This window comes from Rattus norvegicus, chromosome 7, assembly GCF_021556685.1.
Source record: "Rattus norvegicus strain SHRSP/BbbUtx chromosome 7, alternate assembly SHRSP_T2T, whole genome shotgun sequence".
Lineage (NCBI taxonomy): Eukaryota > Metazoa > Chordata > Mammalia > Rodentia > Muridae > Rattus > Rattus norvegicus.
The window spans coordinates 85,475,730-85,764,087 of NC_141540.1; the positions used below are offsets into that span (position 1 = coordinate 85,475,730).

General features: G+C 39.2%; 4 protein-coding genes, 1 long non-coding RNA gene and 2 pseudogenes across 29 annotated transcripts in view; 5 read left to right on the plus strand and 2 right to left on the minus strand.

Annotated features, from left to right (window-relative positions):
- Nucleotides 1-698, plus strand: part of Ebag9 (estrogen receptor binding site associated antigen 9) — a 17,985-nt gene extending 17,287 nt beyond the window's left edge. For 2 of the 3 annotated variants that reach the window (XM_087556416.1, XM_087556417.1), the window contains exon 7: nucleotides 1-698. This exon is cut by the window's left edge and continues 501 nt beyond it. The gene's annotated coding sequence lies outside the window, so the exon portion shown is untranslated. The other variant, NM_001009665.1, reaches the window with a different exon arrangement.
- Nucleotides 699-18,772: 18,074 nt separating this feature from the next.
- Nucleotides 18,773-121,089, minus strand: Sybu (syntabulin). 16 transcript variants are annotated; one of them, XM_087558666.1, is made up of 9 exons: nucleotides 120,643-121,089; nucleotides 89,439-89,560; nucleotides 85,582-85,659; nucleotides 83,496-83,712; nucleotides 58,985-59,182; nucleotides 29,596-29,698; nucleotides 24,305-24,505; nucleotides 22,143-22,292; nucleotides 18,773-20,569 (listed from the first exon to the last, which is right to left on the minus strand). In XM_087558666.1, the coding sequence occupies exons 3-9, from the start codon at nucleotides 85,603-85,605 to the stop codon at nucleotides 19,468-19,470; spliced, it is 1,995 nt and encodes a 664-aa protein (XP_087414792.1). In that variant the 5' UTR covers nucleotides 85,606-85,659; nucleotides 89,439-89,560; nucleotides 120,643-121,089; the 3' UTR covers nucleotides 18,773-19,467.
- LOC134479721 (uncharacterized) lies at nucleotides 29,950-36,655 on the plus strand. Its single transcript, XR_015624797.1, has 4 exons — nucleotides 29,950-30,246; nucleotides 33,298-33,654; nucleotides 34,979-35,080; nucleotides 36,058-36,655. It is a non-coding gene; the product is annotated as an uncharacterized LOC134479721 (long non-coding RNA).
- Nucleotides 89,494-230,250, plus strand: Smg5l1 (Smg5 nonsense mediated mRNA decay factor like 1). Of its 8 annotated transcripts, NM_001346302.1 has the most exon segments (6): nucleotides 89,610-89,717; nucleotides 104,255-104,344; nucleotides 202,976-203,016; nucleotides 222,583-222,617; nucleotides 226,139-226,168; nucleotides 226,839-230,250. In NM_001346302.1, coding segments are annotated over 3 exon segments (2,994 nt in total). In that variant the 5' UTR covers nucleotides 89,610-89,717; nucleotides 104,255-104,344; nucleotides 202,976-203,016; nucleotides 222,583-222,613; the 3' UTR covers nucleotides 229,799-230,250.
- LOC148004786 (uncharacterized) lies at nucleotides 111,098-121,686 on the plus strand. The gene is made up of 3 exons (XM_087559893.1): nucleotides 111,098-111,168; nucleotides 120,657-120,941; nucleotides 121,532-121,686. The coding sequence occupies exons 1-3, from the start codon at nucleotides 111,098-111,100 to the stop codon at nucleotides 121,632-121,634; spliced, it is 459 nt and encodes a 152-aa protein (XP_087416019.1). The 3' UTR covers nucleotides 121,635-121,686.
- Nucleotides 230,251-247,570: 17,320 nt separating the features above from the next.
- On the minus strand, nucleotides 247,571-247,714 carry LOC120094031 (U2 spliceosomal RNA; annotated as a pseudogene).
- A 36,858-nt stretch (nucleotides 247,715-284,572) lies between these two features.
- Nucleotides 284,573-284,704, plus strand: LOC120093973 (small nucleolar RNA SNORA48; annotated as a pseudogene).
- The last annotated feature ends 3,654 nt before the right edge of the window (nucleotides 284,705-288,358 follow it).

Genomic DNA, 288,358 nt, shown 5'->3' on the forward strand with positions numbered 1-288,358 from the left:
TGCATAATTATAAAATAATTTTAATAATCTTTGTTTCCATGATCACTTGATGTAAATTAGATAAACTGTAGGTAGGGCTTTATACCCTTGTTAATTTTGTTTTCAGGTACTGTTGACATACATTTTCTATAATTTGAACTGGCATTGTTTGGTACAACATTAAGGAATATTATGATTTGGGTTTTTAAGAAAATAACATTAAATGCAATAATTTTATTTATCAAATACTTTGTATATCCTTATTTTCCTTTGAACAGTATTATAATGTTATACAGAGCTGTAATTTATATATTGCATGTATAAATGTTGAAAATCAGCTGCAATGACAACTTCGTGTGACAAGAACTAGGATTAGTAGCTTTTCCCTTTCATTACAGATGTCAAGATGTTAACAGTGTTCATCCTTAAAAGCCATTTTCAAATGCAGAAAGCCTTCAGTTTTAATGGATGTTTTAAGTGATTCTTTAAAATTTCTCTGTTTTGTTTTTGTTTTGTTTTTAATCTTACATAATATAATGCAGGGTACCCATTCTTTCAGCTAGATAACATTACTGATTGATTACAAACCAAGATATACATATTTTTGTTTGTGATACTGGTTGATTTGTTTAAAGAAATAATTGCATATTGTATTTTATGGGGAAAAACAACATCTCACAGTTTAAAATACATTAAATTTTTCCACCATTGAAATATAACTGACCTGATTTTCTGTGGCTTTGGGATTTTTAAAGCTGTTTTGTTTTCTGCAGAATTAGTGCCTAGGATTAACATTTTGTGAGGCCTTAAGATGTCACAGACAATGAATAGGCCATACATAATACATTTGAATTAAGGCAATATGTCATAGCAAAATCAATAGCTTTGCATTGTTACCTTTAAAAATTTAGCTTATGCGTTCAGGCTAAGTTGAATTTAACTATGGTAGAAGGAGTTTTTGAGCACCAGACCACACTGTCCGTTACTGTGTTTATTTTTTATTATGTATACAATGTTCTCACTGCATGTATATCTGCAGGCTAGAAGAGGGCACAAGATCTCATTATAGATAGTTAGGAGCCATCATGCGGTTGCTGGGAATTGAACTCAGGACCCCTAGAAGAGCAGCCAGTGCTTTTAACCTCCAAATATCTCTCCAGCCCCATTTCTCTGTTCATTGTATCTTCAGTACTCTAAATCAATTAAGTAGAATTCTTTAGAATTTTAATTATTCTCTTCCAATTATTTATTTTACTCATTATGAGGATATTAAATGATATCTATGGATATAGGATTTATAAACAGTAATTTTCTTTAGTGAGGTCAGTTTTACTGCTTTTAGTACGTGTAAAGTACTGAGGTCTGCTTTAGTCATGCTTTATGAGGAGGAGAAGTATTTTTTTTCATGTTTCTCTCTAGCTTTTCAGAAATAAAACCAGTTAGAAACTATAGTTTATATGATTAGGAAGAAACAGATTTTTTTCCTCTATTAACTTTGCAATACTTTTACCTAAATTTCTATGTTAAATTGGTGATATGTGATCCCCACAAAATTCTTGGAGTTAAATCCATATGGAGGCAAACTAATGTCTTTAGTTTCTAAATTTAGTTTGAGAAATTCTTTTAGTTCTTTTAGTAAGGCATAATGGTTTGTTTTATTGTACTTTTGTTTTTTCAGGACAGGGTTTCTCTGTGTAGCCCTGGCTGTTCTAAAACATACTTTGTAGACCAGGCTGGCCTCAGACTCAGAGATTTGCCTGATTTTGCTTCCTGAATTCTGGGATTAAAGGTACATGCTACCACTGCCTGACATGGCATAATGTGTTTTAGATGCTTATTACTAGAACAGAAGAACCATGGTAGGTCTAAATAGTTTGTGAAGTTTTACTCATATTATGAATTCTATGTTTGAGGTAAATAATCAAAGAATGTAAAACTTATTTCATGTGTTTAATAGAAATGTTTAATTTCTAACCATTTCTTATTAAGTTTTAGCTAAAGTATCCTTTCTTGGCTCTTTGTGGTATTTGACTAGATAATTTAAACTGATGATTTGAAAACATTTTCATGTTGCTTCCCAGTTTTGGTGTGTACTAACTTCTGGCCATAACAGTACTATTTTGGGATGAAGACTGGTAGTTGACAAGAAGATGACACGGAGAGGACCTGCATCTGGACCAGGCTCACCAAGTAAACCTAACCATAACCAATGTTCAAAACCCTAAGAAGATGATGATGGCCCATGTCAAAGGACAGGCTGAGTCAGATACAGTGGATACATTAATCTTATTGATAATATCAATAACATTGTTATATTCATGTTTGCTATAATCTACCAGTTGCTCTTACTTTCACACTATTTCTTTGTTCAAAGGAAATCCTTTTTTAAATGTACTAGGTGAATGGTTCTAGTGGAAGCCAAGTAGGGAATGTTTTACAGATTGGTTGCCTTAGGGAAAGAGGCTGCCTTTGCAGAAGGAAATTAGAGGGTTGGAAAAGATGGCAGATCCATGAATAGCTTCAGCTTGATGCTGACCTAGCTCTTTGTTTTTGAGTTGCTATATGTTTAAAAAGAACAGTAGGATGGTGGTTATGGTTCTGTGTCTGTGCCTGTGTCTATGTCTGTGTGTGTTCCTTTTATCCTTAGAATATTCACAATTTGTTCCAAGGTCATAGGAACAACTACAACTAAGGACTCTCTTTTTTTTCTCCCCTTTCTCTTCTTGGTTTTTCCCTTTTCTTCCTTCCCCTAGACTGATCTGGAATTTACTCTGTGGTCCAGGCTAACTGGGATTCTAACTTGCCATCTTGTCTTAGCTCCCTACTTCTCAGATTATTTTTTTCCTAACTTTTACTCTTCAGTGACCCTTAGTTATAGCCGTTGGGTGTGTTTAGTAGCTGGAGAGGTTTTGAGAGATGTTGAGGTTTTACCAGAGGCCTTGTTCAGTTGAAAAGACACTGCCTTTTATGAACTTCCTACATCCTGCCCAGCCTCATGCTGAAGATCTGTTTCTGTCCTTGCATACCTGCTGCAACTGTCAGTTCTATGCAGCAGCTTTTGCAGAGAAGCTGAGAATGTTGTCCACCCCAATTAACCTGAGCCTTCTCTTCAGATTTCCACAGCTACTCAGCAACTGTTTGCTTTACCCTCTCATCTGGTCATAGCAGTTTTGAAAACTTGGTAGAGTTAAAGAGATGGTACAAAATTAAGTTTGTAAGGGGTTTTGTTTGTTTTTAATGGAAATGATGGTTTTTAAAGATTAAATGAGATTAAGTGGTGACTATGCATACTCAAATAGGAATTTTTAAGCTAGATAGGTTCTTAATTTCCAGACTTGGGAGGTAATGAAAGAATTGCCTTAAATTAATGGCCAGCCTGGGTTACATAACCAGGCCTCTTCTAAAACATGAAAAAAGAAATGGGAGTTGTCAAGCCCTGTACACTTTTATCAGGTCCTACAGGTAAATATCCTACAAGTCTCTACAGCGCCATTGTTGGGCACTGCAGAAGTTAAGAAAGGCTAGTTAGACATGGTAATAGTTTGTCCACTGAAGTGCAGGTTTCTCAAGTCAGCAGTCACAGTGTGATATAGATCTTAAACTTCCATCTCCTACTGGCTCTTATGTGAAGGCCTGGTTGCCAGCCTGTGGTCATAGGTCAACATGAAAGGCATGTTGGGAATATGGTCCACTCCTTTTTTCTCTTTCACTTTTCAGTTTCTACAGATGAGAACATTTCCTCCGCTGTATCCTCCCATGATGTTCTATTTTACAACAGTCCCCAAACCTATGGGACCAGGACACCATGGATTAAAACCTCTGAAACTGTAAGCCAAAGTAAAATTTTCCTCCATTTGTTTGTCTCGCTGTTTGATCACAGCAGTGGAAACCTAAATATCACATCTGTAGTGCTCTCTGAAAAGCTGTATGCAAGCAGGCCTGCTATTCGTGTAAGTAAATGCCATCATTTCACATGCAGAGGGGAAAGCTTAGGAAATCAACCGCATGTTCGTCAGTACAATGTAAGTGGGCAGCTTCACAGCAGGTTACATAAGTGGTTAGTCAATATGCCTAGTAGATTATGACTTCTATAAAATTCAAACTGGATGAACTATGAACTGCCCCAAAATATTAGGTTTTAGGTGATTTTCCCCAGTTGTAATTCAGTGAAGATGGTATTAATAAATGATAGTAAGTAATACCTGTTTGTGTTTTCTAAACACTTTAAAGTGAGCATGGTACAACATGACTTTAATCCCAGTGCTCAAGAGGCAGGGGCAGGTGGAACTCTGAGCTCAAAGATGGCTTTGTCTACATAGTGAGTTCCATACCTGTCAGGTCTACATAGTAAGACCCAAGGGCATGGGATGAGACACTTACTTAACGAGTTAAATAATTTAATACAGTTAGTTTTATTTTCAGTAATTGATGACTAAGTGACAGTCAGAGTTTATTTGGTGTTGGCTACTCTCTGGCCCCGGTGGTCTCGCTGCTTCCATGGCTAGTCCCATGCAGTGATCACCCATCTCTTGGTTCTGGTTCTCCTGTGGCGGATCCTGCTCTCGTTTCCAGCCATCTGCCCCCTGTGGTTAACTCTCACAAATCCCCGTAACCCAACCCAGTAAAATCAAAACTCTAATGGCTTATAATTTATCAGTCAGATTTATATCAGTAAATTCTCACCCCACAAAATGTCCACACAAGGAACTCCAAGCTAATTGATACTGATTTAACTGCCCACTAGATAAGACAAATTGTCCTGTAATTATTCATCCCTGTAAGACATTCATAGCTACCTGTGCCTATTGAAAGCCACACGGAATCTGGGTGTCTTTCTCCTCCTCCTTCTTCCTTCCTCCTGTCATCTCTCCTACCTCTCCTGTCTCTCAAACTCTCTGCCTACCTTCCTTTCCATTGTCCAATCACAGGCTCCAGCTTTGTCTTTCACCTGCCCTCACCTGCCCTCTCCTGCTTTCAGACAGCGATCTACAATTTCACATTTATAAAATCAGGTCAGGTCGCTCGTTTGATGGGGACGTAATTCTTGTAAGGCCCTAGACCACAGGCCTCATATATATACAGACAAGTACTAGGTCTCCTTAGAGACCTTGATGCTGTAGACCATCCAAATCATCTGTAGGATTTGGTTGAGAGGCAGAATGACAAGAGAAAACATTCAACTTTCATATAAAAAATGTAAAAGGATGTCGTTAGTCAATGTTATATTTTGTATTCTATCAGTTTGATTCCTTATAAATTACTATCACCCTGTAGTTTAATTGGTTAAAATATTTAAACCATAGTTTGGATTCTTTATTTTAATTTTAAATTTATTCTTCTCTTCTATATATTGTATCTCAACCATATTTTCTTCTTCCTCTTCTGTAGTCTTTCCCTCTCACCTCCCCACTACTTCAGATCCATTCTTCTATTCCCCTTTGGAAAAGAATAGGCCTCCCAGGGATATCAACAAACATGACACATCAAATTGCAGTAAGACTAAGCACATCCCCTCAAACTCCAATAGGAAGGTACCAAAAACAAAAACAAAAACAAAAAACAAAACAAAACAAACAAACAAACAAAAACCAGGCTAAAAAGAGCCCTATACTCACTTTTAGAAGTCCTATAAGAACACCAAGCTACACAACTGTAACATATGCAGACAGCTTAGGTCAGACCTATATAGGATCCCTGATTATTCTGTGTGTGAGCCCTTATGAGCCCAGGTTAGTTGATGTGCCCTTTGCTTGTGCTGTCCTTGACCCCTCTGGATCCTACAATCCTTCCTCCCCATCTTCTGCAGGAATCCCCAAGCTCCCTCTATTTGAGTGTGGGTCTCTGCATGCTCTCGTGAGTTACTGGATGAAGCCTTTCTGACAGTTATGCTCAGCTCTGCTCTATACATATAGCAGATTATCATTACCTTTATTTCTTTTTGTCTTTTGTGTTTGATTTTATCCTAGGTCTCTTTGCTAACCAGGATTTGGTTCCTGACCCTCCAGGCAGTGTGAGGTGTGGGCACCGTCTCTGAGTGGGTCTCAAATTGGACCAGTCTTTGGTTGGCTACTTTCACAAGTTCTGTGCCACCTTTACCCCAGCGCATCTTACAGGCAGGACAAGTTGTAAGCCAGTTGTTTGGTGGATGAGTTGGTGTCCTAATCCTGCCACTGAAAGCCATGCATGGTTACAGAAGATGGCTGGTTCAGGCTCCATGTGCCCCATTACTTGCCGTCTTGTAGTCACTCTTGTACATTCCTTGGAGTTTCCATTGCATTAGCTTTCTACTTCACGCCCGCAAACTGCCTAATTCCGGTTGTTTCTTCTAATACTCTCTTACTACATCTCTCCCGTCCCTCTGCTTCCTGTCCCCATCAGCCCCCAGTCTACCTAGGAAGTTTATTTTCTCTTCCCAGGGCTATCCATTCCTTTCCCTTTAGCCCTCTTTGTTAGTTATCTCTTTTAGGTCTGTGGATTGTAGTTCCATTATTCCTTACAACTAATATCCACTTATAAATAAGTGCATAGAATGGGCCTGCGTTATCTCACTCAGTGGGTTTTTTTCCCTAATTCCAACAAATTTTATGATGTCATTTTTTTTAACAGCTGAGTAATGCTCTTGATTTCTTTGTTGTGCAAATGAATCATAGTTTCTTTATCCATTCTTTGGTTGATGCACATCTACGTTTTTTCTAGCTTCTGGCTATTACAAATAAAGCTGCCATGAACATAGTTGAGCAAGTGTCCATGTGATGGGGGGAGCATTCTTTCCGTGTATTCCTAGGAGTGGTAGAGCTGGGTCTTAAGGTAGATTGATTTCCGATACTGTGAGGAATCCCCATATCCATTTTCAAAGTGACTTTACAAATGTGCACTCCTACCTACAGTGGAGGAGTGTTCCCCTTGCTCCACATCCTTGCCAGCATGAGCTGTCACTTGTGTTTTTTATCTTAGCCATTCTGACCAGTATTAGATGGAATCTCAAAGTCATTTTGATTTGCATTTCCCTGATGGCTAAGGATGTTGAACATTTAACTATTTCTCTTCCATTTGAGATTCCTCTGTGGAAACTTCTATTTAGATCTGTGTCCCACTTTTTAATTGAGATTATTTAGTTTGCTGACGTATAGTTTTTTGTGTTCCTTATATATTTTAGATGTTAGCCCTCTGTCACATGTGGAAATGGTAAAAATCTTTTCTTATTCTATAGGCTACCATTTTGTCCTGTTGACATTGTCCTTTGCCTTATACAAGCTTTTTAGTTTCATGTGGTTCCACTAGTTAATTGTTGATCTTAAAGCTTGTACCCTTGGTGTTCTGTTTAGTAATTTGTCTTCTGTGTCAATTCATTCAAAGCTATTCCCCAGTTTCCCTTCAATTCTAGTGTATCTGATTTTATGTTGAGGCCTTTGATTCCCTTGGACTTGAGTTTTGTGCATGATAATAAATATGAATCTATTTGCATTCTTTTACAAGAAGACATGCAGTTTTAACAGCACCGTTTATTGAAGGTGCTGTCTTTTTTTTCATTGTACTGGGATTTTGATGGGATTTGTGATGGATCTGTAGATTGCTCTTGGTAAGATGGCCATTTTTACTATGTTAATCATACAAATCTATCATAAGCATGGGAGAAGTTATTGTCATAGAGGACTTGCACTTGCTTGTTTAGAGTGGATATCCTTGTCTTATTCCTGATTTTACTAGAATTGCTTTGAGTTTCTCTCCATTTGATTTAATGTTGGTAACAGATTTAGTGTAATTTGCCTTTATTATGTTGAGGCATGGCTCTTGTATCCTTTATTGCTCTAAGATGTTTATCATGAAGGGGATTGTCTTAGTTAGGGTTTTACTGTTGTCAACAGACACCATGACCAAGGAAGGCAACTCTTATAAAAACAACATTTAATTGGGGCTGGCTTACAGATTGAGAGGTTCAGTCCATTATTATCAAGGCAGGAGCATGGCAGCAACCAGGCAGGCCTGGTACAGGAGTTGCTGAGAGTTCTACATCTTCATCTGAAGGCTTCCAGCGGAGTACTGACTTCCAGACACTTTGGATGAGAGTCTTAAAGCCAACACCAGTAGTGACACATCTATTCCAACAGGGCCACTCCTTCTAATAGTTCCACTCCCTGTGCATATACAAATCATAACAGGGGTGTTGGATTTTGTCAAAGGCATTTCCAGCATCAAGTGATCTTTTTTTAATGTGTTTATATGGTCAATTACATTGATAGATTTCATAGGTTGAACATGATTGCATCTCTGGGATGAAGCCTACTTGAGGTCTATTTAAATTGCTTATCTGATCATCTTGATTTAACTTTGAGAGTTGGTATCTATTAAAAAAATCATCCATTTGTTACATTTTCCAACTTTGTGAAGTATAGGCTTTTGAAGTATGACTTAATGACTTTTTAAATTTCACCGGCATCTGCTGTTATCATGCCCACACCTTTTCTTTCTGATTTTGTTAATATAGATATTTTCTGTCTGTCTTTTACTTAGTTCGGCTAAGGGTTTGTGTATCTTGTTGATTTTTCTCAAAGAACCGACTCTTTGTTTCATTCATTCTTTGTATTGTTCCTTTGTTCTATTTTATTAATTTCAGCTCTTGGTCTGATTATTTCTTGCCATCTACTCCTCTTGGGTAAGCTTACATCTCCTTGTTCTAGAGATTTCAGTGTGCTGCTAAGTTTCTGAGATCTCTCCAATTTCTTTTTTTTTTATCTTTATTAACTTGAGTATTTCTTATTTACATTTTGATTGTTATTCCCTTTCCCGGTTTCTGGGCCAACATCCCCCTAACCTCTCCCTCTCCCCTTCTATATGGGCGTTCCCCTCCCCATCCTCCTCCCATTACCGCCCGCCCCCCAACAAGCACATTCACTGGGGCTTCCCCTTCCACTGGTGCTCTTACTAGGCTATTCATTGCTACCTATGAGGTCAGAGTCCAGGGTCAGTCCATGTATAGTCTTTAGGTAGTGGCTTAGTCCCTGGAAGCTCTGGTTGCTTGGCATTGTTGTACATATGGGGTCTCGAGCCCCTTCAAGCTCTTCCAGTCCTTTCTCTGATTCCTTCAATGGGGCTCCCGTTCTCAGTTCAGTGTTTTGCTTCTGGCATTCCCTCTGTGATTGCTGTATTCTGGCTGTGTCTCTCAGGAGCGATCTACATCCGGCTCCTGTTGGTCTGCACTTCTTTGCTTCATCCATCTTATGTAGTTTGGTGGCTGTATATGTATGGGCCACATGTGGGGCAGGCTCTGAATGGGTGTTCCTTCTGCCTCTGTTTTAAACTTTGCCTCCCTATTCACTGCCAAGGGTATTCTTGTAACCCTTTTAAAGAACGATTCTTTAAAAGCATTCCAATTTTGGTCATCCCTCTTGAGTTTCATGTGTTCTGTGCATCTAGGGCAATTCAAGCATTTGGGCTAATAGCCACTTATCAATGAGTGTTTTTCTGTGACTGGGTTACCTCACTCAGGGTGATATTTTCCAGTTCCATCGATTTGCCTATGAATTTCATAAAGTCATTGTTTTTGATAGCTGAGTAATATTCCATTGTGTAGATGTACCACATTTTCTGTATCCATTCCTCTGTTGAAGGGCATCTGGGTTCTTTCCAGCTTCTGGCTATTATAAATAAGGCTGCTAAGAACATAGTAGAGCATGTGTCTTTGTTATATGTTGGGGCATCTTTTGGGTATATGCCCAAGAGAGGTATAGCTGGGTCCTCAGGTAGTTCAATGTCCAATTTTCTGAGGAACCTCCAGACTGATTTCCAGAATGGTTGTACGAGTCTGCAATCCCACCAACAATGGAGGAGTGTTCCTCTTTCTCCACATCCTCGCCAGCATTTGCTGTCACCTGAGTTTTTGATCTTAGCCATTCTCACTGGAGTGAGGTGAAATCTCAGGGTTGTTTTGATTTGCATTTCCCTATGACTAAAGATGTTGAACATTTCTTTAGGTGTTTCTCAGCCATTCGGCATTCCTCAGCTGTGAATTCTTTGTTTAGCTCTGAACTCTATTTTTTAATAGAGTTATTTGTCTCCCTGCGTTCTAACTTCTTGAGTTCTTTGTATATTTTGGATATAAGCCCTCTATCTGTTGTAGGATTGGTAAAGATCTTTTCCCAATATCTGTTGGTTGCTGTTTTGTCCTAACCACAATGTCCTTTGCCTTACAGAAGCTTTGCAGTTTTATAAGATACCATTTGTCGATTCTTGATCTTAGAGCATAAGCCATTGGTGTTTTGTTCAGGAAATTTTCTCCAGTGCCCATGTGTTCGAGATGCTTACCAACTTTTTCTTCTATTAGTTTGAGTGTGTCTGGTTTGATGTGGAGGTCCTTGATCCACTTGGACTTAAGCTTTGTACAGGGTGATAAGCATGGATCGATCTGCATTCTTCTACATGTTGACCTCCAGTTGAACCAGCACCATTTGCTGAAAATGCTATCTTTTTTTCATTGGGTGGTTTTGGCTCCTTTGTCAAAAATCAAGTGACCATAGGTGTGTGGGTTCATTTCTGGGTCTTCAATTCTATTCCTGGTCTATCTGTCTGTCTCTGTACCAATACCATGCAGTTTTTATCACTATTGCTCTGTAATACTGCTTGAGTTCAGGGATAGTGATTCCCCCCTGAAGTCCTTTTATTGTTGAGGATAGTTTTAGCTATCCTGGGTTTTTTGTTTTTCCAGATGAATTTGCAAATTGTTCTGTCTAACTCTTTGAAGAATTGGATTGGTATTTTGATGGGGATTGCATTGAATCTGTAGATGGCTTTTGGTAAAATGGCCATTTTTACTATAATCCTGCCAACCCATGAGCATGGAAGATCTTTTCATCTTCTGAGGTCTTCTTCAATTCCTTTCTTCAGAGGCTTGAAGTTCTTATTGTACAGATCTTTTACTTGCCTGGTTAAAGTCACACTGAGGTATTTTATATTATTTGGGTCTATTATGAATGGTGTCGTTTCCCTAATTTCTTTCTCGGCTTGTTTCTCTTTTGTGTAGAGGAAGGCTACTGATTTATTTGAGTTAATTTTATACCCAGCCACTTTGCTGAAGTTATTTATCAGCTTTAGTAGTTCTCTGGTGGAACTCTTGGGATCACTTAAATATACTATCATATCATCTGCAAATAGTGATATTTTGACTTCTTCTTTTCCAATCTGTATCCCCTTGATCTCCTTTTGTTGTCTGAATGCTCTGGCTAGAACTATATTGAATAAGTTCTTCAAGAACTATATTGAATAAGTAGGGAGAGAGTGGGCAGCCTTGTCTATTCCCTGATTTTAGAGGGGTTGCTTCAAGTTTCTCTCCATTTAGTTTAATGTTAGCGACTGGTTTGCTGTATATGGCTTTTACTATGTTTAGGTATGGGCCTTGAATTCCTATTCTTTCCAGGACTTTTATCATGAAGGGGTGTTGAATTTTGTCAAATGCTTTCTCAACGTCTAATGAAATGATCATGTGGTTTTGTTCTTTCAGTTTGTTTATATAATGGATCACGTTGATGGTTTTCTGTATATTAAACCATCCCTGCATACCTGGGATGAAGCCTACTTGATCATGGTAGATGATTGTTTTGATGTGCTCTTGGATTCGGTTTGCCAGAATTTCTGAGTTAGTTTTTGTTGGATAGTGTTTGTTCCTTGGTTTCTGCTTTTCCTTTGATCTTCTTGTCTTTGTTGTCTGTATTTATAGTGACTGGTGTAAGCAGGGAGCCTTCGGCAGAGTTAGGCCTGGACTTTTAGCAGCAAGCATGGCCTTTTGTCTAATACGACCACGACTGGCGTGGCCCATACCTGTACCCTGTATTTGAGCAGGGGATATCATCCCATATAGCAGCAAAGGCACAGCAGTAGGGGACAGAGCAATGACATGGCTGATGGGGTGGGAAGGCGTGTCATGTGGGTAGGTCTTAGGGATCTGAAAGGAAGGCATGGGAGGGTTCTGAGGGCAGGTGGGGCTCTTTTCTGTTCTGTAGCTTGAATGTTTAACTCCACAGTTGCTTTTTCTAAACTTGTTGATTTTTGTTGAATAAAACGGTGCTTATATTTTGTAACCGAAAAACAACACAATTGCTAGGTAAGTGAGTCAACTATTTTTTTTTTTTTTTTTTGGAATAGGGTTTCACTGGCGTGGAATTTGCCTTATAGATCATGTGGTCTTGAACTCACAGAGAGAATATCTACCTGCCTTCACCTCCCAGCTGCTGGGATTAAAGGCATGTGTTACCATTTTTGGAGTCTGAAACTGCATTTTTCAAATCATGATTGAATCTGATTTTGGTGGTGAATGTTTCTGATCTCAATACTTAGGGGAGTGTAAGGTGAGAAGATCACAAATTCAAGGCCAGCTTGAACTACCAAGTCTCAAAATACCAAAAATGAATATTGCCTTTATTTTGAATCAGTATTTCATTGTAGTGCTAAGTATGGTGTACATACTGGTATAGACATGTTTATCTGCCATATTTAGGTTTAAAACACATAGGAATACAAGTGCTTTATTTTATATAGCTCTGCTACGTACCTGAGTCTGATAATTGTCTAATCTGTCCTGATTAGATGGAGTGCTTATGGATCAAAGCAGTAATGGCTGGTATTTTGAAAGCCCCACACCCACACCCATATACTTCATATTCTGCTTTCTGGAAGGCATAGAGAAATTATTAAAACTGTTTTCATTTTTCTCTACAGAACAAAGAAACCTGGAATGATGTGCTAGCATAGAAAAAGTAAAGGTCAGTTGAAGATTGTGAGGACTTATTGTTTACTGTAGGAAAAGAAAGTGGCAAATCATTGCAAATACTGAGCTGTTTTGATCCAAAGGAAGGACGGACATTCTAAGGAAGCTGTGGAAGAATGTGTAAATACTGTAGTATTTACAGTTGAGTCTATACATTGGTTATGTATATCGACTGTCCATGTCACTGTGGCCCCAGCTGCTTCCTTACATGGCCTCTGTTCTCTGAGTGGGAGGTAGTGAGTCCTTTTCACAGTTAAACTAACAGGACACTGGCAAACACATTTGTAGGAATAGTACTAATAGGAGTACTATTTAAATTAACTGAGAGTTTCCATGTGAAGTCTTGCATAAGCTGACAGTTTTCAAAGAACATGGTACATAGTAAAGTGGTTTTCAAACTGTTCCAGATGCTATGCTCTCATTGCGGTAGGAGATGGATGAAGGCAGATGGCAAGGTCCCAGGCTTACTGTCATTCCAAAAACTTCGTGCTTGTGAATGTGTTTTATATAATGGGGTTTTCTTGTTCAAAGTGCTTTTTAGTGGATATGCCTTTAACAAACTTAAATTATATGGACATACTTCAGTTTTAAAACAAAATTCTTTTGAATATTTTATTTGGATTTCAAAATTACTTGGAATTTTTGTTAGCATCATTGTTATAGTCATGACAGGCAAAATTGGTGGTTATAACAGTACATTTCTAGTGGTTTAAAAATAATGATAATAATATGATTATTACTGTTTTTTTTAAGACAGGGTGTCTCCGGGTAATCCTGAATATCCTGGAACTCACTTTGTAGATCAGCCTGGCTGGTTTAAAAATAATTTAAACCTATTTCATTTTATTTGGACCTACTGTACTTTTTTTAAAGTCAGGAGTTTGTAGATGTCTCAAGATTTGTTTGCTACAAATGTATTTTCCTAAATTGATATGTTTTTCACCTAGCAAGATTAGTAATACAAGAATTTTCTAAGTACTCTGACCCAAAACGGAAGTGATGATTCCAAACCTTTTAAAAAGGAAAACCATCAAGGGAGAAACACAGAGCCAACTGTATGGGTGGGGCCTATGACAAATGCAAATTGCAGACTTCCTTATACCACAAATGTCAGACTGCTTGGCATCCCAGTGCATTGTGCACACACCCCACACCCTACTCGGAAAGGTCAGCATATCCCTTTGGGAGAAAATCTTTTCTTATAAATTGAAATGTTTGCTCACCTAACCTTAGGAAATGTTTAACAGTTTGCTTTGATGTGGTAGCAGTTTGTGCAATAGAGTGGAATCGTTCTTTTTGTTTCCATTTTCCTGTCAGTTTGTACATCACAGGCACCCAGATTACTGAAAGCAACTCTGACGCACTTCTGTCTGCCACATCAGATCCTCTTGTTCAGAAAACCAGGCAATGCCTTGGGCTTCCAGAAACCAAGCATGGTCCATACTGTTGTTGTTGTTGTTGTTGTTGTTGTTGTTGTTGTTGTTGTTGTTGATGTTGTTGTTGTTGTTGTTGATGATGTTGTTGTTGTTGTTGTTGTTGTTGTTGTTGTTGTTGATGTTGTTGCTGCTGCTGCTTGAGAGACTGGTCTGAATAAAAGCAGTAATTTTCCACAGATTATACATGCGGACATTCTAAAGCAGGGGGAGGAGGATGGAAAAGAGGAAGAGGAAAAGAAATGTATGGCAGGATCCCTGTTCACCTTTGTGACAGTTTTGTTGGACATAGGATATGTTGCAGTTAGGGTCGCAAATAAACTTTCTTTGAAGCTTTTAAATTCTGAGAAGGGTGCAAGACATTGAGGCAAGGGAGCATTTGCTGCTGGTGATCATCTGCCTCCAATTTGCTAATAACTGTGTGGTGCATGAAAATCATTTCTCAATGGAGTCCTTCCTGTAGATCCATCCTGAATTGATGGCAAGGTGGAATTCTGGTCTTTGATGACAACAGGAAGCAGATACCACAAACTGGCTTATACTTTTTTAAAAGTAAAGATGCCTTAATTTATTAATGACTAAAAATAAACAGAAGGAGGGGCTTTAAGGAAGCAGCCAGTACCCAGGTTCTTCGTCTGGGTTGGACCACAGGAAAGGACCTGAGTAGGTATGACTCACTATTTTGGAACACTTTGGAATAGTCATGACCCTGAACAGCTTTCCCTTCTATTGAGCAAAATGGTGCTGCTGAGGAGAGCTGCAAGAGAAGTTACTGTGCAAGTGCACATTGTATGCCTTCCATCTGTACATGTCAGTACATAGGCTTTTCAGAGAGAACCCTCGGTGTCATCATGTATTCTGATGTCATCAAGCCTCCTTAGACCTCCTTTCTTTGATTAACCCTTTCTTTGTCATCAGTTTCTTTCCATTCAGTGATTCACTCACTAATCAAACTCAGGACCGAGTGTCTCCTCATAGTTCTTGCACATTGTCCTTCCTCCCTTCAAAGTAAAACTTAAAGCAAACAACAGCGGATTGGCCACACACTCTTCTTTCCACTTCCTTTGATTCATCTTTTTTTTTGTTGAGAATGTCTTACATGAGGAACCGTACTTACATCATTTTCTACCTTCCCCCTTCGTGTCTTCTGATTTCCACTAGTCAAATTCATGAGCTCTCTTTTAATTATTACATGTACACCCACACACATATGCCAGTAGGATATGTGTGTGTGTGTGTGTGTGTGTGTGTGTGTGTGTGTGTGTGTATGTGCACGTGTTCATGTGTGAATACACTCTCCTAACAGGCTGAAGAGAGGTTTCTATACTTGGCGCTGGGAATTTTGTTAGGTAATCTCTCTTAGGAGAGCATTTTTATCCCATGTGACATAACTCCACTCAAACTATACATATGTATGTACATGTAATGATTACATATAATTATAATACATATATCATTATATATGTAAACATGGTTTCCTATGATTTTTTTCAAATAGTGTCCCTTCTACATTCCTAGTTAACAGTCCTGCCTCCTTTTTCCCATTTCCCCTTTCATGGCACCTGTGTCCTAGTAGCCCCCTCTCTAGAAGTCCTCATTCCCACCCTATGGACCTTTTTTACTGTCCTGGCTTCTGCAGCTACCTCATCCCTGAAGATTCAGAGCTAAGATCCACAATGAAGAGAGAACAGGGGTCTTGGCTACTTCATCAGGAATATATTCTAGTTCCCTTCCTTTGCTGTAAGGTAACATTTAATCTCCACAGCTGAATAGATTTCATCTATGTTCTACACTTTTACCATTTCTCAGTTGAAGAGCATTTCAATTGTTTTATTTTCTAGCTGTTATGAATAGAGCAGCAATGACTGTGGAGGAGGATGTCAAACCCTTTGTACGTGTGTGTCAAGTCTTTGTATGCCTTGTTTTCTAATTGGATTACTGAGGGCTTTTAATTTTCATCTTCATAGGGTTCCTTTCAATACTCACATTTTTAAATCCTGAATTATGTCCATCCTTCCAGTCTTTTCATGAATGTCATTCAGGAATTTTTTTCCTATCCCTGTTTTAGTTCATGGAGATATTTGTTTATATCTTAAATTGATTTCATAAATTCTTTCATGTTTATGACTATTCTTTTAAATTCTCTGTCCTATGGCTTACCTATATAATTCTCATGGTCAAAGACTTCTATAAGACATTTCAATAGTGGGTTGGGGGGGGGGTGCTGTTGTTTTGGCCTTTTACATTGTTTGTGTTTTTGTGATATGACCTGGACTTATGGTCTACTTTTGTGGTTGCTTGTCTGATGTGAGTTTCTTGCCTGCCTCTGCTGCAGGAGCTGTGTAATGAAAACTAGGACAGGAAATGTGGGGAAACTCACTAGACAAAGCCGGTGTGAGAGCTGAGTGATTGAAACCATATCTGGGACTGTGGGGTTGGTGCAGGTAGAGGAGGTTTGGGGGCACTTAGGAGGCAAGGTGAGTGGACTAGGTATACATCTAGACTTGGGCCTGGGAGTGTGCTCTTGACATGGACAGGGTAGGTTCTGGGCTTCCATTCACTCTTTAGGCTGGGCCAGTCTGGCCTCCATCCCTTGAACTGACACACTCATTAAGGCTGTTGTCAAAGCCAGTGAACACACTATGGCTTTCACATTATGCATCTTCTCCACAGAGTTTTAACACTTCACGACAGTCACTGTTTCTCCTCATTACCCCATTCTGCCAGTTTTCCTCACCTTTGGGGCAGCTTCTTCTCTGGCTTTGTCCGTTCTTCATTCTTCACTTGTGTCTAATGTGGGAGTAAGACAGGACTTAGTATTTGGCCTTCTTCTCATTTTTTGGATGATTCCATCTGTTGTTTTTTTAAATCCTATGCAGAATGAAGGAGCCCCAATTGTATAGCTAGCCTTGGCACTTCTAGGATCTGCATATGTATATGTGCAGTCATTTGCTTGGCATCGCAACATAGCTATTTCAGTAGACATCACAGGATTTGTTTTTTTCAGCCAAATTTGATTCTCTTGAACTCTTCATTTTCAGAAAATGGAACTCACTGATGTAGTTTCTCTAGATGAAAACCTTCAAGTTATATTTAATGTATCCCCTATTCTATCCTTCCTTCCCTCTCACCTAGTATTTCTATCCTTATTCAGCTTAATCACTTTATCTACATGACCCCATATGAACCAACTTCTTGTCTACCCCCTGCCATGTTCCTAAAATATATAGGTTGAAATCTTTTTTTACCTTGTGGGTCTTAGCATTTGCGCTCTCTCTCTCTCTCTCTCTCTCTCTCTCTCTCTCTCTCTCGTGTGTGTGTGTGTGTGTGTGTGTGTGTGTGTGTGTATGTAACATTTTACTCATTGTTTCTCATGATTCACTTGTGGTGTTACTCAGAGTTATCTTCCTTAGCTTTACCTATTTGTCTCTCTTGGGTCAAAGCACATTATCTCAGCCTAAAATTGTTAGAAAGCACTGGACTCTTTTACAGACAAAGCCATGGAAGCACCCTGCCTACCTGACCAATCCAGTCAACTAGCTCTCTGGCTTGTGAGATCCCAGTTAGTGGCTGTTAGATGAATTGTTTTGCAATGATTTTCAGATCTATATGCCAGGTTAAGTTCTTGATATCCATGCGTAGGACAAAACACAGAGTGTTTTGCCTGTTCACAGAGCTAGCATATCAATAGGAAATATGGGTAATATAATATTAAAGTAAACAGTGTCAGCACATATTTAAAGTGCTATGGAGGAAAAGGTTTGAGATGAGAAGTTACATGCCTGATCACCTCCATTTCTGTAGTAAGGTACAAGAGATGCCTTGCAGATACTTAAACTCTTGGCTCTGAAGATGAACTTCGAGTTCTTGAGCAGTTTTGCTGTCTGTGGCTTCTTAGCTCCCTGTTTATAAAGTAGAATGCCTGCTTCTCAAGGCCAGTAAGAAACAATAATCAAAGCAGACACCCTCCTCCATCCACCCAATCCCTTCACTGAAAGAGGAGGGTGGAGGATGGATACTACTCTTGGAATTTCCCTCTCCTGGGAATCTAGCAAGCTTAAAAACCGCCACCTTCCCTGGAAGAGTCCAAGCATGCTGATTATGTGTGCAAGCAGGTGCATGCCTTATTTAAGATACACAGAGCTACCCTTATTTTCTATATACTGCTTTCCAAGGTCAGACAATTTACCTTTTTTTGTTAAAAAAAAGAATTTTTTTAAGCCTGCATGACACAGAGAGAGAGGAAGAGAAGGGAGAGGGAGAGAGGAATGGAACGGAGGGGAGGGGAGAGGAAGGGGAGGGGAGGGGAGGGGAGGGAGGGGAGGGGAGGAAATGATTTTTGTGAGTGTATGCCACAGTGTTTGGTCAGAAGGTGCTGTGAGCCACATGGTGCTGGTAACAGAATTCAGGTTCTCCACTGGAGTAGTTAACTTCTGCTCTTAACCACTGGAGCGTCTCTCCAGGCCTGCATTTTATTTTTAATAATTATTTTGTCTTTCTCATTTCTTTGCTTAGTTTCACTTTTATAGAATCTTTTTGATAATGAATGATCTATTTATTTGGTCTTATATAGTAGTAAGTTCACAATTATAGGAGACAAACATTTAAATGGAAACACTAATCTTTATTTTCATGCTGAAGTGTGTGGGTACAAATAATTTCCAAAAAAAGAACCACTATATATAATAAGCAAAAAATAAGTTAGTACATTGTAAATTTACATAGTATCATCAACTGACAGGTTTAAGAGCAAATGAGCCTTTTAAGACTTTGGAGCTACATTTAAAAAAAAATCCAAACACTCAAACTTTATCAACCCCAAGAAAGACAATAAAGAGCTATTCGAGTCTTCTTTGAACTAATTACACAAATACATTTTTATTTTTGGTTACAGTCCCCTGCTATGCACAAGACCATTGGAATGCTGGAACAATTACACATTTTAAAACAGCACAAAGCAAAGCAAGGAGATAACATGCCCAGCCTTAGAGAGGCTGTGGTGAAAGTGCAAACTGCATTTTCTCTTTCTGAACCATTAGTATAAGAACGGGCACCTCAGACAACACGGCAGGGGCACAAGCATGCTTTCTACGCCACTCTGGTGGGACATCTACCAGAACCAGGTTTCCATGCCTTGGAAGATACCTCTGGTTTAAACAGTGAACAGGCTGCAACTGACTATAGTGCAAATCAAATAGCAAGGAGCAAAAATGACAATAGAGACTTCCACTGATCCACCTGAGGTTGCTCTACCTGGCACCACGCTACACAGATACATTGGCACATGGTAACGACTAATTAGGTTTTCATGTGGAAAGCTGTGCGGCGTAGGGAGTGTAGAGCCACCACACAGCAGCCCCGGAGCAGGGCTCCAATGTTGTAGACAGGATCTGTACCCCCTCTCTGAGTACTGAATACCCACAAAACAGTGGGTACCACAGGGGCAGCCACAGCCAGTAGATCCACCAAGAAACTGCTGCTCCAGTACTGCCTCACGACACCTCCCTGAGACAGCGAGAGGATGCTGTCCAACCTTTCTTCTGTGCAGGCTGCAAAATCTAGCTCTCTCATGAGGCGGTTTGCACGGGCTTCCGTAGCTGCCTTGCTGAATGGAATCTCCACAGGAGACAGAAGGATGGCTGAGTTGGGACTTCTTGGAGTTAAATCAACCATTAAGGCAGAGATGGATTCTGAGAAGCTTTCCATTGAGTCAGCTCTGGATTCATCTGGGGATGCTGAGCTTGTGGGACAGGAGTCCTGCAACTTTAGCACACTCTGAAGGAGCTCTGAGATGGCAGGGCTGAACGGCACCACATCGGTCTGCACTGCTTGCTCCACCACCACAATGCCCTCTTCCTGGCTCACCAAGGGGAGAGGCTTGAGGGCTTGTGGCCCTGGAGTGGAATGAACAAACTCCAGGTCACCGGATTCTGTGGTGGTGGCAGTCACTATCTCATCTAACAGATCTGTGCCCTCGGCCATGCTGTCTCCCACCAGAAGCTCACTGTCAGCACCTTCCTCTGTTATCTGTTCTTCCAGAGACAACCCGTCCGCCATCTTGTCATATGTGCTGCTTAGGGGTAAGCTTTTCTCTGGGGAATCGAAGGAGAAGTCTAGACACAGTTCATCCCTCAGGGAACTATTGTGCGCCATCTCCATGCTTTGAAGCAGAGACTCCAGTTTCTTGTTTTGGATGTTTATGTCCACAAAGTACTTCTGAATGCCTTTATCTTTATCAGCCAAGCTGCTCCTCATAGTCTCAATGACCTGTTTGAGCTGCTTAATCTCTTTTCTGGCTTCTTTGAGCGCCAACTGAGCCTCCACCCTGTGGCACTCTTCCTCTATCCAGTCTTCCCTCATCCGAGCCAGCTGAGACTTGAGCTCCATGATTTCAGATTCCCTACAGGAAAGGCAGGCACAGTCACAAGCAAAGTCAACTCTGAAATAGCTAACAACTGACAGCAGCCACAGCACATGCTCTTCCACATGAAATAAGTTTCAGAATTTTTTTTCCTTTGGAAAGTATTAGCCAGGGTACTTCCCCCTCTAATTGTAAAACAGCTAAGCTAATAATAGTAACCAGAACCAGAATCAAAATAGCTGCCATTGTTTCCCTTTTGAATACTCACTATAGAGCAGGGAATGTACCAAGTATTTCCTCGGCATTATCCTCTACACCAATCTTAGTATTTTGTATTTTACTATTAGTTTTTTAGCCTTCTTCTACTCCATATGTGTGTGTGTGTGTGTGTGTGTGTGTGTGTGTGTGTGTGTGTATTAAAGAGAAGCTGAAAAAAATCAGTTATAGCCTTTTATAACTTACATTCCAGTGATACTTTTTTAAACAGTAAAATGTTACGTATTCAAGAAGAGCTTTGTAAAAGTCTTTCTCATCTCAGAGAAGAGAATAATCAATCTGCAGTATACTGAGGTGACTAGGAGATGCTTTTCTGTTCACAATAACCTATTTTAAAAACTGTACCCAGAAATTCTTATATATAATTCCTTCAAAGTCAGTGCAAATATATATCCTCAGGTAACTTGTGAGTACAAAGATCTAACAATCCACATCTTCATGTATCTGAGAGCACATAGTGTTGCTTCTTTAAGTTTAGGCTTGCCTATTTTATAAAGTTTTCCTGCTTTCTTATGTCTTCTCTTACTAGGGCTCAAAATTTCCCCTGGACTTTTCCACAAATCACAGTAGTTCACAAGGTTTACCCCAGACGTGAGCTTGGGTCTCAAGTCATTTTCAATCAGGTAAAAGTCAAATTAAATAGGGAGATGAAGACTCCCTGCCTGTACTGTCTGTCCACCATTTACCAGTCAAGGTAATGGATTCTTCACAGTATCCTGCCTGTGGCACCAGAGGAGGAGGATGGGGATAGTCAGTTCCCAGAATTCAAATGCTGTGCCCACTAACACACAGCTTTCTAGTTGCAGCTAGTATGTCCCAAGAGGAAACCATGAAGCAAAAAAATCTGGCCTGCTCTTAACATTTATTTTCTTTCTGTTTCATTGTTTAGTTTTTCCCTTACATCTTAACAACAGTCCAAGAATAATGAAGCTCTTCCTTTAATATAGAGATAGCTGGCAGGAGTCACAACTTACACAGCTATCCACTGTCTCCAGAGACTGTCGGGGCTTGATGGGGCCACTGTGACCTGCTCTGCTGGGAAAGGATTGTTCTTGCAAGTGTTTCTGCCATTTAAAAATAGTCATGTACACACCCAATTCGTTATGGCAAAACTGACCACACCCAGGAGATAGGATCTCCTCTAACCTACTAGCTACCATGTTACCTCCTGTAACAGCAAAGGCAAAACAATTATGAGATGAATCTGAAGACTGAGGCTAAATTTTATTAAATATAAAATTGTTTTGTTTTTCATTCTTCAGTATAGTCTTGATTCTTGGGCACTTTCTGTGAAGGAACTGTGCTAAGCCTCCCAGTGTGGGAAGTCCAGATTTACCTCTCATGGAGTCGGCGCTCAGACTCCTTCAGCTTGGTCCTCAAATGCCTCACTGTGACCTCCTTCTGCTGCAGAGGTGTCAAATACTGTTCTGGATTTGGGGGTTTGACGCCATGATTTTCTCCACAAGACATATATCGTCCAGACCTCCTGAGGTAATTCAAGAAGTAATTTGTTAGGTTTTGCCTCATTGCTTTTCTTTTAATAAATATATCTTTATTTTTATTTTATGTGCATTGGGGTGTTTTGCCTGCATGTATGTCTGTTTGAGAGGTCAGATCCCCTGGAATTGAAACTACAAACATTTGTGAGCTGCTGTTTGAGTGCTAGGAGTTGAACCCCAAATCCTCTAGAAGAGAAGACAGTGCTCTTCACCACTGAGCCTTGTCTCCAGCTCTGTTTCCTTTTCTATGGAAAAAAGGGGAGGGCAATATACTGGATATCTGTGTACACTCCCCTCAAATTGTGATGTAATTAAGACATGGTGAGCATGAATTTTTGTGATGGGATTAATGTTCTTAGCAGATTCTGTAACTACTAGAAGATGAAGGAAACCAAGAGTAAATATGATCTGAGTGTATTATATACATGTACCAAAGTTTCAGTGAGAACATTATTTTATACCATTAATATATGCCAATACAAATGTTAAGAGAGTGCTAGAGAGCTTTCTAGATCACTTTCCTCTTTATGAAGATTCAATAAAGAGGAATCTCCAACACATAAATGAGTCCTCCCTAGAACTTGACCATGTTGGCTCCGTTTCAGATTCACTCTCCAGAACTGGATGACCACCTCGCTCGTGTTTGTCACCCAGTCTAGGTACTCTGCTCTAGAAGTCCAAATAGACGTGCAGCTGACAAGAGTGGCAGCAGTGTGCTGGCATTGAAGTCTCAGAACAGATGACTATGTCAGATGATGGACTGTAGCATACTGGCCAATCTTAGGGCTGATGGTTACATGGAAGCCTGAGGTACATGTGCATTTGTGGAAGGATGTTTCTGCATTCTAAGGCTTAAGAATGGTTTCCTATGGGGTAGTATATGGTCATCTATGAGTTATCAGCTCAGATTAACAAGCTGTTGTTATATTAAAGAACAGTGTGGGGTAGGGAAGGGGGATCATGAGGGATGGAGAGATCAAAGTGACCTAATTTTCCTCACAATTGCCCTGTCTAAAGTTCTTGCTTCTTATTAGTTGAATTCAAACTGTTCTGAAGTCAGTGCAAGTGTACGTGTGCTGATTTGATAGGAATGGAAAGTTCCTTGTTCAAAGGGAACAAGGCCACTCCACTCTTCCCAGTGTGTTTTGTGGAGAAGCACTCAATGTTCTGCAAACACAGCCCAGCTGGAATCTTGGCCCTTCTCAGGCCTGGCTAAGCCTGGGCATCCCGGCAGTAAGAGAGCTGACTAATGAGAATAGGGATGCCAGAGAGGAATAGGGTGTGGAGGGTTGCCAGATTCTCCTCTAACTCTGGACTCAATTCAAGCCCATGCTGCTTGCACCCCATGCACACACTGCGCAGAATAGCCCATGTTCAGTTCCCAAACCTCCAAGCCTTCCTCTGGATATATCATCCCTTCCTTCTCCTTCCCATCCCCTTCCACCTACTATTAACTCCCTACTCACTTTTCAGATATCACTTTAATTTTATTTTGTTAGTGTGGCCTCTCTGATCATTCCATCATGAATAAGACCCCTGCCCTGTCTTTTACGTATTCGTATTTATATAGCAACAGATTGTTGCAGAATAATCTAGATTTGTTTTTGTTATTAGATATTTAAAATCCTTCTTTGGCAGTGAGTCTGAGGGCCATTTCTGTTCACCGCTCTATTCTCAGTGTTGAACACAGACCCTGGTACTGAATAAGCACTTAACAAACAAACGAATACCAGCACAATTTCTTTCTGTGCCTAAGAAATGGAAATAGCCCTCTCCATTCAGTAACTGTTTGGACTATTAGGTGTTGTTTTAGCTTGTGGTAGTTTTTGTTCTTTCTGCATTAACCCTTAAAGGATTAGCTAACTGTGAGAAAGAAGAGAACTACCTTATTAAAGATTAAAGTAGGGAATTAAGTGACATAGTTTTCCCCACCTTTAAAGAAAAATCCCAAACTGGACAAATTAAGAAGCATGCAATTAGCAAGCAAATGGGAACTTACCTCATGACTGGACTACAATCGCTTCCTTTGTAGGAGCCGGAGTTGCTGCTACTTGGAGAAGAAGGGGCGTAGCTAGGATGGATGTTACTGGGGCTCAGTGGATTTCTGCACAGCATAGACACAAGGTCTTTTTCCCTTGGGGACGGTGGGCTGCTGCCAGACTTGTGGGATGGTGCTCCATTGCTCCGCCCATGAGGACCTCTGCTGAAAGAGCATTACAGGTGCTAATTAGAGTCCTTGTAGCTGGAGATGCCAAGGTACTGTTCCTTCGCTCCTTCCCAAAGCTGGTTATTGCTAAGTAAATCAGACTCCTAGAGCTGACTGGGCATATGGCCACTGATGTGGTCCTCATGAGCAGCATTTTTGAAAACCTCCTTGATATTTGCTCGCCTTGTATCATGAGCCCAAGAGACCGTTCCCTCCGTTGTTCTTTCAAATAGTTTCTATTTGGTATTGCTCCCTCCTGTAGGATGCTGATGGCTTTCTAGTGAGGAGTTGGAATACTATTGCCTTCCCCCAAGACCTTCAGTGCTCTCCCACTGTCTCCAGAGAAAAGGCTAGATTCCTTAAGATGCTGCACAGGTCCAATTCATCATTTTCTCCCAACCCATCCTCTAAATACACCAATATTCCAAATGGTTTAGCTTCCTGGAGGATGTGTGCTTGTTTTCATTGTTATACTTTTGAGCCTGTAATTTTTGTTGTCTGGCATGATTGCTGAAATGAATTAACAGGGTGTGAGTCTTGGTGCTGCCATTTACTAAAGATTTAGGAAATCTACTTTATGCCCCCCCACACACACACCTACACCTACACCAACACTACACATCACACAGACACAACACACACCAGACACATTCTCTCTCACATACACACATACCATGTATCACACACACAACATACACCATGCATACAAACTTTCTGTCTTCCCTGCAGAGTTGTTTGGAAAACTAGCCTGAAGTGGGTACACTCCTGTATCACCAGAACTTAGGAGGTAGAATATAGTGTAAAGTCATCTTTGACTATATAACAAGTTTGAGGACCAATTTGAATTGCAAGAGACCTATCTTTGTTTGTTTTAAGTCAAATTGGACAGGTAAACAGGTTTATTCCAGAAACTTCGTGCGACTTAGCTCTAGGCTGGCATTACAGGATCAGCTTGTCTAGGTTTTTCCTGTTCATCTGGTTCCAGGGATTTGATATTCAGTAGAGTTGAAAAACATCCAGAGAATGTTGAAATTACTTAAGCAGGATAACATGTCTGTCAGGAGTATTGCTTGGTATTACAGGGAAATTAAAATGAAGATTCTCATGTAGCAGCACTGCTGTCTGAGCCCCTCTTCTGTCTGTAGTTGTAAGTAGGGCTCTGCCCCACTGATACAGCTCAGTGAGAACTGTAAGTGCTAGTGCCTGTGGGCTCAGTGCCTGCAATCATTAATTTAAACTCAAATGTAATCTCCATGTGCTGTCAGGGCACTGCACACTAACAAGCCCACTGAATTCTAAACGTACAAGTTCTTTGCTCTTGAAATCATTCAAATAGACTGAGTCTCCCTTTCACAAGGAAGGAGACACTTTATATGGAACAGATGGGCTGATGGCTTGGTGACAAGCCGACTTCAGCAGCCCAAGGGTGGGAAGAACTTCATGAGCAGCTCAAAGGAACATGTACCCTGGCCTGAATTTTCTTTTCTATGCTTCACTTCCAAGCTGGCTCTGGCAATTGTATTTCTCAATGTGACGGCAAGAAAATATGGAGGGCTAATCCTTGTAAGAGATAAGACACTATAAAGAACTATCCATAGCTTTGACCTGGGGAAGTTTATTGTCCGTTAACCATCCTTATAGTTTCTGTGGCGCTGGTACTGTTCCAGATACGTGTGAGCACTTGGCTTCCTCCTGTCAGACTGGTGAGACCTCTACTTCCCATTTACCCATGGATCACTGAGGCTTAGGGAAGAAAAATACAAGACTGCAGCCGAGCTGGAATTCAAAACCAGAATATTTAAAACTTCTTTTTTTTTTCTTTTTCTTTTTTTCAGAGCTGGGAACTGAACCCAGGGCCTTGAGCTTTCTAGGCAAGCGCTCTACCACTGAGCTAAATCCCCAACCCCTAAAACTTCTTAACAGCAATGTTTCCCACTTTATAAAAATGGGATACATTACTTTGGTCCTGTAAACAAGTTAATCAGTTGTCCTTTGGATATGGTTGCTCTCTGGACAATCCACCTGGGCTTTTCCTCATCCACCTGGCAACAAAGTACTGAGATGTATGATCACGACAAGCATTAAATTAGGTGATTTCATGGGAACTTATGGGCTACATGGAAGAAAGCAAAGACTCCTCACGCTATGAAACATTATTCATCTTGTAGAACACATAATCAAGTCTTCATATGTGTTTCAGGACATGAATATCATAGTGCCTTAAGAGCTAATTAAATTTTTTCATGTTTAAATTATTACTGGTTCTCCTTTTATTTACTTCAGTTCAAATGTTAGCACATATGGACATAAACATCACCAGTGATTGCCATCATTTTCAAAGGAGAAGCTGGATTTCCATGTTGGTCATGGCCACAGAGAAGCAAACCCAATGCTTGCCTCCTCTTGTACACCCTAAATTCTTTGGTCAACAGGAAGAACAATGGCGCTCATAGAAATTCTGCTCACCCTGCACCTCTGAACACCTGAACAGAGTAATGTAAAAGAACTAATATAAACCTCTATAATCCCTAGTCACTGGCCCTTGACTTCAGCTAGTGCCCCCACCACCATCCAGGTTTTTCTTCATCATCATCATCATCATCCACTGCTGTCATTGCCTTTGAACTTGACAGTGTCACTGTCACTATCCCAATTTCATGTCAAGGCCCTAATCCCCCAGACTTCAGGTACGAATGCATCTGGAGACAAGACCTTTGAGGAGGTAACTAAGTTTAAATTAGAGTGTTCTACTGGGCCCCTATTCAACCTAACTGATACTATAATAAGGGATAATTTGGACATAGATGTGCTCAGAGAGAGGATGATGTAAGGATACAGGGAGGTCAGGTATCTTTAAGCCAAGCATCGAGTCTCAGAAGACACCAATCCTACCAAACCTTGATCTGAAAACCTCTAAAGTGGCAAGTGTGTTGTCTGTTATTCAGTCCAGCAGCTGGGGGACAGTTTGCTCTGCGGTTAGTAGTAGAAGCACATGTTCACATGTTCATTTTCTTTTAAAAACATACTTATTCTTTTCTTTAACCAAGTTCTAGACTCTTGTGGTACAGTTACCAATATTAGCTCACTTAACTCACTGTTACCTCTATTTCTGTTTTCCTATACAGAAACCAAATGCAGAGTCAGTCACCTTATAAACAATGGTATATTCGATGCCAATTCCAAACAACCCACACCTCATTCTTCCTTTTATGGCTTCTAGACAGATTAATGCTTTAATCATTGAACAAAAAGGCAGAGGGACTTCTTCAGATACCGTCAGAATTGGACAATGAGCTAGTTGATTTGTCTTGACAGCTTTTTTAAAAAATAAACAGTCAAGAATATTTTCAACAAATGCACCCTTCCCTTAAATCCCACCCGCATCATTGAATATTCCTGCTCTTGTAGGTGGCCTGGGCTCAGTTTATACCACCCACATGAGGCAGCTCAAGTTTGCTGGTAATTTGAGTTTCAGGGCATTGTCACCTGCAGTACCCACATGGTGCACATGAACTCATACAGGCATGAACAGATATATAGAAATTAAACAATAAACTGCTCCCCTCTCCACAAAAGTAAAAAAAAACAATTCTGGAATATCTGATTTGCACAAATCATTTTATATTTACTACATCAAAGTTTGATTACTCTTCAAAAAAAAAATCCTGAGTTTCAGCCTTGAATGTTTTTTCTGTGTTACTGACATCTAATTGCAAACCCAAGTTCTTTGGAACTGCTTAATAAAATTACCCATGGGACCCATTTTCTTCGGCACCTTTCACCATAAGGATATGCTTACTTCTCAGGGGAGACTCATATCTACATCCCTCCCCTGTGGTCCCGGAGGCATTTTACACCCAAAGAGTAGAGGGGTTGATAGAGCAATGGTGCTTATTTACTGTGGACCCCTCTCTTTTCTCACAGCTTTGTCTAGATGATTTACTTCTAACATGAAACTGTGCCCTGAAGGTATCTTAGTTCCCTTTATAACCATCAATCACCAGGAGAAATAGGAAATTATTTGCACAGTGTCCCAGAGCTTTTAGCTTGTGGAAATTCAAAGGATCTTGAAAAATACATACTATTATTCCTCAAGACAATTTTTGAATGCAATGGCGCAGGGTAGTACTATGACATCAGAAGATGTTCTCTAAGTGGTGTTCTCTAGATACCTCTACCACTCCTCTTCAGGCCCCTGATGAAGCTCACTTGTTAGTGAGGTGCCTTAGCACTAGCCCATCAGAAAAAGAGCCACGCCCCATTGCACAGGCTATGTGGTCCCTGTCATTTTAATATATGTATATTTGTATATATATGTATATATGTGTGTGTATGAATATATGTATATAATATATACATGTGAAATTAAGTATTCTATAATGATTTGCAACTATATACACACACACACACACACATATATATATATATAAAATTTACTATCGCATTATTTTTGTACATTACTAGAGTGATTATGGCTTTCTCACTGAGTTCTATTTAGTACTTATTGAGGAGTAATGACACTGTTTATGGTTAGAAAATACTGAGATTAGAACTCCTCCCACTAAATGTGAACATTGGCATGTGTTTTCCCATAATCCTCTGCCCCAATTCAACTAATATTAATGGTGAACAATTTATAATGCCTACCACAAGCACTGCCCTAACCAGAAACCCTCCAAGGTAGGTATCATGATAACTCTATTTTACAGATGAGAAATGGGAGTATAGAGAAACAAAGCCCCCTGTTCAGGGTCATGCAGCCTCTGGAGGGTCTTACCAGTGTAAGGCTAAGACAGCCTGACTTTAGAAGACACACATCCAGCTGTTCTGTGTGGCCTTGGGCAGTGGCTGCCCATCTATGAACTTTACACCCCCCCCCTTTTTTTCATTTCTTCCCTAGTAAAAGTTAAGTTAGAGGCAGGCTCAGCAATAGGAGTACAGGGGAAGTAAGAAAACCACCAGTTGCAAACCACTGTGAAATACTTAACCATAAACCTCATTCCTAATAACAAACTCAGAGCCTTATGGACAGCAAGTCACCTGCATAAAGCTTTTGTAATTACAGAGCAGGAGTCAGTGCCTACTTGCGTGAGAAAGAGGCTCGCTTGTTTCCTGTCGTGGACATGTGGACCTCAGGAGCCGAGATGCTGCCTGTGCTGCTTGAGGAGCTAAAATCTGCTTCACTACCTGAAAAACAACACAAGAGAGAGAGAGAGAGAGAGAGAAGCATGAAGGGAAGGAGAGCCAAGGACTGGAGGCCAGTGCCCTCCCTCCTAGGTCCCAGCTCCCTGAGCTGCATGCTCTAACACTGCAAGTGCCAAGATTCCAGAGCTTCCAAAAGCTTTGTGCTTTCCTCGGGCAGACAAGAGAAAGCACAAGACACCCGTTTCATAAACATGCTAGAACAGAAGGACAGGCAGATGGTTACTCAAAGAGCCAATCTCCGGCAAACTATAAACAGTGGCCCAAGCAGGGCCAGGGATTCCAACTCCCCCTGGGTGGCTCTCACTAACAGCTCACACCACCCCAAGTGTAAGCAAAAGGAGGAGTATGGATGAGGCAAAAGCAGTTTTCCCAGGATTTATCTTGGAGCTGTTGCAGTCAGCTCCTGAGAATTGAACTTGGCACCTCTGGCTTAGAGTCAGTCAGAAGCAGGGAAGAAGACGGGCTCCAGGAATGGCTGGAAGCAACACTGGCTGGTTACAGACATGACTTTCTATGACAGCAGCTTAAGTGTAAGTGTATATATTTAGGGACAGAATCTTCACCAAAACAGAAAATTGAGATTTCCAAAGAGAGTGACAATAATGTGACATGTGAGACAGAAATGTAGAATTTGAGCTTCAAAGTGGGATTGTTAGTTTACAAAGGTAAATGGCTTTGTGGGAATAAGTGACAGTCGTGTTGAGTCTGGAATAGCATGCTGTGTGTTGGAATCCTGTAAACCCATTCTAATAAAAACAATCATAGTTGTCTCATATCAATAATGGAGTTATTTCCATTGGTTTTCTAGGCAAGTGAAAGGGAGGGGGCAGAGGCAACAGAGAGCAATTCAAACAACAAAATAGGATGTTTTAAGACATATGAATTAAAAATGGCTTTGGAATCTGAATCTATGTCCATTGTTTGACCTTCTTACTCAACTCTTACAACATGATTTGTATGTTGTATTGGCCTAGAATCAGAGCCAGCTCCATTTCTGAACTGAGGGAACGAAGAATGATTTAAATAATTACATTTCTCACAGTGAACAATTATTCTCACTATAATGACAACTCGGTGCCTTTAGATCATCAGCTATGTATGAGGTACTTTCTGTCATTCGATCGTGGCAATTTTGTAATGTAAGATAGACATTAATCTCACTGTTGTGTTATGGGAGAAAAGAAGTAGATTGGCACTAAGCTCATGGGAGTTTGATTAAAGGCAGGACCAAGTCTTCAAAACATATCTGTGATGCTCTACTTCATCCATGGGAGGGCAGAGAAGGAACCAAGGGGATCAGCAGATGTTCTGGTACCAACTAGAAATCAGCAAGAGAAACCTAGTACAACGAGCACCCAGAGTTTGGTCCCAGGTGTGTAGGTTCTGATAAGTTTGTTTAGTTCCACCAGTGGCAATAGCGAAGTATAACAAGACAGAGAAAACCCCTTCTCAAGCTTCCAGATCCCCTCAGGATGCCAGCTTCCTTTGGAAAGAGTCATGAGTGACCTGCTATCAGAACAATAACTTTTCTTTCCCGTTTTTGACAGATTAGAGTACTGACAGATTAGTTTACTGAGACCCAGACCAGCAATTCCTTATGCATGGTAGAAACTCTCTAGTGGTGACATCACTTTCAAAGCTCTGTGAATTTAACTGTTGATTCTGTATAATACCCTTAGCATTTGGCAATCTTAAAGACAAATAATTGGTTGTGTGGTCTTGCAACACATTATTCCTGACATCCTATTTCCCCAGCTTTGTTTGCTAGAAGATCGTCAGGTTGGTTACTAAGTGACAAAGATGGGCAGTTTTCAGAAATATCTCATGTGGTTAGAGTCTCCAGGCCTAAGGTATTATTTACAATGTGAAATTATTACTTGGAAACACCCAGTTTTCATTTCATAAAAGACAGAGTTGTAATAACTGCCTGCAGAGAAACAGAAATTCTTGAACAGAAACAGACCATTACTAAAAATTCAGACTTTTAATAAATATCTGGGATGTTTTTGATATCTTGTCATTAGGACTTTAAGCTAAAGGGTTACTTTGGTTTTATTGCTACTGGAACTCAATATATTTGACTCTTACACATTTTCAGAGCCTAAGGCCTCTTCGTTTTAGTACATTCTATCTTATCTTCTGCGCATCTGCAAAAGATTAGCAGCCACTTTGAGGGTGGCACATAGGTGCAACTCTACTCAAAACCATTTGAATGACATGGGAGTGAAATTATGCATATGCTATTTCCCACCTACTTAAGCTGATGATTTTTTTTAATATTTATAATTTGGGGGCTCATCAGATAGTTCAGTGGATAAAGGCACTTGGTATACAAGCTTGAAGAAGCTGCACTAGACTGGTAATCTGAGCTTGAATCTAGAACCCAAGTAAATTAGAGGGAATCAACTCCACAAAGTTGTTCTCTCACAATCATATATGTACACATACACACATACACAAACACAATATGTTTTATAAAAATTACAATTTAGGGAACATGATATAAAATCAATGAACCTTTTCTGAGGTTTTAATTTCAATTGGGACCTTACTGTGTTGTCTAGAGTAACCTTGAACTCCTGAACTCAGTTGATTCTCCCATTATCAGTGCATCCTGGGACTATAGACACATGCTACTATGCCCAGCTGAGAAAGCTAATTTTATAAACAAAATAATAAAGACGAGAGACTCTGACTTGCCATTTACTTATTAGTTGGCAGCAAAACTCTGAGGAAGAAGAGGCAGCACCCGACTGCCTTCTTTAGCATGTGCCACTGGGCATTGCTGAAGACGCTGTAGTTCATGGTAGCTGCACTGTGTTTCCACAGAGCTCATCGGAACCACAGAACCTAATTGCCACATCACATGTTACCTCTGCATTCTCTGTTGGGGGATCTTAGGAGAATTACTTCACTCATCCCTGCCTCAGCTTCCTCACAGCAACATCACAGGCTTACTGTAAGCCATTAATATATACCCAACAGAAAGCTTAGATCTATGCTTGGCAAACACAGCATAAGCTCTAATAAGTATTAAACACTATTCTTATTCTGAGAGGATTAAAATTCAATCTGAAATATAACATTGTACTATATACTATTCAGGATTTACACTTAACACACTATCATGCAGGATAGTGTTTTCCCTTTATATAGTAAAAAAAAATCTTTGAAATATAGCATATCTTAATAAAATGAACAAAAAGTACTCGACTTACACTTGTTTTTCTGTTATTAAAAGCAAATATTATGTACCAAAAACTATTCCAAACACCTTTATGCAATAATTTATTTCTCATAATAACACAGACCCTAAGAAGTAGAGGCAGGTTCCATGAAGTTGCTCTTATATCAGGGAGGTGCACAGATTGACACAGTTAATAAGTCAAGGCTGAAGCCAAGGCTCAACATCCTCTGATCCTAGGGACCTTGCTCCTAAACACAGTTAATATTAATGAATACACTCTATTGTAGGCATTCATATACTTGTCTCATTGGCTGACCTCATTAAATTCTAAGAAGGATTTTGAGAGAAAGAATATATTTACCTGGAAGACTTAATAACTATTCTATTTCCATAGGAATTTGGAAATGTCACTGGCCTGTAGCAGTTTTGTGCCCAAGAGAATTTTTGCCTCATCATGAATTGTATGTGCACACCCACTTGGAAAGTCACTGGAAATATTCTGATGAAGCATTAGAAATGATTCGCTTATTGAAAGCTGGGACTGGAAGGCTGATGGGAACTAAGAAACTTGTGTCATCCCCATCTGCAGTGCTTTTGTCCCTACCTAGATTCATCGTTGGCCACCTGCATTGGTGGCCCTGGGTGACAACAAGGCTGTGATGACCTTCATGAGGACAAATTCCTGGAGACTAAGAGAGCCAATAGCAGAAACCAATTTTCAAGCAACAAAATGCTGCATTCCAAAGTCCTGGTGGGTAGTTTGTTTGCCTGTTCTTTAGTACCATTGCTGTCTGTAGAGAAGTTTTGTTCTTCTTCCTTCTAGTGTTAGAGTTAAAAGCACTTGGTGCAGAGGTGTCAAGGCCATGGCCTTAAAGAAGAAAAAAAGAAAAAATTCAGCTCAAGCAGAAAACTATACTTACTTTTAAATCAATCTTGTGTTTGAGTCTTGAGGATGCTACTTTTAGGTCTGATTTTGGGCATTTGAACGCATGGTAATCCTACCATATAGTAAACACTGATAAGTTCTTCTAAACTACCCATGAAAGTATCTGCAAGTTTTCTGGTATACTTTGTCATTACAATTATCTAATTAACTCAGGTTAGCCTTCTATATCCTCAGTTCAAATCAAGGCTGATTTCTACTCCCATTCTCGTCTCCCGCCCCCCAGAAATGCATAGTTATTCTCTTCAGCTGCCTCTGGATTGGACAGAGAAGCTGTTTTCACTGAAGACAAGCACAGCATAGTTTAACAGCTGTAGCAGTGCACACACAGTTACTCCAGACTTTGTGGAAGACCCTAAAGCCCATTTAGTGAGGCAGACTCTTATCTGGGAAGGCTTTGGGGCCCAACCACAGACAGCATCTGAGAAGTAAATGTTCGATTACCGAACAGAACCTTCTGAGTCTTTAGTCATCTAAGGCTGCTACAAGTGCTGTTCAGAAAAGGAACTTGTGATAAATCCATTGAAAGCAAAAGCTTACTTATATTTTGAAACAGAAATAAATGTTCTTTAAAATCTGTAAGTATAATTTTCATTTTTATTATTATAAGTTCAGAAATGATTTACTTCTATTGTGGTTGACATAGTTGTTGGAGCACCCATATACCTAAATATATAAATAATAGCACTTAGAAGCAAAAAAAGTTCAAATTCAAAGTGTTTAGCTGTAATGTACATTAAAATAAAACTTCTAATGGAAAAATATAAAAGTCAGAGATAAATGCCAAGCTGAGAAAAAATAGATAGCATAGGATGAGAGGCTACTTTCCGTTTTTCACTGAAAACTTATATAAAATAGGAAAAGAAAACAAACCAATAAAAGAAATATGCAAGTGACATAAGAAGATATGACAGAAAAATAAGAATACTTAGTGTACATGGCAAACTACATACTTTCACTGAAAACATGAATATGGGAAAAACAAGACATTTTGCATTTATCAAACTGGGAAAATGTCTGATAGTAGGTGTTCTATTCAGAGTGTGTGAAAACAAACAGAGTCAGTAAGAGTATGTGTTGATACAATATATACAAAAAGAAAGTTGGACTCCTTTAATTGTATCTCTCTCAGGAGCATCTGAAGGATACTCTTAGTGTCTTTTAAAAGTGACTGGCTAAATCAGGAAGAGGACCAGCTATGAGGATCACTGCAATCATTGAAAGAGTAAAATAGGTAAGTTGAAATGAGAAGAACTTGAGAGCTGTTATTAGATTAAAACAAGATACAGGATTATAGGTGTGGGATGTCTGCTTTTGTGTAAGCAAATCTTAAAATCACATGCAATTTACTGTACTCTAGAACATTATCAAGGGATAATAATGATCTGTCAATCATGGCCTCCTTTGGTTTATTATAAAGTAACTTGGGAAAGGGCAGATGCAAACACATCTTTACTTTACTGCCATTCCTGGCCATGTGCATACTGTTCTTATCACAAAACTATAAATGTGATGACATATGTAAAATTTTATTTCACAGATAATCGAGACATTGAATGTAGGTCTCATCAAGAGGGCTTTGGGTCAGGAGACATTTGAATCCAGGCTCTGAATCTCCACTTGGAAATTGGGCAGAACATGAAGAAAAAGTCCACTTCCCTTCAAGTTCTATTCCATGGGCTGCACAATTATGACAGCCATTAAAACTGCACATTCCTATGTCATTTCCTTTTACACCTACTGGAGTATCTAAGGGTGTTGCCCAGGAAAATCCCTACTTGTTAAGCTCTGTGCTGAGGATCAGAAATGCTAGAGTATAATAATCATTAACTTATTGATGATGTGGGTATTAATGAGTGTTTCAAACACACTCTGTGTACAAACTCATGTTCTCTTTACCACAGGCATACAAGGGTGGAATCCTTATCTTCTTTCCTACAGCAGACATGTGGCAGGACAAATGGTCAACAAACATTTGCTAAGTAAATATTAACCTGAACCTTTAAGAGGAGAGAGAGAGAGAGAGAGAGAGAGAGAGAGAGAGAGAGAGAGAATGAATATGAATGCACCTAAAGTTTAAGAGAGATTTTAAAATTTTAACCAAAACTAAGAATCTAGTTATCTAGTTACAGGCTGTATTCACTTTTCCTTCCTTTGTTGAGCTTTCTTTAGGCCTTGTTTAAAGTTCTCTCGTTCTCTCTTGTTCCACAGGTGCATTGCCTGAATATCTGCCAAAGACAGGTAGCTGAGCCAGAAGATAAGGGGATGAACTGGGTGGAGCGGACCATGACCTGTGGCTCTTTTGGAAACCACTTTTCGATACCTCCTCCCTTACATTCTTAGACCTTGAAAGCCACCTGGCCAGGTTTCTGACTGCTATGGTAACTTCCCTGGAATTTTCTGAAAGCAAGTCTCAGTCCCTATGGCACTTGTACAGCTTCCTGGACTAACAACCTGTGGGCAGTCTGTTTTAGAAGTTTCTGTCTTTAGAAACTGTATGTACACACACACACACACACACACACACACACACACACACACACACACACACACACACAGAGAGAGTTTTATTTTGTTTTAGGAGCTCTTAATTGAACGTTTCCAGCAGAAACTACCTTTGTTATCAAGTGATTATAAAAATGATGTATGAGTTCAGCACAGTATTTATTGTGGATCTTTCTCAGGGGCAGGCATGATGTTGTCTGCAATGTCTTTGATCCTTGTACTGAAATAATAATGAAAATGTATTGAGTGTTTGCTATATACCTGGTGTTGGTGTCATTTCTTAGTAAATTTCACGTGAATTTCCACTTCTGTTTAGTAATAGTATTCTTATTTTATAGGTAAATACACTAAGGTAGAAAAGAGGTAGATGTTCAAGATTCCACAGAGAACACACACACACACACACACACACACACACACACACACACACACACACAGGCAAATTCATTAAAAACTTGGGATGCAAAGTTAGTATGACACCATGCAGTTAACGCTTAGTTTAAGGCCCTTGTGGTTCATTCTAAAACAAGGGTCATAGATATGGACTGGTTTGTAAACCAATCTTCCCTTTGATGTGGCCCATGTATAGTTGGCAGAGATACTGAACAGGAAAAAAAAAAAGGACCCTCAAATAGGGCTCTATTGCCTGTCAGGTAGGTTCTGCACTGGGAACAGGCTTGGATGCTGGTGGGCTCCAGGAGTTTCCACAGCCCCCCACTGCTTTTGGAAGAGTTCCACACACAGAGGTGGGTCATGAATTTCATTCTAATTAATTACCTCGAGGACCTGGTAATAATGGCAAGTCTTTCCTGAAGTTTTTTTTTTTTAACTTACATGTTACTTGTCTTTTATCCATCAGTTTGCTGGGCTGAACAGAGTCTCTGCCCCTTTAGCAAATGTAGCTGGAAAGGATGTTACTTCTATTTAAGAAGTGTTCATCTAGCGTTTACCAAAATGAGAGGCTGCTCTGCACGTCTGACAGGAAAATCTATATTGGGGAAGGGGAGTACAAAGGTGGCAGTGATGTGGAAGCGGAATGCCATGTCGGGGGCAGGAATGGAGGAAGGCGATGAGGGAGTGGGGAAGGACAATGTGGACAAGATGCTGGCAATAGTAAAATTCAGGATAGGGCTGTCCAGAATATAAGACAGGAAAAAAAAAAAGATGGACATGCGTCTTCCTCTTTTATACCTCTTCATCCCCTCTCTTCTTGTGGAGATAGTAGTATAATCAGCTTGCATTGCTAAATCCCAATGAACAAAAACTCCCACTTGCTGGAAATAAGACAGCATAAAATTTACAACTCACTGGCAAAGCATCCACCAGGACTCTGAAACAGCTCCTCATTTCCATACTTAAGTTCATTTACAAACCAACTCGAAAATCTAAAAGCCTTAAATGCCCCCCCCCCCATCTTTGTCTCTACTGGTCATTAATGTCTCGGGGACAACTCAGTCCACTGTGCACAATCAGCACCTATTCACCCTTCACAGCCGTGATGAGAGCATCCCAGTTAATAACCCATCAAACAGTGGAGGTTCACTCTGGCTTGTACCCTTGACATCCCCAGAGCATCACTTTGACCCTCATACTATTGAATGTACCAGTGTTATACAGTAGACTCAGCCAGGCTCTTGTTCCCACCTCTTCGTGGTCTTTCATCCCAGCTCATGAATTACTTCTTGTTTTTATTACTTATATGTTAGATCCTCCTGAAGCCGTTCTCTTGTTTATTATGAATAGCCACATGCGCTAGCTATGTGGCTTTAGAAAAGTTCATAACCTCTCTGTGCCTTGCCTTCATCCTTGAAGGGAAGATTACCATAGGATATGTCATGTTGCGTTCTAGGGGCTATGTAAGCTATGTAGGTAAACAAAATAGTGTCTATGTCACAGGATTGCTATTCTCTTAATTCTGGTCTTATAATCACCCTCACTGAATCACATCTCCATCCCAGCATGTATAGAAGCAGAGCCAGAGAAAGGATTATGGAGGAAGAACTTAGATTTATTTATTTATTATATATAAGTACACTGTAGCTGTCTTCAGACACACAAGAAGAGGGCATCAGATCCCATTACAGATGGTTGTGAACCACCATGTAGTTGCTGGGATTTGAACTCAGCACCTCTGGAAGAGCAGTCAGTGCTCTTAACCACTGAGCCATCTCTCCAGCCCCAAACCTAGCTGAGTAAGCCCTCTATCAATTGAGATACACTCCAACTCTTAGATTTTTCAGTCTGATACTTATTTCATCTCCAGGAATGCAACTCTTTCACATAAAAGCTAGAACAAATCCATACATGTGACAGATCCACAGGTAAAAAGAAATGTTCTACAGAACCACTGTCTTTATACTCCATCTCATCACTGAGACCAATGAGTTCAGAAAACAAAAACAAAACAAAGTAGGACACCACCACCACCACCCAGAACCTGTGCTCTACTCCATCTCAATTTTCAGGTCCAACGTGGCTATGCTCATACTGCCCTTTATGATACTTCCTACTTTGCTTGGTCTTGAAACATCAAGAGGTTCTTCATGCTCTGGTAGCCTTGCCAGTATTTCCACAACTCTGCCTCCTGCTTTGACAAGGAGACAAGTCATTGGATGTGAGAAGATAACTAAATTACTGGATTGTGCAATCTCTCTGAAGGCAAGCACCCTGGTCACAGGGTGGTGAACAGGGGAAACAGCTGTGTGTCATTGACCATGCCAGCTCAGAGCTTGGGGCCACGCACCAGGTTTGAGCTGAAAGTGAGGGACATGTATGAATTTTAATGAAAGCTTTGTTTCTTTGGTTTTATTTATTTATTTAAGAAGAGAACACCACCACTTAAAGTCTCTATTAGAAAACACCCAACCTGCTTTGAAGTAGTTAAAAGCAAAGTGAAGATATCGTCATGAAAGCATCCCTGAGCTAAAGCTGATACTGTGCCAACATGCCTTTGGGGAGTTACATAACTGCTTGCAGAGCAGGTCAGGTGGTGATGCGAGCTATTTTAGACTAGTCTTTGTCCTAAAAGTCACTGGTGATCGTCCTTCTAATTACTGTGTGGTTCTTGGAGGGTGTATTGATGTCACCTGGAAACATGTCTCTGACTCACTGAGAATGATCTTTATGGACTTAAATAACTTACAGGTGGGACAGGGCTCCGTACGGATGAGCCCTCTAGGTACAGAAACTCCAGAGCCACCACTCTCAGGCACTCCTTGCCTGAGATGACTCACGAGGAAGTTTTCTCAGAGACTGCCTCTGACAGAATGGGACAGAAGGTTTGACTGTTATTTCAAGTATAGTTATACACTATAGTATATATTTTGGGAGTTGTTTTTTTACACATTTTACATCTAAAATGTGAAATTTTAATTGATTTTACTTGGCAGAGTATTGAGTTATACTGATTGTGTTCCTTGCAACTGTCAACCCAGTCTGCTTGAGTGTATCCTAGCAGCAGATTCTGGGGCCACCTTTCTATTCTTCCAATAGGACAGTGTGAACTCAGGCAATGGCTTAACCGCACTGTGCTTCAGTGTCCTCATTCCAGTGAAGTAATTAAAGAATTCCTTCTGCTTGGGATTACTGCAGTCATTAAAAAATCACGATGTTTTCCTTAATTGAACATTAAAGATTCTGTGTCATCGTTGTCATCATCATCATCACCATCATCATCAGGCTGTTGAACCATGTGGAGTCACACTTAGTATGTCTGTTGCTAAACAGCTTCCCTAAGAATTCTCCCTAACAGGAATGAGCCTGCATTCTCAGATGGGATAACATATTATAAATATGTTTTTAGATGAATTACGAGTACTAGAACACCAATTAGATAAGGGTTCTTACTGGTGTGGTGAGAGGAGCCCCTGCAACAGTGTGTCCCCTGCAGTATCTCCATCTTTGACCTGAAGTTCTTGTCCTTCTCATCTGCTGCTGGAAACTTCCCTATGAAAATGCCATCCTGCCATTATCTACCTTCTTTCTTCTTTTACCAAGTGGCCTACGTGACTGTTTATAGTGAACTGGTACAGAAACCAGGGTCTTGCTTTCAATGTGTCACTACCTACTGTCATCAGTTGCTCAACCCTGGATTTGATCTGCCTGCCTCCTCCTTCCCATTCTGTGTGCTCTACCTGAACCTCCATTTTTCCTTTTTTAAAATTATCCTCTCATAATTTACATCCTGAACAGAGTTCCCCCATCCCCACCATGCCCCTCCCTACCTACTCTCCTTGCATTTCCCTTTAGAAAAGGGCATACCTCCCAGGGACATCAATACAAACAAGGCGTATCAAGTTGCAATCAGACTAGGCACCTCCCCTCAAATTAAAACTGGACCCTGCAATCCAGTATGAGGAGAAGGGTCCCCAAAGCAGGCAAAAGTGTCAGAGACAGCCCCAATTCCTCTGTTAGGAGTCCCTCAAGAATACCAGGCTATGCTAATATAATGTATACACAGAAGGCCTAAGCCAGACCTGTACAGGCTCCCTGATTTTCAGTTCACTTTAGTGCACCCCGTGGGTCCAGGTTTGTTGATTCTATGGGTTTTCTTGTGGTTTCCATGACCCTCTGGCTCCTACAATCCTTCCTCCCTGCTCTGCAGCAGGATTCCCCAAGCTCCTACTAATGTTTGGCTGAAACAACCATGCTTTACTTGCAATTTCCAGGCTTAGGCCCAACTGTTGGATGTGGCTCCAGATACTTTATTCTTTCCAGAATTTGTCCTTTATTCTGTTCCAGAGCATAAAGCTCTTTAGATAATTCCCTCCTTAAGCTCTTTTGGGCCACCTGTGTGAGGTAAGACACAAATGAGACAAAGCTCACTGACCTTAGTGTGACCTATGATGCCTACAATGCCACCCTCTCACACATGCCATTCCTTCTGCTAGAATTATTTCCTTTACCTTCAGGCTTGTCTAACGACTACCTGTTTTTCAGGTCTCAGTTAACCTTTGACCTTTACCTGATTCTAGGAGAGAGTGGGTCCCTCTCCTTTATGGTCTTAGCCTCACAAGCTTTCATTACATCGTATGCTATTGTGGGTATGTTTTAACACACTTGTCCATGAGCTTACTCACCATCACTTCCAAGGGACTAAGGTTGCAGGAAGCACAGTTACCCTGACAATATTTGCAGCACTAAAAATTCCTTCATAGTCATAATTCAGTGATGTCTTCTGGAAGGGGTTGTGATCAAGCTAAAAATCTTCTTTTTCCTATGTCCCCTTAGGTTGGATGGACAGATTGATGTTATTTATAACAAATCAATACTCCCTTCACTTTACCTCTATCCATCTTTCCCAACTCTCTTAAAACTCAGTTATGGGTATTAGCCTGTGGTTGGGAAGACCTGTGTCTTATTCCTCATTGCGTCCCCAGAGGCAAGCATGGTACCCGGACTGCAGATGACTCAAAGAGTGTTTCACCCTGTGGTAGAGAAAAGGCTTGGATAATGCTTAGGGATATGATTGCTTCCAGCAATACTACCAGTTCTTGTGTAATTACAGAGTGGTGGCAGGTTGGAAATGGGAGGGAAATATGCAGGTTGTAGATGAAGGGACAAATTGTGGAGGAAGAAAACCCACCCCCTATTGACATTGGTGTTGATCACTGTAGATTATAGAAAAAGTCCCATATGAAGGCAAAAAAGAGCCAGCAATAGTTCCCTGATCACTGAGAGTCACATATGAAAAACACTCCTTGTTTCTGACAGGGTTAAGGTTGTCATAGAAAGCACATGTCTGGAATTCAGTAGACATTTGATACGATCATTTATGATACTCTGACAACCAAAGCTGCCATGTGCACTGGGTGATAGCATGCTTCGGTTCGCAGAGAGGCCTGGCTAATGAACTACCGTCATCTCTGGCAGGATGTCACCCTGCTCTATCCTCGTCCTTACTCTGTTTAATGTGCTTAATTGATGACACGAACAGAAACGTGGAAGGCACAGGACTGACAGCAGACTACAGTTCCACAGGCCTGGGAGAGATCTGTGACTACAAATGCCAGTGCTGGGTGACAATGCTATTGTAAGCTGTGTGTCCTCAGAGCCTTCTTGCTCAAGAACTCCATCTCTGTTGTTCCCTTGCATCCTTCTATTCCTAGAAAGAGGAAGGATGAGGGACCTGAAGTTCTGAGGGATGATGAGTCTCCCCAAGTCAGAGCCAACTGATTTGTCTGAGTCTGAGTTCCTCCCAGTTTGGGAGCTGATCATCACAACTCACAAAGATCTAACAGCTTTATTCCAAGGTGATGACATTTAACTCAGCTTATTTCAAGTATGCGCTGTGTCTTGTACATTCTAGGACTCTGTGTGGGGCAGAAACATGGAGAATACAGTTCCAGTCCTCAAGATCTCAGGGAACTGGCAGAGCCTACAGTCAGGCAGCTAGGCTGCATGGATGGTTTTGTGGATCAGCTTGACACAAGCTAGTGCCATCAAAGAGGAAGGAGCCCCAGTTGAGGAAATTTCTCCATGAGATCCAGCTGTAAGGCATTTTTCAATTAGTGATCAGAGGGGAAGGACCAGTTCACTGTGGGCAGGTGGTGCCATTCCTACAGTGGTACTCCTGGGTTCTATAAGAAAGCAGGCCAGGAGAGCCATGGGAAGCTAGCTAGTAAGCAGCACTCCTTTATGGCCTCCACATCAGCTCCTGTTTCCATGTTTCCGCCCTGGTTGAGTTCCTGTCCTGACTTCTTTTGCTGATGAACAATGATATGGAAATGAAAACCAAATAAACCCTTGGCTCCCAAACTTGCTTTTTGGTCATGGTGTTTCATTACAGCCAGTAGAAACCCTGACCAAGACACACATATACACAAAGTATACAGCAGTGGAAGAAATTCTTGGCAAGAGTGAGCACAACAGGGCAGTCTGCTCTGCAGTGGGGGGCAGGTGCTACCTGAGATGGGCATGAAACACGAAGCAGAAAGCAATTTGGGAAGGGCTCTGAGCTCAAGGAACAGGAACAGTGCAAACTGAACCATGGAAGATGGGAAGCAAGGGACAGGTATGCAGGCCACTCAGTCCTTTATTTTAATGGAATACAGTGGTCAGATGAGAAAAAACTGTAGTCAAGACAGGAATACTGTAGCGAGGCTTGGGAAACTGGGAAAGTCAAGCTTTGGAGAAAGATGCAGGTCATACTGAAGGCTATCTGTGAAGGAGGTCGTGATATGAACTGAGTAGGGCAAGGAGAAGGAGATGAGTGTGGAGCCTCTTCACTCAGAGTTTGTACATTGACAGAATTGACTTCCTAGTGCAAAAATCATGTAGAATTCCAAGTGAACAAAAGGATGTAACAGGAAAAGTTAAACGTTAAAAATACTTTTGTCTTGTACTGCACACTTGGCTGTACTGTAGCCTACATAAAGGAACAGCCAAAAGGAGATATGTATAAATCCACTTAATCAAAGGGCAACAAAAACCAACAAAATGGAAATTATTTCAGTCAGCAGATGGAAAACCTATCTGGCATATAGCCTGAGGAACTACTAAAAGAAAAAAAAACAAAAACAAAAATGGAATAATACAATCTGAATGGCTTGGGATGGTCAAACATCAATGCTGGATTTATCCCTGTGAACTCCAATAAAAATAAAATAAATAACAAATATGGGAACAAACACTCAGAGAAATGCAAGTTTGCTGGGTGGTTGCTTTAATTATGACACCTATTTAAGGAACTTAAACAGAAAAGAGGAGAGGTTGGATAGTGAAGTCATATAAAAATATTTCAAGGGTAAGGCCTGGCTACCACCAGAGAGCTTCTAGATTATGGAAAGGGCTCAAAAGAAAGCAGGTACAAGGTAGGAGAAGTGAGCCTTCTCTCCCATCTTGTGACACCTGGTCACGGTATGATACTGTCACAGTGCTAAAGATTGCACTGTGTCTGGGCAGGTGGGGGTTGACGTCAGGTACAATGAATGATGGGAAATAATGTTAGGAGCCATGATATGCTCAGAGTCTCCTTGGTGAGCAATACCGCATGGGCTGTTTCCTTTCCTCTTTCCACCTCCAGGAGAACCAAGAAGAAACTGCAGTTCTTCAAGGGCATGTGCCGGGATGCTGTGCTATACTCCTACTCTCCTTCTGGAGCATGGGTGCAGGCAAGGAAAGGAAGGTAGTCTCTCTCCAACAATGGGCTCCAGTTCTGTACCCTTGATCACTCTCTATCAACTACAAACCATTCTTACCCTCAAGCTCCTAAAAGTCTCAAGCTTCAGGTCACTCCGCTTTGCCCCTTCCTTCCCTCTGAAAGGGCTTTCTGCTTACTCTAATAAGAGATGTATAGCTTTTAAAAAGAATGAAGGGTACTCTCAATTAGATGGCACTCTGCCCAAAGATCAGCTCTGCATGTCTATGCACTGTTTTAATGGGACCATCCCCAGGATCTCACTCTCAGTGACAGCTGGCACACAGCACATGTTCTCAGGCCAAGACTTTGGCTGCCCAGCTAATCTGTCCCACCCCCTGTATAAGCTAACTTTTAAATACAAGTGTACACAATGTTCTCTACTCTCTTCGCTCCTTCCTTCTCCACCCACCCCATGGCGTTTTATGGAAAAAATCAAAAGAGAACAGAAAAGCAAAGCAGGGCCTTACAAACAATGGAGGCTACTTTCTTTATGGCCACTGGAGAATGTTGGCATGGTAGCAAAAGGAAAGTAAGCAGGGTCTGGACATGCCAGTAAGAAAATGCCCCTAAGCAATCAGATCTGATGAGACATTCATGTGCCTTACATTTACAAGCACCCTGAAGAGGTAAAATAAGGATCCAAAGGACCAAGCCAACTGGTGTCAGTCAATACTACCTCGGGATCCGGGGGCACATGAATACCTCCTGGGCTCAATCATGCCTATTCACAAGCATCCCTTAAAGACCTACCAAGTACAAGGTATTGGGCAAAGAAAGAGAATGAAAAGGTAGAGAAAACATTGCTTTAGGATTTTAAAAAATGCACCTTTCAATTCCATTATATTTTTCAAAAATATGTGTTTAAGGTGTATTATTTTACGTGTAAGGAAGGGAAACCGCCCCGCACCACACACACACGCCTTGGTATAAAGGTCACTCCTGCTGGGAAGCAGAGAATTGAATATAGGAGGAGTAGGCAGGTTTCTGTGACAGCAGTTCTTCAAATGGAAACAGGTTGCTGTCATGCTCTCTGACACATGCCCATCACAAATGCTCTTTTCTAGGCACACATCATGTACAATGCTTAAGAAGAAAGAAGGGAAGTGGCAAAATCTAACAAAATAAAATATAATGAAGTGACTAAGAGAAAGGACAAATATGTGGAAATGATTGAGAGAGCAGCAGAGAAAAAGGGTGGGCATGTGGAGGGCAGGGTAAGGGAGAAGAGAAAAAGATGGTTCTTGTTCTAGAGAAGTTTCTATCTCCATACAGAACAATTTAGAAATACCAGCTAAATATAGCTGAGAGACCCCAATAAAAGCACAATGTTTTAGTGGGCAACACTCGTGTGGAGCCGGGCTCAGCTCTGTTGCATGGTGGCTGAGGCTGATGGTAGAAATGCTAAGCTGAAGAACCCCCAGTCAACTCTCAAGGTACAGGCTAAACCCTTTAAGGGCTACAGCTTTGGGCTCAGCAGCATGGAGACAGTGGTGTACTCTGTAGACCCCAAGCCATCTCTCTTTATGAACTCCCTTCTAAGCTTATAGCTGGGATCCCCCGCTGCTACTTCTGCTCAGGAAGAAAAGCATTGGATGTCAGGCTGTAAAGCAGTATCAGGTTCTGGCATGGCACCCACTGATTGCTCAAGAATAGTCAGGCCTGCTCCTAGTCTTTGGCAGAAATCAGATCTTCCTGGAAGAGACCTGTGGAGCTGCTTATCTCAGCTGAAGTGAGCATAAGAAACCAGACTCAGGACTATCTGGTTTCTATGAACAATGTCGCCACTGCATCAGCCAAGGGAACACCCTGCCTCTTGAACAGCCACAAGCTCCATGGTTGGAAAAGGACTCAGCATACAGAACTGTTAACCAAGACTGGCTAATGCTCCCAGGGCTCAACTAATGATGTGACAGCAATCCAAACACCTAGCATACAAACTGTGACCCAAGTATATACATGCGTGACTAACATCGATGGGAAAATAAGGACATTGTTTTTAGACCTGTAAAGCAAAGCTGAAAGCTGCTTTGTTAATGGGGATGACGTTAAAGATGGTCTTGGACCACTAGAAACGAGGCTTATTCTTACTAGATCATCTGAGTGATGTACACGTAAAATTATGCTCAGCAAAATGTAGGTGGGGTGTGTGGACCTACATTGCTTCCGAGTTCTCAATCTTTAGAGAGCCTCCACCCCAACCTGTTTTCTACTCAAGTGGGCTAGTAATGTAGTCCTCTTATGCACGCCACATTCTTCCCGGGGCAAACAGATGGAAGCAATAGAATATGCCAGAGAGAAAAGCAGAAACGAAAATGACAGAATGAAAATAAAATTGCAAAGTACAATCTAGGTCAACCCTTCATGTGCTTTAAAATAAGCACCAGCAGGCTCTGTGCATATGGCACCACCGATTTCTATCTTTCATCCCAGTTATTATTTTTATATTTTTTGATTTAATGTCATCTGGAATTAGCGCAGAAGGAAAACTCCCAGCATGGGGCCTGTTTCTACACATACTAATCAGTCATTTCCCATCCCTTTCTCCCCCACCATTCCCTGATCTTTCAACTTAATGCAATTACTCCTTCTTTAAAATACTTTATCCACTCCACTAACCATGAATGGAAATATTTTCAGGAAGTGAGATTAAAAGACTCCAGCCTAGATTTTAATTGTTACATATCCAATTTGTTGCATAAATATGAACTAGGATTGTGCTATGGCTTAGTTTCATTCACCATGCTTCCACTGTAAAAGCTTCAATAGCCACTATTGCCAGCAACACAATTAATTGGAAAGCATTCTGCTATGCATGTGTAACTGTTTAACAAAACACAAAGCAACATATTTGAAGCAGACAAAAAGTCAAAATGTTTCACTTTGGGATAGTTTCATTCTCTTGTACACTGAGACTCACATCTCCCTTCAGAATGCCAAGTGCATGTAGATCCTCAATATGATTAGTAGGCTGAAAAAACTGTTCAAGCCATTATCTAAAACCTCTCTTGACTGCTCTGTGCTGTCACAATGATGATGATTACTTCTATGGTCATCTTACTATAATACCACCTAATATTTACGGGATGCCACATGACATCGAATTTTCAAAAGAACCTTAGTTGATTGACAATGCTTTTGTCTGCAAATTTTAGATAAAAGACAAAGACCTTTTGAAGTCAAATTAAACACACACACACACACACACACACACACACACACACACCCATTTGTTTCAAAGATAAACAAGAAAGAGAAATTGATTAGATACAGATTTTGCATATTGCTATATAAACTGATAGAAATGGTATTTATAAAATAAAATATTCCATTGTTGACCTAAAGCTTGACCCATGTGACAACTTGGGAACATAATAGTCATCAGTACAGTCATGCTCTCAGGGGGTAGGACCTTCTGTCATTTGGGCCACTCACCACTTTATGACTAACTGTTGGAAAACATGATACCAAACAGTATGTCCTCTGCTTGAATGGCTATGAATAATGGAAAACAAAATAACTTCAATCTAGCACAAGATACTTTACTCTTCTCTCTCTCTCTCTCTCTCTCTCTCTCTCTCTAAATATCAGCATGGCTAATTTTTGTTTTTGTTTTTTGTTTTTTTGGAGTCATTATATGCCTCATAACTATTGAAGACATTCTAAAAATCTTACCTTTTCAGTTTTAAGACTATTTAACTAGAGTCAGAGTAACATATGTATAGGCATTCTAATGTTTCTACTAATAATGTTACCACCACAGGCATTAATCATTTGCCTTGCAGATGAAAGGCACTTTAAGATGACTCACGTGTTTTACAACAGTGAGAACTCAACCTTTATAATGTTGGAACTTACAGTAAAGAGAAAATGTTCCATCAACTCAGAGCACACAAATAAAATAGTCTTCTACACTCCAACCCATTGTCAGGAAGAGTTTCTGAATTTCTACCAGATGCCATGGAAGAAAAGTAAATTAAAGTAGGTCAGACAGGCGTGCCCTGAATATTTTTCATAGTTAAACAGCAGACATGGGCATCTTTCACTAATCACAGAAGCCGACTCTCTCTCGATAATAAATGCATCACATCTCAGCCTACACAGAGGCCCACTGCAAACTGTGGGAGTGCCAATTAGCATTAATTGTGGCCGGGCTTGCGTATTCCCCTAGCTCAGACACTCATAATGCCACACTCACTATTTACGAATGCACTGTGCAATGCTCAGCGTAAAGAGAACATGTTAAAATGTAATCATCCAGAGTCATTTTAAACTTAACTTTTGGCATTAATTCACATACACAAAGTCACAAAAAGATGAGGTCACTGAAACATTTGCCATTTGGGCCATTAATGCCATATGTAGCCATTAAAGAAAAAAAAACTTTAGTTATTGACACTGCATTCAGAATACCTAAATGGCAGAGTTCAAGTTCATTTTTATTATGTATTTTTATCCTATTACAATTCACATTACACACACACACACACAAGCATACATACACACACAGACAGACAAAGACAGACAGACAGACATACACACACACACACACACACACATACACACACACACACGCACAGCATGTCCACTGTGATTCCTTATAACTGTTTACTTACTGTGTTCTAACAGTACTTACTAAGAAAGTAAGCTCCATAGACTTTCATGGCAGACACTGTCTCTGAAAGCAGCCTTCTGCCACAGGCTGGGGGTATGTCTTTTGCAGAAATATAGTCAGCGTGTGCAGCTCATCTCTCAGTAGAGTACAATCTCCGAGTGGGGTATCCATGGAGACGGAGCCTCCTACATGTGTAGGGCAAGGAAGTTACTCTGCTGGGCACCATAGCAACAGGAGGCAGAGGGAGAGCTGGCCTATCAGGGAAGAGCACTGAGCCTTTTCCCTGGCGACTGCAGCTTTTCAAATGAAAGCATCGCCCTTGTGAATGGACACAAAGCATTTGCAGAAATACCACATTGTTAAATGGAGGCAAACGCTTGTACAACAGTCATAGCTAATCCTTTGGCAACAGTAGTACGAAGCATGCAGCCATATTCCACATTTTGATTATAGTGCCCTAGTGAATAAGCCAGAAGTGACACCAAACACCTACAGTGCCCTAAATCCAATGGCAAGCATGAGACATTTTGAGGGAAAGGCTTGGGCACTTCATGAATTACAGCTATTTAAGTATGCAGGGCACTTCACCATGCTGCCAGGCAGAGGAGAGCAGGGGAGCTCTGTTGTTCTGAGAAGGAGAAAATAGAATCCAGAGCTCTCTGGGACAACTGTAGGAATACTTTCCAAACAGGAGCTTTCTAGAAATAGACACCTCCATTACAGTCCTCCCTGAGATCAGGACAATTCTTTCCGGGACACTACAGATAACAGAAACCCAGTGGGAGTGTTCAAATACCTTGAAGTCTGCAATTTGCAAACTTCTCCCGTTTTTTAGATTACAATGAGAGTGAGTACCGTTTGTTAGGCAAAGGGTTTCCCCTGTCACACAGCATTCTGTCTGATGCTGACATTGACAATTGCAAAGATGGAGGCTGTGTCTATTTGTCTGCCAGCGTCATGTGGGGTTCAGGCCTGCATTTGCTCTGCTACATGCCTCATATCATTTCTGAACCCCAAAGTACCAAGGAAAAGCTAAGTATTCTTTATTGTAACTGGGAAAAAGACAGAATATTTCTAGTCATTATAGCCTCCCTTTTGCTAGCCCTCCATGACCTGCTCAAGGGTGACCTAGATCACCCTTCAATATCTAAATATAAGTAGAGTTCCCCCTTCCACAATTACCTCTCAGAGAAGCAGGAATCTTTGTGTACTGAGCCTTCCCCAAGCCTCTTATTGTAGAGTTCTCATAATTACCTTCTTTGAACAGGAAGTGCCATTTGAAAAACCACATGTCAGTCTGAAATAGCCTATGTCTGTGCTGGCTTTGGCCATTCTCAGAGCTCATCTGATAGGATTTCTTGAAATAAAATTAGAGTCTTCGATGTTCAATATTTTAAAACCCATCTTTTTTGTTTTGTTATTGAGGTTATAATGTTATCACAACATTTCTCTTTTCCTTCCCTTTTTCCAGATCCTCCCATATATCCTTTTTTGTTCTTCAAATCCATGGCCTCTTTTCTATTAAATTGCTGCTGCTGGTGGTGTGTGTGTGTGTGTGTGTGTGTGTGTGTGTATGTGTGTATTCACACATATTTCTAAATATAGCCTGTTTGAGCTGTATAATATTATTTCTTTGTATGTTTTCGGAGATGATGATTTGGTTTTGGATGACCAGTTAGTGTGCACTTCCCTGGGGAAGGTTCTTGTTTTCATGTTCTCGTGTTCTTGTGTTCGTTCTCTCTCTCTGTCTCTCTCTCTCTCCAGCATTTCTTAGTTACCTATATATACTTCTTGTTTTGCATGCTATTGCTTCCCTTGTTCAGCTCATGCTTAGGCAAGAAACTCATCTCCTAATTATTCCTAAGGAATGATATCCTGCACATATTAAGGATCACTTGTAAGCAATGCACAAGTGATTGGTTGTGGAGATCATGAAACCCCACACCCCTTGCTATGTGATCTTGGGCACTGAAAAGCTCTTGGTAGTGAAGGAAATTCTCAGATACCTACCGGATAAGAGGAAAGCCAGCTATCCTTCTGCTATTCAGGACCATAGTGACACCTTGTAGGCTATTAACTAATGTCCATATCTACAGTCCCTTGTATGATGACAGGTGTCCATGTGACTAAGTTGTCCACAGTTATAATTAGAAGTGTCATGTGGTCCCTCTTTAGTCCATCCTTAAGGTAACCAGGTGCCTCCCATGCTCCTTTTGCCCCTTGCCTCTGCCTGGTACACGGCAGGCGCTGTGGCTACTCAAGGAGGAGATACCTGTGGAGGTGGCTTAGCTGCCTTTCAGCCTGCATCACCCAAATACCTAACTGCTATTCTGCAAGAGACAAAGAAATATAAGTTTAATCAGTGTATTTGGGGTTAATAAAAACCTATACCCTCACCATAAATGTAGGCTTATATAAACAACCTATGAGAGTAAGGGCAAGACATGGATTCGAAACTGCTTTAACTTAAAGGAAAGTAGGCCAAAGCGAAGATAATTTGATCTGAAAAAGTAAAAAAAGTAGCGCAAGAGATGAAAATAACTGAGGAAAACTCTTAAATAAAATATAAGAAGTTGGGATGGTGGGACACACTTATAAGCACCTGTGAGTCAGAGGCAAGCAGACCTCTGTGAGACCAAGACTAGCCTAATCTATATTCAAAGTCCCAGGTCAGCCAGGGCTACATAGTAAGACCCTGTCTAAAAAACTATATATTTATATATAATGTTATATACAAAGTTTTATATCTAAATTAATAAGACAGCATAAATACTTTTAATTAGAACAAATAAGTTCAAAATCACTTGTCACTTATGACTTCATATATCCTAAACTCCCTGGAGTTGGCAAATCCAGTGCTATTAAGAAAATGGGAGCCTTGTGTTAAATCACCTATGCTGTACTTGTCTGCTTCCTCTATCTCCATCCTGCACTTAGCCATCTGAATTTTATATCCTCTTCAGTTGCACTCCAAGGTAATTCAAGCTCCACAAGATACACGAGAAATCTCAAGTAAATAAATCGAACCACGTCTCCTCTCCTGAGCTCTGACATGGCCGCCCATCACCCTGACAATACAGACTTCAGCTACCATACTTGTTCCCTTCCTCACTCACCACCCTGTCCGTCACCCATGCAAGTCTCAAGCCAGAAAGGACAGCTGCAGTTCTTCATCTCAGGTCACCTCCTGCCTTTCCTGCTGACTAACCTACTAGCTTGCTTTATTCTCTCACAGCTTAAACTTATCTCAGTATGCCCCTTTGTTTTAGCTACGTCCTCACATTTAAACTGGGTGACATGATAGCAGACGCCACATCATTCTCTCCTCTTTTCTATTCACTTAATGAGAATGCTGTCAGTACTTTGAAAATAGTTCACAGATAGATATCAAGTGAACTGATAAGCTAGTGAATGTATAGCCAGGAGGCAAACCTAGGTCTAGCAGAAACCTCTTCTTAATGATAAACTGAGGGGTCTACCTCCTTTAAACTCTCATGTAGGGTAATCACCTTTATGAAATGCTTCAAGTATTCTGCCAAGCATATTATAGCCATGTTTCTGAAGCTAACCCCTGGTTGGTACCATATTTGCTGTTGCCTATTAGTGATGCCCTGGTCGAGGTCCTGTGGTAGAAGAATTTTATTACCTGATTCAGGTAACAAAAGGTAACAGACTGTTGTTAATACAAAGATTTCTGTAAACCACTGTACAAGCACAACCAAATGCTATACTACAATATTCCTTGTGAAGCAAACAATAAACTCAGGTTGCTGGTACCTCTTTCCAAGTCCACAATACCTTCACAAGGAGCCTCCAACTTCCCTCTTTCTGGATTTTTGGATAATGTGACCTGCGATGGCTAGTCTTAGCTTGTCAAGTTTTACTATGTCTGGAATTAACTGAAACCCAAGCAGCTAGGTACAACTGTGAGAGCTTTATTTGTTGGAACACCTATCCTAAACCTGGATCATTATTGGTCAGATCCATACTCATTCCGGGTCACCAGAGCAGCAGGAGGAAGCCTTTGCCTCCTGCCTGCTTGGCCTCACTCTCACTGACAAGTTCATCAATCCTGAGCCATTCCTTTACTTGTGTTAAAACCTACTTCTTCTTGAAGATTCCTACACAGAGGGAAAACTGGCCGCTCTCTAGCAATTCCTTGGGATCCCAGCATTAGACTAGGACTACTGAGACCTCTAATCTTGTAGACAGAACAACTACCAGATTGTTGGCTTTTTCATCAGGAGACAGCTACTGTAGGACTACTCAGATGACAGCCTGTAAGCCACTCTAATGTATATGTATATATAACGCATATATATAAATATACATATATGTGAATACACACATACATACACATATGTAGATTAGTTCATTGTATCTGTCCATTGTATCTGGTTCCTTTAGAGAACCCTGACTGATAACATAGTCCTCCACTTTGTTACCACAGGATGTGGGGCTGGCTTGAAGCTATTATAACCATATATTTTTACCAAGCAGGTATTTATGGAACTCTTCAAGTATTCCAATTCTTTTGCAGATGCTCTTCAATAAATGTTTCTCCGGTATGGAGCAAATAAAAAACCCAACCTAAAACACACATATGCATGATTTATAGCTCTTGGTTTACAAGTATGCATAAGAAAGATGTTTCCAGGTTTATGTCTGTCACACTGAGGACTAATGAACAAGCTCAATGGTGGGTGTAGTCGGCTGTAGCTTCCAAGTATGAGAGACCTGCATGGCTTCCTCAGTGCATTAGAGTAAGTAGTGAGTATCTGGCAGATCCCCAACTCAGTGGCCGTGAACATTGGCCGTGCAATAAATCCTAGGAGATGGATTTGGACAGCAGTTGTCTTCTAGAGGAGGATTACGATTCACTAATTCTTAGGGGAAGCCCATTAGGATCCATTTGGCACCATTATTTTGATTGAGTAGGTCATCAAAGGCACAGATGGGAGGAAAACAGGAGAGTAAATATGTAAACCAGCCACAGCGATAAACACTTAAGTGTGCTCATTACATCCATGTTTGATGCAACCGTTTTGGTCCTGCTGGGATGGTATGAAATTGTCTACCACAAGGCATTATCTGCTGTGTTCTGTGTGAACATTTTCTCTCAGCATGAGAACTTCAGACTCCCATTCTATAATAACTTCAAATGCTCTCTTGGACAAAGTAATGATCATCTTCTAAGAACCTAAGAAATTAGGCAGAGCTCTTGTCTAAGGTTCCAGCTTCATTCATTCGCTGTGATAAGATATTTGTCCAAAATGCAACTTAGGGAAAGAAAGGTGTGCTGTGCTTTTAATCCTAGGTAACAGTCTAGCATTCAGGGAAGTCAGGTCAGGAACCTAGAGCAGAAGCCATGGAGGCTGCTGCTTACTGGCTCAGGTAGAGCTGGCTTTCTCAGGTATCCCAGTCCCACCAGCCTATGGATATCACTGCCCACAGTGGGCTAAGTCATGAATAAAGATGAACTCTCACAGACATTGTCACAGGCCAATCTGATTTAGGTAACTCTTATTCTGGGAAGAAGGTTCCCTCTTCCCAGGTGACTTTAGGTCATGTTTGTTAAGTTGGCAGTATAAACCAAGCAAGTACTGATGTTAAAATTAATTGAGCTAAGATCTTGGAATTTTGCCAAGGACAGTGAGCATTCAGTAAAACTCTCAGTTTTTCTTTCTATTGGTATTACTGGTAATCAGCCATATATCAGAATGCTATACAATTCCCAAAGTACATTTAATTTCATATATTTCCCCTTATCTATTTTAATGCCAGAAAGAGATTCCAGTCTATGCTTGAGGCTATACTTTGCTGCTGCAGTCTTTTGCTTAGGCTGACAAGATGTGAGGAAATTAACTCTGAGTCAAAGAACACAAAGAATGGAGAGTGGAGCTAGTGTTTATGTAGAGCCTTCACCCAGACTGACTAGTGTTTGTGGTGCTGGAAGGCATTCTGTAGACCATCGAAGGAGAAAGGCAAACAGCAGCCAGCTACAAACCCTGTCTGCAAGGTATGCTGGTGCAATGGTGGCACAATGCTGTGGGAGCAGCCAACCAATGTCTGGTTGGACTGAAGGCCCACTCCATGAGATGGAATCAACATTGCTTAGGGAAAAACCAGATACTTCTGTTCGGCTAAAAGAATGTGGCAGTAAAATAATTCCTAATAACCTTCTGCTATATTCATAGTTAATTTTCTTAGCCATCATCAGAAAAGTTCCCGCCTATAATAAATGGAACAAATTCAGAAACCTGCAATAGAACGAAGTTCAGAGAGTGAGAGACGTTGTAATACTCAGTCCTAAATGGAATGTTTTCTTCCCTTCAGAGCTGTCACACTAAATATTTTCATCAAACCCCACTCTTCTCAGACCCTGAAGGGATAGAAGATACCACAGAAACAAATACTTTTAAAGATGATAGGTCCCCACATACATATAAACGTACAGAGACTGTGACAGCATGAGCTTGCACAGGTCTAAGCCAGATGAGGCCTCAGCACTGAGAGGGGAACTAGATACATGCCCCAATTCCTAACCCAGAAATTATCTACAATTGATAACTATCACAAAGGAAAAAAAATAGTTTTCTACAAAAGTCACTGGGGATACAAACTACTCTTAATAGCAGGCTCCATGCCCAGCAGGACATGGCCAACACAAAATAAACTCAATGGCATTTTTGGAGGGTCTTTTGTGTATATATTTCAGTTTCCAGTTGGCTTTGGGTTTTTTATGGGATTTCTGTGTGTGCTGATGTGCGTGCCTCTGTATCTATATGTGTTTCTCATGCACTTTCTTTAACTGGTTTTCTTCTGTTTTGCTTGTTCATTTTATACTATTCTGGTTTGTTTGTTTTTATTTATTATTTTATTATATCATTGTGTTTTAGATCCCTGTTTGTTTTCTAATGAGAGAGAGAAAGGGAGAGTGTGAATTTGAATGCAAGAGGGGGTGGAGAAGATCTGACAGGAGTTGGGGGATGGAAAGCTATATAATCATCCTATTTTCAAAACAGCAAACAGACAAACACAACAAAACTAGAAAGCAGTTATAAACCCAAAGTGGTGGCTAATGCTTAGAATTTCAGCATTTGGGAGGCTAAGACAAAAGGATTGCTGTGAGTTCAAGACCCACCTACATACTGAAAAGGAATTCCAATTCCAAAGAGGCAACGAGAAGAGCTGCACCTGGAGCGGCACCTGGAGCTACACCTGCAGTGGAGCTACACCTGGAGTCACACCTGGAGCCACACCTGGAACCATACCTTGTATGTTAACTTTCAGGCCTGGGCTGGTTGGTGCTCTGGCAGCAGAGGTTGTAAGAATGGATTCAAGCAAGTAGCTAAGTAGTTATTTCACTTCACTGAACTAATCCCGCAACGACCAGCAACACATCTGGGCTTCACTGTGTAAAGGCCTCTAATCGTTAACCTAGTTGATACCTTCTGGGTTTTCTAGCAAATGCCTCTTGGATATGGGACATCTTTATTTTTTTCCTTCTAGAAGTAACAAATACTGGGTCATTGTTTTGAGGTTATTACAGTTCAGCCACACAGGTTTCTAATTTCAGTAACTGCTGATATCTGATGCCTAGGCTAAGGAGATACAGCGGTATCTTTCAAATGCAGATTTCAGCATTTCAGCTTCCGGGTAGATTTCTTGGCCCTGAGCACTCTTATCCCCTCAATGGCCTCTAGTGGTTTTTCCTCTTATTATTCTTATTTGTTTGTGTAATTTTGCCTGCTCCCCGCCTTTCTTTCTAACCAATCTGTGGGTAAAGATTTTAATACTTCAATTTGTAAACTAGTGACAGTGGATTCTTTTTTTCCTGGGGTTAAGATACTCTCCAAGAAATAAATCAGTAACTACAAGTGGCTCTGGAATAAATCTTTTAATGGACTTGCAGCAAAACAGTTAGGGCTCTCACTTCTGGGTAAAACAGTTTAAAATCCTGACATAACACTACAACAGGTATAGTGTATGTGTGGGTGGGCAAGTGGTGGTGGTGGGTGTAACCACCTGACTCTTCAGAAAGCCACCAGGGAAGAAGGCATCCATTCCTTTCCTTCTGATCGGTGCTATCAGATTTATCATACTGTATTCTGCCTTGAATTACAAACTCCCTCAAAATGGGGTCACACGTGATCATCACCTTCACGATCCCCTCCCACTGAACTCATTGTACAAGGAACTCAGTACATTTCCCACTGATGTCTCAGCTGGACACTTAGCTCATGACAAACATAGATGCATCCTCCAGTGTTTTGCAGAATGGGAATAAAAGACAAACTGGGAAGCAGATTCATCATCCACTGGTGCTGTAGGGATGCTTTGCTTCACTCTTTGATGCAACTTTTAATTAAATCTGCATAGTTAGTAAACCACAGAAGTCAAAATGACAGATGGCCTCTCAGAAGTTTCCAGTAGGAGTCTCAGCATGGCAGGATGGGTTTTCCTGCTGAGGGCACCTCAGGGCTCTGTTGGCAAAGAGCAGGCTCCCTTGCTTGTTCTTCACCTTTCTAAGCCCTCCCTGCATTCCCTGACAGGTTTCTCTGCTCGGATTACATCACGATCCCAGTGGCCATTATATGTTGTGTATGTCACTGGCATCAGAGGCATTTCAGGGACTGCTTTCTGAGGTAGGGACAGCAGCATTCCCAAATCTAGAGCAATGGACCAAAAATTAGATGGGCTTTGGTTACTTAATCTTAGAGTCCCTGACCCCCAAAGTGATAGCCACTAATTGCTTGCTATTTTAGTAAACTGGTACTGGTTTTAATGAGTTGCCTTTTTAAAAAAGTAGGACACACATCTAGAGCTGAAGCTAAGTCAGCTTTGGCTAAGGGTCTGGTGGGGCTGTGGGTAACAAATGGCTTTATTTTAACCTGAGAGCAGGACCTTCCTGAGCTTTAACAACCTAAGCCTCTGCATCGTGTTGACTGTAAGAGTCATCCAAGGGCCTTGCTTCCTGGATTTCCTCTCTCTATATTTATGAGGCGGACAGGCTTACTCAGCCCAAAGTTCAGAGACAATGTAGGCAATTTTTCTCATCCAAGGAATTTACAGAATTGGACTCCATTCAAAAGCAGAGGGGACTTTCACAATGACAATGTTTGAAACTGTACATACATGACTGAGAAAATGCAAGTAAAAAGATCAACAAAAGATTTCTTAGGTAGTGTTCGTGCCTATGAACAATGAACTCAGAAGGTCTGTTTCTAGTGATGCCTTTGGTCAAGGGTCATTTAATCAGGATTCACACACCTTAATAAACCAGATTCTAAAACACAAACAAACATACAAAAAAAAAAACCACCTGTCTATGATGGTTACACACTGTACTTAATTACCAGCAACTATTGCATTAAATATTTTATTCTACCTGCTACATCCCTTAAAAAGCTGTCTGGGTCCTGGGTACCATCATTTCTGATTTGATAGGCAGGTTTTAGTGGAAATCTCACTGACTGCACTATATCTCCTTGAAGGAAGAACACACCAACTCATTATCTAATACCAAACGGTCATCGCTGAAAACATATACACATATAATATTATACAGCTAAGCAGATATGCTTAGATATATGTATATAGACAAACATATGTATAGAACAACAATTAATGAAAAAAAAGGGCATTAATTTGAAAAGGAGCAAAGAGACATAGATGAGAGGGTTTGGGGCAAGGAGAGGAAAGCAGAAATTTAATTATATTATAATCTCATATTTAATTATATAGATAATATATCTCAATTATATATAAAACATATACAATTTAATTACATATACATATATTTAGTTTTATAATCTCATATATTAATCTCAAAAAATAAAAGAAATAATGTCTTAAAGATGACTAGTAAGGGTACTTACCTGGCTTTATGATGCCTCCCTTGGATTCTTTTTTATAACGAGCTGATTGGATATTTCCCTCACCAACCATCCCAATCCTGCATTTCTTCCTGGTAAAATCTTCATCACTTCCAGGGCAAAAGCCAATGGGACTGTGTCCAGTGTCTGAGGGAGTCTTCACAGGGGATACCGACTGGCTGCTGGGACAACCTGTGTCGTCTAGGAGACAGAAATCCATAAGTTTCGAGTCATGGCACAGGGATGCCAGCTATGCAGGTTTCACATGCTCATGAATGAGTGAGCTGCTTGGAGGACCCAACTAAACTGGGCATGACTCTCTTATGGATCCTTCTTTTGTTTTTTTGTTTGTTTGTTTTCCCCATATGTTGGCTACTCACATTGGCAAAGAAAATACTCTTTTAAGGAAACACTTTAAAGATATACCATCTTAGTTAGAGTTTCTATTGCTGTGACAAAACACCATGACCAAAGAGCAAGATGGGGAGGAAAGGGTTTAGTTGGCTCAAGCTTCCATATTGCTTTTCATTACTGAAGGAAGTCAGGACAGGAACTCAAACAGGTCGGGATCCTGGAGGCAGGAGCTGAGGCAGGAGCCATAACAGGGTACTGCTTACTGACTCGCTCAGCCTGCTTTCTTATAGAACCCAGGACTATCAGCCAGGGATAGAACTACCCACAATGCGCTGGACTCTTCCCAGCTGATCACTAATTGAGAAAATGCTTCCCAGCTGGATCTCATGGGAGCATTTTCTCAACAGAGGCTTTCTCTTCTCCGATGACACTAGCTTGTATCGAGTTGACGCAAAACCAGCCAGTCATATATCTTATCATCATGAAGACTTCTGTAACATACATTTTTTATTCAAAGCATAGGCCAACTTGAATATTTTATGTGGTATAATTTTGGTCCATCCACAAATTTCAGTTTTGGGTTTTGTTTGTTTGTTTTTGCTTTTTGGTTTTGTGATTGAGACAAAGTCCCACTAGGTTTCCCTGGCTGGCCTGGAACTCACAGAAATCCATCTTTCCCTACCTCCCAAGCACTGGGACTAAAAGTGTGTGCTGTCATACCTTGCTGACCACAGGTGCTTGAATGGGGTAAATATTTTAAAAATTCAGAAGAAAAATTCTAAGTAATTAGCTTGCACTTTTCAGAATTGTTTTTGTTAGGAAAATAGAATTACTTGGATATTACTGACATTGCCTAAGCTTTTTGATCAGATGGCCTGTCATCCGGATAGTAGATTTCCAGTGAGCCTCTGAGTTTAAAAGTTCAAAGAAACAGAAAGACATTATAAGTACATATATCCAACCAAAAATAGTCCAAACAGATCTACTCCTAGCTGTAGTAAACTGGAAAAATAAACACTAAATTTCTTTATGACTAAATATAACTAAGGTCATTCATTGTATTATGCTAATGTGTGCATTATGGAGTGATCAGTGCAGGTGCCCATTAAGCATCAGAGAGCTCACGTTGTTTTCTCTTATAAATGCTTTCCTTATTTGCTAAAGTATTTAGGATGGCTGACTCATTCATTTAAGCTCTAATGAGAATTTCACAAGAATTTAGGACCAAATTGAGGATTACTTTAAAATATACATACTTAGCAAAATAGTAAATGTTTGTTATTGGAACTGTTTTTACAAAATAAAGTTATTTTGATTTCAGAATTACTTTACCAAGTTAACTAAAGTTTGTAAGATGGGTACATACCATTAATAATCTTAGAACTATTGAGTTATTTTGAGCATTAGAGTGCCCAGAGTGATGTGCCATCTACGGTAGGCTATCCTGGGTCTCCACAGCTGGAATAAGGGCAGGATGGAAGTAGGGACGAATGAAATCCAAGGACCACATGACTCATGCCTAGGCTTTCTCTATAAAGGAATTGCCATTGCTTCATTTCTGGCTTCTACTTTATTTTTATTATGAAATATCCCAGTTCCTGGAACAAAATGAACCTGGCACTTCAAGACAATGCATTATTTATTGTTTTTTAAAAAAAACTTTTGGACACATTACTTTTAATGGGAACCTCCACAGTTTGTTTTTAAAAGTGAATGGTAGTTAGCACACTGTGTATGCAAATGTGCTATAACCTTCCTTAGTGGCTAGTGACTTTTGGTCCTGTGTTCCAGAGGTGAGTCCCTCTTTCTGGGATATGACTGTCCAGCTATCCCATCACATGATATTCGTGCCTTCTCCCTACACACCCATTTGCATGCCCTTACTTCAGTGCAAAAAAATAAAATAAAATAAAATAAGAAAAAAAAGAAAAGTCAGAGTTCCTCTCTCAGGGGGCAAATTTGCTTACTGGGTCAGACTCCAGCGATATATATCTATCTGTGCATTGCCCAAGAGAAACTTTTCCCATTCCAATGCAGATAAACTCAAAATGAGTGGAGACAGAGCATTCAAAATTGAATACTGCCTTTGTGATGATTTACTTGTGAATCAGACCCACCAGTTGTTTTTAAAAAGATACTGCATCCAGATAAAGAAAAAATCTATGCTTTAGAATGTCTTTTTCTTTTATTGAAAGTACACAGAATTAAAGGGGTAAAATTAGGTGATTTCTACTTGGGAAATAAGTGTCTAGAAAAGCATTTGAAATTATGTTTTAAATAGGAATCAAACGTGTCTTTCTTGGTTCTATGACATCCTTCTTGAGTAAAGAAAGTGTGTGAGAGCATCATTTCCAGTACTTGCTACTTCAGCAGCCCCTGGGATTGCGTGCTGTCTGTGGTTTAGGTAAAATTTAGGACTTGACAATTGGGGCACTGTGGGAGAGGCAGTAGTAATCTTTCACCTGGAGTTCGAGGTCCACTTGCCATGAGCATTTACAGCCTTATCTCTAGGAGACAGGATTGAGAAGATAAATATATAAATCAATCTTGGACTCTGGGTACCTCCTAAAAGCATTTTATCACTATCTACCATGGTTGGGGAAAACAATAGCCATAGGAGATAGGGGTTTTCTTAACAAATGTGTATCAAATTCTGGCACTGATGGGGCTCACAGTTATTGGGTCTACTCTGCAATTGGATTCAATCGACGAAGAAGCCAAAGGGAATTTGTGTATATCATCCTATTTGCACATTTTGTCTCAACTGAGAAGTAAATGCAAATAAACATGACAAAGATCAATAAGTGCTCACAGTGGCCTGTGCTCTCTGCCTGGCTTTTCTAGTGGAACCAACACTAAGAAAGGAGTGTAACTGTGAGAGAACAGATGTATCATTTTTGCTATGGTCAGGATAGACTGAGAACTTCATGTGCCAAAGAATCACTTGGTTACCCATGGTACCTTAGGGATTTCCTCTGTGCAGCCCTGAAGAAAAGATGATTCTTTCAAATCCTTCTGGGGCTACTTGTCTGCTCTTACCAGATTGGGCGAAGATAATACTCACCTTCAAAGTTCTGTACAAAATTCCCTCAGTTGTCATTTACAATCATATTCTAAGAACAGCAAAGCCAAGCTGCTGATCTCTGGGTTTATATTCAATCCTACAATTGTGAACTGACGTTACCATCCAGTACACATTAAAGAGATATACTTATTGCGGGGTGGAGAGGTTGCTTAGTGATTAAGAACACTTGCTGCTCTTGAAGAGGACCCAGGTTCTATTCCCAGCACCTACACAACAATTCACAATAATCTGTAACTCTAGTTCCAGGTAATCTGATACCTTCTTGTGATCTCTGTGGTTACCAGGCATACATATGGTACATATGTATATATACTATATCTATGTAGGCAAAATATTTGTACACCTAAAAATACAATAAATATTTGTTTAAAGGCATGTAGTTATTTAGATCTACTCTACTTATTAAATTGAGTGAGCCTTCGGTTTCCCACTACTACTGACTGCTAAATTTGCCTGTACAATCTATAAAGTGACAAACATACATTTATAATTGGAACATTTTATGGGGTCCCATAATAAAACTGCAAAGCTTCTGTAAGGCAAAAGACAATGTCACTAGGACAAAACAGCAACCAACAGATTGTGAAAAGATCTTTACCAATCCTATATCAGATAGAAGGCTAATATCCAATATATACCAAGAACTCAAGAAGTTAAACTCCAGAGAATCAAATAACCCTATTAAAAATGGGGTACAGAGCTAAACAAAGAATTCTCAGTTGAGAAATATCAAATGGCTGAGAAGCACCTAAAGAAATGTTCAACATCCTTAGTCATTGGGGGAAATGCAAATCAAAATAACCCTGGGATTCCACTTTACGTAGTCAGAATGGCTAAGATCAAAAACTCAGGTGACATTAGATGCTGGTGAGGATGTAGAGAAAGAGGAACACTCCTCCATTGTTGGTGGGATTGCAAACTGGTACAACCACTCTAGAAATAAGTCTGGAGGTTTCTCAGAAAATTGGACATAGTACTACCTGAGGACCCAGCTATACCACTCCTGGGCATATACCCAAAAGATACTCCAACATATAACAAGGATACATGTTCCACTGTGGTGTTCATAGCAGCCTTCTTTATAATAGCCAGATGCTGGAAAGAACCCAGATGCCCTTCAACAGAGGAATGGATATAGAAAATGTTGTACTTCTATACAATGGAGTACTACTCAGCTATCAAAAACAATGACTTCATGAAATTTATAGGCAAATGGAACTAGAAAATATCATCCTGCGTGAGGAAACCCAATCACAAAAAAATCACATATGGTATGCACTCATTGGTAAGTGGATATTAGTCCAAAAGCTAGGATTATCCAAGACACAATCCACAGACCACATGAAGCTCAAGAAGGATGACCAAAGCGTGTATGCTTCAGTCCTTCTTAGAAGGGGGAAAATATGCATAGGAGGAAATATAGAGGCAAATTTGGAGCAGAGGCTGAAGGAATGGTCATTCAGTGCCTGTACTACCCAGGGATCCAGCCCATGCACATATAGGCACCAAACCCAGACAATATTGCTGATGCCAAGAAGTGCATGCTGACAGGAGCTTGATATAGCTGTCTCCTGAGAGGCTCTGCCAGAGCATTACAAATACAGAGGTGAATTCTCGCAGCCAACCATTGGACTGAGAACGGGGTCCACATTGGAGGAGTTAAAGGACTGAAGGAGCCGAAGGGGTTTATAACCCCATAAGAACAACAAAACCAACCACCCAGAGCTCCCAGGGACTAAATTAGCATCCCAAATTATCCAAAGAGTACACATGGACAGACCCATGGCTCCAACTGCATATGTAGCAGAGGATGGCCTTGTTGGGCACCAATGGGAGGAGAAGGCCTTGTCCTGCCAAGGCTGGACATCCCCCACCCAATGTAGTCCAGGGTGGGAGGCGGGTAGGGGTGGGTGGTTAGGTGGGGGAAAGAGGATAACATTTGAAATGTAAATCTAAAATACTCAATTAAAAATATAAACTAGTTTTTTTTTTCTTTTCTTTTTTTTTTCGGAGCTGGGGACCGAACCCAGGGCCTTGCGCTTGCTAGGCAAGCACTCTACCACTGAGCTAAATCCCCAACCCTCAATTAAAAATATAATTGGGACATTTATTGCTCATGTTAATATGAAAAAATTATTAATGGCAAACACTTCTAAATAATAGAAATGAGGGAACTGTTACTTGGCAGAAAATGGAAGAAATCCTTATAGATTCAGGTTGCTAGCAGAATGCCTGTGATAGACCAAGTGAGGCTTCAGGAAGAGGCTGTGGACAATTGTTGGTCTGCTGGAGGGAATTGACAACACATGCGCGCACACGCACGCACACGCACACACACACACACACACACCCCTATTACATTTCCTTGATTCATAATAGGTATGCCTGTTCTAGAGCACTTGATAAAAACCATGGGCAAAAACAACTTGGGAGTGGGGGTTATTTTAGCTTACCCTTCCAAATCAGTGGGTCATTGAAGGAAGTCAGCAAAGGAAATCAAGCAGAATATATAGAAGAGGACTGTTTCCTAATTCACTAAGTGGCTCATGTTCACCTTGACATAACCCAGCACTGCCTGCTAAGGGATGGTATAGTTGGCTGGCCCTTCCTACATGGATTAGCAAACAAGAAAATGTTCCCAGGCCAATGTGATCTACACAACCTTCAGCTGAGGTTCAGACTTCTCACATGACTCCAGATTGTGTCAGGTTGGCATTAAAATCTAACAAATACAGCTCCTATATTTTAAAGAACCAGGACTACTTTAAATAATGCGATTCATTTAAAGGTATGAGGTAATTTCCTTCTGGGGTCTATATTTGAATTCCTACTAAAAGGGTCCAGGATAGCCACTGCTAGAAATTAGGTAAAAGCAAGCCTGCTTGAGAGTAAGTGACCACCAGCTACAATAAAGTGGAATAATTTAAATTTTCTGTTTAGTTTATATATTAGGAAATGGGTCTACCAATCTTTGTGTCACATACCTAAAATTAGAGCACTTAAGAGGCTAAATCAGGGGCCAGGCATGGTGGCACATGCTTTTATTCCCAGCAATTTGGAGGCAGAGGTAGAGGCAGGTGGATATCTAAGATCAAGGCCAGCCTGGTTTACATAATGAGTTCCAGGACAGCCAGAGCTATAGAGAGAGACCTTGTTTCAAAAAGACAAAATCAAGCTAAAACAAAGAAAGAAAAACTCAACAAACCAAGGCTAAGGCAGGAGGATTATGCGAGGTACTTCTGTTGTTACTGTTGTTGTTGGTTGGTTGTTGGTGGTGGTGGTGGTGTGATTGCTCAGTTGTTTAGTATCTATCCATATGGAATTAAGAGCAGGGGAAAAGTACCAAGAGACTCAGGAATCCTCGGAAATTGCTGTTTATATAAAAAGCATGGTAACAAATAAAGAAATACCAACAGAGTAGTTTCCACACTGTTGATTGGGAGAAAAAGTCCTTAAGGTCTGTAAAGATAGCTGGGGGGAACTGGGAGCTACAGTTAAAATCAAATTACTTCCTACCAGTATAGAAAATATATGTTTATGTATTTTATAAAATAATTTTAATCTTATTTTAAATGTGCTGTGGGAATTTACAAAATTAAAGACATGTAAAAATCATTTGTTGATGCTAAAAACTTTAATTGAACATGACAATTCTAAGATTAGTACTCAGTACATGTAAGTGAATAAATAATAAAAAAATTGTAGTTGTTACCTAGAGAAAAAGAACAATTTTACCTATATGATTCGTTAGATTAAAAACCATAATAACAAATACACTTTACTTGCTTGCTGTTTATAAAAATGTTAATAAATATTAATATAGAGGCTTACTACTATGCTAGGGAGCATTTTCACCTGAAGCCTGATAACAAGACAGAAGCTACAGAATATTAACAAGGCCAAAACAGGGCTCCTTTAGCTGAGGGTTGGAGTCTGGGCAGCAAACAGAGTAATGAGTAGAAATGAGGGATAATAATCCTATAGAAAAATCTGTGAATTAATTGTCACACAGACAGAATGAAAACAAGCAGAGAAAGATCCTCTTCATTCCTCAGATACTCTGGAAATCACTGGAAGGGATGCTGTGGGAAATTGTCCATTAAGGATCAGAGGTTAACTAGGATGTGTAAAGCCCTGGGTTTGATCTATAGCACTGCATCAACCGGCTCTGGTGGTGAAAGTCTGTGATCCTAGAATTCAGAAGTCGGAGGCAGGAGGTGATAAAGTTAAGGTCATTCTCACAGTAAGTCTGAGTCCAGCTTGGTCTACATGGACACTGACTCAAACAAAAATGAGCCATTCAAGGAGAGAATCATGAGACATACTGACTGCAAAAAGCAAGTGATATGTGCTGTGTTTCATTCAGTGGACCTGAAAATCCCTTGGAAAGTCCTCCTTCTTCTTATAAAAGCATTTTGGCTAAAGAAAGTAGGCAGAATAATAGAAAATTACTTTTATACAACTTGTAATGAAATGATTGAGTTAGGCAATAACCTTGAGGAATGAAGTCATAGACAAAGAGCTAAAATTTACAGTAAGAACAGGCATTCCCCCAATGTACCCAACTTGGGGTCACCAGTACTGTGCTTCTTCAATCAGTGTGCATCCTCTGAGAACCTGAGAGTACAAGGAGGCTGGGGATGTAACTCAATGACAGACACTGTGTCTGCCAAGTACAGGGTCCCCTACCCTACACATAGAGCCAAAGGAAAGGACTCCCTCTGAAGTATTCTTGCCACACACAGAAAACCTGTTTCTACCACTAATCAAAATTGTAAAGCTAATGTCCATCTTCCACAATTCACCATTAAATCAGTGGCAACTTTAGCCTGCAGGCAAAGTGTAGTTCTGAGTGCTTAAAAAAAACAAAAGTGTTATTGGAACACTTCAGCAGGACTCACCTGCATTGCGTGAGGTGGGTCACTAGCAACAATGGCAGGACTGTCTGCCCAGCAAAGCTGAAAATAGTCCCTTCTTTTTTAATACAAAATATGGTACCAGGAGGAAGTAAACAGATACTTCTGAAACTATTGGGGATATTTCCATGTTCTATACCATTATGTTAACTGTATTATTGATTTAAATAGTTCTGTGATTGCATCAGAAAATGTTTATATGAATTCATAAATGGTATTGAGGCACATTGAGACATATAAAGAGATATGCAGTAAATGATGTCTAGAGATTTGCTTCAGGATGAGTAACAGAATAGACAGAACAAATTAGCAACCACATTTCAATCTGGATGGACAATGGGATTATGATACTGTACTAGTCTGATTTGGAACATGTTTTTAAAAGTTTTGTTGTAATTCATTTCCTTTTTATTTTTATTGGGGGGGGGTAACAGGTTCTCACTATTTAGTCCTGGTTGGCCACTCTCCATGTAGACTAGTCTGGCTTTGAACTCACAGAGATCTGTCTACTTCTGTGTCCTCAGTGCTGGGATGAAAAAATAGAAACGTGCCACCAGACCTATCTATTTAATTTTTAAAGTATCATTACTTTTTATTATTTTTTATTTTTAACTCTATTTTATTAAGTTTATTATTTTTAAGTCTATTCAAAACGGATTTTTAAAGACCATTTTCATTTTATAGCTTATTTTAAGCTTCCATTTTTGTCACTATTGTTAAAATTGTTTTTGTTCTTACAGACATATTTTCAGCCAAATCTGATTAGCATGTAGAATGTATGTCTAATAGACTCACTGCAGTCTCCATAAACTCTGAGCTAATTTATATTTCTGTACTCTAGTATCTTGTTAAATTCCTGATAATATTCTTTTGTTATAATTTCTCACATTAATGATTACACTTGATGCTTTAATATTATTTGCATGTTTTTGTCAGTAAAGCTTCATGTATTTCATATATTGGGTTGTTGGCCTCTGTACACAGCCCTGACTTGTTCATGTCTTTTCTATTTGAGTATTCAGACTTTCTTAAAGTGTGTGTATATATATATCTATATATATACATATGACATTTAATTCATATGGCATTAACTCATTATCTTAACTTTTACATTCATAATTGTTTGAATATTCAAATAATTTCTATTTTGCCAAGTCTCTACAAATGTTCATTTGTGTTTTCTTTCTATAATCTTTTTTAAGACCATGTTTCCCTGTGTAACAGAGCCCTGGTTGTGATGGACTTGCTTTGTAGAGCATGCTGGTCTCAAACTCACAAAGATCCACCCACCCTCTGCCTCCCAAGTGCTAGGATTAAAGACAAAGACATGCAACGCCACAACCAGAATTGTTTCTCTCCCTCTTTTCTTTTTATTGGATATTTTATTTATTTATATTTCAAATGTTATCCTCTTTCCTGGTTTCTCCTCTACAAACCCCCTGTCCCATCTTCTCCCTCCCTCTATCTCAAAAAAGAAAACCAAACCAAATCAAAATAAACCAAACCAAACCAACAATAACACCTCTCCGCCAACTCTCGGAAATTATGAATAAAATACTCTGTCAAAGTATAAGAATTATATCTATAAACTTCCTGGCCTTTGGTTGAATATAAATGATCTCAGAGCTCATTTGCTTTCCAAAATGTTGAACTAAATAATTCCAGAAGACACACTTAAATTTAACATCAGTCAGAAGAAAATATGGTTTTTGTCCAAATGTCTTGAGACATTCGGTTACGCTTGGATATCGTTCAGGCCTCAGTTGCATACGTTAAATGGGAATCACTGCCATCGTAAGGAAGTGCTACTTGGAATAATATGGAGTTTGCTTTATTCTCACAAAGAATCACTGATTGACATTCATTCAACAAACAGTTATTGAATACCTACTATGTATTCAGATGCTGCTAATACAATTGTTCCAAATACTGTAATTTTGAAGACAGTTTGATAAATGCATATGAACTATCAAAGCTTAAATTCATGGTTAATATGGACCATGTGGAATCTAACTGCATGGCATATATACTGAAGGACATAGGTAAGGAAATAAAGTTGCGTGATTGTGCGTACCATATAGTTCTAACAAATATAGGATATAATTATTATGTATAGGACTGGTGCTCTGGGAAGAGAATTTGCCAATAACAGATTAAGTCGATGACTTAGTGTTGTATGAAAAAAATGCATCTTTAAAATACTTCCTTTCCTTCCCTAGCCTGTTCTCAGAGGAAACACCAGCAGTTCTCAGAATGTACATATTAAAAACAGACAAAGCAATCTATCAGAAAGCAGTTGTCCCATAAAAGCAGACCACAAAAATTTGAGGCAAGAAATGCTTCCATGCTTCTGTGAAGGCAGTGTTCCTGCCTCAACCCATGGAGTGATTCATGCAGAAAGCTTCCTTTGTCAGTCTATGTTTTACCAGGCCTTTTATTTATTCATCCAACATCAGCATACCTCCATAGTAAGAACTCATAAGTGTATGAGGCTCTACATCCATTTTGCTTCAGAATAATACAAAGTATAATTATCATCTTGTGTTCAGTGTTGAGAAATAATAATGTCATTTGCCCATTCATCCTCTCTGATAACGACCACTGATTTCCTAGGGTGCCAGATATCCTGTAAGACGCCATGATGATCAGCGTGCAAAGCTTTTCCTTAAGGAGTTCACACTGTGGTGGTGAGGAGAGACATTACATAAGCCAGTGGGAAAATATGTAAAGAGCGTACTTAGGAGTATAATGTACTATTAATGAAGCACACTGAAGCATTATCTAATGGGGATGAGCCTCATTAGATTGTCATGAAAAGATTCTAAAGATCATACGAGTTGAAGTCAAAAAAAGAATAAAAGAAAGAAAAGTAGGGAGGAAGAAAAGGAAAGAAGAATAAAAGGAACCTTCTAGAGAATGAACAGGTAAAATAGCTCCAAGCAAAGCAAACAGGAGTGTTAAAAATCTCTGAGATGATAAAAGATATGGCCCCTTAAGGACAGTGACAGGAAGCTGATGGGTTGGGGGTGGGCAATGAATGCTACTGTGGTTTAAGGAAGGCTGAAGCCCAGGCAATGTGCAGGGCTAGAGGAATGTTAAGCTGTCAAGTATCTCAACACATGAAGCATGGGATGACAAAAATTTGGTTTGTGCTAATGAAGAGCAGGCTTAGCTGGTGATAACACATCAAGCATCAAGTACTGTTTGAAGCACTTAATAAATCTTTATTAATTTAATCCGATGTCCCCTTCAGAGGGTCAATCAGCAGGACTCCTGGGCACGGGCAAGAATGGTACCTTCCCCAGCTTGTAATTAGTGAGTGGGTAAAGCTGAGGTCTAAATCCAGATAGGCAAGGTCAGAGTCTCCTTCAACAGTATGCTGTATGCCTGCTTTAGGAGTGAAAGGTCAGAGGCAAACATCCATCTAAAGGCTACCACTGCAGTATAAACAAGGAGCAACAGTGGCTTGACTGGGATGGTAACATTAAAAACATAGTGAGAAAAGTAAATGTGTTTGCAATACATTTAGAAAAATAATGGAAAACACCTACTTATGACAATGAAAATAAGAAAGAAACAAAGTCATGTTCCATGTTTTTCCCTGAAGTGGTAATAGGGCAGTTCATTACTGGATGAAGAAAAACAAGTTTCTGAGTATGTCAGCAGTGAGATAAAAATTCTGATTTTGCTGTGGTATAATTGAGGGATGGACTCAACATGGACAGAACATTGAGATGTGGAACAGCCACATGGGTGATAGAGCATGAAGTCCAAGGGTGGACTCAAGATCACCACACTTCACAGGGCAGGAACATAAAGACAGACTACATAAAACCCCTGGGGTAAGTCAGGCAGAGAGAGAGTGCCCATGGAGTAACCTGACAGGCAGAAGGTCCACTGGGTCAGAGGGGTACAAAAGCCCAGGAGGAAGACAGTATGTGGAACATTACTGGGAGGCCATGGAAATGGTAGCAGACAGGGAAATAAGACTTGCCATTGTGGCCTCTCACACAGTTCTGGTGACATACTGCTGTGAAGAAACACAGAGCAATTGGATAGTAGCTGCAGAAAAATGGGGCTAGAGAGACTGTTTTCTCTTAATGCTGGTAGTCATGGCTGGGCTAAGATCAGCACCTCACCCTCACTCGGAGAATCAGTGTTTCCCAGAACAAGTAGAGATTGGGATAATTATTTAATGGATGCTTTCCTTGTTTCTTAGAGACAAAAATAATCATCTCACAAGTGAACATTCCCAGGATTTCTGGGCTACTTTGGAGCCCTGAGTTCTCCCTTTAAAGTCCCTGGGTGAAGAACTGGGTAGGTCAGAGGCCTGCACAGGAAAATGTCTGTTCATTTTCTCAGCTGGAGGACCAGAGGCATTATACAAATGAGGGTCCCATGACTTGGTTTACCTTACAAGACTCAAGTTGCTTAACTTGTCCCTGGAAAGGGAATTTGGAAGGAAAATGTCAAGGTAAAACATTTAGTATAATGAGAGGAATACATTTACCTAGATATTCTGGGAGAGAAGGGGCTTACAACTACAAGACTGGAGATGCAGGTGAGCTTGGTAGGAGAGATGCTGAACCAGCTGTCACGAAGTTTTAGGCCAATGGTTCTCAAGCTTCCTAATGCTTGACCCTTTAATACAGCTCATCATCTTGTGGAGCCCCCCAGCCATAAAGTCAATGTCTTTTTGCTACTTTATAACTGTAATTTTGCTACTGTTATGAATTGTGATGTAAATCTTTGTGTCTTTCAATGGTGTTAGGAGAATCCTGTGAAAAGGTATGAAAAGGTATCTCAACCCTAGAGGGGCCAGACTCACAAGTTGAGAACCATTGCTTTAGGAGTAACAGATCTTTCTCAATTTTCTTCTCTTTAACAATGTCAGTTTATTTATTGTTTGGCTCATGGCTTGTTCAAGTCTCACTTTTCTAAAACATATATGGAAGAATAGGAAAAGAAGAAAGAGATAGACTAGGAAGACAATTCTCAAGTCTCTATAATTCAAGAAGCTCTAAACCTTTCTGGGGTTGCCAACATCTGTGCTGTAGCAACGCACAGACCCCCCACACCCCACCTCTGCTTTCTTGTTCTTCTCATAACAAAGATCTGAGGACAGTGGCAGTCAAAAAATGCAAGGTATAAAACAGAAGAAAAGAGGAAAAATCTGGAATGTTCTTTGTTTCGGTCATCATTTGAAATATTTGTGATTTCAAATATTTGGGAAAAATAATGGTTTTAGGTTATATGACATATATCATATTTACTATTGTTAAAGATTATTCTATTTTACTTTTAATTATGTGCATGTGCATGAGTATGCATGTGGGCTGGGGCTGGAGGTATAGATGTGGTTGCTGGAAATCCAAGTTGGGGCCTCCAGAAGAGCAGCAAATGCTCATAACCATTGAGTCATCTTTCCAGCCCTGATATATACTTATGTTGGTTTGTGCTGGAGATTAGGGATAGAATTCAGACCTTGCTCAGATTCTCTATTCCTGAGGCACCCAACCAGCTTACCTTTTTAAAAAAGAGAAAAAGGAAAAAAAAAAGAATGAAGGAAGAAACATGGTTCTAAGTAGTCTAATTCCTGACAGTCATAAAGCAAAACTCAGAATTTTGGAAGTTAGCTTCAGGTACAAAACGTGTGTCAACAGAAGAACGACTTAGATAAAAGATGGTCCTTAGACCATTATGTCACCGTACAGTGGCACAAAGGAAAGAGATCTCTGCATGTTGACAAGTGACGGCAGATGCGGGTGCTGGGTAACATGCACCTGCCGGGCCCCCACTAGCATTGTTCTTTCTCCAGCTCAGTGATTAGAATTGTCTCTCCTACAGCAATGCTCTATACATGGTTACCCCACAAATGAGCACAGCCCAGCAAGAAGCAAAACAAAATCAGTTTTAGAAATGAAACCATGTCTACTCTGATAGATGTCCTTCTACATTTAATAAGGAAAGTTTTTCATCAATTTTCAATTAAATTAAAATACTTTTCAAAAACCGAACTTAAGAATCTCTCCCTTTAGATCTAGAAGATCCACAGGCCTTCCAGAATTCCGAGAGCCAGGCTAGTGATTCATGGGAATCCCAGCCACACAGGCAACCACACAGAAGACAGAAGGATGGTTCAGTCAGTTATTGAAGAGAAAGAACCCAGAGAAACCCACAGGAGCAGACCAAAGGGAAGAAGGTAGGCTCTGGTGGGATGGGGTGAGTACAGTCCAGGCCTCAGACAGAGTTCAGGCATACACTGCCAAGTGGTTTGGGCTCTCTGCAAAGATAAACCACTGGCCTTCTCTAGGAGACAAGGCAACCACCCTGAAGAGACTCCTAGGCAAGGTTGCTGATCCACCAGTGTCTGAGCTCTATCTAGTCAGAGGCTTTTTTTCTTCACGTAGAGAGGGCTGGGTTGCACCTTCAAAACAGGACACAGGCCAGTAGAACAGCAAGTGAATGTTGAAGCAACTAGCTTGCCTGAAAATGAGGAAAGTCGCCATAGACAGAAGCATGCCTAGTAGCTGTGTCTACTTGATCTCTGTGTCTCCAATTTGGCAGCTTGGAGACAGACTTTTCTCAGAATAAAAGCACCTGAAGGTGAAGTGCGGAGGTAGCTGATGTCAAGCTAATGTCAGCTTGGGAGAAGTGCCTAGGTAACTGATGTCAAGTCAGCTTGGGGAATATAGAACTGAACAACTTGAGGCTTGTACTCTGAGCTGCTGGCAGGCTTTACGCAGGCTTGTGCAGATGGAGCAGGAAGGATTAGGGAAGGCAACATCCCTCCATATGCTGAGCACTTTAAAGACTTTTACATACATACATATAAGGGCTTCTATGTGCATCCATTTCCCTTTCTGTCATGCCATTATCTGCTTCTCAAACTCTTTTTTTTTTTTTCCGGAGCTGGGGACCGAATCCAGGGCCTTGCGCTTCCCAGGCAAGCGCTCTACCACTTAGCTAAATCCCCAACCCCTGCTTCTCAAACTCTTACATAGCCATCCAAGCCTTTACATGCCAACTTTTGAGGGAAGCATTTTTGGAATCTCTCTCTCTATCAGCTACCTACAGCAGTGAGTGTGACTACCTACAGCAGTGAGTGTGACTACCTACAGCAGCAAGTGTGACTACCTACAGCTGCGAGCATGACTACCTACGGCAACGAGCGTGACTACCTACGGCAACGAGCGTGACTACCTACGGCAACGAGCGTGACTACCCTACAGCAGCGAGTATGACTCCCTACAACAGCGAGTGTGACTACCTACAGCAGCGAGTGTGACTACCTACAGCAGCGAGCGTGACAACCTACAGCTGCTAGAGTGACTACCTACAGCTGCGAGCGTGACTACCTACAGCAGCGAGCGTGACTACCTACAGCTGCGAGTGTGACTACCTACAGCAGCGAGTGTGACTACTCTACAGCAGTGAGTGTGACTACTCTACAGCAGTGAGTGTGACTACCTACAGCAGTGTGACTACCCGACAGCAGCGGGTGTGACTACCCTACAGCAGCGAGTGTGACTACTCTACAGCAGTGAGTGTGACTACCTACAGCAGTGAGTGTGACTACTCTACAGCAGTGAGTGTGACTACCTACAGCAGTGTGACTACCCTACAGCAGCGAGTGTGACTACCTACAGCAGTGAGTGTGAGTACCTACAGCAGCAAGTGTGACTTCCTTTTGGAGCTTCTTTCCATTGGTGTTTAGAGACACTGCACTCCCTAACACAGGAACGGTGGCTTAAGTTGTCAAAGCCTTAGTGTGGACATGAGTTTTAATTCAAGGAGGACTACAATTGGGTCCCCTTTTCAACAGACCTTCTCAACTTGCTGATAATTCCTCCCTTCTCCTATTCTTAGATTATAAACTTCTTATGGATTGGGCTAGTACAGACGTCTATACTGCTTCTGCATAGAGGGTACCAGGGAGTCACGCAGTAAGATAGAAGGGTAGCTTTGGCAAATCACCAAGGCTCTGCACTGCACGTCCCGGCTTCCTACTCCAGCCTAAGATGCTTGAGTCCAGAAGTATTTTAGGTTTTGAACATTTATGGATGTTGTACATAAACAATTGTTAAGTTTCAGAATTTGGTTGGGAATAGCTATCTAGCAATGTACTTATACACAATTTCAGCCTTATATATGTCACTACTTTTTGTGTCTCTGTTTTCCTTTGTTGTCTAAAAACTCTATCAAGTACATATCACCCGATAATGACCCAGTACCTATTCCAAATGCTTTATTTGGTGTCACCCTGGCTTAAGCTTTGGAGCAAATGTCTGCACTTTCTCTATGTATTGGCCTTCTCTCAGGTTTCAGCCTCCCCAACAGTTTCTACTTTATTTTGTCCAAATCCTGACACCATTGATGTCTTCTTTTGGAATAACTATTTAACATAGTGGTTTAGGTTTTATTTTTTAAAACGTAACTTTATATTTTAAGATTTATGTTTCATCTTGCACAAGAGAGTATATTTCAGAGCTAGAATTCTGGGCAATTTTGAGTTGCCTGATGTGGGTTCTAGAAACTGAACCTTTTTCGAATATTGCTGTTACATCTGAACCTCTTTGTCTCTTTCCTCGGGAACCTCTCCTTCCTTGGGATTAGAGACACCACTGCTATGGATTTTTTCTTTTCTGGATGTGCAGATTTGGGCACGATGGTGGGATCTTGTTTTCCTTTTCTGCCTGTTTCCCTGAACAGTATAGTATTCATGGTCTTTGAGACTTCCTTCTCCATGCAGCCAATAGACTTCAGCTGTTGCTAATTTCAAACCATGTTACAGGCTTCTGTTTGTTTCTTAAATGTAATAAAGCCTAATCTGAACATTTAAAACTTGACTTCTCTCTTCTCAATTATGCTATTCTGCTGTGCTCATTTAGTAGAACTTGAGACAATCTCTCTCCTTTCCCTTCCACATGCAACTGGTATCCAAGACCTATTTTTACCATGGTTGTGGTTCCAGAGCTCACACCTAGCATTTGACTCATCATTGCACTGTGACAGTGGCTATAAAACCAGACAACCTCTTTACCATTATCTCATGCCCTTTCTAACCACTGTCCACCACAGAAACAGAGCTTTCTAAATTATAAAACTGGCCGGAACACCTTCCTGCTGAAAACCCTTCACTGGTTTTGCCAGATCCTTGAGAACTGCAAAATAGCAGCCCATGAGCCATAGCTGGCTATTGACACATGCTAGTTGCTGTACAGAACTAATTATAAAGCTGTATCATTAAGATTCTGGATGTCTGTAGATGTATCACACATACCCATCTAGTCTTAAAGTCCCCTCCAGTGTCTTTTGTCAGTCTGCGTCATTGACCTGGTTCCTGTATGGACACTTAATCTTACACATCAAGCTTTTGCTTGATCCAGTCAAAGTTGCTTCCTATCTCATTTCAGGCTTTTAGTGAGCTCTGTGGATGCTAAAGTTTATGTTTATTCAGTACACCATGCTAGCCAACGCTACTGGTTTGAAATGTTGGACTTAGGAAATGTGAGAGGCCAGTGTTGACGGTAAGCAGGGGAAAAGGCTCAAATTCAGGCCAGGAGTGTGTATGGATATGGGTAAAAGGGAAAGGGACATTAAATGGGCAAATAAAGGGAACCATATGGGATCCCGTCCAAAGGTTATCCTATTGTCTAGGCACTCTAGTTAAGGCAATAAAACGAATGGTCTTTCTAAACCTGTTTATGCTCCATTCATTCTTGTTGTCTTAGCACAGCTCATCTTTAGCAAGCATTTAATAAAATGACTACTGGATAAACCTGAGTTGTCAGAGACATGTGAAATGATGGGTTTCCTAATACACACAAACTATCAGTTTTTCTTCCTTTACTCCTTTCACTGTAGCCACAGAGTTCCTGGGCTTTGTTCTAGGTGTGCTACACAACAGTCTGCTACAAGTCATTCGCATCTCAAAGAAAGAAAACAGGAGAGTAGAAAGTTTAGGTATAGACAGTATAGCCAGAGATTTTTCAGAGAAAATAAAAAAAATCCTTTCTCTTACCTTTATTTCTCTACCATCCGGGCACAAGTTCAAATCATTACATAAATATAAGTATTACCGAGAGGACTGTGAATGTGAAGTTTGTCTACATAGAGTCAGAAACTGTAGTCCATGGAGATACTGAGGCATTTGTTTTGCCCCAAATCCAGTGGTCACCAGCTCCAGCGTCTTTGATATTTGTGTATTTTACAGTATAATTTTTGTGCTACCCTGTGCCTGCATCCACCCACGTGATGCAGACTACATACTTTTGAGCCTGAGACTTTGACACACATGAGAATCATCCAGCACTCCTGTAAAATGCAGATTCCCAGACTCCCAGAGCCCAGGATGACAGGTTTTGGTGGGATCTCAAATGTCTACATTTTAAACAACTGAAGTTTTACTGGAGACTTTAAAGCAGATAAACAACATTCTGGTGAGGACTTTAGGATGTACAGGTTCTTCAGGTTGGGGACCGGCTTTTACCCTTAGATGTGGTTCATCTCCTTCAGTGTGGTTACATTCATCAGTTCCCATTGCTAAAGATTTTTAAAAGTTTGAATGGAAAAAGCTCCTTATTCTTTGCCGTCTGTAACAACATGCTCAAAGAGTCCCTGCCTATAGACCCAACACATAATCTATCCCGCTAGGTATATAGCTATGTGGCTGAAGACATTATGTCCTTGAAAAGTATATTATCCATTGTCTAGGCCCAGACCTGTTCCAGTGATCTTCAGTTCTTAGGGTGTTTTTCAGTTTATAGCAGGTTGGCAGTCATTCTCTGCTAGTATAACTTGGTACTGTGGTTCATGCCACTTGAAGCAGTCCATTTCAATTCTAATCATCATGTTCAAAGGTTCACCCTATCCAGATGCTAAGTTTCCTCAAGCTAGACGAAAGCAAAGCAGAAATATTTCTGCTTGGCAGGGCCTGGCAAATTTCTGAAGGCTTCGTCATACCTCAGCAGGGTTAGTCAGGTTATGATTTGCCTTAATTGCTCTGCCACAAACAGCAACAATGATCACGAGGTCAGCACCAGGCAAAGATTTCAGGCAAGCCACTGTAAAAACTCAAATACTTTTTGCAGATGCCTCCCTTGAGGTTAGATGGCAAAGCCTGTCTGATTTTGACTCTTTGGTATATGTTTTCTGTAACAGAACTCTTAAACTCGCTCACGGATCTCATCTCCACGTGCTCATCAGAGATAATTCTGAGAAACTAGTAGTCACTTATAAAACAACCAGTGTTCTCTATGCATAATCTGTTCCGCCTGTCATGTTTACAAGGCACCTCACTGAGAACTAGCTTAAACCTCAACAGCCCATCTGCCTCCAATTCTAAGGGGTAATTATTGCCTCAACTAAGCAAGGAGGAATGCATAGCAGGCTGCTAACTATGGCAGGTGACTGATGGCTGGTCCTCACATTCACCTAAGTCACCAGCTTTCCTAATGATGACCAGGGTGAAAACAAAATGACAAATAAGACATTAATATCCAAAACAAAAACAACAGCACCCAATCAAACAAAAAGCCACAGCTACACCTTCTCATCTACACGCACACACACACACCACACACACACACATACATACACACACATCATACATACACACACACACACATACACACACATACCACACACACACATCATACACACACACACCACACTCATACATACACACACCATACACACATACACACACACAGCACACACACACACCATACACACCACACACCGTATACACACACACACACATACACACACACACCATACACACACACCACACACACATACACACACCACACACACACACCATACACATACACACCACACACACACATCATACACACACACACCACACTCATACATACACACACACACCACACACACACACCACACACACACCACACACACCATACACCATACACACACACCACACACACCACACACACCATACACACACACATACACACACACACACACACACACACACACACACAAGCCACAAATTTGAAAAAGAGCAAGGAGGGATTGTAAGAAGGGGAGGGAAAGGGTAAACAGTGGCATATGTTATAATCTCAAATAATAAAAGCACCTACTACCACCATTCACAAAAGGAGGCAAACAAATAGAAACCTAGATGCCACAGGCAGATGGCATACCCAAAACACAAATCGCCATTGTGGGCTTTACCACTCCTCATGGGCACGTTAGAAACCAGGAAATGGCCTAGGCAGAGAAGTGGTGCTGTTATGTCAAAACCATGTTCTAAATGGAACAAATACTGGCTTGAATAGAGGCACACGAAAGCAGGCATTTTATTCATACTAACAATATTAATGGAAAAATCCTTCCTGTGTATGATTTGCATAAGGCTAAGGCTCCAAGAACTGTTCTGAAGGGTCTACTCTAGATTAGCTCCAGAGATGATGCCCATGTATGAAAACACTCACATACTGATGAAATGCAAAACATGGGCTCACCCTCAGAGACTCTGCCCACAAGCTGCCACTCAGAGAAAAGACACGCCCCAAATGACTGGCGAAATGTCATACATAACCCTTTCCCTCCAAAATGAGATATGCACAACATACAGATTAGCATATTCTTATCCAGACATTAAATCCTCCTTTGCCAAAGCTCCCCTGGGAGGAAAGAAGGACTGTGGTGGAGTCCCTAGAAAAAGAGACCCTAAGTAAAGGTGAGCAGGTCACTTTGGAAATGCTGTCAGACTTTTAATTTCACTGATGAACAAAATTAGCAGAGAAACATGTAGCAGGAGTATAGGAAACAGTAAGAGAGTTCTCATAGTTCTATCAAAGAATAAGAACCATCTATTATAAAAGTATTTGCTTTTATACAAACAATAGGAATGCCAGTTTATCAAAATAAGGGGTTTAATATTTAATATTTTATATTAAATAACTTTAGCAATATATACATTTATTATCTTATACATTTATTATCTTTCAAAAGTTGAATATTTTAGAACAGATAATGTTCTTTGCAATGAAGGACTTTGATACCAAACTTGGGAAAAAATAGAATTTCCAAATTAAACCTCAGAAAGGATGTTTTAAATAATACCTTCCTCTAAATTTTCAGTTCCAAATATTAGAATTTCTTTTAACTCCCCATGGTCCCTTTGCAGTACTGAATGTAAGAACTCTGAACAAACAAATACTAACATTGAGACGTTCATTCAAAGGCTGGAAGCTTTGGTGACTGACCACTGTTATATATTTGGGTGGTTTCATTTTGACAGGTAATGGCAGTTTTAAAGTTGTGTTAACATTTGTCTTTTGTTGTCTGGTTTAACAGCTCTGACTAGGGAGGCCAGAATATGGCCTCAGTATTTCAGTGTCTAGGTGAAAACCAGCTAGTCCCCCTGCTGGCTGGACATGTTTTACATTCTCTACCTCACTGCCTGAAGCATTACTGCTCCCCACAGAACCAAACCCATTTATTTTCCACCAGCCGACTGACCTCCTAAAGCATCATTAACATTACCCAAAGGCCTTGCTGCTGTCAATTTCAGTCAGAGCAGCACTCAGAAGCTTTGTAGAGCTCATCAGTGCTCTGCAGGAAGGGAAAGGAAGACAGGGGAAGGCATCAGACCCAAACCTTGGGGAATTGACAGCACAGCAAGCTGGAGAGAGAAGAGGAAGTGGGAGGAATCCCTATCTGGGGATGAGGAAAAGGCCAAGGATTGAAAGGCTGGTTTGTAGATACCCATAATTATATGTGTCTACCACTCAATTCTCAGCTAGTTAATGGCAGAAGAATCAATATTCCCTTTCGATTTTCATGTCTGCCATTATGGTCTTCATGAGAGACAGGTCTTCAGGGAAGAAAGCGTGATTCGGGACATGGGTCTAGGAGAGACTAACTCAATCAAAATTAACAGTTTTCTTTGTTTGCCTTTATATTTTATAATATACATTTGTTATATATAGTTATATATAACAGTATATAGTCAAAGCAAATATAGTACAAAACTATATATAATTACTGTATATATTTATATATAATTATATATAACTATTAACTATAGTTATAAATGTATATAACTATATCTATAACTATATATAACTATATATCTATATAGTTAAATACATACTTTTTTATTATATAGTTATATATTGCTTTACATATGCTATATTGTATATATACTATATATACTTGTTTTGACTATATATAAACCTATATGTAGAGAGATAGATAGTTATTTTAAGGAACTACTTCTTCTCTTCTGACAAATACTCACTTTGAAGTCAGTCACAGAGAATGGTAGTATGTGAAAAGGCTATCAGGAATAAGTGTGCAACACAGTTGTACACAGAAACCTGGAAATCATGCCCTATGCACACTCATTGAGAGTGAATTCCAAATTCTACAATGGTGTTAAAGTAAACAACCATGGACCATCCAGTAGATTCCAGTCATCTTTTTCATCTCAGGAGAGTATTGAGTAGCTATGAATGAGTTTTCATTTAACTAGATTTGTTAGTTCCAATGGAAGGAAATTCATTTCAGAGTATAACACTGTGATACCTATTTTTAGAATGAATCAGTTTTGAGGCTTCACAGAGAAGCATTTAAACAGTGGACAGCTACATATCTGAAATAGAACTTTTGTGACTGCATGCTGTATGTCTGAAGTGATGTTTATCATGACACTTGCTTTAGACACTTGTTTCTGCTCTGAATGAAAATGACTATGAGGTGCTAAGTTAGAACAATGGCCATAGCATACAGATTCACTCACCTATCTCAATGTGTTTCTTTAGTCAGTTTGAAAACTTCGTGCATTCCACAACATCCTTTATAACCATAAGACAGTCAGCCCTTTAAATTTTACCCAAATTCCTAACTTTTCTTAAAACAGACAGACAGACAATAAACCCACATCTTTTTAACTTAGGCTTCAGTATCCCAGGGGTTGTCCCCTGGTACCAGTGGCATTTGAGGAACTATGAAGAGATCTGTGTCCTTAAAAGAGGTTTCTGACCTTAAAAAAATTTCTTAGTTATATGCTGAAGAGACAACTATAGTTTGTGACAATTAAGAACCATCAGATATTAAAGACCTCAAAATTGCACCTCTGCATTAGGGGAAAACTTAGGTAAACGATCCCACTGAATCATTTAGCCACTGTACAAAAGAGATACGATACAGTTAATCCAGTTATGAGTTAATATAGTTAAGAGATACATAGTCCAAATAACCCAAATCCCAAATGACACAAAGCCGTTGGGCATGAGTAGAGAAATGATTGTGAAAGGTCCTGTAAGATTACAGACAAAATTACATACATTAAAAAAATACCTTGGACTATGTGTTATGAGGTATATATATGAAACATTAATGATTCTTTCTTTAGATTTTGCTATTATCCCAATATATTTGTGTATATTATGTGTGTTTGTGTGAATATGTGTACATATATATATATATGTCTATATTCATGTTTATATAGACATACATATACATACACATACACACATATAATATATATGTATACACACACACACACACACACACACACGCTCGCACATACAATACTACTCCAAAATGTAAAAACTCTAAAACTGTAAACATTTTGGTTCCCAAGCATTTCAGATAAGGAATCCTCAACTGGTATTTATTGTCCCATTTAATGGCTATAACAACTGAGGTTCACCAGCCTTAAGCAACCTGATCAAGATCACATACCATCTAAGTGTAGGTCTGGGATTCCGGCCCATCCTGGGTAGCAGGTCTGGCTGGTAATAAGCCTCGGCTTTTCCCCATAGGGGCAGACCTGCAGTATAGTCCTTCTTGATCTTCATTTAATTTGATAGAAGTTACTTATTTGTGGTATTTCATAACCAAGAGTGCATAGAATTTTAGCTATTACTAGTATAAAACCAAAACTAATATAATTTTTAGATTTAATAAAAAGGAACACACTTTAAAATTATAGAAAGAAGTTGAATTTTACATTGTAAATGGTAAGAAATTTAGCTGGGCTGACGCATAAAAAACTGCTGTCCTGGTAGCCTATGACAGCCCGACAAGGTCAGTGCAAGTGTCTTGCGGGTAGGAGAAGCGTAATTCTATCTGAGAGGCCACATCTTTCCTGCCATAGGGGCTCACAGCATTAGTGTACCTGAGCAGAAGCTGTTGCTGCTAATTGTCCTTGCTGAACGTCCGGAGCTGCTGGGGTTGAACTCTCTACTTTCTTCCTCTGAAAAGGGAGACTCGGAGGCTGGGGAAACCTTGTTCTGCTGCTGCTGCTGCTGCTGAGGCAGATGGGGTCGCAGAATCAACCTGGGAATCCGGCTCCTGGAGAACTCCTTCTCCTGATGCTGGACTCTCTGCTCCTTCTCCAAATTGAAAAGCCAAAAGAAAAGAATCATTTTCTCTCTGCCCTTGTAAGCCTCAGTTCCTAAGAGGTCATTTCTCTGAGTACTGAGCCCTCCCTGAACAGTCCAGCCATCTGTATCTCAGTGTTTGAACTAAGCTCCCTTTTGAGCCTATGGATATCACCAATGCAAGTGTACAGGATACAGATACACACACACACACACACACACACACACACACACACACACACACACACATCCCTAAGCCACCCATCAGCATAAATGCCATCCCACACCTCTAAGCCATTCCTGCCTCACCTCCTCACTCTGTCTTTCTATCACATTCATGCTTGAGCTTCTCAAAGGCTCTCACACTGCACCTAAGCTTATTGGGTTTTCCTTTCCTTTAGACTCTTGTGTTATTCCTGAATTAGCTGACAATTTCACTTCGCTTTTTCTGTCTCCTCACACACTAGATCTATATATCTAGAACAATTCTTTTCTAATGGATCTCACACACTTATCTTTAAAACCCCTTCTCTTCCGGACAGCCTCTTAATTATTCATTAATATCCTGGTATACAAGGCTTGCTGCCAACAGAAAAGCAAACACATCCAATACCCAGGAAAATGGCTTCACCTTTCACATTACATCTAGCTTTTGTTTTTCCAAAAGGACAACCACAAGAAGAAAACTTTTCTCCATTTAGAAATTCGCTTTAAGACCTTGCCATACTTTGTTTTTCTTTAATGCATAAGAACTATATTTTGACAATGTTTTCAATTTAAAAGTCCCTTGTCTTGACATCCAAGATGGCTTAGTAGGTAAAAATGCTTATATCCAAGCCAGTCTACCTGAGTTCACTCACATGGTAAAAGAGGAAAGAAGAGGCCTCCTGCAAGTTTTTCTCTGACATCCACACATGCTATGGCACCCACACTACCACCCCCCAAAATAAATAATCAGATGTTATAAAAATAAGTTTTGTCTCTACCATTAGCTCATTTAATGGATCTTTAAACCCCAATCTGCAACACAGATACTTATTGAAGTATCTGGAGAAACTGAGACTGAAAGAGGTGAAGGTTGAAAAAATCATCTATTAGAGAGAACTTCATACAGAACGTTTTCGGGGTCACCGCTGCTTGGCAGTGTTAGCCGGATTCCCAGGAAGAGGCATTTTTCCCCCTGCAAAAATTCCACAGCTTCTTCCAACCTCTGTAACTGAAAGAGGGCTTTGGCTGAAGTAGCAGAATGTCATTTCCCAACATGACCTCCTCCTTATTTCCGAAGCTTACCAGGAGAGGTCAAGGCCAAATGAACACCTCTGAGAGGCCTCCACAGGGAAAACCCTTTGCCGCCTGGAATTTGGCTCAGGCATTGGTGTCATCCTGGGGCTGTAAGCCACACCCAGCCTCTGGATCTGTCTAGCCCATCAGTCACCCAGCAGGTATCCCACACCAGTCACTCTGCTTGGCACACTGCAGACTCTTGAGCTAGGTCACTGTCAAGCTGCGGTCTTTATTTCTCAGTCACAGATACACCAAATCCCTTTTGCATATTACACACTCAGGCAAACACATGACAGCAGCTAAAAGCTTCACCTCAAGCTTCAGGAGCTAGGATTAACCCTCTAAAGTCAATCTTTTAAATCCTCATATTAATCCCCCAAATCTCTTCCTGTAGTGCCACCTCCCCATCTGCTACACCCCATCATTTAAGGACGACCCTCTGTTTCTCTGCTCTACTCAGCACCACTTACTGCTTGGACTCTGAACGCCAGGGTCCATCTCTCACCCGGCCCTCTCCTACGCAAGCTGTGCCCACCTCGTCTTTTACTGAAGCACCTTCGGACCCTGTCACCGAGTCCGCACACCGCATCCCCTTACCTTGCTCTCTCGGAGGGGTCCCATCTCGTCGTTGCCTGCAGGCTCCCCGCGCCGCCGCCGCCGTCCAGGAGGAGGCACCTGTGAGCACCGAGCGAGGGAGGAGACAGCACTGAGTCCGAGGCTGCGTGCAGCGGCAGCAGCGGGTTCGCCGCGTCCCCGCCCGCGGTCGCGCTCCGCTCCGAGGGCGCGCCCGCTGCTCCGCCCCGCCCGGATGGGCACGTGGTGCCACCGCCTGTGGCCGCTCCGGAGGCGCCGCTTGGTCGCCGCCTTTACCTGAGGCGGGGAACAGCTGCCTGGCACCTCGCAGTGCAGCACCCACCAGGTCACCCGCCACGTCTCGCTCTCAGCGCCCCTCCCTTCCTAGCCTAGCCCGACCCACTGCGGGCAGGCGGAGGCTTATTCGCAGTAATGCCAGCCTAGAGGTGTCCCCTGGTTTAGGATTGGCAGGGGGTGAAAATCGAATGGAGAGGCTGAGAAAAGCTGCGACATCAGACAGCCAAGATGGAGAAAGAGGGAAAGTAACCCTTCCCTCTCGCTGTCCCCTTGTGACCTCTAGGCTTTAAGTAAACATATGATTCTCTCTGATGACCTCCACCTAGGGTGGTGGTGGTGGTGTCTCCTGGTCCTCTGGAAACCAAGCCAATCCTATATGCTACCGTACTAATACAGCATTCTGGATTGCAGGACTTCATGACTGCGGTTCTCCTTGGAGGGGTTTGTGTCAGAAGGGCCTAAGGTGGCAGGGAATCACAGATGACACAAGGAGACACAGCACACAGACTCGTTCCCAGCTCTCTAACTGCTGCCTGACTACAAAGCGAAGAAGGCCCTGGAATATATCTTAGAGGAAACAGCACAGCGGTGACTCTTCTTCAAGTTGGCCCTTGTTAACACGAGGGATAATAATACCCACCGGAAAGGGCAGCTGGGAGGGATAAATGAAAACAAAACAGCTGTATTCTATTGACAAAGCAGAACCTTCCATGGGCGGCTAGGTCAGGTCCAGCTGGTCCAATGTCTGCAGGTGTTTTTTACGGGACAGGCAGAAGAAAAAAAGTGTTTGTGGTGCTTTAAAAAGCTCATGTTTAAAAAGCTCAAAATGTCTCTGAGAACAGAATGGTTGACAGTCCTACTGTTCTCTGCTCAAGTTCTATTTAGTGATAGGCTTTCAACATTTATAACTTACACAGCCTTTACTTGGGTAGAGAATATTCTAGGTAGCAGTGTGAGCAGTCATCTGTCTCATGCTGACACCCAGGGTTTTACGTGCAAGGACTGTGATTATAGGTACTGTAGCTCAATTTCCACTGTCCTGCTTGCATTCCTTTGAATACCAACTCCAAAAAACCAGGAATGCACTGAGTTCACAGAGATCCTAAAGTTGAAAGATTAGTGGGATCCATTTGATGGCTTCCTAAAACCCCAAGAGATTATATTCTACAAATCCTTATCCCCCTTGGATCTACTTAACACAGACATAATCTTGGGATTCTCTGGAGCACAAGGGGCGACTATTTCTTTCATCCTTTCTAAACCTGTAACTCTTTTGATCGTGGACTTCAGCGAGACACGGCCTAAGAAGATTGATACAATTTATTATTTATAAAATATGTGCCCAGGTTTGTAAAATAAAGATAGGCATGAACTATGGACTTCTGCATTCCCTGAGAACTGAAAACTGGTTGTTAGGGACCTTAATGGCAGAAACTGTCCACAGATTGCTGAGATCAGAGGCTGTTCCTGTCTTGTCCTCCAGACCAGTTTGCTTTCCAACAGCACCATTCATAGTGACTCAAGCCTTAGTCCATTCTTTCCTGATAACAGGACTTGAGTATGACCCCTCTTGTCCAGCACCCATTCTCCCTATCACTGTATCTTCACTTGGAGTCTGATTGCTCTGAGTTATTTCCAAAGCAGGCCAATGAAGTTGTTCTGTTTCCAGACTTACCATCTTTTCTAACCAATTAAGGATTTTTGGTTTTGTTTTGTTTTCTTTTTTTTTCTTTCTTTTTTCTTTTCTTCCTTCCTTCCTTTCTTTCTTTTCTTTCTTTTTCTTTCTTTCTTCCTTTCTTTCTTTCTTTTGCCAGTATGACAAGGTTTGCTTTTTAAAAAAAAAAAAACTTTATAGAAGACAAATTGCTCACGGCCTTACTTGATTTTATCTTTTTTTTTTTTTTTTGGTTTTTTGTTTTTTTGGTTTTTTGTTTTTTCTGATTGTTTTGATGTCATTTTGTTTGTGATAGTGCAAGAGATGGAGAGGGAGGGTCTTGTGCTCGTTAAGGAAGTACTCTGCCAAGAAAGTGACCACTGAGCTGATCTTCAGCCCTCTGTTAAGCAAAGCTAAGTCAAACCAGGCTTCTCCACTAAACTCCTTAATACCTCCCTGCTTCCTGCAGGTAGTATTGAAACCTCCCAAGATGGCACCTAGCCTTTTCAAGATCTGACTGCTGCATTTGCTCCTGCTTCTCTACAGGTGTTCCCTGCCCACCCCACATCCCTCAGGCTGCTGCTCTCTCTCCATACACACATGGCTGTTGTGCAAACTGTACTCTTTAGTTCTCTGGAGACTTCATGTTTTTTTCCCTCTAGACTTCTGCACAATGCTGATACCCTGTTTACATTTCTCACACTCTACCCACCCATCCTCCTTTCTGAAAGAGAACAAGTTTAATTTTAGACAGCTTCTTTCAGGAAACCTCCCAGATCCCTGCAGGACACCTGTGGTTGTCCTAGGAGAGCTTTTATGATCCTACTTCAGAACATCCCTCTCACTTGTCTTCATTGTGGATTGTAGGTACTGCCTGGCACAATTCCTTCCACACAGTAGCATCAATGCATAGTCGCCAAATTAATGAATTCCACAAACCCATATAGGGCCCACTGGTACAAGATGAAAAACATATGTACAACTCGTGTTTAGCAAAATGACTCAGATAAAGCTGTCCTTGTATTTAACGATGGGGTGTGTGCCCAAGAAATCCAACATGTGTTTAGGGAAAGCTTTTTACTGCAGAAGGGCAGACACGGAGAGGCTGTGCAGTAGCCTTGCTGTCACCATAGCAACCTTACCGAGGGAAAGGCTGATGGTTTACTGTTCAGAGGCCTCTTAGCTCTGTACTTTCGGAACCCAAGCCTGCTTCTCTGCTGTTCTAAAAGTCGAGCTTTTCAAATAATCATTTTTCTATGTTGCCTTTAATCCATTCAGTGTTTCTCATGTCATTAGGGGAAATGCAACATTTGGATCATAGCATCAAAAAGACATAAGCTAATGTAGCTTAAGATATTCATCTTTTATCTGTCTGTTATTATGCAGCACTTCAATTTTATAATTAAGTACTTTTATTGTCTTGGTTTGTAATTTTGTGGCATTATTTTCTTGAAAAAAAAAGTGTTTCCTGGATTTTTAGAAAACAGAGATTGCTTTGGAAATCTTGAACCCTTAGAGATTTTAAATAATATACATGCCTAACCCTCGCAAGAAATATAAAAGATAAAGTGTTAGGGATTGGAAGAAAAGCAAAGTCTGTGTACTTAGTTCCGAAATCTAGGAATTTTTTTTTTTTTGGTGAAATTTGTCATGAAACGATCTATACTTTTTATATGCAAAGAGTGGTACATTGTCAGAGACCTTTCACATAATACAATCTGATACAAGTCCTACAAAAACATTTGTGACCTGTAAGTAACCAACTGCTGAAGTCAGATGAATGATAAAGGACAGGTTTTTATTGACAGGGAGACCCTACTTCCCCCAGACTGAAAACTTCATAGAAAAGACAATACAGATTCACTGCCAGAGAGAAGCATTTGCAGCATACAATCATAGTCCTACACATGCCCTTTCCCTCGTTTCTCACCTGTGTATGCCGTATGCCGGGGCTGTCTTGGACTCAATCAGGGCCGACAAAGCACGGGCTCCTAATCCTATCAGCTGTGCGAGCAAGCGCTGCCGTCTCTCGGTGACCCGATGTTGGGTGATCTGCACAGCAACAAGGAGCAGCTGACGTGCTTTACAACACGTCATGAAGAAAAGAAACTGCATTCTGGGGCATCCTGGGATTTTTTTTTGTGGTGGGGTGGAGACCCATATTTTTCTTACCAGGGAGAGAGCTGCCTGTTTTCCTGTAAGAGCTTGTGTGAGTGATCCACCCTCCTCTTATTGTATGTGTGTTATTGTTAAGCTATGGTTAAGGTATTTAGATGCTGTAAACTGGGATGGCTAGGATTATGCAAGATCACTTCCTGAGGAGGGGGCCCAGAGAGTACTTGGGGCAGAGGGGAGTGGGTAACCTGAGGCAGTGTGGCATGAACGTTCATTGGATTTGGAATGTGCCAATTATCTGGGTTCTGCAAATGAGTTTTCAGTTAGAGATGCTTCTGAGTGAGGGAGAGAAATTAAATGAAGTCCAGGTGAAGGGGCAGAGGTTTGGGCCTGGGGACTTTGAGGCATGAAGGATGTATTTTTCTGTTTATCTAATGGGGAATCGGATGTGAGGTAGTTTCTCATATCATGATATCGGATGTCTGTAGCCTTTTGTCCATTTGTAAGAAACTAGCCAAAACATAGAAATGGTGACTGTATTAAACAAAGTGGCAACACAGAGTGGGGCAAACAGCTGTACAGGGATTGGGAAAATGGATTAAAATGACTGAAAATTAGATGCCTGGGACGGATGAGTGGAAAACGAGCATCCAGGTGGGAGAAGGCCGAGTCTGGCCATTTCCCTAATGAACTGCCTCCGATGACTAGACAATCCGTGGGCCTCAAAGATGCACTGAAAGGGCACAGGAAGTCGTCTGTGAGGTAGGCACCGGAAGGCCTTAATCCAGATGTTGAATTCTGGGCCCAAGGGGGAAGAACCTGAGTGAAGGTATAAGAAGGGCAGTGGAGAGTCCTCTGACCCAGCAGCAAAACTTCCTAGAAAGGAGATGAGGGAAGAAGGCCCAGATACTGCTCACATCTCTCAGGTACTTCGTCTAGGAGCTCTGAGGATTGGTTTGGCACCCACTTTAGTCCAGGTTTAGAAAAGGCATTATAATATCTTTTCGGGAAGCAGGTGTATAACTAGATCTGATTTACATTAAGGGTTTGATTTCCATGATATAATTTAGGTATTTGACTTTGTACTTTTCCCACCATTCACTTTCTAGTAAACACCGTTTTAAAAATAATTCTGCCTTTTTTTCCCCCCTGCCAGAAGATGGGGGGAGGAGCTGATTTTGAAATTTCTACTCAAAAGACAAGAGGGTTCTTGCAAAACAGAACGGAGCGCCCCTAGTGGCGAACTGCTATGACAGCTGTTGCAGGAGCCGGGGGCGGGGGAAGTTAGGGAGCTGTTTGCAGGCCTTGGGGGAATAAGGAAGGAGGTGGGAGCATGGAGGTGCTTTCCGGAGAGAACAGTACAAGTACACCTCTACAGAGGTAGGACTGAGGGCAATCCTGATTGCTGCTTTTATTCTCAAAACCTGCTGTGCCATTGTTATCAACCAGTTTCCTTCACTGCTGTCATCTTGTGACCTAGTGAGTAAACACACAGCTTTGCTGTGACCTATCTCCTCCCTCAGGCTACTGCAGAAAAATCAGTAAGAAAATAAACCTAAAATTTTGGAGTCTGGACTATGTTGTCTCATCTCTCCATGTGTCTTCATTAGTCACTTCTAGAAAGCTGTTTAATCAAAGAAAAATTGCCTTTGAAAGAGATAACTTTCATATTAGTTTTATAGATATTGAGATTACATCATCAACAAATTTGGCAAATGAAAGACTAAAATTGTTCATTAATTCATTGACCTAATGTCTATGATCCCCATGGTCTTTCTGTTAGCACTGTTTTTCTTTTGAATTTCACGCTTATTTATTGTACATTAGAACAGCATAAAAATGATAATAAAATTCTAAGTAACCTGTGGCATTTGAGTGCCATTATACCTAGCTGTTTTGATAACTACTAAGGACTGGAGTGCCCTTTGTTTTCCCAGGAGATTACCCACCACCTCTTGTCCTCTGATTGGGCAGTGATCTGAAATAGGGCCCCCAAGCCTCCTTACCACTGCAGACAAACAAATGATGCGTTTGCTAGGAAGCTCAATCATGGCTTCGAATATCCCCTACCCAGACTCCCACTTACAGCTGGTGACAGATGTAGTAGATAAAAGTTTATGATGAGCTGCCTGGTGGAGAGTTAGTAAAACTAGGATTGGGGAAATGACCTTAAATTAGGGGCTGGGAGAAAAACACCTGTGTCTGCTGTTATATTAAGAACCCTACTGGCTGACCTCCTGGTGATGATCCTTCAAGAGACAGCAGGAGAGGGAAATGAGTTTCCTAGTCTGCACAGAGGTGTGTGGTGAATAGAAAATGAAAGATTCAAGGGCCTGAGTCTCACAGCCCTGACCTGAAGTCAGTTGTTTGCCTTACCACTGGAGTTGTTTAAGGACCCCCTTGGACTCAGCTGTAAGTGCAGGTTGGTTGAAAAGGAAGACCCAGTTGCATCAGTTAATGTTTTTTGAGGAAATTAAGTTCTCATTTTCACACCTATAAAGTAGACTTAACAGTAATTAGCTCGTAATACTGTTAGAAGGATTAGATAAGCATAGTATTTATGCCTGGCATATGGTTAGAGTTTCCTAAATATCTTTTCTTGCTCAGATCAAACTGTTCTAATCACCATTGCTGCCTCCAGTTGGCTTCTTTCACATTTGCCTCATCTTCAAGATCCTCGTTTTTATCAAGGGGGAAAGTATTTGCCTGTGTGAATTATTACACAAAAAGAAGAGAACTGAATTTCACATTGGAAAAGTGGTTGATAAGCCATTCCTACCAAAGACAGATTAAAACTGGCTAAACAGAAGGGATGAGGAAAGGCCAGGCACCTGTCATTGGTCCATTCTCTCATCTCTCTGTGGCATTGATGTTCCTATTCAGAGTTACTGTTTCCTGTTCTTTAGGGTCTAACAGAAGCATGGGCATAGCTAGGACACAGCATTCTGGAAATTTGCATTGTGTTACAGAGATGCCGAAGGGGCTTGTCAGAATTTTAAGTTCGACTGGGATCTGAGGCAACTAGGGATAAGTTTTGAAATGAGTTTTGAAGAACAAACAGGTTCAATTATGGTTTTGGCTTCTTGAGAGTTCTCTTTACTTCCTTAGTTCCCTCTTCCTCCTCTCCTTCCTCCTCGCACTCCCATCCTCCTTTCTTTTCTCTCCCACTTCCCTTCCCCATCTTTTCTTCCTCTCTTTAATCTCCCCTCACATCCCTCTATCCTTCTTTCCATTTCTTCTATTTTGACTTTTTCCTCTTCTTGTTTCTACTGACTTTGTAAATCATCTGCTATTCAAATGTTTGAAGCAGACCAAAGCTTTGGGTTCCCCTTGAAGCACTCATTACTCACTGCCTGTAACCTTTTGGGAAAAAGGAATTTGTTTCAGTCTTGATTGGATACAATCGGCACCAAGTACAATATGTAGCATCTCAGTCAGCTTTTACTAACTAATATCATTTAAAAATTTTAAGAGGATCATGGTATAGTTCCACCTATTGGCCCATTATTGAATTTTTCCTTTGACATCTAGGTTTGTGAAGAAATCTTTATAGCATATTCCGACCTCCTAAGCATCATTTTAGACAACTTTCAAAATGTCAGGCTACATAACTGTGTGTCAGTGAATGAGATACCCTGAAGCAGAATGAAGAAGTGTTCTTTCTCATTAGGAGTTGCTGTCTTCTGCTCTCTGCTGAGCTCTATCAGACAAGTTAGCATTCCTAAGTCTGTAGTTTTGTTTGCAAAATGCATATGAGTTCTAGTTCATAAGTTTTTTCAAAGATTTAATTCTCTATCACACACAGAAATGTATACAGGTTGGGAATTCAATTAAGGACCTTTTGTTTTCCTGCCTTTTCTGCTTTTCCAATTAATATTAACCCTGGGGAAGATAAGCTATGTGATTCAGCCTTAGCTAATCAGTGGGTTAATTCCTTGTAAGACAACAATGGCAAACCATCTTCAGATAGCGCCTATTTCACAGATTTTCATGTGTCTACTATTTTTATAAAAATTAATAAGCTTGATGTTTTTAAGCAGGTGTGTCTTAAAGCTGTTTTGGTTTCATAGAAAGGTTAAGTAGAGAGTACAGACTAGTACAAACTAGCCATCAACACCCACTATAAGCTCCATCTCATTCTTTTAATAGTTTGAATGCAATTCCTTTCCTACTTGCTTGATTGATTAGATAGAATCATAGTCTATTGTTGAAGAAGGTGAAAATAGGTGTGGACTCAATAGATCTTCCCTGGTTCCCATGCCGTCATCCATTTGGATGGTATCCAAGGTCTTCTGTGTCTCTAATATGTAGTCAGCACCCGAGTTTCCAGAGCTATCTCAGATAGACTTAACCACCTCTGCCCTGACCTGACTCTGCTCCGAAGGACCCCACAGTCCCACTGAAGAATAGTACTGTTTGTTCTCCATTTCTAGCTGCTGGAGGGATATGTGGCAGTAATTCTGTGATCTGTAGTCAGTGTTAGAGTGTTATTTCCTGTTCACCTCAGTCTCTATCAAAACCTTCCCCTTACTTCAAACCTACCACCCTACTATTGCTGCCTCATGCCCAGCAGATGCTCTGAGTCCTTGACGGACAGACAATAGAAGGTACAGAAGAACTTTTCATCTCTCACTTTCAATTCTATAAGTTTGCCAGTCTCTACCCTATCCCACTGTTTTCCCATCCTGTTAGTTTTGTTACCCCTTTACAAGGGAAATTCCTATACCTGAAAATTGAATTCCATCCTTTCATGTCTTGTAAAGGAAATTATCTAATCAGCTCCTCTAACTCTCTAAAATTGTATTTTGTTGTCTTTAAAGTAGAATAATTATACCTAGGCTTCCATGAGCATCATTGGCACCAACAAGATAAGGAGCTGAAGAGAATCCCCAGTATATCATAATCATGCAGTTTGGTATGGGCTGTTATTAGCTATCATTGTTTTTAAAAATTACATCAACATGTGCCTCTGTTTTCCTGATTTTTCCTGTCTTTCTCCATTATCAGCACGCTTTGGATGAACGGTTAGCTGGGTATCTTATCCTCAACTGTCCCTGCCCTGTATCACTCCACAAGTACTAACATTTTTAGCTGCCAGCTCTTGTCCTAAGTCCCAGATGGCCTCTGTACAGTTCCTCTGATGGCTACTTGTGACCAGATTCTTGGCTTCTGAGCAGCCTTTGGCGTAAGCACTACTCTTCTTTCAAATCTATCCTTCCCCTTTTGATTCTCCCCTACGTTTCAGCACATGCTTATTTAGCTCATCTTTCAAACATTGGCATGGACATTTTATTTCTTCATCTTCATCTTTCCTTCTTGGCCAATGCTTTTCTTTTCAATTGCTTCAATGACTATTTGTAGATAGATCATCTATATATTCTATAAATACATATATCTACTATATTTCCTATAATCCACCTGGATATCTCAACTTATATGTCCCCAAATGCCCACACATGCACTCTATTTCTAATCAAATTTATCACACTTCCTCTGTAGATAGCTCTTACTTCTGCATTCTCTAATGTAATAAACGGTTTCACCAGGCAAATCCAGGGACCTTGATGACTCTTTTTTTCCCTACACTTCTACAAAGAAGTGTCCTATTTTTCCTACCTCCTAATTATCTCTGAATTCTACATTTCTTTGCATCTCTTTCTTCCCCCAATCTACACCTGGCTAGACTTGTCCACGAGAGTAGATCCTTAAATAGTGACTCAGAAAGTTTCTTTAAGGTGTACATCTGTTCAATCCCAGTCTCCAATCTCCTGTGACTCCATTAGGACCAAAGGAATCCTTTCCGTGCTTTCCAGGGACTTGGAGACAAAGGTGTATGCATATGCCCTCTTGATCTAGCCCTGGCACATACCTTTGTGCTTTCACAAAGCCCGGTTTCCCCAGAGCTTGCTTTACAACCCCATCTCCACCTGTAGTCCTTATCCAGTCCCTCTCGCTCTTCACATACATTCATTAGACAGTCACACTTGCTCAATCCTTGTGCTCAGAGTAAGATAGGAGAGAATGATGTCTTGGTTTAAAAATATCGTCTATATTTTTGCATGGTTGTATACTCCAACGGAAAAATAAAGGCACATGCATGATATGGTAATCAGAAGCTGGGTTTGCTTCGGGGCTTCTCACATGAGTTGAATAGCAATTCAAAAGAATTTTTAAGTAAGCAAGCGAAAATAATGATTTCCAAATTGGCAAACTTGAAAAGCTTCTGCCTCAGAAAATACATATATTTTATCTTATGGATTATAAAATATTAATCTTAGCTTCATTTTTAATGGCTTCAATTCTCTTGGGTGAGAATTCAAAGAATACGCTTTGAAAAACTATTCCCCTGATTCCTTGTTATGATTTTCCCTCCTCTTTTCTTCTATCTCTTCTTAGAATTGTAGTATTAAAATAGAAAATAGTTCTAGACAAGGGTTTATTTTTTAAACTCCAGCATTTAAATTTTTAAATATTCACATATTCTCATTGCTATATTTTTGTTATAATAAACTCAGCCAAATGCAGTATTTTCATATATATGCATATATGTATGATTTCAGTAGACCTATTTTGAAACTTGGAAAAATAAGAAGTAGTTACTAAGGTAAGGACTATTAGAAAATTTCATACTATGAGTCTACTGTAAATTTTCTTTGAGAGCAGTGAGTTTTTCAACGCTTAGGATACTAAATATAGATGTGTGGATTTTCTAAAGTCAGGGTGCTTCTTGTGGTTCCCTTCGTCAACACCTGGAAACTTTGCATCTAAATTACTATTATTATTTCTGCCTACTCTCCTGCCAGAGGTCCACAAACCTCTACGTTCAGAAATTCCTTTATAGAAACAGATTGTGAAGTGAAAGAAAGAGGAAATAAATAGAATTAAAGATCTTCCAGGTTTTTTGTTTGTTTGTTTGTTTGCTTGTTGCCCTTTTGTTATTCAGAATTGGATATTTGAAAATTATTGTCCTAAAACAAGAAGGCTCTTCATCTCTAAATACAATAAAGATGAAGCCAACGATGATCACTAATGCCTGACCCTTGTCTAGGAATTGACCAGCAGTGATGCTGCTACATAATATAAGTCTTCTATCTTGAATCCAAGTCTTTTTGTCAATGTGACTGTTACTTATCCCACAAATATGAGTTGAGCCTTTGTTATTCACCAAGAACTCCAGGAAATATGGTGAGAAGCATAATCAATTTACTATGATAATACAAATAAATGTAATTTCTTAATTTTAGACGACTTTCTTCCATGGGACCCAAGCAATGTCCGAATTGCTGTGAGGCCATGGAGAACAGAGGCAACAGTGACTATCACTCAAACTCTAGGCCATGCTGTGGGGTGGGTAGCTCATTTTCTGTTTTGTTTTCATGATAATTTAAATCGAATATTAAATTATAATGGTTTTAACATAGGGTGAGCATATGACCATTTGATATTAGTATAGAGACCCATTTCTGGCTATAAATTATATTTTAAGATAAACCCAGAATGAGTTCAGATAAAAATATGACAAAGGTAAAATTTATCAACTTGAAATGTGTTTTAATTTTTTAAGTTAAAAGTTGAAACCGTATGAAAATCACATCTTTAAAATAAGTTCTTAGCTCAATCTTTTGAATCCCTTTTCTGCAGGGCATTGCTGTTTCTATAAATATTAAAATTAGCATTCGAAAACACGCTCCTTCATTTCCTCCGCCAGTGCCAGTGGCTCTGGTAGTAGTACTCTTTGCTGCAGACCACTCAGCTCCCCGTAATTAAAGAAATATCAAGGGAAACCGTCCACACAGGAACTTCAAGCAGAAAATCAGTGAGATTATCGTTATCCTTTTAAACCAAGGTTTTCTGGTTGTGTTTTTGCCCAGAAGTAAATTGTCTGTTTCAATGGTTAGTAAGAAAGGCTGCCAGCAGATCTTTTGTGGTGCGCTCAGTGTGTAACTCCTTGCTAAAGCATTCTTTTCCTGCACTCTGACTTCAGTCTGCACTGTTATCGCTGGAACTGGAACTGGCTGCAGAATACAAATCGTATGATAAATATTGGGGAATTTGTCTTTGTGGTTTTTCCAGCACCACCGCCAAACTTCTTGCCTAGAGAGCTTGTGTGAGCCTTTTCAATCTGAAACCTTTGAGCAATCCTGTTTTCTTGCCAGCTGGGAGGCATCCACATGATTGAATTGCAGCAGCCCTTCAAAGAGATTAATAAACATTTCCAGCTCTTTGCGTCTTTCTAAGGCTTGTTTATTTGTTGATAAAATTTTATCCTCAATAATTTTCAACACTAGAATGTATCTTCTTTATATGGAATCTCAGATGTGATGCAAAGGATTCTGAATGTATAAGTTTAAATGGGAGTCTTCCCTTTCCCTTTTATATATATATTACAAATTTTCTCTATTTAGTCTAATACTACTGGAAGAAGCTGCCTTAGTGCTCATTCTTCATTCACTCATTGTCCCTCTTTAAGGTACTGGGACACAGTTCAGCTGAACCAGTGTTTTAAATTTATCAGAATGTTGAGGGCGTAGAGGAGCACATTGTGTGCAAGGCTCTCCCCATGATTTTTGGCTACACCAAACATGAAAAAAAAATGAAAGAAGAAGAAGAAAAATCAAAGGCCCACACAGAGATAGTGATGCATTCCTGTAACACTAGCACGAAGAAAGTAAAGCCAGGGGATCATCCTCTGATTACATTTCCAGGCCTGCCTGAGCTGAGGGCCCATTTCAGAAAAGCAAGCAAGCAAGCAGTGTATTCATAGGTAGCAACTCTTTAACTATAACAAATAGTTGAAATTAAGACAGACTTTTTCTGCTCAAATGTGTCAAAAACTTCTCTTTATTTGCAGATTAGAATCAGATGAGGCTGTTTCACCTGGGTTCAATTCCCAGAACCCATACAGCACCTCACAAGTGTCAGTAACTCCAGTTCCATGAGATCCAACACCTTGACACAGACAAAACATCAATGAACATAAAATGAAAATAGGTAATAAGTTGTGACAAAAGAATCAGTGCCATCACACACTCACACAGTGCATTTACTTGTATACGCTCCAGTCTGAGGCTGTATTTTATGCTTTTTGAGAGGGAAATCTCATTATGTTGCCTGAGCTTGAAGTGCTGGTCTTCCTGTCTGACCTTTTAGGAGGCTGGGATTGCAGGCTTATGTAACTGTATATATAGAAAACCTTCCTAAGACTCACAATGCTGGAGTTGTAGTGCAGTGGTAAAACATTTAGCTTGCATTTGTAAGGCTCAAAGCTTTAGGTTCAACTCCCAGCATAATCTTTTGCACTCATCCACTTGGTTTCTTTTCAACTTAATAGTTTAACATTTGGTAAAGCAACCTCACCCCCACAGAGCATTTTGGTGACCCTAAAGTCAAACCCAAAGCACTTGTGTTTTATAGCCTTAGGTTTCCAGTAAGTGATAAAAGAAATGTGCTCACTCAATAGTGACTATTAGGTCTGACTCTCTCAACGGTGCCAATGAACTTATATTTGCTTTCCGAAGTGTAGTATGCCTTAAGTCTGCTCAAGAGCTTCTAGTTTGACAACAGGGAAGAAAAAAGTCAGCTCTATTTCCTGTTAGCCAGGTAGGCAATTGCAAACACCATGACAACCTGCTGCCTCTTGTTTGCATCAGCATCTGTGAGACTTCTTTTTGACATTAGGCAGTTCAAGCTCTCCATGTGAGCAAGGGATTTTCAAAGCGTATAGCTTTTGTTGCATCTCACTGCCTGGATATATATACATATATCATTCTTTTCCAGCAAGGAGTGCAGGGTGCTTTGCAAAAGAAGCTCTATCTCACACTGGACCAATTTGCATTTTTTCTTTTGCACATAGAGAACAAAAACAAATTTGCCCATCACAAGCTCACCATCAGATCCACAGGAGCTCTTTAGTCCTGCTTGCTGCTTTAACTCTACATTCTAGAAGCCATTCAGCCCTTCTATTTCTGTTTTTCACTTACGTTTTTTTTTTTCTGTCCAAATGTTATCACTCTTTTGTATTGTTAATCAGGAGCAATCTGTTGGATTGTGAGCATGAGAAAGCCCCAAATACATCTTTACAATTATTAATTTGATTTAAAATGCATAGTTCTTTAAAATGACTTCTCAAATTTGTTTTTAAAAATGGCTAGTGATAAAAATTCCAACTACATTCACTGTGTGGAAATCTACATGTTGCCTGAAGAAGGCTGTATTTTAGACCTCTTAATGTTTTTAAACCAAACAGCCAGTTACCCAGATAGCACTGAGGAATGACTGCAATTCTGAGACACATTTGGACATTACCCACTTGAAATTGGCTTATTTTAATTAAAAAATCTATAGTTATTTTCCTACATTGACTCTTAAGTTTAAAATAAACCAGAACTAACATTTTTTATTTGTACATTAGAAAATCAGGAGGCATTTTGGTTAGATTTGGAAGACAATTGTGTTATATATACATTTTCAGAGAGTGTCTCCAATGGTCCAGGTTGGCTGGGAACTTGATATGTAGTTGAGAATGACCTTGAACTTCTGAGTTTCCTCCTTCTACTGACTGGTAGGGTCACAGGTATGCACATTCAGACCTGGTTCATGCAGCAGTTTAGTGCATGCCAGGCAAGCATCCCACCAAATGGTTTACAATAGACCTTCTTTATAGACATTTTGGAGAAAATGTTTTCACCTTTAATAAATGGTTTCTATCAGTGCTAGGCTGAGAGGTGGAAAGTCAGGGTGGAAAGTCAGAGGTGGAAAGTCATTTGTTTCCTTGATTATCTACACCAGAAGAATAAGAATGTAGCAAAGTTTCTGAACTGTGTAGTTAAATGTGTTAGTATACCTTATCTCAAGTAATCTAGTTGAGATCCATAGCTGTTATCCAATACCTTAATATTCATACTACCTATTTTTAATGTCTATCAATGTTTATTTTATATCTCAAATGAGAATATATTTTCCTGGGCCCCCTAGGCAGTTAAGCTAGGATAATTGGTGAGCATTGGGCCCGTGAGAGACGGTGTCTTAAGTATGGTGAGCATGACCTGAGGTTTTCCTCCAGACTCCACACACACGAGCACACAAGTGCAGGCACATGTACACATACATAATTTAAAAAGTATCATCAGATAATAGCAAAAACCAAATGATTCACATGTGGCATATATCTAAATAAGTATCACTATTATCATCAATAAGATATTATTAATAAGACTAATAAAAATGTAGTATGAACACGGGCTAATTTAGCTGGGCAATTAATCATTTTGCACAGTGTGAATAATGATGTTTTCTTGCCTCTGTACACCATGTACTTAACAATAATGAAAAATTTGAAATTTTAAGTCAATGAAGTGTTCGTATATGGCTCTAAATATAAGAAAAGAGATGTTTGCTGATTAATGACACTTCACACTGCTTCCCAAACTGTACTACTTGGCACTCAGACTTGTATCATTCCTAGATAGAAGGAGGTATATATTCTATTACAAAATGATAATTGTAGTATGTATTTTAATTTAACTTAAAACTTCATTTCATCATGCAATGAATCTACAAATCAATGAGGGTCTTAGGGGAGCCAGTACTTTAAAACAGGGTCCTGTTGAGACTAGCCACATGTCAAAGTTCTCAGCGAGCACATGGCATATGTTGCTACACTGGAGAGCACACGCCAAGCACTAGCAGTAATTAGTTGAATGAAGGAGGGTTGATTTGTAGAGTTTCCTGGTAGGTTTTACCATGACCAAATGTTTTAAATGGGTGGAAATCTATTTTGTGGGTTTGGGGGAATTTGTATTTCTTATTTTGATGGAATATAAAGGAGACATATTAGTTTAAAGGTGACAAGCTCCATTCTTCTTCCAAATAATCTAATTAATGCAGAGAAATTAATGGAAAATTCTCTGTCGATATATCTCAGACAGGAAGTCAGCGGCTTCGTAACAAGTAGAGTCTTCAGCCTGTGTCAGCTGACTTGTAACCATGCACATGTCTGTGAAACTATTTTTCTTGTTTCAAAATTTGTAAGTGATTCCTCCTGCTGGTGCCGTCTCTTCCCACTTCATTGTACTCGAATAAGCGACCATGAGGCAGTGAAGACTTCATGGGCTGAGGGCTCTGTAGCAATTCTCCCCAAATCCATCTATTTAAAAGACAAGCTAGTTTTATTCACACTTCTAATTTTGGATCCACTAAAGGCATTTGGGAGTAGGGGGAGAAATAAGATGCCTGCTGTTCAACTTTTCTTTTTCACAAATTCTCTTTACTGAGAGCTTGCATGTTTTTTGCTCCGTTTCCAAAGCACGTTAAATCCCCACTAGAAATCGAGTAACCATAGCACACGCTGTAAATAGGAGCAGTGAACAACTGTTCTAAGATAAAAGATGGATACCAATTCAACCGCCGTAGTGCTGAGTGGAGCGCTCTGTGCCAACAACAGGGACAAAGTGGAATCAGGGGTGGAAAATCCAGCAACACAACGTGTTCTTTGATACGCCATGGCTTCATTCCTGGGTTCTGAATCTCAGCTCGAAAAACTCATTGAGCTGAATAATACCTGTTTGTGAGGCTGTTCTCCCCTTTGGAGAATATTTACAATTCCAGCTTCCCCTCATTAGCACCCCCCACACTTCCCACAACTCAGAGTGACAAGTTAAACATACCTCCAAATCCCCAAAAGTCCGCTGGGAAACAAGGCTCCTCTCAATCGAGGGCCAAAGCTTTATTCAAAGTCTAAAAATCAGACATTTGAAATACAGCATTGTCTTTAACACCAGGGCCAAGTTAACTAATTCGATAATTTTATAGACATAACATACTTGTGTTTGCGGCCTTTGGGAAATTCAATAGACCACAAGGTATTGCTTCTCTCCTGCCTTCACAGTCTCAGTGGGTTTTAGCTTGTCATCCAATTTAATTTATTTTCTCTGGGATTGGTTTGTGTAGGAGAATCTCAACTTTCATATCAAATCAATTGTCACATACATCAAAAACCAAAGAGATGTAGTTCCCTGGACTACCTTGGATATTTTGGTTTACTGAAAATGATTTACAGTGACTCACACTCCCTAAATAAAGTACAAAGAATATGTCACTACCATCAACTTGGAAGCAATAGAAGAAAATTCGAGAATTTGAATCTTAAGCAATACTACAAAGCTCTCTACCTCCATAAAATATGGTGAATGAACAAAATCTCAAAACAATTTTTGTGCTTCTTTCTTTGTTCCCCTAACATAAGCCCAAACAAAGCATTTTAGTCCATCTATTTCCTGTTATATAAAACGCTTGGACAGTTAAAAAATAATAGTATTAATAAGGAATAGTGTGGCCTTTACTCACTTTGCTTGTATATTTTGTGAACGGCAGAGTCAGTTGAAACCTGCAGCACGGGGCAAAGGACATGGCAATATGGCAGAGCCTAGGGTGGGCAGATTTTTCCTGTACTTGGTGTACAACTTTAGTATAAAATCAATTATTTCATGCCACAGAGGCTGCGAAGATGTCGCATGCTGTTTGAACTCTCTTATATTTCAAGGATGCACAGTTCATACAAACTTCCTCAACCTTGGTTATTTGCTTTAATAAAAGCCTTAAAGAGTCATTATTCTAAGTACTGATATTAAAGCTGTCATTTGTTCATAAACAAATTCCACTAGGGCTAAACAAATGTTTACCCATCTAACACTTAAGGGTTGGTTGAGGTGAAGCTACAGCCTACATCTGATAAGGAAAAGGAGGCTCCACATGTTGAAAGTGTTTGTAGAAAATGATGACTCTGGTAAAAAATAAACTTCCTTTTATACACTTTGAATGCCAAAATTCAAGTTCCTTCTGGGAGCTTTCCTGCTTGCCAGGTGACTCTGAGTGAGACCTGGCCAGATTCCATAGGCCTTTGATTTCATGGAGGCTGATGGGCTTTTTGGCAAGGCAGCAGAATTTTGCCAAGAGAAAGAAGGAAGGAGAAGGACTGGAATGAGGAGGATGAAAAAGTGGTTCAGGTTGTAAAAAGGGATCAGGATGAGGAAGAGTAGAAGGAGGAAGAGGAGGAAGACATTAAATACTTCAAGTTGGAAGAAGGTGGGGAGAGAGATGGATAGGGAGTAGAATTGAAAACAGAAAGCCAGAGATTTTTGTAGTGGAGGCTTTCCAGCTTACGCTGGTAAGGAATTGTGTATAAGTTATGGCCTGTCCCACCTCATGTGTTTCAAGCCTTTAGAGACCTGACTTGAATATTAGGGTTCTAGGTATATATATATATATATATATATATATATATATATATATATATATATATATATACCAATATTATCTAGTACCAAAGAAAAGTGATCTTCCCTAATTTTAAAAGAAAAATGACTATGATGAACTTAATGGGCCATTTAAGGACTTTTGTAAGATGTTTTAACTATACTTTCATTGTTCTTTCATGATTTCTCTAAAACCTAAACCAGAATAATGTAATTCAACCAATTTTGTCTGTATGTAAACACACTAGGAAAATAGAGGGTAAGGTCTGATTTTGTGGAGAGTGTCAACCTATAATTTTATAACAAGAGAAGCAAAAGCAAAAACCCTAATTTTCATGGTATAATTTAAAAATAGCAAACCAGTATCCTTTTCTTTCAGGCCATTTCTGCCAAATATGAATGTGTTTTAGAAGACTACAGGATGAATGCATGAATGCAGTTCAGACTGAGGCAAGGCCATGCTGAGACGGTAAATATTTTATTTTCAAACCTAGACTCCAACAGAAGATCAATGGTGAAAACATTTGGGTTTGTAACCTAATCTTAGAACTTTATTTGAATTTCTCTTAACTTTTGTTATGATATTGTGAAAATAATAGTAAATATATGTATTTAATTCAACTATAGTAAATACTAGGTACAAATAGACTAAAATATATCCACACATTAACACTATGTGTCTTTTATAAGATGTTTTAACTACACTTTCATTGTTTTTTCATGATTTCTGTTCTGAAACAGAACAAAAATGTTACTAGAAGTAGGAATTCAGAGTTATTTCCCTGATGTATTTAGTTCTATAAAGCAACTGATCTGTGTAACTCGAAATGTTTATTGGCTTTGGCATAAAAAAAACTATAAAATCTGACTGAATAGATTGCATTTATAGGGTGTCATGTCTACCAAAACACTGGGTTTCAGCAGGAAAGCATCTTATTATTTCCGATTTAATATTATGTCAGTTTTATACAAACACTATATGTTTTAATATCCGGGCTGTAGTTGAGAAATGTAGAGGCGTACATCACAGTAGAAGCTAGTTTTGATTGGCCCTCTTTTCTCTAGAGCTTTCTCCTCCTATTTGTTCAAGGAAAATGCTAAGCAGCCAGCAGGCATTACTTAAAACATTGAAGAATGCATCAACTTGACTTCAGAGTTTCTATTTAGACATTTATTTGTTAGCTTGAAGAAATCTCTGTTGTTTTATGACAATTGTCTGTGCAAGTAGTGTCTGACGCTTTTCCTTTCCTAGCTATGAATTTAAACTGTGAAGTTCGTGTGTGTGTGTGTGTGTGTGTGTGTGTGTGTGTGTGTGTGTGTGTATGTTTAGTCCTTAGCAAATGTTGGACACATCATCACCATTGCAATTATTATAAATTTAAAAGGAAAGACCAAGCTTAAGCAAAACACAGAAAATATTAGTAATAGTAATAAAAGTTTGAGCAGAACACAAGTATATTCATTTTATTATGTAGAGACTAGTCCTCTCTTTTATTGTTCTGTTATAAGCTATGGCCAACACTCGTGTATAAGAACTTGAGAATAACAGCATCAAAAGCATATGTCAAACAGGTTAAGTTCTACCTGAAGAAAAAATATTGAAAATAAGACTCCACTATTTATTTTTTTAAGTTCCCACAAGACTACATCCTTAATATTATCTTAGTTTAAATGTTCTATGCATACTAGCTCACCTCTTAGGATGATGTTTCCCCATAAGGATTTAAAATTACTTTTTGATATTGTGAATACTGCTGGATGAAGTCTAAAGGACATGTCATTTCCATAACACAGCTTTCTTCATCATTTAAGTACAACATGTTTAAGTAAAGATTGAACACTTGTTTCAACTCTTCCAGAGTACATTTTCACCAACACCCTTACTCCTTCTGTTCTGTTACTCTTGTTCTCTCTTTCTCTACCTCTCCTCTCTCTGTCCTTTTCATGCATAATATATAATTTGAAAGGACAGGGAGGAAGAAAGAGAAGAAAAATGGAAAAGAGAAGATGAGTAAGGGAGAGGAGGGAACTTTAGCATAAAATTTCTCCTCTTTGTGTTCTAAGGGCAAAAATTGGCATATTCTCTATAAAAGATTAGCACCATCTCTTAGACTATTTTCTAGTGAAAATTATTTGTTCTCCCCAATTTATTGTAGGGCAAGGAGGTATGAAAATCTCACTTCAATGTGTGATCCTGGTTTTCTTTCTTCAGATTAATTCTTTTTTGGCACAGTGAACTAAATTTGTATGGAGGAAACCATGTTAAATCATATTAAATCTGGGATTGTTATATTACAACATTTGTCTCCTTTTTTATGAGAGTGGTAAAATCTAAAAACAGAGGAAGGCTATGGAGCGCATATTTCATAAGTTTCTTGTTCATTATTCACACATGACATTAGAAATAAAAGGAATGTATACACACGGGCACTCGTTCAGATATGTGTTGTAAGCAGGATATGCAGCCTCTACCTCAAAGGTGCTTTTTCAGTGAGGGGGACTGATGCTTGTTGAGGACAGCAGAAGGCCTTCCTTCACCAGGTCTTACAAGAATGCTTCAGAGGGTCCTAAGATCCACTAGAGTTTAAGCTTTCACCCTGTGAATTAGGCTAACAGCACTCCCCCCTTAAAATAACTTGAGTGAGAGTTGCCTTTGAGAACTTTCAAAATAGGCTTGCTCTATGTGTTTCATAAACTTTTAAAATGTAAAAATAGGAAATAAATTTGAAATCTAGTCAACTTCAGCACTTATAGTCTTTGAGTGAACAGGATTTATGATTCTTGCAAGAACGTGTAGCTGATTTAGGGCTATAACTTAGTCGATATGCACAGAAAAGGTCGTGGCTAGGTTATCAATATTCACTTACAAAACTGAGGAGTGTAGCCTTCTCTACAAATACTAAAAGTGATTATTGCTTTAGTTCCTTTTGAAGAACATTTATACTAAAACCAGTAAGGTGGGTATAAAAGCACACCATGCAATTTAAAAATAAGGTGACAAATATTTTTCCATTAAATTATGTTTTTCCACAATGTGTACAATTTGGATAATGAATAAGACCTTAGTAATGAAGCCAATAAAACTGGCTGTTGAAATAACCTTCTCCTTCCCACTTCTACATGTACCTTAGACTCATATTTATCATCTTAAGAAACATTCTTTCCAGAGTTATACAATGCTCATGACTTAGACTGTCATCGTTGGAGAGACTGCAACAAAATCAAATAATTTTAAGTTTGTTGTGCATTTAATAAACTGTAGTTGGGCAACCTGGAATCTTGTGTCCCAGTATTAAAACTATCTGTGTAATTCGAAATTTGAGAATACAACATATTTTTATGCTGAGATTCCACATTTCAATGATGTGTAAGAGTTTCATGATGATTAAAATTGATGTAGGCATTTTCTTATTAAACTGCACAGTGGTCATAGCACTTGAGAGGGAATGGATTGCTTGTGAAATTAGGAACATGTAAACCTGGCATTTAGAAGATAACTTTGGAAGTGGTCATCTATTAAAAACATTTATGTCTTATAGTATATGTTTTAGAAAAAACATTTACATTTTCTGCATGATCTCAATAACTTTAAATTCCATTCATTATTTTGAAAACAGTTACAAAGAAAAACACATTATGTTCCAGCAGAACTTTGAGTTAATCTGCGTTTTTTTTTTACACATTAAGAAAATAAATATTTAATTTAAAACTGCATCAAATCACACAGCAGTGAAAAGGCAACTTACAAAATTGAAATTATACTCAATAAGAGATAAAGATATAGACTTCTTAAAACTAATTTTATCATCAATGAAAAAGTAATCTAACAGGTTTGATGTATGAATAGCCAATAAGCACAGGAAAATATGCTCTCAGTTACCAATCATACAAAACCCAGAGGAGAGGCTTCCTCACACCCAAATGGATGGGTACTGGGGTTCAGGGTGTTGGGCATAATCTAAGTATTGAATCCAGAGTCGTGTGTGCCCTAAGCAAGTGCTCTACCCCTTAGATCTATCCTCAGCCCTTTTTTTCCTTGAGTCAGACTCTATGTAACCCAAATAGCCAGAATTCCTGATCCTCTGACTTTCATCTCCCAAGAGAGGAAATAGGTGAGAGGATATAATGATGTTAAAAACAAGAAATCTGGCTGGGGAGATGGCTCAGTAGGCAAAGGCTCTTGCTGCCAAGCCTGACAACCTGAGTTCTACCCCTGAACCCACGTATCAGAAAGATGGCTAGAGCCTGTAGGTCCTGTGAGTTCCACACAAGCATTATCACACGTGAAAACACAAATAAGCAAATAATCAATATAAGTACAGGACATAAACGTTTTTTCATATCCTTGTTAAAGGTAGCAGATGTTTTAATGTTAAAACTAATAAAGAATAATTGTTAAGACTATCTTGAAATGAGAACTTAAAATGGCATCATCTTTTAGATTTCTCTCTGTAATACTGAAGCCACAGTTCAACCTCATCGTTCCCCCAGTGTATTCAAACTGACTTCCACGTGATGACTTCCAAGTTATGGACTGAGATGGGCCTCGAGGCAGGAGGAGCATGATAACTCGAATGCTTTTGTTATGTTTAGTTACAGAATATTTAGATCTAGAGAAATACTATTTAACATTCCTTAAACCTTGAAAAAAAAGGTAGAAAAAATGCTTTTTAAGACTGACTCCAAATATATTAACGCTTAGGTAGGACATCTTGTGTCCCATTATTGAAGACAAATAAATTTATACCCCAACATATTTTTTTCACCATACCATATAACAAGAATGGTATCTTAATCTTGAAATGCCATTTACTTGTTTTGCCATAAAAATGTACCCATATTATCTGTACCTGATTTAAGTACTGGAAAAGAAAAGTTCCGAAGGAGTTGTAAGATTGTGGAGAAAGACAGTTCTGTAGGCAGCAGCTTATGCCCTGGCTAAAGACTAGAATGATGTGGGTCTGCTGTGTGACTCTGACTGATTCTCATGCACAGTTCCTAGTTGTTTGCCGCGGCAGACACACTTTTCTCCAATTGTTTGTTATTATGTTCTTGTGACTCTTGAGGTTTGTGGTTCCAGATGGATATGAGGAATGGAGCAAAGAGAAAATTCAGTGACCCTCCATTGTCATAATTTATAACATTCATTCATGTCACAATTCAGTAATAGTCATTGCCAATCAACTTCTGAGTGTCTCTGAAAATATAAACCTTACTGCATTGTTGCCTGAAGCCATTCATTGGTCAAAAGCTTTTCCTCTTTGTTGAGGCTTAACGTTGGGTCTCCCTGATGCTAAGTAGCACTGGAACCTATAAATATATTTAAATCCAGTTTTATCTTTGGGGATCTCCAATAGGTTCTAAAGTATATTATTACATCCACATCAAGTATTTTTCAAAGTATAAACACTAGATAATTAAGTAAAAATAAAATACGGTACAGAAGTTCCAGCTAGGAACAGAAATGAATTCTAAATTATGCTAAATCCAAACTAGGAAAACATGCATAAACTTTCAAATGCTGCAGAAATATCTAGTTTGAACAATTTCAAGACAGATAATTTTTTCTTTTTTATTGGATTTTTTTAATTTACATGTCAAATGTTATTCCCTTTCCTGGTTTCCCAGACATAAACCCCCTATCCCATCCCCTTCCCCTTCTTCTATAAGGGTGTTCCCCTCCCCAGCCACCCCTACTCCTACCCCCCAGACATTCTGTTACACTGGGAGTCTAGCCATGGCAGGACCAAGGGCTTCTCTTTCCATTGGTGCCCAACAAGGCCATCCCCTGCTACATATGTAATTGGAGCCATGGGTCAGTCCATGTATAGTCTTTGGGTAGTGGTTTAGTCCCTGGAAACTCTGGTTGGTTAATATTGTTGTTCTTTTGGGGTTGCAACCCCTTCAGCTCTTTCAATCCTTTCTCTAATTCCTCCAACGGGGATCCTGTTCTCAGTTCAATGGTTTGCTGCTAGAGTTCACCTCTGTATTTGACATGCTCAAGACAGATAACTTTTATTTACGAGAATTGATTTTAAACTGATAATTAGTTCTCAGTTACTGTCTATATCAGTGCTTGCAATACAAAACCCTATGATCTGGAATAAACTCAGGAGAGACATTTGCTGAAGCTCATTCCCCAGCTGCTGCATGTGGGAATAACTACATGCAGTTCTTTCCTGTCAGGCAGCTCCAAGACAGTCAGCGTAAAGGTGACAGAAGGTGGTTTTGTGTGATTTGATGGAAGCAAAGCTTCTTTCCACCCTAATGAAATTTTAAATCAATTATAAGCTCCATCATTTCTGAAATTTTTTTGAGAAAAGGTCCGGCAGTGTAAGTTCTTCATTGTTTAATTGCTCACTTGAAAATTTAAATTTTCTACAGACTCCTAACTTCAAAGTAAACTTTGAAAAACCAGCAACATTTCCCAAAACAATGTGCAGTTCAATTATTTTATTTAAACTTCTTATGACACTATGATAAATCTTTGGTAGATAATAACCCCTCAAAACAAATATTTCTTACTCATGATCATAAGCAAACATACTTATTAAGAAAGAGAAGTTATATAAAAAATTACTATTTTATCTGCCAGGACTGGTAGTGAATGACTTAGACTTTAGTACTTGGAAGGCACAGGCAGGTGGATCTCTGGCAGTTCAAGGCTAGCAGGTTCTACATAGTAATGTTCTAGGCCAGCTGAGACTACATAGTGAGATCCTCTCACACACAAAAAAAGTTTTAGTTCTGGGGCAAGGGATGGAGACTTGTTGTAAAGAATTCAAGAGTTGGGTTGCTCTGTCTCCCCCCTAACTGGAAACCAGAGAAATCTGTATTGATTTATGGTACCTTCTGGTACCTCTTTGTTCAAGTAAAATACTAATGCTAAATTTGCAGTTTGCATTTCAACGTGCCCCGAGCACACTGATGCTCTCTGACAAAGCTTCCAGCTGAAGTACGCCAACAGGGTGAGTAAGGCCAAGGGGCTGAGTGCTCCCTTGCACTCCAGCAAATCCAATCACACGATGGGTGTAAATTCAGTTAGAAATTTGTTATCACATTGCTATTGGGCTCATTTATATATGAGGCATATGTTATAAACGTCACATTCTTGCTTACTTAACATGTGCATTAAGAAAGCCAAGGACAGATTTTTGAAATTTTTTTTTACCCTCTTCTTCTCTCTGGTGTGCAAAACTTGTCAGTGACATGTGTAAGAGCTATGAGGAAATCAGTTCCTAAGAGCAGTGAAATAGAGATAAAAGCACATGATGAAAAATGCTGTAAAAAAAGGTAACACCATGAAATAATAAAAAAAAATTAACCAAACCAAAACAGATAGCCACGTTACTTTTGTGTTAGCATGAAATATTAAGCAAAGTTATCTTACTTCAAATTTTTAGGGTTTGAAGTGCTTTTCTTAGTTCCCCTTTCTTAGTGTTCATATGACTAGTGTTCATTATCCTCTCCTTACATGTGATAATTGGACAACCACATATACAAAGCCTTTTAGAGTAAGTAATGGAGCTATCACCACCACCACCACCATCATCTATTTATCTCTATTTGTCTGCCCATCTATCTATTATAAATATCTGTGGATATTTATTCACACACAGCATAACTAAGCACATGAATAATATATCAGCCACTTCATCTAATACATAGGTCCATCCTCATTTCACCAAAAAAAAAAACCCAGATTGTCTTTTGCCTTTTGCAATGAGAAAAATGTAGGTTTTTTTTTATCAGTATTTTCTAAAGTTAATTTTTTTCAGTTTTGAGTTCCTTAACTGGATGTCAGAGAGCTAATTTATGAATGGCAAGCATATAATTTCTTTACAGATTCCTTTATTCCAGTACTCCTTTATGACAAAAACTATTATTTTTTTTTTTAGTTTAAGGTGATTGGTGAGTTTTCTCGGCACATTTTAGTGATTATAACAGGGCAAGCTCAAGAGGGATGTTAAATTTATAAGTTTTTGACTAAAAAAAATGTAACATATAGGTAAAGTATCAGTCAGATTCAGAAAATAAAAAAAAATATTTGTAGATCTTTTAATGATATTTATATAAATGAATTTAATGTGTAAGTCAGAATTGGTCAACATGTTCAATTGTTTGATTACAGGTCTTGTTGGAAAGTAGAAAATATTTTCATTTGCAGAAACTTTTCCTCAGTTTGTGACTGGACATCATGCTATAGCTACTTTTCTACAGGAGGGACTACATTACTGGAGAATTATTCCTGCAGTGGAGTATCAGTAAACATTGTTAACTGAGAGTACTGAGTACTATTCATTTCCCATAATGCTATTTTGTTTCTCTATTTTCCATGTAACTCCAGATGTCTGGGAAAGGGAATGTATTTATGCAAAAGAAACTGGTCATACACTAATCACAAGAAATAGATTTTGAAGACCTTTAATTTAGATGATGATATTAAAATTAAGAAGACACTTAAATGTTAAAGTTAGCTGAGATTTTTGGGATAATAGTTGTTTAAAAGCTCAAAATTAGGCATTTAAAAACTTTTAATTCTTATTTAGTTGCTTGGTTATTTAAATAAGTCACTTAACTTCCCTCATTCGAAGAAAAAAGACAATAGTTATATAAATATTATTGCATAGTTTAGAGAAAGCACATCATGCATAATATACACTAATACAGACACACTTACTTTGCTCTAAATATTTTAATACATTGGGAATAACAGATATCAAGTCTCTAACTTGGTAATTGATATCTGTGAGCTCAAGCCATGAGATCAGCGCCACCAACTCTTTTAGTTCTGTACGTGTTCTTTCGTTCAGATTCTAATTCATGCAACTAATAGGTCATAATTACTGTGTATTAATAACTGAGTTAGGGAATGGAAATAATAAGATAATAGTGAAAATACCAAACTGACTCAGTTCTTTCCTGGTTTAGTAATATGCACTATTTTATGCTATTATTTTATTTTTAATGTATATGCAGTAATTATTAATTTTTGGCGTCTTTCTTGCAAGCACCATATGTTAAATCATTTGTAATCTTCAGAGGTATGTGTCTCACTGAATGAACCTGCAATTGATCATAAGTGTTTTATAGGTATATAAAGATGAATGCAAAGGATGGTTCACTGTTAGAAAGCATTTGACTTTGCCTTCCCTGAAATTACATGAAGAATGCTCAAAGTATTGGCCTCTCAGAAACTGAAAAGTTTCTGGTAAATGTACAGAAATCAGTGCCTATTACTATTACTATCATATTACAGTTTTATAAATGAAGGAATAGTAAGAGTGAAAAGATGAAAATACCAAGTTGGAACATTAGGCTAAAAACTGATGCTTTCTCTTCCCCATTTAAATTTCTCAAATACACAAATTAACAATGTTTTCATGTCATCTTCTATGGTAAGTACAAAATTGTACAATGCGTGAATTTCTAAATTCCAATCATGGCTTTTGCTTTGTTCTAGACAGGGTTTTTCTGTGTAGCTCTGATGGTCCTGGAACACACTTTGTAGACCAGGTTGTCCTCAAACTCAGAATTCAGTCTATGTATGCAGCACCATCTCCTAGCCGTATACTCTTTTTTTTTTCAAGAGGAACACCAATCTTCCCTTCTTCATTATTTACTTTTGTAGTGGGGTTTGGGGAGGTGTCTCAACCAAAGAGAGCAATTCAGCACCATGGATAGAACACTCAAAACTCTATAAGAGCTACTAGAACCAATTCCTTAGGTTAGAGTTAAGAAATAAACTTAGGGGGCTGGGGATTTAGCTCAGTGGTAGAGCGCTTACCTAGGAAGCACAAGGCCCTGGGTTCGGTCCCCAGCTCCAGAAAAAAAGAAGCAAAAAAAAAAAAAAAAAAAGAAGAAAAAAAAACCTTTTAAAAAAAAAGAAATAAACTTAGAACAAACAGGCAAATAAAAATAGAGAAAGAAAACAGAATAACAAACAGAAACCAACAACAAAAAGGCCCAAGGAACACACACAAACACAAAACGAAACCCATTAAATAAAGGATTTGGATGGCTGAGGAGATAGGGATGACCTGGGACGAGCGGTAGGAAGAAGCCGTGATCAGAATGTATTGTGTGATAGAAATATTTTCAGTAATTAAAATAATAGACAGGTGTGAGCTGTTTGTGGATATATCACTTCGGACTAGACTCTGCATTTTGATTGGTTATGGTTTTCTGTAATAGGCTCCATCTGTTGCAAAGAGTAGTTCTTTAACGTGGACTGGGGACTACAGTTATCTGTGGGTATAAGGACAAATATTTAGAATGTAGTAAAAGATTGTGTTGGTTTAGTAAAGTGGCATTTGTGGGTACTCCACAAAGATCCAGGACTTTGTTAACTTTGCTAGGTTTTCCAGCACCAGGAGTGGTGGTCTTCTTGTTGAGTTCTAAGTCCAATTAGAGAGTTGTTGGTTACTTCCAGGATATGTTTGTCACTCACTATTGTACACTCTCTTCAGGTTAACCATGATGGTGGTTGTTATGGTTCATAAGCATCACAGATGTGCAGAAGAGTTGGTTTCTTCCCTACTTTGGAAGCTTACCTGATGCTTTCTGGTACCATGAAAGCAATTTCTCAGGTAGGGGTATGAAGTTAGTTTTAGCTCAACGGCCTTTGGGTACTGTATCTGAAATACATGGTGTCTTTATAATAGGAAATTATCTTGCCTGCCCCAGAGGGGTGAGAAAACCAAGGGCAATAGCAACACTTAAAATGTTTTGCAGGCTTTCTTGAACAATCCTGATCAACAATTCAAAAGAGGACGTCTCATGCCTGGTACTGCAGGTTTTGTTATGTGGCCTTTAGCTTTTAGAGGGAGCATTGTTGGCCTAGATGAGAGAATTTCAGGAACCATTACAGAGGAGGCATGGGAAGAATATAACAGCCAGAGTACCAGAGAGTTTGATGCGAGTTTGTGTCTCTTAGGAATGTTAGGAGCTACACCTGTCAAGTCTTACCAATGTGACTGCCCAACCTTGAGCTGAACCAAGACAGCAACAATAAACATGCTAATCTTCAATGTAACATGAAGAACTATAGGCAACTAAGGAAGGCAGAAAGCTCTTTCTGGGGAAGAGCACACTATTTGATTACCCAATAATGAATGATCCATCTTGAAACATATATACAAGTAAAATTATACAGAGTGAGAAGGTTGTATTTATGTATTTAACAGTACACACACACACACACACACACACACACACACACATATGTATGTATGTATGTATGTATGTATGTATGTATGTATGTAACAACAACTAGTGAGAAAGGCAGCCATGAATTTGAAAGAGAACAAGAAGGGGCTGGGCACACAGCATTGCTTGGGGGAAGAAAGGGAAAGACAAATGATGTAATTATATTGTAATCTCAAAATGTAAAAGAAATAATTTCAAAAAGAAATAATTTTATAGTAGCCACCTTTCTTTTTAATATGCCAAGAACCAAATGAATATGGAAAGATGTTCATCTAGATGATATAAAGTTTACAAGTCTACCCCTTGCTATCTTGTAGAAACATAATGGCCCTTTCAAAGGCATGCATCATTTTAATAAATACATTAAAGTGTCATTAGGTTTAATAGCACCTACACACTCAGACCATTATCCTGTACCTTTTAAGTTAGTTTAATGTGTATTAATGGTGTGAAATTGATGAAATTACAAATTGGGTTTCCCTGGGCACAAGTTAAACCAAGAAAGTAGGCAGATGACTGGTTAATATTCCCCTCTACTCGACTCTTCATTCATACCACAAAATTATGTCACTTTGCCCTAGGGAAAGAAAATGCACTGTTAGTAGATTGAATCTAACATGATTTTTATGATTTTAACTCAAGAAACTGTCTTTGGTTGGGTCATCAAAGGTTCATCATTGTCTTTGGGGAATAAGATAGAATGTTCTCTTTTGAGATTGAAATCATATTTTATATATTTATATTTTTTGAGAAATAGATAGCTTATTATTATCTTTTCTTTATTCCAGCTTAGAGGACCATTCAAGATGTTACTACTTTACATTATCTATTTCATTCTACTACCAATTTTTACAATCAATAACAATGTTTAGCTGGTTACATATCTGCCTAAACATTATGATAATGAAAGTTATAACTACTAATATAACTGTTGATAATTTAAAAATTCAGAGTTTTGATTTCAGAAACATGTGATACAGTAACACTTAATTTTAGAGTGTCAAGGATATTAGAAATGAATTTTAAGTCCATGTTGCAGAAATATTAAGAAACAAAAACAAACCCTGTTCATTTTAATTATATTCGAAAGAAACAAAAGCATTTTCAAAAATAAAAACTGCAGAACAAAGCTTGTAAGTGGGAAGTAAGACTTAAACTGGATGCTACCATGAAAGCACTTAGTTCATTGACAACCAAATCACGTGGCCAGGCCTTATAGAGGCATCTTTTACCAATGGAATAGTGTCATGGCACCATTGTGGACATTTAAAGAGTCCTGAAGAAGAGAAAAGACAACCCCATGCACACTCAAAAAAAAAAAAACAAAACAAAAAAACAAAACAGATGTGGAAAGGAAACATCTAATTTTTCCGTTTCAAAAACTACAGAAGGAAGAGCTTCTAAAACTATAGAGACTTAGATCTTTTTAGTTTAGTAATAGTTAAATATTTCACATATTTAATTTTATTTACATTTTAATTTAAATTTAAATATTTAATATTTGAACTGACTATTTATGCAGTGCATTCTGAACACTTAGTAAAGAAAACGTTGATGCTTAGATATAGGCCTTTCTTCAAAGGAGAGTCTGGGCCATAAGTAACTCACTCTATTTTCACTCCAGTATCTACACATGGAGTGGGATTAGCAGCACATCTGGAAGGTGATTTAGGGCATAAATCACAAAGACTAGACACTCGGTTCAAGGCAGTCGATACATGTGAGCTGGTGGTCCGTGCGCCATCAGCAGAAAAACAGTGGATACCCTCTGTAGAAAAGCCTGTGCCCTCACTAGAACGTGCCAGGCCTGATGAAGCTAGAAAATTTGATTTCTGAAAGCAAATTCTCTTGATTTCTAAAAGATTTTTAACTTCAACCTTTTACAAGTGGATGTCTTCCTGATTTTTAAATGAAGTAAATACATTTGGGAAACGAAGCTGGCCCATAGACAGTCATCTTGGGACATGTGGGATGCGTGTACTTCAGCGAGGAATCTGGAAAGATTCACATGATAATCTTACTGGGAACTTCTGGCTGGGTGCCAGTAGCTATACTGTGACTGTGTGAGTTCTGAGTTAATTTTACTATAAGGATCCTCACTTTTTTCTATTGCTGGAAAGGGCTGTCCTAGCACAGAACCAAGCTGTTTGCAAGATGGGTTGAGAAGTGATTAGGAGTCTGTGTGGCTTAGTATCAATAAGTTCTCCTGTCATGTGTAACTAGGTTTCTGTCTCTCTCATCACTCCTTAAAGCATGCCTCAAACCATGTGTTTTCTCCCAGTTCAGCAATTGCACAACTGGGGGTACACATATGATTTTAGGTGATCCCCAGATGACTCTTTAAACATTATATATACACATTTCCTACAGTTATAACATATAAACCTGACATTTTATGTGTTTCAGTACATATGTAAAATCTATTAAAGCATAGCATATTTAACTAATATTGAGTAAATACAGTAGCTTATATTTAGCAATCATGGAAATTATAAAGAACACCAGTAAAACTGACATTCTCAGAGCCCTGTATTCCCTGTGTAGAAAGCCTATAATGGAGACTTGTCTAGAATTTCTAAGAACTTAGTCTATAGGACTGCTTTAAAATTATATTAGCATACTGTGGGTCTTCTTCCACTGGTTGTCAACCTTCAAAGTAGAGACTCCTTAAAAGGATCCAAATTAGATTTATATTCCTGATTTTTTTTGTAAAGAGAGAAGCATTTATGAGTACAATTTCTTTCTGTAGAAAATACGACCCATCCTATCAGTTCCATAAGGAGGTGACTGTGCATTCGGGTGCCTGAAGCACAGAAAATCCTCTGTTAAGATGAAAGGAAAATTATAGACTTGTAGAGAGAATATCTTGTGTCTGTATGGATGTCTTATATGTCAGGATAAAAACAAAAAACCAGGGCAAAACAAAAAGCTATGGCATACAGGAAAGGGAATAATAAAAGGTGGAACATCCCAGAAAGCAGAAAGAATTCTGGGATAGACTCAACTCAGGAGAATCACCCGGGAAGATGTGATAAGGTGGGCCTATGGTATCTGAGCTCAGGTAACTAGCCATGTGGCAGAATGTAGATTGAAGTAAATGAGTTATATTAAATTATGAGCTAGTCAGAGATGAGCCTATTTACGTGGCCAAGGTATTTGTAAATATACTTTCAGTCTGAGCCTTATTTCTGGGAGCATGGGACTAGCAGGAAGAAAGCACAAACTTCTACATAGATGCAGGTTCTTAGTATTTTCAATCAGGAGAAAATATACTAGGGAAGGAAACCATTCAGGCTGCTAATTTAACACAGGAAACATTTCTGAGATTATTTTCCCATTTTCCCAAGATTAAGGAAAAATCCTCCCAAATCAATGATTAAACTGTTAAAATACTGTTGAATTATGCTGTGTTGGTATCCTGCACGAGGACTAGTACCTAAGAATGTGTATTCTATAGTGCAGCAGCTTGTATACAAAAGTTGGTCTTTGAAAATACCAGTAAAGAAGTATACAAGTCTTAGTTTATATAACAAATATTTTAAGTGTGTATTAAATGTCTTAGAATACACACACATCTTAAATTAACATTTTGTGGATGCTTGGATTTATTTTTAAAAAACAGGCAATTTTTGGACTTTGTTATACTTGTAAAATGACCTTAAAGAAAGGCATTAATTGTGAAATAATTATAATTTCATGAGTAGTAGAAATGAGAGAGGTCCCATGTGCCCTGCATCCAGTTTTTTCCCCCAGCAACTATATATTATAGAGCTATAGCACAACATCATTAGGAAATTGACATTGTGTAATATGTCTAAAGATCTGACCTTTTGTCATGTGCATAGATGTGTGAAACCGTCACAGTCATGATGCACAAGCATGCCATCATCCCAGAGTTTACCCTCACACTGTTTCTTTAGAGCCACACTTCTCTAACAATGTAGCTAAGAAAATCACTTCTACTTTAGAAAATCACTCACTTAGAAATATCCATAAGTTCTATGTCTGGACATCAGGGCACAGTGGTTTGAAATTTGCCAGTAGCTAATTGTTCACATCCCTGGTGACATTTTCGGCCAGCCTCACTTGCTCATCTACAAAATTAAAAGCTGGGGATTGTGAGGTGTTTCAGCAGACAAAGTTGCTTATCTCCAAGACCATTAAACAGAGCTTCAACCCCAAACCCATAAGGTAGAAGAAGAGAGCCAACTCCTGAAAGTTATCCTAGGAACTCTATACATGTTCCAGGAGATGCACGCAACCAAGTACATACGCATGCACACACAAAAATAAATAAATAAATAAATAAATAAATAAATAAATAAATAAATAAATAAGAAATTGGAATCCAGCAGTTTTCAGGGTGGCATACTTAATATATCTGGTTGTTTAGTTTTATTAAGATATCACCTTAAGGACTGTAACTATAAAGTCCACATCAAGTTAATGAAATACAACTTAAAATAGATTAAACAGTGCGCTTTACATGGATTTTCATTTAAACAGTGCTATTGTCAAGGTAATGGAAATATGCTTTATAGTAATACACTGCTTTCAAAGTGACAAATGTACTATTCTCTCAAATGCCACATGGAGAAATTTTGGCACAGAGAGCCTGCTTGATTTCTTTTGCCCCGAGGGTTTCCTTTGCAGGTAGAAAAGACACCATTTCCCAAATATGCTTGATGAAACACCGAGCCGGCATTGCTACAGCAGAATCTAAAATGCAAATTCTGAACTGCACTGGGTTCAAGTTTGGCTCTTTTTGGAAAAAGACATTCAGGACTTGAGTTGCCATGCTCTGTGGTCTTGAAGCAAGACGCTGAGAAAGGACCCTGAGACACACACAGCGGTAGAGTTTCTCACTCAGTTCCACTGCACTGGAAAAGATAAAAGCACCGGGAAAGAAATGTTCTCCCAAGTGCCTTCTTCATTTAAAGATTTAGGTGTCTCCCCCCCACCCCACACCAATTTAAGGTTCCATATTCCTTCAATTGGTTGGTTCTACAACTCACATGATATATTGTAAGCTGTTGACACCACCCATTAGAACATGTTCAACCTCTTCAGTAACACAGCAATGAAATTCCCATTCATCTTTTCACCTAGGATAATCTTTATAAAAAATCACCCAGGAAACACACATATGAAGACTGCAAACGTGGGAATGACCCATCCCCCAGAGGCCTTTTGATGACACCTTTTAACTGAACCTTCCCTTTCTAAAGCCACCATTTCCAAGCCTGGCTTCTGAGAAATACCAGGCAAGGGACACGCAGAACTGATGGCCAACATGCTGGTCTAGCCAACCTGATTGTTGCAGATTCTAGTTAGATCCTTTCAATAACCAATCAGACAGAGCCACTTTTGCCTTGGTGTCCTGTGGAGAGCACCCCTGTGTTCAATTTCCCATGACCTCCTTGAGGTTGTCTAGGGCACCCTGGGTGCCTCCTTCAATGGAAGGGGAAGTTCTGGGATCAGCAGTCCTCTCTGCCCTCACTGAACCCAAGGCATTGGTTGCGGTGCCCACAGACATTGACACCAAAGCGTGCATCTTACCGTTTCCTTTGCAGACCTTGTCCATTGCGCTGTCCAGACAGTGTGCCTGAATGCCCTAGAGGCTTGTGTTGGACTGGGCCGCCGGCCGGCGACTCGGCGCGTGGCAACCGGTTTGCGCTGGGGCTGGAGGAGCCAGCCCCGGCCCGCTCCGCCCGCGCCAGCCGGGTTAGCACACGTGGTGCGGCAGCCGCCAGCGCGCTCCGGTCCCCTCGGCCTCTTGGCTTCTGGAGCCAGCGCGGCGGCACCTGGGGCTTCGGAACACGTGGGGACAGGCGCCGGAGGCCGGAGACTCTGGACCGGTAGGTAGGGGCGCAAAGACGCTGGCGACCAATTACCCACAGGGTCCTGTTCTGGGGCTCACAAACCCAAGGTCAGGCCGCTGTAACCAGGGCCCATGTGGCTCATTAGCTCTGGCTTCAGATTCAGCTCCCGGCAGGGTGTCGCACTGCAGTGTCTCCGTTTCCCGCCAGTTGGGGGAGCCTCATCTAGGGCGGGAGATGGGTTGTCTGTATTGCAGGGCTGCACCGAAGCCCTGGGGGTTGGCTAGGGGCCTGAGGCAGGAGTATTCTCATCTTGGAGCTGGAGATCTAAAACCCTGGAAAACCACAGCATGAACCCAAGGGGGCCTTTGGGACAGCCTGCTCTTGGAAAAATTCCTCTTACCATCTAAGGATGCTTGCGTTCACAGGAGACAACACTCCCAACTGGGGACAAACATTTATGCATCTGCAAGCCCTTTCCAAGTTCACCAATTACCTTGCCCACTTCCTCCAAGCAAGGCATCCGTCTAATTGTTCTGATGTCTGATCTGGAGGCATATATGACCACTTTCTTTCTGGCTATTAGGAGATAATAGGACTGACAACAATAACACATTCTTTAACGCTAGGAAAATGGAGAGAGAATTTGCGCTGGTTTTAGAAGAAGCTGAAAAGCCTCAGGAGGCTGGAGAGAAATCGTGTTTTAATTTGTTAGCGCAAATACCAAACTAAGCATCAACTCCTGTGCCTGCTCTTCTGGAAAGGTAAGATTCTGAAGAGACCAGGAGGAGGAGGTTTGCTTTCATCAAACATGCAGTTCTACATAGTCCATCAAAAAAGTCCAAGTCCCCTAGGACTACTCAGAGCTTGTATGGTCGCTCCTCCTTCCATGAGCTAAGGGATGCAATGCAAGGGCAGCTGCCACTGACTATACTGTGGAACCAGGATGGTTTGCTTCCCAACGGGAGCATTGTTCCTCATTCCTTGGCAGTGTAGTGCACAGATATTAAAAAGGTCTTTGGAAATCAAGGATATAACAAATACCTGTTGCCTAACTTGAAGCCGAATTATTTTTATTTAACTTTAATTTTGGAGTGTTTCACACATGAGTACAGTAGCTGACCACTCCTGTCCCTTCTCTCCCAAATTCATGATCTCTTTTTTCCTCCTCCTCCTCCTCCTCCTCCTCCTCCTCCTCCTCCTCCTCCTCCTCTTCTTCTTCTTCTTCCACATACACACATATATGTATACACACACACACACACACAAACACACACACACACACACATGCATGCATGCTCTGTGGTCATGAAGCAAGACGCTGAGAAAGGACCCTGAGACACAGCAGTAGAATCTCTCATTCAGTTCATATTTGTGCGCATGTAACATACACCCTAAGTCAATTTAGTACTGTTTACATGTGTACATGTCTAGAGCTGACCACTTGAGATTGGAGAATCTACGTGGAGGTCATCTGTGGGGGAGACTGATTCTCCTCTCAGCAGCCACTGAATTCCTGTAGCATTCCAACTAGAGGTGGACTATGTGGAAGCCCCCATCTGTATGGGGATGCTATTCTGTAGTTAAACCTTCAAAATTATGCTATACTCCTACACTTTCCAGCAGATTTCTGGAGGCAGTCATTTGTTCAACATAATATACAAGTAGAAGAAATAGTTGGTGCTCTCACAGTGAGAAGGGAGCAGTTTTGGTCTCATGGGTCTTTTCAGGACTCATTGCTATGATAACACACTCAAACAGAAAACTCAAAGGAGGAAGGGTGTATTTGGGCTCAGATTTTGAGAAGATTCCAGAATAACAGAGAGCACACAGTGATAGGCGCTCAAGGTGGCTAGTACCACTGTGACTGCAGCTAGCAAATCAGAGACAGGAGTGCTTGTTATCAGATGGCTTCCTCCTTTTTATTAGTCTTTGCACCCCAGCCCATGAAAAGGTGCTGTTCATATTCAGGGTAAGTCTCTCTTTTGTTAAATGTTTCTGGAAACTACCACATGGACATGTCCTGATGTCCATGATTCCAAGTCCATTCAAATTGACTTGGAAAGTTAGCCGTCATAAGGTTAAACTGGCAGAAGCTCTTGTCAAGGTGTGTTGGGTTAGTGTCTTATGAAACCCTCATGGGGATTGAAAAATGGAGTTAGAATTCCTTGAGTCACATATGTAGCAATCAATATTAGTTAAAATAGTGTTTTGGTCAGTTCTTGGTACACACCATGATTATAAAAATGTCAAATATTAGATAATATGCTTTTTTCATCGTGGATAAGTTAACTGAAATGAGATACATGGCAAGTTTAAAAACAATCTCATAACTTCTCTGAGTCTACAGACCTTCACCAGTGAGGTAAAATGATATAACGTCAAAGGAGACAAGAATAATAAAAGTGCTCTGTGAACTGGGACGGCATGCATATTATCAGACATAACAATGAAAGGAAGCCAAGTGGATATCACACAGTGGATTGAGTGGAAAAGGAATATTCTATAATTTAAGTCAGCTCTGCATGTACACACAGTTGTAGATATTTTTTACATGGGTAGGGAATTTATACACTGTCTAATTTGTCTCATGTTATACGTGAAGAAACAAATATCCATAAATACTCTTTAGTGATATTCCCATATCTAACAGTACTGTTGAAAACTTTATAATAAAAAAGTGGTTCCTCCAATGGACAAAAAAAGGCCACAGATTTGAAGAAAGACTGGAGAGAGGTATTTGGGAGGGTTTGGAAGAAAAGTAAGGAAGAGAGATGTATTGTAAATAAATTATAATATCAAAAACATCATGGAAAGTGGCAGAGTCAGTGTTTGTTGAATAATTTTTATATGGCAGCTTGTTTGCTAGAAATGCAGCAAAACACAAAACAATTATGATCCCTGCCTTCTAAAACCCGAAACCCTAACGGAAAGAGCAAACAGTCATCTTAGCCAGTAAGTATCTTAAAGTTCTTAGAATTGGAGATAGAGTCATGGGCTCAGAGGCTAACAGGGATAAGACAGGAAGATATTTCAGACTGGTTAGATATCAAGCCAACAGGATTTACCAGTGGTTTGCATAAGCAGTCTATGGGGAAAAAGAGTCAAGACTGTCAGACTATTTGGCCAGAGCAATTGAACGATTAAGTAGACAGCTTTCTTAGATAAGACCAGATTGTATTGATGATTGAGATGGGGTTTAGGGGAAATGACTGGTTTTTCTTTGTTTAAGCAGTATTTGAACTAATAATCAAGTTTGGCAGAGGAATTTTGAGCTGGAATCCAGAGTGCAGAGGAGACTCAGACAGATTGGGAAGCAATACTTGAGAACTGCGTTTGAATACGAAATTCCATTATTCTTGGTTCTACCTTGTAATTGTAACAGTTTCCTGTTATCATATCATATCTGGCCATCCTATGAAATTTTGGGCAAAAAGGTGAGTACAGATAGTGCTGTAGTTTCATGGAAAGGAGAAACAGACTCTCATCAAGTTGGAATTAATGTCTTTAATGATGTTATTACGTGGCAAGCTAGTAACGTACTGAGGTGACTGATGAGGGAGAAATCAGCACAGTAGCAAGTTTCTACATCATGGACACAGGAGATGAGGGAGGAGGCCATGATGGTGCTGCGGCGCTGTGTCACTGTAGGTCATAGGTCATGCTCAGGGCATGATTTTGCAGGTTAGCCATAGTTATAAACGTTGTTCACAAAGCGTTGGATGCTGTAGAACACTGGCACATTTTCCAGTGTAACTAAGATAGAGACAGATGTAAAGGCTACTTCAGGTAATATGCATGCCAAAAATGAGTGAGATCCAGGCAAGGACCACCTGGCTTTGAATTTCCCAAAGTAAACTATGGTAAACGAGTCTGTTAGTGGGTTTCTCAGTACAGCCCTGGCTCTCATGCTCGAACTGACAGAGATCCACCTGCCTTAGTCTTCCCAGTGCTACCATTGCCTGGCAGCATATTTAGAAATTTAACACACTTCTCCTGTGACTAATTTGGATACCCAATTTCTAGAGAGACTAAGAATTGAGACTCTTAGAAAAATGTTTGAGAGTTCTTACCGTTAGGCATTTCTTCTTATTTGTGCCCTCTCTCTGCTACCTTGCACAGTGTCTGGTACAAAAAGTAATGGCTATATCTCTGTCACATTGTCTATTTGACAGCCTAGTGCAGTAAATCCTTGCACTATGCTTTTTGAGTTATGTAACAATATTCAGACAGTCCTAATATACTCTGTTATTTTCTCTTGAATATATTAGGTACTTAATGAAAACTGATTCCCTCAATGTGTCTTAAAATGTGATAACATGTTATCTGAGAGCAGAGGGCTTCCTGAATTTCCTGGGAAGGCCTGCCCCTGAACTTAGCACAGGAGTGATCTCTGGAAAAATTATATATGACCATGGTAGAGGAGCTAAAACTTAAAGGGAATTACGGATGTCAGTAAGATGAAACTCATGAAGACACAGGGAAATCACCCCGGTGCTTTGCAGATGTAAGATACTAGTCTTATCCCCTCCATCCAGCTCATCTGCATCAAGACGTTTATCATCTATCTTGGTTGGTTTTAATTATAGAAAATAGTTTTTATATAAAATCTAGATATGGAATAGTAGATTTTAGTATAGAAAGTAGATTTTTAAAAATACAATATGTCCTCATTATGATTTCCCCTCTCCCTTCCTTTCCTCCCTGAATTCCCTCCCATCTGGATCCATGCGCTTTTTGTCTCTCCTTGGGAAACAAACAAACAAACAAACAAACAAAAAACCACAGGCATCTAAGGAATAATAATAAAATACAGTAAGATAAAACAAAACAAGCAAATCTAGGTAAGAAAATGCAAACAGAAAAAGGCACAAGAAACATATATACATGCAGAGACACATATTCACACATAGGAATTCTTTAAAAGCACAAAACTAAAAGCCAGAATATATACACAAAGGACCTGCAAGTTGACAAAAGAAAAATGCCCTAGTTCAATGTTATGAGACAAAGAACCTCTAGAGAGGCCATTGAGTTCATTTTGTGTTGTCATCTACTGCTGGGCATGGAGCCTGCCCTTAACAGTGGTTTGTTTCTCCAGTAAGATTCCCTTGGAGAAAACTAATTTTTCATTTGCAAATCTGTGTGTCAGTTCTTGGAAGAGCCAATCACTATCCCATTACCTGTGGAATTTTGAATATACTTAAAAAGTCTGTCAATATTTGGAACTTCTAAGGGAAGGATAGCAAATACATTAACTCCACCCCCTCTATCCAAAGCAGATGTTACCAGAGAAGCAAGGAAATATTAGTGCTATTCCCCATGAGCTCAGAGATGGCCTCACATGCTTGCTTTCTTGACAGAATTCCATGGGAAGTCCTTCTGACCAACCGAATCAACACTTTAGTAGCCATCTTCAATAATGACAAATTTGTAAGCATGCATACATTACATTTAATTGCATATTTACCAAAGAAATATACATATGTAGGATACACACACACACACACACACACACACACACACACGTATTTGTTTTCAGGTTGTGTGTTCCCATGTGATTGTAATATGTGTCTATATATGTCTATTTATGTATGTGTGTTAAAGGAAAAACCAAGGGAGTATTAGTGTCATATTTTTTAGGCTTGGCTTTGGTATTAAAATTGACATCAAATTCTGAAAAGACTTTAAAGAGTAATATGTACTATATATAGGACTTCTCAGTTCCAGGCAAATTTAAAAGCTAGCCCCTTGGGTCAATCACCAGAATCAGAGTTGCTATTTTATTTATAGGGAGTCCCAACTTGGAATAGTATTTCTTAGGAACTGGATAATGGCCTGAGCTATTTGGATATGTTAACTTTACAATAAACTGACCGTTATGACTATTATAGTGTGATCTTAATTTAATTCCTACGGATGGAGATCTCTGTAGTGCTTTGGAATGGTGGCCCAGACATATGTATGAGTCTCCTTCAAGTGTTTCACCTCCTAAATGAGTTCTGCCTTCTCAACATGATGGCTCATCCATCAACATTCTGGAGAGTAATGAGTGCTACATCTAGAAACCCCTACTGTCTCAAAGCTTGCATCAAGTACTTCTATATCCTCCACATGGTTTCAAATCCCACCTTAAGAATTTATGTGCTTTAACCATTATTATATCCTACAGAAGTAGAGCCCTATAGGGTAGGATTGAATCACTGTTTCTGTAGGGATTGGCACATCTTTCCTGTAAAGAGGTGAAATGATAGACATTTTAGGACTGATGGGTCAATTGGTCTCTGCCAAACATTTCCATTTGCCAAACAGAGCAGAACATTAGTTGACATGAAACTGTTCATTAGAACTTTTTGGTTTTGTTGATTTTGAGACATACTTTTGCTATGTGGCTCAGATTAATCTGGAACTCACAATCATCTTACTTGGCTCCATTCATACTGGGATTGCAAACCCAGCTTTGGTAGTTTTAAAAAATGTTATTAGTAATTGTATTTTAGTTTTTTATTTTTTGAGTGAATGAGTGAAAGCATTATGCAGTCTGAGGACTTTTGTTATTTTTTTTTTGGAGATGAAATAACTAAAACAGAGTGTGGAAAAAAGCTGGGATAGACCATGGGCAGTGAGTGATTCTAGAAGTCCAGAGAACATTTTGCTTCTCTTAGAAGAAGAGAGAACTAGAAAAGGTTTCCGGGAAAAAGCAGATTCTGAGTCCTGTTTTGCAGAAGACTGAGAGGTTATATGTTTGGGATTAGAGAGAGAGAGAGAGAGAGAGAGAGAGAGAGAGAGAGAGAGAGAGAGAGAGAGAGAGAGAGAGGAAGAAGAGGAAGAAGGAGGAGGAGGAGGAGGAGAAAGAGGAGGAGGAGGAGGAGGAGGAGGAGGAGGAGGGGGGGAGGGGAGCGGAGAAAGAGAAGGTCCTGTGGCTAATGGTGTATTGCTAAATACAAAACCATAGTGGCAAGCACAGAACTACACAATACATGTAGGGACCTGTAGATAGGCATGGTATGGAAATTATAGTTACAGAAGGCACTGTTGCTGTTTATTCCTATTCTGGTATTTTAATATTCTTGTCTGTTTTCATATAGGACCAGCAGAATTATCCTTTTTAACTTTTCTTATCTCTCTCCTTAGTAGGTAAACCTGCTCATGTGTCTTTTCATTGTTGCTATTGCTACCACAGCCATCAGCACATTCATCCTGGTGATCAGTATACCTTAGGTTGTCACTTACACTGCTACCTTGGACTGACTCCAACCTCCACTCCAGCCATGTAATGATGGTGGCAAAGTTGGTGGGGGAAGTAGAAGAAGTGAAGGTGGAGTTTCAAATGGGCTGGAGCGTTGGTTCCTCAGGTGGGAAAGGCAAAGCTGATGGAGGTGCCAGAGGTGGTGGTGGAGGAATTGGACTCCAGGCAGGCAGTGGCACAAGTGATGACAGAAAGGATCCTGTGTATTTTCAACACTGGTCTAAACCAACTTCTTTTTAAGAGACTGGGTTTATTATTAGATACGAGAAATTTTCAGTAGAACTCATTAATGCATAACCATTTCATTGAACATGGAATTAAAATGAGAACAGAAATACTAGCAAAGATACTTATTTCAGATTAGCAAATAACACACTAAGACTAAGCAGAAATCCTTTTCCCAGGACAGACCGCCTCCACTAAAATCGAAAGAATGCAATTATGGGAGGGGTTGACCAAGACTAGACTTGTTCATCAGATCAAACCTCAAGCAGCACATGACAACTAACTTCCTTGAATATTCTTATTTTTAAAATTAGCTTACAAAGTAATGTGTTTTCACATGTATTTCATTTTGTTTAGTTCCTCCCAAGTTCCTCTTTACTTCCTTGTCTTTCCTTTTCCTGTTCTGTCCTTTACCCCAGTGTTCCTCCTTCTGCCTTGTTATATTGTCTTCCTCTTCTTCCCTTGAAGCTTCACTTGGGTCCCAGTTTAGATTCCTAGCCCTTGCCCATGTCTGTATTCACCTGGATGCACATTTAACAGCTTGGGGCTATGATTCACATATACATGGGAAAATACAATATTTGTCTTTCTGGGCCGTGGTTACACTGATTGATTGATACATTTTTCCAGTTCCATTTATTTTCATCAAAATTTATGTTTGTCTTTAAATAAAATTCCATTGTGTGTATGTGCCACATTTCCATTACCTTTTTCTTTGATAGGTATTTGGCCTTATTTTATTTCCTTGCTACTTTGAAGGAATAGCATCAAAGAATATTGTGCAAGTATCCCTGTAGTAGGATATAGAGCCCTTTGGGTATATGCCCAGGAGAGAGAAAGCTCTATCATATGGTTCTGTTATTAGATTTTGGAGAACCCTCCACTTTGAGCTGCATAGTAGCTGCAAAGTTTCTGCATGCACCCACAGTGATAAGGGTTCTTTCGTTCTTGTATCCTAAACATCTTTTCATGCTATTATTTTCGTGGTGGTCATTTTGTCTTGGGTGTGATAAAATCTTAAAATAATTTTACTTTGCATTTGTTCAATGATTAGAATTATCGGACACCTTTGAATATGCTTAGTAGCTACTTATAGTTTTTCTTTTGAGAACTGTCTGTTCCGACAGTTGGCCCCTTTATGGATTGGAAGTTTTGTTTGGTGTTTAATTTTTGCTGTTCTTTGTAAAGTCTAAATGTTAATCTCCTGCCTGAAGTACAGCAGACAAATTATTCTCTCATTCTTTTTATTCTGTTGATTCTTTCTTTTATTGCTCTTAAGCTTTATAATTTAATGTAATTCCATTTAGCAATCTTGGGCCTATTGTCTATGCAATAGATTTCACTCAGAAATAGGTTCTACTCAGTTCTACTAAACCAGTTTACTTGTAGTTATAAATGCTGCTCCACCTTGCCTGATATGTGTATATTTGAATTTATGTATGCTACTTAGAATCCATGTATATTTAATTTTTTATTTTCCATTGTAGAATTTTACCTATTCCTTGACAATTTAATATTTTATATACACTGACTTTTGGTCATAATCACCCCCTTTTCCTGCTTTCTTCCCTCAGGATCCTTCCTGCCACCTTTATCTGACTTCATTTCCCTTCTTTTTTTTAAAAAACCCTGCATTTTAATGAGGCCTGCTGTGTGTGTTTTTTGTCCTTAGTCTGAACTTTCCATTCTTCTCTGCTGTGCAATACATATGGAAGCCCTACTGAACTATTTCTCTACAAACATTCTATTCCAACCCCACCATTGTGATTTTATGCATGCTGTTTATCCAAAGTGGATCATATCATGTCCTTGTTATCTCTGGTGAGCTATTTAATGCTTTACTTTCAGTGAGGAGTCTTCCTGGTAACTTAATATTAACTCTATCCTAAGACTCCTACATCATACTGGGATGTACCTTATCCTTGTTCCTTCTACTAGATAATATGGTCATTAAAGATTCTGCCGTGACAATCCATGAATGGAATTACTATTTCCATTTTTCTTCTAAAATATACATTATGCTGACACACTTTAGGCATGAGTTATAATTTCTTGCTTGTAAGCTTCTGTTTGAGTAATAACTATGATTTCTTTGTGGCTTTGTGTCTTGGTGGGGGTGTCTCCATTTTGACAGAGATCTTATTACTATTCCTGTTCTCATTACATTAGCCTTGCCTTCTCCATTTTCACGCATTTTCTTGCTTCCACCTACAGGCCTAGACTGGTCCCTGCTATAGCAGGAAGTCTGTAAGAAGCTTCCTGCCAGGGACTGAAGATTGCCTTGGAGTCAAGCTCTCCCTTACGCTGGTACCCGGTACCTGTCCTGCTCACCTTCCTTGCAGATCATCTGGCTCCCGCTGCCCTGCCTCAGCTTTTGACCACCTGCCTTGCCTTCCAGCTCTAGGAGCCTCCTGTTCATCTCTGCCTTCCTTTTCACTCATCAGCCATTTGTTGTGATTGCCCACATAGTCACTGATAGATTTTTTTTCCTTGTGTCTTAGTTTTTAACTGACTGCATCATCATGCCCTTTGACTCCTTGCGTGGTTGAAGTGTGGGCTATGTAATTTTGTTACCTTTGATCTCTTCATCTGGCTCACCTTCATCAGAGTTTGTTCTGTGTATTATTTCCTTTCGACTATGAGCCAGACCTTGTATTATTTCATTTGCTCAGGGGCACCAGACTACTCCCTCAGGATGGTAAAAGCTGAAGTGAAGAAATGACCAAATCCAGCTCAGCTGCTGTGCTTTTTAAGCAAAGCTTCCCCTAATGAATCTAACAGTAGCATTGAATAAAGTCTTCTTCCCTGGGATTATGTGTCCAGGTCTTCCTGGAACCTGAAGTAAATACAGAGACTTGCTGCAGAGACACGGAATTAGAATATTTAGATGAGGTCTTAGTATATGTATTTTCAAAAAAAATTTTGTGATGCATTTTGAACTAAAGCTTGGGCTGTGGTTGAGCACTATTAATAGCCATCACTATCAGTGTACCAAATGGTAAGTTCTTTACTTTTAGTTTCCCACTTAATTAACGTTTGAGTCAATCTGGCTGTATACTATGCATACAGAGATTAAATGTGATTTAATTAGAAAGGTCAAATTACCAACTAAAAGTGATAGTTCATTGCCCAATAGGAATTTAAATCCAAACCGTTTTTATACTTCAGTGTCATATGTAGTACACATCAATATCCTAATACTCAAATCAAAACACACAGTGTATTGCAACTATCAACATATAATTTTTTTTTACATTTTTTTTATTAACTTGAGTATTTCTTATATACATTTCGAGTGTTATTCCCTTTCCTGGTATCCGGGCAAACATCCCCCTCCCCCCTCCCCTTCCTTATGGGTGTTCCCCTCCCAACCCTCCCCCCATTGCCGCCCTCCCCCCAACAATCTAGTTCACTGGGGGTTCAGTCTTAGCAGGACCCAGGGCTTCCCCTTCCCCTGGTGCTCTTACTAGGATATTCATTGCTACCTATGAGGTCAGAGTCCAGGGTCAGTCCATGTATAGTCTTTAGGTAGTGGCTTAGTCCCTGGAAGCTCTGGTTGCTTGGCATTGTTGTACATATGGGGTCTCGAGCCCCTTCAAGCTCTTCCAGTTCTTTCTCTGATTCCTTCATCGGGGGTCCTGTTCTCAGTTCAGTGGTTTGCTGCTGGCATTCACCTCTGTATTTGCTGTATTCTGGCTGTGTCTCTCAGGAGCGATCTACATCCGGCTCCTGTCGGTCTGCACTTCTTTGCTTCATCCATCTTGTCTAATTGGGTGGCTGTATATGTATGGGCCACATGTGGGGCAGGCTCTGAATGGGTGTTCCTTCAGTCTCTGTTTTAATCTTTGCCTCTCTCTTCCCTGCCAAGGGTATTCTTGTTCCCCTTTTAAAGAAGGAGTGAAGCATTCACATTTTGATCATCCGTCTTGAGTTTCATTTGTTCTAGGCATCTAGGGTAATTCAAGCATTTGGGCTAATAGCCACTTATCAATGAGTGCATACCATGTATGTCTTTCTGTGATTGGGTTAGCTCAGTCAGGATGATGTTTTCCAGTTCCAACCATTTGCCTACGAATTTCATAAACTCGTTGTTTTTGATAGCTGAGTAATATTCCATTGTGTAGATGTACCACATTTTCTGTATCCATTCCTCTGTTGAAGGGCATCTGGGTTCTTTCCAGCTTCTGGCTATTATAAATAAGGCTGCAATGAACATAGTGGAGCACGTGTCTTTTTTATATGTTGGGGCATCTTTTGGGTATATGCCCAAGAGAGGTATAGCTGGATCCTCAGGCAGTTCAATGTCCAATTTTCTGAGGATCCTCCAGACTGATTTCCAGAATGGTTTTACCAGTATGCAATCCCACCAACAATGGAGGAGTGTTCCTCTTTCTCCACATCCTCGCCAGCATCTGTTGTCCCCTGAGTTTTTGATCTTAGCCATTCTCACTGGTATGAGGTGAAATCTCAGGGTTGTTTTGATTTGCATTTCCCTTATGACTAAAGATGTTGAACATTTCCTTAGGTGTTTCTCAGCCATTCGGCATTCCTCAGCTGTGAATTCTTTGTTTAGCTCTGAACCCCATTTTTTAATAGGGTTATTTGTTTCCCTGTGGTCTAACTTCTTGAGTTCTTTGTATATTTTGGATATAAGGCCTCTATCTGTTGTAGGATTCGTAAAGATCTTTTCCCAATCTGTTGGTTACCGTTTTGTCCTAACCACAGTGTCCTTTGCGTTACAGAAGCTTTGCAGTTTTATGAGATCCCATTTGTCGATTCTTGATCTTAGAGCATAAGCCATTGGTGTTTTGTTCAGGAAATTTTTTCCAGTGCCCATGTGTTCCAGATGCTTCCCTAGTTTTTCTTCTATTAGTTTGAGTGTGTCTGGTTTGATGTGGAGGTCCTTGATCCACTTGGACTTAAGCTTTGTACAGGGTGATAAGCATGGATTGATCTGCATTCTTCTACATGTTGACCTCCAGTTGAACCAGCACCATTTGCTGAAAATGCTATCTTTTTTCCATTGGATGGTTTTGGCTCCTTTGTCAAAAATCAAGTGACCATAGGTGTGTGGGTTCATTTCTGGGTCTTCAATTCTATTCCATTGGTCTATCTGCCTGTCTCTGTACCAATACCATGCAGTTTTTATCACTATTGCTCTGTAATACTGCTTGAGTTCAGGGATAGTGATTCCCCCTGAAGTCCTTTTATTGTTGAGGATAGCTTTAGCTATCCTGGGTTTTCTGTTATTCCAGATGAATTTGCAAATTGTTCTGTCTAACTCTTTGAAGAATTGGATTGGTATTTTGATGGGGATTGCATTGAATCTGTAGATTGCTTTTGGTAAAATGGACATATTTACTATATTAATCCTGCCAATCCATGAGCATGGGAGATCTTTCCATCTTCTGCGGTCTTCTTCAATTTCCTTCTTCAGTGTCTTGAAGTTCTTATTGTACAGATCTTTTACCTGCTTTGTTAAAGTCACACCGAGGTACTTTATATTATTTGGGTCTACTATGAAGGGTGTCGTTTCCCTAATTTCTTTCTCGGCTTGTTTCTCTTTTGTATAGAGGAAGGCAACTGATTTATTTGAGTTAATTTTATACCCAGCCACTTTGCTGAAGTTGTTTATCAGCTTTAGTAGTTCTCTGGTGGAACTTTTGGGATCACTTAAATATACTATCATATCATCTGCAAATAGTGATATTTTGACTTCTTTTTTTCCGATCTGTATCCCCTTGACCTCCTTTTGTTGTCTGATTGCTCTGGATAGAACTTCAAGAACTATATTGAATAAGTAGGAAGAGAGTGGGCAGCCTTGTCTATTCCCTGATTTTAGTGGGATTGCTTCAAGTTTCTCTCCATTTAGTTTAATGTTAGCAACTGGTTTGCTGTATATGGCTTTTACTATGTTCAGGTATGGGCCTTGAATTCCTATTCTTTCCAGGACTTTTATCATGAAGGGATGTTGAATTTTGTCAAATGCTTTCTCAGCGTCTAATGAAATGATCATGTGGTTTTGTAATTTCAGTTTGTTTATATAATGGATCACGTTGATGATTTTCCGTATATTAAAACATCCCTGCATGCCTGGGATGAAGCCTACTTGATCATGGTGGATGATTGTTTTGATGTGCTCTTGGATTCGGCTTGCCAGAATTTTTTTGAGTATTTCTGCGTCGATATTCATAAGGGAAATTGGTCTGAAGTTCTCTTTCTTTGTTGTGTCTTTGTGTGGTTTAGGTATAAGAGTAATTGTGGCTTCGTAGAAGGTATTCGGTAGTGCTCCATCTGTTTCAATTTTGTGGAATAGTTTGGATAATATTGGTATGAGGTCTTCTATGAAGGTTTGATAGAATTCTGCACTAAACCCGTCTGGACCTGGGCTCTTTTTGGTTGGGAGACCTTTAATGACTGCTTCTATCTCCTTAGGAGTTATGGGGTTGTTTAACTGGTTTATCTGTTCCTGATTTAACTTCGGTACCTGGTATCTGTCTAGGAAATTGTCCATTTCCTGAAGATTTTCAAGTTTTGTTGAATATAGGTTTTTATTAAGATCTGATGATTTTTTGAATTTCCTCTTAATCTGTTGTTATGTCTCCCTTTTCATTTCTGATTTTGTTAATTTGGACACACTCTCTGTTTCCTCTCCTTAGTCTGGCTAAGGGTTTATCTATCTTGTTGATTTTCTCAAAGAACCAACTTTTGGTTCTGTTGATTCTTTCTATGGTCCTTTTTGTTTCTACTTGGTTGATTTCCGCTCTGAGTTTGATTATTTCCTGCCTTCTACTCCTCCTGGGTGTATTTGCTTCTTTTTGTTCTAGAGCTTTTAGGTGTGCTGTCAAGCTGCTGACATATGCTCTTTCCTGTTTCTTTCTGCAGGCACTCAGCGCTATGAGTTTTCCTCTTAGCACAGCTTTCATTGTGTCCCATAAGTTTGGGTATGTTGTACCTTCATTTTCATTAAATTCTAAAAAGTTTTTAATTTCTTTCTTTATTTCTTCCTTGACCAGGTTATCATTGAGTAGAGCATTGTTCAATTTCCAAGTATATGTGGGCATTCTTCCTTGATTGTTATTGAAGACCAGTTTTAGGCCGTGGTGGTCCGATAGCACGCATGGGATTATTTCTATCTTTCTGTACCTGTTGAGGCCCGTTTTTTGACCAATTATATGGTCAATTTTGGAGAAAGTACCATGAGGAGGTGAGAAGAAGGTATATCCTTTTGCTTTAGGATAGAATGTTCTATAAATATCCGTTAAGTCCATTTGGCTCATGACTTCTCTTAGTCTGTCTACATCTCTGTTTAATTTCTGTTTCCATGATCTGTCCATTGATGAGAGTGGGGTGTTGAGATCTCCCACTATTATTGTGTGAGGTGCAATCTGTGTTTTGAGCTTTAGTAAGATTTCTTTTACATATGTAGGTGCCCTTGTATTTGGGGCATAGATATTTAGGATTGAGAGTTCATCTTGGTGGATTTTTCCTTTGATGAATATGAAGTGTCCTTCCTTATCTTTTTTGATGACTTTTAATTGAAAATTGATTTTATTTGATATTAGAATGGCTACTCCAGCTTGCTTCTTCTGACCATTTGCTTGGAAAGTTGTTTTCCAGCCTTTCACTCTGAGGTAATGTCTGTCTTTGTCTCTGAGGTGTGTTTCCTGTAGGCAGCAGAATGCAGGGTCCTCGTTGCATATCCAATTTGTTAATCTATGTCTTTTTATTGGGGAGTTGAGGCCATTGATGTTGAGAGATATTAAGGAATAGTGATTATTGCTTCCCGTTATATTTATATTTGGATGTGAGGTTATGTTTGTGTGCTTTCATTCTCTTTGTTTTGTTGCCAAGACGATTAGTTTCTTGCTTCTTCTAGGGTATAGCTTGCCTCCTTATGTTGGGCTTTACCATTTATTATCCTTTGTAGTGCTGGATTTGTAGAAAGATATTGTGTAAATTTGGTTTTGTCATGGAATATCTTGGTTTCTCCATCTATGTTAATTGAGAGTTTTGCAGGATACAGTAACCTGGGCTGGCATTTGTGTTCTCTTAGGGTCTGTATGACATCAGTCCAGGATCTTCTGGCCTTCATAGTTTCTGGCGAGAAGTCTGGTGTGATTCTGATAGGTCTGCCTTTATATGTTACTTGACCTTTTTCCCTTACTGCTTTTAATATTCTTTCTTTATTTTGTGCGTTTGGTGTTTTGACTATTATGTGACGGGAGGTGTTTCTTTTCTGGTCCAATCTATTTGGAGTTCTGTAGGCTTCTTGTATGCCTATGGGTATCTCTTTTTTTAGATTAGGGAAGTTTTCTTCTATGATTTTGTTGAAGATATTTACTGGTCCTTTGAGCTGGGAGTCTTCACTCTCTTCTATACCTATTATCCTTAGGTTTGATCTTCTCATTGAGTCCTGGATTTCCTGTATGTTTTGGACCAGTAGCTTTTTCCGCTTTACATTATCTTTGACAGTTGAGTCAATGATTTCTATGGAATCTTCCGCTCCTGAGATTCTCTCTTCCATCTCTTGTATTCTGTTGGTGAAGCTTGTATCTACAGCTCCTTGTCTCTTCTTTTGGTTTTCTATATCCAGGGTTGTTTCCATGTGTTCTTTCTTGATTGCTTCTATTTCCATTTTTAATTCCTTCAACTGTTTGATTGTGTTTTCCTGGAATTCTTTCAGGGATTTTTGTGATTCCTCTCTGTAGGCTTCTACTTGTTTATTAATGTTTTCCTGTGTTTCCCTAAGGGAGTTCTTCACGTCTTTCTTGAAGTCCTCCAGCATCATGATCAAATATGATTTTGATACTAGATCTTGCTTTTCTGGTGTGTTTGGATATTCCATGTTTGTTTTGGTGGGAGAATTGGGCTCTGATGATACCATGTAGTCTTGGTTTCTGTTGCTTGGGTTCCTGCGCTTGCCTCTCGCCATCAGATTATCTCTAGTGTTACTTTGTTCTGCTATTTCTGACAGTGGCTAGACTGTCCTATAAGCCTGTGTGTCAGGAGTGCTGTAGACCTGTTTTCCTCTCTTTCAGTCAGTTATGGGGACAGAGTGTTCTGCTTTCGGGTGTGTAATTTCCCCTCTCTACAGGTCTTCAGCTGTTCCTGTGGGCCTGTGTCTTGAGTTCACCAGGCAGGTCACTTGCAGCATACAAGTTGGTCTTACCTGTGGTCCCGAGGCTCAAGTTCGCTCGTGGGGTGCTGCCCACGGGCTCTTTGTGGCGGCAGCAACCAGGAAGATCTGTGCCGCCCCTTCCGGGAGCTTCAGTGTACCAGGGTTCCAGATGGCCTTTGGTGTTTTCCTCTGGCGTCCGAGATGTATGTACAGAGAGCAGTCTCTTCTGGTTTCCCAGGCTTGTCTGCCTCTCTGAAGGTTTAGCTCTCCCTCCCACGGGATTTGGGTGCAGAGAACTGTTTATCTGGTCTGTTTCCTTCAGGTTCCGGTGGTGTCTCAGGCAGGGGTCCTGCCGCTCCTGGGCCCTCCCCCATGGGAGCCCAGAGGCCTTATACAGTTTCCTCTTGGGCCAGGGATGTGGGCAGGGGTGGGCAGTGTTGGTGGTCTCTTCCGCTCTGCAGCCTCAGGAGTGCCCACCTGACCAGGCGGTGAGGTCTCTTTCCCACGGGGTCTGGGAGCAGAGACTCAACATATAATTTTATGAATAAACTTAATACAGTTGAGGGTTAATACAGACTCACTACAATTGAGGATGCTTATAGTTTCATTATTGCCTGTAAAATAAAGTGAATTTTCCTTGTAACAGTATAAAATAGCTCTTAAAGCTTATCTTCCAGCTGCTGTTCCAGTGCTTGTTCTCTCCCTCTCCCTCTCTCTCATCCTCATCCTCTCTCTGTCCCTCATCCTCTCCCTCATCCTCATCCTCTCTCTCTCCCTCATCCTCTCCCTTTCCCTCTGTCCCTCCCTCCCTTCCTCCTTCCCTCCCTCCCTCCCTCTCTCGTTTCCTCCCTCCCTCCCTCCTTCCCTCCCTCCCTCTCTTACCATCATTTTACTTTTTCCACCATTTTTGTGAGTCAATGTCTTAGTCACTATTCTATTGATGTGAAGAGATACAAATAAAAGAAAGCATTTAATTGGGGGTGGGGCTTACGCACACTTTCAGAGGCCTATTCCATTATCATGTCAGGAAGCATGGCAGCACACATGTCACTGGAACCTTAACTAAAAGCTTCATCCCATTATCTTGGTTCCCAGACAAGAGATATGGGAGAGAGGGGGACATAGAGTGAGGGATCTGGACCTGGCTTGGGCTTTTGAAACCTCAAAGCTCACCCCCAGTGACACACTTTCTCCAGCAAAGCCACACCTATGCCAATAAGGCCACACCTCCTAATCCTACTTTCAAATAGTGTTATGCCCTGGGAGGGGAAGTATTCTTATCCAAACCACCCCAGGCAGCAAGCTGAAACAATGGCATGTCTTTGCATTACCACTTGAAGGTAGACCACACTAAGCCTCCTTTCCAGATTCTGTCAACTGAAAAAGACTCTTGCAAGCCATGGATCCATAGATAGGCTTGAATCAAGTGTCTGTGACCATGAGCTTACCACCCAGGCATAGGTGTAACACCTGAAGGAATGTGTGCTCAAATGGCCCTGTGCCCTGGAAGTCAGATTTCACAAGAGTGTGCAGACAGTGGAAAGGGAGCACAGGCTGCTACTGAGATGTTTCAGATCCTGAGAGCTGGCAGTCTGTGGGGTGGAGGGGACAAATAATAAAGAATTCCTGCCTTGTGTCTGAAAGGGAGTAGATGACTTCTCCCACACTTTTTCTACTCAGTTTACATTTCTTTGATTTCACCACCAGCTTCAGGGTCCTGGTAGTGCTTCTTTTGTCTATTGAGTAAAGTACTTGGCGCTCTCTACCCAAAGCCTTCAGTTCATAGAGCGCTGACATGGTATTCAAACATAAGTATTGGGGTTCTTGTAAGTTCTTTTTTTATTGAAAATGTCTTTCATATAAAATAATCTGATCATGGTTTGTTCCTCACAGACTTCTCCCATATCCTCCTCTTCCACCCAACTCTATGATCTCTCTCTCTCTCTCTCTCTCTCTCTCTCTCTCTCTCTCTCTCTCTTTCTCTTTCTCTGTCTCTCTCTCTCAAATAAGCAAACAAACAAACTAGAATTGAACAAAAGAAGCACACACACATTATTGTGTGTTATCTGATATCTAAACTTTTCTGAAGCAGGGACATCATCTCATTTGTTCCTGTAAACTTGAGTCTCAGGAGCCCGAGAGGGTTCTTCTGATGCATGGCATTTTCAGGCTGCCTGTCCTAGATGAAGCCCACAGTTGTTCAATCTCCATCTAGTATTAGCCCAGAATGTGGAAGGATTGAGTTAAGGCAGATCATTTTATAAAATGGTGATTATTGACTGCTGTTTTGTTTCAAGGGGTTGTATTAAACTTTCAGTAGAAGATACATATATGTTAAGAATAGGACCAGCCTGGAAAAATCAATGCAAGGTCACTATAGAAATAGAATAGAAAGAATCACCTAAATGTCAAACAAAGATTAGTACATTTGGAATCAGTAAAAATCCTGTGAGTTATAGAGGATTAGTCTTACAAAATATATTCATAAGCTTTTGAAAATGTCACTTATATAAAAAGCTGAACCACTGATGTAAATGGTCACATGTATTAGAAGGCATTAGCTCAAGGGAGAATAATAGATTTATAAAACCAATATTTTAATCAAAGGAAGCATAACATTTTTTTATGAAACCTAATTTAACCTTCACAGTTATTGTACAGATTCTCCCATAGTTTCTCAAACTGATACCTTATTTTAAAAGTTAAAATTTCTTGAGCTTTAAGAACAAAGTTAAATGATCATGTAGTTCCTGTTAGGTACTAATGTATGACATAAGGATATCAAAACACAAACCGGTTTAGAATCGGTGCGTTTATTTTTCTCACTTGTCAATTTATTTACTTCTTGAAGTAGCCAGGGGAATCACTGGGAATTAGGTTATTAGACTTCCTTCACAACCTTCCCTGTTGTGTTCAGAATTAGGAACAGAATTGCAATTTTTTCCTCTACAAATGTCATTGCATTTTCATTTATATAAGGCATAAAATGCTAAGAGGAAAATAAACGTGTCACAAATATTCTTCTTTTCCTGATGTATGGGTATGAGAACGTGTTGAATGCTAGTCTTGTGAGCACAACTGTATGGTAGGTCAGTGTTTGGGTATTTTGTTCTTTGTGTCTTACAACAGCTAACAGAGTCCTCCTTATGGATGAGACATTTTAAACTCTGGCTAATGAGTGACCAAGCTGGTGACTCACACAATAGTGACAGAACAACATATATGAAAATAGCTTTTAATTATAAAAATCCATTCTGATGAAAGGGGTTATTTTATTGTTGGCTATTTTTGAAGTATGACTACATGTTAAAAAGTGTAGGATTTATAAGATGAAGAACTCGTGCCACTACCTCCCAAATAAAATTCTTACCAGCAGCCAGAGGTTTACTGTTTGCCTTGTCCCAGTAAGTTTTCTTCAAAATTAAATACTATCTTGACTTTTATCTCTAGACATTTCTTTCTCTGTTTCACGAAATGGAACTGCTAAAGGCCCACTCTTTGTAGCTCACCGATGCTCTATGAGTCATGTAGAATCAAGGATGTAGCTATTATTTATCTATAGACATTGCTCAGTAGGATTTCCTTCATATAAATATACTATAATTTACCCTTTCTACTGGAGAGGAACATTAAGGTTTATTATTTTTTAATGCATGGGCATTACTAATAGTACAGTAGATAATTTTTACCCGTCATTTGGAGATTATATGCAAAAATGCCTAGCAATGGGGTTCCAGCAAAGCTCCAATGCATAAGGTTAGCCCATACTGCCATCAATCTTCTACAACATTTGTACCTGCGTCGCCATCTGCCACAGCTCAGAGTTCAGCTCGTCTTTATGGGAGACATTTGGTTTCATTTTGGACACGCTGCAGAGTGTGTTGTGAAATAATAGGACACTGTTGTCTGCATTCATGTCATGACTGATAATAATGAAGATCTATTTTACTATTTGGATACATGCTCTTGTGAAGTTCCTGTTCACAGTTTGCATTGTATATGTGTATGCGTGTGTCTTTATTCTGTAGCAGTTCTTCATGTGTTCTGATGCAGGCCCTTTGTCAGGTAGAGGCATTATAAAACTTGTATTTATCAGCAGATTTAACCTGAGAAGTCTGAAGATTGAACTACATGGGCAGGTCTGTCACTAGTGTTGCAGGTCCGGTGTATGGTAGAATCCCGTGCTAGAGTTTCACTTCTAATTGACTGAACTGGAGGTGGAAACTGGCTATAGATACTATTTATTATTTTATCCTCAGTGCCTTTTAAGTCATTTTCTCAAGATTGAAACAGATTTTTTATTGTTTTAAAATTCATTTTTTTGCACAAAATTACATATAAGTTTAAATCATTTTATTGCAAGACCAAAAGACAGTAGAAACTAATAAATGGGGAGAGATAAACACTTGTCTTCAGGGGATTGAATAGATGCTCAGCAGTGAAGAGAACTGAGGTTCTGAGTTTAATTCCCAGAAATCACGTGGAAACGCACAGCCATGTGATCTAATGCCTTCTTCTGGCATGTGGTTGCATATGCAGATAGAGTACTTGTAGACATACAAAAATCTTTAAAAAGTCTTTATAGATTTACTGTATAATTATAATAAACCTATTTTTGGAGGTCAAAAATTTAGTTCAGTTGAGTGCTTAATGCAAAAAAGCCCTGGGATTGGCAGCACCTCAGCACCTCTACATAAACTAAGCTCAATGGTATAGCATGTGATCCCACGCTAGGGAGGAGACAGCAAACGAATCAGATGTTCCAGGTCATCCTCAGTTACATAGAAAGTTCAATGCTAGCCCATATGAGATTATGTCTCACTAAAATAAAATAAAATAAAATAATTAAAAACTAAAAACTAAAAAAATGAAAAATAAAGCAAGTGAAAAATATTTAAAGAAATCTACTTTCTGATAGAATGTTTAATACTAGTTTCATGGAACATGAAGAGATTATTACTTTATTGTTCTTCTTATAAGTAATAGCATGGCTTAAATCGTTGTAAAGCAGATTATCAAATTCTGTGTTTTCATGGGACAAGTTTATGGTTCACAGTCAATTGGAATATGTTGCCCTGAGGGTCAAACTCGGTGAAATTAAAAGACTGTAGGTTGTAGTTCATTGTTGGGAAGATACGGGGAGAAAGCTGCAAAACATAAGCCTTGCTTCTGAAGGCTGCCTGGCCCGATATTAAAGGTAATCACTTGGAATTGGAATTTCTATCTGAATGGAAATTTCCATGGTGGGGTCACCAGATACAACCTCTTGCCGTAGCTCCCACCTTTAATTCCATCCTGCCTTGCAATGTAAAACATTTCATATGTTGCAGGCACCATTCTCTTCTTGTTTGTGAAAACCTCCTGACTTAATTCTCTTGAGATTCTTGCCCTGGGCACAGAAAGTTCCACCTTTGGGATTTGGATGTCAATCTTTGAGGGAGTGCTGACTTTCAGGGCCCTTTCCTGTCACTGGCTCGGTGTGGAGCTCCAGTGTTCTCCCCTTGCCATTTGGATTTCTTCTTGCTGTGTGACTGTAGGGATGCTTTCCTCCTTGCTTGGATTTTTCAGGATGTTTTATGAAATGGAAATGTAGCAGTTTGGGAAAGAAGATTGACAGCCAGAGTCCTCAATCTGCCTTTTACAAAGGATAATTTGTTCAACATTAAATATAAAAAGCTTTGCCTGATGGTTGCATTAGAACCAGCGGGGTGTCATCTCAACCTACATGCTAGGAAACAGATTCATACAACTCGCTCCTTTAGTAATTATTTCCTTTAAGTGAGGGCATCAAGCATATTAAATGAGACTCAGTTTCTAATTGTCAGATATTAGTATAATGGATTCCCTTAAAAGGATTTTTAGACATTTGGGGCAATTCAGCCTTCTTTAGAAGCAGCACATGGTGTTTTGGATGGACTTGATTCTTTTTTTTTTTTTTTTATTTATGCATTTATTTAGGCTTTTTTTATTATTATCTCTTTATTATATATGAGTACACTGTAGCTGTCTTCAGATACACCAGAAGAGGGCATCGGATCTCTTTACAGATGGTTGTGAGCCACCATGTGGTTGCTGGGAATTGAACTCATGACCTCTGGAAGAGCAGTCGGGTGCTCTTAACCGCTGAGCCATCTCTCCAGCCCCGGACTTGATTCTTGATATTAGAGAAAGGACAATATCAATGCTTGGATGTCTGGCTTTAGTTTATAACAATTTATGACCCATTTGCTACTCACAGTATTCTTGACTTAAGGGTCAAACATGACGAAAAAGTTGATTAGGGTCAATACCTGAGAAATGAGAGAAACATCTGAGAAATAACTATGGAAAGCCTACCTTTAGCCAATGACTGCTCTCTGCACAAAGTTACTGACTTGATGATTCATGAAGTCCAGAATTACAGTCAGAGGAAAAACAAACAACAACAACAGCCAAAACAAAACCATAATCGTGAATAGTTTTACTTAGTGTCTTAGCCCTGTCTGCAAGTGTTGTACGAGTTTTATGGGGCATGCCTTAGTCTTAAGTTAGCATTGTAATCTGAATGAGATTGTCCCACATAGGCTCACGTAGTTGAATTCTTGGTCTCAAGTTGAAAATTCTATTTGGATAAGTTACTGAACCTTTAGGAGGTGGGAAACTTTCAAGTATAACAGATTGGCTCTATTTCCTGTTCATTTTCTGCCTCTTAGCAGCCAGCTTCCTGACTGGTAGACCAGCCTTGTGTGCCTGTTAATCTGCCTTCTCTACCAAGAGGGACTATATATCCTTTCTGGAATCCCTTTACCTTTAAATTGCTTATTGTCAGTATTTTCTGAACAACAACAAAAGTAATTAATATGGTCAGGAAATGAGTTGTGTCTCAGTTCTTACATTCTGAACTGTCTAGCATAGAATCTTAGTAGCTATAATTTTGTAAAGTTTAAGAAACATAGTATTTTCCCCTTAAATCTTATAAACAGGGGAGCTTTTATAGGTACATTGGAGAAACCACACCAGTTGTGAAGGTATCATTATGACAAGATTGGGTCCTGATTTTCACAGCTTGATAAGTCTGGGTTATTATAACCAGAGTTAAGGACCATTTGGAGACCACTTTTTAATTTAGGCTCAGGAATATTTGGGGAGACAAAAGTATGTTAGTCTGCTTTGTATTACTATAATGAGACACCTGAGAGACAACGAAAAGTGTTCTTTTAGTGTACGGTTTGGAAACTTAAGTTCTTGGCAAGCTGGGACCACTGCCTTGTATGTGTGTGGTAAGATAGCATATCATGGCAGGAGGCCAGGTATCTCATCTCATAATTATTTTTGAGGTCCTGTATTCATGAGCTGAGATCTCCCACAAGGAGAGTACCTCCCCCCCCCTCGGTGATATTAGTAAATTGATTTTAATATAGGCATAAGTGTGAAGATTAGAAGAAAACAAGGCCATCAAAAGAAAGTAAACAGCATCAAAAGAAAGAAAGACACATGATCCCTGATCCCGAGAGAGAGAAAGAGAGAGAGAGAGAGAGAGAGAGAGAGAGAGAGAGAGAGAGAGAGGCAACAGACAGAGACAGAGACAGAGACACCTGGTCTTCACATCTTAAAGATTCCCATCACTTCCCAGAAGCTGCTGCCAAGCCCGAGACCGAGCCTTTAGTACATAAACTTTCATGTACAAACTACAACATAGGATAAACATTGAGTACCTTAATGGACAGATATTCCAGACAATCTTTCAGCATACTACACGTAGCTTCAGAGAACCTTGGGATGTAGTAGAGCCTTCACTGGTAAAACTTCATTTCACAATTCCTCTTTATTTAACGTGTTTGGGATTTAGCTGCATCTTGCAGCTTTAGGCAAGTCAAGCTATAGGATAACCATGGTTAAAACATATTTTAAAGGTTAGTTAGCTTATCTGGGTATTAAGTGCATACATAGATGTATTATACACACATACACAAACTTAGGGCTTCATGAATGCAAGGTCAATACTTTATTATTTAGCTGTGTTTCTGATGAATACAGTTATGGGGCAACAAATATTTAAATAAAGAGATAACCTTCCTTGACTCTTTCTTCAAATTCTTCATGTACTGACTCCATTATAAATGTACCCAGTATTAGTACTGAAGTGCTTTTCTAATCACTGTTTACATAATATATAAGTAAATATAAATATATGACTTAAAGCCTATTTAGTCTACTACTAATAATAAGTGAATGCACATATGCATGTATTACACACACACACACACACACACACACACACACACACACACACACGTGTGCATGTGTGTGCTTGGGATTGAACTTAGGGCCTCATAAATGCAAGGTAATGTTCTGTTATTTGGAGTGTGTCTATGTACATAAACATTCAGATATGTAATTTACCAAAAAGTAAAGAAATTGCAGTCTGATTTTCTACTATTTTAGATTTATTTAAAAGTATAAACAAACAATATTTAAACCAGAGACCAAGAGGCTTGGGAATATATCCCCATTTGGAAACTATGTTTTTCCAAAGGCCTCTTAAGTTGCAGCTCTGGCCTGGCTAGTTTCACCTACACTGCCTGTGCTGTTTTTCAGCTGCACCAAGAGACAAGGCAGCATATTCCACACAATTTAGAAACCCTCGATTGTGTCTTCATAATAAAATATTCATATGCTTTTTGAACTAACTGGATGAGAAAATGGGGATTTTAATTAATAGTTAAACATGCTACATAAATAGGCTACCCAGGCAGCGAGGGAATACTTCCCAGATCCTTGGCGACTAAAACGGGATGATTACTAAGACAAATGGCTCCATCTGACCTATTATCCCTCACTCCACCAAGTTCCAGCAGCCTCGCTCGTCCTTGCCTCATGCCCACTTGACAACGGAGCAGAAGGCAATGGCTTTTTCTGTAACTGTTGATCTTGATTGCTTGCAATCTTCCACCCCCAGGGGTTCACGTGTCCCCCTTGATTAGGAGAAATGGCCCCCTGCTCTTCCTGTCAAGACGTCCATGCCGCACAGTGAATATGGGCGAAATCTCATTTTGGAGACAAGCATTTTCTGTGAACTCTATTAAGCAACAAAGAAGCTGGCCTTTCATAGGGTCACATTTCCAGGATATAATCACCAACTTCTTAGGTGCAATATAAGGCCCCTGCCAGAGTCCACTCTTTCCACATTCATCTGCGATTATTTCGTGACGGCAGCATTCTCCCGGGAGCTGGAGATGCTCTCTGCACATTTTAATGAGCCTGTCGTCCTGCCTCAAATTTCTCCCTTCAGTCCTTTATTTCTTCCTGATCCCTTTCATTCATGTCGTGAGCAATGTTTATTTGGAAGGCACAGGGAACAGAGATTTCTAAAATGTCATTCAATATAGATGGAAATCCATTGTCTCCCCCTCTTGAGACTTAGCAATATTTTATTCCCTAGTTAAATAGGGTGAAAAATATGTTTTATCTGTGTTCTGGGGAAAACGACCTATAATGGGGCATGGAGCTTTGATAAAGGATACTTTTATTTTTCATAAAGATTTGAAATGTCTGTGAATGCAGTTATAATAAAAGCATTATAATTGACATTTCTGTATAGTAAGAGAGGTCAGATTTGGACTATGATTCAGCAAATGAATATTCTATAGTTCTTGCACAGCTCTGATAACAATATTTTATTTTTGGAGGTTAATTTAATAGCAAATATAAAATTTAAGATTTAATTTAAAGAATTTGCAAACAAAAGAAATACCAGAATAGTCAGAATATTTTATATAATTTATCATATTAATTTTATTCTGCTTTATATATTTTTCACATTAGAGCTTCATTTTATAGCTAAATTTACCATGGGATTTAGTATTAGTAGATGCTAGAATAGAATTTGATTTTATAAATAAATTTACTTTAGGATTTATTGTGTAAGGACTGTCAATTAGGTTATATTTTAATGCATCATAGCTACCCATCAATGATTTTTATTTGAATTTTTTTCTGGTAGGCTTTGTTAGCAAAATAATGCCTGTGACTAATGCTCCCTGTAGCTTTCCCTATTTAAATTAATCTGGTTCTTTATCCTTTGCAAACATATGTATGATCCGCTTCAATCAGATTTTCTCAAAACAAAGGAAAGTATTCGCCATTTCCCCCCAAGGGCTTTACAAATGATATGCATTGAACTAATCCAATTGGACTAATATGATTATTTTTGTGTGTATGCAGAATGGTGTAGGCTCTTCAATAATACATGAGAAAAGAGACGTGGCCTCCTGATAATTTCTTTGCATGGATCTAGAGAGCAAGATTTCTGGGCTTAGAACCCATATGTCCAATAAGACTCTTGTATGTGTGGTGCCCCTTTGTAGATGAGGGTACACTCTCTGATACAGAATAGGAAGATATGTTGGCTCACCTACACCCACTCACACTTTTTCCCAGTAGTCACGAGTGTCATATAAGAACAGACTAAGAAAGACTCTCACCTGCCCGCAGCAATGACAGGGACCAGGTGCGGGTTCCCAGACCAGCTGGCTGAGGGAGGGACCCTCAGTGCTCTTTGTCTAAGTCTAGAGGTGGTCTAGGAGGTCCTCCACGGTGTGGGTTCTCCCTACTTTTCAAATTAACATGCTGCTGTTTTGAAAGCTTTTCCTTGGTGAGTCTCCTTTATTCATGCTATACACTTTAGGAAAATTTCAAAAAAATGACTGCTTTTTATCTTGTGCCAATTATATCATAACATGTATATGTACACATATTATTAGGTAAAATATATTTTATAAATATGTTTAGATACAGATCACTTCTCTGTTTTCCATGGCCTCTTGTACATCCATTCAGGGTGTCAGTTCAGTTATTGGTTTACAGAGGAGGGAAGTTGAAAGAACAGGGGAATGAGTGGCTTATTCGATAGATGTGTTTTATTAAACACACTTAACCACTGAACACACAGCTCTGTTTGCCATCTTCTTATAAACCCTTTGTCAATAAAATATGTTGAAATGTATTAGTTCAAGTTCACACACTTCACCCTCACCAGTAGCAGTTTTCCCCTAAGGCCACACGTTCTTCCCATCAGCTCACACTCACTATTGTCATTATGAGAAGTAAATCTTTTTTATCTAAATGAAATAACACCTCCTGGTCTTTCCCTTTATATCTTCATAATCTTCATAATTGATCTCACAGTCTTCTTCCCCTTTCTCAAGTGTCTCCCTCCCACCTCCCAACCCACCCGACCCCCACTGACCTCTGTCAGTCCTGTTGATTCTGGCTTGAAACATTCTGATAGCTTCTCATGGTCTTTTACTATTGGTAATATTTTAGCCTAGTAAAGTTGTTTGTGATCTGGTTCCTTGTTTTCTATTACTCTAGTACTCTCTAACCCTGTTAACTCCAGTGTGCTCATCCTAGATGTTTATCTGATGAACTTCTGTTGTCTTTGTCTTCTTAAAAGTTCTTGCCTATCTTCGTAGATTCAAATAGTCATTTATTCTTTCATTAGAACATCATAGAGTATATATTTTTCTTTCCATCACTTTCCTAATGTTTACTAACAAACTAAATATATCTTATTTACTTAATAGCATTCACTAATGTATAGATGGTTACCAACTTAAATGATACTACTTTAAAAAGAACCTTTGTATTTCTGCACTAAATGGAAATTCAATGTGACTTGCAATAGATATGAGAAACCTATCAAAATAAAAACATTGCTATAAAAATCTATCTGTAGCCCAGACCCGGTGAGAGAGAGACCCAACCGCCTGGTCAGGTGGGCACTCCTGAGGCTGCAGAGCGGAAGAGACCACCAACACTGCTCACCCCTGCCCACATCCCTGGCCCAAGAGGAAACTGTATAAGGCCTCTGGGCTCCCGTGGGGGAGGGCCCAGGAGCGGCAGGACACCTGCCTGAGACACCGCCTGAACCTGAAAGAAACAGACTGGATAAACAGTTCTCTGCACCCAAATCCCGTGGGAGGGAGAGCTAAACCTTCAGAGAGGCAGACAAGCCTGGGAAACCAGAAGAGACTGCTCCCTGCACACACATCTCGGACGCCAGAGGAAAAAGCCAAAGACCATCTGGAACCCTGGTGCACTGAACCTCCCGGAAGGGGCGGCACAGGTCTTCCTGGTTGCTGCCGCTGCAGAGAGCCCCTGGGCAGCACCCCACAAGCGAACTTGAGCCTCAGGACCACAGGTAAGACCAAATTTTCTGCTGCAAGAAAGCTGCCTGGTGAACTCAAGGCACAGGCCCACAGGAACAGCTGAAGACCTGTAGAGAGGAAAAACTACACGCCCGAAAGCAGAACACTCTGTTCCAATAACTGACTGAAAGAGAGGAAAACAGGTCTACAGCACTCCTGACACACAGGCTTATAGGACAGTCTAGCCACTGTCAGAAATAGCAGATCAAAGTAACACTAGAGATAATCTGATGGCGAGAGGCAAGCGCAGGAACCCAAGCAACAGAAACCAAGACTACATGCCATCATCAGAGCCCAATTCTCCCACCAAAACAAACATGGAATATCCAAACACACCAGAAAAGCAAGATCTAGTTTCAAAATCATATTTGATCATGATGCTGGAGGACTTCAAGAAAGACATGAACACACTTAGGGAAACACAGGAAAACATTAATAAACAAGTAGAAGCCTACAGAGAGGAATCACAAAAATCCCTGAAAGGATTCCAGGAAAACACAATCAAACAGTTGAAGGAATTAAAAATGGAAATAGAAGCAATCAAGAAAGAACACATGGAAACAACCCTGGATATAGAAAACCAAAAGAAGAGACAAGGAGCTGTAGATACAAGCTTCACCAACAGAATACAAGAGATAGAAGAGAGAATCTCAGGAGCAGAAGATTCCATAGAAATCATTGACTCAACTGTCAAAGATAATGTAAATCGGAAAAAGCTACTGGTCCAAAACATACAGGAAATCCAGGACTCAATGAGAAGATCAAACCTAAGGATAATAGGTATAGAAGAGAGTGAAGACTCCCAGCTCAAAGGACCAGTAAATATCTTCAACAAAATCATAGAAGAAAACTTCCCTAACCTAAAAAAAGAGATACCCATAGACATACAAGAAGCCTACAGAACTCCAAATAGATTGGACCAGAAAAGAAACACCTCCCGTCACATAATTGTCAAAACACCAAACGCACAAAATAAAGAAAGAATATTAAAAGCAGTAAGGGAAAAAGGTCAAGTAACATATAAAGGGAGACCTATCAGAATCACACCAGACTTCTCGCCAGAAACTATGAAGGCCAGAAGATCCTGGACTGATGTCATACAGACCCTAAGAGAACACAAATGCCAGCCCAGGTTACTGTATCCAGCAAAACTCTCAATTAACATTGATGGAGAAACCAAGATATTCCATGACAAAACCAAATTTACACAATATCTTTCTACAAATCCAGCACTACAAAGGATAATAAATGGTAAAGCCCAACATAAGGAGGCAAGCTATACCCTAGAAGAAGCAAGAAACTAATCGTCTTGGCAACAAAACAAAGAGAATGAAAGCACACAAACATAACCTCACATCCAAATATGAATATAAAGGGAAACAATAATCACTATTCCTTAATATCTCTCAATATCAATGGCCTCAACTCCCCAATAAAAAGACATAGATTAACAAACTGGATACGCAATGAGGACCCTGCATTCTGCTGCCTACAGGAAACACACCTCAGAGACAAAGACAGACACTACCTCAGAGTGAAAGGCTGGAAAACAACTTTCCAAGCAAATGGTCAGAAGAAGCAAGCTGGAGTAGCCATTCTAATATCAAATAAAATCAATTTCCAACTAAAAGTCATCAAAAAAGATAAGGAAGGACACTTCATATTCATCAAAGGAAAAATCCACCAAGATGAACTCTCAATCCTAAATATCTATGCCCCAAATACAAGGGCACCTACATACGTAAAAGAAACCTTACTAAAGCTCAAATCACACATTGCACCTCACACAATAATAGTGGGAGATTTCAACACCCCACTCTCATCAATGGACAGATCATGGAAACAGAAATTAAACAGTGATGTCGACAGACTAAGAGAAGTCATGAGCCAAATGGACTTAACGGATATTTATAGAACATTCTATCCTAAAGCAAAAGGATATACCTTCTTCTCAGCTCCTCATGGTACTTTCTCCAAAATTGACCATATAATTGGTCAAAAAACGGGCCTCAACAGGTACAGAAAGATAGAAATAATCCCATGCGTGCTATCGGACCACCACGGCCTAAAACTGGTCTTCAATAAAAATAAGGGAAGAATGCCCACATATACGTGGAAATTGAACAATGCTCTACTCAATGATAACTTGGTCAAGGAAGAAATAAAGAAAGAAATTAAAAACTTTTTAGAATTTAATGAAAATGAAGATACAACATACTCAAACTTATGGGACACAATGAAAGCTGTGCTAAGAGGAAAACTCATAGCGCTGAGTGCCTGCAGAAAGAAACAGGAAAGAGCATATGTCAGCAGCTTGACAGCACACCTAAAAGCTCTAGAACAAAAAGAAGCAAATACACCCAGGAGGAGTAGAAGGCAGGAAATAATCAAACTCAGAGCGGAAATCAACCAAGTAGAAACAAAAAGGACCATAGAAAGAATCAACAGAACCAAAAGTTGGTTCTTTGAGAAAAATCAACAAGATAGATAAACCCTTAGCCAGACTAACGAGAGGACACAGAGAGTGTGTCCAAATTAACAAAATCAGAAATGAAAAGGGAGACATAACTACAGATTCAGAGGAAATTCAAAAAATCATCAGATCTTACTATAAAAACCTATATTCAACAAAATTTGAAAATCTTCAGGAAATGGACAATTTCCTAGACAGATACCAGGTATCGAAGTTAAATCAGGAACAGATAAACCAGTTAAACAACCCCATAACTCCTAAGGAAATAGAAGCAGTCATTAAAGGTCTCCCAACCAAAAAGAGCCCAGGTCCAGACGGGTTTAGTGCAGAATTCTATCAAACCTTCATAGAAGACCTCATACCAATATTATCCAAACTATTCCACAAAATTGAAACAGATGGAGCCCTACCGAATTCCTTCTATGAAGCCACAATTACTCTTATACCTAAACCACACAAAGACACAACAAAGAAAGAGAACTTCAGACCAATTTCCCTTATGAATATCGACGCAAAAATACTCAATAAAATTCTGGCAAACCGAATTCAAGAGCACATCAAAACAATCATCCACCATGATCAAGTAGGCTTCATCCCAGGCATGCAGGGATGGTTTAATATACGGAAAACCATCAACGTGATCCATTATATAAACAAACTGAAAGAACAGAACCACATGATCATTTCATTAGATGCTGAGAAAGCATTTGACAAAATTCAACACCCCTTCATGATAAAAGTCCTGGAAAGAATAGGAATTCAAGGCCCATACCTAAACATAGTAAAAGCCATATACAGCAAACCAGTTGCTAACATTAAACTAAATGGAGAGAAACTTGAAGCAATCCCACTAAAATCAGGGAATAGACAAGGCTGCCCACTCTCTCCCTACTTATTCAATATAGTTCTTAAAGTTCTAGCCAGAGCAATCAGACAACAAAAGGAGATCAAAGGGATACAGATCGGAAAAGAAGAGGTCAAAATATCACTATTTGCAGATGACATGATAGTATATTTAAGTGATCCCAAAAGTTCCACCAGAGAACTACTAAAGCTGATAAACAACTTCAGCAAAGTGGCTGGGTATAAAATTAACTCAAATAAATCAGTTGCCTTCCTCTATACAAAAGAGAAACAAGCCGAGAAAGAAATTAGGGAAATGACACCCTTCATAATAGACCCAAATAATATAAAGTACCTCGGTGTGACTTTAACCAAGCAAGTAAAAGATCTGTACAATAAGAACTTCAAGACACTGAGGAAAGAAATTGAAGAAGACCTCAGAAGATGGAAAGATCTCCCATGCTCATGGTTTGGCAGGATTAATATAGTAAAAATGGCCATTTTACCAAAAGCAATCTACAGATTCAATGCAATCCCCATCAAAATACCAATCCAATTCTTCAAAGAGTTAGACAGAACAATTTGCAAATTCATCTGGAATAACAAAAAACCCAGGATAGCTAAAGCTATCCTCAACAATAAAAGGACTTCAGGGGGAATCACTATCCCTGAACTCAAGCAGTACTACAGAGCAATAGTGATAAAAACTGCATGGTATTGGTACAGAGACAGACAGATAGACCAATGGAATAGAATTGAAGACCCAGAAATGAACCCACACACCTATGGTCACTTGATTTTTGACAAAGGAGCCAAAACCATCCAATGGAAAAAAGATAGCATTTTCAGCAAATGGTGCTGGTTCAACTGGAGGTCAACATGTAGAAGAATGCAGATCGATCCATGCTTATCACCCTGTACAAAGCTTAAGTCCAAGTGGATCAAGGACCTCCACATCAAACCAGACACACTCAAACTAATAGAAGAAAAACTAGGGAAGCATCTGGAACACATGGGCACTGAAAAAATTTCCTGAACAAAACACCAATGGCTTATGCTCTAAGATCAAGAATCGACAAATGGGATCTCATAAAACTGCAAAGCTTCTGTAAGGCAAAGGACACTGTGGTTAGGACAAAACGGCAACCAACAGATTGGGAAAAGATCTTTACCAATCCTACAACAGATAGAGGCCTTATATCCAAAATATACAAAGAACTCAAGAAGTTAGACCGCAGGGAAACAAATAACCCTATTAAAAAATGGGGTTCAGAGCTAAACAAAGAATTCACAGCTGAGGAATGCCGAATGGCTGAGAAACACCTAAAGAAATGTTCAACATCTTTAGTCATAAGGGAAATGCAAATCAAAACAACCCTGAGATTTCACCTCACACCAGTGAGAATGGCTAAGATCAAAAACTCAGGTGACAGCAGATGCTGGCGAGGATGTGGAGAAAGAGGAACACTCCTCCATTGTTGGTGGGATTGCAGACTGGTAAAACCATTCTGGAAATCAGTCTGGAGGTTCCTCAGAAAATTGGACATTGAACTGCCTGAGGATCCAGCTATACCTCTCTTGGGCATATACCCAAAAGATGCCTCAACATATAAAAGAGACACGTGCTCCACTATGTTCATCGCAGCCTTATTTATAATAGCCAGAAAATGGAAAGAACCCAGATGCCCTTCAACAGAGGAATGGATACAGAAAATGTGGTACATCTACATAATGGAATATTACTCAGCTATCAAAAACAACGAGTTTATGAAATTCGTAGGCAAATGGTTGGAACTGGAAAATATCATCCTGAGTGAGCTAACCCAATCACAGAAAGACATACATGGTATGCACTCATTGATAAGTGGCTATTAGCCCAAATGCTTGAATTACCCTAGATCCCTAGAACAAACGAAACTCAAGACGGATGATCAAAATATGAATGCTTCACTCCTTCTTTAAATGAGGAAAAAGAATACCCTTGGCAGGGAAGGGAGAGGCAAAGATTAAAACAGAGAGTGAAGGAACACCCATTCAGAGCCTGCCCCACATGTGGCCCATACATATACAGCCACCCAATTAGACAAGATGGATGAAGCAAAGAAGTGCAGACCGACAGGAACCGGATGTAGATCTCTCCTGAGAGACACAGCCAGAATACAGCAAATACAGAGGCGAATGCCAGCAGCAAACCACTGAACTGAGAATAGGTCCCCTATTGAAGGAATCAGAGAAAGAACTGGAAGAGCTTGAAGGGGCTCGAGACCCAAAAGTACAACAATGCCAAGCAACCAGAGCTTCCAGGGACTAAGCCACTACCTAAAGACTATACATGGACTGACCCTGGACTCTGACCCCATAGGTAGCAATGAATATCCTAGTAAGAGCACCAGTGGAAGGGGAAGCCCTGGGTCCTGCTAAGACTGAACCCCCAGTGAACTAGTCTATGCGGGGAGGGTGGCAATGGGGGGAGGGTTGGGAGGGGAACACCCATAAGGAAGTGGAGGGGGGAAGGGGATGTTTGCCCGGAAACCGGGAAAGGGAATAACACTCGAAATGTATATAAGAAATACTCAAGTTAATAAAAAAAAATCTATCTGTACCCAACATTTTTAATATCATCTTCTATAGCAACACTGGTATACAGGTGCTTTTACAATACCACCCACCAGCACTGTTGATCAGATCATTGAAAATCCAAGTTACAGAGAGAAAGTTCTGGCAAATATTTATAGGCCATTATATAATTGTAGATAAGGAAGGGTAAATTTGTGAAAGAATGGATGTATTTTTTTGGTAATCACGTTTAGCTTGAGTGAATGGTGTCAGTCCTAACCCTGTGCAGGGGAGCGGGTCGGTTCTGCAGTGGCTGCATTATAAACAGATAAACACATACCCCTTAGCCCTCAGCCCTGCTTGTCTTAACTTAGAAAGGGAAGTATCAAACACAGAACTGACAATGGTATCATCAGGGCAATGTAAGTCAAATGTTGCCCCAATGAGGCAGATGTTGTCATGGAAAATTCAAGTGATGGGCGAGATTTGTTAGATTATGGGGTAGAATGTACATGCACTCACAATAAAACACACAATCTTACGTAGAGTTGGGGGTGCTCAAGGGCTGCTGCCAGACTGGATTTATTTATATATGCCATTTAGCTTTGTGGTGCTTAGAGTTACTGAGCTCTGAAAGGATTTTTATTGGAAAAATTCAAATATAAAAATTCAAATATATACAGTTCAAAATACTCCTCAATAGCCTCTTTTGTATACTTCTGTACCTACTACTAGTATATTCAGTAGAGGTGCAACGGAAAGAGCTCACATTTCAATGTTTTCACTATTTGATTTGCTAAGAACACACCAGCATGCAGGCAGGGTATTCTTATATGTTGGAAGCTAGAGAAAAAGAAAACTATTATTCAAAATATTTCAAACCTGATGAATTTTTAAAACCAGGATCAATAACTACCAATTTGTTTGAACCCTATGAAAATGCTACCAGGCTTAGAAACCCAGAGAAAATACTACACACTAGATAGTAGTATAAAAATAGAACTTTGTAACCAGTAATAAAGGGGAGTGCCTTTCCTATATTATTTCAACATGTGTAATTTTAGTTGTTCCTTTTCAAATTATAACCGGATTTAAAAAAAAAAAAGACAACTCTTTTCACACAGAAAGCATATTATTAAGTTTTCCTTGGGGAGGGGTAGGGAGAAGACAGCTGTGTGCAGGCAAGTCTCAAAATAGCCCTAAAGATAAATGAAATAGCTTATTAAACAGGACTATATTCCAATGAGATGAAACACCTTATCGTTTCCTCTGACTTTATTATCCTTCCCCATGCCTGATGGGGGCTGCAAGACAACATAGCAAAGCGCAGACCTCACGCATGCGCATGCGCTTTGGAACTAAGGAGGGGTCTCCCTTTGTTCTGTGATTCCATCTGTGACTTTACGTTTTGTTTGTTTTGTGTTTTGTTGTTTTGCTTATTTCTTGAGGACTTCAGGTAAACTTGAACATCACAAGTCAGTGAGAACCCTCTTCCTTTGACTATTGCTCTGTTGTTACTTTTCTCGGTTCTGTGATAAAGTATCTAACAGGAATAACACAAGGAAGGAGGCTTTTGGCTCCTGATTTGATATGGTGTAAGTCTATCCTGATGGGGAAGTGCACAGCAGCATAAGGGTATGACTAGAACTCCTCACATCTCAATGGATCAAGTGACAGAGAGAATGAGCGGGTGGTGGGTTATAGCCACCTATGCCTGTTCTAACGGCCATGCTTCTATATTTTGCATAATCCCTGCTCAAGACCAAAAGCTTCTACAGACCTCCCTGCCAAATATCACCAACTCTGGGAACCATGTCTTCACATGCATGAGCCTAAGGGATACCTAGCTCAGGGCGACCTTAATTGGTCAAGTGTAAGAACAGTTGTGGTGTTGTTGCAACATGCGTGATCCCCAAATAAAATTCAGTGAGGGGGGGCTTCTGGATATCATAAAATTTGCTCCCAATTTTTCTGCAACAGTGTCTTTTATGTTTCCTTCATACTGTTTTCCCCAGAAAGAGGTGTCATCATTTCTTGAAAACTCATCAGGAGTCCACTAATGCAAAGAAGTTTGGAAACGATTTTTTGTAATACTTCATTTAATAGTGGTTCAGAGTCCTGGACACTGTCACCACAGTATAGAGACTCTAAGCATTTTTAGTTTAAGACTAAATAGACTTCTCTCTAGAGGATACTGTGCTAAAATACGTAGCAGCCACTTGAAACTGTCCACTCGAGCAGCCTTAGACACAATCACAGTGGTGTGTAAGCCCACTATGCTCTACATCCCAAACTTCCATCTTCCCCAATAAAAATCCCTGAACCTAATGACCCGTGGTTCTTTCTTCAGTGGCAGCAAAGCATCTGTTCTGTCGTCTCTCTGTGGATTCGCCTCTTCTAGAGGAACAGACAGCATTTGTTCTGTGTTTGATTTATTTCGGTGGTATACTACTTTCAAGACCCATCTATATTGTTGTATGTATAATAAAGTTATTTTCCTTTTATGTCTGTATGCTAACCCATTGCATTTTATACCATTTTTGTGTATTTGTCTGGACATAGGTAATTGGTTGCTTCTACTATTTAGCTATTGTGAATGATGTTATTGTAAACATTGGTTTAATATTGCTGTTTAAATTGCTGCTTTAAACCATTCTGGATACAAAATGAAATAAAACCAAAAGTGAAATTTCTGGGTAAGTTCTCTTTTCATCAGATTAAAATGTTACATTGGTATCTTTTGTTTATTGAGAAAAACACTTGTCATATGCATACTCAAAATCTTGGTTTCTAGATTTTATTGTCTGCATCTCATTTGATAGGGTTCCACATGAGCTGTCTGTGTGATCACTAAGCTTTCAAAAGTGCTTTCTGCATGTGACTGTCTTGTAAAATGCTTTTCATAAGGAGATGAAAATCTGACAAAGACTGAGATAGCTCTGTGCTGCCGACTTTCAGGAGAGACCCTCTGTTCTCTCTTCTAGCATCTATATCATGCAGTCATTTTTTCTGTTTTGTTTTTCTTATTTCAGGGTAAAGCAATCTAGGTATTATTTCCATGCATTCTTAAGAATTTATTTCGCTAATTGCTTGAAATGGCACATGTCACAAATGAAGAAGATGGGACATAAGGACATGGCATTCTCCTTGTGGGAATGATTATTCTGGACACGGTACTAATTTGCTAATGTGGAAAAAGTCAGTATTGTTTATGAAGACCTTGACATATCCACCAAATTGAGAATTTTAAATAAATATCACGGGCTTGTACTTGCTGATCCCTGGGGTAATTGCTTAATACATGTTCCTCAGAGCTCCTTATCCTCAGAAATCATATAAAAACGATGACATTATCAAGGTGTAGGAGGATGAGCAGGAAAAAATTAAAGATGGCCTCATTGTTGGAAATGAGACAGAAGGTTCATTTCTATGGAAATATTTTGTCCTTTCTCCTAGACTCTTTCTTCTATCAGACAGGCATAAGAGGAGGAATAGACATATTCCTTAGAGACGTATAGTTAATTATTCCAAATACTGTGGTTCAGACTGCCAGCTAATAGGAATGGAAATCAAGTCATCTCAGAGACCTGCAGGCCACATGACTTCTTTTGCCTTCTGCTGCCAATCTTGAGCGGATTAGCTCTGGTCCTATACACTGCCCTACAACTGAACAGTGATGGAGTCAGAGAGTTCAATGTTTAGATAGTTCTTATATTCACGTCTCTGAATTTTGTCTGCAACTTTCCTAAGTAGGAAGCAGGTTACATAGAGTGGGGATTCAGTGTCCCCTGATTTAAAATTCAGAACAATTCAGCTCTGAGTTTAGATTCTGTCACTTGATAGGAATGAATCTTTAATAAATTTCATAACTTTCATACCCTCATTTTCTTCTATAAGACTGTTCCAATAAATATTGCACAATTGGTATACTGATGAACTAAAATAAGGTTTATATGCTTTTGTTATTGGGTGACTGGCTTCCTACCCCCAATATGTTAGTGTATTATCTTCATAATACCATCTCAGGTTCAAGCAATGAAATTCTTAGTTATGCACCACCCATGCCGGTAGGTATCTTGCCTCAATGTTAATGTAATGGAATGGAATTTCAATGCATTCTCTAAAATAAGATTTGGGCAATCACTTTAGAATAGCAGCTTGATTGGATTATTTCCATACTTAACCTGTATCAATGTCATTTGATCACCATTAGGGCATTTAGGAACAATTAGGCAAATTGCAGTAGCGTTTCATTGACCTTGGTTTTTACTGTCAATTTTGCCTCTGCTATACTTTGTTCTTAGATATGGTTAAGTATCCAAAGTTTCTCACATGGCTCATTTTTTTTTTTAAATTCCATTCTTCTTCTTTCCAAGAATAATACGGTATCTGCTTTGCTGGTCACTCTTAAGTGATTAATCTAAAAGCTTCCTTGTTACTCTTGCATGCTGCCACTGGATGATTACTGGTCTATAGTGAGCATAAGCCTCTGGTTTCCATACAACAAGTGCTGTCTTTCATTTTCTATACAGCCTTCATTTCATTCTGGCCTTCAGTAGATATCAACTAATACTTACTCAACTGACAACTGAATAAAAGTCTCAGTGCTTTGAAGACCATTAGTTTCATGAGGCTTCTCCCCATACTGAGTCAGAGATACAACTCTAGTCATCGTGATCAATATTCCTTGGTGCACTCACTTATTCTAGGATCTTTTCTTATGGACCAAGTGGTAATGAATACACAGTAGCCCCTGTCTTCACTCCCCAAGCTCTTCTGGAATGCTGGAGGAAAAGCACAAAGAACAATTCATTCTCATGGGTTCAAAGAACAGGAGCAGAGCAGGGCACACCCCTTGAGTTACCTTTCTTAGTGCTTTGACCAAATACCCAACAGAAACAACTTAGTGGAGGAAGGACTAATTTGGTTCACAATTCAGAGGCCTTAGCCTATCATGTCAAGGTAAGCATGGCATGTTGGGAACTTAAACTGGACATATTCATGTCTCTAAGCTTTATGAAACTGAGATCCAGAATGGAAACCAGAGGTGGGCATCATCTCCCATCCTACTCTCCAAGTTTTATTTACATTGTCCAGTTAGGCTGCATCTCCTAATGTAGGAGACCCATGAGGTCTCCACAAAGTCACCAATCAGGTACTTAGTATTTAAACCTATAATCCTGTGGCAGGGGAACATCACATTCATACCACAATGCACAAAGGGAATAACACTCGAAATGTAAATAAGAAATACTCAAGTTAAAAAAAATTAAAAAAAGAAAGGCTTAAAATCTAAAAAAAAAAAAAAATCGTAATCAAATTGGCCTTGGGATGAGGGGCCAAAATCTAGGAAGAGGGTGAAGAAAATCAATACAGTCTAAGGTCACAGGGAACCTGCCATTAAAGGAAGCTATATGTCATTTCTAGCCTGTCCTACTTTTCCTTCTAGCTAGGATGTAGAAGGGATTTGCTCTGCTGCAGACTCCTGCCATGATGAAGCCTTGCAACAAGACTAACCAATGAGTAGAATCAACTTTCCCAAATGTTATTCCCAAGCTGTCTTCCTTTATATAAGAGAAAAAATTTGCTCCCAAACCTCCTTACTCTGTGTATGTGATTCACACTAGCTATTTGTTGCAATAACAGAAAGGTCTTTTTCAAATTGCCGTGTCAAAGAAGTAAAATATATGACTGTCACCTTTTCCTGTGACTGTGGTCCTGATGAACCATACACTGTCCAGAGACAAGCTCGGTGTTTTGTCTTTATTGAATCTCGGTCCCTCCACCCTGCTTGTATCTATGGCACCCTTGTTCTCTGTGGTAGCTGATCAAAAAAAGTGCATGCTCTTGGCCTCTGTGCTTTTTTCAAGTGCTAACGAGCCTGTGTGGGTCATGCTCAGGTTGGCTTATAACACTAAAGATGCAGCCAAGTTTATTGAAGAAGGTCATATATATACAATATTTAATGCACATTTTATTCTAGACAAAGAGATGAAAATGCATGGTGCAAATAAGGCTCTCTAATGATACTGAAAATAAGAACTCATTGAAAATTCTACCTTCCTATAAGCCTGTTTTCATTCTTGGTGTTATTTTTGCATGCTTTCAATCCAGAATAAATCAAGTACCACATCTTTTCTTCTTTTCTTTTTTATTTACTATGTCATGTTTAAGTTGATTGCTACCCAATTATCATGCTTGCTGTATAGTCAGTTTATTTATTTAATTAAATTGGTAACATTAAAATTTTTGTTATTCTCACTTTTATAATGTATTTTCAAGTGTTGTAGGACAATTTCTTGTGTGTATTTGTACATGAGTTTAGGGTTCATGCTTTACAAAGCATTTTATCTGGTTGAACAAAAGTCAAAGTTTGATGAGCATTCTTATTATTTCTGTAAATGAACCTATGCTATTTTTGTGATTTTTTTTCTTTTTACTAAATTATACTCCCATCTGTCATGCATCTGTGTATCCCTTCCTGTGCTTTGAAAGCCATGAACTCCAGAACTGAGTCAAGCCTGCCCTCTTGTGGGTAATTTTAGAATTTCAAGACAGACCTTTTCCCAAGGATTCATTTTATATTTTCTTTCTTGGTATCTTATTATACAGGAACAAATTGTGATTGCATGTATATATGGAGCACGATGGGATGAGTTTATGCATTCTAGATAACGTGACCCTAGTATAATGCTGCTGTTATTGACACTTTGTTTCCAAATGAAACATTGAAAAAATTCAGGTATGATTTGGATTTATAAACCAAAATATTAATTGAAAATTAATCTTAGAATAGATCCATGTACCAGGAGGTAAACTTTTGTTTAGTGGTTTAAAGGATTTGTGCATTTACTTTAAGAGTATACTTTTTTGGGTGAGGAGCAGATGGAGTTAAAAAAGTGAGAACATGTATTTGAGAATGAGGAGGGGTTCTTCTTCTTCTTCTTCTTCTTCTTCTTCTTCTTCTTCTTCTTCTTCTTCTTCTTCTTCTTCTTCTTCTTCTTCTTCTTCTTCTTCTTCTTCTTCCTCTTCCTCTTCTTCTTCTTCTCCTCCTCCTTCTTCTCCTCCTCCTCCTTCTTCTTCTCCTTCTCCTCCTCCTTCTTCTCCTCCTCCTTCTTCTTCTCCTTCTCCTCCTCCTCCTTCTTCTTCTCCTCTTCCTCCTCCTTCTCCTCCTCCTCCTCCTCCTCCTCCTCCTCCTCCTCCTCCTCCTTCTTCTTTTTCTTCCTCACCTTTCTCCCTTCCTCCCTCTCCCTCCCCCTACTGGTAGACCCAGAAAACCAATAGAGATGGCCTAGTTTAATTATGTTCCAAATATGGACAACTAGACCAGGGCATTTAACTGGTTTTCCCACGAAAAAAGCCAATGAACCCATATAGAGCCTATAAATGTCCAACTCATCCTTTCTTTGGTCATCCAACTCCATGAGAGACCTCCTTCTACAAGTCTCTTCAAGAACTGTGGCCAGCATTAAATTGGAAGAGATACAGGAAGCCCCTTAAGAAATACTGTAAGCCAACTTCTTAGGTGTGGTGGCAGAGAGGCTTGAATCCACAGGTTTGATTTGTAGCCCAAATCTGTGGGCTTAGGGCTTGGTTCTGTGGGTAGTCTTGGGGAAGTCACTCCAGTGCCCAGATTGTCAGTCTTTTCATCTGCAAACTAGAGATGGTGATAAAATCACAAGAGCTACTGTAAGGGCCATTTAATCTGCTTAAAATCACTTGAAATGATGTACCTCAATACAATAAGAACTTCAAGACACTGAGGAAAGAAATTGAAGAAGACCTCAGAAGATGGAAAGATCTCCCATGCTCATGGATTGGCAGGATTAATATAGTAAAAATGGCCATTTTACCAAAAGCAATCTACAGATTCAATGCAATCCCCATCAAAATACCAATCCAATTCTTCAAAGAGTTAGACAGAACAATTTGCAAATTCATCTGGAATAACAAAAAACCCAGGATAGCTAAAGCTATCCTCAACAATAAAAGGACTTCAGGGGGAATCACTATCCCTGAACTCAAGCAGTATTACAGAGCAATAGTGATAAAAACTGCATGGTATTGGTACAGAGACAGACAGATAGACCAATGGAATAGAATTGAAGACCCAGAAATGAACCCACACACCTATGGTCACTTGATTTTTGACAAAGGAGCCAAAACCATCCAATGGAAAAAAGAAAGCATTTTCAGCAAATGGTGCTGGTTCAACTGGAGGTCAACATCTAGAAGAATGCAGATCGATCCATGCTTATCACCCTGTACAAAGCTTAAGTCCAAGTGGATCAAGGACCTCCACATCAAACCAGACACACTCAAACTAATAGAAGAAAAACTAGGGAAGCATCTGGAACACATGGGCACTGGAAAAAATTTCCTGAACAAAACACCAATGGCTTATGCTCTAAGATCAAGAATCGACAAATGGAATCTCATAAAACTGCAAAGCTTCTGTAAGGCAAAGGACACTGTGGTTAGGACAAAACGGCAACCAACAGATTGGGAAAAGATCTTTACCAATCCTACAACAGATAGATGCCTTATATCCAAAATATACAAAGAACTCAAGAAGTTAGACCGCAGGGAAACAAATAACCCTATTAAAAAATGGGGTTCAGAGCTAAACAAAGAATTCACAGCTGAGGAATGCCGAATGGCTGTGAAACACCTAAAGAAATGTTCAACATCTTTAGTCATAAGGGAAATGCAAATCAAAACAACCCTGAGATTTCACCTCACACCAGTGAGAATGGCTAAGATCAAAAACTCAGGTGACAGCAGATGCTGGCGAGGATGTGGAGGAAGAGGAACACTCCTCCATTGTTGGTGGGATTGCAGACTGGTAAAACCATTCTGGAAATCAGTCTGGAGGTTCCTCAGAAAATTGGACATTGAACTGCCTGAGGATCCAGCTATACCTCTCTTGGGCATATACCCAAAAGATGCCTCAACATATAAAAGAGACACGTGCTCCACTATGTTCATCGCAGCCTTATTTATAATAGCCAGAAAATGGAAAGAACCCAGATGCCCTTCAACAGAGGAATGGATACAGAAAATGTGGTACATCTACATAATGGAATATTACTCAGCTATCAAAAACAACGAGTTTATGAAATTCGTAGGCAAATGGTTGGAACTGGAAAATATCATCCTGAGTGAGCTAACCCAATCACAGAAAGACATACATGGTATGCACTCATTGATAAGTGGCTATTAGCCCAAATGCTTGAATTACCCTAGATCCCTAGAACAAACGAAACTCAAGACGGATGATCAAAATGTGAATGCTTCACTCCTTCTTTAAATGAGGAAAAAGAATACCCTTGGCAGGGAAGGGAGAGGCAAAGATTAAAACAGAGACTGAAGGAACACCCATTCAGAGCCTGCCCCACATGTGGCCCATACATATACAGCCACCCAATTAGACAAGATGGATGAAGCAAAGAAGTGCAGACCGACAGGAGCCGGATGTAGATCGCTCCTGAGAGACACAGCCAGAATACAGCAAATACAGAGGCGAATGCCAGCAGCAAACCACTGAACTGAGAATAGGTCCCCCGTTGAAGGAATCAGAGAAAAAACTGGAAGAGCTTGAAGGGGCTCGAGACCCCAAAAGTACAACAATGTCAAGCAACCAGAGCTTCCAGAGACTAAGCCACTACCTAAAGACTATACATGGACTGACCCTGGACTCTGACCCCATAGGTAGCAATGAATATCCTAGTAAGAGCACCAGTGGAAGGGGAAGCCCTGGGTCCTGCTAAGACTGAACCCCCAGTGAACTAGACTATGGGGGGAGGGCGGCAATGGGGGGAGGGTTGGGAGGGGAACACCCATAAGGAAGGGGAGGGGGGAGGGGGATGTTTGTCTGGAAACCGGGAAAGGGAATAACACTTGAAATGTATATAAGAAATACTCAAGTTAATAAAAAAAAAAAAAGGACTAAGAAGAAGATCCAATCTTAAGGCCTTGGAGCTGAAACAAAAGCAAGCCTGGCTGAGTTCCTATGCACATCAGTGGATGCAGCGTTCATCACTAATCATTTGCAGTGCCCTGTATAGGTTTACCCCTCACCTCTCTACAACCATGATTCCCATTTATAATTCCATTAACAGGTGAGAAGCAGAGGTCTACAGAAGCTTGATTTGATCACATTGACATAAGAGAATGTTCCAGAGCCTGACCCGCATAGCTATGGATCTATTACATAAGCCTTACTACCTCAGCAGGCCAACTTCAGGGGTTCACCAATGCTCAGGCCAACTGTCCAGTCTGTGGATATCACACAACATTTTCTGTCTTCCTGTGATGGTTTGTATATGCTTGACCTAGGGGGTGGCACTATTAGGAGGTGTGGCCTTGTCAGAGTAGGTGTATCACTGTGGGTGTGGGCTTTAATATCCTAGTCCTAGCTGCCTGGAAGTGAATATTCTGCTAGCAGCCTTCAGATGAAGATGTAGACCTCTCAGCTCCTGCTGCACCATGCCTGCCTGGATGCTGCCATGTTCCCACCTTGGTGATAATGGACTGAACCTCTGAACCTGTAAGCCAGCCCCAATTAAATGTTGTCCTTTATAAGACTTACCTTGGTCATGGTGTCTGCTCATAGCAGCCCTAACTAAGACATTTTCCCATTAGGCACTTCTGTCATATGTTAGGAAGCAGGTGAAACTTAGGTCTTTTCAGACTAATTATAAAATATAATCTTGTTATAATCTATACTTATCCAGGTGAATTAATTTTTACATCAGAAGAAAAACTTGTCTTTTGTTTGGGAAGAGTAGTAGAGAGAAATGATAAGAGCTGTGTCCTATTTTCTCAACAGTAGAGAGAAAATGAGGTCAAGACTTGTTTTGTTTTTAATGACAACTAATACTACTGAAAACCCTTTCACTGCGAGGGCTAAGCTTATCCTGATGAACCAGAGAGATGTGTCCACACACTCATCATACTTAAGGAGGGAATGAACATTGGACGATGAAAGATAGATGTTTTCTTTCTTATAAAGTACTGGGATATAGGAATTATCTTTGGGAAGTTCATCTTTGTATGAAAGTCTGAATAAGTTTTCTTAATCATTAATATGAGAACTAAAGATGAAGACAAATATACAAAGAATGATAAAGAGCAGCTGAAATAGGAGGACGTTTAAACACCGGTTAACATAGGAGTTTGGAGGTGACAAGAAGTGTAGAAGGTGAGCAGAAGGTAAAAAGTTTTTTTTGAATTGGGGGATGTTGCTTATCTTTCTTCTTTAGGGCACTCAAGAATTAGTAAATGGCTTCACGTGTGTGTGTGTGTGTGTGTGTGTGTGTGTGTGTGTGTGTTTGTGTGTGTGTGTGTGTTTCTTGCCATATGCCTTGAGGGAGTGATTCCCAACCTATGGGTTGCAACCCCTTTGAGAGGTTCGAACAACCCTTTCACAAGGGTCACCTAAGACAATCAGAAAACACAGATATTTACACTACAAATCATAATAGTAGCAAAATCATAGTCATGAAATAGCAATGAAAACACTTTTTATGATTTCTCACTATAACATGAGAAATTGTATTAAATGCTTTCAGCATTAGGAAGGTTGAGAGCCACTGCTTTAAGAAATGGACTATAAAGGTGTATTGTTGAGACCATGTCTACATGTAGATTGTCTAGGACTGAATGGAGTTACATCTGCATAAATGAAAAGTGATGCAGAAAAGTAAGTAGGTTCGGTGGATATTAAGGAGATGAACTCACCAGTGCTCAGTAAGGAAGTAGGCAGGAGAAAGAGAAGTATCCAAGAGGACAGCTTTAGCCGTCCTGCAGTGAGCGCAGCTCAGAGGATAGTCATCAGAGACCTCTTTATCACGTCATGAAAGTACATAAATATCTGAGTGATGTGAAATTCGCAAAACAAAGAAACAAACAAACAAAACACCCATAATTCTGATCACTTTCTGACATCCAAAAGGGCTGACTCAGCCAGGTTAACTGCACACAGTGTGTACACAGCAAGGTTGAGGAAGAGCAGAGGATTTGCTTATCTGAGATAACTTCCGTTTGCATTCTTGTCATCAAGCTTGCTGTATGCTCAGAGCTAAAGGAGGTGCTGTCACTTAAGGCAACAAGGGGTAGACTAGAATTTTATAAGCATTTACGTTCAGCATTAAAATGGTATGTGAATGGTAAAATGTCTTTGCTCTTTCTACTTTCTTGGCTTTTGATATTCACTGAAGAGGCATTTGTGATGTACCAAATGCTAGCACTGTGCCTGATACAGCACTTAGGGACATGAAGGAGGGATGCTCCTTGCTTTCAGTGGGTTTACAGATTGGTACAGCTAAGATAAACACAGCAAAGTAAGCTACTTACAGTAAGTACACATATCCACACCAAGTTCTGTCTGCTTTGAGAGCAGATAGAAAATGTTCTGGGCTTGCAGGGTCTGCAAAGTCTTGTGCTAAGATGTAATTTGGAAAGTGAGGACAGAAATGGAGTGAACTGAAAGGGCTCAGACTTTCAGAGGAAACGGGCTAGGCACCAGGTGATGTGCAACTTAAGCCTTGCACTGGGAGTTCAGGCTGTGGCATAGAGTGAGGTGCAGGGAAGTAGAAAATGAGGTCAAGATGTAAGCAGGGTAGTTTAAGAAAGTGCAGGCGAAAATCATAGCAGATACATTTCCTTCCTGACCCAGGCTTTATGCAATGCACACATCAGCCTTTATAGAAATAGTCCAAGGTAGTAACTAGATGAGAAAGCTCATGAAGGCCAATGGATTCCCCAGTTACATCAGGTTGTAGAGGGCTGAACATCATCTCAGGATAGATTTTGAGGACTTTGGCACATAGCCTCTTAAAACTATCCAGACTATCGTTTAAAAGCAAAAATGAGATCATGGGTCAGAGAGAAATTCTGGTTTTCTGGTGTTCTGTACATAAGCTATATTCTAATAAAATATTCATTTAATAGAAGATGAAATAAAAGGACAATTCTGTAACAATCTCATATCTGTTTCCTTCATTGGCAGCATAATTAAACTATGAAATATTAGTTGTATTTATTAATTCAACCTCATTATTTTGGCAAATTTTAGCTTACAAAGTCACATTATCAAATAAAACGTAGTCGCGCTTATAAAAAACAAACAAAAAACCTAGAAAACAAATTAAAATAAAAGGAAAGAGAATTAAAGAATGATATGGTTGTTAAAAAAAACCAATGAGACAAAAAATAAAATACCAAAACAAAAAATAAAGTCCACTAAAGAGCAAGCAAGCAAGCAAGCATGCATGCAAACAGACAGAAACCTCATGGTGCTCATTTGTTTTGGCCTGCCCTGAAGTGTGGTTGACATAGCCAATGACATTCCCTTGCAGAAAACTGACTTTCCCTTTTAAGTAGGTAGCAACTGAAATTTACTGCTTGGTTTGAGGGGAGACTTTGTGTCTTCTTCCTTTTCTTGGTGCTGGGATTTTTGTCTAACTTGAATCTGTTACGTCTTGTACATGCTGCCATAGCCTGTGTGAGGTCAAATGTGTATCCCTCTTGCTGTATGGAACCATGCATTACCTCTGTCTCTTAAAATATTTCTATTTCTTTTGTATAGTTTTTGTTTTGTTTTGTTTGTTTGTTTTTTTGAAAAAGAGTGATGATAGTGAGAGAGCCAAAGAGAGAGAGGGAGAGAGAGAGGAGTTGGGTGGGTGGGTAGGTCAGGAGGATCTGGGACGAGTTGGGGGAGGGAGGCCATGATCAAAAGATATTGTGTGAAAAAATTTTAGATAAAAAAGAAAAACACTTGTATAATTTACAGAAAACTTATAAAATGATTACCAGTCTCTGTCTATATAGCTTAAAAATGGAAAAAACAAAACAAAACAAAAAAGACATCTTTTCTTGTGGGGTTGGGGGATCACACACAGCATTGTGTACTCATCTAACACAGACTGGGGGATTCCACATCACCTTCCTCCTAGATAAAGAGTTACAGATGGCCACTGGCTTCTGAGAGAGGGGGAACAGCTGGGCTCAGGGACCTGTTCCTACATAGCATGTTCAATCCTAAGTGGTCAATCCTGGATACATGGACACACCAGAGTCATTCTGTCTGGAACACAGCCAGTTCATGTGGCCAGATGAATATTCTCTAAGGATCATTGACCGTGTCAGGATCATTCTTGGCAAGAGAATGTATGTAGGTGGGTTTTAGTGGCACGTAGAAAACTTAAAATCAAAGTAGGGATGGTGGGGAGTCCCACCCACAGTAAGGCTGGATAATTGACATATTCTGAAATTTCAGGTGTCTTGTTTGGATATCTGAATAGTTAAATGTGCAAATAAGTAGATGCCGTTTTGATTAGCGGTAAATAATTCTGTGCCTGTGAAGACAGATCTGGAGTTTTACTTGAGATAGGTGGATGACAGCTACACCAGTATCCTGAGTGAAAACTAGGAACTGGGAAGGACATGCATACACAAGTAGTAGTGAAGTAGTATTATGAAACAGAATATAGGAATAGGGCCAGCTGGGAAACCTCTGTAAAAATGGGGAATGGCAGGTGAGTCTGGGGAGCTCCAAGTCCCAATTTTCATTTGCAATCAATTTAATCTTCTGTGATGTCGTCTCCTAAACTTTCATGTATTGGGGAAGAAAGGTAAGGAAGATAGGGGGAGGTGGGGAAGGGGATGGGAGGAAGGCTGGGATGGGGGGGAGTGTATCAGTCCAAGGAATCAGTCCTTCAAGTGGCTAGTATGACTTAATTGTAGATAAAGAGGAGAGAGAAGGTGTAGTCAGAGTTACCCAAGGAATGGGTGAAGGTTAGCGGTGTTAGGGCAGGTAGTTGGAAACAATATGACTGTGCAATAAATATAAAAGGTGGTGAGCAGTCTAAGGTGGGTGAGGGTTCACTTGGCAGAACATAAAAGAAATACTAAGAAATAGACATGAGAGATGATTTAGGGCAAAGGGTAAGAGTACAAAGAAAAGGAGGCCAAGCTGTGCAGGGGGAATTATGGGAATGTGTGCTGTGTGCTGGAGAAGTCCAGTTTAAGAAAAGTGAACTTGGCTTCTGACCCAAGTAGGATGGGAAATACATGTGGCTTACATGTCCCAAGGGGCTCTGAATCATGGAGTCGACACATGGTTCCCCTTTCTTTTATTTAGCCATCCACACAACTGTGTACAACTATTCTCCTTTTTCAGATGATGGAATTGAAGTCTGAGAACCATGAATAGTCTTTAAACCTACACCCCAAATTTAAATCCAAAGTCTATTTCTCTAGCACCCTACCACATAGATGAGTCACCCTATAATACTGTTTATCCCCTTATTTATCTGACTCCAGCTAATTCCAGCGAGCTCTGCTATGGAATACTGTAATGGCTTCCATTCTGTAAATAGGGTAACTGAGCAGCCAAGGCTCAACCTGTATTCTGAAGGACATAACCAGCCATACTATGAGCTTGCAGAATATTTAGTTCTGTTGCAGACACTGTAGAATTAACTTCCTGTCCACTTAATGGCCTTTGGTCTCAGAACAAACTCGTCTATGAGTGGCAGCTGTGGCACACAGCTTGTGAATAATCAAGCAGGAAAGCTCATTTTCCAGTTGTTTTGTCCCATGCTGTTCAGCTTAAATAGAGAGCAAAGGAGCAAGCATTTCAGAGTAATTGCAGTGAAGTTTGTTGGGTAATGCAAATCAGTGTCTCTGTCACCAGAGAGGACACTTTCAACGAGTCCTTCCCAAAGCTGACTCTAAATGATCTTCTGGAGGATATGTACCTCTAGATGGTTTCAAAGATGGTTTTCTGTTTGATTCCTACAAATATCTATTTGTTATGTATTGCCCATACGAAGGGTTTTTATTGGTGGATAGTCTTTGAGAGTCTTAGGCAATCATGCCTAGTGTGCTAATTTGAATAAAGTCGCTGAGGCTAATGCAGCAAGTCTGGGATGATTGTGGCTTCTCATGCTTAAACTGTGGCTGAGGACAAGGATCAGTGCTAGTTCTTCATGTGTCTCCAGGAGCAACAGACCTTCAATAAAGTTTCTTCTTTACATTATTTATTTACATATTTATTATTTATTTATTTATTTATTTATTTATTTGTGTGTGTGTGTGTGTGTGTGTGTGTGTGTGTGTGTGTATGCATGTGTGTGTATGCATGCCAGGACATGTGTATGTAGGAGTCAGAACACAGTTTACCAGGGTCAGTTCTCTCTACCATGTAGACCAGAGTTGAATTTCTGCCATCAGATTTGGGACCACATCTCTTTATGGGCTAAGTCATTAGATCTACAGTTGTATCTTCATTTTGTGTCTCATTCCAGAGCAGCCTATGTCCACGCTCTAATATATCTGGGGAGAAGCAGACAGGAGGGACAGAACAAAGAATATCTTCTGCCCCACAACTAATGTCACTGTGGCATTCTAATGTTAGGGTCCATGTGATGGAGACAGATTAGGTTGATTACAGATTAGTGTGAATAGTGGAAATCAAAGGGTTAAAGATCACGTTCTTGCTCATGGCTCATCCCCTGGTAGTTCAGACCTCTACTATAAGGACAGATTTAATATTTGAGACATAAAAGCCCACTTCTCAGTATTTCATAAGGATTGCTGTCACATGGAAATGCATATTTTTGTATCTTACTTCCAATTCCCGGACCATGATTTAGAAGCAGGAAAGAGAGAGATCATCTTGACGCCATTTTTATTATTATTATTTAGGTGTCATCATCAGGTTTTGAATTATTCAGATAAAGTGTATAGATTTTGACTTTCTCTTTTCATGGTGTCTATTTCATTTTTATTTACCACATTAATACACATAGTTCAAAGACTTCCATGAAAGCCAAAGGCTGCCATAGCAGAGTAGTCCTTACAAAGGATCTCCATCAGCTCAGCCTGGATCGCCATTGCTCAGCACTTGCATTTTTAATTGATTCTCCTTTCCTTGCAAGTTTCTTTTTCATTTCTCCACATCTGAATAGATGTCCAGTCCTGAAGGCATTATGGCATTGGATACAACACTTGCTCTGGCCCAAGTGAATTTAGCTTAGGAAGTGAGAAATTCCTTGCTGTGTGCTGTGAGATGCTGAGACTTGAATGAGAGGGTGTGCGTGATGCTCCTCAAGACCTTCTCCAAAGGCTTCTCAAACATTGATGCCATCCTCTAATGTGCAGTCCCTTCCTTCCAATTTCAATCCTAGTCTTAGCTCTCGGAAAGGTTATCATTATGTCCTTAATACACTGCACAACCAGACGCTTGTGAGTCTTGCTTATTTGTATTATTCCAGGAAGCTGGTATCTTTAGTTTCTTGCTGGGTAAAAGTCTGTCTCCAGAGAAATCAAATTTGTTTTACCTACATGTAAGTGCATGCAGTGTCTACAGAGGCCAGCAGAGGGTGCCAGATCACCTAGAACTGGAGGTACAGATGATTGTGAGCCACCATGGGTGGTACTGAAAAATCTGGAGTTAGTGCTCCTAAAAGAGGCTGAGTCAGCTCTCTGGCCTCCAACTTTTAAAAAGCAGATTTGTTCATGTTTGCAGTGCCAAGCAAGATAGATTGCACATATATCATTAGGATCTGTTCTAGGTCAGACCCTCTTACAATACTGGACATGATCATCCTCTGGGTGTTTTCTCAGTGTTCTCACAGACCATTTAACCATTGTCACCCTGCTCTGTGATCCTGTCTTTTCTGGAGACAGACTTTTACCCTGCCCCTGATCTGGAGGGGCTGCTTGCATTCTTTTGGGGTTAGGTTTCAGGCAGTATCGGTTAGGGAATTTTATTTATGGAAGAGAGAGACATGGAAGCAATGATTTTCACACAAAGAGTGTCCAAAGGTTAGTGCACTTCCACTGCAGCTCCCTGCTCTTGTTACCTGGGGCCTCTATTGTCCCCTGGTCCCTCATTTATAGTTGTGTTTTCGTCCTGACCTTCAGGTCAGAGAGTGACAAGAGAGAATATTTCCTAGTCATTATCTGGCACAAGGCAGAGATTAAGTGAGAGTCATTCTACCAATAGTTCTTTAATAAACTTCCCTCAGTTGATTCATGTGCTTCCTGTTGGAAACAGTGGTGACTCTGACTAATTTTGGCAATAAACATGCTTTCAGAGAACATAATGTTATGCCACATTTTTCTTCTAGGAAAAGAAAATAGATAATAAATGAGCAAACATGCAAAAATAATTGTGAAATCATATTTATAAAAATATTTTATTTGATGGAACAAGAGTAGAATGTTGGGTGTGAAGTATGACATTAGTTCAGAAATGGCAGAAGGTCGTAACTACTGTTCAAGGGATCATTGATGATCCCAATAAAAAGAAACTAGTAAAGGCATTTAAAAAGGAATTTGCCTGCAGTGGTACTCCAGGATATGGAAAAGTCCTTCAACTACAGGGCGACTAGGGAGCATTGGGACAAAGCACAGACAACAGAAGGCTCATAGGCTTTAAGTGCTTGTGGCTCATTGAAGCTTAAGTGAGGAATTCCTGGCAATAAGTAGAAATTTTCTTCTCTCCATTGCTACAGGTTTAAAAACACAGAGCTTGAATAATATACCCATTTGAGGTTCACATTGAACTTGGCCCAGTGTAACTCCTTCATACTGCCAACTGAAAAGAGATGAAACAAAAGATGATAGTATGCAGGTAGAAAAGTTGCTGGCTGCAAGGCCCTTGCAGAGAACAAATACTACAGAAGGAGCACTAGTGGTTGGACGCAGGTAGCTCAGAGAATTGGAACAGGATGGAGGGAAAGCAGAAGACAAATGACATGATGTCTAGCACAGCACTGAGAAGCAGTCCTTGGAGAAATCTGCTTGGTGGTGAACATACGTACAGAGGACGTTGTTACGTAAATCTATGTTTCTCATCTTACCTTCCTGGGGACTCCAGGAAGACAACAGATTAATAAGTTTCTCTCAAACTAGAAAATACAGACATCTATATATGTGAGTTACATTAAAAAATGTTTCATTGTGATTTCTGAAGACATAGATCAATGATTGTCTGCTCCCTTTTCTATTTTTCAAAACATACCAAGCCTTTTCTGCTTCTTGCCACTTCTTGTCTTTGGCCTTGTCATCCGTGTGTCTAAACCTGGGTGTATTTTATACCATTGCAAAATTCTCTTCCAGAAAGCCAGCCATGTGTATAGCTTATTACTTCTTACACAGAGCTTTCCTTACATTTTCTTTTCTCCTCAAACATGAAGAAGCATTGTTTCTGATTTTAAAGTGCAGGTCTCTCACTGCAGGTAGGTCTACAATTCTTGTAAACTTCCTTATCCACAGCTAGATTTGCTCCCCATCCTTTACCAACTTCTGCAACGCACTGTGATATTCACAGTAAGTAGCAAACAGCAACATAGCACCCTGCAACATCCCACACCTTAAACAGCATTCTGCAAAGCACCCTACAACACAGCACCCTGCAAAACTATACCCTGCAAAACTGCACCCTGTAACATGGCATCTTCTAGGAAAGCAGACTGCAACACCACATGCAACATACACTGCATCCTGCAGGACAGCACTCTGCAAGAGAACACACTGCAACACTGTACAATACTGCACCACGTGACATGACTCTTTGCAACATATCACCCTATAAAACTTCATCATGTAACACTACACCCTGCACAAGACAGCACTCAATAACACAACAGTTTGCAAAACATCACCCTGCAGCACATCCCCCTGCAACAAGGCACCCTACACACTTCATTCTGCAAGAGAACATTCTGCAAGACAGCATCCTTCAACACATAACCTGCAATACATCACCTTGCAACTCTGCACCCTGCAGCACTGTATCCTGTAATATGGCACCCTGTAACATGCCCCCCTGCAACACTGCACCCTACAACACCACACTATGTATTCTGCACCCTGAAACACATCTCCCTGCAACACAGCACCCTGCAACTCTGCACTTTGTAACACATAATCTTGTAACACAGCTCCCTGCAACACACCATGCTAGAAAACTACACCCTGCAACATTGCCTCCTGCAGCATGGCACCTTGCAACATAGTACCCTCCAACGCTGCAGCACAGCACCCTGCAACACTGCACCTCACAATACAGCACCCTGAAACACTGTACCATGAAATGCAGCACCTGATACACTGTACCTTGGTACACTGTACCCTGCAACATAGCATCCTGTAACACATCGCCCCGCAGCATAGCATGCTACAACTCTGCACCCTGAAACACAGCATCCTGTAACACCCCACCCTATAATACTGCAGTCTGTGAAACTGCACCCTACAACTATGTACCCTGCAGCACAGCACCCTGCAACATTGCACCTTGCCACAGTGTACCCTGCAATGCAGCACCTTGCAACATAGATTCTTATAACACTGTACCCTACTATACAGCACTGCCAAACATTGCACCCTGCTATACAGAACTGCGAAACACTGTACCCTGCTATACAGTGCTGATTTTTCAGCAGAACCACCTACCGGGCAGATGATCTTGGAGAGGCTCCCCCCCACCCCCCGGAAAGGTTTTAAGGTTACATAGGCATTGCAGTGCACGCCTGTAATCCCAGATGGCAGAGGATTATAGGCAGGAAACCTTCAAGTTCAAAGCAAGACTGAGCTATATAGCAGGATTTTTTGGGTCTGCCTGAAGCCAGCAAATTGTTCTACATGTGTAATATCGTCCTTTACTGCCTTGTCAATCAGGTGTCAAATCAAGTGTAACCTCCTCTAAATTTTTTCTAATTTTATTTTTTTTCAATTTTGAAATAAGCTATTTAAAAACAAACTTAAAAATTTAGTATAAATGATTATATAAAATATGTTTGAGTTTATATATAACCTTTAAAAAAGGGCAGTGCACGTATTTTTGATTTTTGGTTAAAATACTCAGAGACTATAGTTATATTTTATACCTTCAATTAGCAGTTAAAATAAATATTATTCAATATTTCGAAAAAAGTATTGGTTGACTGATTAGAATTTAAAATGCACCCCCCCAGCCCCCGGGAGAGATTCTGCCCAGTGGATGATGCTGGCTGAGAGAAATCTGTGACTTCTCCAAATTCATCTTTGTTTTCAATCTGTGGCTTCCTGTTGACAATGACGAACATGGATCAGTCACAGACAGAACGGTACAGGACTTGTTGCAAGGATAAACACTAGATAATACCAATTGGATTTAATCGGTTTTAAAAACCATACATAAGTAAAATTAGAAGAGAATTCGATTAATAGTGGTACGAATGGAGGGACACAAGGAATACCAGAGAGGGGAGAGAGGGCTGAACATGATAAAATACATGGGTACCTGTCTGAAATTCTTAAATAATAATAAAGAAAAAGGATTTAGATTTAGACCATTCTGATTTGGTCATTACTCTGAAGTAACCACTAGATGGCAGGAGTGAACAACAAAATAAACCGTCGTCCAGCTGCAGGAAACAAAAACATTTAAAAAAAACCCCAGTTTTTATTTCTTCCCTCCTTGTCCCTCCCTTTCATTTATTATAGACTCATTTCCTCAGTCCTCCTCTCTATACTCCCCACTGTCCCTGTGTTTACAGATGTAATTTTGAGAAACCCTTCGTGCTTCTGTGAAAATCGGTCACAAGAAGTCGTAATGCAGACACTAAAACTGCACAAAGTATTTTCTTGAATTAAAGAGGTTTTTCATAACTGCTTTGTGCTGGAGGTGGGGATCAAGCTTCAGAAGACAGAAAATCCCAGAAAGACTTAGGCTTTCAGTACAGGTCTTTAACATGCAGAGTGGGGCGGAGTGGTGGTGAGAAGGAGGAGGCAGAACATGCTAGAAACCTTAGGCTTTGTCTACACGGATAAGACATATTTGGCCTCTGATATTATCAAAGCATTGGCTGGATAAGGATCAAAGTGCAGAACTGAAGCTTTTCTTTGTAGTAAAGCAAAGCATACCCACCCACCCAAACACCCAGTCAAACAAAGCAAACGAGCAAGCAAAGCCCAGCAGGGTGTAAGTACAGATGCTGGAGATGGAGCTGCTGGCTTGGCTAATCTATTGCACAGGGGAATCAAGGGCTTGACTGACAGCCATGCAATTCAGAACTGTGCCGAGGAGCTTGACTCAGGCTCCTGATTCTACCTGGTGTCATCATTCTCCTCAGTAAATCCTCCTCGTTTATGATTAGTTTATTTATACTATTTCCAAAGCCGTCTCCTTTTGAAGACTGGATTTAGTGTAGATTTCGAATTTTGTCCCCTGATTCCCCCAAGGAACACAAAAGCACAAAATTTAAGACTATATGAAGAAACCTTATTATGAAACCTTACTAGGTGTAAGCTAATTTAAAGACATATATTTATAGATTATATATGCTATGCATATCACTATATATTTCTCTCTATATAGATAAATATGTCTACATCATCTATTATATATACATATATGTATATATATATTCATATCCAATATATATAGGCTTTGAAAAGAAGTACTTTACATTAGTGAACAAATAAAAAATCTGGTTTCAGAAGACATGGTTTATTATGTGAAGATCTCAGTGACTGGAAATGTTAACTCTTTATGAGTTAGAAATGCCCAAGCGTCACCCCAAACATGTCAGGCTATTACTATTGCTCTTGGTTGTCCACCATATCTCGATGGCAACACCTATTGCTGAAGACACCACACACTTTAGTTATGGCACACAGAGAAACCAATCTTGAACTGACAGGGAAATTCTCCTTACTGATTAACATTCGAAGGTTGGAGGGTGGTGTGCTGGCTACTAAAGGATAAAAGACGTAAATGGTCCTGCCCTTTTATGCACCCTGCATGTTACAATACTAACTTGCCAGTCAATGTGTATGGACTGCAGTAGTGGCAAGACTGCTTATGGGAGTAACCAACCACTTTCTTGAATTAATTTGAGACCTGCTCCACATAGACTTTGAACATTGTTAAATCCATAGGTAGGGGATTCATGGGCTCTAAGGAAGAAACTGCTGATATTTTTCTAAGTGGTCTTGTTATCATACTACCTTATAAATATATATGTTTATGCCCATAGAGTTGTGGTTGACCTCCTTGACCAGAGCTTTTCACTGTAGTGCACTGTGGTTATTGCAGATGTGCATCACCATCCAATGTGCTGAGAAGAATTGACCAAGAGTACTCAGCTGTGAAGATGGTTACTTTTCTTTTGGAGTGTGGCCATTGGTAGATTCCCCATTCCCCATCGGAGGATCCCAAAACATTTCACATATGGGCAGTAACAATTAAATTATAAAAAGAGGACTTGAAGCCGGGAGGAGAAATATGAAATACTGCTGAGATTTGGAGTGTGAGGAGTGGATTTGATCATTTTCATACGTGTATATGAATGCCATTTTCAAAGATTAAACATACATGCATACTTATGTATAGAATTTTTATTATTATGACATTTTAAAATGAATGCTTAGCATTTTTTTAAGTAGGCTTTAGAATGTTTCTGTAACATTAGTCATACCACTTGGGGACACACTGGAGCAAAGGTTTTTACTGTCCAGCTGCCATGTTTTTAAAAACCTATAGGTACATGGACTGACCCTGGACTCTGACCTCATAGGTAGCAATGAATATCCTAGTAAGATCACCAGTTTAAGGAGAAACCCTGGGTCCTGCTGAGACTGAACCCCCAGTGAACGTGATTGTTGGGGGGAGGGCGGCAATGGGAGGAGGATGGGAAGGGGAACACCCATAAAGAAGGGGAGGGGGAGGGGTTGGGGGATGTTGGCCCGGAAACCGGGAAAGGGAATAACACTCGAAATGTAAATAAGAAATACTCAAGTTAATAAAAAAAAAAAAAGAAAGAAAAAAAAACCTATAGGTAATTAAGGCATAGAGGAAGGATCACCTCTTTAGCTTTCTTCCTCTTTTTCATAATCTTTGTCTCTCTCACACACAAATATGCAAATGAGAGAAGAAACACATGATAGTATAATTTGGACCCTGCCCAAACCGAAGGGGATTGGAGAAACCATTTTCCTTGTTATGACCTGTCAATTCTTTTCTCTCGGTGGTGAAGTTTAACACCAGTCCATGAAAGGAGGCAAAAGGGAGGCATTGCCTCCAGATGACACAGCTTTTGTGATTATAACCTCAGTGAATAAGGACTCGGTGGCCTCTGACAAAGCTCAGTGACCTCGGGGCACACATGCTATTTAAACAGGTCCCTGAGCTCCCAGCAGCTCAGTCACAGTGAGTGCAGTTGTGTTGCTGAGTTGAACATGCGTGGTTTCCATTCCTGGGTGCGAGTCCTTCTTTAGTTAAATGATAGACCCCCCCCCCACCCCTGCCACAGAGTTATGGTTTTCTCATTCATAAAGCAAAATTGATACTACTTGCCAAATCTGTTTATCTGAGTGTGAACTAACCTGTGAAGTGCCTGGCATACCCATGTCCATAGTAAATACTTAACAAACGGAAGTAATACTTTTGGGACAGCGTTAGAGCAATTGATTGTGAACTGTGGACTTTGACAGGCTCTGCTTCATTCTTATTCTCTATCTTAGACAGGCTTCAGATCATGTGTGGGCTACCTGAATCTTATCTGCACAAGGTCATGATACCATGCTATTCACAGGTTCCTTGATCTGGGACTTGCTAATTATATATCTAGTGGTAATTATTACTGTTGTTCAGTCCTTGAGTTATTTACTGAGATCAAGATATGTTTATCTTTGAAACTATAGATCACTATACAAAGAACTATTGTTCTGAGCCGGATGTGTATGATATATCTTTAGTCCTAGGCAGAAGCTTCTAGTTCTCTATGACTTCAAGACTAGCCTGGTCAGCAGAGATAGTTTTAGGCTAACCATTACTAGACAGTAAGACCCTGCTTAAAAACCAACCAACAAACAATAAAAAGCAATTTTTTTTATTACCTTGAGTATTTCTTATATACATTTCAAGTGTTATTCCCTTTCCCGGTTTCCGGGCAAACATCCCCCTCCCCCCTCCCCTTCCTTATGGGTGTTCCCCTCCCAACCCTCCCCCCATTGCCGCCCTCCCCCCATAGACTAGTTCACTGGAGTTCAGTCTTAGCAGGACCCAGGGCTTCCCCTTCCACTGGTGCTCTTACTAGGATATTCATTGCTACCTATGGGGTCAGAGTCCAGGGTCAGTCCATGTATAGTCTTTAGGTAGTGGCTTAGTCTCTGGAAGCTCTGGTTGCTTGGCATTGTTGTACTTTTGGGGTCTCGAGCCCCTTCAAGCTTTTCCAGTTCTTTCTCTGATTCCTTCAATAGGGGACCTATTCTCAGTTCAGTGGTTTGCTGCTGGCATTCGCCTCTGTATTTGCTGTATTCTGGCTGTGTCTCTCAGGAGCGATCTACATCTGGCTCCTGTCGGTCTGCACTTCTTTGCTTCATCCATCTTGTCTAATTGGGTGGCTGTATATGTATGGGCCACATGTGGGGCAGGCTCTGAATGGGTGTTCCTTCAGTCTCTGTTTTAATCTTTGCCTCTCCCTTCCCTGCCAAGGGTATTCTTTTTCCTCATTTAAAGAAGGAGTGAAGCATTCACATTTTGATCATCCGTCTTGAGTTTCGTTTGTTCTAGGGATCTAGGGTAATTCAAGCATTTGGGCTAATAGCCACTTATCAATGAGTGCATACCATGTATGTCTTTCTGTGATTGGGTTAGCTCACTCAGGATGATATTTTCCAGTTCCAACCATTTGCCTACGAATTTCATAAACTCGTTGTTTTTGATAGCTGAGTAATATTCCATTGTGTAGATGTACCACATTTTCTGTATCCATTCCTCTGTTGAAGGGCATCTGGGTTCTTTCCATTTTCTGGCTATTATAAATAAGGCTGCAATGAACATAGTGGAGCACGTGTCTCTTTTATATGTTGAGGCATCTTTTGGGTATATGCCCAAGAGAGGTATAGCTGGATCCTCAGGCAGTTCAATGTCCAATTTTCTGAGGAACCTCCAGACTGATTTCCAGAATGGTTTTACCAGTCTGCAACCCCACCAACAATGGAGGAGTGTTCCTCTTTCTCCACATCCTCGCCAGCATCTGCTGTCACCTGAGTTTTTGATCTTAGCCAATCGCACTGGTGTGAGGTGAAATATCAGGGTTGTTTTGATTTGCATTTCCCTTATGACTAAACATGTTGAACATTTCTTTAGGTGTTTCTCAGCCATTCGGCATTCCTCAGCTGTGAATTCTTTGTTTAGCTCTGAACCCCATTTTTTAATAGGGTTATTTGTTTCCCTGCGGTCTAACTTCTTCAGTTCTTTGTATATTTTGGATATAAGGCCTCTATCTGTTGTAGGATTGGTAAAGATCTTTTCCCAATGTGTTGGTTGCCGTTTTGTCCTAACCACAGTGTCCTTTGCCTTACAGAAGCTTTGCAGTTTTATGAGATCCCATTTGTCGATTCTTGATCTTAGAGCATAAGCCATTGGTGTTTTGTTCAGGAAATTTTTTCCAGTGCCCATGTGTTCCAGATGCTTCCCTAGTTTTTCTTCTATTAGTATGAGTGTGTCTGGTTTGATGTGGAGGTCCTTGATCCACTTGGACTTAAGCTTTGTACAGGGTGATAAGCATGGATCGATCTGCATTCTTCTACATGTTGCCCTCCAGTTGAACCAGCACCATTTGCTGAAAATGCTATCTTTTTTCCATTGGATGGTTTTGGCTCCTTTGTCAAAAATCAAGTGACCATAGGTGTGTGGGTTCATTTCTGGGTCTTCAATTCTATTCCATTGGTCTATCTGTCTGTCTCTGTACCAATACCATGCAGTTTTTATCACTATTGCTCTGTAATACTGCTTGAGTTCAGGGATAGTGATTCCCCCTGAAGTCCTTTTATTGTTGAGGATAGCTTTAGCTATCCTGGGTTTTTTGTTATTCCAGATGAATTTGCAAATTGTTCTGTCTAACTCTTTGAAGAATTGGATTGGTATTTTGATGGGGATTGCATTGAATCTGTAGATTGCTTTTGGTAAAATGGCCATTTTTACCATATTAATCCTGCCAATCCATGAGCATGGGAGATCTTTCCATCTTCTGAGGTCTTCTTCAATTTCTTTCCTCAGTGTCTTGAAGTTCTTATTGTACAGATCTTTTACTTGCTTGGTTAAAGTCACACCGAGGTACTTTATATTATTTGGGTCTATTATGAAGGGTGTCGTTTCCCTAATTTCTTTCTCGGCTTGTTTCTCTTTTGTATAGAGGAAGGCAACTGATTTATTTGAGTTAATTTTATACCCAGCCACTTTGCTGAAGTTGTTTATCAGCTTTAGTAGTTCTCTGGTGGAACTTTTGGGATCACTTAAATATACTATCATGTCATCTGCAAATAGTGATATTTTGACCTCTTCTTTTCCGATCTGTATCCCTTTGATCTCCTTTTGTTGTCTGATTGCTCTGGCTAGAACTTCAAGAACTATATTGAATAAGTAGGGAGAGAGTGGGCAGCCTTGTCTAGTCCCTGATTTTAGTGGGATTGCTTCAAGTTTCTCTCCATTTAGTTTAATGTTAGCAACTGGTTTGCTGTATATGGCTTTTACTATGTTTAGGTATGGGCCTTGAATTCCTATTCTTTCCAGGACTTTTATCATGAAGGGGTGTTGAATTTTGTCAAATGCTTTCTCAGCATCTAATGAAATGATCATGTGGTTCCGTTCTTTCAGTTTGTTTATATAATGGATCACGTTGATGGTTTTCCGTATATTAAACCATCCCTGCATGCCTGGGATGAAGCCTACTTGATCATGATGGATGATTGTTTTGATGTGCTCTTGAATTCGGTTTGCCAAAATTTTATTGAGTATTTTTGCGTCGATATTCATAAGGGAAATTGGTCTGAAGTTCTCTTTCTTTGTTGTGTCTTTGTGTGGTTTAGGTATAAGAGTAATTGTGGCTTCGTAGAAGGAATTCGGTAGTGCTCCATCTGTTTCAATTTTGTGGAATAGTTTGGATAATATTGGTATGAGGTCTTCTATGAAGGTTTGAGAGAATTCTGCACTAAACCCGTCTGGACCTGGGCTCTTTTTGGTTGGGAGACCTTTAATGACTGCTTCTATTTCCTTAGGAGTTATGGGGTTGTTTAACTGGTTTATCTGTTCCTGATTTAACTTCGATACCTGGTATCTGTCTAGGAAATTGTCCATTTCCTGAAGATTTTCAAGTTTTGTTGAATATAGGTTTTTATAGTAAGATCTGATGATTTTTTGAATTTCCTCCGAATCTGTAGTTATGTCTCCCTTTTCATTTCTGATTTTGTTAATTTGGATGCACTCTCTGTGTCCACTCGTTAGTCTGGCTAAGGGTTTATCTATCTTGTTGATTTTCTCAAAGAACCAACTTTTGGTTCTGTTGATTCTTTCTATGGTCCTTTTTGTTTCTACTTGGTTGATTTCAGCTCTGAGTTTGATTATTTCCTGCCTTCTACTCCTCCTGGGTGTAATTGCTTCTTTTTGTTCTAGAGCTTTTAGGTGTGCTGTCAAGCTGCTGACATATGCTCTTTCCTGTTTCTTTCTGCAGGCACTCAGCGCTATGAGTTTTCCTCTTAGCACAGCTTTCATTGTGTCCCATAAGTTTGAGTATGTTGTATCTTCATTTTCATTAAATTCTAAAAAGTTTTTAATTTCTTTCTTTATTTCTTCCTTGACCAGGTTATCATTGAGTAGAGCATTGTTCAATTTCCACGTATATGTGGGCATTCTTCCCTTATTGTTATTGAAGACCAGTTTTATGCCGTGGTGGTCCGAGAGCACGCATGGGATTATTTCTATCTTTCTGTACCTGTTGAGGCCCGTTTTTTGACCAATTATATGGTCAATTTTGGAGAAAGTACCATGAGGAGCTGAGAAAGAAGGTATATCCTTTTGCTTTAGGATAGAATGTTCTATAAATATCCGTTAAGTCCATTTGGCTCATGACTTCTCTTAGTCTGTCGACATCACTGTTTAATTTCTGTTTCCATGATCTGTCCATTGATGAGAGTGGGGTGTTGAAATCTCCCACTATTATTGTGTGAGGTGCAATGTGTGTTTTGAGCTTTAGTAAGGTTTCTTTTACGTATGTAGGTGCCCTTGTATTTGGGGCATAGATATTTAGGATTGAGAGTTCATCTTGGTTGATTTTTCCTTTGATGAATATGAAGTGTCCTTCCTTATCTTTTTTGATGACTTTTAATTGAAAATTGATTTTATTTGATATTAGAATGGCTACTCCAGCTTGCTTCTTCTGACCATTTGCTTGGAAAGTTGTTTTCCAGCCTTTCACTCTGAGGTAGTGTCTGTCTTTGTCTCTGAGGTGTGTTTCCTGTAGGCAGCAGAATGCAGGGTCCTCGTTGCGTATCCAGTTTGTTAATCTCTGTCTTTTTATTGGGGAGTTGAGGCCATTGATATTGAGAGATATTAAGGAATAGTGATTATTGCTTCCCGTCATATTCATATTTGGATGTGAGGTTATGTTTGTGTGCTTTCATTCTCTTTGTTTTGTTGCCAAGACGATTAGTTTCTTGCTTCTTCTAGGGTATAGCTTGCCTCCTTATGTTGGGCTTTACCATTTATTATCCTTTGTAGTGCTGGATTTGTAGAAAGATATTGTGTAAATTTGGTTTTGTCATGAATATCTTGGTTTCTCCATCTATGTTAATTGAGAGTTTTGCAGGATACAGTAACCTGGGCTGGCATTTGTGTTCTCTTAGTGTCTGTATAACATCAGTCCAGGATCTTCTGGCCTTCATAGTTTCTGGCAAAAAGTCTGGTGTGATTCTGATAGGTCTCCCTTTATATGTTACTTGACCTTTTTCCCTTACTGCTTTTAATATTCTTTCTTTATTTTGTGCGTTTGGTGTTTTGACAATTATGTGACGGGAGGTGTTTCTTTTCTGGTCCAATCTATTTGGAGTTCTGTAGGCTTCTTGTATGCCTATGGGTATCTCATTTTTTTAGGTTAGGGAAGTTTTCTTCTATGATTTTGTTGAAGATATTTACTGGTCCTTTGAGCTGGGAGTCTTCACTCTCTTCTATACCTATTATCCTTAGGTTTGATCTTCTCATTGAGTCCTGGATTTCCTGTATGTTTTGGACCAGTAGCTTTTTCCGCTTTACATTATCTTTGACAGTTGAGTCAATGATTTCTATGGAATCTTCTGCTCCTGAGATTCTCTCTTCCATCTCTTGTATTCTGTTGGTGAAGCTTGTATCTACAGCTCCTTGTCTCTTCTTTTGGTTTTCTATATCCAGGGTTGTTTCCATATGTTCTTTCTTGATTGCTTCTATTTCCATTTTTAATTCCTTCAACTGTTTGATTGTGTTTTCCTGGAATTCTTTCAGGGATTTTTGCGATTCCTCTCTGTAGGCTTCTACTTGTTTATTAATGTTTTCCTGTGTTTCCCTAAGTGTGTTCATGTCTTTCTTGAAGTCCTCCAGCATCATGATCAAATATGATTTTGAAACTAGATCTTGCTTTTCTGGTGTGTTTGGATATTCCATGTTTGTTTTGGTGGGAGAATTGGGCTCCGATGATGGCATGTAGTCTTGGTTTCTGTTGCTTGGGTTCCTGCGCTTGCCTCTCGCCATCAGATTATCTCTAGTGTTACTTTGTTCTGCTATTTCTGACAGTGGCTAGACTGTCCTATAAGCCTGTGTGTCAGGAGTGCTGTAGACCTGTTTTCCTCTCTTTCAGTCAGTTATGGGGACAGAGTGTTCTGCTTTCGGGCGTGTAGTTTTTTCTCTCTACAGGTCTTCAGCTGTTCCTGTGGGCCTGTGTCTTGAGTTCACCAGGCAGCTTTCTTGCAGCAGAAAATTTGGTCTTACCTGTGGTCCCGAGGCTCAGGTTCGCTCGTGGGGTGCTGCCCAGGGGCTCTCTGCAGCGGCAGCAACCAGGAAGACCTGTGCCGCCCCTTCCGGGAGCTTCAGTGCACCAGGGTTCCAGATGGTCTTTGGCTTTTTCCTCTGGCGTCCGAGATGTGTGTGCAGGGAGCAGTCTCTTCTGGTTTCCCAGGCTTGTCTGCCTCTCTGAAGGTTTAGCTCTCCCTCCCACGGGATTTGGGTGCAGAGAACTGTTTATCCGGTCTGTTTCCTTCAGGGTCCGGCGGTGTCTCAGGCAGGGGTCCTGCCGCTCCTGGGCCCTCCCCCATGGGAGCCCAGAGGCCTTATACAGTTTCCTCTTGGGCCAGGGATGTGGGCAGGGGTGAGCAGTGTTGGTGGTCTCTTCCGCTCTGCAGCCTCAGGAGTGCCCACCTGACCAGGTGGTTGGGTCTCTCTCTCACCGGGTCTGGGAGCAGAGAGCTGCTCAAAAAGCAATTTTTGCTACAGGGAATATATAGATTTATTGCCAAGGAAGCAACAACAACAAAAAGGAAAATAAAAGTACAACAGCTAAAATCGCTGTTGCTTAAACTTAGCAGAAATTGATCATCAGTACCAAATGTAAGTGGGTGGTGCATAGTCAACCCTGGGGAATTTCAGAAATGAAAGAGTCCTAGGAGCTGCCACCCCTTAGGGTGGTTTTAATGGGTGGACTAAGATTGCAGATGTGCAAACAGAGGTGGCCAGAAAGAGAAACAACAAGAGAGGAGGCAGTGATAGGACAAGCTATAATTTTACGTGATGTGGATGAAGAAGAACCTGTCCTCATAAGATGCTCTAGGAATAAAGAAATGGAGGGTGAACCAGTCAGATCCAGATAGAGTACCACTCTGCAGTGCAGCATAAGAGACTGCCGAAAGGCCTTGACTTAGGAGCCTGCTTGTTATGCTGAGGTAGCCAGGTGAATCATGGCAGAAAAGTCAGAAATGGCAAGTTGAAAAGGTATTATTGTGGGACAGTGATTTATGAGTGGAAAGATTATGTGGACTTTGTGTGCCAGCTCAAGTATTTTTGCCTAAATTTGAGTGCAGTGAGAGACATTAGATGTTTTTGAGCAGAGAAAATCAAGACCTCACTTTGACTTCAAAAAATTTTCCTGGTTGTGCTTTCATGAAGGCCGAGAGTTGAAGTATGTTGGAACACAGAGAAGCTACAGTACAGGTAAACGTGATGACGGGTAGACCATGTTGGTAGCCAGTTTCAACATGTGGTGATAGGGAAGCTTTAATTGGACCCCAGATCTCAGGAAGTCCCAGACTTTAGAACAATGAACTCCGAGATGAAAGTGCCATTCAAGCTATAAAACTCAGCACATAGACAATACCACCTGCCAAAAGTGAAGACAAAAACCTGACCTATCAAAGACCATAGCTTTGGGAAAGTTTCTGAATCTATTAAACATGAGTTTTGGCTTCCACAGTTCTGCTTCTGGCTAACTGTTCTTGTTAACTGAAGTACGTCAACTGAGAACAGATTTTTGTGCTTAAAAGCTTACCCTGAGAAAGGGTCTGAGCTTCACTGGGACCCAGAACACCCAGTGAAGTTGCTGGATGGTTAATTCACACTTTCTCTTGACTTAAACCTACATCTTACCAGTCTGCTATGGTGAATACCACCACAGAAGGGTCTTTCACTTGCCTTTTGTGGAGATGAGAGACCCACAAGCCTCTCCAAATGGCTAACCATGGACCATAGAACTCATCTTATTTGGGGGTTAAATTAGAAAACTTAGTTGGATATTAGCTCTCTGTCAGATTTAGGTTTGGTGAAGATCCTTTCCCAATCTGTAGTCTGCTGTTTTGTCCAATTGACTGTGTTCTTTGCGTTACAGAAGCTTTTCAGTTTCATGAGGTCCCATTTATCAATTGTTGGTCTTAGAGCCTGAGCCATTGGTGTTCTGTTCAGAAAATTGTCTCCTATACCACTGTGTCTAAGACTATTTCCCACTTTCTCTTCTATGAGATTTGTTGTATCTGATTTTATGTTAAGGCCCTTGATCCACTTGGACTCAAGTTCTTTGCAGGGTAATAAATATGGATCTATTTGGATTATTCTGCTTGCAGACTGCCAGTTAGACCAACACCATTTGTTAAATATGCCTTTTTTCTTTTTTTTCATTGTATGGTTTTGCCTTCTTTGTCAAAAATCGAATGTCCATAGGTATGTGGGTTTATTTCTGGGTCTTGGATTAGATTCCATTGATCAACCTGTCTGTCTCCCTACCAATACCAATCAGTATTTATTACTATTTTCTGTAGTAGAGATTGAGGTCAGAGATGGTAATTCCTTCCAAAGTTCTTTTATTTTTCAGGATAGTTTTAGCTATTCTACATGTCTTTTTTCCATATGAAGTTGAGAATTGCTCTTTTAAGGTCTATAAGAAATTCTGTTGAAATTTTGATGGGGACTGCATTGGATCTGTAGATTGCTTTTGTAAAATGGCCATTTTCACTATGTTAATCCTAACTATCCATGAACATGGGAGATCTTTTCATCTTCTGATATCTTCTTTACTTTTATTCTTCAGGGACTTGAAGTTCTTGTCAGACATTAAATCTTAAAAAAGAAAAGACTATCATCATTAAGAAAAGTCAAAACATGATAATAACAAAAACCCCAAAACCACAGCAAATTATGTTAGAGATTGAACAAAGGGACACAGGTATGCAGAGACATACATGCAGTTAAAATAATCATACACATAAAAATATTTTTAAAAAAGTTGGTTATTTTTATGTCATCTGGGCTCAAGCTCAAGTCATTTGAGAAGAAAGACTCAGTTGAGAAAATGCTGTCATAAGATTGTTCTATTGTCTTTGGAACACGTTTTTAATCAATGACTGATGTAGGAAAGACCAGCCGTCTATGAGTGGTACAAGCCTGGGCAAGAGGTCCTAGGTGGTATAAGAAAGCTGCCTGAACATCTCCTTCCTTGGAGGTCTCACTGTTTAAACATAACAGATTTGATAGCTTGTTGGTAAGGTGAGGTCCAGCTTGTCTCCACTAGGTCATCTTCATGTGAATCCGGTGGTTATACGGTTTTGTTCTAGGGATATTTCATTTTTTTAATAACGGTTTTAGCTGACATGCATGGAGAGAATGAATCCTTAGAAGTGTGCCACTAGTGAAAGGAAATCCTGTCTAGAGTATGTTTCTTTACAAAGCTGTGTCACACCATCCTTTGGGCCCTCTGCTGGAAAAGTAGAATCAAGTCTCAAATAATGCCTTTTAAATTGTATCCTCTAGTATTATAGATGTAGGACAGTACTGTATCATACCTCTGTGGATGTAAAATAGCTTGTACCTGCTTAATGATACGTAGTAGTGACCGTGCTTTATCAGAGCTGTTTTTAATGATGTTGCTCAGAATGTTTTCTTTCCAGATGATGATTGAGAAGCTAATTTAAAAAAAATGGTGCCAGGTACCACAAGAGTAACAGAACTGTGCTGTTTTCTCGGGTTTTGTTTTTTTACTTTTTTTTTTTAATGGAGTGTGCTGGATGTCTCTACAGTTTTGTTCAGATGACTGCAGAACCTGGAAAAGCTGTTGCTGCTGTTGATGCATAACACACTGCTATTATTGGTCTTTTTATATAAATATAAATATATATATACAGATATATAATTTGAATTTTTTGAAACTTTACCTGTGCTGTCAACTTTCGAAAAAAGTATCCCCGTTTACTGTGTTGAGTTGGCACTGTACAGAAATTAACAGCCATATTGGTCTAGAAATGTTGAACTTAAGTTTTTTCCATTTGTACAGGGGTAACACACTGTATTAAATATGTAAGGTCTTATATACGTGGGTTTGATTACAAAAACTAATAAAGTATTCTCTAAATTAAAAAAAAAAAAAAAAGAAAGCTGCCTGAACAGCCATAATGAGCAAGTCAGTAAGCAGTGTCCTTCTGTGGTCTCTGCTTCAGTTTTTGCCTTAAGTTCCTCCCCTGACTCCTAATAGCAGTGTAGTGTAACTTGGGTACTGTAAACTGAAATACACACTCTCTCTGCAAAGAAAATTTGGTTGGATTCATTTTCCTATGGTTTTTAGTGCCGTTTCCTTGCACGAGTTCTCAAAAATTCTTTCCTTTTCACTGAAATAGCAGTAACATTCTAAAAACTTGCTGTGATGCAATCTCTCCTTCTCCAGGGAGTGAAAGTGAGTCCTGGGAATGCAGGGTTCTCGCAATTACTGCTATGGAGAGTGTTAGCAAACTGTTCTCAGACCATGTCCATCACTTACCTCTGAGAATTCACCCATCTTAATGAATTATTTTTACCTCCTTTAGTTCAACCAAACTCAATTCAAAATATCTGTTTTATGATGTTTTTGTGGTATTTTTCTAAGCATGGCTTACATCAAAAGAACTCAGCACATTCTTGTTTATACCAGGAAATCAATACTGTGTCATTTTATCTCCCATGTTTTCCTCTTCTCACTCTTTGAGCTCACTGAGGACAAGAATTAAGTCTCATATAGCAAACAATAAAATAATAGTAAGGATTCCATCACCATTTCAACTTGAAGCAGTTAATTTTTGGGAAAATAGGATTTTAAACTTTTGCTTTCCAAATTTGCTGTTTATGTAAATTATGAAAGACATTTTGTTAAAACTCACATGTAAGGTCTATAGATGTTTACCTCAGTAAATCCAAGGGAGAGCATTATAGATTGTTCTGTTGTAAGCGATCTTAAGAGAAACAAATGCCAAGGAGTGGTGATATTTTATCTGAACTCACTTAAAATAGCCGGAAGTTAAGCTTAATCTGATTTTCTGTTCATGGCGGTATTTGGTTCAGGTTCAGTCAGCTGTATGTAAAGATTCCAAGGAGCTGTTCCTTTTTTTTCCATGAGAAACTCACACCTGAGAGGGGTTTTGGTTTGATTTTAACTTTCTTGTTCATCATGGCTAAGAGTCCTCATATCTTGACTATATTTATGCTGTTTGTCTTTGAGATGATTGGCCACTTTACATTGGAACAAATCAATGTTGAAAATGAATAGAAGTCCTTATGGCTTCACCTTGTCTATTTGACTCTGGCATTTTTCAGATCATTGACACAGAGTTGTGCTTTTAAAATGAACTATATGTTTTTTGAGAAATTAATTTTACAAATGAATATGCACGAATCCATCTGTCTACACAGCTCCACCGATCATGCAGAACTGAGCTTGTTTATATTTCTTTTTTTACCTCTTGCCAGCAATGATAGCATTTCTTTATTATTATTGTTAATTTATTGTTTGAATTTACATCCTGTTCTCAGCTTCCCCTCCCCCTGTCCTCTTCGTCCTACCCTTCTCCTTCCCCTCCCTCCATTCCCTTTTCTCTTTGTCCTCAGAAAAGGGGAGGCCTTTCAAAATAGCAACCTGTCTGGCCTTATCAAGTTGCAGTAGGACTAGGCATAGCTTCTATTGAGGCTAGGTAAGTTAGGGGAAAGGGATCCAAAGTCAGACAGTAGAGTCAGAGACAGCTCATACTCCTGTTGTTAGAGAGTCCCACATGAAGACCACGCTGCACACCTGTTATGTAGGGAGCCTAGATCCATCCTGTGCACATTCTCTGGTTGATGGTTCTGTCTCAGGGATAGTCCCAGGTTAGTTGATTTTGTAGGATTTTTTGTGGTATTGTTGACCTCTCTGGTTCCTTCAATCCATCCTTCCCCTTTTCTACAAGATTCCCAGAGCTCCAACTAATGTTTGGATATGGGTCTCTGCATCTGTTTTCAATCAGCAGCGGAGTGAGGCCTCTCAGATGACAGTTGTGCTTGGCTCCTGTCTGGAAGCATAGCAGAATATCATTAGTAGTGTCAGGGGTGGGCTCTTTCTCTCATGGCATGGGTCTCAAGTTGGGTCAGTCATTGGTTAGCTAGTCCCTCTTTATCCCTGCACATCTTGTAGGCATGAAAAAAATGTTGGTCAAAGTTTTTGTGGCTGGCTTGATATCCCCATCCCTCCATTGGAAGCCTTGCCTTAGATGTTTTAGGTTCCATATCTATTGCTAGGAGTCTTGGCTAGGGTCACTTTCCTAAATTCCTGGGACTTTACATTATGCTAGGTTTCTAGCTCACACCAGAGATGCTCCCCACCCCCACTGATTCTAGTTCTTTTCCCCTCATCATTCTCCCCATACTTGATCCCTCCTGATCCCCTTTCCACCCTCCCTCCTACCCTGATTCCTCCTTTCAGCCACACCTAATGTCTGTTTTATTTCCCCTTCTCTGTGAGCTTCAAGCCTTCTCCCTGGCACCCTCCTTATTACTAGGCTTCTTTGGGTCTGTGGATTGTACCCTGGTTATCATGTACTTTATAAGGGAGCACATATTATGTTTGCTTTTTTGGGTCTGGGTCACCTCACTCAGGATGATCTTTTCTATTTCCAACTATGTGCCTGCAAATTTCATGATATCATTGTTTTTTAATAGCTAGTAATATTCCTTTGTGTAAATAGCATTTCTAAGAAAAGAAGGAAATGTTACTTTAGAGACTAAACAGACTGTTTTTTTTTTATATCACAAGATATGCTTCTCCTTGCCTGCAGGTTATTCAACCTTAAAGGAACATACGTGATCACATGCTTTCCTCCTATCAGTAAAGTCTCTGTGTTTGTTGTGAGCTTGGAAGTGTTTCCAGGAAGCAGTGCTTCCTTACTCTGACAAACAGGAGTCCCAGTTAGCACTGAGTAGAAAGAGTGTGCTACTTTAAATTTTTAAAATCCTCTCCATTTATTTTTTTACCTTTTCTCCTGACTCCTGTATTAGTATCTCATGAAATTATCATCTCATTAAATTAGTATCTCATTAAACATACAGATTATTTTTTTAAATAAGTTCCTTCTCAAAGCTCTTTTTACTTGTTCTTTTTACCTGATAGAGTTTTCCTTCTCTCTTTAGCTAGGTAGAATCACATATAGGCTCTAGAGGGCCCTGCTCCTCTTCAGACCTGTAGCCTACAGCATTGCTGGCTCTGTTTCTGCCATCAACAGAGACAGTCACTTACAGAACAATTACCTTACCCGGAAAACACACATCATTCAAACAACCTTACAAGGCAAGCATCCTTATTTCTGTATGTCTCAGCGACGAAACTCAATAGACTAGGGATATAGGCGGCTTTCTCAACTTTCCCACACTGTAAGAAGATTTTGTCTCAAGTCTCTCTAGAGAAGGGAAATCCCAGTGCTTTGACTAAGTGCTGAGACCCAGGTATTTCCAGAGTGACAGAAGTGCATATCTGAGCAGGCAAGGTCCCATCTGAGTTGGTGCTGTCTCATCACTGTAATAATCATTTGGGACAGTAAGTGCATTGGACTGCATGTTAGCCTAATGCCTATACACAATTGGTTTTAAATAAATGTTTGCTCAATGATTTACATAGAAGAGCCTTTTGAAATTCTACAAGGACAGTATTAAATCACTAACAATTCTGGTTAGCACTGTTAATAGTTTAAAAATAGATCCATGTATGTAGAGATTTTAAAATAGTTGCAAAGATCCATAAAAGCTATACATTGTTGTCAAGCCAAGTCACTGGTGTCCTTATTTTTCTTAATAGCAACTGACAAGGAGGATAACTGCAGGATACAATTCTTAATTATTTTTAAGACATAACTTTATTTCACTTCACTTGTTAGGAAGTCTATAAGTAAAAGTTTAAAAAGCACAATGTACTTATTTTTATTTGTGTATGATCTATCTTATATTCACTTTTAATAATATTTATTGTACTATTTTTAGTGACAATATTGGAAATTCTTTTACTTGTTAAATAGATTATAAATGTTTTTACTTCTGACATTGTAATTTTATATTTGGTATTCAGACTCGGAAACCATGAAACTTAGTATGGTACTTTAGATGTAAAATATTTGGGGAACTCCCTGTCTATCCCTTGTCTTTGGGGTTACAAATTTCTCTATGTTGTGTGGATTTCCATTTTTATTGGTTTACAGCTGGTTTCCAGCATGAAAACCACTCCAATTTTCTACTAACTTGGACACATGAAAGTTATCTTACAAGACCTTTTCAACATCAAATATTCAGCAGGAAATGAAACCAGAGAGAAATTCACAGACAAATAGGGTGATGAATTCAGAAGGAACCTTTAGTTATAGTGAGACTCAGTGTAGATCCCTTTTAAAATAAAACAGCATTAGTGACTATTATCATATTTGACTAATGAAAACAGTTTTCGTTTGGAAGTTTCCAAGAACGTTAATTTATAGCAATCGCTGGTGCTCAACACAGACGCTATTGGCTAGGCAGATAAAATGAACAGAAGCAGGTGGATCTAAGAATGCTGATCTGGTCTGTGGTGCAATGGATAGCACACTGACCACACTGGAGTCAGTGTACTCTCTAGAGCACTTCTGCACACCCTCAACAAGGCTCTGCCATTTGTATAAGATCAGGTTTGCTTTAGTGCCCATTCAGCGGCATTTCTGATATGAATGTTCAGTGTCTAATTGGCTTTGGCAATTCAAAATGAAGGGCTCAATGATTTGTGGTTTGCTTTTGTTTTTGCTTTGTTTTGTGTTTTCGTTTTAAAAATGATTACTTTTTACTTTTGAGGTTATAATATAATTACTTCATTTGCTTCTTGACCTCTTTCATATTCATTTCATATTCTTTTTTCATCAATTATTGCTATATGCTTGTGTGTATATATGTGTATATATATATATATATATATATATATATATATATATATATATATATATATATACATACATTCCTGACTGTTGCCTGTTCAGTCTTTACAATGTGTTAAGTACATGTGTGTTTTCAGGGTTGATCATTTGGTATTGGATAAACAATTGATATACTCTTTCTAAGAAAGGCCATTCTTTGACTCTCAGAATTCCCTAGTTGCCTGTATTTCTTTGTGTAGAGTTTAGGCCTTGTGGTCTTTCCCTTGACTATTTTAACTGATTTTTTAATCGTAGAGTCTGATGCAAATCCACATTATCCCACATGGATCTGTCCTTAAACAGTTATTTCAAAAAGACTCTCTCTCTCCCCCCCTCCCCGCCTCCTCCTCCTTCTCCCCCTCCTCCCTCCCTTCTTCTCTCCCTTCCTCTCTCCTTTCTTTCCTTTTTGAAGCAGAGCCTCTCAATTATGTAGACCTGGCTATCCCAGAACTGCCCAGGTAGACAGGCTGCCCTTGACTCACAGTCCCCCTCCCCATCTCCCACATGCTGGGATTAAAGACACATGTCACCATGTTTAGCCTCAAACTGTCTTTTAGTAAAGATCTGATACAGCTGAGAATTTTAAGACAGAAAAAATTAGAAAAACATTATTTCAACAATTGTTTGCTTTCATTTGTTTTAAAAGTGAGCCTACAAATAATTACAAAAATTATTATATTTTACATCTAATTGCTTAGTGTAATGTGTCAAGGGAAAAATGTGACCTGCCTGAAACCAGAACTTAGAACTGTTCCTTGTGTCTAGTAACCTACAATAAATAATTGAAGAAGTAAAAAAAATCCTTTCAAATCAGCAGCTATCTTAAAATTGTATTTTTTGATTGAGAATATTACCATCATTTTCTTCAATGTGTTTTGAGTCTTAATATTCATTCCTCAATCTCAGTATTTATTTCTTCCTTTCAGTTTTAACCCATGCTTAAAAATCATCATCTATATAGTGCCCATGATAGGATGACAGGAAAAGTAGGTAGTATTTTGAACTTTTGTAAAATTCTTTTTAGATATTTAGGTGTAAGTGTGTGTGTGTGTGTGTGTGTGTGTGTGTGTGTGTTGTCATAGTAGAACATTATCTTAGTCACTGTTCTATTGTGGTGAAGAGATACTATGGCTAAAGCAACTCTTATGAAAGAAGGCACTTAACTGGGGGCGGGTCTTGCTTATAGTTTTAGAGGTTTAGTTCATTATCATCATGGCAGGAAGCATGGCAGCAGGCATAGAAGGAATGTTGCTGGAGAAGAAGTAGAGTTCTACATCCTGATCCACAGGCACAGGAAGAGAGTGAACTACAGAAAACTTCAAAGCACACCCCTGTTACACACTTCCTTCAAGGCCACACCTACTCCAACAAGGCTATACCTACCTAATCTAAATAATCTTTTCAAATCGTTCCACTCACTGGTGACAATTGGGGACATTCTCATTCAAACCCTCATGAACATTTACTTAAGCATGCTACAGAGATAGATCCAGTCTTTTTTCATGTTGGTTTAGGCAGTAATTCTCAGTAATTCAGTTTAGCAGTATATGGCATAAACACTCTGAAAAGGTTACAAATGTAATCTGGTTTATGAGTGAAGAGCAATTTTGTTTGGGCTGATTCTTGAGCCAGTACGTCAATGAAGAGAAGGTAGGCAGGCTGGAGAAAAGGAAAATAAGGAGGAGTAGACATACTAGCTCATTTATGGACTTGTTGATCCAGAGTTTGTTTATGTAGCTGGAATGATACCCTGCTTAAAAAAGACAGGAAGGTCAGACCAAAGACTGAGTTGGATAGCTGAATTCATGTAAGGATGAAGTCATTTGCCAGTGAATGAGGAGTAATGTATGTGTACTGGCTAGTTTTGTGTGTCAACTTGACACAAGATGGAGTTTTCACATAAAAGGAGCCTCAGTTGTGGAAATGCCTTCATGAGACCCAGCTGTAAGGCATTTTCTCAACTAGTGGTCAAGGTGGGAGGACCCAGACCATTGTCGAGGTGGTGCTGTCCCTGGGCTGGAGGTCTTGGGTTCTGTAAGAGAGCAAGCTGAGCAAGTCAGGGGAAACAAGCCAGTAAGAAGCATCCCTCCATGACCTCTGCATCAGCTCCTGCTTCCTGACCTGCTTGAGTTCCAGTCCTGACTTCCTTTGGTGATGAAACAGCAACGTGGAAATAAGCTGAAAAAACCTTTTCCTCCCCAACTTGTTTCTTGGTCATGAGGTTTGTAGAGGAATAGAAACCCCGACAAAGACAGTATGCAACGACTTTCTCTGCAGGGCATTAAAGAGAGATTATAGTACTGCAAAAGCCAGGGAATCGTACTGAAGAGAGACAACTCTAGACATGTTAATAAAGGATAGTTCCTGCAGAATAAGCAGGAACGGATGCTGAAATTCTTAAAATCAACAAAGTGAACCCAAACAGGGATATAAAGAAAATGTGCAGAGCATTGATTCTTTCTCATTTATGCGTTGGACTTTTTAAACATTTATCATGTGCTAGGCCAGCTATCTATACCAAGTTCCGAGAAGTAAGTGGACATGAACCCTCTAAGGGCTCATGGTCTAATAGGGGAGACAGAAAGAATAACTCAAAGGTTAGCACATTTATTAAATGTATAGCATATAAATACCTCCCCTCAGGGCTCAGAGAGCCATGTGGATGAGTGGAAGAGGAAGCAGAAAGAGTGGAAGAACAAGAGTGGAAGAGGACACAGGGAAAACAAGGCCCTTCAAAGCAACATGAGTAAGGGCCATACAAACTCAGAGAGATGGGAGCACTGTGCACAGGTCTGCGGCAGGTCCCTTGTGTATAAGTGATGAGTCTTAGTCCAGTGTTTTTATGGGATTCCTAAGTGTGTGAGCAAATGGACCTCTGATATTCCAACTCCAGTGGGATACGTATTGTTTTTATCTTATTATATTTTATTATTATCCCTTAGAAGCCAGTTTGTTTTCTAGTGAGAGACAGAAAGGGAGTGGGTCTGGATGGTAAGGGAGGTGGGAGGAAACGGGGAGGAAGAGATGGAGAAGAAACTGTAATCAGGATATATTGTTTGAGAAAATAACCTATTTTCAAAAAAGAGATATAGAATATCTTGGAGAAGATATTTTCTCCCTTGTAGTGATATATATTTTTTTCTGGTCATCCCCATTGTTTTCTGTAGGGCTGTGGTTAATAGAAACTGTCCAGCACGGGATAGACTCTCTGATGTGCCATCTCTGTAAAGCAGTTGGCTTTCAGAAGAGGCTAAGGCTGTTCATTTTAGATCCTATTTGCTGCCTGGGGCTCATCTACTCCTGTTTAGCAAAGGATGAAAGAACCCAGACAGCTAAGGCTAGCTGAGTGAAAGGGAGAGCAGACGCCCTGCAGATACACCTAATTGGCTAACTTCCAAAACATCTTCAGGCTTCCTCGGAGCTTTGATGAAGCGTTAAAATCGTGTTTTCAGGGACTGAATGTCTTTTCAGATGGGTGATAGATCCTCTTGCCAAGGATAAAAAAGAGTGGATTGAGTCCCATAGCCTACACCTGTCATCATCTCACTTTATTTAGACAGCAATGAAGAGGGCTCCTGCTTTCTAAAAGGGAGGAGCAAAACATGCTGCTTTATCCCACAAGGGTCTACAGGCTGTGTCAGCCATACTGTGGGCACTTGCCAAGTAAAATGATGTAGCAGGTGGGAAGTCGTTTATAAGTACATTTTTTCCACCCCTCCCTGGTGGAAAGTAAATGGTGACTCAGACACCAGCAATATCTCATGGTGTAAAAGAGCCTCTCTAGGGTTTTCTTTTGAGTTGACTCACTGGTACTACATAAGCTCAGCTTTGCAGTGATTAGGTTTATGAAGTGCTGGAATGTGTAAAAGGAGCACAGATGAGTGCTAAGCACACAGTAGGTGTTCAATCAGCCTTATGGAAAATCCTGCTTGTATTCATTCACATCCTTTTAAGTTCTTCTATTGTCCTCTCAACTCTTGAAGATACACAAAGACACAGGCGCACACACAGACACACACACACACATACACACACACATATAATTTTCCTCTTAAGTCTCAGACATTCTGTATGTTATAATAGTGAGCAGAATCAATTTTGTTAATTAAATAAATTGTTCTCCTTTTCCTTTCTTATTATTTGTCAAAATATTAAATAAAATCAACAGATTGATTTAGAATATTGGGTATTAACACTAGTGATACATCTTAGTATGGTTCTCTTTTCTTTTCATTTTTAAATGTAAATCTGTAGAAAAATTATTATTACAATGTTTTTCTTTTTATGTAGAGTTTCACTATATAGCATAGGCTGGCCTAGAATTCACTATATATCCGAAGGGGCCTTGAATTCATAGTAACCTTGCTGTCTCATCTTCTTAAATGATGGGATTATAGGGTTGTGCTACGGTGTCTACCTTGTTTTTCCTTTTAAAGGAATTGACTAATGTTTTTAAATTCTGATGCCTTTTACTGATTGTTAGTATTTCACTTGTAGTTTCAATTCATTAGACATACATTTAGGGCACAGTTCTTTACCATCTGAATTTGACAGTGAAAAAAATTAAGATAAAAAAAGAAAGGCTCTAAAATCAGAAGATTTAGAAAATGGCTGTCAGAAGTTGTTTTTCTCTCTTCTACATGTTCAGAAAGACCATGTAATTGTGTATGCAGGTTAGGTAACTGTTCACAGGAGTGAGGCATTTTCTGCCTTTCTAATTATAATTGAAAACACTGTCAGTATTCCAGTTTCAAAATAAGAAAACAGCTACAAAACACTTAATGCTTTCTGCTTTATAAATGATGTTCTTCCTCACCTTGTATGGAACTGTTATAGCTGGAATGACTAATAACCCCTCCCTATAGACTATTCATCAAGCATATGGGTTTTCCATTTTATTTCATAATTCACATTTGTCTTAAATTTTAGTAGAAGAATAATTATTCAAGGAGCTTATAAAAATGGGAGACCAATAGTGTGTGGGCAGATATTCTGACTTAATAGGTTTGGGGAGAAGTTTTGGGCTCTCCCCAAGTTTAGAGACATCTTCTCTGTGGCTTGTGGGGCTAAGTGGAGATGTACTACTCTTTATATCTGGGATTTTGAGCCTGTCCTATGGCAAATTTCACCCAGAAGTCTGCTGCTAATCCTCTCAGAATATTCATTCACATGTCTACAACCATAGCCTCACAAAATTTGTCATTGTTGAAATATAAAGGTAATTAATTTTATAGTAGTAATGCAGTTTTTATGAATTTAGGAAAAGCTTTAGTTGTAAATTCTTATCTTAAAATTTACATATGGGCAGAGGAATTCCTCACCAATTATTAAACATTGAGTTAAAATAGTATTTAAGCATGTCCAAAGTATTTTAGATGTGGGAGAAAAATCAAAGTTTCTTAAGAAAGGGAGAGTTTTTGGAATAATCTAGAATTGATATTGAATCCTTTGAGATTATCCAACATAATTTATATCAGTAATATGTCTTTATAATTTTGGCCTTCCAGAAAAGTTGAGCTTTGTTTAAATAAAGGCCAATGTGAAGTTGAAATTTACAACAAAAATTTTTATGAGAGACTCTTTTTGTGCTGTGGGCAGGTATATTTGTATGAGAAATAAACTGTCACCTGCTATTTCACAAAAGTCTTCACTGATAAGCTTCATAGGACTTTCTTGAGGAAATGCTTACGTGCTTTCTCTAATATGCTGGACTAGAATGTCCCAAGAGAGCTTGCAGAATTACAGTCTTCTATACATCTGTGCTGTCTGTTGTGTTAAATTTCAGCCACGTATAGGCACTCAAGTATTTGGAATAGATCCAGGAAAACAGAAGAACTAGACTTTTAGGTTGGTTAAAACTTAGTGACTTAAGTTTATTTAAGGACACATGGCTAGAAGTAGCTATATCTTTCAGCACAGGTCTAGATAGTATGATATTTCACTTGTAGTCATAGCATTTATCTATATCAAGGCAATACAGATTTCAAAGTCCTGTACAAAATTAAGTTATTGAAAATACGTTCACTGGAATGGTGATTTTTTTTTCAGGCATATGTGGTGGTGGAAAGTACATTGAGTGTGAATTAGGTGAAAAGGACAACTAAAGTTGTCTGCAGGAGACACTTGCTTTTCCCTTGTGAAATGCAGGGTGTCTAACTAAGGTTTGCATCTGTGACTTTTCCTGGGGATATATATGCCAATGCCTATTCATCCCAGTTAGGGCAGCAATGATAGATTTAAAAAAATCTACTCTCATCCAGCTTGGTGAGCCAGTGAGTTCACTGGGGTTCCCTATGGAAGCCTAGGTGTCCCTCAGGTAGCTACATCAGCTAACTTCATCTCCCCATGGATATATGGGTTATGGAAGTTGCATCCCTGAATCCCAGTGTACAATTTGCAGGCAGCTGCACTGAAGAGGGTCTCTTCTCCCCAGAAACTGTTTAGGTTCTCATAACCTGGGGTCGGGGGGAAAGGTCTTATGAATCTCACAGTTTTTTGAGCTACCTGAATTTTCTTGGTTTTGTGAGATTCCTGAGCCTTATGAGCTCTTCTTCTCTCTATAGTAGGGGATGTTTCAATTTAGAGTAAATATGCATAACAGACCCCAGCTGTTGTATATGAGCATTATAGTTCCTGAGTGAAGAGCACAGAGAAATCAGTAATTTACTTTTCTAACACCACATTTTTCATCTCAGGGTTTTCTTTACAAAGGACCCTTTTCCTTTAAAATTTTTCCATTATTATATCTGTGAAATTACATCGCACCTATAAATTCCTCATGTGGCCTTTTGCCCAGTCTCCTGCTGTACAATTACAGTGTTCTGCTCTTAGCTCCATGTGAGCATATCTGTGTTATACATTGTCTCCTCCCCTTCAATTCATATGCTAAAATCCTGACCTATGTTTTCTCAGAAAATGACAACAGTTTAGGACAGAATCTTTAACAATATTGAGAAAAATTATTGTAGGGTTAATCCAGAATCACAGGTGTCACATATTAAAGGACATCAGGACTCCCTGGAGGAAGAGTATGTGAGGATGGCAGGGAGAAGATGACCCAGGGGTCATGAGGAAGAGAGAAATAAAAACAGCCCTTCTATCCTCAGATCCCCCGTCACTGGAAGTGTTTCTGTTGATGAAGTCATTGAGTCTGAACCTCTTTATTATTGCAGCAGTGTTCGTATTTTTGTCAGAATTGGCTAGAATGGTGGCTGTCCCTTGATTGTTTTTATTCGAGGGAACATTTTATACATCCCACAGGTAGGGGGAAAACCACTCCAAACATTTGGGCAGACTTTGGTAAAGCCTTTTATCCCTTATATCTTATTTATTTGTTTTTCTTATGTCTCATTTTTCATTCCTTTATTCTGTTTTCACTTAATCACTACCCGGTGACTTTGCCGGTGACTGAGATTCTGTGCTTGTGGATTCTCTGTTTCCATTTTTTCAGCTTATTATTATTTTAGTTTTTTTTAACATGTGTGTGTGTGTGTGTGTGTGTGTGTGTGTGTGTGTGTGTGTGTATACTACAGCAAATATGTGGAGATTAGAGGAAAACTTGCAGAAATCCTGATGATTAAGCTCAAGTCTATTGGCTTGGAGGCAAGTACCTTTACTCACCACCCACTGTGTCCAACACCAAGATCTAGTGGCGTCTGAGTTCACAAGGAATGATCTTTGTTATGAACTTCCATTGCATTCCATTTTACAGCATATAGCTAATCTCCTCCAATGAGAAGCCTCAGTCCCTTTGTTTCTCACATCTAATTGTGTAGCCACTCTAGAAAAACATCTGGAAATAAAACACAATACACTTGGTCCTTTAGATCCTAAATTTGTTGATGTTGATTTTCATCTTTTGTTTTTCAGATATTCAGTCATCAGTGAGCATCTGCTGCATGAAGAAAACTGTAATTATTGACTTTGGACTTAATTTGGATGTTCACACAGCCGTAGTCAGACAGTGCTTTGATATTTTTTCTCCTGGACAGCCTGGGTAACAACTCAAGCATAAGAAGTGTCTGTTTGTGTGGGGTTACATAATATTGAGGTGAATGGAAGAGTCTTGTGTGAATATCACTTTCAGATTTATATTGATTTATATTGCAACAGTCTGGCTTCCTAAATATACCTTTCTTTAATAAATATTTTTAAAAATGAGCTGTGTAATAGTTGATAAAATTCAACGAAAACCTAAATCAACTCAGAAAATCAGACTAATGTCCATTTAGTGAGGCTGAGTTGAGTCTATTAAAACTCACCTTTCTTTGAATTACAAATAGCCAGCTTGGACTGATAACATGTAAGGAATCTGAGAAAATACTTTAAGATTAAATAGAAAAAATATTAAAAGAAATATGCTGTAGCAATTCTTTCACATTATAACTCATCTTTTATTTGACTTACATGCATTTCAGAGAATAGTCCACAGTGGCGGCGGATGCTCTTTCAGTACATAGAATTGGTAGATGGAAAGGCAGGGAAGGGATGAAAGGGAAAACTGGAAACAATACGAAGGAAGAGCTAGAGTTTAATTTCCCTGTTCAGTTCACATGCCAGAAGTTTTGTTTTGCTTTTTTAAAAGAGGACATAAGGACATAGAAACCATCTGCCTGAAATTCTGTTGATTCGGTAAATGGCTGGAGAAAGCCTGGGGGTGGGTGTGTCTCAGTATGCAGGCTACCTCACCAGAAGAGGAAGTATGAGGTGCAAGAGGACCCAGTGGAACTTGCTGTCCCTTTCACACTCTCTGCATCTCACTGTTCTATGCAAACCACGGAGCCTTATAAAGGCTCCAACTTCAATGATCTTATTTAACAGATGAACATGAGGCCCAGAGGAGCTAGGATCTGGGACAAAAGCAGATGCTTGTTAATTTACTCAAGTGTCATTTTACCAGGTCAACAGTGACAGTAATTAACTGCAAGATACTGCTGTGTGAAAACCTTAGTAACGACAGTTTGCAAATATTTGTGCCTGTTGCTTCTGAGATCATTGAAGTTACTAGATATTTAAAGATAATAACACAATGATGGCTTAATCACAAAAGGGTAAACAGGAACAAGAAAAAGTGAAGATTAAGGGGAAGAATGATAAATTCAGCCTAAGATGCAAAGATCATAGGCAGAATAATGTGGAGTCAGTAATTTCAAATCCGAATGAGTCACTGACTAGTTAGGTACATTTGACCAAACTTATACGCCTCACCTCTTTTAACAGGCTTGTCTTAAAGTGATAAAAATAATTCTGTATTTACCCACATGAAACATAATTAAGACAGTTGGTGGAGGGGCTATGAAATGTATTCTGTGATTCCATTTCCTTGAATCCAGAAGCTTGTGTGATTAATTTTCTTTTTTACTATGACATCCACTAAGGGGTTAACTTCCAATGTGTAGATTAGGGAAAAGGTGATGAGATGCCAGGCCTGTGAGTAGCTTGTAGAAAACAGTGGCTTCCATCTTCCCAGAAGACTGTCTCTCCTTCGGGTTTTAGTGACAATATCAGTTACAGGTGGCAGGTTCACACAGCAAGGAATTCAGGCCCTCATTCCAACAATTGTGAAGACCAGGTGTTGATAGCACAATGAGTTTTGGAGTCAATTCTTTTTCAGTGGAGTCTTGATTACAGTATTTGGAGTGGACCCCGTCTTAGCTATCCCAGATTCCTGTCTAGTCCATGAAGGTATACGATAATAAATGCATGCAACGTAAAACCACTGAATTTGGGGATAACGTTATGTAAGTGGTCCAGACAGTATGAATACAAAGTTGTGAGTCGAATGGTAAAGATAAATGATATTATAATAAGAATTAAGTAGGGGCACTACAGCATGCTTTCAGATGAGTCGGTATTGGAGAAATAAATGGTTGCTATTATACAAACAATACTCATGACAGGAGTGAATAAAGATTTGAGACTAGAGGAATGATCCCAGAGACTTCAGCATGGAATTGTGCAGAAGCAGAAAAAGGAGTCGTTCAGACTGCTATCAGTGAGCAACCTCTGAACATGGAAAACCAGAATGCATGGCTTCTGAAAAAAGAAAATAAAACAGCATTGGCCTTTGAACTTAATTTTATTATAGTAGTGTGCATTCGGGGGTGGGGGTGGGGCTATGCCATAACATCTAATTGCAGGCTACAGGACAGCTTTCAGGAGTCAGTTCTACCTTCTATTCTATGGGTCCCAAGGATCCTGAATTGGATCCTGAATTGGTTGTGGGCCTCGGTGGTGAGTGCTTTTACCTTCTGAGTCTCTCAGGAGCCCATGTGTGGTGTTTTTAGAGGCTGCATTAAGACAGCTGTTCCTGTCTTCTCTATTTTCAGGTCAATGTGTATAAGCTGTATCAGTAGCCAAGGGGTCTTGTTAACAATGGGTTGTTGGCACACCCTCATGATATCTGATTCAGTAGTTTTGAGTTGAGGCTAAGAATTCACATTTTGAAAACGTTTGAGGTTGTCTATGGCTGGCGCTAATGCTGCTTCGAGTTTCACTGTTGTGCAAATTTATCTAACTCTGGTCCACAGAGTTTTGGTAGGCATTTTGTTCATTTTCTAATTTTTTTTAATTAAAACATTTATTGATTTCTTAGGTACAGGCATTGGGCCAAGCATGAGGGATAAGAATATTCTATATCTACTAGAGTAGATAATGCATATACATTTCATAGTGTAGTCCACGGTAAGTCTCACAGTAAATACATTACATGGTGTATGTAGTCCATGCTAAGTCCTATAGTAGAAGTACAGGTGGAGGGAGAGTGTGTGTAGAGAGGGCATGTCAGAGGAAATTTTGAACACACAGCTTTTAAACACAGGGTGATGTTTTACCTGAGTTTCCTTTCTTCTATTTTGGATTTTGAGACAGAGTCTTATGCAATCCAGGCTTGATTTGCAATCCTCCTGCCTCTGGCTCTCAAAGGCTGGGATTCCAGGCATGTGGAACCAAAACCAGATTACATTAGGGTGATCAAAAAGTAAAGATTCCTTCTAGGGATGAGTGTATTCAAGGACAGAAAAGGATGAGTAGGTAGATGTATGCATCTGATTCAAGCCATTCCAAGCACCCAAATTAGAGAGTGACAAGATTAGAGAAGGCGATGGAGGGATAAGCCTGGATTTGCCCCAGTGCTCAGCATCTTACATCACATCAAGCAGTGATTTACTGAGAGGAACAATGATAGCTATTCCAAAGGCAACTGGGTTGGAATTATTGGACTTGTTCCAATCAGCAGTTAATAACCCATGCAATTAAAATGGCTTTCCTTAAAAGGATAGCAAAGGCAAAGAGGATGTACTATATGATTCTATGTTTTTGAGATATACTGAGTACGTATATCTGTAGAGACAGAAAATAGCTTAGCAATTACTAGGTGCTGAGGGAAGGGACCCTGGTTAAGTTGTTAATGGGAAGGAGGTCTCTTTGGAGATTAAAGTGTTTTGGAACTAAAAATGACATTTGTGGACTTATTGGAATTACTAAATGCTACCCAAACATACTTTGCATAAAGGAAATTTATTTTTAAGTGATTTTTGTTTCAAGTCACAAAATATGACATGACGATTCTAAATTTAATAGAATACTTAAAAATACAGATTAGGGCTATTTTAATTTTCATGCATGTCTAGACAGAAATATCAGGGTACTTGATTTAGTAATCAAAGCAAGTCATCATTAACTCAACTGAAACAATAAAAGGAATTGTTTTAGGGATTGTTCACAAGTTAAGTCACTAATGGACATGTTAAAGTCTAGACATGTAGATAATTTCAATGAAGACAGCCTTTTTTTCTTTTCTTCCTGATGGCGCTTACTGACTGATAGGCCTGTATTGTTATCTTCAGGATTAATGCCTTCAATTGGCACCATGTCAAATGTACTGGCTTTCATCTAACTCATAGCTAGGGAAAAAAAAATCTGTCTAACACTGTAAATGAAGAAGGGATTAATGTCAGGTTATCTCAATAAGTCCACTGCTTTCAGGAGGAAGGCATTTGTTTTTTTTATTATTATTTTATTTTATTATACTTTTAAATCTGTGCATGTTATATTATGCATATCTGCATGTAGGGAGTCCGTGTCTTTAAATATGTGTATTGAGGCCACAGTTCATGTTGTGACATTATATGTCTTTCTCTATGACTCCCTGCCTTTTTGAGACAGATCACCTTAATGAACCTGGACTGTACTATTTGAACTAGACTAACTGAATGGCATTAAATTTGTATTCATAACACTCAAGTAGAAAATGAATGCCTTGGCACTTATTTTTTACTTGAGTGTTATAATTACAGATTTACAGCAAATTCTAAAATTATGGGAAAACATACCAAAATGTATATGGCATAAACACTTATTATTTTGTGTAGTTCCTTCTTTGCAGTTCTTTTAAATAGAATTTTTCAAAACTTGATTTTGGACTTCTCAGGCCGAGAATTGAATTTATGATGCTTGTTTTCACAGGAGAGCACATCAAAGTTCTCTGCTAGGCCTTTATTTTTGTATCTTCTTCTGCTATACTTCACTTCCCTACCTCCACTTATTACTATCATTTAAAATATGTTCACCAAGGTATAGGCAAACAAGCTTCTTTGGGAAGATGTAGTGTTATTTCACTCAGCACTGGTTTTCTGTTGTAGTAATGGTATTACACAGATCTCCTTCATTTCACACTTTATTTCTGCACTCTTTTCTAACTAAAACAAATTTAAAGCTACATTTATCCCACCTTGATGATAATGGACTGAACCTCTGAACCTGTAAGCCAGGCTCAATTAAATGTTTTCTTTTATAAGATTTGCCTTGGTCATGGTGTCTGTTCACATTAGTAAGACCCTAACTAAGATGGTGTGTGTATCTGTATGTATATGGACATACATTTGTCATAGCTTATATGTTGAGGTTAGGGGACAAGTTGTATGAGTTGGTTTTCTCCTTCCGTCATGTGGGGCCCTGGGATCAAACTGAGGCAATGAGGCTTGTTGGCAAGTGCGTTTATCTACCATGACATCTCATTGCATTGAAGTACCTCCTTTATAGTACCATCTTCTCATGGGATCAAAAACCTGTCTGGGTTTTTATTTCAATGACTACATTTTCATGTCCAGTATCCCCAGATGTGACTTGATATGACTGTTTTAGCTTCTTGTTCCTAATGTGCTCCCTTGTTTCTTTGAGGACTTAAATATGTTGTTTAATTTTCTTTTTTCTCTATTAATTTGTTTATTCGCTTTATAGCCTGATCACAGGCCCCCTACTTCCTTACCTCCTGGTCCCACCCTTATGCCCTTTTCTTCTATTGGTGCCCACCCATGGTGCTGCATCAAGTCACTGCAGGACATCGTCTCCCACTGACCTCAGACAAGGCAGCCCAATTACAGGAAAGGGATTCAGAGGCATACAACAGAGTCAGAGATAGGCCCTGCTGCAATCATGTAGGGGCCTAGGTCCAGTCAATGTATACTCCTTGGTTGGTGGTTCGGTTCCTGTGAATTCCCAGATTAATTGACTCTGTAGGTCTTGAGGTGTCCTTGACAATTCTAGCTCCATCATTTCTTCCCCCTATTCTTCACAGGACTCCTGGAGCTCTGCCTATTGCTTGGCTGTGGATCTCTGCATCTGTATCCATTAGCTGCTGGAGAAACCTCTCAGAAGACAGTTATGCTAGGTTACTGCCATGAAGCACAGCAAAATATCATTAATAGTGTCAAGAGTTGGCTCTCGCACAGGAAGAGTCTCAAGTTGGATTGGCCATTCCCTCAGTCTCTGCTCCATCTCTATCCCTGCACATCTTGTAGGCAGGACAAATTTTGGGTTGAAGGTTTTGTGGGCAGGTTAATGTCCCCTCCTTTCACTGGATTGTTTCCATTCTTATTTAATCCAGCTCATTTATTCAGCTTCTGTCCCTACATTATATACTCAGCAACTCCCCTTTTATAAGTCTTATGTTTCTTCTGTTAAATTTGGAATTAACACGTTACCTCGGCGTGGCAGTGACACTGTCATCATGTGGGCCAGAACACTGCCTTTTTCCATTCTCTTGTTCTCTGCTTCTCATGCCATGACTTCTCAGTGACATATGCTTTATTTCTTGTAGGCTACCGCCAACCCCCTTTTCAAAACTTCTTTCTTTGTACTATATCACCCAGACTTGTTTTGCATTAGAATCATCAGCTCTGCTTGATAAAGTGCAGAAGGTTGAACAACAATCCCACATCCATCTGAGGTTTTGATACATTAATTTTGAAAGGAGAAAAACATATTTATAACCTCCTGCAAACTGCTGCTGCTCCTGCTCCTGCCACTGTTGCTGTTGATTAATTGATTGATGATGATGATGATGATGATGATGATGATGATGATGATGATGGTGGTGGTGGTGGTGGTGGTGGTGGTGGTGGTGGTGGTGGTGCTGATGGTGATGGTAATGGTGGAGAGCTGCTGATTTTCATAATGTCATGAAAGATGGAAAAGTAATCACTAGCTATCCCACTTCCACTTACCTGCATCTGTTGTTCTTGGTGCCCCGTATTGATTGCAGGGTTTGCCCTTGCTCAGATAGTACCCTGAAGTCAAAGGCTACCTCTACGACCTTGATGAGGCCATATGCTTTCCAAAGTTCAGAAGTGTGGATTGTAGTTTAGAACCAGGTGAGCTATAATAAAAAGAAAGTTCTCGCAGATCATATATTCTTCTACTATTACCTGGCTTGGTCATAATCTACTGTTTCCTCTGAGCTTTGACATTTTCACTCTATGAAATCAGCGATTCTTTGACTTGTGTGGATAATGTCAGGTGCAGGGGCACTTGGGAGCATTTCCCAGGAGTCTGGCACCATGCCCTGCACCCTAAAAGAGTTTTCAGTTTCAGTTTTTGTTATGAATGCTCACTTCAGTTTTTCAGCTTGTTATACTTGCTGCACAGCTGACAGCACACCTTACAGTTGGAAATTCTGATTCATGCCAGGCATGACAGTTGCAGAATATAACAGTATTTCTGACATAAACTATAATGAACTCAATTCTTCCCTCCTCCTGGACATTTGAAGTTCTTGCCATTGCTCCAAGGTTATTAATAGCATTAAATATATTGTAATTATTAAACTGTCATGAATGTATTATTAGCTTTTCCCAATACCCCTTTTTTTAAAATAATTCCTCCTGCACTTGAAAGAGTTAAAGTGGCTTCCTGAAGTGCTTTAAGTTCTGAGAGAACCAGGCTTCTTGTGTCTGATTCATTTTGTGTGGGAGGTGTGCTGTTCTAACCTTGTCACTGACAGGAAAGTTCAGACTCGTCTAATGCTGCACAGAAGTCTGTCCTTGTAGCTTTCTGTGACTGAAACATAGCCCTCAGACAATGATTATATCTGGTCCTCCGTCAACATGCTCATGCTTGATGGTGCCATTCCTGTCTGGATTGAACTGGCAATTTCCTGGATTCATCCAGGCTGTCTTAAATGACAGATTTTATTCGGATGGCACATGTGCTCTGGATCCATCCTGTCCAGGATGGACTGTGATTGTTCTATCATTCAGTGCAACAGACGCGATGCAAGCAAAGGAAAACATTTGTCTTATTATATGGCCACAGTGAATGTACAGATGAGGCGATTGTAGTTTTGGAAACACTGAGAGCATTTAGCGAGGAGCATCTGAGAATAGGTTAGTGAGTCATCATGGGAGGAAGGAAAGGTCTGAGCTTTAAAGGAAGATGCTGGCTGTTGAAGGATGCCAGCTTTCCCGGTAGGTCAGGCATCTACCACACTGGAGAGAGTGAAAGAGTCATGTTACAGTTTACATTTCTGTTCTGTGTGTCTTTGTATATGGTATGGTTTCAGCTTTTTCTTTTTCTCTGTGCTTCAAGTCCAGCTGTGCTTCCCAACTGCTTACTCTTGTAAGGACACATTTTGGAACAAATAAAAGTTATAGTTAAGCACTGCCTCACAGGATCTTACAGTTATGTAAGAGTGGGTTCATATAAACTGGAGCCTAGCATGGCTGTCCTCTAAGGCTCTATCAGCAGCTGATTGAGATAGATGCAGACACTCAGAGCCAACCATTGCCTGAGGTAGGGGACCACTATGGAACAGTTAGGGGAATGATTGAGGAGCTGAAGGGGTTGGCAACCCTATAAAAAGATCACCAGTGTCAGCTAACCTGGACCCCTCGAAGCTCCCAGAGACTAAGCCACCAGCTAGAGAACATACATGGGCTGGTCCAGGGCCCCAGCACATATGTAGCAGAGGATTGCCTTGTCTGGTCTCAGTGGGAGAGAATATACCTAATTGTGTAGAGACTTCTTGATGCCCCAGGGAAGGGGGATACAGGGGTTGGTGAAGTGGGTGAGTGGGTGGCGGTTGGGGGAATACCCTCTCAGAGGCAAAAGGAGGGGGAAGGGGTGAAGAACTCTTGGAGGGGGTACTGGGAAGGGGACAACACTTAAAATGTAAGTAAGTAAAACAATTAAAATAAAATCTATGAATTAAAAACAGTTAAATGACAGAAAGGATATTGGCATTCATTTAAGTCAGTCTCCCACCCAAAACCACCACTCATCTGTGATGTGCACATGAGAAAAATTTCCGTTTGAACTTCCATAGCTGGGAGGTCTTTATTTCATCAGAGAGCTCATTTATTTTTGTAGACTTATAATAAAATATTTTACTGTGTCTGTAATTCCTGCACACAGGAGGCAGAAGAGTCATTTACTCAAGACTCACTGCCTACACACAGGCTCTGTCTTTAAAAACAAAATCTATTTTTATCTTTTCTTGATTTCATACCTAATTTTTCTGGCTTCTTTTGGGAATCGAAGTATATATTCTATTGTGTAAGGTGTATCTGTGATATCATTAGAAGCATCTATTTGGAAAGTCTTAATCTTGAGGTCTTTTGCTGAAATATTGTGCCATCGTTTATGAGAGTTACATTTAAATTGGTCATTTTATTAGGTTTTGTCACAAGTTATTTATTTTTATAGGAATATAGCTTGTAAATTAGATAGAAACTTATCATTTATATAAGAATGAATACATGATTGAATCATGAATGTTATGAATGAAATTAAGAGAAAAATAAATTAGAAAAAATATTTTTAATATATTATACATAGAGCAGAAGGCAGCATTTAGCCTGATGTTTGTTATGCCTCCTTCATATACAGCTGATTGACTGCACCACCTGGGCGTCATCTGTAATTCTAAAGATTATTTGAGATTTTATCCTACTTTAATTTTTTATTCTTTCATGTTCTACTTCTAGACAAAAATGTTTTAATAATTTTGATCATTTTAGTAGACAATTTAACTTTTTAATTGAAAACAATTACTCAGTATCTATCCTATTTATTATTCAAGGTATCTAGTGTCAGTGTAGCAATCCTCTGAATAACAAGAATAAGGATCCAGATGGCTATAGAGATGGCTCAGTGAGTAAAAATGACTGCTGAACATACAGGAATGATCTGAGTTCAAATCCCCACTACTCAAGTTAAGCTGTACCTCTAGATTTAGTGGCTGCAACCTTAGTGCTACTCCTAGGGGAGAATGGAGACAGAGCCAGCGGAATCTCTGGAAGCGTGTGGGCATATGCAGTAGGTAAAGAGCAAAGAGACCCTGTTTGAAACACGATGGGAGTCAAAGAACCAAGACCTGAATTTGTCCAAGATCTTCATACATTTACTACACTTACATTTCCCAGTCATGGATGCATAAGTGCATACATACTCACATGCATGCATGGACACACACACACACACACACACACACACACACACACACACACACACCATATAGTTGATATTTGGTCTTTTTCTATAAACTTTAGATTTTAGGGGATCAAATTCATATCCAAAACGTACAAATACATACACTTTACATTCATGTTTCCTACAGTAGACAATAAATATACTTTCCTATTTATTTCTGATTTGTCAAGTCTGTATCCATAAGGAATACATTTTTCAGTTTTACCCATTTGATTCTTAGCTTCATAGTATTGTGATTTCTAATGTTCTATGGATGATGGTATTGGCCCAGCATTATCTCTGGGTGATATATCCTTATGGGTGTGTGTAATGTTGCTGACTCATTTATGTTTACAATGTAATGTGTGGATATTATTATAATTTGGTCAATTCACTGTTGACACATTTACATTATTTCTAGTCTTGGACTTTTTGTTTGTTTTGCTTTCATGTATTACAGACAACGTTGCTAGGGAATTTTTTTCTCTTATCAAATGGTGTGCAGATGCAAGAGGCTTCTGTATGAGTTCAAAGCTGAAGGTGCTGCTTAGTAAGGTATGTGAGTCTTCAGTAGTGAGTCAAGCCCAAACATCTGGAAACTGATTGTATCCATAACACACAAATGCTCTCCTCACTCTCTATCAAAGCACAAGGTTGGCTTTGTTTGTGGTTTCATGTTTTATCCTGTATTTCATGGTGTCTTTAATTTGAAAATCTGATTATGAAAGATGGAACTTCTCCAATTATTTGCTGACAACTGTTCCTTTTGAGGCAGGGTCTTCACTAACTCAGGCTTCCCTCAAGCTCACTATGTGGTGGAAGCTGACCTGGAACACCCGATTCTTTTGCTTCTACATATACTGACTACTGGTATTACAGACATGCATCACCACCTCAGGCTTCAGACTTAGGTTTTTGTCAGATTTGTTTATTTTTATTTTAGGTGCATGGGAGTTTTGCATGCATGGATGTCACTGCGCACATGTATGCATATTTGCAGTGGTCATGGAGGCCAGTGGAGTACATCACATCCCCTGGAACTGGATTTCCAAGATGGTTTAATGCTGAGAATTGAACCCAGGTCTATTTTAAGAGCAGCCAGTGCTCTTAATCACTGAGAAATCTCGCTAGCCTGCCCCCCAATTAATATTCTTGAAGCTGGGGTTTATTGTTAAAATATTACAGATATCTTTAAATAACAGAATTCTTACTTGAAAGTTTTATAAAACATGTTCTTGATTTTAGTGTAATAAAATACATCAACTTTTGCATCGTCAGCATATTTGGAGTACTTGATACTATTTAAAACTCTTCTTCACTGTGAAGGCATACAATATATTGTTTTTCAATAATTTTCTAAAGGCTTTGCCTTCAGTTATAAATGGTTTTAAATATCAGATGTATTAAATATGGACAATTTAAATATTAAATATTAAAACAAAATATTCACTTAAAATAGTTTATTTATTCACTTTATATCCTGATCACAGCCCCCTCCTCTCCTCCTGGTTTTCTCTCACACAGCCCCTCATCTTCTCTCTCTCTCCTTGTGCTCTAAAAAGTGGAGCGTACCCTCCTACCACATTCACTTTTTAAAATACAAGATACTTGGCTTGTGGAAGAAACTTTGCTGTATAGTATTTTAAAAAATTCAGAAATGACAATGTATTATAAATTATATGTATAAGGTTTCCAGATGTTTTAAAAATATATCTTTTAAATTTTATTTATTTCATTGCATATATGTGTATGATGTGTTTAGTGTGTGTGTGTGTGTGTGTGTGTGTGTGTGTGTGTGTGTGTGCGTGTGCCACCATGCATATGTGCATATCAAAGGACAACTCTGTGGCATCAGTTCCTTCCTTCCATCTCCAGTGCATTCTGTGGATCAAGGTTGGGCTTTCAAGCTTGTGTATCAAGCATGTGCTGAGTGGTCTCTCTGTCCCGGTTTCAGGTTGTTTTCTGTGTTATCTTAAATGCTCACACACAAATAAGATACTTTCATATTTTATAGCACCAAGTATTTTCCACAGTGCTAGAGAATGGTATTTTGATATCATTGGAGTAGCTTCCCTGACGTTTCCAGAACATTTAAATTTCACTAACTCAGATACACACTTCATGCAGCCATAGTGAAATTCAGAACACCCGACAATGATTGATTTTAATCTTTCTATTAAGGTGCCGATAACTCCTCCTCCCTTAGGACAGAAGGTGGAGCTATTTTGAATTTAATGGAAGTATGCTCGGGAGAGCGGGGATGCTTAAGGAAATTCTGTCTAAACAGCATGACAAGATCTTTTCTCCTCAACTTTATTCACATAGTTTTAAAGTTTAATCTCTTATAGTCTGTGATGCATTCTGATTCTTTTTGTGCAGGTTCTTAGAAATGTGGTCCACCTGTGCTTATGAAACTGGCTATCCAGTTATTCCAGAACCATTTGTTGAAGAGATGATTCTTTCTTCATAGATTTATCTGACATTCTTCATGAATTGAATGAATTTAAATATAAGCTTTTTTCTTTTTTATTAATTACTAGAGCTTTGATGCAAGTTTGAAAATAGTAATTGTTAAGTCCACTAATTTCTTAGTTTCTCTCCTCCTCTTACTTGTCTTGAGAGGTGGGGGAGCAGATACTAGAGATAAAACACTGGATTTTACCATGCCAGAAAAGTGCTCTATCAGTGAGCTAAGTCTCTAACCTTATATAGATACCTCTTTTATATTGTTAGTGGTATATGCTTTAGAATTCTCAATGGAATATTAGCAAGAATTTTAATAGAGATTTAATGAACCTATATACTTTGTACAGACTATAATTTGGAGATTATTGCCTTTGTATAATATTAAACTTTACAATTAGTAATTATGAGTTTCTTCCCATTTATTTAATTATTTAATTCATTTCAACATTTTATATTTTATCCTATTTAAATCATATTTTATTGGATATTTTATGCAATTACATTTTAATGTTATCACCTTTCCCTCTCGCTGATCCTCCATTCCTCCTCCCCCTGCTTCTATGAAGATGTGCCCACTCCTACCTCAAAGCCCTGGCATTCCACTATGGAATGAACCTTCACAGGACCAAAGCTTCTCCTCCTATTAAAGCCAGACAATGCCATTCTCTGCAACAGATGCCGGTGGAGTCATGGGTCCCTCCATGTGTACTTATTGGTTGATAGATTTGTTCCTGGGAACTCTAGGTGTGTGTGGGGAGTCTGGTTAGTTGAGATTGTTGTTCTTCCTATGGGGTTGCAAACCCCTTCAGATCCTTCAGGCCTTTCTCTAACTCCTCCATTGTGGTCCCCAAGCTCAGTCTGATGGCTAGCTGCAAGCATCCTTATCTATATCAGTAAGGCTTTGGCAGAATCCCTCAGGAGACATTCATATCAGGTTCCTGACAGCAAGCAATTCTTAGCATCAGCAGTAGTGACTGGGTTTGGTGGCAGCATATTGGATGGATCCCTAGATGGGAATGACATTTCTTCAGTCCCTGCTCTACTCTTTGTCCCTGTATTTCTTCCCATGAGTATTTTGTTCTCCCTTCTAAGAAGGACTGAAGCATCCACATTTTCCTCTTCCTTCTTCTTGAGCTTCTTATGGTCTGTGAATTGTTTCTTAGATAATCTGAGATTTGAGGCTAATATTCACTTATCAGTGAGTGCATATCATGTGTGTGCTTTTGTGACTGGGTTACCTCACTCAAGATGATATTTTCTAGTTCCATCCATTTGCTTAAGAATTTCATGTAGTCATTACCTTTAATAGCAGAATAGTATTCCATTGTGTAAATGTATCACATTTTCTTATCCACTTTTCTATTGAAGGACATCTGGGTTCATTTCAGCTTCTGGCTATTGCAAATAAGGCTGCTTTGAACATAGTGGAGTATATGTCCTTGTTATACGTTAGAGCATTTATTTTTTTGGACCCAGGAGTGGTATGACTGGGTCCTCAGTTATACTCAATTTTCTTAGGAACCTCCAGACTGATTTCCAGAGTGGTTGTACCAGTTTGCATTCTCACCAACAATGGAGAAGTGTTCCTCTTTCTCCACATCCTTGCCAGCATCTGCTGTCACCTGAGTTTAAAATCTTAGCCATTCTGACTGGTGTGAGGTAGAATCTCAGGGTTGTTTTGATTTGCATTTCTGTGATGACTAAAGATGTTGAACATTTCTTTAGGTGCTTTTTGGCCATTCGATAATCCTCATCTGAGAATATTTTGTTTAGCTCTGTATCCCATTTTTTTTTTGGTTCTTTTTTTTTTTTCGGAGCTGGGGACCGAACCCAGGGCCTTGCGCTTCCTAGGTAAGTGCTCTACCACTGAGCTAAATCCCCAGCCCCTCTGTATCCCATTTTTAATAGGGTTATTTGGCTCTCTGGAGTCTATCTTCTTGAGTTCTTTGTATATTTTGGATATTAGCCAAAAGTTGGATATTAGTATCAGATGTACAATTGGTAAAGATCTTTTCCCAATTTGTTGGTTGCTGTTTTGTCCTAATGACAGTGTCTTTTGCCTTGAGAGAAACATTTTTAAAAAATATAGTCCAACAGACCTTCATAGAAGACCTCATACCAATATTATCCAAACTATTCCACAAAATTGAAACAGATGGAGCACTACCGAATTCCTTCTACGAAGCCACAATTACTCTTATACCTAAACCACACAAAGACACAACAAAGAAAGAGAACTTCAGACCAATTTCCCTTATGAATATCGATGCAAAAATACTCAATAAAATTCTGGCAAACCGAATCCAAGAGCACATCAAAACAATCATCCACCATGATCAAGTAGGCTTCATCCCAGGCATGAAGGGATGGTTTAATATATGGAAAACCATCAATGTAATCCACTATATAAACAAACTGAAAGATAAAAACCACATGATCATTTCATTAGATGCTGAGAAAGCATTTGATAAAATTCAATACCCCTTCATGATAAAAGTCCTGAAAAGAATAGGAATTCAAGGCCCATACCTAAACATAGTAAAAGCCATATACAGCAAACCAGTAGCTAATATTAAATTAAATGAAGAGAAACTTGAAGCAATCCCACTAAAATCAGGGACTAGACAAGACAGCCCACTCTCTCCCTACCTATTCCATATAGTTCTCAAAGTTCTAGCCAGAGCAATCAGACAACAAAAGGAGATCAAAGGGATACAGTTTGGAAAGGAAGAAGTAAAAATACCACTATTTGCAGATGATATGATAGTATATTTAAGTGATCCCAAAAGTTCCACCAGAGAACTACTAAACCTGATAAACACCTTCAGCAAAGTGGCTGGGTATAAAATTAACTCAAATGATTAAGTAGTCTTCCTCTACACAAAAGAGAAACAAGCCAAGAAAGAAATTAGGGAAATGACACCCTTCATAATAGTCCAAAATAATATAAAATACCTCGATGTGATTTTAACCAAGCAAGTGAAAGATCTTTATGATAAGAACTTCAAGCCTTTGAAGAAAGAAATTGAAGATCTCCCATGCTCATGGATTGCCAGATTAATACAGTAAAAATGGCCATTTTGCCAAAAGTGATCTACAGATTCAATGCAATCCCCATCAAAATACCAAATCAATTATTCAGAGAGTTAGACAGAACAATTTGCAAAGTCATCTGGAAGAACAAAAAACCTAGGATAGCTAAAACTCTCTTCAACAATAAAAGGACTTCTGGGGGAATCACTATCCCTGAACTCAAGCAGTATTACAGAACAATAATGATAAAAACTGTATGGTATTGGTACATGGATAGGCAGATAGACCAGTGGAATAGAATTGAACCCACACACCTATGGTCACTTGATTTTTGACAAAGGAGCCAAAACCATCCAATGGAAAAAAGATAGCATTTTCAGCAAATGGTGCTGGTTCAACTGGAGGGCAACATGTAGAAGAATGCAGATCGGTCCATCCTTATCACCCTGTACAAAGCTTAAGTCCAAGTGGATCAAGGACCTCCACATCAAACCAGATACACTCAAACTAATAGAAGAAAAAGAGAGGAAGAATCTCGAACACATGGGTATTGGAGAAAATTTCCCGAACAAAACACCAATGGCTTATGCTCTAAGATCAAGAATTGTTAAATGGGATCTCATAAAACTGCAAAGCTTCTGTAAGGCAAAGGACACTGTGGTTAGGACAAAACGGCAACCAACAGATTGGGAAAAGATCTTTACCAATCCTACAACAGATAGAGGCCTTATATCCAAAATATACAAAGAACTCAAGAAGTTAGACTACAGGTAGACAAATAACTCTATTAAAAAATGGGGTTCAGAGCTAAACAAAGAATCCAGAGCTGAGGAATGCCGAATGGCTGTGAAACACCTAAAGAAATGTTCAACATCTTTAGTCATAAGGGAAATGCAAATCAAAACAACCATGAGATTCCACCTCACACCAGTCAGAATGGCTAAAATAAAAAACTCAGGTGACAGCAGATGCTGGCGAGGATGTGGAGAAAGAGGAACACTCCTCCATTGTTGGTGGGATTGCAGACTGGTACAACCATTCTGGAAATCAGTCAGATGTTCCTCAGAAAATTGGACATTGAACTGCCTGTGGATTCAGCTATACCTCTCTTGGGCATATACCCAAAAGATGCTCCAACATACAACAAAAACACATGCTCCACTATGTTCATCGCAGTCTTATTTATAATAGCCAGAAGCTGGAAAGCACCCAGATGCCCTTCAACAGAGGAATGGATATAGAAAATGTGGTACATCTACACAATGGAATATTACTCAGCTATCAAAAACAATGACTTTATGAAATTCGTAGGCAAATGGATGGGACTGGAAAATATAATCCTGATTGAGGTAACCCAATCACAGAAAAACACACATGGTATGCACTCACTGATAAGTGAATATTAGCCCAATTGCTCGAATTACTCTTGTTGCATAGAACATGTGAAACTCAAGAAGGATAACCAAAATGCAAATGCTTCACTCCTTTAAAAGGGGAACAAGAATACCCTTGGGAGGGAATAGAGAGGCAAAGATTAAAACAGAGACTGAAGGAACACCCATTCAGAGCCTGCTCCACATGTGGCCCATACATATACAGCCACCAAACTATATAAGATGGATGAAGCAAAGAAGTGCAGGCTGACAGGAACTGGATATAGATCTCTTCTGAGAGACACGGCCAGAATATGGCAAATACATGGGCGAATGCCAGCAGCAAACCACTGAACTGAGAACAGGACCCCCGTTGAAGGAATCAGAGAAAGGACTGGAAGAGCTTGAAGGGGCTTGAGATTCCATATGAACAACAATGCCACGCAACCAGAGCTTCCAGGGACTAAGCCACTGCCTAAAGACTATACATGGACTGACCCTGGACTATGACCTCATAGGTAGCAATGAGCCTAGTAAGAGCACCAGTGGAAGGGGAAGCCCTTGGTCCTGCCAAGACTGAACCCCCAGTGAACTTGATTGTTGGGGGGAGGGCCGTAAGGGGAGGAGGATGGGGAGGGGAACACTCATATAGAAGGGGAGATAGAGGGGTTATGGGGATGTTTGCTTGGAACCCGGGAAAGGTAATAACAGTTGAAATGTAAATAAGATATAACCAATTTAATAAAGATGGAGAAAAGGAAAAAATATAGTCCATTGATGCTAAAAGAAATTAAGGAATATTGATTGTTTCCTGTTATTTTTGTTGTTAGAGATGGAGTTATGCTTGTGTGGCTCTTTTGGTTTGTTGCAAGAAGATTACTTTCTTGCTTTATCTAGCGTGTAGTTTCCCTCCTTGCGTTGGAGTTTTCCATCTATTATTTTTTCTAGGTCTTAACTTGTGGAAAGATTTTGTGTAAATTTGAGTTTGTCATGGAGTATCTTGTTTTCTCCATCTATGTTAATTGAGACCTTTGCTGGGTATAGTAGCTTCGGCTGGCATTTATATTCTCTTAGGTTATGTATGACATCTGTCCAGAATCTTCTGGCATTCATAGTCTCTGTTGAGAAGTCTGGTGTAATTCTGATAGGTCTGCCTTTATATGTTACTGGACTTTTTTCCTTACTGCTTTTAATGTTCTTTGTTTTGTGCATTTTGTGTTTCGACTATTATGTGACGGAAGGAATTTCTTTTCTCCTCCAATCTATTTGGAGTTCTCTAGGCTTCTTGTATGCTCTTGAGCATCTTTTTCTTTAGGTTAGGGAAGTTTTCTTCTATAATTTTGTGTAAGATATTTACTGGTCCTCTTATGTTTGGAATCTTTGTTCTCTTCTATACCCTATTATCCACAGGTTTGGTCATTGTGTCCTGGATTTCCTGGATGTTTTGGGTTAGGAGCTTTTTGCTCCTTCCATTTCCTTTGACTATTGTGTCAATGTTTTTTATGGTATCTTCTGCCCCTGATATTCTCTCTTCAATCTCTTGTATTCTGTTGGTGATGCTTTCATCTATGACTCCTGATCTCTTTCCTAGGTTTTCTATTTTCAGGATTGTCTCTCCATTTCCATTTTTAGATCCTGGATTGTTTTGTTCAATTCTTTTACCTGTTTGCTTGTGTTTTTCTGTAACTCCTTAATGGATTTTTGTATTTCTTCTTTAAGGGTTTCTACTTGTTTAACTGTGTTCTCCAGTATTTCTTTAATGGAGTATGGGCCTTGAATTCCTGATCTCTCCAATACTTTTAATATGAATGGATATTTTGTCAAATGCTTTTTCTGCATTTAAGGAGATAATCATGTGTCTTTTTTCTTTGAGTTTGTCTATATAGTAGATTATGTTAATGGATTTTCATATATTGAACCAACCCTGCATCCCTGGAATGAAACCTACTTGATTGTGGTGAATGATGGTTTTGAAGTGTTCTTAGATTCAGTTTGCAAGAGGTTTTTTTTTTGAGTATTTTTCAATCAACATTCATAAGTGAAATTGCTCTGAAGTTTTCTATTTTTGTTGCATCCTTGTGGGCTTTAGGTATCAGAGTAATTGTGGCTTCATAGAATGAATTAGGTACCGTTTCTCTGTTTCTATTTTATGGAATAGTTTGAGGAATATTGACATTAGGTCTTCTTTGAGAGTCTGATAGAATTCTGTGATAAAGTCACTGGCCCTGTGCTTTTGTTTGGTTGGGAAGTTTTTAATGACTTTTTCTATTTCATTATGGGTTATGGGCCTGTTTAGATAGTTTACTTGCTCTTGATTAACTTTGGCTTGTGGTCTCTGTCTAGAAAACCATCCACTTCATCTAGATTTCCCAGTTTTATTGAATTTGGGCTTTTGTAATAGGATCTTATGATTTTTTTTAAAGTTTCCTCCATTTCTGTTGTTGTGTCTTACTTTTCATTTCTGATTTTGTGAATTTGGATACTGCCTCTGGGTCCTTTAATCAGTTTGTCTAGGGGTTTATTTATCTTGTTGATTTTTTCAAAGAAGCAGTTTTTGGTTTTGTTGATTCTTTGTTTAGTTCTTTTTCTATTTGTTTGATTTCAGTCTTGAGTTTGACTATTATCTGCCTTTTACTCCTCTTGGGTTAGTTTGCTTCTTTTTGTTCTAGAGCTCTCATGTGTGCTGTTAAGTTGCTAGCGTACGATCTCTCCAATTTCTTTACCAAGGCACTCAGTGCTGTGAATTTTCCTCTTAGCACTGTTTTCCTTGTGTCCCATATGTTTGGGTATGCTGTGTTCTCATTTTCATTGAATTACAGAAAGTCTTTAATTTTTTTCTTTATTCCTTCCCTGACCAAGCTATCATTGAGTAGAGGATTCTTCAGTTTTCATGGGTATGTGTGTTTTTTTTTTCTAACATTATTGAAGACCAGTCTTAGGCCATAGTGATCTGATAGGATGTATGGGATTATTTCAATCTTCCTGTATCATTTGAGGCTTGTTTTGTGACTGCTTATATGCTCAGATTTGGGGAAGGCACCATGAGGTGCTGAGACGAAGGTCTATTCTTTTGTTTTAGGGTGAATTATTTTGTAGATATTTGTTAAATCCATTTGGTTCATAACCTCTATTAGTTTCACCATGTCTCTGTTTAGGTTCCTTTTCAATGTCTTGTCTATTAGTGAGAGTGGGATTTTGAAGTCTTTCACTATTATTGTGTGGGGGTCAATGTATGTTTTGAGCTTTAGTAAAGTTTCTTTTATGAAAGTAAGTGTCCTTGCATTTTGGCACAGAGACTTTCTCTTGGTGGGTTTTTTTTTTTTGATGTATATGAAGTGTCTTTCTCATCTTACATTATAACTTTGGTTGAAAGTCTATTTTATTAGACATTAGGATGGCAACTCCCACTTATTACTTGGGACCAATTGCTTGGAATCCTTTTTTCTAGCCTTTTACTCTGAGGTAGTGCTTATCTTTGTTATTGAGGTGTGTTTTTTGTATGCTTCACAATGCTGGATCCTGTTTCTGTATCTAGTCTGTTAGCTTATGTCTTTTCATAGGTGAGTTGAGTCCATTATTATTGAGAAATATTAAAGACAGATGATTGTTAGTTACTGTTAGGTTTACTTTTGTAAGTGGCATTATGGGCATGCGGTTCTCTCCTTTTGGCTTTGTTGTGAGATGATTAGTATCTTGTCATTTCTTTGGTGTAGGTACCCTCCTTAATGTTGGAGTTTTCCTTCCAAAATCCTCTGTAGGACTGGATTGGTAGATAGATACCGTATGAATTTGGTTTTGCCTTGTAATATTTTGATTTCTCCATCTATATTGACTGAGAGTGTTGGTAGCTATAGTAGCCTGAGCTGCATTTGTGTTCTCTTAGAGACTGCATGACCTTTACCAGTCTCTTCTGACTTTTAGTGGCTCTGTTGAAGTCTGGTATATTTCTGATAGGTCTGCCATTATATGTTACTTGACCCTTTTCCCTTGCAGCTTTTAATATTCTTTTTTTTTCCTGTGCATTTAGTGTTTTGATCATTATGTGATGAGCAGATTTTCTTTTCTGGTCCAATTTTTTTGGTGTACTAAAGACTTCTTATACATTTATAGTCATCTCTTTTTTTTAGGTGGGGAAGTTTTCCTCTGTGATTTTATTGATGATGTTTTCAGGTCTTTCGAACTGGGAATCTTCATTCTCTTCTATTCCAAGTATTCTTAGATTTGGTTTTTTCATTGTGTCCTGAGTTTTCTGTATGCTTTGGGTTAGAAGTTTTTTATGTTTTGACTTTTCTTTGACAGTTGTGACAATCTCTCCTCTATGGTATCTTGTACACCTATGATTTTCTCTTCCATCTCTCGTATTTTGTTGGTGATGCTTTATATCTGTAATTCTCAACCTCTTTTCGAGGTTTTCTATTTGCAGGGTTGTCTCCCTTTGTGTTTTTTTTATTGTTTTTACTTCCACATTTAGGTCTTGGACTACTGTTTTCAATTCCTTCACTCGTTTGATTATGTTTTGTTGTATTTCTTTAAGGGATTTATTTTATTTGTTCTTTAAGGCCTTCAACCTGTTATCCTGTGAGATATTTATATTCTCCTTAAAGGACTCTGTTCAGTTCAGGAGATAGTATTTTAGGTCAGCTTCCTGATTTTTCCGGTGTGTTGGTGTATCCAGGGCTTTCTGTGGTGGGAGAACTGGGTTCTGATGATACCCATGTATACTGGTGTTTGTTGCTTATGGTCCTGTGCTTGCCTCTTGCCATATGGATATCCCTGGTGTTTGCTGGTCTGGGTGTCCCTGCCTAGAGTCTGCCTATTTTGTCCCTGGGTTGCATCAGGTCTCCTTGTGGTCCTATTTGTAGCAGACCTCCTGTATGACTTTCCAACTGTGGGGTCTTCAGAGGGGCAGAGACGTTGCTGATCTGTTGCCCTGTTTGCAGCACATCTTCTGGGAGGCCATCCAACTGTTAGGTCTTTAGTGGAGCAGTCAAGCTGTTGTCCTGTTGAAGGTTGGGGGTGAGCGGTTGGAGAGGCAGGTACAGACTGTAGTTTCTTTTTCCCAGTGTGCAGCAGAACTCCAGGGAGGCTTTCAGTCTGTTGGGCCAGTTGTCCTCCTTGCTATTGAGCTCTTGGGAGGTCTTCAGACTGTGGTGTCAATTGCCCAGTTGTCTTGTATGCAGAAGAACTCCTGGGATGCCTTTAAGCTGTGGTATCTTCAGGGGAGCAGACAAGCTAGTAATCAGTTGCCCAGTTTCCCTGTGTACATCTGAACTCCTTAGATCACCTGGTGAAGACACCAGGGTGTGGTGTCTTCAGTGAAGCTGACTAGCTGGCAGTCTGCCCTGGAAGAAGTCACCAGCTGAAAGGGGAGTGGAATTCAGAGGTTTTCGGGGAGTGATAAGTCCGGGAGTCCACTGGGCTCTCAGTGGCAGCTGTAGTACTTTGGGAGGGTCTTTACCAATTTCTCTGTGTACTGTGGATAACCTGGTATGTCTCAAGCTGTAGTATCTTCTGGGGAACAGACTAGATGGTGGTGTGCTCTAGCAGAATGTGCTGTCTGAAAGGTCTCATTTCAACTTTATTAAAGCTGAAAAATAAGATTAAAGATGATGAGTTTCCTACCTTATCTGGACAAGTTGAAGTAAAATTTCCCTAAATTAAATGAGGCACCATTATGTTTAGAAAATTTTCTTTTGTTGTTGTGAGTTGGTATTTTATCTATGGCTTCTTTACTTTTCCAACTGAGAAAGTTATTTAGGTAAAGTCTTGAAGATTTCTTAGAACTGTTTTTCTTATAGTTTAATATAATAATTGGTTTTAGACAAATTGTCAGGACACGGAAGGAGGAAGATAGAGAAATTGGGAAGGGAGAGAGAGAGAGAGAGAGAGAGAGAGAGAGAGAGAGAGAGAGAGAGAGAGAGAGAGAGAGAGAAAGGGAGAGAGGGAGAGAGGGAGAGAGGGAGAGAGGGAGAGAGAGAGTGTCAAGGGGAGGGAGAGATACTAATGTATTGTAGGTTGTAAGTTTGTCATTTCTAGATATTTATACAGTAGGTTTGTCCCCCTGCCGTAATCAACTCAGAATGGGTAAAAGCAGATGAGCCCTTATTTCTCCACCCAGTGAAAGCCTTTGTGCCATTCTGGGTGTTTGCCAGGCTGTGGTGCTGCTTGTTGCATTTCCAGCCTTTTTATTGCTTTTCTTATCCTGTCCACATCTGCCTCGTATCTTTTTCTATTTCAGTCATAGATGCAATGACCTTCCATGTGCTGTCCTGGCTTTGTCCTTCTGTATGGATAGTATAGTGCATGCATTCAATCGGTCTGGCTTACTTGACACTCAAGGTTACTTAGTTACTCAGTTAAAATGTTGTCTAGTTAGCTTTTTTATATTTCTTTTCTTTTCTTTTTGTAATTTTAGGTATTGGATGTAGTTCCTTGCATACAGTAGGTAAGAGCTGAGTTATATACTTAGTTCCTTCTTGTTACTTTGAGTCAAGACCTTGCTAAGCTAGGCAAGCTGGCCTTGAGATTGTTATTCCTGCCCAGGCTGCAGAGATGCTGAGATCACAGTGTGTATCATCAGCCCAGCTCTCATAATTTTAGATTTAGAACATGTGCTTAATTACTAATTTTTCTCTACACCAGTCATTCAAAATAAGGACTTCCAGTAAAATGTTTGTTAAAGTATTACAGCTCTTTTGGCTAAGGGGAATCTTACCAATATTTTAGATTTGAAAGCTATGGTTATTTTATTTTGTATTCCATTTTCAAGTAATTCTTATTTATCTAGGTCTATATAGTAATAATTTCCTAAGCCAATATTCCCTCATATACATGCACACATGGAATTCATTCATCTTAGATTGTTAAGGTTAATTTCAATGCATATACTTCTGGCTTTTTTTTTAAATTAGAGATACATTTAGAAGGGACCCCTTAGAATTGACTTTTGATAGGAATGATATCCAAGGAAATATATTTACAAAAGGGGTTATAGGTAAAGAACATGAAACTAAGTGTTTTTTATAAGTGAGAGAATAAATGTATCCCCTCCAACTTCATTGTTCATTGTTCAATCTTTGTGGGTGAACACTAATAGGTATTTAATCTTTTCTCAGGAAACACTGTAAGCATTGCTCAAAAAGAATCTGGCCTCATGGAGAAAAACCAGGAGGAAACCCTGAGAGCCACATTCCTCTACCAGGAGGTCTGCTTGGCAGCTCAGAGACTAGATATCTTCCTTCAAAAAGAAAATGCCCACAAAGAGGTTTTTAAGCCTCATGTCCTGGCTCTCAGAGAGATGCTTCAGCAAGCCTGTATTAAACTCATGTTCCTCCATCCGGTGGTTTATGGTAGGAAGGCTGAAGAGCTCTTATGGAGGAAAATATACTCTGACATTGTCATGCTGCTCATGAAGACCAACAAGAAACAAATGGACACTTTCCAACATTGGGGAGAGCCTCTCCAGGCTCACCTGAAGGCTGGCCTCAAGTTCTATGAGCATCTCTTCCTGTTCCTTCAGGGCCACTATGAATTGAGGTTACAGAGCTACATTGATTGGCCTCACAATGCCATCCACTTGATTGGATGTAAGAAAGTGGGACCCACATCAGTGGAAGAGGCTTCCTGGGCCCGCATGGCCTGTCATCGCTGCCTGCTCTACCTGGGAGACTTGTTCCGGTATCAGCATGAGTTCCTAGACCTGGCTACTAAGAACTTGGCAGAGAGATGCTACTACAGAGCCTTGTCAGTGGCCCCGAATATGGGAATGCCCTTCAATCAACTAGGTGCTCTCATGGGGAGTAAGTATTATGATCTGGAAGCCACATATTACTATCAGCGTTGCCTCCACGCTGAAGTGCCTTTTAAAGGAGCAGCTTGGAACCTCAAACGACTCTATGATCATGCTGGAAAGAGGTACAGCTGTCTGAAGAGGTACCAGGGAAGGAAACTGTCTCATAGCCAAAGGCAGTGTTGGGACAACAAAAGGCTTCTGGTTAGCTTCCTGTACCTTCAGAGCCTCCTGCAGCCTAAGAGAAAATTCAAAGCTGCAAGGCTTATAGCCCTGTGCCAACTCGTTCTTGATGACTTCCGTCTCTGTCTTTCCTACCGGCCATACCAATCTGGCTTGTGCCAGGCTTCCATAGAAGATAAGCCTCCTAAAGGCTATCTGTTTCTCCCAGACTTCCTCATCTTCCACATGGTGGTTCTTTGTCTCATGAATGTGCACAGCCTGAGGAAATCAGGCTCAAAACAGCAAAAACCAGCTGTTATCTTCACCCTGACTCTTTTCTCTTATTTAGTACAACATGTGAACACACGAATCCAGGCTGAGCTGCAGAAGAGGAAGTTGACTCCAGAAGAGGCTGCTTTAAGAGATGGATGCTGGGACAAAGAGCCTGGAAAGGAACATCAAGATTTCCCATCTCCTGGGCTCCAGAACAACCACTCTCAGAAAAGCCACAAGTGGTCTGGTATTTGCAGAGAAAGTGAGGCCAGTTTTCATTCCTGTTGTGACTCAGATGAGACAGAGGAAGATGAAAACTCATCCTTAAGTTCCCAGGCACAATCAGACACAGGCAGTGAGACATCCCACTCTGATACAACAGATGAAGAAGGGAGTGGATCTTTGGGTTCAGATGAAATTCAGAAGAGTGGAGGTTCACCCAAACCTAAAAGAGCTCATTCCAGAAACAAATTGAAGGCATATGTACCTCCTGACAGTCTCCTTGATCTCTTGAAAACAACTATTTCTTCCAGCCTGCCAGCTCCTTTGAGTCAAAAACTCCAAGGAAAACATGCCTCTCCATTGGCTCCTGTCTTCAGTCACAATGTTCTGACACCTCCAACTGATCCAACCCCTACTGTTGCTCTCAGCAGTTCCTTGGGCACTGAGGGTGAGATAAGCAGCTTTCCTGAGACAGAATTCTACATGGGTTCCTCTTGGGAGCAAAGGTCCTTCATCACCCAGAACAATCTCCAGACCACTCAATGGAAACTGGACATTCTTTCTGCAGAGGGACTGTTGCCTACCATCAAGGTGATCCTGAGCTGGCTCCGCAGTAATCACAGCCTCCTCCTGTCACATTGGAGGAGTGTGTGTAGCTTATGGGACCACCTCTCTGTGTTGCTGAACCTGTTGCCTTCAGTTGGAGACCTTCAGCATCCCGGTCTTTGTCTGTCTCACCATCTCCAGGACTTGCTGCAGAGTTGTCAATGGCCGAATACTCCTAAGTACCTTCAACTCCCTGAGGACATTGCCCTGTTCCAACAGTCTTCTCCTCAAGTGTCCCAGGATAGGGAAGGCTTAGGGCAGGATCCACCTCAACTCACCAACCAAGAGGAAGTTATCGTGCGTATTTGTTTCTTCAGAAGTTTTGGGCACTTTGCAACAAGACTCCCAGGACAGTTTCTGAGATTTGACTCTAAGCTGGGTATCTTTGTGAGCAGTACCCTTGAAAGGTCAGAAAGTGCACCTCAGCAGTTTCCAAGAACAACTCCAAGAATCAGACTTTCCAAAGACATAGTCCAGCTCTGGTTACAACGTGAAGTGGCATTGCTAGAGAAGACTCTTAGAAGTCCCCAGACTCGGTCAGTGTTGACCCCGTACCTGTTCCCTGATCCCAGAGCCCTCTGTGAGCATCTTTCAGTCATACAGAAACTAGCCACTAGTGCTAAGTTTTTTCTTATCATACCGAAGATTGTAGTTGACACACTGTATATCCTAAAATGGGAAGACCGCAGGGCCTTGGCGGCCATCACTTTTCTAGAGGATGAGTTAAAGAGAAGGAATCAGTACATTCTCTGCCAGTCCTTTGTGTCCAAGAGGTTGGTGAGGCCCAGGATGACTAAACCAGACTCTGATGCCTGGGATCTCTACAATATTCTTGAGTTCTGCAAAAGTCTGCTGGACTCATCCAGACCAGGGATTCTGGATCCCAGCAGCATGGTGATGATTATTACTGGTGTCTGTTTGGAACACCCTAGAAATTTCTCATACCCCTTGCAACTAGTGCTGGGGATGGCAACAGAAGCTGGTGTGGAAATCAAGAACATTCTGAGTTTCCACAAAGAATGAAAGGTGATCAGTTGAAATGCTCACACATTCTGTCCTTGTTTTGCCAGTGTTTATCATTCAAATTCAATGTGCTCTCCCTCGTAAGCACCTAATGCTGAGGTAGGAATTGTGTACATGAATATTTCTGTCTACCCGTAGGTAGAATTGTAGTGTAATAGCTTTCTGAGGCCTTCCTGTTTCCTTTCTAGCCATCTTATCTCTGTATTATGCTTATCTTGGAAAAAAGGTCAACATTAGCTCATTGTTTAGTGATTTTCTGGCAAAGCACCAAATTCACACATCACTTCTGTGTCCAAATACAGCTTCATGGACATTCTGTGATTTAATCCAGTCTGTTTTGTGACATGTGACTTTTATGTATGTTGTTTTATTATAGTGAGGTCAAGTTTATTATTGATGGCAAACCTCTACCATCTATTAAACTCAATAAATATGAAGATAAAATTCCATGATGCAGGTGGTGAGTTTTATTGATATTTCTGGTTGTGTCCAAGTAAGGATGATTGTGATAGCTCCCTGGAGTGATAGGTTCCATCCTGCTCTGGTTAAGTTGGGAATAAAAACCACATAGTACAATATTAGCCTTTTAACCCACATCTGCAGAAAGCCTTTCAGCTTTCATTGCTGTAGAGTTGTCCCTTGCTTTGTACTGGCTGCATGGTATCTTTTGGGGAGCTGTTCTCTATCTCCTTGCTCAGCTGGAATCCAGAAAACAACTCGGTTATTTTTTCAGGATCAGGTTTATGGAGGTATTCCTGCCCTCTTTGTCCCATGGGCCTCTTCATAAACTCAGACTCAGTCAAGTTACTTCCCTCAAATATAGAGAAGGCCTACACTTTCCTTCTTCTTCATTTCAGGTCCCAATTATTTCTCTGTAATTCATTGTCTCAATCAAATTTTCAGTTTTTCCCCTATCTAAAGATTTAAACTGCTTTGGCATTTTATTACATTCATTGGGAAATTGTAGCAAATTAAAAGAAAACTCAAATGTCTAACCCTAACCTGACAACTTCTAATATTTTGTTTATTCTCTTACACTTCTCCTGAATACTTATTTCTAAATATATAATTAATATTGGATAGGGATGTGTTTGTGTGTATTCCTATTCATGCAATCCAATGCCCATGTGTCAGGGGATAACCTCTGGTGTTAGTCCTTACCTTTGACCTTAAGACAGGGTCTTTTGTTATTTGTCATAGTATAACCCAGGGTAGCTGGCCTCTGAGCTTCCAGAGGCTCCCCTGTTTCTGCATCCAATCACATGTACTATTGTGTGTAACATTAAATATGTTCTAGGGATCCAATATTTTGTCCTCATCATTGCACATCACAATATCTCTCCAGCCCCAGGTAAAAATCTTTTCAATCTACTTCAAGTTATATTTTGTATTCTTACTTGTCTCTGAATAGTTTCTTTCTATCAGTGTTTAAATATTTTTTCTTCTCAAACTTTTTAGTATTATAAATCATATGACAAAGATTTTTGTTACATGTTGAATTATTTTCATGATAGATGAAACTTTTTTAGTAAGTAAAATATACACATATACTAGATGTAGTGCATGCTTTCAGTACCAGCACTTAGATAGCAGAGGCTAGGGGATTGTTTGTTGGAGAGGAGTCTGAGGGATAGGTCAAGATCTTGCCTCAAAATAAAATAAAAAATGTTAAACAATTTACACACACACACACACACACACACACACACACACACACATCAAGTCTTTATGTCATTGTCTAGAAATTGTTTATCTTAAAGAGAAAACATATGTTTTATAGTACATATTTTTACCAAGTATATTGTAAAAAATTTCTTACCTATTATATTAAAAATGACCATCATGTAGGAATATAATACTTACATAATTCTATTTTTGACATTTGTTTAAAATTTTTGTTCCATTATAAGTAATATAAACTGTTCATTTCATAATCTCTTATTCATTAGAATAAATTCCCAGAGAGAGTATTGCAGGCAAGAGGGATTGAACCTATAGGATTCCACGTATTCAGGAAAGAAGTTTTTCTTCCAAACCAACAAACTTCAAATTCTTACATTCAGTTTTGAAAGCATATCTTTCAGCAAATGTTATCTATGTAGTTCCAATAACTCTATTACTTTTGTGGACAGTTTCTAACTTTTATATTTTTTAAATTTAATTTAAATTTTTTACTTATTCACTTTACATCTAGCTCACTGCCTGCCTCCTGGTCACCCAGTCTCAAAATACTTCCACCATCCCCCATCCCCTTCTCCTCTGAGCAGGTGGCCCTTCATCCTGGCACTTCAAATCTCTATGAGTCTAGGCGTTCCCTCTCTTACTGAGGCCAGACGAGACAGCCCAGCTAGAAGAATATTTCCCTTTTCCTCATGAATGGATCAGATGACACTTATCAGAAAGTTGTGTGTCCTCTTACCTTATCATATTGTTCTGTCTTTAATCTACTCTGTCTCATGGTAGGTAGAATTATTGGAACCCAACAGGAGATTTCATCTCTGCTTTGAGATGATATTTGCCTCAGAAGAAATTGATTTAGGTTTGAAGATACTGGGTTTATAAGGGAAATTTTATGTTTCTTTTGGAATAAGTTTGAAGGTAAGTTATGTTCAGTTATAGTAATTTATAGTAATTGCCTCTAGATAGCTCTTATATATACCATAGTGTGTAAATCTCTGCCTTTTTTCAGTATGTATTCCATAGGAACAGAGAAACTATATTATGGTTCAGTCATATATTTTGACCAATAAGTTCTGTTGCAAATTTAAGCTTTATATTTTTATTTGCTTTCTTTGTATCTCTGCTAGTTTTCCCATATATCTGAAATTAATATGCTTAGAAATAAAGTCTTTATTTTTACCTATATTAATCCATTTCCCCTGTAGTCTTTGTAAGCCATCTTATCTTTTGAAATGTCTGTTAAATGCTCATTCTATTTTTCTACTTTTTTCAATAAAACAATGTATAAACAAACACATATCTATATAGAAAGATAAGACAAACATATTATTCTCAAGGAATTAGCTCCTAGCTGACAAATGTGAAATATATAGGACATAAAGTCCTGGTTAGAAGCTGATGCTTCATTCTTGAAGCAGAATCATTTTTGCCTCAGACATATCATCATTTTGTTCTTGATGCCTTTATACTGATTGCCTTAATACTTGATGCCTTTCAAATGATTGAGTGAAGCCCATTTTGTCTGTTGAAGTAATAATCTTTCTTATGCAATATTATCTGTTTACAAACATTAACCATATAAAATAATCTTCCAACAATTTTAATTTTCAGTTAAAAAATTTTTTACGATAGCTCAACCATCTTAATATTTAAAAGTAAGCATGATACTTTGGAGGCAATATCTTAATGTTTGGAGTATATAATAAAATAATTATAACAACTTAGAGATGGTTTTAAAATATCAGTTGCAGATATTGTTTGGAAGTGGTTTCATGAAAAGAGATCCCAGTCCTCCAAATAGACACTGATATAATCAAATACACCAAATGCATCTTGATATAGCATAGAGGAGAGATGGTGACAATGCTTGTAGTGAGGCCTGGAAGGAATATCTTCGTCCAAAGTTCCTTGAGTGATCACTTCAATTCATTGTCCCTCTAACCCAAGTCCTCCACACAAGTTGACAAATCACAGCATCTGCCCAGCTAGTCTCTTTGCCTGCCCTTCAGCTGGCTGACTTCCATCTTGCTTCCTTCATCATTGTTTCCCGTTTGCTCCTCATGTTGCCCCTCTCAGTTAACTGACAAAAATCGCTCAGGGCACACACATAAAGTCCATAGATATTTTGTAAATAGTTCAGGGCTGAATGGCTGTAGTGAATTTTCTAGCTCCACCCATCATTTCTTCTCCTAACATACTCTCCATTTTCTAGTCATACTAGATAGCTCCACTGATCTCTTCCAAGCATGTTCACTGAATGTTGGTTTGCTTGGAACTGGAGAGTCATGAGCTGCAATGTGGGTTTTTGGGAACTAAGCATGGTTTTATTTTCAAGAGTAGTAAGTGCTCTTAACACTGAACCATCTCACCAACCCCTTTACTGAGTAATCATGATTAAGTTAGTTCACTCCTTTAGATATTTCCTCCTTTAGATATCATTCTCAGACATTATTTATTTCAAAGTCTAAAGGGGGTCAAATAAAATCATATGGAAGCCTTATAAAGAATGCATATATCACTGTTATTTCTGAAGCTGCTTCCTATATGTGTGCCTTATAGACCCTTTGCCCATTGAAGACATGACTCATTCTATTATGAAATCATATGTATATCATTTTGTGAATTTTTCTTCTTTTTCTCCTGATCTATGAGTATAAGAATAAATACTTCTTTGCTCTCTGTGTGAAAAATGTATATTCCTTTTTTCTTTAATTTGTTGATATATAAGATATACAAAGAAAGTATGAAAGTCACAAATAGCTGACAGGGAACTGTTGTTGAATTAAAATGGTTTACAATGGGTTCATGGCCATTTACTGACAGATTCCATATTTATATGTATTCACATGTATGTATAGACTATGCATGTTATTGATTAAATGTGTAAACATTGAAAATGTTACATGACAAATTAACACTGTGATATTTTAAAACATCTTCACCAAAGACAATATTAATCAACCTATGACAACTTTAAAGGAAAGCAGCAAAACCTGTGATTACCAAATAAGTTTGACTTATAAAAATAAACCAGTCCTATTAGAAATTTAGAAATTCTGATTCTTTAGGTGGCCCAGGAATACTTTGGTGGCAGTTGCTTTATTTGCTTTCCTGCTGCTGTAACAAAAAAACACAGTAAATGGATACTAGTAAAAAAATTGTACCCAGGAATGTCTTATTTTGGCTCACAGTTTGAAGGCACTGCACATCAAGGTAGAGATGGGGCAGTAGCTTTAGATCACATTGTATTTGTGTTCAGGAACCAGAGTAACTGAATACTTGTACTCTTCCATTCAGGCGGGGACCACAGCCCATCAAATAGTATTGCCTGCATTTAGAGTAGCTATTTCCTTCTCATTTAAAGAAATCTATAAACTCCTTTACAATTTCTTCCAGAGATTCAGCTTCTAAGTAATTATAGAGCTGTCAAGGTAACAATCAAGATTAATCATCACAATGGAGGTTGATCTTTTCTACTCAGTGTATGCTTACATTATTCTCAAAAGTACAAAATAACTAGAACTAGTTATCGATTTCCAGCTCACAGAAATCGTACATGTTGTACAATTCCATTTTATTTTCTAACAAAATGAGGCTATATGAGAAGGGATGAACTTATTTGTAAGCAGCTATCTTTGATTCATCTGCATGGTACCCTATTTAAACACTCCCACTCTCTGCTCTCTGAAAACTCGGTGTCAGGAAGGAAAGCTGGCATTGTAGTGGGAACAGATCTGCAGTCACTTCCTTCCCTCTAGCTTGGCGAGGCTGTCGATAAAATTAGCAGTCTATACTAACACCCAGGGTTTGGAACACTGCCTCAAAAAAGCAACATTTAGAATGAATCCATGGCTCAAAAATCTTATACCAAGTGGAACTGCCTTCTTGCCTCTGGTTGAATAGAAGTATTGGGAGAAGACAAACGGTGTGGTCTCATTATACTGGAAATTCTTTTTTATGGTGTGAGAATGCAGGCTCTATTTAGTCACAAATGGTAAATTCTGTGTACAAATTACTTATTCCATATATTAATAACTCTTTGCATTCTCTTCTCTGGTTTAGAATCTCCAAGCTTTGTTGATGATTCACTGCATACTCATATGTGTTAATTCTGAGTCTCCTGGGCATGGTGAAACAACCAGCAAATACTTAGATGGATTTTTCTGACGTTTGAACCACTTGGTGGTGGGATATTTTGTTACCCAAGCAGATGCTGTGGCATTTCCTTTATAAGTCTTGGTTTGGTCTTTGAGGTTATTTGGATTATCTGTTCTGGTTTATTATGCCTTGGAAGAAGAATACCAGTCTGTACATACAATTCAACAATAAATCATTTTTCTAGAAATAACAACAAGACATTTAAAAATAAAAAATATAAAAACAGGATGTCATCAACCTGAATAAGTCTATTTTAAGTAGGGCCAAGTTAAAGGCATGATTTAACTATTTTTATTCATCAAATACTATATTGTCATGTTAACATAAGAAGGTAGTTGAAATTCTCTAGAAATCAGTAAAACGATTGTTCATGTGAACTATCAGGCCACATAAGTGATTTGTTTTAAGGAAAAATGGTCTCTGGCCTTCTCCTGTAGCAGAAACCCTGGTTCTGAAATGAGATCAGATTTTTAAGTTGCCACTAAATGAACATCATTTAGCATTTTCCTTCCTCTAAAGAAGCTCATCAAGTAATTGCTCTCTAATAGCAGCCGAGCAGGATGACAAGCAGGATGAGGCATGATGAAGCTAATGAAAATTTAAAGTCACCTCCATCCTCTGTTGGCTTGGAAAAAGCCCATCAGAGCAATGACACTTTCCACAGATAATGACACACCTTCTAGATAACTGAAAGCAACACTTGCAGGGAGCACAGAGGGTCTTCCTGTTCCCCTAAATGCAGCCCATGCAAATTTGTAATAGTTCCTGGAAGGCTTTGTGATTTTCCTGTGCTAAATAGTACTGGAATTTGACAATTTCAAAGGTGAAAAGAGACTGGGATGCCTGTATTTAACTATAACCAATCTTGTAAATGTTTGATATAATGTCTACATAGTCTATGAGACTTTCACTTAAAGTATCTGCTTTTAGATCCTGAACTGGTTCCATGTATTTCTGAATTTGTTCCAGGAAACTTGCCTTAAAAATTGGGACATCTTCTAAATTACACAATACAGGAGTTTTGTCAAGGAAGGAAGAATCTTTTAAATTTAGTTTTACCTAACAACAGATACTGAGGTGGTGACATATCTACTCATGTTATATCTAGGAACTGATCCTTCTCTTCCTACAGAAGCTATGGAAATTGAGAAAGGAGAAATGCCAAAGGAGAGTAAATTATGGAATACTGGTGATGTGTAGATGAATAAGGTCTGTGGGGAGTCATCTAAGAAACCAGCAGAATTTGCCTCAGTATTATCTCATCAATGGAAGAGGAAGAGGAAGAGGAAGAGGAGAGGAAGCAGGGTAGTTGATCTATGACACTAGGGTTTTAGGAAATCCTGTAGGTGGGAGTTTTGGGGGCAGTACTAGAAGAAGCCCTTAGATGGAACAGAAAGAATCTGCATTTGAGTGGGAAAGCTGTCTGTTCCAGCCATCGGCTCCACAGCATCTGTAGGTGATGACAGGACGGACTGAGAGGATATGGGACTGAGTATAACATCTCCACAGTAAATCACACCATCGAATTCTCATATGCCCTTCATAAATGAATATCCTTATTCTTCATTTCGTATGTATAGTAAATGTGCAATTATATATGCATGATTCACTCCTGGGTAAAGATTGGGATGATAGCTATGTGACAGAATTGAGAAACAGCTCAGACTTGGACACTGGCAAGGAATAATGACAGTATTATAGTAGCAGTATCCTTGAGACGCTTTAATTTCTGTTGTTGGGTTTAAGACGTGTCCTTATTGTCCCTTTACTTATCTTGTATCATAATTACCACAGTGTATCAGCCACTGTCACAACTCTTGTGGATCCTCTTGGCTGTCACCAGTGGCCTTGCTTTTTATTTTTGCAACAGTTAAATACTGTCTTGACATTCTGTTTTGCAAACGGACACTGGTGAGCCTGTTTCCATGAAATACCCCCTACTGTCCTGTGGGCTTATGGAAAACCACGCAACTTATCAACATCGACATTCCCAACATCAGTGAGTTCCTTACTGTTTTGGAGAAAAGGAATATCACTTTGGCCTTCCAAAAACATAGCTAATTGGCAGATATCTGGCTTCATTTTTTTGTACCTTTCTTTATGTTTATATGTATATTTTAATTAAAATTTCAAATTAATATATAGCCAATATAATTCCTCCTTTCTCTATACTCTTTCATTTTTGGTGAGGGATTCACTTTTTTAAAAGTTTTTATTGGATATTCCTTAATTTACATCTCAAATGTTATCCCCTTTCCCAATTTCCTGTCCATAAACTCCCTATTCCCATCCCCTCTTCCCCTGCTCTGACATCCTTAATCCTCTTTCTTGATCCTCCCATGTCCTCTCATTCCCTCTCAAATTGATGACCTCTTTTTGACCATTGTTGTTATATTTTATACATGTATAAATATATAAAAACGTCTTCTTGTGTCCATGCAGTGCGGCTCATGTGTATATGATTTCATGAATCGCTACCTTGTATTGGATTACCAATTAGGGACCGCATCCCTAGGAGAGCCTAATTTTCTCTCTGTGCAGTCATTAGTTGCTTGTAGTATTTTGTTGAGGGTGAGCCTGTGAAATTTTTCCATTCTGCGTTAGCATGGCCATTGATTTTAGTATTGTTCAGGTCTTGTTCCAGCAGTCATATTGATAAGGTACTATGGCTATAGCCTTATTCCCTGCCCCCCCCCAGGAGATATAATATCATAGCAGAATTTCTGATCCCCTGGACCCAACAATCTTTAATTCTCCTCATGTGTTATGATGGGCCTTGGGGAACATCCCAGTTTCTTAATTCCTAATCCTTTGTTCAACATTTGGTAAAGGCAATGATGTACCTCAGTTTCGATTACCAAAGGGCAACAGTGTGTTCTCTGATGTATTGTAGTCTCTAAGCCAGGAAATAGCCTGCCTCCATGGTATCATTTCAGTTCTCATTTCTAGGTTCCTTCCTTGATCTCCCATTCTGTCTCCCTTTGATGATGAACTATAACTTATAAACTGAAATATACTGTCTCCTTTCTCAAACTGGTTTTAGTTATGGTATTCATCACAGAAGATGAACAAACAAACAAACATACAAAAAACCCCAACAAAACAAAGAACAACAAAAAACCCAAAGTCAGTAATTAACTTGAATATAAACAAAAACTTCTGCTGAACTTGAATAGATCTCCTTAAATGCAACATTATTGAAATTCTGTGCTATATAATCTATGCTGTGAAGGATGATCTATGGTATGTGCTGTTTGTCAGAATCGATGACCCTTGTCTACCAAACACAAGAGTACTCCCCTTCCTCTGTTGTGTTAGTCCTAAATGCCTCCAGGTATTTGAGCAGTTGTCAAATTAACACACATCAGAATCACTTACAGACTTGTTAAATCACAAGCTCCTGGATCCTCAAATGAGATTTGATGACTAACACATGCTCTCAATGAAAACAGATTACAGACTTTATCTGCTGTTTCTCCTGTGATGACCAGTAGATGAGTCGTTGTTGCACTGTATTTAAGATGCCTCAAATTTAAAATGAATAAAATTAAGCTCATTTTTTCCTGAACCCCCCCTTCATTATTTTTCTCTGACTCTGTAAGTAGCAAGCACCTGTTCTGCATCACATCAAAATCTTGGAAACATCTCTTTTCATTCAATAAATCACCCTACCTAGCCAACTTTTACTTGAATACATTCCTTTAACTTGACTACTTCTCCCTACTTCAGCACTAACCAAACCACGGTATGTTTTCTTGAATTATAAAAGCCACTTTCTATCATTTCATCATGCTTCCATTCAGTCCATACACACATGGTTGTCAAGGCAAGCTTATTGTAAGCTAGACCATGTCATCCATCAACTCAAATCATTCTAAAAGCTCTCCAATACGACAGTCAATATTTTTTTTTTAAATCTAGCTTCTCACTACTACTCTTAATTTTATTGGCTATTTTATTTATTTGCATTTCAAATGTTATCCCCTTCCCCTGTTTCCCCTCCAGAAACCCCTTATCATCCCTCTCCCTGCTCCCCCATCCACCCACACCCTCCCTCCCTGACCTGGCAAGGGCCTTTCCTCTCATTGATGCCCTACAAGGCCATCCTCTGCTACGTATGCACTGGAGTCATGGGGCCATGCATACACACACACACACACACACACACACACACACACACACACACACACACACATATATATATGTTTGGTTGGTCATTTAGTCCCTGAGAGCTCTCGGGGGGTGTGGTTGGTTGATATTGTTGTTCTTCCTATGGGTTGAAAACCCTTTCAGTTTGTTCAATCCTCTCTCTAACACCTCCAGTGGGGACCCCGTGCTCAGTCCAATGGTTGACTGCAAGCATCTGCTTCTGTACTTGTTAGACTGTGGCAGAGCCTCTCAGGAGACAGCTAAATTAGGCTCCTGTCAGCTAGCACTTCTTGGCATCGGCAATAGTGTCTGGTTTGGTATCTGTATATGGGATGGATCCCTAGGTGGGGCAGACCCTGGATGGCCTTTCTTTCAGGCTCTGCTACACATTTTGTCTCTGTATTTCCTCCCTTGAGGATTTTGTTCCCTCTTCTAAAAAGGACTGAAGCATCCATGTGGTCTGTGAATTGTATCCCGGGTATTGTAAGCTTTTGTGCTTATCAGTGAGAGAATACCATGTGTGTTCTTTTTGACTAGGTTGTCCCACTTGGGATGATGTTCTCTAGTTCCATTCATTTACCTAAAAATTTCATGAAGTCATTGTTTTTAATACCTGAGTATTACTCCATTGGGTAAATGTACCACATTTTCTGTATCCATTCCTCCATTGAAGGATATTTAGGTTCTTTCCAGCTTCTGGCTATTATAATAAAGTTGCTATGAACATAGTGAAGCATGTGTCCTTGTTACATGTTGGATCATCTTTTTGATATATGCCCAGGAGTAGTATAGCTAGATCCTTAGATAGTACTATGTCCAATTTTCTAGGGAATGTCCAGACTGATTTCTCCAGTGGTCGTGCCAGCTTGCAAACCTACCAACACTTGAGGATTGTTTCTATTTCTCTACATCCTCATCAGCATTTGCTGTCACCGGAGTTTATGATCTTAGCCATTCTATCTGGTGTGAGGTGAAATGTCAGAGTTGTTTTGATTTGCATTTCCCTGATGACTAAGGAAGTTGAACATTTCTTTAGGTGCTTCTTAGCCATTCAGTATTCCTCAGTTGAGAATGCTTTGTTTAGCTCTGTATCCCATTTTTAAATCGTATTATTTGGTTCTCTGGAGTCTAACCTCTTGAGTTCTTTGTATATTTTGGATATTAGCCCTCTATTAGATGTAGGATTAGTAAAGATATTTTCCCAATCTGTTGGTTGTTGTTTTGTCCTACTGACAGTGTCTTTTGCCTTACAGAAGTTTTGCAATTTTATAAGGTCCCATTTGTTGATTCTTGATCTTAGAGCACAAGTCATTGGTTTTCTGTTCAGGAAAATTTACCCTATGTCCATGTGTTCAAGGCTCTTCCTTACTTTCTCTTCTATTAGTTTCAATGTATCCGGTTTTATGTGGGTGTCCTTGATCCACGTGGACTTGAGCTTTGTACAAAGACATAAGAATGGATCAATTTGAATTCTTGTACATGCTGTCCTCCAGTTGAACCAACACCATTTGCTGAAAATGCTGTCTTTTTTTCCTCTGGATGGTTTTAACTACTTTGTAAAAGATGGAGTGACCATAGGTGTGTGGGTTCATTTCTGGGTCTCCAATCCATGTAATTTTTATCATGATTGTTCTGTAATACAGCTTGAGGTCAGGGATGGTGATTCTCTCAGAAGTTCTTTTATTGTTGAGAATAGTTTTAGCTATTCTGGATTTGTTGTTATTCCAAATGAATTTGCAAATTGCTCTTTCTAACTCTATGAAGAATTGAGTTGGAATTTTGATGAAGATTGCATTTGAATATGTAGATAGCTTTTGGCAAGATGGTCATTTTTACTATATTAATTCTGCCAATCTATCAGCATGAGAGATCTTTCCATCTTCTGAGATCTTCTTTAATTTCTTTCTTCAGAGACTTGAAATTCTTGTCATAAAAATCTTTCATTTGCTTTGTTTGAGTCACAGCAAGGTATTTTATGTTATTTGTGCCTATTGTGAAGGGTGTCACTTCCCTAATTTCTTTCTCAGCCTGTTTTCCTTTGAATAGAGGAAGGCTACTGATTTATTTGAGTTAATTTTATACACAGCCACTTTACTGAAGTTGTTTATCAGGCTTAGTAGTTCTCTGGTGGAACTTTTGGGGTAACTTGAATATACTACCATATCATCTGCAAATAGTGATATTTTTACTTCTTCCTTTCCAATTTGTATCCCTTTGACTGCCTTTCATTGTCTGATTGCTCGGGCTAGGACTTCGAGAGCTGTATTGAATAGACAGGGAGAGAGTGGGCAGCCTTGTCAAGTCCTTGACTTTAGTGTGATTGCTTCAAATTTCTCTCATTTGGTGTTGGTTATGGGTTTGCTGTATATTCCTTATACTATGTTAAGGTTTGGGCCCTGAATTTCTGATCTTTCCAAGACTTTTTATCATTATAGGGGTGTTGAATTTTGTCAAATGCTTTTTCAGCATCTAATGAGATGATCATGCGATTTTTTTCTTTGCGTTTGCTGATACAGTGGATTATGTTGACAGATTTCCATATATTGAGCCATCCCTGCATTCCTTGAATGAAACCTACTTGATCATGATGGATGCTCGTTATCCTGTGTGCTTCGATTTGGTTTGTGAGACTTTTATTGAGTATTTTTGCATTGATATTCATAAGTGAAAATCCAATTTCTTTTAGTCATGAACATTTCCACTAACCTACTCCCTGATTTTTATCTTATTCCCTGACCAAACCAAACAACTTTGCATTTTTTAAAAATATTTTTAATTTTTGCTAAGCATTTTGTTTCATTTCAAATGATATAGCACTTTCAGATTGCCCCTCCACAACCTTTCTGTCCTGTTCCCCATCTCACCTGTCCCTTTCTATCTATGAGGGTCTTTCTCCACCCATTCACCCACTCCCGCCTCACAGCTCTATCATCCCCCTATGCTGGGGCATTAAGCCTCTACAGGATCAATGGCCTCCCCACCCATTCATGTCAGATAAGGAAATCCTCTGCTACATATATATCTGGAGCCATGGATCCCTCCATATATATTTTCCAGTTGGTGGTTTAGTCCCTGGGAGCTCTGGGTGGTCCAGTTAGTTGATATTGTTGTTTGTATAGGTTTGTAATCCCTTTTCAGCTCCCTGAATCTTTCCTCTAGTTCTTATACTAGGATCAGTCTGATGGTTGGCTGTGAGCATCTGTGTCTGTATTGGTCAGGTGCTGTTAGAACTTCTCAGGGAACAGCCATACCAAGCTTCTTTCAGCAAGCACTCCTTGGCATCAGCAATAGTGTGGGGGTTTGGTGGTGCAGATGGGATGTGTCCCTAGGTGGGGAAGTCTCTGGATGATGTTTTCTTCAGTCTCTGTTCCATTTTTTTTTTGTTCCTATCTTTCCTTTGGACAGGAACGATTCTTGGTTAAACATTTTGACATGAGTGTGTGGCCCCATCCCTCAACTGGGGGCCATGTCAATCTACCAGAGGTGGTCTCTACAGTTTGTATCTCCCCATTTTGGGGGTATTTTTTCTGACGTCCTCCCTGCTGGGTCCTGGGAGTTTCTTGCTTCCCTGGAGTTTGGGAGTTTCTAGTGGTTACTCCCAGTTCCCCATCCTCCACTGCTACGTATTTTATTCAATTTCCTGACTCTCTGTACTTCTCTTCTGCCTTCGAATACCTGATCCTACCCTCTCCCTCCTCTCTTCCTGTCAGGTTTCTCCTGCCCTCTACCTCCTGTGATTATTTTGCTCTTCCTTCTATGTAGGATGACGCATCTACACATTAGTCTTCCTTCTTCTTAAACTCCATATGGTTTATGTCTTGTATCATGAGTATTTTGAGCTTTTGGGCAAATATCCACTTATATTAACCATTCTAGCTTTATTTTTATTTAATTAGCAAAAATAATTATACGGGATACATACTATTGTAAGTCATTGGGACTCTGTCTTCTGCTTTGTTTGATAATTTCCTTTATAGTGCCTAAACATATGTTTATATTTTAGGACATTTCTACTGTTTTAGGTTTACAGATTATCCCTCAATTGCTACTTAATCTTAGCTGCCTCTCCCTGTATTCCACTCCCACTTTATGTCTTTTCCTCCCTCTGACTTGATCTTCCCATTCCAGACCCCCATCTATTCATGATTACCTATTCTATTTTCACTTTCTACTCATGTTCTTAAGGGTTATCAAAAAGTGTAAGTAATGTGTAATATTGAGGCATCTCACTGGAGAACAATCTAATAGATATAGCACTTTTCTGACACTGAGTTTTCATTTGTTAGCCTATGGTATCTATAAGAGCTATTGTTGTCCAATTCTATTAAAACCTTGTTGAAACTCTCTTTGTACATGCATGTGTTTATAATTTAGGGTGCTTCTGAAGTACTAGTTTTTCCTATGACCTTTCAGTGTTAGCGTTAGATGTTCCTCCCTCTAATCTTCCATCCAGGCCTCTCATTCTTTTCCACATTTAACTCTTGCCGTTCAGTTATTCCTTTTCCCTCTGTATCCCTGCTCTTTCTTTCTTCCCTTGTGAGCTCCCTTACCAACCCCCTGACATCTATGGCTATTCCAAACAAAACAGACATACCTATAGATCCAAAGCCAGCATCTAAAAGTGACACCTATCTTTCTGGGTTTGTTTCTTTACTCAGAATGGCATTTCTAGCTCCATGAATTTACCTAAATAATTAATAATTTAATTTTCCTTAAAAGATGAATGATATTACATTATGTAAGTTCAACACATTTTATGATCCATTCATCTTCTAATAAATATTTAGACTGTTGTAATAATTACTTTTAAATGCTGTCCCTGTCCCGTGTTTCTGCCCTACCTTTAACCAATTAGTTTCCTAATGAAAGACATGCACAATTTCTATATTTATAATACGCCTTAAGCAGCACAAGAGCTGGGCAGCTGCCTACCCTCCATGCTGCTAGAATCTACTTTCCTATTAACAATCCTGAGTTATTACTTACTATGTTTCATCTGGGCTGCCCTTAGCTCCAATGCAGCCCTCAGGGCCACATGCTCTTGACTCTTAACCCATGTCCACTTTTATTCTTCCTTCTGCGCTCTCTTCTTCCTTGTGGTCCTTCTCTCCATGCAAGCCCCTGAAGCTTAAACCCCACCTATGTCTCTTCTGTCCAGGTATTGGATGTTGGCATCTTTATTCACTAATCAGAAATGACTTGGGAGTAGGGTAACAGGGGCTGTGTGCAGACTCCAGGTCTTGGGGGTCTGCCTTTAACATCACAATAGAAAGTAAAAGACAAAACTTGAATGTTAGGCTATTTTCATTTTCTTGTTGTGAATAGAATAGAATAGAATAGTCATAGGTCTGAAGGAAACCTACTATTATTCTGCAAATTAGACACATTACTAAAGTGACTCCTAATAACCTCATATCTATAAATTAGTATATCCCCCAAACATTATCATAAAGTTTTTTCTTTTCTTTTTTTTTTTACAGTAGATACCCATTAACGTGGAGTCCTACAGCTTGTCAAGGGACAGAGAACAAGTGACTGAGAAGCACTGAACCATAAATGGGACATCTATATAAGGTCCTCTACTCCTAAGGCTCAGGGATCATTGTAGAAGAGGGAAAAGAAAGAGTGGTTGCCTGTATCATCTCACAGTAGCTATCACAGAAGGAACAAGATCTATGTAAACTCAAGACAGACAAAATCACGATATGGAGGGGTAAAGCACGTACTATATGCTATTCCTAGCTGAAGGAATGACACTTTGGTACTTGATAACGTCTAGATGAGGGAGAGTTAGTTTTTCTTAAGGTTATGACCCATGACAGGTCTAACAAGCTCCAGGGGATGGCCACACACTCACGAATACACTAACTCAACAGTTTAAAAACTGATTGAAAGTTACAAAGTCAGGTGGGAATGAAATGTGGGAAGGGTGGATCTGTGAGGTGGAGGAGGGGGGCTGAATACAATCAAAGCACAATGTGTGAAATTCTCACTTTTACAGAGAACTGTTTACCTAATTCTTACAAGTAAAATGATTGAAAAATGCCCCCATCGAAGTGTCTGTTATTGGGATAGTTATGGGAAGACTGACAAATTCTAACTCTTCCCTTTAGAATTGAAAAGACTGGTACAGTAGATTTATTAAAAAATTACTTGGCACATAAATATTCATGGGCTGTAACAACTACCTTCTGAAGCTCATTACAGGAATTAGTAAATGTCTAAAACTGTTACTAGTATATTTGAAGAGGAGTTTTGAAATTTGTTTTATCCTGCACAAAGAATTTGTTTGATGTATATTTCATGAGCACTGGGTGGAAGGGAACATTTCATATTACAATTAAGAAAGCTTCTAATCAAACATTTATGTCAGCAAGAATTTTCTTTTGCAGAAGAAAGATAATATGATCAAAAAGCTTAAATAGTATAATCATGCCCTAAAGTCATGAATTTTATTTGGGAAAGACCGAGACCAGGCAGCAGCTCCAGCAATGGACAGTTGCTGAGAATTGCACTGAGTCAGGAGCTTGACACATGAATATGGCTTTTGATACTGACGTCATTGGAAAGTCCCTTAACCTATTCTTTTAACGGAGCCCTTTCTGCTAAATCTACTGAGTAACAAAGCATTTGAAAGTGTTAACTTTAAATTTCCGGTGTCATTTTTACATTTGAAGGAGGCAAAACAAAGTCTCTCTCAAGAATTGAATATTGTGAATAATTCCTGAAGGGGATATAAAGTGCTTTACAATGTATTTATTTCAGCTGGTGTTGATATAGTAACCATTTGTTTCTATTTCAGCTGAGTAAGGTAAGACCCTGTCCAAGTTGTTATGAGCAAATGTTCTCAAACACCCTGAAATGATTTTTAAGAAACCTGCATTAACTGGAAGCCTTCATCAGATTGCCCGCTTTCTCCAATCTCCTCTATTTCATGTGTGGATTTTGAAAAACTGTAATAAATCTGATATGTGAGTAATGATTTCTGGGCTGTTCTCTCTCTTCTACTTTTCTCTCTGAAGGGATCTTTGCTATCCAGTTGTCACTGTGAATTTTATATTATATTAATGATTTAAAAGGCATTTGCCTACAGCAGATTTCAGTGCTGATTATTGTGGGCAAGCCATGCTGGAATTATATTTTGAGTTGGGCAATTTTGTTCAAATGATCAGTATCCTTGAGATACTGTGCTCAGTTGAAGATTTGCTGTTTATCCAGGAGCAGAAAAATGGAAGAGATTTTACTGTTTTCAACACAAGCTTATAAAATACTCACAATATCCTATGCTGTGTAATATGTGTCAACAGTTCATCAATCTTGAGTTGTAGCTTTCATGGATCTAATGCTAGAAAAACTAACATTACTATGGTACTTAACATATTTTAAGTTTTTAGTAGTCTGCTGTTTATTGGAATAAAATCTGCTGATTATTGTAGCAAAAATTAAACATTCTAACATTTATTATGAAAATTGCTGTTGACCAATAAAAATTAGCTTCTAAACATGAATGCAATGTAATCTTGAGTCTTTATATGAGGCTTAAATTTACTTTCATTGATGTCATGTCAATTTCTGGAGCTTTTACAAAACCAAAATTTTCTTTTATATATATAATCTAGTAAAATAATGGCACTCAATGGATCGTCAGTACTGATTAATGAAACTTCTCCTAGATTTTCTCTTTTTTAAAGGAAATAATATTTTATTTTATTGTTCATAATTCATCTTAGTTTAACATTAGTTCCTACTGGAAAATTTAATTTTACATGACCTCGGTGCTATTACTGGCCATGATTTAATTTCTCTAAACAGAGAACCAAAGTTCTGTTAATGGAAGCCTTATATGAATAACAAAATTTATATAATCTAATTTGACCATTACATGATAAGATTTTACACTTGATCTTAGCCAAAAGGCCGAGAAGCGATACATGATAAGATTTTATGACAGAAATAAAATTTCTTCATACCTTGCTCTAAAATATTTAAAAATATTTAGGTCCTTTACTTACCCAGAAGTGATAAAATACTCTGAAACTGGGTATGTCTTCAGAGCCTTAGAGCATTTTATAGAACACATATGTGTATCATTTTAACCATTAAAGTGTTCTATATATGATTTTCCTAGTACATTAATGAATAAAAAAGATTTTGAAGTTTGACAATGTTAGACTTTAATTCTAATTGATATTGACCATCCATTTGGCTTTGGTCAGTTTCTAACTTGTGAGAGTTCAGTTTTTTAACAGTGATGCTGCTTGTTCAGGGAAGTAGAGAGGATTATGCCAGTTAATGTGTGCACTGCTTCATGCATATCTGAGAAATGTTGTACATCAAGGTTTGATAAAAACCTTGCAAGATGAACCCAACATACTAAAAAGGACTTAAAACATGTCCTTAGTAGTTAAGCATTTAACATTTCTCACTGCTTTAAAACGCAAGTGGGTCTGGGTCTTTACAAAAGAAGCAAACCCAGGATTTAATATGAAAGTTCATGAGGCAATGATGTAGAGGGAACCAAGAAAGGTTTGAGATCCACAAGGCTGTGACGTGAATTGACCCAAGAGATGGCAGGGGGAAGAAGAGATTATATGGAAGTAATACAAAGTCCAATTTTGTTTTAAGTGAAATTTCTACAGACACCGGTAGTTTTAGACCCAGTTGCCATCAAAAGAGTCTTGCATCTTTCTAGAATAGTCTGCCTTCGTAACCTTGCTGTGCTTAGTCACTGGCTAGAAGAATCCCACAGAAAGTATGGCTATCATGTGCTATGGTAAGATGTATTGACAAATAGTAGCTGAGCTTATCAATTATAATTTCTGCAGCTGGAGGTTATAGTAGTACATTTTTTTATACAAAAGGAGCCATTTAATTACTTACACTTTCAGAGATTAGTCCATGATCACCATGGAGGAAAGCAGACAGATATGGCCCTAGGGCCATAGATGAGAGCTTTACACCATGTTCTTCACATAGCATTCAGAGGGAGAGGGAGAGGGGGAAAGGGAGGTAGAGAGGGAGGGAGGGAGGGAGGGGGAGAGAGAGAGAGAGAGAGAGAGAGAGAGAGAGAGACAGAGAGAGACAGAGAGAGAGACAGAGAGAGACAGAGAGAGACAGAGACAGAGAGAGACAGAGAGTAGTACATTTTTAAAAACATACGTTATACTTTTCTTTCAACATTTTGACCTCATCTCCAGTACCATTTTCCTTTAATCTTCAATATCGGACAGTTCCCATATTAATTTTTTATCATTGGCCTTGTTATTCTCCAGGAGTGTGCTGCTCTAAAAATGACTCAGGTGATTCTGCATCCTCTAGGAAAAGTTCTGCATTCACTGACCATAATTCAAACTGCATCTACATTCAACTATTCTATCACAGAACCTTAGAAATGGTTGAAGATATTCTTAACCTTTCTCCACTCTGTTTCTTAGTGTCAATCTACACATGCTGCTACCATTTTAACAATACAGTGATTCTTCAGCACTGGTTAAAATCTGTTTATACTTTGCTCGTACCTGATACAAAATGAATGTTTTATAGCCACACTTTTCTCCTTACACCCTTCCACCTGCAAATTATTCTCAATTGAGGGTTTGGTGTATATTTTATTGGGAAAATTTGGGAGAAATAATATAAACGTACTGAGCAGTCAGATTTATCTTACTATAATGAAATAAGGTTTATTTAGACTTAGGGTTTTGGAGACTTCAATCCAATATCTAAGATATCCAGGTGACAATGACAGAGGAGGCATAGGATCAAACTGCTTGCCTCATAAACCAGGGAGCAAAATCAAAACGTATTCAGTAAGTATGTAGTGGCTTGAATTCTCATGCTAATTATGTTTCCCCAAAACCTGTTTGCAGTGTCCCCCATATAAGACTAAAAGAAGCCTGTCCCCAGTTGGCTTTTGACTGTCAATAAAGTTACTGGCAGGCAATGGCTGCAAACAAAGACAGAGGCAGGACTTTTATGATTCCTGAAAAGGGACCAAGAAAGGAGGAAGGAAGAAAAAGGGATTCTGCCATGATGAGGGCATAGAAAGTCGACCTTTCCTACACCAGAAAGGTGTAGGAGGGAGAGACAGTTGATCTGTAGGTGCAGGGAAAAGCAGCCCCAGGAGGACTGCTCAGTAGGGTCCAGGGCACCAAAGATAAAATATAGATTTAGTAAGCATTAACTCAGGAATATAGGAGGAGAGTGTATGTTAGGCGTGTGGAGTTAGGGAGTGGTGCATACATTGAGCTGTTTAAGGTGTTTAAAAATAAGGCTGTGTATGTGTGGGAATCCACAACATTGGGGTGGTACTGAGAAGTGTGAGTGCACCTACCGGGAAATATAGAGTAGATTAACATAATACTGGATTAACATGACATCAGAAGTATAGAGAAAATTGTCACACAAATAAATAAATACAAAAATAAAGAAATAAACAAGAAAAATATGAGGTCTCACTATTGTCCTTCTAAAGCATGAGATGCAACCATTAACTCAGTGACACAAAGAACTTGTATTGGGTCTCATTTCTAAAGAGCTTAGTTGTTGATAGTTCTATGCTGGGAACCAACACTTTAACAGGAGGACATTCATATAATATAATATATAATTAATAATTATATTATATCATATCTAATGTATATAATATAATATATCAAATATATGTAATATAATTAATATAATAAATATTAAAACAAGTCACTAGCTTATATATTCTAATTTCTATTTTAATTCTAATTCTTGTTTACTTATTATCTACAGTATAAGATTAGAATTAGAATTAAAATAGAAATTAGAATATATAAGCTAGTGACTTGTTTTAATATTTATTATATTAATTATATTACATATAAGATCCATGAGAAAAAAATAATCTTGTTTTTGTTATTCACTGACATGTCTGCAACTTTGGACAATAATAGTAACTCAAATTTCTCAAATGAATAGATCGATTTATTCAAGAAGGGAATCTACATAGTCTAAATGAGTTTTAAAGTGCTTATTGTTCTGGTCATTCTTTCTACAATGTCAGAATTTACTGCATGATGGTGAATTTACAAGGAACAGAGGTTTTGATTAAACCTTTGTCAATCTTGCTTCTCTTGGTAGTCTCTGTCGTGTTGTAAGATAAGGTTTGACTACGCCACCTAACTTGTTTTCAAACTCTTGATTCCTCTTTCTTCAGCCTCCCACATGCTAATAACACAGGTATTTGTTGTATATATAGTGTACATACATTTGTTGTGTATATTAATGTATTTTGTTCTTTGGGTCACTTTAGTTTCTGAGATCATTCCTAATCATGTTGTCCTAACTTTAATTTACTAACTTTTGTACTACTTTAATTCTGTTTATGTTTACTATCTGTGGTGATGCAATCTTCACAAAGCTGAAGAAATAGATACATGTTCACAGGCATGGATATTATATGAAAAGGAAAGGATCTGTGAGTCTATTTAGTAGAACACACGGTGATCCTGAGCATTCAAAGTGAGAAAAGGGAAGCAGACAGCATTCCTTTTGGGCAGAATGAATTGGAACTTTGTCAAGAAGAAGATGGTCACAGTCCTCAGCCCAAGAGAAGAACCTACTTTAGGAGGACACCAGGAAACTATGGCCCATTGAATCAACTAAACAGGGCTCACATGGCTTGACAGAAACTGAAGCATCAAGCACAGGCCCTGCATGGCTCTACACCATGTCCTGTCTCTATGTGTTATGATCATTAGCTTGGTGTTTTTGTGGGCTCTCAACAGTGGGACGACGTGTGTCTCTGACTCTTTTGCCTCTTCTTAGGAATCTTTTCCTCTCAGTGGGTTGCTTGGTCCAGCCTTGATAGGAGGACTTTTGCCTTGATTTATTTTATCTTGTTCTATTGTGTTTGGTTGTAGTGTTTGGAAGGCCTTATCGTTTCTGGAGGGAAACAGGGAAGGAATGGAATTAGGGGAGAGGGAAGGTGAAGGGAAGGTAGGAGGAAGAGCTGGGAATCTGTGGTTGGGATGGACTGTTTGAGAGAAGAATCTACTTTTGATTTTGTTCTTTTTTTAAAGGAATAAGATTTGGGATCACAGCTCAGCAGAGCACCAAGTTTCCTTCATTGTTTCCTGGTGCACCAAGTCCTGCACCCCCTTGTACTTTTGCCATCCCTCAAGGAGCTATGCTGCCCCGCCTGCCCACCATGGTATTCTGAAGTTCCTATACCCAAATGTTTCTCAATCTTCGTGGTGCTGCAAACTGTCAGTACAGTTCCTCATGTTGCGATGACCCACAACCATAAAATGATTTTTGTTGCTAATTCATAACTGTAAATTTTGCTACTATTATGATCATAATGTACATATTGGTATTTTCTGTTAGTCTTTAAAAAACCCATTTGAAAAGGTCAATCAACCCCCAAGAAGGTCACGATGTAAAAACTGATAGCCACTGCCTTGCACCATAGGCCAAAATAAATCTTTCTTTACATTACGTTTTCTCTCAGCTTTCTGTCACAGTGATACAAAGTTGACTAAGAGGCCAAGTGATTGAGAGTTGTTTCAAAGGATTTAAAAGTAAGCAGAATGAACTTGGGAAAGATGCACAGTCCATCTTTCTTCATTCTCCTCATTCATAGCACTTTACAGTAAGAAAGAGAAGTCACCTTACCTTTTTGCATGAATAAGTGATTAGATTTGATCATTGTTCTGATTTATTCCTAACAACACTGGGTCTCTAGCAATTTCACAGCAGATGGTTAGGAAAGTGGATGGAGAAGTAAGGGGCATCTTATTCTCTGTTTCCTGCAGTTTTAATCATAAATCCAGCAAACAGTCCAATAGAAAGAATTGTGTTGGGTCACATATGCACTACAAATGTTTCTGCTCTCTGTAGCTAATGTAGATAAATTTATTCTTTCAGAACTCCTGAAATGGTGTTTCAAATGATCAGAGTGGAATTCAAGTAATTTCATCTTCCACCCTCAAATCTTCTCTCAAACAGTAGTAATTGATGATCAATATGGTCAAACATCTAAATTCACAAAATACCAAGCTAGTAGCTTTGTATTTTTAAATATTATGTGTTTATTATTTCCTAATGAAGTCCATGGGATAGACTGGAGAGATGGCTCGGCAACTGTCTGTTGTCAGGTGAACTGCACTGTTTGTTCTTCTAGGGGTCTTGAGTTCAATCCCAGCAATCGCATGGTTCCTTACAATCATCTATAATGGGACATGATGCCCTCCTCTGGCACACAGGTGTATATGCAGCACTCAAATATGTTATAAAAAGAAAAGAAGTACATGTGAGGGTATTGAAGCAGTAGATTAGTGGTTACTTACACTTATTACTCTTGAAGAAGACCTGGGTTAGGTTCCCCACATTAACAGATAGCTCATGACCATCTATAACTTTAATTTCAGAGGATCGAATGCTTTCATCTGACCTCCACAGGAACTAGGCATGCACATGGTACACATACATACATGCATCAAAACTCTCACACACATAAAATTAAATGGGTGAATTGCAGAATGGCTTTTAAAAAGAGAAAAAAACCAAAAATCTTTAAAAAAACAATTGCTTATATATGTGTGTGCGTATGTTTGATATGTCTATAGTAAAATGTAGTAGCAGATTCTACCAATTTTACATATAATTTTTGAAAATTATATTAAAAATATATTTTTTAAGTGTTAAAATAAGAATCTGCTTTAGGAAGAGACTGGGGACTAGTAAGTAGCTCTGGGATGGCAGGCTACCATGAAGATAGATCAAAGCTCTACAAAATTTGGTTGGTCAAATTTTTGGTAGGCATTGTCTAGTACTCTAAACTAACTTCTAACCTAACATACTAAAGTCCCTAATCTTTTAAGACTCCTCTGTGTCCATGGAACTGGCAGTTGCTTTCACATCTCCCAGTTATGTACAAATATTTCAAGGGTTGAGAGGTCAAACTTATTCCATCTTGGGACTGGACTCCATCTTAAGAAAAACTTGACCTATGAACCTATGTTGTACCCAGGTACCAGGAAGGATCTCATGGCTTGTCCTTGGCTCATACCCCAGAGTTACTCACTAGCTGTTGGCATTTTGTCTAAGCTCTGTCCCACACACAGTTACTTGGCAATAGCCAGGTGTGCCAGACTATTTATAAAAGGGCTGCTTGCCCCCTCCTTCCTCTCTTCTCTTCTCTTGCTCTCTTATCTTCTTCTCCCTCTGTCCCTTCTCTCTTCACCCCCTCTCTCCATGTGCTCATGCCCAACCTCTACTCCCCCATCTTTCTCCCTCCCTTTCTTTGTCTCCACTACTCCCTCAACTCCCCTTCCCATGCCCTAAATAAATTCTATTCTATACCACAATGTCCTATGGCTGGCACATCATGGGAAAGGGATACCTCAGCATGGGCCTGCAGAAGTACCCCTTTTCACCAACCATACTGTGCCTCCATCAAACATATCTCTGGCTTCTTTTTCTTTTTCTTTCTTTTTTCTTTTCAATAAAACACAACACTAGCTGCTTCCTAGCAACAGTCAATCAAAGATTACTCTGATTTTTTCAGATGTACTTTCAGACCGTTTGTGGTTGTTCACAGTTTTACTTCAGAGCATCCACCTGTTGGCTTACAACAGTCATGCAATTAGTTGCTTGCCAGGCTGAACCCCCTGGCTTGCTCACCACTTCCTATAAGGGCTTGTCCTGCTGTGAGCTTGGGCCTTCACCCTCCTGTTCTGCTCCATTAAAGGCAGTGGTGTTTACCATGTTCGAGCTTGTATAAAGCAGCTCCTTGATGGTCTTTTGGGGCTCCCAAATGAGGCACAACAGGGCCACTCAAAAGGAAGAGGCAGGGCTGTGTGATGGCTCAGTGAGCAAAGGGGTTTATTGTCAGGCCTAGTGATTTTAGTTCTATCCTGGGGATCTACATGGTAGAAGGAAAGAGTCAGTTTCTCCAAGTTGTCCTCAGATCTTGACATGTACATCACAGCACCCACACCCACACCCCTGCACATCTATGGCCACAACAAACAATCAGACAGACAATAATGAAATAAAAGAGGGGAGAAAAAGAAGAGAGGGTGGTTTGAGGGTAGACCTTAAGTTACAAGGAAAGCTGCAGTGAAGTGTCATCAATTTATGTTTCCTGGAGTCTGGAGTACAAGGTTTAACTTCCTGTACCAGGAGCCAGTCCCAACTGCCAATGGTTCAGTAGTTAGCAGTACTGTAACTCCTAAATGGCTCAGACTTATGGCCAGAGGTCAAACACTTAGGGAGACAGGATTCCCTCATCTCCCAGTGCTTTCTTCCCATGAATCACTTGATCACTTGGGCATATATATATATATATATATATATATATATATATATATATATATATATATATAAATGAAAACAGAATAAATACAACCTGTGGGGCACAGTAAAGGCAGTCCTATTTGGGAAATTTAGAGTTCTAAGCTTTTACATTCAAAATAAGAAAGAATACAAGTAAATGAGTTGATGCGATCTATGAATTTGGAAAACTAAGAAAAATGAACACAAATATAGTAGACAGCAAGAAACAATGAAAGCCAAAACAAATTAATGAGATAGAAACAAAGAAAACAATGCAAACAATTAATGAGTCTAGAGCTGGTATTTGAAAAGATATATAAGATAAACACAGTCTTGACCCAATTAACCAAAAGGAAGAAACAAGAGGACCTGAATTAACAGAATGAAAAAGAAACAGGAGAATATATAACAAAAAATTCAGAATATTTGTAAAGGAATATTTGGAAAACTTATAGTGCATTAAGTGGGAAATCTAAAAGAAGCAAAAAAATTTCTAAATTCAAATTTTGCAAAAGAATAAAGCCTATGCAAGTGTCACTGGCCTTGTTTTCCTTGTGATACAAGTATTTCCACCAAGGCGCTGTGTACACAGCGATGCTCAGGCTCTGTGTCCTCCTCTCAGGAGCAACAGAAGGAAAAGAATTCATTTCTAAGTTATCATAAAAGCACAATCTGCATTTAGATAGAGCAGTGGTAGCATATGCCACAACATTATCTGGCAACTAAAATGATTTGTGAGTAGAAAATGAGCCAAATGTATTTCCTATAAGCTTTTCTTTATATACTCAAACCTGGAATAAAAATATTAATTTTTATTGTGTAACCATTTGGGTTATCCCTGAAAACATACACAAAAGTTAAATTATGCACACTGAACAGGTTGTATGTATGTATTTAGTAATAATTATGGCTACACAAATATATACATAAAAACAGTTAATGAAAAAGGAGGCCATGTATTTGAAAAATAACAAGGCATAGTGCATGGGAGGCTTCAGAGGTGGGAAGAAATGGGGGAAGTACGTAATTATAATATCACAAAATAAATAATAAAACTAATTTTTGTTATTGCTAAAGACTGTTGAATTTTCCATCAATGGAATCAAAGTATCCTTTAATTAAATAGCAGCTTATCAATGAATGTGGAATAAAGCAGGAGGAGGTAACAGGAAGAGAATTCAATGATACTTGTTTCTGATTAAACCTCATCTCCAGGGAGTATTGATGTTAAGGTCATGAATACTAGCTAGAAGTTAAAGATTTACTTTATGTGCTTTCTTTTTATAATTGAAAGTAGATTCCTTTCAGAATACAATATCTCGACCACAGTTTTCTCTCCCTTCACTCTTCTCAGTTCCTCCCCACACACGTCAGATGTTCTATAAATATATTATATGCTTTACTGAAAATTTGAGTTTATGTTCTGAATAGCAAATGAATGACACTGGTGTTTTTACTGTTGAGAAAAATTAGTTTAGAAGTAAGCCTTATTGTTCTGATTTATCAAAAAGAAATTCTTCACCTTGTTCTGTCTGAGAGGTCATGGTTTTATCAGAATGATTGCTGTCAAGATAGTTTCCTAACAATCCACATTACATGGTGTCATATTGAGTCAGATGGAGAAGAAACATGCTTTGTCTCCATTTGGAGACAAAATCAGAGTCCCTTCACTAAATATAGATTACTTGAATAATGAAAGATGTACTCTGTCCTGTGCAACATGTCCAGAAAACATTAGTTAAGACTGGCTAATCTTTGGTCTGCATAAACTCTCTGAGAGTGACCATAATGTATTCTTGGTAAAAAAATGAGAAGCTAGGAACAAAATATTAGACTCAAATGAAAAGTTTTCTATCTCCATCCTGAGGTTATCACTATATCCAGAGTTATATTAGATACTAAAATATAAAAAAGCTAATTTTTGTGCTGAGCTGCTCAGTTCAAGTATCTTGAATTTCACCCTATCACCTCTTATTCCTATATTAACGTCCTACGGGAAGCACAGAAACTTAATTTTGACAGGCTAAATATTTGTATCTTTTGGAAACTAGAACATTCCATCATTTAAAAACAGAGCACCTAAATTCCCTAAAATCAGATTTTTTTTTGCACTTAGTTGTGGGTTGTGTTTAAAAATAGCAGTATAGAATTATGAAACTGGAATGGAAACTTAATCTTTTTGAGGTCAGAACGTACTTTATTTGTCCCCTTTAATTTCACCCTTCTTTGCCATTTCTTCTTTGATGTGTATGAAATATCAGCCTACAAAATGGTGAGTTATCTGTTCTCGGTCATGACATTCTTTCATGTAGGAATAATTTCTGTGTGATGTGACACATTAAGAATGCTTTGTGTAAGAAGTTCTTGTTTAAGAGCACACATGATGAAAATTTTAGTTTCTTATATATCTCCAGTTCTTGCAAAGGGGACACTTTATTAGCATTTCATTTGCATAAACAAATTGTTTTGCTTTACAAGGACAGATTTTTTGGAGAACTAGAAACATATATAAACCCTTTGAGAAATACAAACTACTGTGAAGAAAACATTATTGTTAGTTTCATAATGATTAGGTAACCTGCATTTAAGAATTTACATTCAGTAAGGCCTCCAAGTTATTAGCACACAGGAAAACAGCTCGGTCATCACTTTCCAATTTGATTTTGAGTACACCAAAACAAGGCTGTGGGAAATTTCTTTCTTAAATTACTTATTTGCTTTATTTATGTGAGTACACTGTCACTGTCTTCAGACACACCAGAAGAGGGCATCAGATCCCATTAGAGATGGTTGTGAGCCACTATGTAGTTTCTGGGAATTGAACTCAGGACCTATAGAAGAGCAGTCTGCTCTCAACCACTGAGCCATCTTTTCAGCCCTGAGAAATGGTTTTTAACCATGAGAATGATGGATAGAACAAACTTTCTGATACTCTGTGCATGGCTGGGTTGTGGAAATGACACTGAGTCAACAGAGAACAAAGTTCTAGTCTCACTCCCCATCTACCCAATATTGGGAAATCACTGAGTCTATTAAAGTTCTTCAGTTTTTGAAATGAGGATGGATATGTTTCCTTGACCTATCTTTGGTAGTAAGAACATTCATGAATTTAAGGCCTTGGTCCTGTGAAGGTTCAAGTGTAGGGGAATGCCAGGTCGGTGAGGTGGGAATGGGTGGGTGGGTGGGAGACCACATTTATAGAAGCAGGGAGCGGGGGGATGAGATAGGGGGTTTTCAGAGGGGAAACTAGGAAAGGGGATAAGAGTTGAAATGATATATCCAATAGAAAAAGAAAAAATGTTATAAAGTTAGTTAATACTAGAGTTTATTCACATGTGCATTGCTTCTCACCCAAGAGCCGAAACACTTAATTACTAATTTAAAGCAAATTTTACTGTACTGTATTTTGATATTATTTTATTCGCATACTGTAAAGAGCAACATAAGATACTGAAATTGTTTTCTGTTGAATTTACTATAGAAAAATAATTAAAGGGTTACTTATAAGTAATATAGAATCATTTCAATGAATATTTAGAGATGGTACATTTTTATTTTTAGGATACCAGGATTTCTTTTAAATAGGAATTCTCTACATTTGTTTCTAAGTAACATGTAACCATGTTCTCTCCTTTTTTATGAATGTTTAGAGATGACACATTTTTCTTTTCTAAGTTAGCAGGATTTCTTTTAAAAAGGACTTTTCTACAATTGTTTCTAAGTAATAATTAACCCTGCTCTCACATTAGACTTTAGGTAGGTCTGATTGAAACCCATGGGTTAAATAAATAAGTATATATGTCTTATTGTTCTATATTTTACTTTACAATGCTATCTTGATGATAAATATGTTACTGTATCATTAGATGGTTCTGTCCTCCTCTTCTTAACTATTTCTTCACTTTTTCCTTCCTGTTTGCTTCATGGATTTGAAAATTGTGATTCATTCCATAATTCTTTGCTAATAAAGTAAGTGTACTGAATTCCATTACAAATTTGTATGACTCTAAACACCTAAACTGATTTTAATACATATTAGAGTATTACATTTTAATACATATTAGAGTATGATAGTGACAGTTCTGATGTTATAAAAATACCAAATGAGTAAGACATGCAAATTTTATGAGGAATATGTACAATAAAATAAGATGTTTCAAACATTTATTATTTAAATCTTTCCTTGACAACTTGGTAGAGTGAGTTTTGCTATATTTTGCTTTTACTGCCAAGAATTATTTCAAGGCCTGTCTCCATATGTAACTCGGTGTAATTCCAGGGAACTGTGTATGTTTCTTAATAGCATATGGAAAAGCATAGCCATCTATCCTGTTTTAGAATACAGCAAATCCTTTCTAACACTTTCTAGTAAGGAATTGCTCCTTCCAGTTGTATGTCAGTGGCTTTTTCTAAGCCTGTCTGTGCCATTCAAATGTTAACACTCACTGGAGTATCTCACTGTTTGAATAGAAATGTTCTGGTTCCACTAATTTTGGTACATGGATGGCATCCTTAAAGGGTCGGTTTCCTTCCAACATCATAGGCACTGTTTAAAAGAAGAAAAACTGAAGGGGATGGAGGCGTCTCAGTAAAGTTTTTCCTGAACAAGCATTACAGTGTCAGTTTGATGACCAAGACTCAATGTAAAAGCTGAGCTACCAGTGAGTCCAATGCAGAGAAAGTGGACCATCTTGGGTGATTGCTTGATTGAGGAAACATGGATCATAAGGAGTTAATACAAAATAGTTAACAGTAAGATCCTGGCTGGAGTACTTGGAAGCCAATGATTCATATCATAACAAAGAAAACCATCATAAAATTACCAACCTCGAACAACATTTAGTTTCACACTAAAGGTGGTACATGGGACCATCATGGGTTTTGTTACTCAGAAATATCACAAAAACTTCCTGCTTACAAAGTAAGTTCTCAGAAAACAGAAGAATGTTCAAGGCTCTGCAGGGATATACCTCGGCCAGAGAAGTCATTTCCTGGAAAAATGCAGCCCCGCAGCTATTTCTCAGAGAATGGAAAGACATGCAGTATCTATCACTCCAGCTTTTTAACAGATCTGTGAAACAACTACTAGGAATATAGGATCATTAGGACTGTAAGCAGGAGTCTCAAATAAAGTCAGACAATAAGGACAATTTTCTCTCAACCCAATTTTGCTAAATGTGTTACTCGTCCCCAGTAAAAATGGGAAATAACTTCGCAAGGGAGAATCCCACTGTGTCTCACAGCTCTTTCCTGAGGTGATGCTCCACGCTCAGGCTTCTGAGTGCTGTAATTATTGCACATTTTTATCCCATAATTTCTGAATTAGGACTTCGGACTCAAGAAGGAGGTGTCTTGGTCTCTTGTTCAGCATCTAAAGAGAAAGAAATCAGTATATTTCTGGGGCTGTTGAGTTACCTGGAGACCTATTTTAGTTAATTAAGAGAATTATCATGGGAGCGATATCCCATCCCTTTTGCCATTTAATCTAATCCCATCAAGAGAATGACATCCTTCCACTTTACTATATCCCACAGGTCATGAGACCTGTCTACTCCCAAGGTAGGCAAGTTATGTAAATGGAGAGGACTATATATCCCAAATGGGACTAATTTGGGGTCATTATGGTATATATCTGCCTTTAAATTTTTTCACCTAAGATTTTGTTATCTAGTACATGCTTACTTACTGTCAATTATTTCTTTGGTTACATTTACAAGATTTTGAGATGAGTCTCTTTCACACTCACTATTTTTGAGCAGTTTGGCTAACAGTGGGTACAGGACTAAAACATTCCTGGGGAGAATATTGTTTTGACAAGAGAAGACAAAAAGATACACATAAGAGACAGTTTGGAAGAAAATTTGATTTACTTGAATGTAATTTTTCAGAGTTCTTAGTTTTCTCGTTTCCCATTTTGTATGTGATTTCTCAATAAACTTCTGTTGGAAACTCTGTCTAAGGCCATGCAACAGTTTCAAGAAATTGGAACAGCAGACAATAAAAAGTTAAACGTGATTGGCTGTTAGTATATTCCAGTAACTCTTTTGGCCCCAGGATCAGTATATTTTGCTTCTATTTGCTTCTGTATTCTTGCTTATATTATTTTCTCAGCTCTCCATCTCTTCCACTTTTGTCTTGTTCATTTATTAGTTTTTCTTTAGTTTGACCTTTATTTCATTTTATTATTTCAGCTTTCTTTTATTATTTGCTTCTCATGCATGGTTATATCTTCTTTCCATTATTGTTACTCTTATTCATCAACATATGTACACATACATGACATACTTATGTATGTCTGTGTAAACTCATGCTTAATGTATTTGTAAAAGTCAGTGAAGCACAATTAGTCTTGCCCTTGTGTACCTGGGGTAAATGTCTTCTTTTACTCTGACATGGACGAGTCAGAATAAATGATGTAGAAACCAATACATATGTGCCCTTGGGCGGTATAAAAGTAAATGTAGCAAAGAGCTTTGTTGAAGACACTTGGCTTGAAGTTAAAACTATAGTATAATAGTTAAATGTGGTAAGTACCATGAGAGAGTTTTTGAAGTTTTTGAGGGGAGAGCATACTTTCCCAATAAGTGTAGCACATTTTCCAGTAGAGGTGAGAGAAGTTAGAGGACAGTGAGTGATGGTGATGCTTTAGTTTTAAAACTATCACTTTAGGAGCCATGCTACAAAGTAATCCTGGTTTATGGGCATTGTTAGTGGCAGCAAAATTAACTAAGATGGCCTCATATATTTATGTCAAATATCTGAAATTTCTATTCTGAAGAAATAAGCCACATGTGTTTAGAGTGTAGTTGTGTCTCTGCTTTATGATACAACCATTAGTTGAACTTCTGGATTCAGTATATATATTGAATATATATATAGAATATATATTTATATATATTGAATATATACATTCAATGGGTCTAGTTTAGTTGAGAATATTGGTCTTCCTAGGGGTTCCTATCCCCTTTAGAACCTTTAATTCTTCCTCCAATTCTTCCATAAGGGTCCCAGATCAATGTTTAGCTGTGAGCATCTCCATCTGTTTCAGTCAGCTGCTGGGTAGAGCCTCTCAGAGGAGAGTTATGCTAGGCTCCAGATATATTTTGATGTAAGAGTTTTTTTAGTTTTCCATGTTTATTATTTTCTTTTTGCCCCTTAGTAAGTGATGATGCTGGAGATGGATTCAGAGCAGGAACATGGTGTGCTTCTACGATTTTTGCCATCTGTCCTTAAAATACAACATAGCAAACAGAACCTGTCTGTAAGTGATTGTAATAACAAAAACTACCAAGCAGAGACTTATCAAATTTGAAGCACTTATCACTGATCATGGAGATTAAGAATAGATGCAGGATTAGAGGGAAGAAGAAAATTGATGAGAGGTTAAAAGTCTATCTATGAGGGTGACCCTAGTGAAGACCCCTACTAATAGAGTATATGAAATCGGAACCAGCAATCCTTTGTAGTAGACTAGGGTTGCATTCAGTTAACTTGCTGGCTGATGCAGTACCTTAGATATCTCCAAACCACCCAGATTGATGCTAGAACAGAAGGTCACTCTTAGAAAACTGACAACAAGGGCACCATTGCCCACGACAACACCCACAGATTTCACTAAATGTAGAGAGGTCCAGTGGGTGTCTGCATGAAACCTTCATTCTCATTTCTTTGCTGCCTGAGGGCATTCTGCAGGCTACTGAAAGAGAAACAGGAACACCAACCCAGATACAAAACCTTTGACCTACAATCTGTCTCACCTGCAAGATGGGCTAGAGCAATGGTGGGGCAGAACTTGTGGGAGGGACCAACCAACATCTGGTTTAACTTGAGGCACATGCCATGAGAGGTAACCCATGCCCTATACTTCCTGGATTTTCAGGAACCAGAGATTTTATAGTCCAAATAGGATTGGAGAGAGAGAGAGAGAGAGAGAGAGAGAGAGAGAGAGAGAGAGAGAGAGAGAGAGAGAGAGAATAATTACTAATGGTATTCTGCCACGGAGCAGTGCCTTGTGCAGTCAATATCAAAGAGACTTCCTACAGCAGAAGATAAGGCAAGTGCAGAGACCCATAGCTAGACCTTATGTGGGGAAAGAGTCTCCAATAAGAGATCTTCATCAGGTCCCTCCTCTTAGAGTTTGGGGAACCCCTGGGAGAGAAGTAGGCAATAGTGTAGGAGTCCGAAGGGGTGGAGGACACCAGAAGAACATGGCCCCTTGATTCAACTAAAACGAATCATATGGGCACACAGACTAAAGCAGCAAGCACTTGGCCTGTATGGGTTTAGCACTGGGTTTTCTATGTATACTTTATAATTGTTAGCTTAGTGTTTTGTTTGGACTCCTGACAGTTGGAATGAAAGTTTCTCTGATTCTTTTGCTTGCTTTTTTGAGGACTCCTCTTCTCATGATGGGCTGCATTTTCCAGCTTTAATGTCAGGGCATTTGCCTTATCTTGTTGTATGTTCTTTGTCTTGTTTTGTTGTTGTCTCTTACAGGACTGCTCTTTTCTGAAGGGAAACAGAAATAGAATAGATCTGGGAGAGAGGAGATTTGGGGCCTGGGAGGAATGTAGGGAGGAGTAACTGTGGTTGAAATATATTGTATGAGGCAAGAATCTATTTTCAATTAAAAATAAAATAGAAAGAAAATCAGGTAGAGAACTGATTGTTTAATGAGAAGAAGATGGTCAAGTTCCGGAACCTTATATTTCTCCCACTCTGCATCTGGGGCTCTCTGACTCCTCTCTGAAAATTACTTGGTGATGCTCCTTGGGGCTAATAAATTTCATTAGTTTCAACTAGGGAACTTGTCATGCTGGAACAACACAAATCTGAATAGAGTTGTTTTAACAATATTGACTATTTCATGTTCTTAAATATAAATAAATCCTAAAATGGTTGAAATACCTTTACTTTTGTTGATAAGTTTGGTGTAAAAAAGTGCTAGCATCTACTAAAATCAGTGTTAAAATGTATAAAAAAGTACATTCAAAAGTAAGATTGCTGTGACTTGGAAAGACATGCCTCACAGGTTCATGTGCGAAATGTTTTGATATCCGGCCTGGTATCATTGGGAAGTAGTTAGCCTGAGGCAGTGGGAGATCTTTAGGTCATTGCCATCCTCTTGAAGTGGACTGTGGGACTCCAGCCTCTTTCACCTCTTTGCTTCTGAGCTCTAAGGCAGGTTTCCTCACCATGTTTATCTTGCATAATAGGCTATTTTGCCATAAGCCCTAAGCAAAGCCTCTAATCCAGTGTTTCTCAACCTGTGGGTCACAACTCCTTTGAAGATCATATCCCAGATATCCTGTATATCGGATAGTTACATTATAATTCAAAACATGAACAAAAATCACAGTTTCAAGGTAGCGATAAAAATAATTGTACGGTGGGGGTCACTACAACATAAGGAAATGTATTAAAGAGTTACAACATTAGGAGCTCTGAGAATCAAGGTAATGCAAACTGAAACTTCTGTAGTCATAAGCCAAAATAAACCTTTTCTCTTCATGAATTGACTTACTTCTTGAATTTGCTATGGTGAATTAAAGCTAATGCTGTCACAGTCAAACTCAATCAGACTATATGAACTGCTATGAGAAAAGCAGTTTTACCACAAAATGTCATAAAAGAGCTCAGTTCAGAATTGTTAGGTTCCATTTTTATTGCATTTGATTTAGTTAGAAAATTTCTAAATAGGAGTGTCTTCTTGATGAGTATAATATTGGATCATCAAACATAAGTTCTTTGTTCATATTCCTTGGCTATAGAACTTCAATTATGGAAGCTCATATCCTGAATCTCCACTTACGAGAGCAGATTTGTACTGACTGTCAACTAAGTGGGATTTTGGAAAGTCCCCAATACTTTTCAGTTCCTGAGGGAACATTAAAATCAGCAGTATGGAGACTTGATATTTCTTATAAAGTAGAAAGTACTTTCTCTATACCAATGCTTGATTTTTTTTTTCTTAAAATCACTAGAGGCTAGGAGCTGAAGTTGATAATTGTGTAGGGAACAAAGATGTTTTCTTATTTGAATTGTGCTCATATTTTGAAACATTTTGTCCACAACTGGGGAGCAAATATGGATGCTTGGCTTGAATGAGAAGTTTTAGTGGAGGGGCATTACATAAAACCAGATTTAATCAAGGTGCTATGCTTTCCATTGAAAGAAGAAAAATAATACATAATATCTTGAAAGGAAAGGAGGAAATAATCACAGTGTTAAAATTGTACATTATAAGAAAATTGTTTTCAAAGCTCTGTGCTCAAAGTTTGGCTAATTTGACTAAATGAATGAATTTCAGGGAAAATAGTTACCCAAGGCTTAAGTAAAGCAATATTGAAAGTATGAGGCATAAAACTAAGCAGAGAATTGAAGAAAATGAAAAATACCTCCATTTCCACAGTCTGCAGATAAAACATCTCCAAATTCTGTTACATCAAGGAATGTTTTTTATGCTACTTAAACTGTTCAGTGTGCAGACAATGTAAAAAAAATTATAATTCTTTTCTAAATCTGCATAACAACTATATCCAAATCCGAAACTTGCACAGAAAGTTAAACAAAGCCTTATCAAATGAAAAAGACATAATTGCAGAATCCTAATAAAACACCAGAAATATTGCTACAAAATATTACATAACAGAAGAATAACACATTCTTGATAATAAGTAATTATAAGAACGCAAGTGTGAACTGATTAATAGCATCATTTTCCAGTGTGGCTTATCATGACATTTGAGACTATTTCAGAACTCATCTTCCTCTGATTCTGATTCACTTGTTCTTTCATCTCAGCAGGATCCTTCTTCTTACTTATCCTTTTTTAAAAAGTTATAACAAGACTCCCCATGTTCTCCTAAGAATACCACATGTGCTCCTAAAAAGTCCCTTCTAATCTTGAAATCATTTTTAGAAGCATTCTTTCCCTTAGAATCTGCTTTTACAGCAGGGAACAGATTATTACTGAGAGATTAAGGAAATTTTTTCTTTCCATTTTTCAACTCCTGACAGTACTGGTATTTCTCAGATCCAATTTATCAACAGTCAGGGCAAGCAGATAGCCCTGGCCACTTGCATAAACAGGCATGAGAGTGAGCTGCTCAACACACTATTCTTAGCTCATTTTTTCTCTGTTCTTGAGTCCTTTCTATGGAAGATTCTATAAACAATTACAGTGCTCAGGGATTTGCTACTTTGCTTTATTCTAGAGTAAATCCAGCTGCATTTTTCTGTGTCCGTTTCTTCCACCTCCACTATCTACTTTTTACTGTATAAATTTGAGGCTTTATTTGGAAAAAAATAATGATGAAAAGGAAAGATGAAGGGCAGTGGGGAACTTCAATAAATAGGCTTAGAACTTATGCTTATGGCCCAATGTAAGACTAAGGAGGCAAACCTTGGGTTAGATGTCCTGATGACCAGCTTTCATAGTGCTAGAGTGTGTGGTGCGGTATGCTAGGGAAGAAAAGCAATCAATGTTCTTGTTAGTTATGGATCTTCCACACTAAAATATGAAATTTCCAGACAAGATATGTCTACTGGTACAAGAGAGCACAGAGATGGGGAAGGGGTAATTTGGGCTTATCAGCAGTTGTCTGGGAGTAAGCAGGGGCCTTCTGCAGGAGACAAAGGTAGCACAACGCTGTATGACAAAGGCTTCCTCTACACACCCCACAGTCCTGTTTGTCCATATGGTTTATTCATTGTTCATTGTGGAAAATGGTTACATATCACTTCCTCAGGATGGACCAGAGACTACATACCTTTTGCAGAAAGGGATGTTTGGAAAGGGAAGCTCATCGTTTAAACCCTCAAGGTCCATCTAGATACCTCATTAACATGGAGAACTCTCTGTTTCTGTGCTACAGTGATGACTAGTCATGATCTTTATGTGGGGAGCTATGGTCATGTGTTCCAGGCTAGGAATCTGGTCAAGAGTAGGGAAACACCTACCATCCTCAGGTGGGTGCTTGTGTTTTCAAACCCACTCAACCTTTTCAAGTTTCCTGTCGTGGTCTTCTTACTGCCCTACAGGAAACAATTTTAAAGGAGGGAGGATTTATTTTGGCTCAAGACTTCAGCTCTCTTTTAGTGCATGGTCACTTGGCTTTAATGTTCTGGGAAGTGGAGAGAAAGACTGTCATAGTGGAAAGACCTGGTTTCTAATGTATTTCATGTCTGAACTATGAAAGGTCCTAATTATATTTCAATAAAACTATAAAAATACATCGATGGATAAAATGGAAACTATGTAAACCATTTTAAAGTTTATTACACATAATTTTGTTGTATATTAGAAATATTTACTGAATTAGAAAATTCATAGCCCATGAAACCTTGTGAAATAGTGAAGATTAAAAAATTAAAACTCGCTTTCCTGTTTCTGCCTGCACCCAGAGCTTACTTGGCCCCAAATTCTCTGTATCCAGATTCCATGGGGAGAGAGCAGGACTCTCAGAAGTGCAGGCAATCCTAAGAACATAGGTTAGAGCACCACTTCTGCTCACATTCCTGGCCCAAGAGTAACCCACCTGATGACCTCTGGATATAGGAATCTAGGAGGAGTCTGGGACAGTTTCTGACTGTGCCTGGAGCTAACTCCATGTCCAGTTCTTTCTACCCAGATACTGCTGGAAGAAAGCCATTCCCCAGGACTGCAGACCCACAAGATTTACATGAGGGTCAAGTCACTGCAAGGGACAGCAAGACCAACTAACACAGAAAATAAGCAGATGGCAAGAGGCAAGCTCAGGAACCTAAGCAACAGAAACCAAGGCTGCTTGGTATTATCAGAGCCCAATTCTCCCACCAAAGAAAACACTGGATTTCCCAACACACTAGAAAAGCAAGATTTGGATTTAAAATCACATCTTATGATGATGATAGAGGACTTTAAGAAGGCCATAAATCTCAAGGGGCAGAAGATAGAAAACAATGACACAACCATCAAAGAAAATGTAAAACACAAAAAGCTATTAACATAAAACTTATCCAGGAAATCCCAGACATGATCAGAGTATCAAACCTAAGGATAATAGTTATAGAAGAAACTCCCAACTTAAAGGGCCAGTAATATCTTCAGTAAAATTATAGATGAAAACTTCCTCAACAAAAGCAGTAAGAGAAAAGGGTCAAGTAACACAACACAAGGAAGGAAACTACACCCTAGAAAAAGCAAGAAAGTAATCTCCTTTCAATGAAACCAAAGGAAGAAAGACACATAAACATAATTCCACCTCTAACAACAAAAATAACAGGAAACAACAATCACTATTCCTTAACATCTCTTAACATCAATGGACTCAATTCCACAATAAAAAGACATAGACTAACAGACTGGACACAGAAAGAAGACCCAGCATTTTGCTACATATGAAAACACACCTCAGTGACAAAGACAGACCCTTCCTCAGAATAAGAGGCTGGAGAACAATTTTCCAAGCAAATGGTTCCAAGAAACAAGCTAATATGGAATAAAATAGAATTTCACACAAAAGTTATCAAAAAATATAAGAAAGGACACTTCATATTATCAAGGGAAAATCCACCAAGATGAACTCTCAATCGTGAATATGCTCCAAATGAAAGGATTCCTACATACATAAAAGAAACCTTACTAAAGTTCAAAGCACATATTGTACCTCACACAATAATAGTAGGAGATTTCAATACCCCACTATCAGCAATGGACAGAGCATGGAAACAGAAACTGAACAGAGACACAGAGAAAGTAGCAGAAGTTATGAATCAAACAGATTTAACAGATATGTATAGAATATTTCATCCTAAAACAAAAGAATATACCTTCTCAGCACCTCATGGTACATTCTCCAAAATTGACCATGTAATCAGTCACAAAACAGGTCTCTACAAATACAAGAAGACTGATAGAATACCATGCACCCTTTCCAATCACCATGAACTAAGTCTGATCTTCAATAACAACAAAATTAACAGAAAACGCACATACACATGGAAGTTGAACAATGCTCTACTCAGTGATAACTTGGTCAAGGAAGAAATAAGTAAAGAAATTAAAGGCTTTGTAGAATATAATTAAAGTTGAAGGCACAACATACCCAAACTTATGGGACACAATGAAAGCTGTGCTAAGAGAAAAACTCGTAGCTCTGAGTGCCTCCAAAATGAATCTGGAGACAGCATACACTAGCAGCTTGACAGCACACCTAAAAACTCTAGAGCAAAAAGAAGCAAATATACCCAAGAGGAATAGAAGACAGGAAATAATTGAACTCAGGACTGAAATCAATGAAATAGAAGCAAAATGAACTATACAAAGAATCAACAAAACCAGGAGCTGGTTCTTTGAGAAAATCAACAAGATAGATAAACTCTTAGCCAGACTAACTAGAGGGCACAGAGAGAGTATCCAAATTAGCAAAATCAGAAATGAAAAGGGAGAGATAACAACAGAATCTGAGGAAATGCAAAAATCATTTGATATTACTAAAAAACCCTATACTCAACAAAACTGGAAAATCTGGAGGAAATGGACAGTTTTCTAGACAAATACCAGGTACCAAAGTTAAATCAGGATCAGATAGACCATCTAAACAGGCCCTTAACTCCTAAAAAAATAGAACCATTTATTTAAAGTCTCCCAAACAACAACAACAACAACAACAACAACAACAACAACAACAAAAGGATCAGACCGGTTTACAGCAGAATTCAATCAGACCTTCATAGAAGACCTCATACCAATACTGTCCAAACTATTCCCCAAAATAAAAACAGTACACTAACCAATTCCTTTTATAAAGCCACAGTTACAATTATACCTAAACCATACAAAGCCCCAACAAAGAAAGATAACTTCAGACCAATTTACCTTGTGAATATCGACGCAAAAGTACTCAATACAATTCTTGCAAATCATATCCAAGCAGACATCAAAACAATCATGCATCATGATCATGTAGGTTTAATCCCAGGGATTTAGGGATAGTTCCATATATGGAAATCCATCAATGTGTTCCACTATATAAAAAAATCAAAGGAAAAACACATGATCATCTCATTAGGTGCTGAGAAAGAATTTGACAAAACCCAACACCCCTTCATGTTAAAAGTCTTGGAAAAATCAGGAATTCAAGGCCCATACCTAAACATACTAAAAGCAATATACAGCAAACCATTAGCCAACATTAAACTAAATGGAGAGAAACTTGAAGCAATCCCACTAAAATAAGGGACTAGACAAAGCTGCCTACTCTTTCTATATTTATTCAATATTGTATTCAAAGTCCTAGCCAGAGCAATCAGACAACAAAAGGAGGTTAAAGGGATACAAATTGGAAAGGAAGAAGTTAAAATAGCACTATTTGCATATGATATGATAGTATACTTATGTGACCCCAAAAGTTCTACCATAGAACTCCTAAATCTGATAAACAACTTCAGCCAAGTGGCTGGGTATAAAATTAACTCAAGCAAATCAGTAGCCTTCCTTTACTCAAAGGATAGTCTGAGAAAGAAATTAGGGAAATGACACCCTGTACAATAATCACAAATAACATAAAATACCTCAGTGTGACTCTAACCAAGCAAATGAAAGACCTGTATGACAAGAACTTCAAATCTCTGAAGAAACTGGGAAAGGATCTTTACCAATCCTACATCTGATAGAGGACTAATATCCAATATATACAATGAAGTCAAGAAGTTAGACTCCAGAGAATCAAATAACTGCATTAAAAATGGGGTACAGAGATAAAGAATTGTCAGCTGAGGAATTTTGAATGGCTGTAAAGCTAAGAAAATATTCAACATTCTTGATCATCAGGAAAATGCAAATCAAAAGAACCCTGAGGAACATTCCTCCATTGTTGGTGGGATTGCAAGGTGGTACAACTTTGGAAATCAGTCTGGAGGTTCCTCAGAAAATTGGACATAGTAGTACCTGAGGACTATACCAGCTATACCACTCCTGGGCATATACCCAAACGATGCTCCAACATGTAACAAGTTCTACGATGTTCATAGCAACCTTATATATAATAGCCAGAAGCTGGAAAGAACCCAGATGTCCTTCAACAGAGGAATGGATACAGAAAATCTGATACATTTGCACACTGGAGTTCTACTCAGCTATTAAAAACAATGACTTCATGAAATTCATAGGCATATTGATGGAATTAGAAAATAACACCTTGAATGAGTTAACCCAATCACAAAAAACACACATTTTATGCACTCACTGATAAGTGGATATTAGCTCAAAAGCTCGGATTACCCAAGATACAATCCAAAGACCACATGAATCTCAAGAAGAATGACCCAAGTGAAGATGCTTCAGTTCTTCTTAGGAGGAACAAAAATATTTATAGGAGGAGATATGGAGACAAAGTTTGGAGCAGAGACTGAAGGAATGGCCATTCAGAGCCTGCCCCACCTGGGGATTTAGCCCATACACATCCAGCCCCCAAACCCAGACAATATTGCTGATGCCAAGAAGTGCATGTGTACAGGAGCCCGATATTGCTGTCTCCCGAGAGGCTCTGCCAGAGCATAACAAAAACAAAGGTGAATGTTAACAGTCAACCATTGAACTGAGAATGGGGTACACATTGGAGGAGTTAGAGAAGGGTTTTGCAAACCGAGAAGAACAGCAGTACAATCCAACCAGAGCTCCCAGTGACTAAATCACTGTCCAAAGAATACATATAGACAGCCACATGGCTCCAGCTACATATGTACCAGAGGATGACCTTTTGGGGCACCAAAGGCATGAGAAGCCCTTGGTTCTTCAAAGGCTGGACCCCCAATGTAGGGGAATGTCAGAGTGGGGAGGTGGGAAGGGGTGGGTGGATGGGTGGGGGAACACCTTCATAAGAGAAGGGGTAGGAAGGATGGGATGGGTGGTTTATGGACAGGAAACCAGGAAAGGGGATAAGATTTGAAATGTAAATAAAAATATCCAATAAAAATAAATGAATAAAAATAAAAAATTAAAAATTAAAACCTTAGTCATCATAATTTATACTTTATTAAGTTAGATTTGTGTCCAAATAACATTTGCATATAGCCATTTCCTCGGTCATTGAAAACTATCCTTCATGGAAGCTTAGTAAGACAGAATATAAAATATTCAAAATAATTACAGGATGTCCCTGAAACTCACCAGAGTCTCTCGGTCCCTCCCTTCCCAAAGGTAAATAATAAAAGTGCTGAGAGCTACTAGCAGAAGAGCCAAACTACAAACAAGAAGCAGAGATACTCACATTGTCTGTAAAGAGTACTCTGAGGGAATATCAACTGCTTAGAAGAGACTTAGGGAACTGAGCCATCTAGAAAAGACATATTCCAACCTGTTATGTTGCCTGTCAGATGTGTAATGCACTTCAATTTCCCAGTAATTTTGCGACTTGTCACCTTTGCTGGGGTGAGCTTTGATAGATAATGCAGTGGTTTTGAATGATCTCTGCTCTTGTACTTAACCACAATAAAACGTACTGGTTAACCAATTGGACCTTGGTGGTATCAATGCTTTGGTCAGCTCTGGACTTCCAATCTAGGATGAGTAGATGTACGTGTTGTATTTCACCAGGACAAAGGCTTATCTTATAACAAAATTGGATGAATTATAAAGGGGAAATTAAGTTTTATACAAAGTGATTTCTCAATAAAGTAGACCCAGGCATGATTTCTTCTTAATTCGAATGCCAGCAGCAAACCACTGAACTGAGAATAGGTCCCCTATTGAAGGAATCAGAGAAAGAACTGGAAGAGCTTGAAGGGGCTCAAGACCCCAAAAGTACAACAATGCCAAGCAACCAGAGCTTCCAGGGACTAAGCCACTACCTAAAGACTATACATGGACTGACCCTGGACTCTGACCCCATAGGTAGCAATGAATATCCTAGTAAGAGCACCAGTGGAAGGGGAAGCCCTGGGTCCTGCTAAGACTGAACCCCCAGTGAACTAGTCTATTGGGGGAGGGCGGCAATGGGGGGAGGGTTGGGAGGGGAACACCCATAAGGAAGGGGAGGGGGGAGGGGGATGTTTGCCCGGAAACCGGGAAAGGGAATAACACTCGAAATGTATATAAGAAATACTCAAGTTAAAAAAAAAAAAAGAAAATGAAAATTTTAGTACAGAACAAAATAGAGAAATCTCCTATGTACACTTTTTGTTTCCATACATTCTTGAGGACATTCTATCCTCAGAAATTGTCCTCATTATCATTTTGTTATTTAATTAAACAAATTTAAATCACCTTACAAATAGTATTTGTTAATCTCCTTATACTCTTCCTGCTTTGTTTTACTTATTATTGAGTAAACCCCAGATTTTGGTTAAGTCTTTGGAGGTAATGTTGTTCGAAACCTTATAGATAAATCTAAATTAGCTCACGCTGATCATGCAAATTCTATTTCCTTTCACTAGTAATTAGAAATAATAATCCTGTAAGCTTTTAGTCATGAGACATTGACATATATTTACTGAGAGGTCATGGAATTTTATTTCTCTATTTATCAAATGATGGAAAGAAATTATATTCTTATGCTATTTAGCCTCTAGCATTAGGGCGAACATTTTGCCACTTGATGAGACTACTTACAAAGCCCCAGTCTGTGTGTTGGCAGTGGCCATGGTGAAAGAAGGAAAAGAGTTGTGTGCCCCAATGAGCCTAAAATCTACAACTTTAAAGTCACCTGTATTTGCTCTTCCTTACCTTTCTTCTCTCTCCTTTTCTTATTTTCATTTTAGTTTGTTTTTTCCCACCTAAATATATCAGAGCAAATTTGAAAAAACATTCATTCCTAAATTTAATAGAGTCAGTAAGATTATTCAGAAGTTAGCTTTAACCTATATTTCCAGTTTAATTTTAGCCCCTATTCATATATCCACCCTTTACAAATCATCTATTGACTTACAAACATCTACTGAATAACTACTGAATAGTATCTTTACTTGAGAAATCCCTTTCAACAGTAACCTCAGAGTGCAGAAGTTGTCTTTTCCTGTTGCCTTTTCCAGCTTCCTCGGGAATAATTAAATTGCTCTTCTGTCTGATCTTGCTACTGCATATGATTTGTGTTTCTTTTTCTGTGTTTACATTTTATCCATTTATGGCCTAAGCTTTCTAAAGTCAGAGCAATCATCCTCGTTATGATCTTATGCTCTGTACAGTATTGGTGTTCAATAAATACTGAACGGATATGATGAGAATATGAGTGGATAATATTAATGAGTTCCTGTCTAATAATGACATAGACCGGTGTGTTTGTGTGTGTGTGTGTGTTTGTGTGTGTCTGTATGTGTGTGTATGTATGTATGTTTGTGTATGTTTCTCTATGTATGTTTGTGTGTGTTTCTGTCTGTCTGTCTATTTGTATAGATGTACAAGACAGTCAAGTATCTAAGGGCTGTGTGGGATCAAGTTTTCCTGAGCTCTAGTGAGGATGAGCTATTACGGACAACTCAAACTAAGAGAAAACTCAGCAACTAAGATTGTCTATATTTTTAATTTTAATCATTTCTGCTTGCATGTTATATAATGGAAATATCACTGTGGTCTTATTTGTTTATTAGCTTCTTGTTTATTTTCCCTTCCACAGCACAGTTGGAGATTTTTTTTTTTGAGGAAATCCCCAAGCATTCAATTCTGAGACTTACTTTGTCCTTCTTGACTAATTTAGAATATCGACAATAGCAGGATCCCCACCTTCTAATGTGCCAGAACCGCCTGCAGTTGATCTAAAAACCAAACAGTTATGTCTAACATACATTATTAGGGAATGTGTCAATTGTGGTTTAAATACAAAACTAAGCAGTTCAGGGTACTTTCATAGATTTCTAATCAGTAGAGATACTTTCCATTTATTAAATATATGAGGAAATAAAGGTCACAGTTTTAAAACTTCCTAGGAGACAAAAGGTAGGTTTAGGAATCACTGTTTACTCTTTGAATCATTAAGTCTTACTTGAAGAATATTTTTAATCTTTAGGAAAAAAGTCATGTTAAGGTTTGAACACCTAATTCAGTTTCACCAAGTCTCCAATGAGAATTGTATGAGTTTAATTTGAAGACATTTAGGATCTGACTTCTCAAGATTTGGGGAACCCATAAAGAAGGGGGGGGAAGGGTTAGGGGGATGTTGGCCCGTAAACCGGGAAAGGTCACTCAAAATGTAAATAAGAAATACTCAAGTTAATAAAAAAATTTGGGGAACCACATTTTATTTATTGAAAGGACTTCTGACACTTGAATCTTCTCAACTTGAGTCTCATTCATTGCTTACAATCAGTACAGCGACAAACTGGAATATTTTTTACATGATCATTGTAGTTAGATTCAATGATTAGCATCAACATCACAGTTGGCTAGAACAGAGAACTATACAGGGCAAAGTGAAAAGGCTATCCAATTCATGGAGTAGCTTCCCATTTGACGATTCAGAGAAACTTCAGGTCTGCGTGTATGTACAAGGAGTTATGTGCACTGATGCTGGGAGTGCTAAGTGATCAGTGCAGTACTAAAACATGGGTTTTTCTCCTGGAGAATTTTCTCATTACAACAAGCACTTTGACATAGTGATACATCTTACATTGGGAATGAAATTGGGAAACTACTAATGAGCTTCAGATGCCCTTTCCTACTGCCATCAAAATGGTGTATTCAAAAGGAAATCTTTTAAGAAAGTAATAGAGCAATGTTTGCATTTGGAAGACAAATTATCTTGGTATAAGTTTCTCTTCTGGAGTTTTCTCCAGAGTTTAATAATTTCTCACTTTTCTAGGTCACCTCAGAAAATTGAGTACATAGAAAATGGAATTGAATTGTATTTTTCATCTTCAACATTAATAACCTGGGATGAAATTTGCATTTCTTGGGGAAAAGTCAGCTGTCTTAGCTTTAAAATTGTTCCTTTGCAGTGTTTGCGGCAAGTGAAGATTTATATAATATTTCAGCTGCAAGTTAGAAAAGGTCAAGATGATGGAAATATTCTTTAAATTCAGAAATGATTAGAAACAATAAATGGGATTGTTTATTCAGTAGGTCAGGCCACTTAACAAAGGATAATTCAATGAGGCCAGAGGAAAGCCATTCATCCGGGAGTTGGGGTGCCTGGGATTGCCTGTGGTTCTGGCCCTTGTTTTAACAGCTGAGGGAATTTTCACAGCATGCAAGACTTTCTTGCTCCCTGGGACCTCCTCTGTGAAATAAGCTCAAGAAATTAGAATGTAATTCAAGTCTCATTTAGTAGTGATAATTCATCATTTCTTTTATGGAAGTAATTTTACATTCGGCTTGGACAGAATGGCAATCAGTGGGATATTTTTGTACAAAAATCATTTTAAAATCAGAAAATTAAACTACAACAAAAATCTCACACCTGCCACATCACAAACACTGTGCTAGGTGATGGGGATGCCGCAGCAAACAGACAGAATTTCTATACGTATGCTTCTTTCATTTTTAATGGTCCGAGTTGGTACTTTGAAAGGAAGGGTTACCCCATAGGAAGTTGAACTTTTTTCTTTTACAGGATGGTGAGGCAATGCAACAATTGTACAGAGATTGGCTTTAGGATGATTATAGTAGGCACTAATATTTGGGGACAATGATGGACAATATGTACAAGTATGACATCTTTCCTCTCCAAGTTTCTTTTGGTCATGGTATTTCATCACAGAAATAGAAGTAGAAAACCTAACCAAGAACTGATAGACCTTGAAGCTTTAAAATTTTATCTTAAATGTCACCTGTTTTTTCTTTGTGGCAAGCCTGGAGAGAAAAACTCTAAGTGAGATTAGAATCAAAAAGTATTAGCATGAACTTCTCTTAGATATTATGTAGATAATAAGCTCTTCGCATACAGATTTTGATTTTCTCATTGTTGCATGAGTGGCACATATTCCAGGTTAGTCTTGAAGGAACTGCTTCTTAGTCACGGATCTTCTGAATCCATGTTCATTATTGATTAATTCTAACAGTATAATTTTCAGGGCTCATTTTTCATATTGTTTCCCAACTTCTTGGTGTCACTGCTGAATCTATGATTTCTGTCTCTCCCAGAGAACACCAGGGCTATCACAACAGCTATGATGGAGCAGGATGTCAGTGTCTACTTGAATCAGCAATCAGAAGAGTAGGTTTTTTTCATATGCTTATGAACATGCATAGAGCAGTAGCACCTGCCATAAGTAGAAAGAGGGTTTCATTGTTTTCTTAGTATTGACTGTAAAGACGTTGCTATATCCAATGAGTAGGGAGGGCAGCTCCATTTATTAGGCCAAATAAGAGTAGAGCATCATGGTTTTGTTTCAGATTATGGCCCCACAGAGCAAAAGAAAAAGTGAATTGAAACAGGAGCGCTGATATTCAGATTTATTTTGATGAATAAATGTCCATATAAGCTATGATGTCATCTCCATGGCCTGTATGTACTGAAATACTGGCCCTGTTTCCCTATCCTGTTCCATAAAAATCAAACTTTTAAACTGGAAATAGCATGCACGTGCACACATACACACACACACACACACACACACACACACACACACACAGAGAGAGAGAGAGAGAGAGAGAGAGAGAGAGAGAGAGAGAGAGAGAGAATCACTTTAGTTTACTTACCACAATATAAAGGTACCTGTATATTCACCACCCAAGTCAGAATGTAATCCACACTAGCAACTGCATTTCTCTGTGTTCTTTCCAATGTAATTTCTTTTCTTCCTCAAATGCAACCCCAATTCTGACTTTATTATCTGTTTTGCTTGACTTTGAACTTTGTATAAATCTAAACATTATATACTACTTCTGTTTCTGGCCTCCTCTCAAACATATTATTTGTGAGATTCAGTTATGGTATTGGTAGAAGAAATCTGCCAGCCAATCTGCATGCATTGTCTCAGGCTTGCTGTTATAGCAAGTGAGGCCACCTCTGTGGAGCAAGTGGGCAGTGCCACCAGACTGAAGAACTGGTAACATTGAAGTACGTTCAAAATCTCCAGAAAATCTCATAATTGCGAATGGTAGATGTTGAAACCAGCTCCTGACCATGTCCTGGAACAGGTAATGATGATGCCCCACTGAGAGAACTATGACAAATGATCATATAGCACAAAAACCTAGAATTCTCCATGCTAATGAGGTATCTAGATAGTCCCGAGTGTTTAGCCAATGTGCTTCACTTCCTGGGAATCCCTTACTGCAAAAGGTATTTGATTCCTGATTTACTCTGGGTAAGATGTATGTACTCACCTCTGTCATAAAAATAAAGCAATTAGGACAAGCGAAGACCATTTCCTTCATCAAGATTCACAGGTGGGAGGCAGGGAGGCCTTCATCCTAAAAAAAGCATACCTAAATCTCCCAGAGAAGGTCTTCTTTCTTTCAGCCCCTCTGAACAATCTACTCACTGGGATCCAAACCAGATTCTGTCCTATTCAGGGTACCACTTGCCTGGTGTGCAGAGGAAGCTTGGACTCTCCAACCATCTTTCTCATCTCCTTGTTATCCCCGGGGACAGCTGAGTACACAGGAGATTGAGAAGCACAGCATCAGTTCTGCCCCCTGCTGTTTCTCAACCTAGAAAACATAGGCTTGGAGCCCGCCACTCCCCAATCTTAGACTGTGTTCTGTCTTCCCCAAGGGCCATATCAATGGCACTCTGACACCCCAGCAGCAAGGCAGACACACAGACTTTCTTTATACTACAGGACTTTGGTAGCCAGAACATCAGCTCCTATACCTGAAAGCCAGGAATGCCATGAGATTAATGACTCTTCGGCACATCTCAGGGACTTAGAGGGGTTGAATGTACATGATCCAGCTCTTCAGTTCTGGTTGTGTGATTCTTAGGCATTTATTTCATGTCAATTTTAAGGAATTTCCAGTGGAGTTAGTTCTATTCACTACTGGCTTACTAAAGTACTTATAGGTTAATTTATCTGCTGTGTTAGTTAACATTTCACTGCTGTGAACAGACGCCATGACCAAGGCAACTCTTATTAGGACAGCATTTAATTGGGGCTAGCCTACAGGTTTAGAGGTTCAGTCCATTATCATCAAGGTGGGAGCATGGCAGCATCCAGGCAGGCCTGGTGAAAGAGAAGCAGAGAGTTTTACATCTTCAAGCTGCTAGGAGGATACAGGCTTCCAGGCAGCTAGGATGAGGGTCTTAAAGCCCATGCCTACAGTGACATACCTATTCTAACAAAGCCACACCTACTCCAACAAGGTCATACCTCCAAGTAGTGCCACTCCCTGGGCCAAGCATATTCAAACCATCATGTCTGCTTAGCTTGATTTCTTTATGCCTTCAGTAATATTTCTTCATGCCTGCCAAATAAATAAATTAACTGGACAAATAGTTTCATCTGTAGGCCTGTTTCTGAGAATTTAATATAATACTGATATGTTGATCATTTTCTTGTGCTATAGTATATTATTGTTACACAATTGAGAGAAGAATATGAAGTATCTTACAGACCACAGATGTCAAGAAGAATGTATAATGTGAGTCTATTGTGAGGGCCAACAATCGTTTTTGTATATGTAATAGTTCTGAGGTCATCATCTTAAAAATCCTTAATATTTGGGTTTCCCATCATGTGAGTGAATTTTCATTAGTAGAAAACACATAAGAATTATATATTCTACCTGTACTTAGAAGTATTTATCAAAATTATAACTTATTCCCAGAGGTAGTGTAGCATGCTAATTATCCTGAGATCCTTTTGTATTCAAATCCCCAACAATCTGATCTGTAATAGAAGTTGTCAGTCTAGAGAAAGAAACCAATTTAAAATGCATTAATAGGAAAAACAACAGCTGTTATAAATAGTGCTTCATATGCCTTTTGAGTATGGTTATAAATTGCTCCTGAGACTTTAAAGAATTGGGAACACATCAAAGTTTCATAACACACCCAGAGAAATTTTAAGTTGATTCAGTTTTGCTGCCATATATTAGTGTTCAATGACCAACACTTCTTGGTTCATTGCGGGACCAACAGAACAACATAACAAATGCTAACATTTCATTTTTAAAAAGATTTATTTATTATATATGAGTACACTGTAGCTGTCTTCAGACACACCAGAAGAGGGCATCAGATCTCATTACAGATGGTTGTGAGCCACCATGTGGTTGCTGGGATTTGAACTCAGGACCTCCGGAAGAGCAGTCAGTGCTTTTAATTGCTGAGCCATCTCTCCAGCCCAACAGTTTATTCTTTAACCTGTTCCATTATTATAAAACTAAATACTACAGCTCAACATTTTATTTTATAGATCTTTTGCTTTATATAACATATATAAATAAGCTGTGTTTAACTTCCATAATTCAAAACATAATCATGATGAGTATTTTCAGAGGAGAGAGGAAATACTGCCATAAGCTACTAAATTGTTCTTAGTGAGCAGTGTAAGATACTGTTCTAAGAATCGAATGACCTAGAGTTCTGCCTTAGAGTAGAGGCTTGATTTAACACACTGGTTATCTATTATACACCAAGAATCTTTTTTTAAAAGATTTATTTATTTATATGTAAGTACAGTGTCTTCATCCACACCAGAAGAGGGCATCAGATCTCATTACAAATGGTTGTGAGCCACCATGTGGTTGCTGGAATTTGAACTCAGGGCATCTGAAGGAGCAGTCAGTGCTCTTAACTGCTGAGCCATCTCTCCAGTCCCATACACCAAGAATCTTAAATTCATTGTGGTGTATAATAAAATGGAACATCAAATGTGACAAGTATCAAAATTTACTTCTTAGATCCTTATCTACTGATGACATCATCCATTGTCCTTGGAAATCTGTGCATAGCCTTCGTGCTACAGTTTTACTTCTTGCTAAGCTTCTTGTAGTCAATGACTGAGCCTAGGGAAGACACAAAGGAAGCACATTATTGCAAAATGATAGAATCTTGCCACCGTTGCAAGAATAAGGGTGAATAAGGGTGTTTCACTGTCTTATCTGAATGCTCCCTAGAGCTGTGGGACGATGTGTGATTCCTCTTTTGTTATCTGTACTGATCTTTTCCTGCTTCTACTGTGTGTGGGACTCACAATCTGAAGTCTCCCTTTGCTGTCTCATATTCCCATTTCAAATAAATTTCTCACATGCATAATCTCATGTTGCAAAGGGCTTCCAACTGAGCTTTAATGAAGACAAGTGATAAAGAGAACGGCGGATAAAGCATGACGAGAAAATGGAGCCAGCTCATTTAGTAACTTTTCAGAAAAAAAAAAAAGATGCCATTATGACCTCAGGCACAAATTGATGGCCCAATTGATAAATGCTTTATCAGGGGTAATCTGAGAAAACATTCTAATGAGAGGGCTTCAATTCCAACTGTGATGACCCAGACATTTATATAATGCAAATCAGAAGACATTGTTTACACAGGTTTGTTGTCCTTGGCTTGTTTAGTACTAAGTTGTGTCACCATCCTGCAGATGGGTAAGGAAAAACTGAAAGCTGTTCTAAGGCAGTTATGGGGACCAGGATGGTTATTTGGTAACGTACTTACAGTTTCAGTAGATGAGCAACTACAGCTGCCCGGAAGATAACCGGTAGTTCCTCATTGGTGATGTGATACGGGAAGGACTCTGGAGACCTTTGAATGTTCAGGACTTAAAGATTAGCTTTGCTCATAAGTTCACAATTCTGTATTGAACACCTGCAACCCAGAAACAGAGTTGGAGGTGTGAGTTGATCCTAAGGTGTCTGCTTTTTCAGTTGCTCTGGTTTCTTTAGAATTTGGAAAAGTAGTTCACCTTTTGCTAGAAGACGGAAGAAGCCTTATTTAGGTAAGATGATAAAAATCTCCCCCAGGAGCCATTCCTTCCTTGTTTCCAGGCCACTTAAAATTAGTTCCTTGTATAGTCTCAGCAAAGAGGCCTGATAAGTGAGAGACTGTAGACTGAAGGCCTTATAAGACATAGTCATGATGTATTATCAGGGTTCAGAGGACGATTACTGAAGTTATGAAGAGGCAGCTTCCATTGCAGAACGCTGGTAGATCCTTATGAAGTGTACAGCTAAGAAGGTAACACTGAAAGACTGGGATATCATTATTTAGGGCATAGTATGCATTAAATTAGACACATCTCTCAAGTTCTGTATCTCTGAGATATAAAATGTATAAGTGAGTCCAGGAAGAGTGGTCTTACTTAACTATTCCACCATTCCCATACTGGTATTGCTTTGTACTTTCTGTCCCCAAAACTCTATACTTAGAAGATTGGAAAGTTTTTTTCCAAAAGAGGATTGTCCTTCATGACACAGAGAGGTAACTAGTAAACCTACTAAAACAATTATCACATTGAGAAATTGTGGGAAATGTCATCATGTAGAAATCAATAACTCTCTCTGGGAAGAGGACAAAGGACACTTTCATACAGTGGAATAGAAATGAACATGTGTGGCACTCAGTTGGTCCATGTAGGTTTCCTGTCATCCCCGCCTTCAGTGAAACCATGAATAAACAATCAGAGCCACATAATAGAGAAAAATGGGACTACTATGTGCACAAACACACCTCAGAGGAATTGGTTATACCTGCCGGTAAGGCATGTGAGCAAAATAATGAAGGTACAAAAAGTTTGGGATGGCGACTAGAGGAAATAGGAAGGAGCTGTGGTGGGTAAGCAGACCCAGAGATGTGTCCGTAGGACACCATACTAACCTGTGTCTTATAAGTTTTTCCTTAGGAAGAGGTCCCACAGGATTGGAGGGGGAACTGACCTGGAGACTTCACTCTAGAGGCAGAGCTGTACCACATGAGTGATACTCTTACACAGCTGTAGGGACCACTGGTGAACTCTCCTTCTGTAGGAGTGTACGTGGAAGATGGTTCCAGCTGCTTCTTCCTCACTCATCTACAGCGCTTCTTACACTAAGACATAATTCCTGCTGTTTGCTCCCATTTAGTGACTGGCTATGACAAGGGTCTAATCAGATTGACACAAGTTATTTGGATGATATTTGGCATACTAAAATATCATGAATTATGCATAAAATTTTGTCATTCTTTAAGATAAGACTTTTATGATATAAAAACCACAGGTTCTAGTTAGAGACATAAAGCTGAGGAAATACCAAGAATTACGTGAAATAGTCTATTGCTTAAAACTGAAGGAGCAAACAATGATGAGATATATTTTCCTAGCCTCTTAGTTTTGTAAAACTTAAGTGACTTAATTCAGTGCTGAAAAGTATACTGGAATATAGTATGAGCAAGCTTAAAACATTTTGGTTAGATCAATTATGGATTATTGATAAATTTGGAGAAGAATAATTTCTTTTATTTATACAAACTTTATTTTATTTTCTTGGTGTGTGTTTGTGTGCGTGTGTGTCTGTGTGTGTGTATTTGAGTGTATGTGCATATGCCAGTGGTAAATACCTGATGTCTTCATCCATTGATATTCACCTTATTTCTTGAGATAGGCTCTAACAGTGAACTTGGAATTCAACAGTTTGGTTATACTGACAACTCAGTGAGCCCCAGGATCTGCTTATCTCCATTTTCTCAGCATGAGTTTTGTATTTTGTGTTGCTAGACCGGCTTTTAGCTGGGTATGAGGGATTTAACTCATGTTCTCATCTTTTAGATAGGTTCATGGGATTTGAACTCAAGTCTTCATGCTTATACAGCAAGGACTTTACCCACTGAATCCTATCTCAAGTCCCTTATGCACTTTTAAAATTACATTTCTCTTAACCCAATGTTCTCATAGCTGAGAAGTTTTCATAGTTGCCTAAGTAAAAGGATATAAGAATAAACAGACAAACAGAGGAACGAACAAACAAACAAACAAACTTGTGATCATTAATACTCATTGAGTACTTATGTGAAATAGATCATTTGAAAGTCTAGCTTTAAAAGTCCATTCTCATAGTCAATTTAAAGTCTTGCTTTACCAGCTGGACTTTAAAACACCCTTCTGGATATTGCAGAGAGCTCAAGTGTTAGCTACAGTTTTTAAAACTTATGAATATCATCTAAAGAGATATGCTATTTTAAAGTGTGCTCTCTGTCCTTTTTGTTTGCTCACTAAAAGTCAATAAAGAGTAAGAACTTCATAAAGCATGCTTTTGCAAGGCTGTCCCTGGATGATGGAGTGCTTGACATTTTTATAATGTGCTGCTTCTAGATCCCACTTGACAATGTGGTATTTAGACTGGTACATGTGATTTGGGATATTATTTCTGTGGGCAAAAAAAAGAACATACAATTCTTAGGGAAGTAATTACTAGCCATTTGCACGAGGAAAAAAAGATACACAAAGATTTTGTGTCTTTTAAGTTAATGTGCTTACAAAATCAAGATTCTTAGGCTTTAAACCAAATATTTAAAATAAGGACATTGAAAAAAATTACTACCATTTTATTTGGTAATAACAATAGAATTCTCTAGGGAATTATCCCTAGTTCCCACTAATACAGTATAAATCAGATAAATTAAACAAATTACTTAATTTCCTTCCCATTGGCCATGGGCAAAGAGACAACTTGATAGTGATGTTGTTTTTATATCAGTTAGGGACAGTCTTTTGTCTATCCTAGCTTGATGCCTGGCTTGGTGACCAAAGCTGTTTTACGCCTAGGACACATAAAAATAAAATAAAAAAACTGTAGCAATTAAAAACTTGAACTGTTAATATTTAATAAATTAATTTAATCTAAAAATAAAATAAAATGAAATAAAACAAAATCCAAGCAACCCAGCATAGAAGGAGAAAGAGACTTGTGGACTGCAATGCCATCTACAGATCTTCCCTCCAGTGCTCAGCACAGGAAGGCCATAGACTTGAGACTAAGGATGACCCTTGTCATCCAAGGGTCTGCCAGCCATGTGGCCAGCTTTCAGGGTGAGCTATCACTACGTGGGAGCACGTGGTGGTGAGATGGAGGAGAAAGAGGAGTAGAGCAGTTTGAGTATTATGAAGAGAGATTTAAGGGGAGAATCGAGGGTGGAGAGGAAGAATCTGTTGTGAGTGGCCAGTCCTGCTACCTGTGACCATGGTAAGGCCCCAGCCTGAACTGATAGGGCCATGTCTGAGTCAGTGGCTCTGTAGCAGCAGTGCTCTGAGTCAATGTCCATAGATTTGTCTTGGTGAGGTTTTTACTGCTGTGAACAGACACTATGACCAAGGCAACTCTTATAAGGGACAACATTTAATTGGGGCTGGCTTACAAGTTCAGAGGTCCAGTCTGTTATCATCAAGACAGGAACATGGCAGCATTCACGTAGGCATAGTGCAGGAGGAGCTGAGCGTTCTACATCTTCATCTGAAGGCTGCTAGCAGAATATTGACTTCCAGGCAGTTTGGATGAGGGTCTTATAGCCCACACCCACAGTGACATACCTACTCCAACAGAGCCATACCTAATAGTGCCACTCCCTGGGCTGAGCATATACAAACCATCACAGGAACAAGATATTATCATTAGAGAACATGGGGAATGTTCCTGGTTGGGGCAGGCACCAGGTATCACATGAATGTTCAGGGTCTGTGCATAACTGGTCTCAATGGATGCAGAGCTCTTGAGAGAGATCTGGCCTTATTGCTCACAGGGGTAGCACTCAAGAGAGATGGTCCTGTGCTTGGCCCTGGCAGCACAATGGAGTTGGCCCTGGTGGTGGAAGTATGAGTGTGGAAGACTGACTGCTGAACGTGTCACTCACTTTCCATGGGTGAGACACAGAGATAATGATTCCCTCCCCCATCTCGGCCTCTTGTTACCTCTTGCAGTGAAGGAAGCTGTCCATAGGGAAGTGGACTGGGAAGGCTAGTCCTGCCTCTTATCAGCTGCCTCACTGGGGAGTGAAAGCCCTGCACCACACCGGATAGTACTGCAAAACTGACTTGGTGGAAGGGTGCAGGTGAGCCAGCCCCAAGGACAGAGCCTTACCTGCCATGAGGTGACATGAGTGCAAAGGTGATGCCCCTCCCTTGCCCCTCATCACATATGCAGTCAGGAAAACTGGCCCTAGGATCATGAGAGTGAGTGAACTGGCCCTCTCCCTCAGCTAAGGCAGCACTAGGGAGAGTGAGCCATGCACCTTGCCTGGGCAACACATTGGAGCTAATCCTTATGTAAAAGGTACAAGTAAGCCAGTCCCAAGGGGGTGGGAAAGCTGGCTCACCCAGTCTCTCTCTGTCTGCAACACTTGGTTCGAGAATGGAGCCTGAACATTGATGGGTCAGCACAGTGGAGCTGGCTCTGAAGCTGTGTGGGTATGGATGAGCTGGCCTTGAGAGTATGAAATCAGGAGCACTGAGGTGGGCCGACCAGCTACCACCCAAGTCCAAATCCAGGGCTCTGAACTGGCCCATCCCAAAATCTGATCATCTGCAAAATGGTTGGGCACACAATAGGGCCAGTTCTGCTGTTCTAAAACTGCAGGACCTCCAAGACATAGAGTAACAACAAGCTAACCGGGAGGAATACAAATGAGGATTTAATATTGATGGTGTCACAGAAACCAGAAATCTCAAAAAGGACCAATGATTCCTTGCAACGAGCATTTGTAAGTGAAGATGTGTGGAGAAGGATATACTGTAAGTCACAGTGGGACATAATACAGCTTCCATGATGAGATATTTTCTATGCTTTTTGTTATTTGTTGGTCCTGTGTAGTTTTATTTTGGGGAGGAGCTGCAGGTGAAGGGCAGATATGAGGGATGGGAGACAAGAGAACTGGAATATATGATGCGAAACACGAAGAATTGATAAAAAAAATGTAAAAACCTATAACTTGAAGGAGTATTCTAAATTTAAAATTATAAAATATTAAAATACTTTTGTACTGAATTTACAATATGAATAAATTCAGCTTTTTGATTTGGGTTTTAGAAAAGAAGGTTAATTTCATTTTCTTCAATTATGAGGTACAATTCGAAAGTAAAAAACAAAATTAAAAATTTAATACCACAGCAATTAGAAAATATCCTACCAAAATTCTTTCTAGAATACATAAAAACTATCAAATGAAATAAATGTCCTCTCAATGCTTTTGTTTTGTATGAAGTTTACATCTCTGAGAAAGTTAGAACTGGATCCTACTTAGTTACAGTTCACAATTTCCATGACATGTTTTTTTCTTAATAGAAACAGAAAATGATAAAAAATGGTTTATAACAAAGTCCTTTCTTGTAGGTCCAAAAATCAATCAGATTGAATAGCTGTTATAATATACTATAGATATTAATTTATTTCCAAAATAACTTTCTACCCACTCTCCTCTATTTTAACTGACACTTATTGATAACCCAAGCAACTCAGAGCTATGTTCCACTCCCTCATATTTACCTCTTTCCATGTCTCACCTAGTCTGCAAACTATCTAATGAATGAGGACACTGACCCCTACGACCTCAGGCTCATCCATTACTCAGAATGAAGGAGCTGCTTGTCCTAGGAGAGTCTCCTCTGAATGTCATTATTGCTGAGTGCAGTGTTAGTATGGTCTCTCCAGCCACCTTCCATTGTGTTTGCAGCCATTACCTCAGTGCCACTGTGGTCTATGCCAGTGCTGCCTCTCGGTTGCCTTGTTGAGGAGCTCTGGCCGAAGTAGAAGGGAGTTAATTAAGGATGTGCCCATACCATGGATCCTAGAAAGCAGATTTCCTGTAAATCTACTGTCGGTAAAGCACCCAGGAAACAAATGGCTACAAAAGACACTTGTAAGAGTGCACCCTCTTCTGGAGGGGTTAAGAGACCTCATCATTACAGGTCTTGTGCTGTGGCCCTATGTGAAATTAGAGCCTATCAGAAGTCCATTGAACTTGTGATTCACAAACTTTCCCTCCAGCTACTGGTGCAAGATATTTCTCTGGACTTCAAAACAGACCTGTGCTTCCAAAGTGCAGGAGGCGAGTGAGGCCTTTCTGGTTGGCCATTTTGAAGATACCAACCTACGTGCTGTCTGTGCCAAATGTATAACGATTATACCAAGAGACTGAGCTAGCATGCTGCATATGCGGAGAATGTGCTTAAGAGTCCACTATAAAGGGAAACGTTTCATTCTCAAAACAAACAAACAAACAAACAAACAACAAACAAAAAAACCTTCCCCCTTCTTCCTGTTGTTAGTAGTTCTGAGTGATAGATATTTTCTGTATGGGATCTAAAGGAAGCTAAGTATGTGGTTCTGAGTGGAAAAATAGGGGACAGATTCAGGGATTGGCAGCTTCTCCACATTCATTTGTGTGCGATTTTTATTATAAATGCAAGATATGAGGCATTAATGCAAGCAAATCTTGC

What these genes read in the sequence shown, in the direction of transcription:
- Sybu (XM_087558659.1), bottom strand. Translation starts at nt 84,039, where the DNA reads ATGAATGTGATAGAAAGACAGAGTGAGGAG. An exon ending in GGGAGGCATCATAAAGCCAG is followed by an intron (nt 29,699 to 58,984) that starts GTAAGTACCCTT and finishes GTTGTTTTTCAG; the next exon opens with GTAGTGAAGCAGATTTTAGC. An exon ending in GATTGTAGTCCAGTCATGAG is followed by an intron (nt 22,293 to 24,304) that starts GTAAGTTCCCAT and finishes GAATTACCTCAG; the next exon opens with GAGGTCTGGACGATATATGT.
- Smg5l1 (XM_087557308.1), top strand. An exon ending in TCTGCTGCATGAAGAAAACT is followed by an intron (nt 203,017 to 226,138) that starts GTAATTATTGAC and finishes TTGTAATTTTAG; the next exon opens with GTATTGGATGTAGTTCCTTG. An exon ending in TAGTTCCTTGCATACAGTAG is followed by an intron (nt 226,169 to 226,838) that starts GTAAGAGCTGAG and finishes ATCTTTTCTCAG; the next exon opens with GAAACACTGTAAGCATTGCT.
- LOC148004786 (XM_087559893.1), top strand. Translation starts at nt 111,098, where the DNA reads ATGAGGAAATCAGTTCCTAAGAGCAGTGAAATAGAGATAAAAGCACAT. An exon ending in GAAAAATGCTGTAAAAAAAG is followed by an intron (nt 111,169 to 120,656) that starts GTAACACCATGA and finishes TTTCCTTTGCAG; the next exon opens with ACCTTGTCCATTGCGCTGTC. An exon ending in AGGCCGGAGACTCTGGACCG is followed by an intron (nt 120,942 to 121,531) that starts GTAGGTAGGGGC and finishes CTTTAACGCTAG; the next exon opens with GAAAATGGAGAGAGAATTTG.